This window comes from Bos mutus, chromosome 6, assembly GCF_027580195.1.
Source record: "Bos mutus isolate GX-2022 chromosome 6, NWIPB_WYAK_1.1, whole genome shotgun sequence".
Classification (NCBI taxonomy): domain Eukaryota; kingdom Metazoa; phylum Chordata; class Mammalia; order Artiodactyla; family Bovidae; genus Bos; species Bos mutus.
Window position 1 is genome coordinate 45,968,569 of NC_091622.1, and position 238,645 is coordinate 46,207,213.

At 38.7% G+C, this 238,645-nt stretch overlaps 1 protein-coding gene across 3 annotated transcripts; it reads left to right on the forward strand.

The window, feature by feature from the left end:
• The first annotated feature begins 17,422 nt into the window (after window positions 1-17,422).
• On the forward strand, window positions 17,423-174,647 carry TBC1D19 (TBC1 domain family member 19). Of its 3 annotated transcripts, XM_070372240.1 has the most exons (22): window positions 17,423-17,653; window positions 45,960-46,032; window positions 46,988-47,033; window positions 53,767-53,842; window positions 72,092-72,166; window positions 73,218-73,281; window positions 74,459-74,505; window positions 78,367-78,477; window positions 87,077-87,149; window positions 90,810-90,848; window positions 92,644-92,756; window positions 104,521-104,595; window positions 107,606-107,668; window positions 122,599-122,683; window positions 126,224-126,268; window positions 150,463-150,495; window positions 152,401-152,510; window positions 154,585-154,676; window positions 162,055-162,170; window positions 167,127-167,197; window positions 168,205-168,287; window positions 168,841-174,647. In XM_070372240.1, the coding sequence occupies exons 1-21, from the start codon at window positions 17,555-17,557 to the stop codon at window positions 168,277-168,279; spliced, it is 1,581 nt and encodes a 526-aa protein (XP_070228341.1). In that variant the 5' UTR covers window positions 17,423-17,554; the 3' UTR covers window positions 168,280-168,287; window positions 168,841-174,647. The 3 variants fall into 3 exon arrangements, with proteins under 3 accessions (XP_070228341.1, XP_070228340.1, XP_070228342.1); XM_070372239.1 differs by having other exon boundaries at window positions 17,424-17,653; window positions 168,205-174,647; XM_070372241.1 differs by lacking the exons at window positions 17,423-17,653; window positions 45,960-46,032; window positions 46,988-47,033 and adding an exon at window positions 60,609-60,733 and having other exon boundaries at window positions 53,827-53,842; window positions 168,205-174,647.
• The last annotated feature ends 63,998 nt before the right edge of the window (window positions 174,648-238,645 follow it).

Below are 238,645 nucleotides of genomic sequence, written 5' to 3' on the forward strand. Positions count from 1 at the left end.
GCATGCCAGCCTCCTCTGTCCTCCACTGTTTATTTAGTTAGTATAAGATATTGAATGTAATTCTCTGTACTAGACAGTAAGTCCTTGTTGGCCATCTATTTTATATATGGTAGTGTGTATTGTGAATTCCGAACTTCTATTTTATCCCTCCCTGAAGATATTTCCCATTGAACACACTGTTGGATTCTCTACTGAATGCCTTTCCGTAGAGGTTCTCTCTCCCACACACAACAGTAGTCAGTGTTTCGTCTGTTCCTTACCAAAGCAGAACCCCTAAAACTGTCAAGTGAAAGGCATGACTGTGTTTTCCTTTGACAGAGTGGAAAACCTTGCATACTGCTTAACTTGTACTAATACTAATTTATTCAATCTTGAGGTAGTTTCTTTGATACATCTTCTAACAATATTTTCTGAGAGATGAACGTGTATTGTTTGTGACTCTATTGTTTTCAACATATTGTTTCAGCCATTTCACCACCATAGGAAGAACAAGTGATTCCATGTACGGTATATAGCTTGTTGGGTTTCAGTATAAAAGCACTTCATACAAACCTTCTAAATATTTATCATTCAATTTAACAAAATGTCATAAAGTAATAGATTGATATAACATGATTTTAACTATTGCTGAAAAGTAGTAAGGGTCTTTCATGTTTTGTCTGTTCGATTTTTTTAATGTGATTTGATGTACTATCAAAGGAGAATATCCACAATATCTGAAAATGATATGAAAACACTCCTCCCTTTTCCAGTTACATATCTCTGTGACACTGAATTTTTTTCATCAACCAAAAAAAAAAAAATAGCACCACAAATTGAATACCATAGCAAATTGAAGAATCCAGCTGCTTTTATTGTCAGACATCAAAGAACTGTGCAGAAATCTAAAACAATGCCTCTTTTCTCACCAATTTTCGCTTCTGAAAATACATTTCTTTTAAATAAAAATATGTAGGTTAATATATAATGATTTGTTATTATTATCTTAAAAAGAATGAATAAGCAGTCTTTTTATTGTGGTGAAGTATGCATAACAAAATTTACCATCCTAGCCATTTTTAAATGTACAATTCACTGGTATTAATAAACATTCATATTTTTGTGAAATTATCACTACCACCAGTCTCCAGAACTCTTTCTGTCTTGCAAAGTGAAACTATATTCATTAATCAATAACTGCCTATCCCTCTCCCACCAGCCCCTGGTAACCACCATTCTACTGTGTCTTTATGATTTTGACTGCTCTAAAGTATCTCAAGAAGAAAAGCTATGAAAAACCTAGACAGCATATTAAGAAGCAGAGACATTACTTTGTCAACAAAGGTCCATCTAGTCAAAGCTATGGTTTTTCCAGTAGGCATGTATGGATGTGAGAGTTGGACTATAAAGAAAGCTGAACCCTGATGAACTGATGCTTTTGAACTGTGGTGTTGGAGAAGACTCTTGAGAGTCCCTTGGACTGCAAGGAGATCAAACCAGTCAATCCTGAAGGAAGTCAGTCCTGAATATTCATTGGAAGTACTGATGCTGAAGCTCCAATACTTTGGCCACCTGATGTGAAGAACTAGCTCATTGGAAAAGCCCCTGATGCTGGGAAAGATTGAAGATTGGAGGAGAAAGGAACGATAGAGGATGAGATGGTTGGATGGCCTCACCAACTCAATGGACATGAGTTTGAGCAAGCTCCGGGAGTTGGTGATGGACAGGGAAGCCTGGCGTGCTGCAGTCCAAGGGGTCGAAAGAGTTGGGCATGACTGAGCAACTGAACTGAACTCAAAGAACCTCATTTAAGTAGAGTCATACAGCATTTGCTTTTTTTTGGTGCCTAGCTTATTTAACATAGCATAATGTCTTTAAGTTTCGTCCATACAGTTGCATGGCTTCCCTGGTGTCTCAGTGGTAAAGAATCTGCCTGCCAAAGCAGGAGATGCAGGTTCCATCCCTGGGTTGAGAGGAGCCCCTGGAGAAGAAAATGGCAACCCACTCTGGTATACTTGCCTGGGAAATCCCATGGACAGAGGAATTTGTCAGGCTATAGTCTTGCTGTTGCTGCTGCTAAGTCGCTTCAGTCGTGTCCGACTCTGTGCGACCCCATAGATGACAGCCCACCAGGCTCCCCCATCCCTGGGATTCTCCAGGCAAGAACACTGGAGTGGGTTGCCATTTCCTTCTCCAATGCATGAAAGTGAAAAGTGAAAGTGAAGTCGCTCAGTTGTGTCCGTGGGGTCGCAAAGAGTCAGACATGACTTAGAGACTAAACAACAGCAACAATATATGGTCGCTGATGTCAGAAATCCCTTCCTTTTTAAGGCTGAATAAGATCCTATTGTATGTATATACCACATTTTGTTTATTATCTCATCTGTCAGTGGATGCTTGGGTTGCTTCCATTGGTTAGCTATTGTGATCAATTCTGCCGTGAACATGGATGTACAAATATCTCTTCAAGACCCTGCTTACAACCCAGAGGTAGAATTGCTGGATCATATAGTAGATCTCCTTCTTGAATCGGCATCTTCCAGCAATGAGAGATATTTCAAGTCTTTTTCAGGATTTAAAAGCTTCTTTTTCTTTCTTTTTCAAGATTATATTATTTTTGTGACCTAAGCAAAATAACCTGTACAGTACAATTTAGAAGTTTCTTGAATTTTTTGTCTTTGGCTACAATTTGTACCTTTAAAAATGGGCTGTGACTTTGCTGTTTATGATAGAATTTTGCCACAATCAGCTCTGACAAAGTCAAAAAAACCATTTAAAAATTAGTCATTTTTCCTTCCTGGGCTTAATAGACACCTATTTATGCAAAGAGAGAGAATGAATCTTTGTATTTTCAGAAAATAGGGACAATTATGAGACTGTCATAATGGCCCCATAGTGGCCCCAGACAGCACAGTGGCTAACAGAATTTTACGCCATTCAGGAAATAGGGAAGCAACATGAGCAAGGTAAAGAGCAAATTATGGATGAATTTCTTTCCCTAACAAAGTGTCTGAAGAATTAGACAAGGAACATTAAGCTCCATAAGAAGAATGAAGAATAATTTGACCGGTTGGCATAATAGACTCTGAAAATTATTGGGAAATGAGGAAGGTTTAACTTTGGCCCGTCCAGCATCCTCCTTTTATTAATGACCATCTCTAATATTTTCCCAGCACTTTGCAATTTACATAGAGCTTTTCTTACTGGTGGCACCCTCCTCCTCATGTTTCCCCCTGGTCCCCCGAGTACTCTCCAGAGCTGAACTCAGAAATGCAATTGCTCGACTCATCTCCAGTAAGCAGCTTCAAATCCTTTATGAAACAAGAGAGGGTCATATTGAGAAAAAATTCATTCAAACAAAGGTAAAAATGACTAATAATATTTAATATGTGACCTTTGCAGAAGCATTTGTATTTTAACCTGAAGATAAGGTCTTAAGTTAAACAGATAAATCTGTAATTCTATAGGTCAGGCAGCAAAGAGATTTTCTGGGGGAGGGAGGATTTAAAGTTTCCTTTTTAGTATATCTAAAATGAAACTATTTAGAAAGCCATTTTGCCCTCTGGCAAAGTATTTCTCTCTACAGGTCTGCAACACTGATGGTGTACATTTCATTTTGGCATCCAAAATACGGACTAAGAATTTTAGAGATTGTGAGGTCTTAGAGCTATTTTGAACAAGCCCCTTATTTTGTAGATAAGAAATTGAGAGCAAGGAAGTCCAAATCTGATTAGAGCCATAAGATCCAAATGCTTTAAAAATCAAGGAAGTTGCTAATGTAAAGACTAAATGTCAAATCGATCAATAAAATCTCTGGAAATGTATTGTCATTTAGACACATGCCAGGTGTTCTGTGTTTGGTTCTTGGTGGTGGTGGTAGTTCCATAACGCCAACTGAACTACCTCTAAGCAGTGGATATCCTGATTCTGGTTCTATCAATGTGTTGTTACTTTCTGTCTCTAGAGTAATCATTATTACTTACATTGATCTTTTACTGTTCTCTATATACGTATAAAATTTAATATATAGAAGGATTCTAGAAAAGTCAATAGATTCTCTTTAATATTGAGTTTTTTTTTTAATCACATTAACAAAGATGCCCCTCCTTAAACTACAGTGCTGTTTGAACTGCTGCACTCCTTGCTAGCTTTATGCCATCATTAGATTTGTGATGAAAGATCTTTAAAGATCATCTTATTTAGATATCATATGGCTAAACAGATGAGAAACTTAGACCCAAAGAGCCACACACCTAATTTATAAAAGAACCAGAACTGAGAGCCTGGATGCCCCATATCTGAGTCCTGGTCTCTGTCTACTGTACCACGTGACACCATTTTACAAGCCCAGAGGCATCTGGTGGCTCCAGAAAGACACTTATCCCATATTCTTCAAACCTAGAGACTGTACTGGCATGATTTCTTTGGAGTAGACCCAATTCTGGAAGAGGAGAGGAGACTAAGTTATTCTTTTCCCAGGCTTTATGAGCTGACTGGGAATGTTCTCAGATGATTTGTTCGTCTCTAAGAGTTTGATTTTTTCCCCTTCAGCTCCTTTTTATTTTGTTTGGCCTAACAAGGAAGAAAAGCACTTAACTGAGTGATTAAGCCAATAACATCTAAATTGGCTGTTTTATATTTTCCTCATTCCGTATTTCCATTTGTGTTTAAAATTCAGAAGCTCATCTTAAAGAACAAAGGTTACATTCAAGATTAATGTCAAAGAAGTCTTAACAAAATAGACTGAACTACCAAGATCCTGGTCCTTGGAGGAGCTGTTCTTTCTGAGAAAAGCCTGAGGTCTCGTGCTGGTTGTAGAAGTTTATAGATTTGCGGTGAAAATTGAGAACTTACCATTCAAAGATTTCCTTGGCTACACTGGATTATCTGGAGAAAAATTGGGAAAACAAACAAAAAAAAAACCCCCAAAAGTCAGTTGCCTAGGTATTTTGGCTACATAATGACAAACATATATTAAATAGCTTTTCTTCAAGTTTTGCATATGACTGCCTGAACTTTTTATCATCCAGATTCACAGTCATGCACACTGTTGAGTTCAAACCTGCATTACCATCAGGGAACAATTTGTTTCTACCTGGCATATAGTTGGAAATTCAAAGCACAGATTTTGGTGATTACTAGCTTAATGAATGAACATAGCTGAATATGAAACATCACAACTCATAGAATCAAAAATCACAGAAGAGAAAGGATTAAAGCAATCCAGCTGCAACTTATCATCAGAGCCAGCATATTGTTGGCATAACGAGATATATTTTAAACCAAACATAATCATTTGAAGTTTTGGTATAATGGCAGGGTCTCTGGAACGCTAAGCCCTGAGTTCTACTGATTACTAACAGGAAGGAACATCCACACATAACATGCAGGTCAAGGATTCACACTCATCTGTCTGAGAGTTCAGCCAAGAAATCCCTGGTGCCTAGAAAACAGGAGAGAAAAAAGCACACAAAAACAGTAAATTGTACTCCAGGAGGCAGGTCCGTTCTGACCCACTTCTATTCATCAGACGTCAGATGAATAGCTACCAAACTTCTAAGCCCTAGCATTTCAGCTTTGTGTCTTTTGTTTTTCCATTTGTTCATCCGAGCTTAATACCTTAAGCTTAATTAAGTTTGTGTTAATTATTTGGTTGATGAATATAATTTGATGTCAATGACTTAGTAACATGGGTCAGACGTTGAATGTCACTGCCTCAGAGATGCCTTCTGTGACCACCTAATATACATATCAGACACCTGTACCCATCACGAGGTTTCATTTTATTCAAAACAACCAGGTTTATCTAAAATTGTCTTTGAAAATTTTGGTTATGTGTTTACAGTCCATTTTCTCCAGTGAAGAGGACTGTAAGATCAGGGTCCTGGATGGTCCAGGTCATTGCTGAGTATCTAGTATCTAGCACCAAACATGGTACATGAAAGACACCCAATAAATGCCTATTAAATAAATATCTTAAGCCTAGGGTGCATGGTCTTAATTAGACCTCTTTCCTTTGGAATGAAAACCAAGTTTCAAGATGCCATGTAAGGGAGAAAATCCTCTAAGACAAACTGAGAGATTGGAAAAAAGTTAGCAATACCTAGAAATAAGACTGAATGAAAGAAGCAGGGCCAGATTATTTGAAAAATTAATAAAATTCATTGATTATTAATTATTATTAAATGATTAGGAAATAATTTATTTAAGTGATTTTATGGGTAAAAATGTAAAAGATAGTAAAAAGTTTAAAAACTAGAAGTTAATTTGGCAAAAAAAAAAAAAAAAAAGATAAGATATTGGGTGGAAGGTTTGAACTGTAGGCTTGGCATGCTCCCTGCAGCGATCCTTGGGAATTTGAATCCTAAATGGACCAGAAGGAAAGAGGGTCTGGATCTTCCTGGCACCATCAGTAAGAGCCCAGACATTGGAGGCAGCCTGGATTCAAATCCTGAAAAGTGTAGATAATTCTCAGATGAGGCTTGAATGAGATAAACCTGTATAGGTCTTAGCACTATACCTGCTTCTTAGTGAATATTCAAAACTTCAGTTCTTATGGTTTCTTTTAAAGTCAGTAAATAGGGTGTGGTGAGCAGAGCTGCTGGACTTCCATGCCTGCATTGCATCAGCCACCAGGTTGCTCCTGAAGTCAAAGGAGTAGAGATTTGTTGAGAATATCAGCATCCTCTTCCAAGTGACATTTTGTACTATCCGTTTTCCTCACTATTGGGTACTTGAGTTTCCCAAGAACTTGATATCTGGGATGGAAAAGACAAATTCATAAGAAAGGTTCCACTTATTAAGCACTACACAGACACATGTAACTCATCCTGAAAGGCTCCCCTACATCCCTTGCTGTATTTTCTCCATTATCTCTCCCCTCTTCTGTTACAGCACTTAGCACCTGCAGCTGTGTTTATAATCTTTTCTCCTAGGGCAAATCCCTCCAGAACAGAAGTGTGTCTTACTCATTGTTATGGACTGAATTATGTCCCCCTGTCCCCAAATTCACATTGAAGCCCTAATTCCCTGTGTGACATATTTGGAGATTGAACTTCAGATAGGTAATTAAGGTTAAATGAGCTCATAAGAGTGAGGCCCTAATCCAACAGGACTGGTTTCCTTATAAGAAGAAAAGTCCCCAAGGGTGGACATGTACCCAGATGAAAGGCCATTTGAGGACACAGTGAGAAGCAGCTACATAGAGCCAAAGAGAGAGGTCTCAGGAGAAATCAAACCTGCCACCTTGATCTTCAACTTTCCACCCCCAGAACTGTGAGAAATAGGTTCCTGTTGCTTAAGCCATCCAGTCTGGCCTTTTATTATGGCAACCTTGGCTGACTAATCCCTCCATCTAGGATGGAAATTGTAGACTGGCATCAGCGTCCCTTCCAAGGTCCCTCCCGTGTGTCTCCTGTGCCATAGAAGATGAGAACTCAGTGTTGAATGTCTCTCTCAGTCTTGAATGTCAATGTTTCCTCAATTAGCTGCCCTTTATGGAGTATTCAGAAGGTGGAAGTGAGGCAGGGGCCATCCTTCAGCTGCTGTGAGTGTTGCTAGGACAAGCACAGTCATGAAGATGCTGAGTTGTTCTGCCACATTCTAGTATCCAGAACCTAGTTTTGAGAGCATTGGGAGACAGCTGTTGAGTGGTCGAGGTAGCCGTCTTGATGGCTAGACAGTGGCTAAGGCAATGTATCCTCAAACTCAGCAATTCCTGAAGGTGGTCTGATTCTCCCTCCCTGATTGTATCTGTGGGTCCCCTTGACGGTATTGTTCTTGAGAGTTGTTTCTGGAGTCCTGGTCTAGAACTTGCTCCTCAAGGCTTTCCTATTTCATAACTATTTTGCTGTCTGGATAAAATCTCTTTTTCCTTAAGAAAGCTAAGGCAGTTTCTGTTCTTTGAGACTGTATCCAGGCTGATGCATACTTCTCTGTATCTTTGACCTTGAACACAATACCTGGCACATGTGAAAGATGAACAAGTGTTATCTAAACCAATGTTTATTAACCTTTGATGTGTATCACTGTCACCTGGAAAGCTCAGAAAGAACATGAAGGCTCAGGCTTACTGAGGTAGAATAGGGACTTCAGCTTTGTATTTGTGTGAAGTTCCTTGGAGATTCTAATACTCACCAAAGTCTGAGAAGCTCTGGTTGAAACATTCTCTGTGGCCTCCCAGGGACCAGGGCATACTTCTAAGCATTTGATATTCAGTGACTCAAATTCTTAAAAAACTTAATGAAGTGGGAAGTAGTATTATCCCTATTTTACAGATGTGAAAACGGAGGCATATAGAGCCTTAGGAAAGTACCCGAAGTCACACAGCAAGTAAATATAAATCATAGTATCTAACCCCAAGAACCAAGGAGCATAGACCACGAGACCCAAGCTTATGACCACTATCTTCTTTTGCCCGGAAGATCTCTCTATGCAGAGTCTAAAGATAAATCTCATTTATATTTAAATCAGTTTCCTCCACGTAATTTTAAAAAAACTTAACAATGTCTCAGTCCCTCTGATCAGGTCCTTCAGTTGCTAAAGAAAAATACTGAGCTAACAAAAAATCTTTCCAATGAAACCACAGTCTCTTGGGTAAATATCAACAGGTTTGAAAGTCTAATAAAACCTATTTGAATCAAGGAATAGCTTGAAGGAATACTTGCTCTCAGATACAAAACTAATACTTTTCTGAATTTTATTATTATCTTTGAAGTGAAGAATAACAAAACTGACCCTTAGGTCCATCCATTAGAGAAAACATTTACACATTTTCAAGAAGAATAGATCAATAGAGTATTATTTAGCTGCAGGTCTCACACTCCATTTTCCTTACTAATCATGTTCCTTACATTCTCAAGATTGCATCTCTAAGATTTAATAAAATCATATTATTTTTCTAATGCCTAGAAATTAATAATGTAGAAAATGATTTTCATAGATGTTCAGAAGAACTTCTTGCAGAGATATGCAGAAGTGTACAATGAATAAAGGGAAATATTCTCCCCTCACATACTTCGTAACCTGTTTTGTCAATAGAAGTGCTCACGTTTAAATTTTATCATTATTAAAAGGGAGGACTTCTGAAAACTTCTGGAGTTTTCATTCCTATCACTAGTTGGGCTTGTAAGACAAAAGTGGGACCTTAACATTTTTGAGGCAAAAATTACCCTCATTTTTCCCAGAGAGGAAATGTGAAGCTATGCGAGCTGGGTTTGTATCCCAGCTGTGTTATTATGAACTTTACTGTGACTTTTGACAAGTAACCTAAGTTTCAAGTTTTAGTTTTTGTAAAACTTAGGGAAACGTTTCATGAGACTTTATGAGGTGTTATAAGGATTAAGTGAGATAATACTAGTGTTTGTCCATCCATGTTAAATTTCTGCAGCTATGAAGCAAAAGAAGGAAGGAAGGGCAAGAGAGAAGGAGGGAGGAAAGAAAAAGAAAATGAAAGGATAATGGCACGACAAACTACACACACCAAAATAAAAACTCTGGCATCAAGGGAATGCAGAGGATAAATTGTCAGAAAACTTAGGTGTAAATTTGGAGCTCTGTCTCCATCTTCGTCTGTGACTTGAAGCAATTTTCTCAATTTTACTCTTGGAAAGAGCAAAATTTCACCCTTGAGGAAATGAAATGTTTGACTTCCCAAGTTTGTTTTAATTTGGACAATCCAGGCTGCAGAAATATGAAAAGTAATTCTTAAAATGTATTTAAAAATTTTCACCTTTACTCATATCCTGAGAACCTAAAATGCGCTTTTTAACCATCCGCATTTCCTGTCTTTATTTGTCCTGTCAAGTGAAGCAGTTCCAGCAGATGAGTCAGTTGATAAGGAAACATTTCTTGTTCTGGAATAATGTGTCAGTGATGCTGTTTTAAAGTGTTTCCAGTATGTTTTGACATTAAGTAACATCACACACAAATGTGCATGGGCTAACTTAAATACTTTCCCCTTAGGGACTCCAGTTTGATTTTGTTACTTTCCTTTCTCTTAACAAAAGTGCTATATTACATACATTTTCATGTTTAGTTCCATGAATTAAATTTTGTTCTGTTTGGGGAATCTGTACAGACTCTCACACCTTACTTGGGACCCAATACAATGGACCACTGAACCCAGATGCCCTGTCCTGAAAGGACTGTGGCCCCAGATCAAGAGGTCAGTCCCCCAAAGTGGAATCCAACTCAGCAGGGACATACCAAGAACAGAAAAGGCATGAAGGTAAAAGCATGAACAGTAAAGCACCAAAGAGTCCCACAAAAGAGAAAATCAGAATGGAAATTCTATAGGGAGACTCATGAAGTTAGGGAGATAATGAGGGGTCAAAATAGAATGGGACTTGGTGGAGGCAAGTGTGTACAAAAAGTACTGTTAAAGACCTGTGCTAAGGACATGGACATGTCTTGTATTGGTTAATTTTATGTGTCACCCTGGCTAGACATGTTGTTCATTTCCTTGCAACATTAATCTAGAAGTTGCAGTGAATGTCTTTAGGTATATTTAGCACCTACAGTCTCTTAACTTTAAGTAAAACAGGTTGCCCTTGATAATGTGGGTGGCCTCATTCAAAGAGTTGTTGACCTTAAGAGCAAAAACTGAGGTTTTCTGAAGAAGAAGGATTCTGCTTCAAGTCTATATCCTAGAAATTCTGCTTGTTTCCAGCCTGTTGCCCTATGGATTTTGGACTCAAGATCACAATCTCAACTCTTACCTGAATTTCCAGCCTGCTGACTTGCTCTACAGAATTCAGGCCTTCCAAGCCTCATAGTCAGGTGAGTCGATTTCTTAAAATCAATCTATCTATATCTATAACTGTATCCATGTATTTCTATCTCTATCTCTATTGCTTCTCTTCCTCTGGAGAATCCTGACTGATAAAATCCCTGTTGCCATTCTTCTGTAACGTGAGTATGTAAAGTTTGGAAGACTCTCCTGAGCTGGAAGATTGGGTTTAAAGCTGCAAAACCCCAGCAAAGCTCAAGGATATTTTGAGCTACTTGAGAACCATTCTTTTAGTGCAGTCTTTGTCTTTCCCCCTCTCCACCTGGAGAAAATTGGAAATGGTTATTGTTTTCTTTGACTTAAGAAGTGCCTGCTATTTTCCAGGTATCTTATTTGGTGTTGGTTATTTAGGTTGGGATCTCCTGAAAGCAGAGTCTGAAATAAGAATTTGAGTGTAAATAGTGTGTTGGGGTGACTCAAGCAAATACTGGTGGGAGAGTAGGGAAGTGAGACAGGGAGGGAAAATAAAGCAGGGTATGTTAATAAATAGGGTAGAGCTGCAGGCTAAGGTTCGATGCCACTGAGACGTCTGGGAAACTGTGTGCTCTAAGGGCATACAGCTGTGCACCAGGAAATGGGCTGAATACCAACAGTACAAATGGTGCATTAATTTTCTAGATGTTTCATTATTAAAATATGTTTTATATTAAAATAAACACAGGCATATTTTGGAATACCCACATAGTCTTTTAAATTTTTGAGGAAAAGCTTGGAAACGGAAAGATATTTTGAGGTATTTAAGAACCAGTCTTTTAGTGCAGTCTTTGTCTTTTTTTCCCTCTTTATCAAACCTGGTCATTCAACTTCCCATTTGAAAGCTTCTCCTTGCTGTTACAACCACTCTGTCCCAGGGCTCATGGCCTTGCTTCTTCCACTGCATAGAGCTTGTCACTGTGTTGTTGTTTAGTGTCTGAACAAAGACTCCTTGCAAACCCAGGGACTGTAGCCCACCAGGCCTTTTCTGTTCATGGGATTTCCCAGGCAAGAATACTGGAGTGAGTTGCTATTTCCTCCTCCAGGGAATCTTCCTGACCCAGAGATCGAACTCAAGTCTCCTGCATTGGCAGGTGAGTTCTGTATCGCTGAGCTACCAGGGAAGCCCCTGCATAGAATTTCTCTCCGGCTTAAGTCCTGGTAATAGACCTGTCAGCCACTTCCCTAGAACCTGCTCCTGTTAACCAGGGGGCCTGCTGGTTCTGCTCTAGAGGGCCATGCTCCGCCCTTCACTGGCTCTGCTCTCAGATGACCAGGTCTCTGACATATGGCGCTTGGTATTCTTTCTAGGTCTATAACTCGATCCTAATTCCCCATCTGCATCCATAGGGATAACTTGTATAGTCAGGCCCCATTGCAGTCTTTGACTTGATCTTAAGGACTTAATATTGTAGCTGTCTTTTTCATATATATATATATATATATATATATATATATATATATACTAATGGTTGCCTTGTATGTGCCACTATGCCTTCAAGGAAACTGGAACAATGACAGCTGGCAAATGGTACGCTGGTCTCCCAGGAGGTAACAGAAAACAGGCCATGTAAGATGAAAAAGAACAATATAAAAGGAAATATCCTGGAATGGAAGTGTGTGTGTGTGTGTCTGCGCGTGTGCGTGCATGTGCAGTTTGGCGGAGGAGGTGAGAAAGCAGAGTTGCAATCACAGACACAGGGAGAAAATGAGCCAGATAGATCCTGCTCTACTCTGTTACCTGGAATGTGGTGGAAGTGCTGGAGGAACTATCAATAGGACATCCCTTGGCAGCAGTAAATCTCTTTCTCCCCAAGCAGCACAGATGGTGTTGAAAAATAGATTGTTTCTAATATTCAGTTCCGCTTGTACAACCAGAGAGAATAACCTAGAATTTCAATAGGCTGGTTTTTAGATACAGAGAGCCCTTCATCAAAAGTCATTTATGCACAAGCCATTTTCTTCACATGTCACCAATTTTTGTCTTTTTTAGGAAAAAATAACAGTTGCAAATGTTTTGCTCTTGCCACATAATCATTTATTCATAGACTGTGTCAACCTTATTTGTGTTTAGCTTTTAAAATATCATATCATGATGCTGAGAAATTGCCACATCTAGAAGTATTATCATTTAGATTCTGGGTCTTAAACTGCACACAATCAACTCTTTGTGAATAGCAAGTGATCTGAATATTGCCGAACTCTAAGGATTTTCATTGATTTTTAGTCTGACTGGCCCAAATATCAATCAGAGAAGTTCATTTACAAGTGTTCATACCATAGCAAAATTTTATACTGAAGGCATTTTGGACAATATGGCAGCATCAGCAAGCAATTCTCCATCCTTCTCCCAGGTTTGAGAATAAAATACTAGATTATTTCTTGCTGGACTTTCATGTAGCATTCTTTCTGGGGCTTCTTAAAAAAAGTCTTTCCTCAAAACAGAGACACACACAGTCATTGAGAACTCTTATTTTTCTCCCTCCCTGCAGTTGTAGGCAGCAGTAGGAGAACGTGTCACTTGTATCTACAGCAGCCGTCTTGAGACTGAAGCAATAAGCTAGGTGGTGAAAGCTGGCATGCTAAGATGGTGCAACAGAAAAGAAGAGGTCAGATTCTTGATGATGTTTTTTTGAGGCACTAAACCAAAATTGGGATGCTCTTCCAAATTTGTTGCTAACAATAATTTAAACCACTGTTACTTGTTATTTGGATTTCTCTCCTGAGAGCTTTAGAATTTACAAGGAGTCAACCCAGTTTCGAGATTGTTCGCAGAGCCAGTAGCCCAGTCTTCCCCATTCACACGCAGTCATCTGGAACCAGAGGAAGAAAAGATGGGGAGTGGAGACTAGCACAATCTGGTATTTACCCTGGACTCAGAAATGAGGTATAGCCACCTTGTAAAGAGAGGTGGCAAGAAGAATCAAAGAGGTTTTTTCATGGGGGCTTTGCTGAGCCTTGGGATTTAAATACTTCTGGTATTTTGCAGCTTTAGGAGCATTAAGAAGCAGCACCCCAGACAGTGGCTTGGGGGCTCTGGATATCACCAGAGCAGGCGGAGAAGATCATGAGGAGAAATTTTCTTATGCACACCTGTGTCATTTCCTAACAATTCTCAGGAGTAACAGGAAGAGACTTATAAGAGGAGCCTGAGGGCTTGTGCTAGCACGTGGGGCTACCTACACAGTGACAGGTAGTCAATACCACTACGAGCTCATTTGTTCCCAAAGACAGTGAGATCTGTTGACATTCGTGATCCACACGACACACATAATAATTTATATTAAAGTAAATTCCTGACAACATACAATTCAAGCCATTCTGCAGACACGGTATGCTAAAAGCAGTGCTTGTGTGCCTAGCCGCTCAGTCACGTCTGCCTCTTTGCGGCCCCGTGGACTGTAGCCCTCCAGCCTCCTCTGTCCATGGAATTCTCCAGGCAAGAATATTGGGGCAGGTTGACATTCCCTTCTCCAGGGGATCTTCCTGACCCAGGGATTAAACCCAGGTCTCCTGCATTGCAGGCAGATTCTTTACTGTCTGAGCTACCTGGGAAGCCCAGTGTCTCCTTCAAAAATAACAGCTGAAAATAATTTTCATTGCAAATTGTAGAGCTTATGCAAGCCATACTCATGTGAATAAAATAAGGACATGTTCTGGTATACCCTAAAGAGTGCCTTAATTTTGCGTTAGACTGGCAGGGTGTTTTTGATGTGGTCCACATCCTTGCCTCTGTGAGGCCACTGGTCAGTGATTTTCAAATGCATCCCCTCACCCACAGTGAAATCTGACATGACATTGTATGTAAAACAGATCAGAGTAGAGCAGCTCTGAGGAAGTCAGTCATGACTGGGCACAGGGCCTTACACATGTTGGGCCAGAGTACCTCTGCTTTGAGTTTGAGGCAATTTTGAAGAGACTTCACCCTGCATCTATTTTGCTGTTGTCTCTATGCAGTTTTAATTATTCAGATTATTTGGACCCCTTTGACTATTCATCTGTTAGTCTGGGTCACGGTTCACTCGAAAATGTCAGAAATAGTGTATTTTCCCAATCCTCGACCCTGTTAGGTAAAATAAGACTTTCCAAGGCAAAGTTCTCCCTTGAGGGACAGAGATAGGAAGCAGTACCTTCCGTTTCTTATGAGACAATTACTGTAAAGTAATAAAATTTCCAGATACACAGGTGAAAGGCCCCTGTCTACCATTTTAGTCCTTTGTGTACTGGGCTCACCATCCCTTTGGGACTGAGAATTCCTTGAGAGAAGGGACCATTGCTTACTCATATTTGTATTCCTTGCCATTCCTAGCACAGAGAGGTGTTCTGAAAAGCGTGGCTAAATTGAATTGAAAAAAGAACAGAGGGCACGCTAGGATTGAATTATATTCCAAACACATCTGCTTCTATGGATGTGAGAAACACTTTTTTAATGTTAAGATTAAATTTATTTTTGCTTGAGCATGCCATCAAAATAAAATTTGAACTTTTTAATTGCTGCTTTAAGACTGAAAATTATTTTCTCCTTAAAAGAAAAAAATTTAAAGCCCCTATGTGTGCAAAGAGTTGTGCTGGGTACTTTCATATGTCTTGCTTCATTTCTTCAGGTACTTTCTATTCCCTTGTCAATTGAACAGGGGACTGTTTTGTCAAATTATCAAATTTTAATATTTAATTTATTATTATTTGCTGATATTTTAATACTAGGTACACTATCCCCTCAGGTGGGTCTTTTATCCTCTTGTTACAGAAGAGAAAGTGAAAACTCTGATGATGGAGGACTTGAGCAGCTCCAAGGGAGCGGAGCAGAGCAGGAGGGGAACCCAGACTTTTCTGACTCAAGGCACCGTGGTTTTTCTTCAGCTCCAGGTTTCATTTCTTTCCCTTCTATACTTTATGACCCTTCTTAACCTAAGCATCCCTATTTATTCAGTTATTAATCACGTCACCCTTTTCAATCTTAAAAACACTGTCTCCACATTTTTTTGTTGTTGTTCATAGTGACATTCATGCAGAGATTCTTGAATGGGTGGGATGTTGGGATAAACGGACTGTAGAGAGTTGAGGAGATGAACTCATATACAAGTGTGAGAAATTCTGAGTTGTGGGAGAATGTTTTGTAGAGAAGCTACATGTTTTGTAGAGTATGTAAATTGCCTTAAGCACCAGGTTTGATCCCTGGGTTGAGAAGATCCCCTGGAGGAGAGCATGGCAACCCACTCTATGATTCTTGATCGGAGAATCCCCATGGACAGAGAAGCCTGGCAGGTACAGTCCACGGAGTCGCAAAGAATCAGACACGACTGAGCAACTAACACACTTTCCCCCTTGCCTGCCTCACTCCAAAGAAACAAACCTGACCAAAGGGGTTATTTGGGATCTGTATTTATCATCATAATATTCTGAAGGCCAGGGTACTGCCTATAGATGTCAGAAGTCTGGTCCCTTTGAACTTCTATTGTTTACCTGTTCTAGTCTTTTGCTATTTAGAATATAGGCCTTGGGCCACCAGGGTTACCATCTCTTGGAAACTTGCTAACAGTGAGATTAGCAGGTCCTACCACAGGCCTATTGAATCAGAAGATCTGTTATGCCTAAGCACATTAGAGTTCAACGTGCTAAGTTTAATGCGCCTAACCACATTAGAGTTTAATGCAGTTATACTAGCGTAGTTTTTGCCAGCAATCTTGGTCTCTTTTCTTGGAATCCTACATTTTCTCTGCTTAAAATATATGCATGCACATATTTGAATTTAATTCTTGATTATTTTGGTGAGGTTATTCTAATACATGTATTATTCCATACACCTTTCAAAATTAGCTGCCTTTTGGAATGTCAATTAATTAGATACTTCTAGTTCTCTTTAAAGTTTTTGCTGTGTTACATTAATGTCAAGAACCATGTTTCATTTACCTTTGTGCCTACACGATTTCCTGTATGGAAAAGCTCAGTAAGTTGAAAGCTGAATGAATTTTGAATTGAGTTTTGATTGAATGAGTGAGTGCATGGAAGAAGAGGAAATCTATTTAGATGGCACATTCCTTAAGACTCGGACAATGTCTTAGCTACCACTGAAATGCCAATGCTTCAGAGAAAATCTGTCAATAAAATGCTTATTATTGTAGCTGTTAGGTGAGAAGACATTGTATATTTATTCCTGGCATAAGACCCCAGAAGCAGAAAAGGAAATAAAGTGGAGCGCTAAGTACAGTGCTAGGCACCCTCACGATTGTTATCTCAGCTAATCATCACAGCATCTCGTCAGCTGGGTATTATTTTGCTGAGACTGAAACCGAGTTCTTAACTTTAAGCACCTCGCCCAAGTTCGCGCAGTTAGGGTCAGAGCCTTGTAAGTTTTGGAAGTCATTTGCCATTTCATTGTGTGCACTGCCCTGTTTTCTGTAGAGACTGGAAAGTGGAAAAGGAATGATCCTTCATAATAAAACACAAAAATACAAAACTTTCTGATTTCCCCTGATGCATCAGAGGCTCTGTAGATCTGGAGGAAAGAGACCCTATTCTTGCCTTTCCACCACAGACTAAGCGGGAACAATGGAATTGAAAAGCTACTCTCCCCTCCCCCAACTCCGAAGATCGTTTTCTGCCAGCGGAACGCAGGTGCTGGGCCTTCAGGCTTGAGGGGGGACCAGAGAGGAACGGACTCACGGCCTGGCAGTTGCCTAGTAACGCCCGCTGGAGGAGTCCCAGCGTAATAAGGTCCCCGAGAAGTGTCACTGGTCTAGAGTGGGACCCCGAACGTGGCCAGTGCTCTCCGCGCTAGCGGCCCCCGCTACTTGGCGGGGTAGGACAGGGGAAATGTTGCAGGAGGAGTCGGATCTGTCTCTCATTATTGCCCAGATAGTCCAAAAGCTCAAAGGCTCTAATTTGTACGCTCAGTTGGAACGGCAGGCCTGGGTAAGTGAGGATGTGGGAAGGGGTGGAGACCCGCGGGGCCGCGGCGATGCCCCGGCTCTTTCGGCCTCCGGCAGACCTAAGCCCGAGCCCGCCTCGGCCCTCTTCAGCTCCGCTCCTGGGCACGGAAAATCCTCCTAGCCCTTTGTAAGCTCCACTTGCTCAGTCTTGGGCATCGGGTTTATTTTTAAAGTAGGGTGGGGCGCATCATGCCTTTCTTTTAGGCCAGAGAACCGCTGAGGCTATTCATTCATAATGTAGAGCTTTACAGAATCTAATTATTTAAGCTGCTGAAATCGTTGGAGGTAGGTTGAAGTATACCTTCCTTCGCTGTTTCCATCCTGCAGGTGTGTTTGCGCCCCCAGGTTCCTTTTGACTTTGGCTTCTATGACCTTGCTGTCCACCCTCCGTGCAATGATTCCCCCTCCAACGGCCCACCAGGCATTCATTATTTTCTGATGTGCTAGGTTCTTTGGATGCAGAGATTGATCAGGAGACCTTTGCCTTTTTTTGTGAATGTGACAAATGGAATCATACAGTATGAGAATTTTTGTGCTTGGTTTCTGTCATTTTGCATAATTTGAGATTCATTCATGTAATTGCTATTTCAGTAGTTACGTTTCTTTTTATTGTTGAGTAATATTTCATTGTTTGAATGTACTACGATTTGTTTATCCATTCCTTGGTTGCTGGGCACTTTCAGTTACAGAGTTATCGTTTGTTTCCATTTATAAACATTATGAGTAAAACTGATATATGCTTTCTGGTATAGTTTTTTTTTTCTTTAAAAATTTTCTTTTCTCTTGAATAAATACTCTGAAGTGAAATTGCTGAATTGTATGGTAAGTGTATGTCTATAAGAACCTACCAAACTTTTCCAAAGTGGCTGTATTATTTTGCATTTCCACAGCAATTATGAGGATTGCTCTGCGTCCTTGCTAGTGCTTGGTGTTAGTTTTTAATTAATTAATTTTTATTTGTAATTATACTCCTCTAAATCTTTTGCCTTTTAAAAAAATGGTGTTTGTTAAAATCTTTTGCCTTTAAAAAAATGGTGTGTGTTCTCATACTGGTGAATTGTATGGATTCTTTATGTATGACGTAAGTCGCTTATCAGGCTTCCCTGGTGGCTTAGTGGTAAAGAATCTGCCTGCTAATGTAGGAGATGTGGGTTTGATTCCTGGAAGATCCCCTGGAGAAGGAAATACTTGCTCCAGTATTTTTGCCTGGGAAATCCAATGGACAGAGGAGCCTGGTGGTCTACAGTCCATGGGGTGGCAAAAGAGTTGGATACAACTTAGTGACTAAACAACATATGATTATTGTATACATTCTATTAAAAATTTCCCCAAGTATTTCATGTTTTTTGATACTATTAAAATGCTGATTTTTTTTCTTATTTCAGTTTCCAATTATTTGTTCTTTTTTCATTTGTTCTTAGTATACAGAAATATAATTGATATTTGTATATTTACCATGTATCCTGGGGCTTTACTAAACTTATGTATTTGTTATAATACCTTTTTTTGTAGATGACTTAGGATTTTCCAAGTCAGGTGTTTGTGAATAAAGATATTTTACTTCTTCCTTTCCAATCAGTGTGCCTTTTAATTATTTTTCTTGCCTTGTTACACTGGCTAGTGATTCCATTGTGATGTTGTCTAGATGCTTTTTGTTAAGTTGAAGAAGCACTCTTCTATTCCTTGTTTTCTGAAAGTTTTATTACTAATTGATGTTAAGTTTTTTTCTCAGATTTCATAGTTTATAGTTGACTATTGTTGTGGACTCTTTATTTTAACAAATAAATAATGACATGTATCTAACATTGTACAGCATGGTTTTTGATATTGTAAAAATACTGTGCTTCTCTTGCTCATCCCTTCCTCCCCCTGAACCTCAGGCAGCCACTTATCTTTTTACTGTCTCCATAGTTTTGCTTGTTTCAGGATGTCATATATGTAGTTGAAGTCATACAATATGTAGCCTTTTCAGATTGGCTTCTTTCACTTAGTATATGTATTTAAGTTTCCACCATCTGTTTATAGCTTGATAGCTTATTTTTTTTTTAGTGCCGAGTAATACTCCATTCCACTGTTTCCCCATCTATTTCCCATGAAGTGATGGGACCAGATGCCATGATCTTAGTTTTCTGAATGTTGAGCTTTAAGCCAACTTTTTCACTCTCCTCTTTCACTTTCATCAAGAGGCTTTTTAGTTCCTCTTGACTTTCTGCCATAAGGGTGGTGTCATCTGCATATCTGAGGTTTTGATATTTCTCTCGGCAATCTTGATTCCAGCTTCTGCTTCTTCCAGTCCAGCGTTTCTCATGATGTATTCTGCATATAAGTTAAATAAGCAGGCTGACTGCAGATGGTGATTGCAGCCATGAAATTAAAAGACACTTACTCCTTGGAAAGTTATGACCAACCTAGATAGCATATTGAAAAGCAGAGATATTACTTTGCCAACAAAGGTCTGTCTAGTCAAGGCTATGGTTTTTCCAGTGGTCATGTATGGATGTGAGAGTTGGACTGTGAAGAAAGCTGAGTGCTTAAGAATTGATGCTTTTGAACTGTGGTGTTGGAGAAGACTCTTGAGAGTCCCTTGGACAGCAAGGAGATCCAACCAGTCCATCCTAAAGGACATCAGTCCTGGGTGTTCATTGGAAGGACTGATGCTGAAGCTGAAACTCCAATACTTTGGCCACCTGATGCGAAGAGCTGACTCATTGGAAAAGACCCTGATGCTGGGAGGGACTCGGGGCAGGAGGAGAAGGGGACGACAGAGGATGAGATGGTTGGATGGCATCACCGACTCGATGGACATGAGTTTGAGTGAACTCCTGGAGTTGGTGATGGACAGGGAGGCCTGGCATGCTGCGATTCATGGGGTTGCAGAGTCGGACATGACTGAGCGACTCAACTGAACTGAACTGAATATTCCATTGCCTGGATGTACAACTGCTTGCCCATTTACTGAAAGATATCGGCTGCTTTCAACTTTTGGCAATTATGAATAAAGCTGCTGCAAACATTCATGTGCAGGTTTTCGGGTGGAGACATTTCCAACTCATTTGGGTAAATACCAAGGATTGTAATTGCTGGATTATATGTAAGAATAGTTTATAAGGAACAGCCAACCTGTCATCCAATGCTTTGCTTTTTATTTTTATTTTTTAAATTAATTTTTAATTTTTATTGGAGTACAGTTGCTTTTTGACAGCGCTCCTTTCTCTTTTGCTTTTGGCAGCTGAAGTTTGTCTTGTGGCACATAACGGGTGAGAGATTCCTCCTTCTCCCTAGTGCTGACTTTCCTCTGCTTTGTACTGGTATAGGATTTGGGGCCTGCGAGAGTTTTCTTATGTTTCCATGAGGAAGGTAGTTTTTCGTCAATCATAATCCCCAGAGGCTTCCTCTGTGCCTAAGTGGTAAAGAACCTGCCTGCTGGTTCAGGAAATGTGGGTTTGATCCTTGGGTCAAGAAGATCCCCTGGAGGAGGGCATGGCAACCCACTCCAGTATTCTTGCTGGGTAAATCCCATGGACAGAGGAGCCTGGTGGGCTACAGTCCATGGGGTCACAAAGAGTCAGACATGACTGAGTACACTGGCATACACCCAGAACCTCTGCCTTTTCCAGAGGTTTAAGGCCTCTTCCTCAAATGAGAGGGGAGTTTGGGCAATGTGGCATGGTTGTATGCTGTTTTTATAGTGGTGGCCTATCCTTTCTTGCACACCTGTGCCACAGAAAGGGACCTTTTGCAGTTACCTGCTCTACCCTCAACCCTGATGGAGACCTTGGCAAAAGAGCATGCAAGTGTGAATTCCCCTGTGTTTTGAGCTCCCAGTGTTTCTAAACTGACATACTGCTGCTGCTGCTGCTAAGTCGCTTCAGTCGTGTCCGACTCTGTGCGACCCCAGAGACGGCAGCCCACCAGGCTACCCCATCCCTGAGATTCTCTAGGCAAGACTACTGGAGTGGGTTGCCATTTCCTTCTCCAATGCATGAAAGTGAAAGTGAAGTCACTCAGTCGTGTCCGACTCTTAGCGACCCCATGGACTGCAGCCTACCAGGCTCCTCCGTCCATGGGATATTCCAGGCAAGAGTACTGGAGTAGGGTGCCATTGCCTTCTCTGAACTGACATACTAGCCCACATCTAATCTATAACAGTTAATTTTAGCTGCATTTTTCTTTCTTGATTGTACTGTAGCCTCCTTTTCCTCCTGTGCTTTGTCAAATATTAAATAGTTTGTAGTTCCATCTGTCTTTAAAGGGGCTTGTTACTGTTTGGAATTTAATTCACTTGATTGTCTTAAAACTTCATTTTTCTGTTGAGTTCAAAAGTTAAGATTTTGTAGATTATACCACTCTTTCTCATTGTTAGGGTGGGAGTAATATTTTCTTGTTCTGACTTTCCACATCCTATACATTAGCAGAAATCCAATAATAAGTGTTGAAGGATTGAACCTATGTCAGTGAGAAAGGTTGGTCTGTAATTTTACTTTCTTGTAATGTCTTTGAAAAGTTTGTATCAAGGTTATGCTGGCCTGATAAAATGGTACAGAAGTGTTCACCTCCTTTTTTCTTTTCTATTTGATGCAAGAGTGTTACAAGACAGTGTTTGTTATTTCTTTATTAAATGTTTAGAAGAAGTCTCCTTTGAAGCCTGTGTCACTCAGATTTTCTTTTGAGAAGGTTTTTTTTAATTACTAAAGCTTTATTTTTTAGGATGGTTTTAGGCTTGCAGAAAAATTGGGCAGAAATACAGAGTTCTCATACATCTCCTCTCCTTACACACGATCTCCCTTATTAGCATCTTGCATTAGTGTGCTACATTTGTTACTATTGGTGAACCAGTTGATACTGATACATTACTGTTAAAGTCCACATTTTACATCATGGCTCACTCTTTGTATTGTATGGGTTTCAACAAATGTGTGATACCATGTATCTACTATTCCAGTATCTTACAGAATAACTTCAGTTCAGTTCATTCAGTTGCTCAGTCGTGTCCAGTTCTTTGCGACCCTATGGACCTCCCTGTCCATCACCAACTCCCAGAGTTTACTCAAACTCATGTCCATCAAGTCGGTGATGCCATCCAACCATCTCATCCTCTGTCATCCCCTTCTCCTCCTGCCTTCAATCTTTCCCAGCATTAGGGCCTTTTCAAATGAGTCAGTTCTTTGCATCAGGTGGTCAAAGTATTGGAGTTTCAGCTTCAGTATCAGTCCTTCCAATGAATATTCAGGACTGATTTCCTTTAGGTGGACTGGTTGGATCTCCTTGAAGTCCAAGGGATGCTCAAGAGTCTTCTCCAACACTACGGTTCAAAAGCATCAATTCTTCAGCACTCAGCTTTCTTTATAGTCCAACTCTCACATCCATACATAACTACTGGGGAAACCATAGCTTTGACTAGATGGACTTTTGTTGGCAAAGTAATGTCTCTGCTTTTTATTATGTCGTCTAGGTTGGTCACACTTCACTGTCCTGAAAACCCTCTGTGCTCTGCCTATTCATTCCTCCCTGCTTTCAAGCCCCCAGCAACCACTTGGCCTTTACTGTCTCTAGTTTTGCCCTTAAGAATGTCTCACTGTTGTAATTATACAGTATGTAGCTTTTCAGATTAACTTCTTTTACTTGGCAATGTGCCTTATGTTACTGTATATCTTTTTGTGCCTTGACAGCTTTTTTTTTTCCTGAATAATATTATATTGTGAGGGTATATCAGTTCGTTTGTACATTCACTGTCTTTTGAAGGACATCTTGGTTGCTTTCAAGTTTGGCAGTTATGAATAAAACTGGTTATAAACATTCCTGGGTAGATTTTTGTGTTGACATAAGTTTTCAGCTAATTTGGCTAAATACCAAGAAGCATAATTTCTGGTTTGTAAGACTTTGGTGGAAACTGACAGCTTGTCTTCTGTTGTGGTTGTACCATTCTGCATTCCCACCAGCCTTGAATGACCGTTCCTGTTGCTCCATGTTCTTGCCAGAATTTGGTGTTACCAGTGGCTTAGATTTTAGCTGTTCTAATAGGTGTGTTGTGATATCTCACTGTTGTTTTAATTTACAGTTCCCTAGTGACATTTGCAGAAGGAAACGGCAACCCACTCCAGTGTTCTTGCCTGGAGAATCCCAGGGACGGGGGACCCTGGTGGGCTGCCGTCTATGGGATCGCACAGAGTTGGACACGACTGAAGTGACTTAGCAGCAGCAGTGACGTATGATAAGGAATATCTTCTCATATGTTTATATGCTCTCTGTATGTTTTCTTTGGTGCGATGTCTGTTCAGGTCTTTTCCCATTTTTATTTGGGTGTTCATATTGTTGAGTTTTAAGAGTTTTAAGAGTATGTTTAGGGTACAAGCCCTTTATCAGATATGTGCTTTGCAAATATCTTCTCCCAATCTGTAGCCAGTCTTTTCATTCTCTTAGCAGTAACTTTCCAGAGAAATTTTTAATTTTAATGAAGTCCAGCTTACCAGTTTTTTTGGTTTATGGATCACGTTTTTGGTAGTATGTCTAAGAGTTAATCTCCAAAACCAGGGTCACTTAGATTTTCACCCATGTTATCTTTTAGAAGTCTTATAGTTCTGGGGTTTACATTTATGATCCATTAAAATATATATATTATACACATACACACACATATGTATATTTGGCATGCGGATGTCCAGTTGTCCTAGTACAGTTTGTTAAAAGGACTGTCTTTGCTCCATTGAATTGCTTTTGCTCTTTTGTCAAAGATAAATTGATTATAAATAATAAATGATGGAGAGGGTGTAGATAAAAGGGAACCCTCCTACACTGTTGGTGGGAATATAAATTGGTACAGCCACTGTAGAGAACAGTGTGGAGGTTCCTTAAAAAACTAAAAATAGAGTTACCATATGATCCAGCAATCCCACTCCTGGGCATATACCCAGAGAAAACCATAATTTGAAAAGATACATACATCCTAATATTCACTGCTGCACTGTTTACTATTTACAGTAGCAAGACATGGAAGCAACCTATATGTCCATTGACAGAGGAATGGATAAAGAAGATGTGGTAGATGTATAGAAAGAAATATTACTCAGACATAAAAAAGAATGAAATGATACCATTTGCAGTAACATGGATGGACCTAGAGATCGTCATACTGAGTAAAGTAAGTCAGAGAAGGGCAAATGTCACATGATGTCACTTACCTGTGGAATCTAAAAAAAGTTATATACCAATCTATAGTATATACCAATCTGTATTATATTCTTTGCAGCCAAAGATGGAGTTTTGTGGTCAGCAAAAACAAGACCTGAAGCTGACTGTTTTGTCAGCTCAGTTCATGAACTCCTTATTGCAAAATTCAGACTTAAATTGAACAAAATAGGGAAAACCACTGGATCATTCAAATATAACCAAAATCAAATCCCTTATGATTGTACAGTAGAGGTGACAAATAGCATTAGATTTGGTATACAGAGTGCCTGAAGAACTGTGGACAGAGGTTCATAACATTGTATGAGACGCAGCGACCAAACATCCCCAAGAAAAAGAAATGCAAGAAGGCAAAGTGGTTGTCTGAGGAGGCCTTACAAATTGCTGAGAAAGAAAAGAAGTGAAAGGCAAAGGAGAAAAGGAAAAATGTACCCAACTGAATGCAGAGTTCCAGAGAATACCAAGGAGAGATAAGAAAGCCTTCTTAAGTGAACAATGCAAAGAAACAGAGGAAAACAATAGAATGGGAAAGACTAGAGATCTCTTCAAGAAAAGTGGAGATACCAAGGTAACATTTCATGCAAAGATGGGCTCGATAAAGGACAGAAATGGCAAGGATCTAACAGAAGCAGAAGATATTAAGAAAAGGTGGCAAGAATACACAGAAGAACTGTACAAACAAGGTCTTAATGACCCAGATAACCACGATGATGTGATCACTCACCTAGAGCCAGACATCCTGCAGTGTGAAGTCAAGTGACCATAGGAAGCATTGCTGCAAAGTTAGTGGAGGTGATAGAATTCTAGTGGAGCTATTTAAAATCCTAAAAGATGATACTGTTAAGGTGCTGCACTCAATATGCCAACAAATTTGGGAAACTCAGCAGTGGCCACAGGACTGGAAAAGGTCAGTTTTCATTCCAATCCCAAAGAAAGGCAATAAAAAGAATGTTCATACTAGTCTACAGTTGCACTCATTTCACATGCTAGCAAAGTAAAACTCAAAATCCCTCAAGCTAGGCTTTAACAATATATGAACTGAGAACTTCCAGATGTGCAAGCTGGATTTAGAAAAGACAGAGGAACCAGAGATCAAATTGTCAACCTCCATTGGATGATAGTAAAAGCTATGGAATTCCAGACAAACAGCTGCTTCTATTTCATTAACTACACTGAAGCCTTTGACTGTGTGGATCACAACAAACTGGAAAATTCTTCAAGAGATAAGAATACCAAACTACCTTATCTGGCTTCTGTGAAAGTGTATTCAGGTCAAGAAACAACAGTTAGAACCAGACATGGAACAACAGACTGGTTCCAAATTGGGAAAGGAGTTATGTCAAGGATGTATATTGCCACCCTGCTTATTTAGCTTATATGCAGAGTACATCATGTGAAATGCCAGGCTGGATGAATCACAAGATGGAATCAAGATTGCCAGGAGAAATAGCAACCTCAGATATACAGATGATACCACTTTAATGATATCATTCTAATGGTATCTTCACTTTCATTAGAAACATTAGAACATTTAAAAAACTAAGATTATGGTATCTGGTCCCATCACTTCATGGCAAATAGATGGAGAAAAAGTGGAAACAGTGACAGATTTTATTTCCTGGGCCCAAATCACTGCAGATGGTGACTGCAGCCATGACATTAAAAGATGCTTATTCTTTGGAAGAAAAGCTATGACAAACCCTAGACATCACTGATATCACTTTGTTGACAATAGTCTGTATAGTCAAAGCTAGGGTTTTTCAGTAGTCATGTATGGATGTGAGAGTTGACCATAAAGAAGGCTGAGCGCTGAAGAATTGATGCTTTTGAACTGTGGTGTTGGAGAAGACTCTTGAGAGTCCCTTGGACTGCAGGGAGATCAAACCAGTCAATCTTTAAGATCAGTCCTGAATATTCATTGAAATGACCGCTGCTGAAGCTGAAGCACCAATACTTTAGCCACCTGATGCTAAGAACTGACTCATTGGAAAAGACCCTGATACTGGGAAAGATTGAGGGTATAACAGAGGATGAGATGGTTGAATGGCATCACTGACTCAATGGACATGAGTTTAAGCAAACTCTGGGAGATAGCGAAAGACAGGGAAACCTGGCATGCGGCAGTCCTTGGAGTTGCAAAGGAACTTAGCAACTGAACAATGAACAACAGCAACAACAGAAAAATGGTACAAATGAACTAATTTACAAAAGAGAGGTAGAGTTATAGATGTAGAAAACAATTTTATGGTTACTGGGGCAAAAGGGGTAGGCAGGATAGGGATAAATAAGAGATTGGGATCAATGTATACACATATATGTAGAAACATATAAAATAGATAACTAATAAGGACCAACGGTATATAGCACAGGGATCTACTGTCTGTGTTTTTAACATTACCACATTTTCTTGATTTTGGTAGCTTGATAATCTGAAGTTGTCAGTCCTGCAACTTTGTTATGTTTTAGTATTGGCAAGAGTTTAAAGAACGGACTCATTTTTAATAGATATAGGAGTATTCAGATTTTCTATTCCTTCTATTGTCAGTTTTGATAAGTTGTGTTTTTCAAAGAGTTCGTTTATTTAAATGTATGTGCCTGCGTGCTTAGTCACTCAGTGATGTCCGACTCTCTGTGACCCCATGGACTGCAGCCTGCCAGGCTCCTCTGTCCATGGGATCCTCCAGGCAAGAATACTGGAGTGGGTTGTCATGCTCTCCTGCAGGGGATCTTCCCAACCCAGGGATGGAACCCAGGTCTCCTGCATTGGGTGAAATCTCCACTGTCTGAGCCACCAGAGAAGCCCATTTAGTTGTATACCTGTGGCCGATTCATCTTGCTGTATGACAAAAACCATCACAATTTTGTAATTATTCTGCAGTTAAATAAATATTTTAAAAATAAATGATATAAATCATTGGTGTCTAGTTGTCTAAAACAAACTTTTATTTCTTTTTAATGTCTGAAAAATCTATCAGTTTCCTATAATGAAAATTTGTGTGCATATGTGTTTTTGAACAGTTTTGCTAGGTGTTTATTAATTTTACTAATCAAAGAACCAATTGTGGCTTTACTGTTTTTCTCTTAATTTTAGATCATATCTTTATTATTAATTTTTCCTACTTTCTATGAGATTGATTTGCTACCGTTTTATAGTTTCTTGAGATGGAAACTTAGAACATAAGTTTCAAGACATTTTTTCCTTTCTAAAATATCCATTTAAAACTATAACTTCCCCCTAAGCACTGCTTTAACTATATTCCAGCTTTAATGAGTCATATTTTTTTAATATTCTTTTGTATAAAACATTCTCTAATATTTTTTGTCACTTTAAAGATTTGATCCAAGGGTTATCATCAGGTATATTACCTAATTTCCAAGCTATTGAAAATTTCCTTTTTTTTGGATTTTTTAATTGGGATTTTCTTTTTTTTTTTGGTATTCTTTGAAGTTTAGTTGATGTACAATATTTATATAAGTTATAGGTGTACAGTATTGTGATTCACAGTTTTTAAAGGCTGTACTTTCAGGTGGCTCAGTGATAAAGAATCCACCTGCCAGGCAGGAGACACAGGAGATGCGGGTTCCATCCCTGGGTCAAGAAAATCCCTTGAAGAAGGAAATGGCAACTCACTCCAGTACTCTTGCCTGAAAAATCCCGTGGATAGAGGAGCCTGGTGGGCTGCAGTCCATGGGGTCACAAAGAGTCAGACATGACCGAGGGACTGAGCACACATATACTCCACTTATAGTTACTATGAAATGTTGGCTGTGTTCACTGTTTGTACAATATATCCTTATAGCTTTTAGTTACAAAGTAGCTTTTAATTACAAACTGTAGCTAGTTTGTATTGTCCCTCTCTTTTTCCTGTTCCCACTGGTAACTACTAGTTTGTTCTCTGTATCAGTAAGTCTGTTTCTTTTTTGTTTATTCACTAGTTTAAAAATTTTTTTTAGATTTCACATAGAAGTGATATCACATAGCATTTTGTCTTTCTCTGATTTATTTCACTGAGCGTAATGCATCCATGTTGCTGTAAATGGCAGTATTGATTCTTCCAAAACAAGAGCACGGTATATCTTTCTATTTGTGTCATCTTCAGTTTCTTTCATCAGTGTCTAACAGTTTTCTGGGTATAGGATTTTTGTTTTCTTAAGTGGGTTAATTCTGAGATATTTTCTTGGTTTTGATGAGATGGTAAATGGGATTGTTTCCTTAATTTCTTTATTGTTGATTATTAATGTATAGAAATGTAATATTTCTGTATATTAGCTTTGTATTCTTCAACTTTATTCTTGAAGAAGCTCTTCTATAATATTTTTCTGATGGCATCTTTAGCATTTTCTATGTATAATACCATGTCATTGTTATTGATTTCCAACTTAATATCAGTGTTGTCAGAGACCTCCTCTGACTGGTTAAATCTTTTGGACGTTGTTGAGGCTTGCTTTGCAGCCTCGCGTAGAGTCAGTTTTGCTTTGTATCCCATGGGCACTTGTAAAGAATGAAAGAATGTGTCCTGTCATTGTTGGGTCAGGTTATCTGTGTATATGTCACTGAAATCCAGGTGTCAATTATACTGTTCAGCTTTTCTATAATCTTACTGAATTTTTTTCTGATTGTTACCAACTATTCAAAGAAATATGTTTAAATCTCCTATCATGACTGTATATTTATCTATTTCTTTTATTTCTCTCAATTTTTAAATTTTAAGGCTGTTTCATTGGTTGTACATAGATCTATATTGTGATAACTTCCTGATGGATTAATCCCTTAATGATTATGAAATGTCCTTTATTTCTAGTAAGGTTCTTGCCTTAAAGTCTGTTTTGTCTGATGTTAGTATAGCCACAGCAGCTTTTTTTGATTAGTGATTGCAAGGTATGACTTTTTTCATACTTTTATTTTCACCCTTTCTGTATCAAAATCATCAATATAGTTGTCTTTTAAATCCAGGCTGACAAATCTTTCAATTTTATTAGTTAGTGTATTTACATTTAATGATTTTACTGATTTATTTGGTTTTATATTATTGGTCTTAATATTTGGGTTTTTAATTTTGCTTCATATTCTGTTTTCTCTCTTTTTTATATTCTTTTGGGTTATTAAATATCATTCAAATATTTTAATTGTTTTTTGTTTTTCTTCTCCATTAATGTGGTAGATACACAGTGTTTTACTGTTCTTTATATAGCTGCCTTAGAGGTTACAACATTTATTTTGATTAATTGTACTCTTGAATAAACTATTTTATTTTTTTTTTACTATTTTCCTGTAATGTAATGCTAGAACTTAGAAACTTTAGTTATTACACCTCTTTCCTTTTGTGTTATTTTTGTTGTGCATTTTATTTTAAATTCCATAGGACATTGCTATCAGTGTTTTGTAACATAAGCATTTAGTCAATATTTACTCATCTTCAGTTCAGTTCAGTTCAGTCGCTCAGTCATGTCCGACTCTTTGTGACCCCATGAATTGCAGCACACCAGGCCTCCCTGTCCATCACCAACTCCCGGAGTTCACCCAAACTCATGTCCATCGAGTTGGTGATGCCATCCAGTCATCTCATCCTCTGGGGTTCCTTTCTCCTCCTGCCCCCAATCCCTCCCAGCATCAGAGTCTTTTCCAATGAGTCAACTCTTCACATGAGGTGGCCAAAGTATTGGAGTTTCAGCTTCAGCATCATTCCTTCCAAAGAAATCCCAGGGCTGATCTCCTTCAGAATGGACTGGTTGGATCTCCTTGCAGTCCAAGGGACTCTCAAGAGTCTTCTCCAACACCACAGTTCAAAAGCATCAATTCTTCGGTGCTCAGCTTTCTTCACAGTCCAACTCTCACATCCATACTTGACCACTAGAAAAACCGTAGCCTTGACTAGACGAACCTTTGTTGGCAAAGTAATGTCTCTGCTTTTGAATATGCTATCTAGGTTGGTCATAACTTTCCTTCCAAGGAGTAAGTGTCTTTTAATTTCATGGCTGCAGTCACCATCTCCAGTGATTTTGGAGCCCCAGAAAATAAAGTCTGATACTGTTTCCACAGTTTCCCCATCTATTTCCCATGAAGTGATGGGACCAGATGCCATGATCTTCGTTTTCTGAATGTTGAGCTTTAAGCCAACTTTTTCACTCTCCTCTTTCACTTTCATCAAGAGGCTTTTTATTCCTCTTCACTTTCTGCCATAAAGGTGGTGTCATCTGCATATCTGAGGTTATTGATATTTCTCCCAGCAATCTTGATTCCAGCTTGTGCTTCTTCCAGCCTAACGTTTCTCATGATGTATTCTGCATATAAGTTAAATAAGCAGGGTGACAGTATACAGCCTTGACGTACTCCTTTTCCTATTTGGAACCAGTCTGTTGTTCCATGTCCAGTTCTAACTGTTGCCTCCTGACCTGCATATAGGTTTCTCAAGAGGCAGGTCAGGTGGTTTGGTATTCCCATCTCTTTCAGAATTTCCACAGTTTCTTGTGATCCACACAGTCAAGGGCTTTGGCATAGTCAATAAAGCAGAAATAGATGTTTTTCTGGAACTCTCTTGCTTTTTCAATGATCCAGTGGATGTTGGCAATTTGATCTCTGGTTCCTCTGCCTTTTCTAAAACCAGCTTGAACATCTGGGAGTTCATGGTTCACGTATTGCTGAAGCCTGGCTTGGAGAATTTTGAGCATTACTTTCCTAGCATATGAGATGAGTGCAATTGTGCGGTAGTTTGAGCATTCTTTGGCATTGCCTTTCTTTGGGATTGGAATGAAAACTGACCTTTTCCAGTCCTGTGTGGATCAGTTTTCCAGTCCTGTGGCCACTGCTGAGTTTTCCAAATTTGTGGGCATATTGAATGCAGCACTTTCACAGCCTCATCTTTCAGGATTTGAAATAGCTCAACTGGAATTCCATCATTGGTTACTCATCTTAACCAATTTTTATTCTTGTTTCTTATAATTCCCTTCTATATATCTTTATTTACCCTGGGATTATTTTTCTCCTATAAAACTCTTAGTATTTCTTTTAGTTCAGATTTTCTGGTGACAGTCTCCTCAGTTTTATTTGTTTGATGATGTCTTTAGTGAAAGTGAAAGTTTCTCGGTTGTGTCAGACTCTGCGACCCTGTGGACTGTAGCCTGCAAGGTTCCTTTGTCCATGGAATTATCCAGTGCAAGAATACTGGAGCAGGTAGCCTTTCCCTTCTCCAGGGCATCTTCCCAACCTAGGGGTTGAACCCAGGTCTCCCACATTGCAGGCAGAATCTTTACCATCTGAACCACCAGGGAATCCCAACCCAGGGGTCGAACCCAGGTCTTCCACATTGCAGGCGGATTCTTTACCATCTGAGCCACCAGGGAATCCCAAGAATACTGGAGTGGGTAGCTTATCCCTTCTCCAGGGGATCTTCCCAACCCAGGAATTGAACCGGGGTCTCCTGCACTGGCAGGCGGGTTCTTTACCACTAGTGCTACTTGGGAAGCTCTTATACAGCTGAGCTGTGCGGGAAGCGCCGATAATGTCTTTATTTCATCTTTATTTCTGAAGGATTTTTTTAAATCCTGTGTTTAAATTTCAGTTGTCATTAATTTTTTTCTCAGCATATCGAGACATTTCTTTTTCTCCTGGCCTCTTTGTTTTCTGTTGTGAAATCAGTCATCAGTCTTTTTGAAATCCACTGAATATATGTTCCCCACCCTCACCTGGCTATTTTAACATTTTCATATTATCTTTTTCATTTTAATCTTTGTTGAAAATAACCTTGATGTGCTGTTATTGTTGTTTGCATTATATTATTATTATTAAATTCATTCTGGTTTGAATTTATAGAGCTTCTTAAATCTTGTGTTAGTATCTTTCTCCAGTTTTAGAAAATTCTTCATCATTTACTGTCTGAATATTTGTTCTGCCACATTTTTCTCCTTCTTTCTTTCTGAGATTCCAATTTGTATATAGTAGATTTTTCACTGAGTCCTACTTATCTCTACTACTCTTTTCCTTTATTTTACATTTTTTTCCTCTGTGCTTTAGTTTGGACATTTTCTTTTGACCTCCTTTCAATTCATGAATCCTGTTTTATGCTATTTTTATATCTCTTGGTAAATGTATCTAATGAATTCTTACTTATATTTAGTGTTATTTTTCAGTTCTAAATTTCCAAATGGTTCTCTTTTATTGATTCCAATTCTTAGGTAAAATTACCTGCTTTTCATCTACTTTGTCCAGTTCTTTCTCTTTAAAAAAAATATAACTCATAATTGTTCTAAAGTCTTTGTCAGTTAACACCAATATCTGTATCACATGTAGATCTGTCTGTGGTGTTATTTTTCCTTATCTTTTGTTAATCTAATTTTGTCTGTTGGCATGCCTAATAATTTTTATTTTATGCCAGACATTGTGTCCAAAAAATTGTAATGCCTCCTGATGATATCTTCCCTTTTTTAAGGATTCACTCTCTCCTCTCCTGGGCTTCCCCAGTGGCACAGTGATAAAGAATCTGCCTGCCAATGCAGGGAATGCAAGAGACGTGGGTTCAATACATGAGTCGGGAAGATCCTCTGAAGGAGGAAATGACAACCCACTCCAGTATTCTTGCCTGGGGAATCCCATGGTCAGAGGAACCCGGCAGGCTACAGTCCATGGGGTCCCAAAGAGTCAGATATGAATGGGGGACTGATCACCACAACGCTACCACCCCCTGGGCCGATACTCTTGTGACTGATTCCCTTTATCCAATTAGGGAGTGTGCTGGGTTGAGACTGAGTTTTACTTTCAGGCTTAATTTTCTTTCCTCTGTTTCTTCCCTGGCTCTCACAAGTTTTCAGCTATGAATTTGATATATTCTAAGGGTGCTTTCCTCCTTGGGTCCCAGACTCTAACCTTTTTCTGGTCAGACTGCTAAAGAACTTTTTCACAAGTCTTGTGCTTAGGTTTGTAGCCTTCTACCCCACACAGTTTTAATATTCAAAAATTTCTTGAGAAAACTGGCCATGTGCTTAAGATCTCCCGAGTCTGTGCCAAAGCTATGCTTATTCCTCTGTCCTCCCTTGGCAGCCTTCCACCAGGGTTGGTACTGGGTTTGTCCCGATTGTCAGCCTTCAGTTCATGCTCAGAATAATGATCCAAGGGAAGATGTGGCTACAGCAGCCAGTATGTCTCTCAAGATTTTCCCCTTTCTGTTACTCTAGTTCTTGTTCTCTTAACAACCCTCTTCTGTCTATATATAGTTGGATTTCTGTTTGTTTGGCTCTTCTTTTTGTTGTATATAGGGATGCTGATCAGCCACCAGCTCCTCCATACAATTTGGAAATACAAGGCCAATTCTGTCAGGATTGAACAAGATAACATGCCTGGCACATAGTAAGTGCTCAGAAAGTAGAAGTCTGAATTAAAGTCCAAATGAAATACACTCCTTTGTTTAAAATCCCTCAGTGCTTCTCATTGCCCTTAGGAGAATGAACAAAGTCCTTGATTAGGCCCACACAGCTTGGTGGTACTCTTCTTCAGTCTCTGCTCTTCAGCCGTGACTGTCTAAGTTTTATAGAATTTCCATAACCTTCTAGTTTAGTTTATCTACTCCTTTCTTTTTGGGATCCATAGTACCTGGAACTTTATTTTTTGTAGTATTTAAGCATCATCCTTCCCCACTAAAGTCTGCTTCATAAAGACAGGGAAAGACTCTGTGTCTCTTGTTCTGCTGTCTTATATACCCAGCATAATGACTACTATGAGAAAGGTACTCAACATGTCTTTGTTAAATGAAACAAATCCCAGTTCTTCTTAGTGTCCATTCTGACAATATATATTGAGTACCTTCAGTTCAGTTCAGTCTCTCAGTCGTGTCTGACTCTATGCAACCCCATGAACCACAGTACGCCAGGCCTCCCTGTCCATTACCAACTCCCAGAATCCACCCAAACCCATGTCCATTGAGTCGGTGATGCCATGCAACCATCTCATCCTCTGTCTTCCCTTTCTCCTCCTGTCCTCAATCTTTCGCAGCATCAGGGTCTTTTCAAATGAGTCCGCTCTTCGCATCAGATGCCCAAAGTATTGGAGTCTCAGCTTCAACATCAGTCCTTCCAGTGAATACCCAGGACTGATCTCCTTTAGGATGGACTGGTTGGATCTCCTTGCAGTCCAACGGACTCTCAAGAGTCTTCTCCAACACCACAGTTCAAAAGCATCAATTCTTCAGCGCTCAGCTTTCTTTATAGTCCAACTCTCACATCCATACATGACCACTGGAAAAACCATTGCCTTGACTAGATGAACCTTTGTTGGCAAAGTAATGTCTCTGCTTTTTAATATGCTGTCTAGGTTGGTCATAACTTTCCTTCCAAGGAGTAAGCGTCTTTTAATTTCATGGCTGCAGTCACTATCTGCAGTGATTTTGGAGCCCAGAAAAATAAAGTCAGCCACTGTTTCCACTGTTTCCCCATCTATTTCCCATGAAGTGATGGGACCGGATGCCATGTTCTTAGTTTTCTGACTGTTGAGCTTTAAGCCAACTTTTTCACTCTCCTCTTTCACTTTCATCAAGAGGCTTTTTAGTTCTTCTTCACTTTCTGCCATAAGGGTGGTGTCATCTGCATATCTGAGTACCTACTATGTATCAAATACTTAGTGGTAAAAGATTATGAAAAGCATCCTTACTTAAGAAATTCAAAGTCTGCTGTGGCATTTTGCTTTTCTTTAAAAGTACTTTTTCTTTAAGTATTTCTTTTTATTGTAATTTGGGATCTAATAAGTTAATAGTTGTTTCTCAATTTTATAAAAAAGCCTGAAGCTTCAGAATATAAGCAGTAATGACAAAACTTTTTCCAAAGCTTTTTCTATTTCAGAATTGCAAATAAGAGATTAATGATCTGTATAAATTATAACTTCATTTGGAGGTTACTGCCTTGAAGGAATATTTTTGTTCCTTTCTATTTTGAACTCCACATCTATTAATTCACTGTTATTATTTGTTTTGATTATTGAACAAGTATCTATTGAGTATTTACTATGTGTAAGACACAGTTCAAGGCCCAGGGAATAAACCAATGAATAAGATAAAGTTTTGCTCTCATGGTGAGATGATAGTATTAGGTTGGTGCAAAAGTAATTGCTGTTTTGCATTGTTGAACTTTGCCATTTGATACTGGAATATGTTCTCAAGTAAGTGTGGTTATGTTATACATCATTTGAATGTGCATTTCTCAATTTATGTTTTTTTGCTAATGTCTTATTACTTGCTGATTATATTTATTTTAAACTATAGAAATTACGTTAGACAAAAAGCAAATTTGAGCGATTTTTTTATTCCAGTTCAAAACGGGTCGTAAAGCAGCAGAGACAACTCACAACATCAACAATGCATTTGGCCCAGGAACTGCTAATTAATGTACAGTGATGGCTCAAGAAGTTTTGCAAAGCCTTGAAGATGAGGAATGTATTGGCCAGCCATCAGAATTTGTGTGTGTGTTAGTTGCTCAGTCATGTCCAACTCTTTGTGACCCCATGGACTGTAGCCCACTAGGCTCCTCTGTCCATGGGATTTTCCAGGCAAGAATAATGGAGTAGGTTGCCATTTCCTTCTTCGGGGATCTTCCTGATCCAGGGATCGTGCCCGGGTCTCCTGCATTACAGGCAGATTCTTTACTGTCTAAGCCACTGGGAAAGCCCACAAGTTGAGACTTGACCAATTGAGAGCAGTCGTTGAAGTTGATCCTCTTACAACTACATGAGAAGTTGCTTAAGAACTCAGCGTCGACCATTCTATGGTTGTTTGGCTTTTGAAACAAGTTGGAAAGGCAAAAAAGCTCAATAAGTGGAATAAGTGGGTGCCTCATGAGCTAACTGAAAAAAAATGTTGATTTGAAGTGTTGTCTTCTCTTATTCTATGCAACAACAAAGAACCATTTTTCTATCAGATTGTGACATGCCATAAAAAGTGGATTTTATACAACAGTTGGAGATGACCAGCTCAATGGTTGGACAGAGAAGAAGCTCCAAAGCACTTCCCAAAGCCAAACTTGCACCAAAAAATGATCATGGTCACTGTTTGGTGGTCTGCTGCCAATCTGATCCACTACACATTTCTGAATCCTGGTGAAACCATTACATCTTAGACGTATGCTCAGCAAATCAATGAGATGCATGGAAAACTGCATGTGTGCAGCAGTTACTGGTTAACAGAAAGGGCCCAATTCTTCTCCATGACTATGCCCGACTGCATGTCACACAACCAACACTTCAGAAGTTGAACAAACTGGACTATGAATTTATGCCTCATCTGCCATATTCACCTGACCTCTCACCAGTGGATTACCACTTCTTCAAGCATCTCGATGACTTTTTGTAGGGAAAATCCTTCCACAACCAGCAGGAGGCAGAAAATGCTTTCCAAGAGCTCACTGAATCCTGAAGCGCGGATTTTTTGGTCTACAGAAGTAAACTTATTTCTCATTGGCAAAAATGTGTTGATTGTAATCGTTCCTATTTTGATTAATAAAGATGTTTGAGCCTAGTTATAATGATTTCAAATTCATGGTCCAAAACTGCAATTACCCTTGTACCAACCTGCACATAAATACAGATCCACAATCCCTTATTCAGACCCTAGGGGCAGGTATGTTTTGGAATTAGCATTTTTCAAATTTTAGAAAGGTAATTCCTGCATATTCTGTATGTTATTTAAATCCTTACTATTTATCGTTTTATTGCACCTTGTAATTACACATTAGTATTTATGCAGCAAAATGTATGAATTTTCAGTAGATTTTCCTACCAAATGAGTTTAAGTCAGGACAGATTTTGCCATCAATTCAGTTAAAAAAAAAACAGCTTTAATTTTCCAAGCTTTTTAGGTTGTAGGATTTCAAATAAAGGGTTATGTATCTATACATATAACATCAGGGAATTAATTGCCTTGAGGTAATAAAAAGTGGAGGAAGCAAAACTGATAAAGGAGTATAAGGAGATGGTTCGCAGGGAATTCAAAAACATGTATTTGCCTGATTCTTAAGATAAAATAGGAAATCTGTGATATTATAGATTCCTACTTTAAAAGAATATAATTATAGATCCTTTTAAAGTAATGTAATGTAGTCTTGGACTTGAAAATATATGTGATAACTTTGCCTTAGTTTATGTCCAATAGCTCGGATGTTTGCTAGAAATGTCAGCTAACTCTTAAAAGCCAGCTTTACAATCAGCTTTGATAATGTATGGTTAAACAACTGGCTGTTTGTAACAGGCCTTTACAAATTTAGTCAAGAGGGCGTTTTCCTGCCACGACCATATTCTGCACTGCCTTCATTTTGTCTGTATTATATTTAGAAAGTGCTAAAGCAGTGTTGGCCCAACTTAATTAGAAAAATTAAAATCACACAGAGTATTTCAAAGCCAAATATAAATGATTTTTCAGATTTCCCCCTTGTCGTTAGTGCTTTTCTTGTAGTATTTTAATGTATCCTTTCGTATACTAAAGTTTACTTATTTAAAAATCTTGGTGTAATAACATGGAACTTTGTGTTTCTAGAAAAAGCATATGGTTTTTGATTTCTGTGTTTTCTTGAATTATGAAATCAACCTACATCTTAAAGTTGAATTTGCCCATTCATCCTCTAGATGGTAGAGTGATAGCCTGATTCCAAATTTGATGTCTCACACCAGGTCATCATTATTTTGTATCATGTGTTATTTGTGTTTAAAATGGATGTTGTATAAAACCTCAAATGCTATTTCCATTCCATTAAGTGCTTAATAAGTCTTGTTGCTCAGATTGTTATTATGAATAATAGAGTTGTAAGTGTTGTAAAGGAAGGAACCTGGAAGGAGATAGGCTTTGGAGAGAGAAGGAATAATATAACTGATAGGATGTTGTCATGAGACTAGAACCTCAGAGCATCATTTTTTGTTGTTGTTGTTGTTTTTAAAATTTGACTACACTGCATGGCATGTGGGATCTTAGTTCTCTGACCAAGGATCAAACTCACACCCCTGCATTGGAAGCACAGAGTCTTAACCACTGGACCACCAAGGAAGTCCCCTAGAACCCCAGAGCATCTTTTTTAAAAATTTTATTTAATTGGAGGATAATTGTTTTACAATGTTGTATTGGTTTTTGCCACACATCAACATGAATCAGCCACAGGTATATGTATTCGCCTCTCTCTCGAACCTCCCTCACACCCCACCCCACTCCTCTAGATTGTCACAGAGTGTTGTGTTGAGCTCCCTGCATCACACAGCAAATTCCCACTGGCTAGCTGTTTTACATATGGTAACGTATATGTTTCTGTGCTACTCTTTTCTGTGGTGGTGATGGGCTCTTTAGAAAAACTAGATTAAGTCCAAAGCAATTATGTTAGTGATGAAAATGTTTGCATTTGATACGGGGAGGGGGTTATATATATATTATTTTTAAAATCATACTTCTGTCTTAGCTTTTTTATTTTTAACCTCACTAAATACATTTTGAGTTCTACAAGGGTAAGGGATGACTTTGTGATGGTTTTCCCTTTATACTGAGCAACTAGCATGTAGGAAGTGTTCAGTTAATTATTGAAGGAAGAATGCAAATGAATAGGTGTATATACTATATTGAAAGGAGACCCCTGGACTTGGAGAAGGCTTGGATGGCACTTAAAGTGGGGAAGATGGGAGTGAATTCCTGATGTGGGAATGGTGACAAGGCTAAGTAGCTTTTTGTTGTAGGGCGCTTCTAGAGAGATAAGATTTTATAAATTGGGATTGAAATGCCAGAATGAGTTTGTCTTTATTTCATAGGCAGTGAAAGGGTCGTTGAGGTATTTTGAGGGTGAAGACATTGAGATGGTTTTGGTGAACACTAGTCAGGCACTGGTGAGCAGGTTAGATAGAAATGGGGAGTGTTCTACTTTCATCCTCCACTTTATTCCTTCCTATATTCTCCTGGAGCATCCACCCTTCTACAAACTGATAGTGCACCAGAACTTTTACATACCTCTGTTCAGTCCATCCACTCAGCCTATATGCCTTTTCTCCCCTTTTCTAGTTTCTAAAATTAGAATTAATTGTTCTGTGGATGATTCCTCTGTCGTAACATAGTGGAGTTAGCTTTTTTTTAAATTGGCCATCTTTTTATGTTTTTTGTTTTAATGCTTTTTTATTTGTAGCCATTCCCCCACCCCCATTTGTGTTTGTGTTATGTGTTTTTTGTTTTGTTTTTGGCTGCGCCACATTGCTTATGGGATATTAGTTCCCCAGCAAGGAACTGAACCCAGGCCACAACAGTGAAAGTGCCGAGTCCTAACCACTGGACCATCAGGGAATTCCGTTCCCATGGGGTTTTGTAGGTGTAGGCCTAAGTAATCTTTAGTGCAATGTGTTCACTGAAAACACGTTTATGAAGTACTTCTATGTGATAAGCATTATGTTGGTTCAGAGATGAAAGACTTATGCTCTAGAAGCCTAGTGCAGTGGTTCTCAAAGTATAGTCTGTGGACCCCTGGTGGGTCCTAAGACCCCTTCAGGTCAAAACTATTTTGTATAATACAAAGGCCTTTTAAAAAAATATTCATTGTGCTGACATTTACACTGATGCTACAAAAGCAATGGCGATGAGTTTAAATCGGGGAACTAGTACCGAACTCTACTAGTAGTCACTGTATTTTTCACCAACACACAGTTTTAAAACATAATCTAAGTGTTTAAGTGTTCTTGATCAACAGTAAACAAGTATAAATTTTATTACATCTCATTTCTTGAATACTAATTTTTAAATAATCTGTTTGCTGAAATGGAAATTATGAGTAAGACACTACTGCTGTGTATTGCAATAAGATGGCTATCTAGAGGAAGACCACTCCAGCGATTAACTAAATTACAAACTGGATTGCCTTTTTTTAAAAAATGAAACATCTTTACTTGTAAGCGTGAACTGTTGACAAACTGTTATTCACACTTGAATATTTGGCAGATATTTTCTCTAAAATGAGCAAAGTGAGCCTATCACTTCAAGGAAAACTGTTATATATTGCCAATTATAAAATTCAGGCTTTAAATAAAAATTGGATTCTGGAAAACTTGTTTTCATCAGTGTGAATTTGATGGCTTCCTAATACTTAAATACTTTTCTGATGGTATTGATGGTGATATTAACAAATGTTACTTTTTGATATTGTTTAATGAAATATGTCCACCACATATTGTTAATATGTTTGAAATGATTGATATGTAATGTTACAAAATCATGTATAAGTAGAAGATTGATTCAAAGTGCAAGGCAGATCGATACATGTTTTTCCAATAAAGTGTGAAAGTATAGGTTCATGAAATTATAAGTTCATTCAAATTCCACATTTCAGCTAATCTTTAGGAAACTACTAGTTGTCAAATTTAGTATACTATCAAAGGAGAATATCCACAATATCTGAAAAGGATATTAAAATATCATTTTCCAGTTGCCTGTGTGACACTGATTTTCGCATATGTTAGTCAGAACAACACATGCCACAGATGGAATATTACAGCGGGGTGAAGAGCCCAGTTGTCTTCTACTGTCCAAACATCAAAGATATTTGCATTTGCACTGTAAAACAGGGCCTCTTTTTCTCACTAATTTTGTTTCTTAAAATATAGTTCTTTTAAATAAAAATATCTTGGTTAATATATAATAGATTTATATTTATTACTTTAAAATGAATTGACAAATATTTTTATTATGATAAACATAAAATTTGCCATTTTAACCATTTTTAAGTGTACAGTTCAGTGACATTAAGTACATTCATATTTTTTGTGAATTCACATTCACATTTTGTGCAACCATTATCACCATCCATCTCCAGAACTTTTTCATCATCCCATACTGAAACTCAATACTCATTAAACACTAACTTCCCATTGCTCCTTCTTCACAGTCCCTGGCTATTAGCATTCTACTTTCTGTCTCTATGAATTTGACTATTCTAGTACCTCATATAAGTGGCGTCATACAGCATTTGTCTTTTTGTGACTGGCTTATTTTGCTTAGCATAATGTCCTCAAGGTTTGTCCATGTTGTAGATGTGCCAGAATTGTCTTCTTGTTTAAGGCTGAATAGTATTCCATTGTGTGTACATACAACATTTTCTTTATCCATTCATTTATCTTTGACCCTTGGGTTGCATCCATATATTAACTATTATAAATAATGCTGCGATGAGCATGAGTGTACAAGTAGCTGTTAAAGTCCTTGTTTTCAGTTCTGTTGAGTATGTATGTAGAATTGGAATTGCTGGGCCATACAGAAATTCAATTTTTTATTTTTTGAGGAGTTAATTTCTAGTACTATAAATATCAGTAGATATAATCCACATTAACAGAAGTACTCTTGAGTCTTCAATGATTTTTAAGAATGAGGGTCCTGAGACTTAAAAATTTGAGAATAAGTGGTGTAGTGGAATGAGTGAAATAGAGAGGTAAATTAGGAAGTTACTACAGTAGAAGACAAGTTGGACTAGACTTTGCTTAGAGAAAATGACCAGAGTGGTAAGGAGAATATGTCAAATGAAGAGAACTTGGAGAACCTGAAAATGTATGTGACCTTGAGAACTTTCTGGGAAGATACAATAGCTAACTTTGAGTATTTGAAGATCTCTCACAGAAAAGGGATTTGGCATATTTTCTGTGAACTTGGAGTAAGGTGGAGCAGAGGGGAAGAATGATAGTAGCAGATGTTAAGGGGAATCTATTTTAGTTCATAATAAGGATTTTCTAACAGAATAGTTCCAAGGTAGAATTGACTAAAGGTAGGGAAAGCTAGCATAGAGTTTCAAACTGAGAGTTTCTAAGCTAAAAAAGCTCCTTGGAGAGGAGAGGTGAATCTGTCATTAAATGGTTAGTTGGCCTAGAAGAACTCTATAATCCCTTCTGATGCTGAAGTTCCATGATTCGGATTAACATGTTCCTCTGTCATTTGTATGACCTGTAAGTTGACAGTTGGATTCAGGGGTTTTGATCAGACTCAGGTGCCATCTCAGTGACCACAGCTGTTGGCACTGGAGTCCTCTTTCATTGAGAAGCACATAATGGCTGGTTGTTTTTTTGCAAAGTTAATAGCTATTTCTCCTCAATGCCTAGAATTGATTAGGCGTTGCAAAATGATGGTATTCTAATTATATCATACCTGTTTTAGTTATTCTAGCTGGAATATTTTTATAAAGAGACATTTCTCCATATCTGTTATTTGGTTACCAAATGATATAGTTTCTGTAGGGCTTCCCTGGTGGCTCAGTGGTAAAGAATTCCCCTACCATGCAGGAGTCACGAGTTTGATCCCTGGGTGGGAAGATCCTCTGGAGAAGGAAATGGCAATCTACTCCAGTATTCTTGCCTGGGAAGTTCCATGGACAGAGGAGCCTGGCGGGCTACAGTTCATGGGGTCGCGAAAGAATCGGATACGACTTAGTGACTAAACAATAGTTCCTGTAGGAAAGTCGGGCTAGATAGATGCCTTTTCATTTATTAATCAGTTTTCAAGGTAGTAAGTTGGTTCCTTGTCATCTTCAATTTTCATTACTCTATCAAGTTTTTCTTCTTAGAAAGGGAGAAGAGACTTGTCTGGTCAGTTTCAAGTATTCATAGGTGTGAGGCTGCTCCAGTGTCTTCAGACCTCGTCTGCTATCTTGGATTAGAGAACAACCCTCCCAGTGTCAGCTCCTGTTCTCAAATTAGCTCTTCATATGTTCCAGTGAATACTTGCTGGCAATTTTGGGGTCTTCCTCTTTTCGTATTCATCAACAGCCCCTCTGCTCTTTCCTTTTATAGTTGCTAACACCATACAAGTCTTGTGGTTGTTGGTTTGTCCCCAACTGCTTGTATTTTAGGTTTGTGGGGAATACCTTATTACCAAGTTTGGTTGTGAGTGTTTTCTGTTGGATTTTGGTTTTGTTGTCTAGTTGCTTGGTTTCACTGTGGAGATCGTGGAGATTAAAACAAAAAAGTCTCCCTACTACCAATGTCATCTTCCCAGAGAGATGTTAGAATCTTGGAAGAATTAGAGTAGAATTGAGAATAACTGAAATTTCTGACTTGGTGAATGATAATTTTCATGGATGAGTATTAAAAATAGGAGAGAAGGAGAAAGATAGTGAATGGAATATAAGATCAGTTTTTGATTTCTTAATCAGAAATGTTTGTGAGATACCCTAACAGAAATGCTTTCTTAAGACATAAAGTGAGTGAAAGTGAAAGTCGCTCAGTCGTGTCCGACTCTTTGTGACCCCATACAGTCCATGGGATTCTCCAGGCCAGAATACTGGAGTGGGTAGCCTTTTCCTTCTCCAGGGGATCTTCCCAACCCAGGGATCGAACCCAGGTCTCCTGTATTGCAGGTGGATTCTTTACCAGTTGAGCCACAAGGGAAGCCCTTTTAAGACATATGTCTCTAGAATTTGATAGAGAGAGCTAGGTGATGAAATATCAACACTTCAAAGGTAATTGAGGCCATTATAAGTTGGAGAAATTATTATTTTGGTAAAAATCACAGTGTGAAAAACCAGTAGAATAGAAAGCATTCAACTGAAGATGAAAGAGACACTAATAAGCATTTGTGAGTGGGTCAGATCAGATCAGATCAGATCAGTCGCTCAGTGGTGTCCAACTCTTTGCAACCCCATGAGTCGCAGCACGCCAGGCCTCCCTGTCTATCACCAACTCCCGGAGTTCACTCAGACTCACATCCATCGAGTCAGTGATGCCATCCAGCCATCTCATCCTCTGTCGTCCCCTTCTCCTCTTGCTCCCAATCCCTCCCAGCACCAGAGTCTTTTCCAATGAGTCAACTCTTCACATGAGGTGGCCAATGTACTGGAGTTTCAGCTTTAGCATCATTCCTTCCAAAGAAATCCCAGGGCTGATCTCCTTCAGAATGGACTGGTTGGATCTCCTTGCAGTCCAAGGGACTCTCAAGAGTCTTCTCCAACACCACAGTTCAAAAGCATCAATTCTTTGGCGCTCAGCCTTCTTCACAGTCCAACTCTCACATCCATACATGACCACAGGAAAAACCATAGCCTTGACTAGACGAACCTTTGTTGGCAAAGTAACGTCTCTGCTTTTGAATATGCTGTCTAGGTTGGTCATAACTTTCCTTCCAAGGAGTAAGCGTCTTTTAATTTCATGGCTGCAGTCACCATCTGTAGTGATTTTGGAGCGCAGAAAAATAAAGTCTGACACTGTTTCCACTGTTTCCCCATCTATTTCCCATGAAGTGATGGGACCAGATGCCATGATCTTCGTTTTCTGAATGTTGAGCTTTAAGCCAACTTTTTCACTCTCCGCTTTCACCTTCATCAAGAGGCTCTTTAGTTCTTCTTCACTTTCTGCCATAAGGGTGGTGTCATCTGCATATCTGAGGTTATTGATATTTCTCCCGGCAATCTTGAGTGGGTAGTTTTATGTATTTTCCATAAATATGTACAACAAATGCAGGTTTACAGAGCAGCAATCCAAAGGGGATGACACTCTTCAAAGCTCCAGTTATATGGATGCATCAGGGTTTTTGGCTATTAGGTGCATGTAGATTCCATATATATTAAGTATAAAAAGAATGAATTTATAAAGTATTTTTCCTATTAGAAAAATAGATGTTAAATATTCATAAAAATGAAAGTCTTAGATGAAGATGTTAACTATTCATTAGCTACAGGTTTAATATTTTAAGTAGATTCTAGTGTCCTATCACAGATCTTCTGTTTTAAAAGTATATGAGTATTCTGTCTTACGAGCTGTTCCAGATGCTCAGGAGCTCTGATCTCAAAGGGGGTGTTTTAAATGGTAGTATGCATATATGGCTCCCCTGGTGGCTTAGATGGTAAGAATCTGTCTGCAATATGGGAGACTCAGGTTCGATCCCTGGTTTGGGAAGATCCCCTGGAGAAGGAAATAGCAACCTACTCCAGTATTCTTGCTTGGAGAATCCTATGGAGCCTGGTGAGCTACAGTCCATGGGGTCTCAAAGAGTTGGACACAACTGAGCAACTAACACACACACACACACACACACACACACACACACATTTGGACATTCCTTTTTAAACATCTCGTTAGCATTAAGTATCACGCCAAATGACTACTTTTGACCTGTCTTTTTGTTTCTTCTTTCTAAAATCAGGCCAGTCTTCAGAGACCTGAGATTAAACTTGAATCACTAAAAGAAGATATTAAGGAATTCTTTAAAATATCAGGTTTGTAAGTTGCTTTTTATTTTTCTTTCTCTAATTCTTTAAAGCAAAATAAGGAAAGACTTTATTTTGAGGGGATATTGTATCTGCAGTCAGTTACTTGTTTAAAATTGTGGAAGAGTGGTAGGATAGGTTTTTATCTGCAGTGAATTAGAACTTTCAGACATTTCTGCAGAAATTCAGGAACACTGGTAATAACTGCTTTACATTGATCAGTTTTAAATAGTGTTTACCTTCCTGGTCAAAATACATCCTGAATGTATTAAAATCTCCTTGGTTAAATATCTTGTCTTTTACCTTTCATCTGTGACTTTTTTCTTTCTCTGCTTCTTTTCTCTCTTTTCTACACTTCAAAGAAAACAGAAGAAGATCTCAGCTTTTAGAGCAAGCTGTTAAGCTTTTGCACTTGGGAACTGAGATATTAAGTGGTTTACTTACCCAAATAAGTTGATCAGAAATAATAGTTAGTAGCCAAGTGAACTGATCTGACTGGTGGTGCCTCATAATAGTCTGCTTCTCTTGTTTAGGAATTTACTGACTAGGTGATTGTCATGAATTACTTATGATCTTTGTCAAGCGCCTGGCTGTTTCTCGCCCTTCCGTTGGCATGTTCCTCATAGCACTGACAGTACAACTGCCAAAGATTTTGGCATTTGTTGAGTTCCTTAACAATGAAAGAAGGAAATATTCTTCTCATCTTAAGAAAATGACACCATAGTTTTACTTACAAAGTAATAAATCATGTTGACGACTTTGTATTCAGTGTTAGCCAAGGGAATATTGGTAAATATATAAGAAATAATTCTTTAGAATAACACTTTACATTAGCAATTGGCAGTTGATAAAGTTCTTTCACAGTAAATATAATGTTAAAGTTTTTGTGAAATAAATTTAATTTTAATGTATGTTTACTTAAAAAACTAATATGTTTATATATGTTTTCCTTTTTTTTAAACAGGTTGGGAGAAAAAACTTCAGAATGCTGTGTATAGTGAACTGAGTGTGTGAGTTTTTCCTCCCTATTTTGAGATACTCTTATTACATTTAGCTATATTTGCTTTGTAAGTAATGAATATAGTTTTACTATGTGTACTCATTGTTATTATTTCTTATTAGCATTTATATAGCATTTCAAGTGAGTTTCACTTACAATTTCAGTTGTGGTCTTCCTGAGAATTAATACGTGGGGGTTTTTACCGACCAAATTTTTATATTAACAATTCATTAATCCAGTGTAATTAGGGAATATGATATTTCTCAAAAGTTAGTATTCCAGATAATTTAAGCTTACCAGTGTTCTCTTTATTGTTGCCATATTGGACATTATCCTTTTTCTGTATTTATATACTGACCATTTTAAACACAACTAACTCTTTTTTGAAATATTCATTATTAAGAATATTACTATTTTTATTTATCTGAATTTGTTGTCCGAGTTTGCTGAAGTGTGTAGAACTATTTTTCATTATAAGACATATGGATCCCAAATGTTAACCTTTGTAGTTTACTTAATGTTCCATTATTCATCAATTATTTATTGCTAGCACTATAGTGGGCACTGGGGATATAGCATAGAACAGTGAACAGTTTCTGCCCTCATGAGGTTTATGATCTAACTGAGTTCTTAAGTCTTTTTTTCCCTGCTATCAGTGTATCTGTATCCGTAACCTCTCTAGTTTCTCACACTCCTCTTTCCAATTTGCTCCTTCTAATCTGCTGTTACTTGGAAAAGGAAATAACCTGGTTTACCAGAATTGTTTCTAAAACAAAGAGATGAATGCTTGTGGATTTGTGCTTAGACACACGTTTTTAAAATTAGTTATTTGCTTCTTTGCTTATTGCTATCTTTTGAGTTGGTTTTTGAGCTCTTAAACTCATAAATAAAGTGCCATCTATTAAGTAAAGCTGATTGTGATTATACCTTTGGTTCTAGTCACTAAAGGAAAAGGTATTTATCATGACAAGTAAGGTTTTAAAACTCCCCAAATGTAGTAGAGATACCATAAGTTGATTAAACTAATATGGACATGGTGATTTGCCTGTCTATTAAGCTTGTAACTTCAGTGTCTTTGTCTCTGATACTGGCAGAATAATAGCATCTGTTGTGTATAATTCCAGATATTAGATTCTCATCTCAGTAGATACTACTGATGATTGCTATTTTTGTGGCATAATGCATTCCTGAAAATTGTTCTGTGAGATAGAGTGCCTTTTTACTTGATGGCATGGACAATATTTCATTCATTGTAATATCCTTGATATCCTACATAATAGACATTAAATAAGTATTTTATAAATATTGAATAACTTGTTGGGATATTTGAAGAAGTTCAGTAAAACTGCCTGTTTCCTCACTTGGGTTCTGAACAAATAAAGAAAATAAAATATAAAGGCAAATGGGAAATCAAAACTATACTTTTACTTGTGATAAAGATTGGTAGGAGGACATAGCTTAGTGCAAGAGCAAAATAAACTCTTTAGCTGAACTCCACACTCAGACTTAACCTTCTACTTAAATAATATTGTGAGCATATTCAGTTTATTCTTCCAAAATTTAAAAGTTGGAGAGGGCATTTATTGTCTTCTGGGGTATAGTGAGTAAAGCCCTGGAAAGAGGTCAAGTATGTTACAGGGAGGCAGTTCGTTTTATATGAAAGGGCACATCTGGAGTCGGGGAAGAAGTGTTTCCTCATGCAAATCAGAAAAGTAAGTGGACTTAGCGTATTCTGGTCCATTTTTCATTGGTAGAAACCATTAGATGCATAGGTAAATAAAGCAAAACTAAGATAGAAATATCTATTAATATAAATGATTGGAACTGAAAAAAAAATGCACATACTCTCATTCCTAATAGAACTGTGGCCATGTGAACTGTATACATCATACCTGGAATTTGCTCATGTCATACTTATTTTAGTAATGATTCCAAAGATTTTAGTCAGATTTTTATTTAACAAGTATAGCAGAAAAATTTCTACAGTCTTTTATTACATGAAACATAACACTAGCCCAGGTTAGCTCTTTCCACTTCAAAATTGCGTACCTTATCTATTATTGTGCTAAAAACTATTTAATATTATATCAGTGATAATTTACATTGATTGAATGTTTATGTCCAGCACTGTGGTAATAAGCACTTTATAGGCATTGTCTATATTAGGTAGTCTTTATAACACCCTACAAAGTAGATTTTATTATTCTAATTATTTTACAGAAGAGAAAACTGAGTCTAAGATCACTTAAGTAACTTGCTGAAAATCATGTAGCTAGTAAATGGCAGTGCTGGGATTTCACCTCTAGTGAAACATATTCTAAAGCCATACTTTTTACTACTTCTCACATATACTTGCATCTTGTTTTTTACCTAGATTAAAAATGTTCTAAAACAAGAATTATGTCTTACATTTCTTTGAGTATCTCCTATAGCATCAAATAAATGACATGGAGTCAGCAAGTAGTCATTGAGCCACCCCTAGGGCTAGCACACAATAAATATCTTTTTGAATTGAGAAAACTTAGTGAAACTATTAATCCTAAATATTTACTGTAAATATTTAAGAAAGTCTTTACTTTGAAAATGTACCCATTTCTTTGTCTCCTAGTCTTTATTGTATTTTATGTAGAGCAGTTTGGAGAAGGAAATGGCAACCCACTCTAGTATTCTTGCCTGGAGAATCTCATGGACCAGAGGACCCAGGGGGGCCTATAGTCCATGAGGTTGCAAAGAGTTGGACATGACTGAAGAGACTGAGCATGCATATAAAGAATTAGAAGATATATTATTTTCCTTATGGAATACAAATTAAAAGAATATATAAACCTTTTTAACCTTTCATATACGTATATGTTATAAAAACAGATACCACAATTTGCTGTTATAGTATATATATGCAAGTGTCTACCATATTTTGGAGACATATAAATGTTTAATGATAGTGGGCCTCAAAACAGACAGATTTTTAGATTAATGAGTACCTTATACTAGATCACCAGACTAGGTCAGTCTTTTATAGACATGCACAGTGTTCTCTAAGAGAGTCCTCAGGTAGTAGACCTGGGCATCTCTAAAATCTCCTAATCATAGTTCTTCTTGCCCTCTTAGTTGTAAATGTTACACATAACAATTGTTATGTTCAGAGCTAGGTGCTGGCATAATGCACAAGTAAGTAGATAGTGTTTGCTTTTAATGGAGCTTACATCCCAGTGGGGCACAGAGACTTTACAGATGCAATTACAGTAGAATATGGTAAGTGCTGTAATAGGGTAAGTACAAGCAGTACATAGGGCAGGTGTGTAACTCAGACTAGAGGTGTCATGATGACTTGTCACAGGAAATAATATTCAGACTGAGATCAGAAAGCAAAGCTACAGTTAGGGGAAGGAATAGAGAAGAAAAATGCTTTGGGCACAAGGGAACAACAGGTGCAGATGTTTCACACATGCATATGTGTTTAGTCGTGTCCAACTCTTTTGTAAACCTGAGGACTGTAGCCTTCCAGGCCCCTCTGTCCTTGGGATTTCCCAGGTGAGAATATTGGAGTGGGTCGCCATTTCCTCCTCCAGGGGATCTTCCCAGCCCAGGGATTGAACCCAGATCTCTTGCATCTCCTGTACTGGCAGGTGGATTCTTTACACTGGTGCCACCTGGGAAGCCCACAGACATTTAGAGGTGGAAAAGAATGTTATATATTGGAAGAATAAAAATTGTATGGCTGGATGGTCGAGGGCAAAGGGCCATAGGAAAGAATGAAGCTGGATCTGTAGGCAGGCTTGTGCTTGTTACTCAAGGATTTGTAGACTAGATCCTAAAAGCATTTGGGTACCATTTTAGGATTTAGTAGTGATATGATCACATTTGCGTTTTAGTTATTTAGAAATGTGCATATGTGCATGCTCAGTTGTGTCTGACTCTTTGTGACCCCATGGACTGTAGCCTGCCTGGCTCCTCTATCTAAGGGATTCTCAAGGCAAGAATACTGGAGTACATTGCCATTTCCTTCTCCAGGAGATCTTCCTGACCCAGGGACTGAACCCACATCTCCTGCATTGTTGGCAGATTCTTTACCATCTGAGCCACCTGGGAAGCCCATTCAATAATGTACTCGGTATCTAGTATGTGCCAGGTCTTATGCTAGACACTGGAAATACAATCACTGGTGAATAAGAACACACTACTCCTGACGAACAGCCAGGCAAATTGACAAATAGGTTGAAGATAGTGTAGATGCAGGGGAGACTGCTTATGAATATGTCAGATGAATGCAAGCAAATAATGTCATTGCCCAAATCAGTGTCAGTGAGGTAGTAAAAGATGGGTGGTATTTAGAGGGATTTGGAGAGACAGGAAGAGGGAGGAGTAAAGAGTGACATCCAGTTTCTGTATTGTTCCTATCTGCTGATCCTCATTTCTTTGTATTCAGTTCACTTCAGTTCAGTCGCTAAGTCGTGTCCGACTCTTTGCGACCCCATGAATCGCAGCACACCAGGCCTCCCTGTCCATCACCAACTCCCGGAGTTCACTCAGACTCACATCCATCGAGTCAGTGATGCCATCCAGCCATCTCATTCTCTGTTGTCCCTTTCTTCTCTTGCCCCCAATCCCTCCCAGCATCAGAGACTTTTCCAATGAGTCAACTCTTCACATGAGGTGGCCAAAGTACTGGAGTTTCAGCTTTAGCATCATTCCTTCCCAAGAAATCCCAGGGCTGATCTCCTTCAGAATGGACTGGTTGGATCTCCTTGCAGTCCAAGGGACTCTCAAGAGTCTTCTCCAACACCACAGTTCAAAAGCATCAATTCTTCGGTGCTCAGCTTTCTTCACAATCCAACTCTCACATCCATACATGACCACAGGAAAAACCATAGCCTTGGCTAGATGAACCTTTGTTGGCAAAGTAATGTCTCTGCTTTTGAATATGCTATCTAGGTTGGTCAAAACTTTCCTTCCAAGGAGTAAGCGTCTTTTAATTTCATGGCTGCAGTCACCATCTGTAGTGATTTTGGAGCCCAGAAAAATAAAGTCTGAAATAACCCTTAAAATAAGAAAGCATTAGTCACTCAGTCGTGTCCGACCCTTTGTGACCCCATGGACTACAGCCTGCCAGGCTCCTCTGCCATGGAATTCTCTAGGCAAGAATACTGGGGTGTGTTGCCATGCCCTTCTCCAGGGGATCTTCCTGAACCAGGGTTTGTACCTGAGTCTCCTGCTTTGCAGGCAGGTTCTTTATCATCTGAGCCACCAGGATCTTTTCTAAATAACCTTTAAGATCATCAGTAAACGCTCTCAAGTTTCTAAATTTCCAAGTTTTATTAAATTTAGAAATAATTACTGTTAAATGGAAGGATTTTAGAATTACATTTCATTATAAAACATATGTATCTTTACAAGTAATATAGTGAGCAGTATAAAATATACAACTTGAAATACTCAGGTATCTAGAAATTACCAGTGGTTTTTGTTTTTTTTTTTTTTTGTGAGTGTGGAAAGGTGATTTGTTTAGGTACATGGAATGCAGATTTTAGCAGAAAAAACAATTAGAAACAATCAGTTAGTAAAACTGTCTAAAGTTCCCCTTTAGATGTCCCTGTTTGGATGAGGAATTTCTTGAGAACTCAGTGCATGGTTCTTGATTGTTAGAATATGGTTGCTTTACATGGGTATAATTTCTATGACTAATTTTAATTAGAGGTATCAGTTGTGAAAGAGATTGAAACCTCTAAGGAAATGTTAATTGTTGTGTTTTCCTATTGGCTTCTCTATGATTTTATATCACTCTGTGCCTCAGTCATTACATTTCAGCCATCCTGGCTTTTTCTGATTTTTAAACATTCCACAGTTTCCCACCTCAGAGTTTTGTGCTTGCTATCCTTTTGCTTGGAATGTTGGTTGGCTCCTTTTCACTCATGTCTTGATTCAAACATTAGGTTTCCTAGACACCTTCCCTGCCCTTCCAAATCATTTAGACTTTATCCTGCTCTCATTTTCTCATGGCATTTACTACTCTTTTATGTTATTCTATTTGTTTGTTTGTTTTTTAATGAATATTGACTGTCTTTCTTCACTAGAATATTAGGTACATGAGAATAGGAGACACTGTCTTAATCTCACCATATACCTAGAATGGCTCAAATATGTTGAATAAATGAATCTGTTTTCTTAATAAAAACAATATATTTTGAATATAAAATGTCATGTTACACAGAAAACAGAATTTGACATTAAATTTAAAAAATTTTATTAAGTCTGTGAATTAATATAGTATGTAATATATTGCATGCTAAAATATGGCTATTACAAAAGAGTATTTATACTATCACTTCAATTCTGTGGAAAAGGAAATTGGGAGAATTGAGAAAAGTTGATATTTTAGTAAGTTAATGGACTTGTTTAGATTTCAGATTTAAAAAATTTCTGTTATAATATTTATATACTAAAATTAACAGTTGTGAAAATTTCATATGAGCACTTACAGAGCTAAATAATTTAAAAGTTACCTCAATCTATGAATTCCATTTTAACTTTTAATGTCATTAAATTGCTAATTTAAAGTTACAATGCTAGCAGGATAAAAATTAAAGTTTTGTTAGGTTGTTGTACCTTGTATAAGTACATAGAACTGCTAGCAAATGTTCTGTTTCATATATCATGGACTATAGAGGTAAGTAATTTCTAACCAAACAAACTGATTAATTATCAAGAGTGGTATGTAATATTTAGCTCCCTCTTTCTGTCCTCAGGTTTCCTTTACCTAGTCATCCTGCTGCACCTCCTGAACATCTTAAAGAACCTTTGGTATACATGCGGAAAGCACAGGTTGGCTATTGTTCATTTTAATTTTATTATTCCATACCAAGTTATATAATGCAGAATGAAAGATCCTTATTAACATTAGGACTATATTTATTATATGAAAGACTGGATAAGGACTACTAAAGTGATGCAAATAGTATTTGTATGCTGTTTATATTTGGTAACCAAGGATTACTTACTTAATTTCTATAGTAATTCTGAAAATACTGAGTAGAAGGGAAAAAAATCATGTACCATACTGGCCTAAGATTTAAAATATGATAAAAGTTTTATGTACCGATTTGTTCCTCAAGTTCTGTGATATTAAAGGAAAGAATAGGGAATGAACTGACTCACTCGTCCCCTAAAATTTTGGCTTTTGACACCAGTGTTACTGATAGTGTATTTGAAATATATTTGTTTTCATAACAGGTTGTCACATACTAGTTGTATTCAGTTGCAGAATCCAAATGACTCCTGTAATCTAAGATGAACTGACAAACAACGAAAAGTCACTTTAAAAGAATAAAATAAAACAATTTAAATAGAAAGACTATAAAAAGCTGTTAAAATAGAAACAATAAGCTGTCTAAATGTCCCTAATTCTTTAGCTGGCCTTTGCCTTTGCCCAGCCTGGTCTACCTGCCTGTGAGGTAGGACTGTTCATGAGCCTTCCTCTCAGTGCTGGGGACCCTCTAACTGCCACTCCTGAGGCTTTAATGGACATCATAAGCTGACCTTCTTTCTCCATCGTAGTCTTGGAAACTATTATGAAAAATTTGAAATACACCCTGGAGAACTCCCATGAACCCATCACCCAGCTTCAGCAATTACACAGTGGTTCTGCTGCTCCTGAGAAGTGTTCTGCTGCTTTGAGTTACTATGTTTCATGTGCTGGATGTTAGGCAGATTTTTTAAAAAGCCCTTAAAATTGGAGGGTGAAAGGAAGCAATATAAACAAAAAACATGGAGATATTTGAGGAAATATTAATGTGTAGTATATTTCTATCTCTGCTGCTGCTAAGTCACTTCAGGTGTGTCCGACTCTGTGCGACCCCATAGACGGCAGCCCACCAGGCTCCCCCGTCCCTGGGATTCTCCAGGCAAGAACACTGGAGTGGGTTGCCATTTCCTTCTCCAATGCATGAGAATGATAAGTGAAAGTGAAGTTGCTCAGTCGTGTCCGACCCTCAGTGACCCCATGGACTGCAGCCTACCAGGCTCCTCCGCCCATGGGATTTTCCAGGCAAGAGTATTGGAGTGGGGTGCCATTGCCTTCTCTGATATTTGTATCTCTATGTAGTATTAATACTTTAGGTCCAGCAATCAGATGGTATTTACTATCAGTGTGTCATAAAGCATAATATTGAAATGATGCGTGTATGAAAGAATTGTTTGGTCTTTTATTATAAAGGTCTGAACTCAAGAAAATAAAGCTAAATATCTAGTTCTAAGATTGTTTTTTTTGGCAAAATTGGAAAATTTTTGAACATTTTAGAGAAAGTATCAGTTTTAACGTGTAAAAAACAGAAGTTGGTTTCTTATTAAGACTGAAGAGGTGAATAATAGGTCTGTTCTTAAAGCCTACTGCTAGTTGCTGAGACTGTGTATGAATGGTAAGTATATGTATGGTAGTCTTCTCTCTTCTTTCTAGGCTTACCCACTAGATCAAGAGTTGGCATGCTACAGCCCATGGGCCAGATCTGCCCTGCTACCTGTTTTTGTATCGTGGGCAAGCTAGGATTTTCTTTTTTTTTTTTTTTACATTTTCAACTGGTTGAAAAATCAGAAGAATACTGTCTTGAGACCCATGAAAATTATAGGAATTAATAAAATATATTTATTAGAAAATAATCATGCTCCTTTATTTACATGTTGTTTATGGCTGCTTTGGAAGTGGTCAAACAAGAGATGGCAAGAGTGAATGTCGACATTCTAGGAATCAGCAAACTCAAATGGACGGGAATGGGTGAATTTAACTCAGATGACCATTATATCTACTACTGTGGGCAGGAATCCCTCAGAAGAAATGGAGTAGCCATCATGATCAACAAAAGAGTCCATAATGCAGTACTTGGATGCAATCTGAAAAATGACAAAATGATCTGTGTTCGTTTCCAAGGCAAACCATTCAATATCACAGTAATCCAAGTCTATGCCCCAACCAGTGACGCTGAAGTTGAATGGTTCTATGAAGACCTACAAGACCTTTTAGAACTAACACCCAAAAAAGATGTCCTTTTCATTATAGGGGACTGGAATGCAAAAGTAGGAAGTCAAGAAACACCTGGAGTAACAGGCAAATTTGGCCTTGGAATACGGAATGAAGCAGGGCAAAGACTAATACAGTTTTGCCAAGAAAATGCACTGGTCATAGCAAACACCCTCTTCAACAACACAAGAGAAGACTCTACACATGGACATCACCAGATGGTCAACACCGAAATCAGATGGATTATGTTCTTTGCAGCCAAAGATGGAGAAGCTCCATACAGTCAGCAAAAACAAGACCGGGAGCTGACTGTGGCTCAGATCATGAACTCCTTATTGCCAAATTCAGACTTAAATTGAAGAAAGTAGGGAAAACCACTAGACCATTCAGGTATGACCTAAATCAAATCCCTTATGATTATACAGTGGAAGTGAGAAATAGATTTAAGGGACTAGATCTAATAGATAGAGTGCCTGATGAACTATGGACGGAGGTTCATGACATTGTACAGGAGACAGGGATCAAGACCATCCCCATGGAAAAGAAATGCAAAAAAGCAAAATGGCTTTCTGGGGAGGCCTTACAAATAGCTGTGAAAAGAAGAGAAGCTAAAAGCAAAGGAGAAAAGGAAAGATATAAGCATCTGAATGCAGAGTTCCAAAGAATAGCAAGAAGAGATAAGGAAGCCTTCCTCAGTGATCAATGCAAAGAAACAGAGGAAAACAACAGAATGGGAAAGACTAGAGATCTCTTCAAGAAAATTAGAGATACCAAGGGAACATTTCATGCAAAGATGGGCTCGATAAAGCACAGAAATGATATGGACCTAACAGAAGCAGAAGATATTAAGAAGAGGTGGCAAGAATACACAAAAGAACTGTACAAAAAAGAGCTTCACGACCCAGATAATCACGATGGTGTGATCACTGACCTAGAGCCAGACATCCTGGAATGTGAAGTCAAGTGGGCCTTAGAAAGCATCACTATGAACAAAGCTAGTGGCGGTGATGGAATTCCAGTTGAGCTATTTCAAATCCTGAAAGATGATGCTGTGAAAGTGCTGCACTCAATATGCCAGCAAATTTGGAAAACTCAGCAGTGGCCACAGGACTGGAAAAGGTCTGTTTTCATTCCAATCCCAAAGAAAGGCAATGCCAAGGAATGCTCAAACTACCGCACAATTGCACTCATCTCACACGCTAGTAAAGTAATGCTCAAAATTCTCCAAGCCAGGCTTCAGCAATACGTGAACCGTGAACTTCGAGATGTTCAAGCTGGTTTTAGAAAAGGCAGAGGAACCAGAGATCAAATTGCCAAGATCCGCTGGATCGTGAAAAAAGCAAGAGAGTTCCAGAAAAACATCTACTTCTGCTTTATTGACTATGCCAAAGCCTTTGACTGTGTGGATCACAATCAACTGTGGAAAATTCTGAAAGAGATGGGAATACCAGGCCACCTGACCTGCCTCTTGAGAAACCTGTATGCAGGTCAGGAAGCAACAGTTAGAACTGGATATGGAACAACAGACTGGTTCCAAATAGGAAAAGGAGTTCGTCAAGGCTGTATATTGTCACCCTGCTTAGTTAACTTATATGTTTACCATTAGTTTAGTCTAAACCCATTTATCTTTCAGTGGGTTCATTTTGTTGCATCTCAATCCTTTTATTATTAATTATCTGCTTTTGATGGTCAGTACCAAAATCAGATTGATTATATTCTTTGCAGCCAAAGATGGAGAAACTCTATGCAGTCAGCAAAAACAAGACTGGGAGCTGACTGTGGCTCACATCATGAACTCCTTATTGCTAAATTCAGACTTAAAATTGAACAAAGTAGGAAAAAACGCTAGACCACTCAGGTTTGGCCGACATCAAATCGCTTTACAGTTATACAGTGGAAGTGACAAACAGAGTCAAGGGATTAGATCTGATAGACAGAGTGCCTGAAGATTTATGGACGGAGGTTCATTATACAGGAGGTGGTGATAAGACCATCCCCAAGAAAAAGAAATGCAAAAAGGCAAAATGGTTGTCTGAGGAGGCCTTACAAATAACTGAGAAAAGAAGAGAAGCTAAAGGCAAAGGAGAAAAGGAAAAATATACCCATTTGAATGCAGATTTCCAGAGAATAGCAAGGAGAGATAAGGAAGCCTTCCTCAGTGATCAATGCAAAGAAATAGAGGAAAATAATAGAATGGGAAAGACTAGAGATCTCTTCAAGAAAATTAGAGACCCCAAGGGAACATTTCATGCCAAGATTGGACAATAAAGGAGAGAAATGGTATGCGACTAACAGAAGCAGATGATATTAAGAAGAGGTGGCAAGAATACACAGAAGAACTGTACAAAAAAGATCTTCATGACCCAGATAACCACGATGGTGTGATCACTCACCTAGAGCCAGATGTCCTGCAATGTGATGTCAAGTGGGCCTTAGGAAGCATCACTACAAACAAAGCTAGTGGAGGTGATGGAATTCCAGTTGAGCTATTTCAAATCCTAAAAGATGATGCTGTGAAAGTGTTGCACTCAATATGCCAGCAAATTTGGAAAACTCAGCAACAGCCACAGGACTGGAAAATATGCCAGCAAATCTAGAAAACTCAGCAGTGGCCACAGGACTGGAAAAGGTCTGTTTTCATTCTAGTCCCAAAGAAGGGCAATGCCAAGGAATGCTCAAACTACCGCACAATTGTACTCATCTCACACACTAGCAAAGTAATGCTCAAAATTCTTCAAGCCAGGCTTCAACAGTACAGGAACCGTGAACTTCCAGATGTTCAAGCTGGATTTAGAAAAGGCAGAGGAACCAGAGATCAAATTGCCAACATCTGCTAGATCCTAGAAAAAGCAAGAGAGTTCCAGAAAAACATTTACTTTTGCTTTATTGACTATGCCAAAGCCTTTGACTGTGTGGATCACAACAAACTGTGGAAAATTCTGAAAGAGATGGGAATACCAGACCCCTGACCTGCCTCTTGAGAAATCTGTATGCAGGTCAAGAAGCAACAGTTAGAACTTGGCATGTAACAACAGACTGGTTCCAAATTGGAAAGGAGTACATCAAGGCTGAATATTGTCACCCTGCTTCTTTAAACTTATATGCAGGATACATCATGTGAAATGCCAGGCTGGATGAAGCACAAGCCGGAATCAAGATTGCCAGATATGCAAATGACACCACCCTTATGGCAGAAGAGTGAAGGAGAACTAAAGAGCCTCTTGATGAAAGTGAAAGAGGAGAGTGAAAAAATTGGCTTAAAACTCACCATTCAGAAAACATGGCATCTGGTCCCATCACTTCATGGTAAATAGAGGGAAACTGGGTATCAGATCCTTGGGAATTCTCCATAGTATCTTCTTGATTTTTCTATACATCTAAAACTCTAGTAAAAAATCAAGTCTACTAAAAAAAAAAGAGATAAACAGTGGAGACTTTATTTTTGGAAACAGTGAGACTTTATTTTGGGGGGGGCCTATGTTTTTGGGTTGCCATTTCTTTCTCTAGGATTTACCCTTATAATATTTCTCACTGCCTTCTAGGAAACCTTCAGTGACTGCCAGTTGCCTAGTAAATGATGTTCCTAGTCCAAAGCCCACCATGAAGGGTAGTTACTTTCTGTCCCCAGCAGAGATGATTCCACTCCATCAGTCTCTGCTGTCTTATAACTGCCCTTTGTGCCCATCCAAGTGAAGCATTTTGCCTTTCCTATTGCGTCTTTAACACTTTTGGTTTTGCTGTCATGGAAAGCCCTCTGCTTGTTCTGTATTATGTAAATCCCATTTATTTTGTGTCAGCTTAGATGGCATCTCTTCGCTGAGGTTTTTATTACTCCTGTTGAAAGGATTTTTCCCTCTTTTGAACTCTGGTAGCACACTATCCCTGGAGGAGGGCATGACAACCCAGACTTTTATGTAGCAGAAACTTAGTTTATAATGAATCAGTAAGAAAAGGCATTTCCCATCTTTTCTTACAGTATTTATTTAACAGATGTTTACTGAATGCCCATGAGTAAAAGACACTCTGCTGTGTGCTGTGGAGATGCAGAAATAAATTAGATGGAGATTCTGCCTTCAGGAAACTACATGATTTGATCATTGAAATAAGACTTGGACACATGTATCTGTAACACAAGGTAGAAAGTGCTGCCTGCCAAAGGGAAGGTGGCCAGGAAATCTGGGCTGATAAGGGGAAGAGACTTCTTTTACTGCGTCAGCCTTTTCCCGAGTGTTTTATGCCGAATCCTCACCCTGAGAGATGCTCCACAAAAGGGGGTTCCAGGGACAAGTAAATTTGTAAATGGAAGCACACATTGCCTTCCTCTTATTGAATCACAATTTATTTTATTTTTTTTTTTTAGTAGACTTGATTTTTTACAAGAGTTTTAGGTGTATAGAAAAATCGAGAAGATACTATGCAGAATTCCCAAGGATCTGATACCCAGTTTGCCTTATTAACTTCTTACATTACTATGCACATTCATTATACTTAGTGAACTGATATTAATACCATAGCTAAAGTTCTACTTTATTCAATAGATTCCCTTAGTTTTAACCTCATGTCCTTTTTCTGTTTTAGGAATCCATCCAGCACACCACATTGCATTTGGTTGCCATGTCTCCTTAGCCTCCTCTTGGCTATGACATTTTCTCAGACTTCCCTTGTTTTTGATGACCTTGACAGTTTTGAGAAGTACCTGTCAGGTATTTTGTAGAATATCCCTCTCTTGGAATTCATCAGATGTTTTTCTCATGATTAGACTGGGGTTGTGAGTTTTTTGTAGGAAGATCACAGACATAAAGTGCCATTTATATTGATTAAATTGTATCATCATTCATACTATCAACATGATATATCACTTTTGATGTTGACCTTTATTGCCTGATTGAGATACTAATTGTGAGGTTTTTTTCCACTGTGAAGTTACTGCCCCTCTCCCACCTTCAGTTCAGTTCAGTTCAGTCACTCAGTCGTGTCTGACTCTTTGCAACCCCATGAATCGCAGCACGCCAAGCCTCTCTGTCCATCACCAACTCCCGGAGTTCACCCAGACTCACATCCATCGAGTCAGTGATGCCATCCAGCCATCTCATCCTCTGTCGTCCCCTTCTCCTCCTGCCCCCAATCCCTCCCAGCATCAGAGACTTTTCCAATGAGTCAACTCTTCGCTTGAGGTGGCCAAAGTACTGGAGTTTCAGCTTTAGCATCATTCCTTCCCAAGAAATCCCAGGGCTGATCTCCTTCAGAATGGACTGGTTGGATCTCCTTGCAGTCCAAGGGACTCTCAAGAGTCTTCTCCAACACCACAGTTCAAAAGCATCAATTCTTTGGCGCTCAGCCTTCTTCACAGTCCAACTCTCACATCCATACATGACCACAGGAAAAACCATAGCCTTGAGTAGACAGACCTTTGTTGGCAAAGTAATGTCTCTGCTTTTCAATACACTATCTAGGTTGGTCATAACTTTCCTTCCAAGGAGTAAGCGTCTTTTAATTTCATGGCTGCAGTCACCATCTGCACTGATTTTGAAGCCCAAAAAAATAAAGTCTGACACTGTTTCCACTGTTTCCCCATCTATTTCCCATGAAGTGATGGGACCGGATGCCATGATCTTCGTTTTCTGAATGTTGAGCTTTAAGCCAACTTTTTCACTCTCCACTTTCACTTTCATCAAGAGGCTTTTGAGTTCCTCTTCACTTTCTGCCATAAGGGTGGTGTCATCTGCATATCTGAGGTTATTGATATTTCTCCTGGCAATCTTGATTCCAGCTTGTGTTTCTTCCAGTCCAGCATTTCTCGTGATGTACTCTGCATATAAGTTAAATAAGCAAGGTGACAATATACAGCCTTGACGTACTCCTTTTCCTATTTGGAACTAGTCTGTTGTTCCATGTCCAGTTCTAACTGTTGCTTCCTGACCTGCATACAGATTTCTCAAGAGGCAGGTCAGGTGGTCTGGTATTCCCATCTCTTGAAGAATTTTCCACAGTTTATTGTGATCCACACAGTCAAAGGCTTTGGCACAGTCAATAAAACAGAAGTAGATGTTTTTCTGGAACTCTCTTGCTTTTTCCATGATCCAGTGGATGTTGGCAATTTGATCTCTGGTTCCTCTGTCTTTTCTAAAACCAGCTTGAAGGAAGTCACAGTTCATACTTAAGGAAGAGAAATTATGTTCTACCTCCCTGAGCAGGGGAGTATCTACAAAAAGTATTTAGAATTCTTCTGCATCAGAGAGTTGTCTTCTCTCCCCCATTTATTTACTTATTCAATCATTTATTTGTATCAATATAGACTCATGAATATTTATTAGATACTTTGGTTTTTAATCTAATGCTCCTTAATTTTGCTTACAATTTCTTTTGGTGTGTTAATGGCTCAGAGAGGCTTTTCAGTAGAGAAACAGTTTAATTTTTATTTAACCTAGTGCTGTTCAGACGTATGTGACATATTTCCATGTAAAGTACTTTGGGAACTACTTTGCTACGCCTTTCACAGAAAGCCGTATTTGAAGAAATTTATATGCAGTGTGATAAATCTAAATTCACAAGTTTACATGTGAAATAATAGTAGTAAGCACATAGAGCTCTAATTATGTGCCAGGTACCATTCAAGTATTCACTCATTTAATATTTATGTCGACTCTATGAGATGAGTTACATTTATGGTCTCAGAGAGTGCCAGCTTCACAAAACTACTAAGTGGAAGACTTGGAATTTGAATTTGGACAGCCACTCCAGAATCTGCACTACCTGATTCTTTTCAGCCTTTCTGTATCCAGTCCAGAAATGCTCAAACTCAGGATGAGCTGTGTGGTTGAATTTATCCTGTTTTCTGTCAATCCAGTAACCTTAGTAAAGTTGAGAATTTTGCTAGTTTCATATCACTTCAATTCTCATCTCCTTCCTAACTGGTCCTTCTGCCTTCTGTATTGTCACTCCATTTCTTAAAACTTCCAAGACTTTTAGGATAGAGCTTCAGTTCCTTACTTTTGCTTAAAAATCTATACATTATCTTGCCCCATTTTACTGTTCAGGTCTCATCCCTTGCCTTCTCTTACTGTCCCTCCCCTTCCTGCCACTCCATTTCCACGCACAGGTACCTTCTCTCTCTCTTCATCTCCTTGGTGTCCTCCAGCAGGAGAACCTGTGCTCATACCGTCACTCCTACCCCAGACTGCCTCCCCTTGAACCCCACGTGTTTCTGGCTAACTTCTACACATTCTTCAGGTATTGGGTTAGATGATGGTTTCTTTAGGAAGGCTTTCTGACCCCTCGCTCTCAGATACTCAGATACTTTTCCTGTATCTCAAGTCCTCCACATGAGAGGCACCCTGACCTTCCTATCACAATACTTGGGTTGTCTGTATGATCACTAGATTCTGTAGAGCAGAACCAGTGTCTCTCTTCCCGCATTGTATCTGCAACCTCTGGCATGGTGCCTGGCCCATGGTAGACACTCAATAGATTTTTTTTTTTTTAAATGATGAATGAATTACATAATGAAAAGTGGAAATGTTCCCTTTAGGAAAATATACCCTTATTTTGAGTAACTTCACTTCTTGAGCCTTCTCTAAAGAAAAAAATCAGAGATAATAGTAAAAAATTTAAAGGCATCTAAAGAAAGCAATAGGGCCTGCTTAAATGTAACAGCGAATCTCCAAAAGACAGTTTTACACAGGCATCAAAAGTGGCATTTTCAGAGAAGTATAATGAGGTGACAGAGAAGGCAATGGCACCCCACTCCAGTACTCTTGCCTGGAAAATCCCATGGATGGAGGAGCCTGGTAGGCTGCAGTCCATGGGGTCGCTAAGAGTTGAACCCGACTGAGCGACTTCACTTTCACTTTTCACTTTCATGCATTGGAGAAGGAAATGGCAACCCACTCCAGTGTTCTTGCCTGGAGAATCCCAGGGACGGGGGAGCCTGGTGGGCTGCCGTCTATGGGGTCGCACAGAGTCGGACACGACTGAAGTGACTTAGCAGTAGCAGCAGCATAATGAGGTGAAATTGCATATGATATAATCTCCATTCAAAAAAGCAAACTATAAAACAATATAATTCTACTTTAATTAAGTGTATATATATCCAAGTGCATATATACACACATATACATCTCAGTTGTACACATACATGCATAGAAAAAATGAATAGAATAAAATGGTAACCCTGGTTATTTTTGACTGGTGGAAATTTATGAGTGCTTATTATTTTATTCTTTATATATTGTATGGTTTTTTATATTATCTTGAATAAATGTATACTCTTTATTATCATAGAATTACTAAAGCCTTTTTCCATTAGAAAGCTGGGTTATTATTATTTTGTTTTACTTTATTCATTTCAGTGTGAAGAAAGTAATTTAAACTTATGAAAAAATTTTATAATTTCATAAGTTTTGCATGCTGTGTATTTGTTACATTGTTTTTAATGACTTCTTATTTATTTTCATTACTATGAAAAAGAAGCAAGATGATAATAATACCCATTTAAAGATTTCAGTAGAATTGCAATTCTTTTGAGAATCTTTTACCTCTCATGGCTTAGAAACTACCTTATTTATAAAATTCTTGAAATCCTTTGAGTTAATATCATAGATTTCAATTATTAGGGAAACTGATTAGAAAGCAACAATAATTTCATTTAGAGAGGATATGGGTTTAAGTAAAAGGTAATGTCTTTCTATTTAAACATTTTAAATGTAAAAGACCATCCATTTTCCTTTTAAATAACATTTTAAAAAATCTTTATTTTGTAAGTCTTTGGGATAGAAACTTTTACTTTCTTCTTATTTTATATTGGCGCACTATCATTTTTCAATAACTTATTTGCTACTTCAACTTTTTGTTGGGTGCTAGGTACACACTGAAATTTTTATTTAAATAATAGCATAGCATCAACTATGAATTTTTAGCATTTATCTTTGAGACGTAGGGCTTATTTATTCATTTCCACAGGTAGAGAAAAATGTACCTATAGAACTGGAGCTGGAGCTAGAGTGGACCTTCACATTTATCCAGTCTAACCTCTGGAGCTCATCTCCTTTTGATGGAGAACTGGAAACAAGAAATTCACAATTTTAACCCATTTTGATTAAGTCTTTTAATTGTTGGCAAGTTTCGTTAAATGGTTATAAGCTCCTTATAACATTTACTCACTGGTCTGAGCTTTGTGCTTTGTAGATATAAAGCATTGAATACATGATAATCAGTGAGACAAAGAAATGAATAAATACCACTTAATCAAGATTAGAGTTCTTTAGGGAACCTAAAGGATGACCCCACTTAAAAACAGCCGCTTGCTTCATCTTGGATTTCCCCTCATTGTCAGGAAATTCTGTTACTGTTTCTAATGTCTGTGGAAATGATTTTGTTGACTAAGACTTTTATGAAATGACTTCTGACCATCTGACTGAAGTTCTTGCAAAGAGTACCTTGGAAAAATCCTGACAACCTTTCATAGGTATGGAACAGGGAATAGGGAAGACAAGGCCAACCATTGGGGTCACTCTTCTTTCATTATTTCAGGATGTGATGTGTTCTGTGGACAGCTAGAAGTTGTGATATACTTAGCTTCCTATTGCGTGCCTATTGTTTTACATTTTTATGGTTTTTTATGTATAGATTGGTATAGCCCTAATGAACTTTTTGCAACTTATCCATATTATTTGTTTCTGTCTTATCCTTCTCACCCTCACTACAGGGATAGCTGTTTTATTCATCTTTTAATGGCATATGTTTAATAAGAGCCCAGTAAATATTTGTTGAATCAATATATTTTCCTTATTTGAAAACTCAGCTATTAACCTCATGTCCACCTGTTCTAGCCTTAAAATTTTGAATTTTCTGAGTTGAACATCCTTTTCCTCTTTCTCTCAGTTTTTCATCTTGTTCTTTATTCTCTTCTGGATCATTTCCACGTTTTTGCTTTAGTTGTGGAACACAATAAAAAATGATGAATAAAGCTTTGTTCAGCATTGCTTTAGTTCTTAATATTCTTTTCCATTCTACTCTCAGGTGTTGTTTTAAAAAGTTTCCCATTTGTAAAAATGAGGGTAATGATACATTACTCACAGGATTAATAAAATAACATATTGTAAACACATGTAAGTCACTTAGCTCTATTTTTTTCATTCAGAATGCTTGCTTCTAATATCTAATTTCTTTTTAAAAAGATTTTATTGGAGTATAGTTGATTTACAATGTTGTGTTAGCTTCTGCTCTTCAGCAAGGTGAATGAGTTCTATACATATACATATATCCACTGTTTTTTAGATTTTTTTTTCCCATATAGAGAATTACAGAGTATCAAGAAGAGTTCCCTATGCCATACAGTAGGTCCTTATTAGTTTATTGTTGTTGTTAATCACTAAGTCATGTCCGACTCTTTGCAACCACATGGACTGCAGCATGCCAGGCTTCCCTGTCCTTCACTGTCTCCTGGAGTTTGCCCCAATTCATGTCCATTGAGTCAGTGACGGTATCTAACCATCTCATCCTCTGCTGCCCGCTTCTCCTTTGCCTTGAATCTTTCCCAGCATCAGGGTCTTTTCCAATTATTTGGCTCTTTGGATCAGGTCTATTTTATATGTAGTAGTTTGTATATGTCTATCTCAATCTCCCAATTTATCCCTCCCCTCACTTATTCTTATCCCTCCCCTCACTTATTCTCTGGTAACCATAAGTTTGTTTTCTCTAATTTCTTTTCTGTGAAATTTTTTTCTTAAGTAGTTTCTCTGTATATTACATCTAACATTAAATTTGGTAAGTTGAAATACTTGGTAAGTGGGATAGTTATTTAGGAGAACTGTGATTTATCACTTAAAATTTTACTTTGTCAAAACTCCTGAAGAGATGTTTTTGTCAGAGTGATTTTCTAAAGAATAAGTTAAATATGCTTCAGAATATCTTATTAACATATAATTATAGAAAGTATTCTATTTTAAATGGACTTTATGTCTGTGTTTTCAGTAGGTTTTATGCTGTATTAAAATTATGTATTGCAGTCTTACAAATATGTACGGTATATATTATGAGCCACACATTGATGTCTGTTGTAACTTTTATTTTTATATCTGAGAGTTATTTTCTTTTTATCAACTCAAGAGTCCTCTTATTAGTGGTTGAAAATGATAATTTTTGTAATCATAATTCAATAGCTAGAAATTTAGTTCTTTTATATAATAGGATACATAATAAAAAATCAGGGATTGGATTTTTAATCTTTATGCAAGTTTTATTTTTATAGTAATGACTGAATTAAAATTCAGTTCAGTTCAGTCACTCAATTATGTCCGACTCATTGTGACCCCATGGACTGCAGCACACCAGACTTCTCTGTCCATCACCAGCTCCCAGAGCCTGCTCAAACTCATGTCCATCACGTCAGTGATGCCATTCGACCATCTCATCCTCTGTCATCCCCTTCTCCTCCCACCTTCAGTCTTTCCCAGCATGAGGATCTTTTCAAATGAGTCAGTTTTTCACATCAGGTGGCCAAAGTATTGGAGGTTCAGCTTCAGCATCAGTCCTTCCAGTGAATATTCAGGACTGATCTCCTTTAGGATGGACTGGTTGGATCTCTTTGCAATCCAAGGAACTCTCAAGAGTTTTCCAACACCACAGTTCAAAAGCATCAGTTCTTCGGTGCTCACTTTCTTTATAGTCTAACTCTCATATCTGTACAGAACAACTGGGAAAACCATAGCCTTGACTAGATGGACCTCTGTTGGTAAAGTAATGTCTCTGCTTTTAAATATGCTGTCTAGGTTGGTCATAGGTTTTCTTCCAAGGAGCAAGTGTCTTTTAATTTCATGGCTGCAGTGATTTTGGAGCCCAAAACAATAAAGTCTGACACTGTTTCCTCATCTATTTGCTGTAAAGTGATGGGACCAGATGCCATGTTTTCTGAATGGTGAGTTTTAAGCCAACTTTTTCACTCTCCTCTTTCACTTTCATCAAGAGGCTCTTTAGTTCTCCTTTGCTTTCTGCCATAAGGGTGGTGTCGTCTGCATATCTGAAATTATTGATATTTCTCCCGGCGATCTTGATTCCAGCTTGTGCTTCATCCGGCCCAGTGTTTTACATGATGGACTCTGCATATACGTTTAAATAAGCGGGGTGACAATATACAGCCTTGATGTACTCCTTTCCCAATTTGGAACCAGTCTGTTTGTTCCATGTCTAGTTCTAACTGTTGCTTCTTGACCTGCATACAGGTTTCTCAAGAGGCAGTTCAGGTGGTCTGGTATTCCCATCTCTTTCAGAATTTTCCACAGTTGATTGTGATCCACACAGTCAAAGGCTTTGGCATAGTCAATAAAGCAAAAGTAAATGTTTTTCTGGAACTCTCTTGCTTTTTCTAGGATCTAGCAGATGTTGGCAATTTGATCTCTTGTTCTTCTACCTTTTCTAAATCCAGCTTGAACATCTGGAAGTTCACAGTTCCTGTACTGTTGAAGCCTGGCTCGGAGAATTTTGAGCATTACTTTGCTAGTGTGTGAGATGAGTACAATTGTGTGGTAGTTTGAGCATTCTTTGTCATTGCCCTTCTTTGGGACTGGAATGAAACAGACCTTTTCCAGTCCTGTGGCCACTGCTGAGTTTTCCAGATTTGCTGGCATATTGAGTGCAACACTTTCACAACACCATATTCTAGGATTTGAAATAGCTCAACTGGAATTCTATCACCTCCACTAGCTTTGTTTGTAGTGATGCTTCCTAAGGCCGACTTAACTTCGCATCCCAGGATGTCTGGCTCTAGGTGAGTGATCACACCATTGTGGTTATCTGGGTCATGAAGATCTTTTTTGTCTATTCCTCTGTGTATTCTTGCCACCTCTTCTTAATATCTTCTGTTTCTGTTAGGTCCATACCATTTCTGTCCTTTATTGTGCTCATAGTAGCATGAAATGTTCCCTTGGGGTCTCTAATTTTCTTGAAGAGATCTCTAGTCTTTCCCATTCTATTGTTTTCCTCTATTTCTTTGCATTGATCACTGAGGAAGGCTTCCTTATCTCTCCTTGCTATTCCCTGGAAATCTGCATTCAAATGGGTATATCTTTCCTTTTCTCTTTTGCCTTTAGCTTCTCTTCTTTTCTCAGCTATTTGTAAGGCCTCCTCAGACAACCATTTTGCCTTTTTGCATTTCTTTTCTTGGGGATGGTCTTGATCACTGCCTCCTGTACAATGTCATGAACCTCCGTCCATAGTTCTTCAGGCACTCTATCAAATCTAATCCCTTTAATCTATTTGTCACCTCTACTGTATGATTGTAAGGGATTTGATTTAGGTCATACTTGAGTGGTCTAGTGGTTTTCCCTACTTTCTTCAATTTAAGTCTGAATTTGGCAATAAGGAGTTCATGATCTGAGCCACAGTCAGCTCCTGGTCTTGTTTTTGCTGACTGTATAGAGCTTCTCCATCTTTGTCTGCAAAGAATATAATCAATCTGATTTCGGTGTTGACATCTGGTGATGTCCATGTGTAGAGTCTTCTCTTGTGTTGTTAAGGTTCTAATACTTGCTCCCCCAACCCCCACAATCTGGATTTGAGGGAGCAAGTGGCAGAAAGCTTATTAAAGGAAATTACTTTTAAGCCAAGATATGAAAGTTGAGTTAGATTTTTCCAGATAAATTTGGGATAAGAATGTTGAGGGTGGAAGTGGGTTGTATTACACTAACTAAAGTTTGGTCATGAATAATATACCCAAATATATTTGAAGTCCTGCATCTAAGAGAACTCTTTATAGGAAAAAGAAAAGAGAGAGAAAAAAATTGAAAACAAACTAGTAAACAGAATTAGTTTGGACTGTATTTTATGAAATTTATTGAGTATTCTTTTATTCTTGAAAACCTATTTCTATATATTCAGTAAACTAAGTCTTATGCATTTCACACAGCTTTGTATTTCTCTTATAGATGATTTTTTTCCTGTTCATTCATTACTTTGGCAGTTGTACCAAAATTTTTCTAAATACTTGCAGCATAACTAAGAGTAGAAATCTGTTCAATTATTGAAAACTTATTATGTGCTCGATAAAGTGTGATATGTGCTATGATAGGTGAAGGAAGAGATATTGTGAGAATCTGTAGGCAAAGGCACTAATATTATCTGAGTGGGGGCCAGGTAAGAGCAGGCTTAATAGAGGTGAAGACCTGAATGGTGAATATAATTTATTCAGATAACATAGGAATAAGTATGTTGGGATAAGAGTAGAGCATGGAGAGTTTATTCCAGATAGAGAGTAATATATCTAGATACATATGTTAATGAAGAAACTCTGAATAATGATAGCTGTAGTAAAAACTATCAGTTATTGAATGATTATTATCATTGTGTCACTGTTCAAAGTACTTTACATCTTTAATTTTTATAGCAATCATGTAAAGGAGGTATTATTATTCTATTTAATATTATCTGATTTTAGCTGTCTTTTATAGATAGTATAATATATAGTTATCTCCATTTCTCCTCATTTGGTCTAAATTTTGGAGCTTTGGTATTATTCTGTTTTTTGTGAGTCAGAAGTGGCCGGTGCTAAAAGACCAAAAAATTATGGTGTTTTAACTTGGCATTAAAGAGAATAATTTACTGAAGTATGATGTATACGGATGATCAATTTATGACTGACCATTAAAGTTAACTTATTATTTCAAGTTTATGAGAAATACCAGGGACAAAGAAGAATGTAATCGATATGGTGAGAAAACAGTAAGACCAATCTAGATTGTGACACATTCCAAAAGACATCTGCCTTGGACTGCTCAAAAAAGCCAGTATGAAAAAGAAAAGGAGAAAAGCGCACTAGATTAAGCTATACAGAAAGAGACATAACAACTAAATGTAATGCATTAATTTTTAATGGATCCAGGATTTAAAAAGATATAAAGACATTTTGGGGGATAATTGGAAATTATTGAATATGGGCTAAGATGATATGAAATATTATTTTTAGTTTTCTCAGGTGTCATAGTGGTATTGTGGTTATGTAAGAGAAGGTTCTTATTCTTTTTTTTTGAAACCTGGACAGTCATTTTATTACATTACTTGATGCTATAAATTCCTTGCTATTTCATTATCCTACTTTATTTTTTTAAATTTAATTTTATTTAACTTTACAATATTGTATTGGTTTTGCCATATATCAAAATGAATCTGCCACAGGTATACATGTGTTCCCCATCCTGAACCCTCCTCCCTCCTCCCTCCCCATACCCTCGCTCTGGGTCATCCCAGTGCACCAGCCCCAAGCATCCGGTATCATGCATGGAACCTGGACTGGCGACTCGTTTCATATATGATATTATACATATTTCAATGCCATTCTCCCAAATCATCCCACCCTCTCCCTCTCCCACAGAGTCCAAAAGACTGTTCTATACATCAGTGTCTCTTTTGCTGTCTCATATACAGGGTTATTGTTACCATCTTTCTAAATTCCATACATATGCGTTAGTATACTGTATTGGTGTTTTTCCTTCTGGCTTACTTCACTCTGTATAATAGGCTCCAGTTTCATCCACCTCATTAGAACTGATTCAAATGTATTCTTTTTAATAGCTGAGTAATACTCCATTGTGTATATGTACCACAGCTAGGTTCTTATTCTTAAAAAATTCATAGTGAAGTATTTAGGGTGAAAGATGTTTGGAAAAATTACAATATAATAATTTCTATAAAATTTTATTTTACTAGGTCATTAATGGGAGTCTCAAGTATGAAAGATTTATAAAGTACTTAAATATAGCTTACCTTTTTTTTAAAATCTGCTATTTCCACATCTGACTTGTTGATTTATTTTTTTAATCTATCTTCATTCCAATCCTCCACTAGAATGTCAGTTCCATGAGGATGGAGACATTTTGTTATTCACAGCACTAAGGATAGTATCTGGCACATAGTAGGCAGTAATCAATATTTGTTGAGTAATCTAGTGAATAAGATAACCAATCTCAAGCAACTTCACCATTTCTATATAACTCATAATGTCTTTAATTTTTTAAAAATCACTTTTGGCACTGTTAACCAAAAATAATAATAGACTGTTCCTTATGTTTCAGGGAAGTTGGGAAAAAAGAATTTTGAAGAGTTTAAATAGTATGTGCACTGAACTGAGTATTCCATTGGCACGAAAGGTACTTTTAACACTTAAGTATTTTATTGTGAATCATGTACTAGCAAGTATCATGAAATTATAACTGTTAGGCAGATTTATCTTTTTTTTTTTGTTACTGGTATACAGCTTTTTGAAACCAAAGTCTATAAAAGGTAAATTATGTGGATGTATTTTATATAGTTTTCTATTGCATATGCTATAATGCTTTTTGTAAAAAAAAAAAAACAAACCTGTATCAAGAATAAATATAGGCTGTACAGTACAGATTATTTGGAGATTTGTCTGTAAAGGTTATAAATGCACTTTAAAGATTTTAATTACCTTTAGTCTCCTTACCCGAATGATTTATCATCTCTCTAGAACTATTTAGATCTAATACTCAACATTTATCTGTAGTTCTGGGCTTTGATAGGGGAGAGATGAAAAGGAGAGAAAAGCCACGTGAGGAATGTTCTGGGTCTTTTATAGCTGTTCAAGAGTAGGAGTGAACAAGTTTCTCTTCACTTCGTCCTCCCTACACCTATTTATTCCCTGCTGTTGGACAAGATATAGTGAATGTACATTGGATAATATCCAAGCACAAGTCACTGAAGGCACCAGAAGGATGGTGTAAAAGAGGATAAATTTATATGAAAAACTGTCTAAATATGTAGTATTGTGTAATATACTGTCTTTCATATAGGAAGATGATGCTACTGACTCACAGTCACACTCTCTTGGCCAGCCCCCTTGTGATGCATTTCTGAGATTGCTGGATGGGGTGAGAGATGTAGTATGTGGCTGAGGAGCAGTCTTTCTTTGTGAAATTTTACTGGCCAGCACATATCATTTGCCTTCTATTTTAGACTCATTAGTACCATATTCTAACTGAGCCATTAAGACTGCATACAAGGTAATAGTTAAATAACATTAAGTGTAATTCCCAGAAAAGCTAATCATATGTAATGAAATTATTTTTTCTTGTGTTATGGTAGTTTATATAAGCTTTTAGATAAGGTATTGATTCTTATTTTTCAGCTGCATTGCTTAACTTCACAAAACGAAACCAATTTTAAAATTACCTTTTTTAGAGGCCAGTTGGAGAACAGAAAGAACTTCTCAATAAATGGAATGAAATGGGAACCGATGAACCAGGTACATATGAAAAAAATATTTTCAAAATGTGGTAGTGGGAAAAAAATTGTTCTTTTAATTGTGGATCCAAAATAACATTATTAACAAGTTCTTTTTGGAAAGATAGCAACTTCCCTTCTCACTGATTTATTATCATCTTTTTTTTTTTTTTTTTTGCTTAAACTTCTACTTTGCAGTTTAAAAATTCCCAGCTTTAGTCACTATGCTCCGTTATTTTGAGAATATTTAAATCAGTTATTTTTTTAATCAGCATTTGAAAACATTTTTATGAAAGGATAAATTAGAATCATTCAGTGGATTTCTTAGGCTCATAATTAAGATAAATCTCAAGCTTTAATTACATTGAGATGTTAAAATGTGTTACATTTTGAAAAGTTTTAAGACCTTTAAAATGTTTTAAAATGTTTTTAAGAATTTATTTTGGTTCATTTTAATGTTTAAAATTGAGTCTATCAATTTTAAAAACACTTAATGAGTGATAAATATATGTATAAATTAATTATTGATATATGTAAAATAATTGTTTAGGTAGACATGTACATAATTCTTCACCACTCCTTCTTAAAAAATAGCTGGGGCCTGGGGAGGTTGCAAAAAATTTTGAGCCATCATAAAGGAAGCAGTGTGTTATAGAAATTCAGAAGGAAGAATAGTTCAATATAACCTGAGGCTTCCGCAGTGGTTCAGTGGTAAAGAGTTCTCCTGCAATGTAGGAGATGCAGGTTCGATCCCTGAGTGGGGAGTCGCATTTAAGCATGCATGCACAAAGGAAGCAGTGTATTATAGAAAGTTCAAAAGGGAGAGCAGTTCAGTACAACTACAGATTCACTGAGAATTTATTGTTTGTGTTCTAAGTACTTTGAGAATTCTCATGTAGAACTTTCATATGATATTGACATTGTTTTCCAATTCAATTACAAATGCTCCATTACAAATTTATGGAAGAGAGGACTCTTCAATTTCTTCTAGAATATGCTATTTAGACTATCAAGGGAAGGGACTTTCTGTTTTTGTTAGTACAGTGCTTAACACAGTGTATGACAAATAATTGATATTCTGCAAATGTTTGAATTAACCTAGCTGCATAACAATATGAAAGAACCGTTATAATTTATTATTATTAAGGATTTGTATATTGTAACCGAAATTCTACTTTAATCTGTCTTATTAATTCTAGATTTAAGCCTTTTCAGACCTGTTTATGCACCTAAGGATTTTCTTGAGGTAGGTTCTGTTGGTTAAATATATGTATATTAATGAGGTAAAAATGCAAAAGAAATGATGATATTAAAAAACATCTCCAGGCAGAAGAATCACCATATAAGAAGCCCCAGAGCCATGAAAGCAATGGAATAACCTTATCAGATTTGTGTTTGGAAATTGCTCTGGGAAAATACATGGTAGTGTGGAAAGATTAGAGGGAAGTACATCAAGAAGATTTGATTAAAAATTAGCGACTATAAATCATGTAGCCTGCTGGCTAGCACAATAGGTGCTCAGTGAATCTTTTTCTTTTTTCTTTTTCTCCCTGTTGTAACAGTTCAGACAAGGCATGATAAAGGTTTGAACTAAGAGAACAGCATTCAAAATGGAAAGACATCAACAGACTTGAATTTAACAAGATGAGAATTTAACAGATTTTTAAAAAGATTTGGGAATTTATTAGATCTAGGGAGTATGAGAAAAAGAAAAGATAAAGATGACCTTTAAGTGTCTAGGTTGGATAACTAGGCAGAGTTAACTTAAGATACAGAATACAGAAAGAGACACAGGTCCATTAGTGAAGATGATGCACTTAATTAAGTTTGAGAGGGTATTGACATTGAAGAGGAACTCTTTAGTAGGCAGTTAGAACTCACTAATTATTTTAATTCACTCATCTTTAATTCCATTTTTTTCTCTTGTACCTTATATGTAATCCACCAGGAAATCCTTTCAGCTTTACGTTTGAAGTATGTCCAGAATGCATTCACTTCTCATCACTGCCATTCCTAAGTTGCTGATCCAAGCTGCCATCTCTTGTCTGGACTATTTCATAGGCCTCTTAATTGCTCTTACTGCTTCTACACTTCCCCACCTAGAATTTATTTTTAGCAGAGTTTCTAGAGGAAGCCTTGTAAATACTATTCTGAAGAAGCCACTCTTCTGGTATCCAGTGGCTTCTTATCTCATTCTACTTAAAACCCAAAGTCATGACAGTGGCCTAAAACACCCTATTTGATCTGATACCCATCACCTCTCTGAGTTCATCTCCCATTACTTTTCCTCCTGATTTTTCTACTCCAGCTGCTTTAGCTTGCTTACTTTCTCCTGGCTTTCTCCCATTTGAGGGTCTTTGCTCCTTGTTTTCTCTGCCTGCATTGCTTTTCCCCGAGATACTTGTGTGTCCATTCCCTCACATTCCCTTATATCTTTGCTTAAATGTCATATTCTCAGCATAAACAATATGGTCAATAGTATTGTAATAACTTTGGAGAGATACAGACTTATTGTGGTGATAATTTTATAATGTATGCAAATGTCAAATCACTTTTAGTACAGTCTGAAACTCACACAATATTGTATGTCAACTGTATTTCAATTTAAAAAAGAACATTCATGGGAAAAATTTAAACATATACACACACAAAAAAATGTTGCCTTCTCACCAAATCCTTCCCTGGCTCACCTCTTGGAACTCCTTATAACCCTTTTCTGCTTTGTTTTTCTCCATAACCTTTAGCATCATAAAACATACTGATTTTCTATTTTGCCTATTGCCGCCTTTATTCTGTAACATGGAAGCTTTGTTCCCCGCTGCAACAGTCACACAGAGCCAAATCAGATAAGTGAGAAGACATACAAGATTTCAGCCACAAGGATACACCCACATAAAGCTTTCTTTCAGCAAGAGAAAGAAAGCACATGCAAATACAAAGAAATAGAAATTTCCAGTCCCAGCTCCTTTCTCAGTAACACAGGATGCACTTTGCAGCCCTTTCTCAGTTACACAGGATGCACTTTGCCTTTGGGTTATGAATCACCAAGGTACGTGCAAGATACAAGTTACAGCACAAGCTTTCTAATGAGTCTTTTATACCCTACTGGTAATTCAGGTGCAAACTATCAATCTATACATTTTCAATAAACAGTAAATAAATTGATATGGAATGCCTCCAGGGGACATTAAGTAGCACATTATAAATGACTAGTTAGTGCATTTCATCCCATTTTGGCCCAGGGTCACTGCTAGATGTCCCTGAAGCTAAGATAGGAGCTACCACAAACCAGCTGCAAGTAGATCCTGTCCTAAACTACTCTCTCTCAAACAGGTGTAACAGTGCTTACCACATAGTTGCTCAGTAAATAAGTGTTGAGTGAATGAGTAAATGAATGATTTAATCTTTTGCATTTTTTTTTCTGAACCTGTTTTCTCAGATACAAGTTTGCCAGCATTGTTAGAAATCATTTCGAGCCTTTTAGAATTATAAACAGTCTCCTTTTAACTTAAAAGAGAAGTTACTTTGGTTTGAAACTGCCTTTATACTGCTAGTGTTATTTCTCTTAGATTATTAAAGATTTCTCTCAAACTCATCCCTTTCCTAGCACTTAAATTTCATATAATTCTTATATAATTAACTTTATGTTTTCTTCTTAATAATCATAGCACTCTGTTTACTTAAGGACTATTGCTGAATTGATTCTTTTATTAGTCATACTGAGATTCTTCTTTAGCTCAAGAAAAGTTTTCTATAATCACTTCCTTATCGTTTCTGCTTTTCTAATATTTTTTTCTTTTCTATTGCCCATGTATTCATAGTTTTTCTTTTCAATTCTATGTTTTTAAGTTTTCCATGCACTGTGATCCCTTATTTGCATAATTAGACTAAAATTGTATTGTGCTATATTAGTCTATATTTAACACTGTTGGTTCTTTGCTAAAACATTTTTTTTAAATAAATTCCTTTGATATTTTTAGCTTCGATTTAGTGTTTGAAATTTTAGGCAACTCTTTTGCACTTGTGATATATTTAATTTTGTCAGCCATTAGTTATCAGGTTATTAATGCCTACTTCAGATATGCTGGTGTTTCTGTCATTATAATCTTCTTCACTGAATTCTTGGTTTCTTTCCCTTCAGAGTTGCAGTTTAAAAATATTTTTGGAAATTATTATTATTTTCTCCCTAAAATACATGTTGTTAGAAAAATAAGAAAACACATATAAGAAGAAAATTTAAAACAAAAATTACTTATAATATCATCATACAGCAATAAACACTACTGTAATTTTTAATTTAATAAACATTGTGGTATTTATTAATCGTGGCATATTAAACTATATTTTATGTACATAAAACATAATTTGTATAGGTAATTTCCTCTACCGTAATGTTTAAGTAGTCTTAAACATCTTAAATGTCTAATATTGAATGTCTTAAAATATTAAATGCATAATATTTTTCTGTTATAAACAACACTTCCTTTACCTTTTTTTTTTTGCACTATCTCTGCAAGCAGTTTTAATTATTTCCATAATCATACTCACAGGAGTGATATTCCTAGATTAAAGGATATGCAAATATCCAAGATTTTTAATTTTGAAAAATATTTCTTGTTAGTTTGGCTTCTGAAAAAGTTTTTTTTTACCTTTGGATTTGATTTAGAAGCAATACCATATGATGTTATTCCACTGTCTTTCTAGAAACTTTTCAGCATCTATTTTTAAAAGTGTTAGAGTTGGTTCTGAAGTTTTTCCCTGGCAAATACTGAAATCAAGCAGTTTAAATTTTTCTGTCAGTTTTCCTTGTAAAATATTATATGCAAACAATTTTTATTTTTTCGTAACATCAAAAAGTTTTTCTTTATAACTGAAATTTTAACTTTTTAGTATTTGATAGGTCATCTGTTGGAATATTAAATTGAAAACATGTTTATGGTATTTCAACATTTTAACTCAATTTTATAGTGTTCAGAATGTGATTAAAGTATAAGCATAACCCAAATAATTTTTAATTTTGTGATATACTAAGAATATCACTGCCAATTTTATAAGTGTGAATTTTGTATAAAGAAACTAACCAATTTCGTTGGATTTGTTTTTAAAGGTATTAATTAATCTTCGCAACCCAAATTATGAAAATGGTGATTCTCTTAGTTTCAGGACTCATTTGGGTTTAATCCAAGTTCCTCTCAAAGTAAAAGACATCCCTGAATTGGTAAGTATAGGTAGTTCAAAATAAATTAATATATTTTAGAGGGTAACCATTGGAAAAATATTTTAGTTCAACATATATTTAAAGTAGTAGGACAATCTGCTCACTAAATAAATGAATAAAGTGAAAAATTTCTTTTTTATTGTAAATATGTTCTATAGAGAGTGAGTTGCTTTGCTAGTAGGATTAAAGGTGAGTTTTCATTGACCTATAAATGCTTTTGCTTAATTCTTATTTTAATAAACAGCATAGACTTATAAGACCTCTTATTGGGATTTCAGTGCCTGATGTGTAGCTATAAAACTGATTGAAACAAATTGTGAATTTTATTTAAAAATTTTAAGGAATATACATTCATTTATTTCAACCAACCTTTCTTTAAGCTCCTAATATGGAAGACACTGAGGGAGATAAAAGAACATAAGATGAGTTAAAGACTATCTTTGCTCTGCAGATTGTCACATTTTGGTAAGGAAATTAGTTTTAAAATAGAATAATTGTAGTAAAGTGGAGAGATTTCCTTACAAAGAAGTTAAGAAATTACCACCAGTCTTTCTTTTGTTAATTACCCCAAAATAGTAAGGAGCACAGAAATGTAAATATTGTCTTTGGTGAAACTAAGAAACAACTAAATTTTAAAGTATTAACATAGAGAACTGATGGGAGAATGAGGAATGACTCAGACGTGAAGAAGAAGGTCAAGCCTTATTGCTTCTGAAAGGTGGGAGGTATGGATGAGAAGTGTGATGGTAATCAATTTATTACCTTTCAGCTCCAAATCTACCTTTTAAAAAAACTGAACTATGGTTGCTTTACAATATTGTATTAGTTTTAGGTGTACAGCAAAGTGATTTAGTTACTACACACAGATACACACACATACTGTTTTTCAGATTCTTTTCCATTATAGGTTATTACAAGATATTGAATATAGTTCCCAGTACTATATAGTAAATCCTGTTATTTATCTATTTTATATATAGTAGTGCATATATGTTAATCACATACTCCTAATTTATCCCTACCTCTCTCTTTCTCCCTTTTGTAACTGTAAGTTTGTTTTCCATGTCTGTGAGTCTATTTCTGTTTTGTAAGGAAGTTCATTTGTTTTATTTTTTGAGATTCTACATATAAGTGATACAGTATTTGTCTGTCTGACTGATTTCACTTAGTATGATAATCTCTAGATCCATCCATGTTGCTGTAAATGGCAATATTTTGTTCTTTTTCATGGCCAAGTAATATTCCTTTGTGCATCTGTATACCACATCTTCTTTATACATTCATCTGTTGATGCACGCTTAGGTTGCTTCCATGTCTTGGTTGTTATAAATTGTGCTGCTATGATTTGATTTAGAGTTTTTGTCTTTTCTTGATAATATGCACAAGAGTGGGATTGCTAGATCATATCATGAGTTTATTTTTAGTTTTTTAAGGAACTTCCATACTGTTTTCCATAGTGGCTGCACCAAATTACATTCCTACCAACAGTGTAGCAGAGTTCCCTTTTCTCCACACCCTCTCCAGCATTTATTATTTATAGACTTTTTGATGATGACCATTCTGACCATTTGTGGTTTGTAAACCTACCTTTTTTTTTTTAAATCCTGTTTTATTATACTGGAGCTGGACCTTGTAAACATTTCCTTTTTGCCAACTAGCTTGACATTAGGCTTTGTCAGTAGTGGTTTCTGGAGAGACATTGCAAGACCATAGTAGGATAAAGGGACTTTCCATGTACAGAAGCCAGCAGAGCAGCAAACAGAAGACCCAGTAGTATTCAATTTGGCAGCCCTTAGTCAACCAGCTCCAGCCTGTACTCACTGGCAAGATTGTTCTTCACCTCTGGTCTGCATGTTCCTGGGGCAGGCACACCCTCTCCTTAAAAGTCTGAATTTCAGTCTTGAGGACATGGGGGACCTTTCCTGAGTTCTTCCTTCCTTGGTTCACTCTCCTTCAGCCTAGAAGCCATAGTTGCTTTCTGCACTTGTTAATTCTGTTTTTCCCTGTTCACACTTGTGATATGGTTTCTATTTCTTGACTGGACTCTGACTGATACAAGAAACCAGATGATTTTCTCCCTGGAACTTTGCAAAGAATGAGGAATTGGAGATACCACATGTGATAGAAGACATTGAGGAGACATAGAGATTGTATAAAAGGGTTTAGACCCCCAGGCTTGTCCCATCCTTCATTTTCTGGCGACTCCTCCTCCCCAACAGGAGACCAGAGGTGTATATAATCATTGCAGAGAGGCCATGAACTCAGAGACCTCAAATGTAGAGCTGAATAGGAATGAAGCATTGTATTGAAAACAGAAGAATTAAGTGAAGGTTGACCAAAAGAAAGAAAGTGAAAGCTGGCTGTCTATAAATAAATTTTTCAGACTAAAGCCCATCATACTCTGCCCAGGCCTCAAAGACAGAGATTCCAGTCAATTGTTCATTGCCTCAATCCGAAATATGACTGACCAGCCTAGGCTCTCCAGATATTTGAAATTTTACAATTTGAAAAGCACAGCTCAAAACTAAAACAGACCCTGCAGAGAAAAATAAGGAAGAAGAAATAGCCAATTTAGGAAATGAGTAATTATTATGACCACCAATATAGTTACCTCAGGTTTGAATTTACGTCTACACTTGCAGGATACAATAGGCCAAAACCTGGTATAAGGCTCAATTAGATTTGTAGAGAGATACAGAACAGAAAACATGGCATGTCAATATATCATGTAGATCTTCATTGGAAGTCCTTACAGCTACCAGCTGCTACTTCCTAGCCCCTACAAGGAATGCTTGCACATGGAAGTAACAAGGTTATGTAGGTACAGCATAGGAAAATCTCACGCGCAATGGGAACTGTTTCTTGTAATGCACATGAGCACAGTTTCCAAGTCCTCTCAAGAGGCACACCAGGTAGCTAAGGCCTGTGTTTTCCAATAGGTTCTTTAGTCCACTTACAGTCCTTCATTTCAGATGAAATGTAACAGTCAAGTGTCATTTTTTTTTTCCAGTAAATTATATTGCTGGTTATGTAGCTGGCTTTCCTCTCCACAATTTTTTTTTCATAATCCAGTACATTTTCAGGGCAACAGTGCTGAGAGAAGGTAAATACAAAGTAGTCTTCACGTGGACAAAGAGGTTAACCTTTTGTTAACTGTATCTTCCCAATAGAAGACTTAAAGGAAACATTAATATTCTCAGAGAGAAGATATTACTCATGAAACAGGAACAGAATTTCATTAGAATAACAAAACAAGACATTAGAAAGTGAAAAAGAGCTTTTAGGAATCAAAAATATGATGTGCAAAAAAAATGGGTAGAGTTAGGGAAACAAAAAATATGGTGTACAAAAAAAATCAGTAGAAAGCCCAGGAAATCTCTATCAGAAGACAGTGTAAAAGCAAAAAGCCAATGAGATGAAAAATAAATGGGAAAAGATTTGTTTAATTAGATGGTCAGTCCAGATGGGCTGACACCTGGCCAGTAGGAGTTCCAGAAAGAGAATACAGAAGCCAAGGAGTTAAAAAAATTCAAGAACTGAAAGACAGGAATCTTCATTATGACAAGACCTACCCAGTACCCAGTTCTATGAATGAAAGAAGACCCATAGCAAGGCACCTGAAAAGGAGAAGACTAAAAACTTTTTATGGAAGAACAGAGTATATATAATGTTTCAGGCATCAGAGTGGCATCTGACTTCTCAGCAGGAAGACTGGAAGCCAGAGGATTTTTAAGTAAAGCCTTTAAAAATCTAAATGAGTTCAAGCCTAGAATTCTGTATATAACCACCAATCAAATGTGAAGTTGAAGTATCTGTTTTCAGATGTACATGACCTAAAATATTCTAATTCATGGACCTATTGGTAGAAATGCTCTATAACAAGATCATAAACAAAAAGGGTGAAATAGAGGATCTAGGAAATGGGATTTCCAACCTAAGAGTAGAATAAGTTCCAGAATGCCAGTGAAGAGAATTTCCAGGCCTGTCTGTGCAACAGGACCAGAGCAGAGCAATCCATATTGGAGCAGGAGGTTGTAGGGTTCCATGATGAGAACTTGCAAGAAAAACCCCAAAAATATAGATGACCTGATGACGTGCTAACCACATGCAGAAGGGAGGAGGGAGAGGTAAGTAGAGAAAATGCATAAGTGAAAAAGTGGTTTAATTATGAACTGTATGGAAAAAAGTACAAGAAAGGAAACATATTTATAGCATACTACATTCCTCAGCAGTGAGTAATATTTAAATAATAATAACAACAACAAACTCTTAATATAGATGTAATTAAGCATTGATATATACATATATTGGAATGATAGAAGGAGGAAAAGAGAATGTACTGAGCTAAAAATCCACATTTATCACTAACAGATTTAATAGTTATTTGAAACTGCTAAATTTAGAATAGCAGAATGTACCTGTTACTTGAAATATGGATGTGTGTTTGTTTGCTTTTTGGCCATGCTGCATGGTTTATTGGGATCTTAGTTGCCCAGCCAGGGATTGAACCCAGGCTCTTGGCAGTGAGAGAGTGGATTCCTAACCCTTGGACCACCAGAGGATTTCCAAAATATGGATATGAATACCAGGGAAAATGCTGAAAGTGGTTGTTCCTGCGTAGTGGAATAATTGTGATTGTGTGTATTTGTGTGTTGAAGAGGAGTGCATAAATAGGAAACTAATGTTTTGTTATGGTTGTTGTTAAGTCTTTTAGCTGATTTGACTTATGTTTAATGTATGTAAAGATAGCATAGCATGGTGGTTAGATAATTAAGATTCTGAAGCCAACTAACCTGGTTTAACCTCTTGCTGTACCACTCACTGATTGTGTGACCTTGGGCAGGTTTTCTTAACCTTGAGCTTTAGTTTTCTTGTTCAATATATGGATAATAGTATCTCATAAAAGTATTGATCAATATCTTAAGATATGTTATGGGTTGACTTGTGGCCCCCCCAAAAGTTATGTTGAATCCTGACCTCCAATACCTGTAAATGTGACTTCATTTAAAATAAGACCCTTGCAGGTGCAATGAAATCAAGATGATGTCTTACTGGAGTAGGGTGAGCTCAAAATCCAACATGACTGGTGTCCTTAAAAGAAGAGGAGAAGAGAGACTCACAAGGAGAATGTAGTATGACAGGAAGAGATTGGAGTGTTGCATGTATAAGCCAGGGAACACCAGCAATTGTCAGCAACACCAGAAGCTAAGAGAAAGACATGGAACAGATTCTTTCCTGGACCCTTCAGGGAAAGCATGATCTTGTTAACATTTTGAACTAATAGCCTCCAGAACTGTGAGAAACTGGGAGTTTCTATTGTTTAAAGTGAAAGTGAAGTTGCTCAGTCGTGTCCAACTCTTTGTGACCCCATGGACTGTAGCCTGCCAGGCTCCTCTGTCCATGGGATTTTCTAGGCAAGAATACTGGAATGGGTTGCCATTTCCTTTTCCAGGGGATCTACCTGACCCAGGAATCTAACCTGGGTCTCCTGCATTGCAGGCAGACGCTTACTGTCTGAGCCACCAGGGAAGCACCCTTCTGTTTTTTAAAGCTAGCCAAGGCAATGGCACCCCACTCCAGTACTCTTGCCTGGAAAATCCCATGGACGGAGGAGCGTGGTGGGCTGCAGTCCATGGGGTCGCTAAGAGTCGGACATGACTGAGCAACTTCATTTTCACTTTTCACTTTCATGCATTGGAGAAGGAAATGGCAACCCATTCCAGTGTTCTTGCCTGGAGAATCCCAGGGACGGGGGAGCCTGGTGGGCTACCATCTATGGGGTCGCACAGAGTCACACACGACTGAAGCGACTTAGCAGCAGCAGCAGCAATTAGTGGTACTTTTTAAAATGGCAGCCTTAAGAAATTAATATATAAATATAAAGCATATAAGCGGTCCTTGAAACATAGTAAGCAGTAAATGTTAAGCATTAGTACTATAACTGTCATAAAAAACTATTTTTAAGACATTATTTTAAAAGATGTTAGAAGTCCTCTTAGGAGAGGTTTATACAAAGTGATATGGCTGTATAGAAGAGGAAGTGGCAGATTCTTCTCATGAAGTGTAGAAGGTCTTCTCAGAGGTACTGACATTTGAAATAGTTTGAGGGCGTTTGCTAGGTAAAGAAGCAGGAAATGATGATTTATGAAAAGGTTTCAGTTCAGTTCATTCACTCAGTCGTGTCCGACTCTTTGCGACCCCATGAATCGCAGCACGCCAGGCCTCCCTGTCCATCACCAACTCCCGGAGTTCACCCAGACTCACATCCACTGAGTCGGTGATGCCATCCAGCCATTTCATCCTCTGTCATCCCCTTCTCCTCCTGCCCCCAATCCGTCCCAGCATCAGAGTTTTTTCCAGTGAGTCAACTCTTCACATGAGGTTGCCAAAGTACTGGAGTTTCAGCTTTAGCATCATTCCTTCCCAAGAAATCCCAGGGCTGATCTCCTTCAGAATGGACTGGTTGGATCTCCTTGCAATCCAAGGGACTCTCAAGAGTCTTCTCCAACACCACAGTTCAAAAGCATCAATTCTTCGGTGCTCAGCTTTACATGTTGTAAGTGGGACTAATTATGCCTTCTGTCTGTCTGAGGGGACCTGGAGCTGGTGTAGATAAATTCTTAGCTATTGGAGAATCAGAATCCTGTGACCGATTTTCAAAAAACTGTGACCATACTTAATGTCTCCAGGCATTAGGGATGGTTGTCCCCATTTCCTGAATCATGTGGCTGCTGATAATGGTTCTACCTCCAGAGTGCATGGTTTATCTGTAACCCTGGTCTGTCTGTGTGAGTACTGAACTTGGTGAGACTCAGTGAGTCTTATATGATCCTGTAATAGATGGCCCTCAAACCTAGCTCACAGTGTTATGCAGACTCATGCATATTAAAAAGGATTTTTTTTGAGGTATAGTTGATGTACAATATTACATAAGTTTCAGGTGTACAACGTGTTGATTCACAATTTTTAAAGGTGATATACTTCATTTATAGTTATAAAATATTGACTATATTCCCTGTGTTGTACAATATATTCTTGTAGCTTATTTACTTTATATGCAGTAGTTTATATCTCTTAATCCTGTACCTCTATCTTGCCGAAAGGGAATTTCTTGAAACCAAAATGTATTAACTCTAAAGAGAAGTTGCACACTAATTCCTGTTCAGTCAGGTACAGGCAGCAGGTTGGAACTAGAGCTCAGTAGAGTGGTTCACTATTTATTAACTCCCCCTTGTTATATGTCACTAAGCACTGCGCTAAGTATTGGAGGTGCAAATGTGTGTAAGAGATAGGACTATCTTCCAAGAGCTTCAGGCTAGTGAGGAAACGGACAGTAAAAAGATAATTTCAATACTATGTAATTATATGCTTTGATAGAGGTTGCAGAAAAGGTAATACATGTTTATAAAGAAGAAAATCTGAGATTAGGGCCCAGGGTTTCCCTGGTGGCTCAGACAGTAAAGAATCTGCCTGCAATGCAGGAGACCCAGGTTTAATCCCTGGGTCAGGAAGATCCCCTGGAGAAGGGAATGTTTACCCACTCCAGTATTCTTGCCTGGAGAATTCCATGGACAGAGGAGCCTGGCAGGCTATTGTCCATAGGGTCACAGAGTCAGACATGACTGAGTGACTAACACTTACACTACTGATATAGAATAAAAAATAGTCCAAAGCAGTAAATTTTTATCTCTTTAGTTACCAAAATTGGTAACATAAGTTGCAGTGCTTTTTTAAGATATAGATAAAAATCAAGTTTTTAGTTAAAAGATTGAAATATAATGACACTTATTTAAAATCTATAAAAAATAAAATATATGTTATGCTGAATAACTGTTTTATGAGGGACACAAATCACTAATTTAAATAATCATAGATAATTATGAAGGATTAAAACTAATTCCATTTTTAAAGAAGAAGGAAGTTTGGTTTTAGCAATTAGAATAATGACAAAAGACTGAGGCAAGTATTAATAGAAATATTTAATTACTTAGGGAATAAAAATAATGTGAATACTATGAGGTTCTTATGTATTTAAAAAAACAGACAAACAGGGTTACTTTCCTTAGGCATTAGTAGATAAGTAGAGGAAGTCTGGAGAATAAATCTAATTTATTCTTATTTTAGCAGAGCACTTGATAGTCTAATTTTACTTAAAAATTAATTTAAGTTGTTTTGGATATTTGCAGTGTTTATTTGATTAAGAGCTGAGTGAAATACAGTACCATACAAAGCACAGATACAGAATTATATTGGTAATTTTAGACAATGAATTTAGAAAATAAAATTTATAGGTACTGCATGTGCTATTTGTATATGTATGTTTAAAGAAAGATTTGAATGTTATTAGTTCTTTACTCAAAAGAATAATTAGTCTTTACTTTTACTGACTAGTTTGTTATCTGAAAAGGGAAAATTTTGGAGTAAAGCATTACTATTTAAAGGTTCAATAATATCGTTTTCTTTTTTAGATATTTGAATGAAGCAAAGATTTATTTTACATTGTGATTTTCATTTAAGTTGATGTCTAGGTGAAGATTATCTTTTAAATAACGTGTAGAAAAGTCTGAGATGTATGGTAATTCTGTGTGTTATTTTTCAGAAAGAATTCTTTGTAGAACTTGGCTTAACTACAGGACAGCTGGGTATAGATGACTCTACACAAGTGCCTCCTGGTTAGTATTTCTCCCATATGGCATATAATAAATGAAAATGAGAGTTAGGTTAAGGTTTATCTTGTCATTTCCAAATTAATCTAGTAACTTTTTAATATCTGTCAACTAACATGCTTTGTGCCTCTCCTTGGTTACTATTAATTATTGTATAGAATCTTGTATATTTATTAGCCTTCAACTAGATATTGTCTTTTTACTTGAGGGTCTTTAAAACAACTTTGAAAACCCCTAGGACATACACAAGTCATTTTGTTGGTAACATTTTCATTGGCAGCACTCATGGCTCCCTTTATTTGCCGTCACCATCTTTATTATTTTTCATATCACCAAGTTAAATGAACACTGACATTCTATCTTGTATAAACAAACACAGGTTTTAAACTTGGTGTGTTTTCATCTAGAACATTTCCCCAACATCTCTTTTCTTGTGCCTAAATGCCAATATTTTCATAAAAGACTGGATTAATATTTAATCATAATAAACAGGAAGTAAAAATTGACTTAAAATGTGGAAGGTCTATATTATTGTACTAATTATCATAGACAGGAGCCATGGGGCTGCTCTTGTCTTTTCCTCTGCCACTGGCTACTTGTGTGACTTGGAAAAGTCACTTTGTATTTTGGGACTTGTTTCTTCCACTGTAAGATAAGGAAGTTGGCCACTTATTATTGTTGCTAATAATAATAATAAAAAACAGTTATTGAGCATATACTATGTGTTATATGTGTTTTATATATAAAACAACTCTAGATGTAGCTATGTTTTATTATCATTTTAAAACCTTTTTTACTGTATAATGCATATAGGAAAGTACATGTGTCCTAAGAGAATGGCTCAATAAATTTTTATAATTGGACACTCTTATTAAATTACCACCCAGATCAATAAAATGAAGTCCTTTCCTACCCCCTTTCAATCTTGATCCCCTGTGTCAAAGATAACCACTGTTTTTACTATTCAAATCTCATCTCTTGCCTCCTCATTCTGTCCTTCCCCCTTCTGCCACCTCCATCCCCACTTCCACATACACACATGTTCTCTGTCTCTAATCATATTTGAAAAACTGCTGCAAATTTTTCAAGTGTCTAGATTGACGACTCTGCCTCCACTAAATCTCTACGTCATCATCATCATCACCATCCTTGTGTGTTTATAGGATTTCAGCATATCTTCAAGTTCCTTTTTGGTAAGGGTTTCTCTATGCTCTTCTGTGTGGCCCTCAACATTGTCATCAGTTAGTTATGTCAGAGAAATCTCCCCTACCAAACTTTCCTTGAAACATTCAAAGTATTCTTGATTTCCGCATCAATATTGGGGAAGTCCCCAAGTCACTGATTGCTTCATTCCAGAATGGCCTCCAGCATGCATCAGGCTTTAGGGCATCTACAGCCTCTGCAGTGGGCAAACTTGCATCTGCAATTGTGAAGCTCTTTCATAAATCGCTACTGAGGCGGCTGCTGCTGCTGCTACTGCAGGCAGGGTTAGCATCAAGGGCAGCGGGGAACCTTTTGCAAGTGAGGTGGATGTAAGTCACCTGGATGGACTGCTGCAGCGGTGACAGAGAGTTAGGAAACAGGAGCAGCCTTCCACATTCTCGTTGGTGAAGCAGAGAGATTGGGGTTGACCAGGAGCATTCTCAGCTAAGAGGAGGACCTTGAAATGGCAGCCCCTTCTCTTCATCCCTTTACTATCAGGAATGAAGCACTGGTGGAACCTCTCCAAGAACAAAATGGCCTTCACCCAAACCTTCTCGTATTGCCAGAACATGGGCCGGCAATTTTTGTTTTTGTTCTTGTGGGCCTGGGGATTGCTTGCTCAGTAGATGAAGCCTGGCTTGATCACATGACCTGCTGCATTACCACACAGCACCAGAATAAGGTGATTTTTCCAGGTCGTGAACCCTGGGACTTGCTTTACATTCTTATGGAAATAGGTGTTATTGGGCATCTCCTTCCAGACCATGCCCACTTCATTACAATTGAAGATCTGCTCTGGAAGATAGCCTATCTCTTCTGTAAGTTTTTTGAGCTCTTCTGGGAACGCTGAAGCTGTCTCTGCATTAGCCAATGCTGATTCTCCCATGATCTCTAAGTTCTTGTGGTTGCAGCACTTCACAAAGCTAGCCAGCCATCCCTTGTGAGCTTCAGACTCCATTCTCCTCATCCCCTCATAGTGGTGCTCACAGAGGCTAAGTGCTTTTTCACACCTCATCTTGCTGTCAACAGGAATATGCTTCTGTGACATGTCCTCCAGCCACACACTTAATACCTTTGTAAGCATTTTACCATGAACCAGAGACCATTTTTGCAATTGTAGGGGCAGCACTAATACTTCAGCTTCTTTCTGCTTTATTTTGCAAATGCTTGGTTCATTTTTACTGACCTTATAGCTTTCCTTGGCAAGCAGCATGAATCCATGACATGGTGGGAGACTACAGCAGGGTATGCCAACGTCAGTTCATTCACATGAATTCAAGTTTTGCTTTTTAGAACTTAGCACACAGCAAATTCAAGATTTGTTTTTTGGAATTTTCTAGAATTTTTTAAAAATATTTCAGTCTGAGGTTGGTTGAATCCACAGATGTGGAACCTACAGATTTGGAGGGCTGACTGTATTACAGTAGTGCTGCTGTGAGTATTCTTGTGTAAGTCTCCTGGTACATATAGGCAGACGTTAGGATTCATAGTGAGAGTAATGCTGCTAACTGTTGTAGGGTGTGCATACGTTCAGTGTTCGTAGGTGTCGCCAAATGGTTTTCCAAGGTGGTTGGACTGATTTACACTCCTACCACCTTTGTATGAGAAGCTTATTTGCTCCATTTCCTTTGCATTTAGCCATTGTGGTGGTTGTGTATTTCATAATGGTTTTAATTTCATTTCTCTGATAACTAACATGGTTGAGCATTTTCTCATACGTTTATCGGTCCTTTGGATTACCTCTTTTGTAAAGAACCTGTTCACATCTTCTGCATATTTGCATTGGATAGTTGTCTTTTTTAAGTTGACATACTGGGAGTGCTTTCTGTGTTCTAAGTACAAGACCTTCACTGGATAGATACATATTGCAAATATATTCTCCCACTCTGTGACTCACCTTTTCACTCTCAGTGATGTCTTTGATGAACAGAAGTTTCTTGGGTTGAATATGACCAAGTTTAGGAGTTTTGTTTTTTTTCTATTATGATTGGTACTTTAAAAGCAAAATTTTTTTTTCCCCATATAACCTTTTAAAATGGCATTTTTATAGTGGGATTACCCATATAGTATTAACGCTTTTATTAGGTATGCTTTCATGCTAGTTTAGAGTGGAAGTAGGGGTTTGCAAATGAAGCTGTCAATAAGTTTTGTTTTTAGGGGAAAAAAATTAAAGATGAATTGACAGAAACTTGTGTTATGAGAAGGTATTTTATACTATTTTAACAAAGGAAGTTAGTTTATCAATTTTTTTTCTGATTAAATATACTTAATTTTCTTTTAATTTCTATAAACTTCAAACAACTTAGAAAAAAGACTTTTCTACGTATATTCTTATAGTTTCCTGTAGAGCTATTCCAGCTTTGAAAATAATTAGAAGCATCAATACTAGAAAAATACACATAATATTATTCTAAATGTGGCTGATTATATTTGTGTCTAAAAATGTTATTTTATCATTTTTAGAGCTTTTTGAAAATGAGCATGTACGTATTGGGCAAAAAGGTAAGCTTTTTAAACATTTTAATTGGAAGATAATTGCTTTACAATGTGTTGGTTTCTGCTGTGAAATAACACGAATCAGCTATTTAGTATACATCTCCTCCTCTTGAGAAAAAGATAAGCTTTTGATTAAACTTATTTTAACTTCTAAAAATGAGACAGTTTTAAGTAAATGTCTGCATCATATGCCCTCATCTGAAATTTAATCCCTGAAAAGCTAAAGACCTAAAAAGGAATCATAATTAACAATGTAGATAAAACAATAGGAATCTTTATAAAGAGGGGAAATGCATCACTTTGGCTTTATCAATAAACAGCAGATAAAGAAGTACACAGATGATTCACTAAAAAACAAAAGATAAATGCAGCTACACATTTCTCAAGGGTATTAGCTTAATCCATTCAACAGTGGAATTTCATTTTAAAATCAGAGTCAGGTTCTCTCTTTGATATGCCCACACCCTTCTCATTAACGTTAATAGGAATATGCTCCTGCATCAGGAGAAAGTGATGACTGCCACGCTTCCTGGTGACTGTTCACAGTGGCAGGACTTAATAACTGAGCAGCTGTCAGCATTCTGGAGGATAAATTTTCCCCATCTTTTGAAGATTCTTTTCCTTGTTTATATAAAGCCAGTTCAGTCTTTGAAATATGAAGTGCAGATAAGTCTTTGTGTCAGAATGAACCTTCTGACAGTTATATTATCATGGTCTAATCTCCTTAGTTCAATTTTCAGAATCTAGAGGACTGTATTTATATGATTTGATATTTACATTAAATATAATTGCAAGTTAAAGGATATGTTTCATCTTTTTATTTCAAAGGGTCCCTTTGTTTCTTTTGGTCTTCTCATTTTCATTTAGTGTAAGGTTTTTTCCTTTTTCTTTTAAGAATATAAGAAAACAGTACTGTTAGACAAGTATTAGCAGATGTCTAGTATTTCTTCTTTTGTTTTTACTTTTTTATATTTCGGTTTTATTTGTTTTGGAAGGGGACTTAATTTCTAGATTTAATAGTTAATATTTTCTTTAAAATAAAAATTAAAACAAAAGGATAATATATTAATTTTGAGAACTTGACCACTTCTGAATAATTTGGAGCCTTAAAATGTTATTGGATCCTTTGTGTTTTCAGTTCTTAAAAAATTCCTCTTTTCTGTTCATTGTCCTGGAGAAGGAAATGGCAACCCACTCTGGTACTCTTGCCTGGAAAATCCCATAGACAGAGAAGCCTGGTAGGCTACAGTCAATGGGGTTGCAAAGAGTCGGACACGACTGAGCATCTTCACTTCTTCACTTCTTCTGTTGATTTTGGCAGATAGTTAAAAGATCATCTAATAGAATGGATATCTACATTTGTAGAATTCTTAGTCGTAATACTTCAGATAGCATACTACTTCCAAATACTAGAACATTCATGACTGAGTAGAATATGCTTAAGAAATTTATGGTTTCTGTAGGTATGATTTGATGTGATCTTCAAATCCAAAATTTATTATATATATGCATCATTAGTGGCAGATCCATGAAACTATAGTTAAAGCACAGGAATTCAAGGTACTTACAGTAAAAAAACTTTCAGATAAGGTAGGAGGTGGAGGAGCCTAAGGCTTAAAACATACAGGACTGTAAATAAGACCACATCAAAAATCAGAGAGTAAAAGAAGATTGCCAAGATATGTTTTAATTATGTAAGATACAAAGATGAAATGTTAGCTTCCTAAAAATAATTGTAAAGATTTCAATGTATTTCTTACATTACACATTTTCTAATGAGATTCTAATATACTTTTAACAGTTTTAACAGAACAAGATAGTGCTGCTGCTCAACAGTATATCAGACAAGGAAGTCCCACAGCCCTGAGAGCTGAACTATGGGCTCTCATTTTGAATATCTCCAGTCACCCTGAGGTAAGAAAAAGAAGGATGAGCCAAATTTGATATTTATTCTTCAAAGACCCGTGTTTCAAAACAGAAATATGTTTTCTTAGTCTTATATGTATCCCCTTTTTAATTTTCAAATTCACTGTAGTTTAGAGTTCTAAGATAAGATTAATACATAATTTAATCACTATGTATTTAATATATATGTTTTTATTATTAATAATTAATTGGATAGTGTGAACCTATACCCAAACAGTAAGTGTAGGGTTGGCCAGAAAGTTCATTAAGGTTTTTCTGTAAAGATCTTGTAGAAAAATCCAGTGAGCTTTTTGGCCAATTCCATACAATTGTAATAAGTGGAGTCTACCAGTGTAGGTCAGTGAGGATGTGTGGTGGAACTGGGGATTAGAACAGGGTGAAATAAAGACAGACTGCTCAGTGTATGTGAATGAGTACTTTGTCCCTACAGTTACTTTGAAAATATGCACCATTTTTATAGTTCTAAAAATTGACATTTTATGTGGGAATGTTATTTTTCTAAGTATAAGAACATTTTATTTTAGGAAATAAAATGAAAATGAAGAGAAATCACCAACAGACAGGTAATAGATTCAATAAAGAAAAAATATGTAACACATTCTTTTTGAAATATTTTAGAGAAATTTTTTTTTGCTTAAGCCCATTGATCTACAAATCATTGATTTAAATATTTTAATAAATAGCAAACTAATAGTTATAGCAAACTAATAGTTCACTAGACAGTGGTTAAAAACATGGGTTTTCTTTGAAATCATATGACCTAGTTTCAACTCCTAGCTCCCCCAACTTATTTGAAATAAGTTGCTGAGTGAGAAAAATTTCTTCAAGCCTCAAGTTACCTATGCTTAAATATGGGTAATAATTTTTATATCATAGAGTGGTTATGAGAATTAAATAAAATGTAAGTCTTTTATTAACCCAGTACCTGATGTAACAGGCCACCACTGATGGTAGCAGTAATAATTATATATTGCATATAACTGTAAATTAATCATAATTTATAATATGTAATAATTTAGGCACATATATTATAACTATATACATATCTAATTATACACATATATTAAAATTACATATAATAGTGATAATTATTAATAAATTAGTTATATAATATTAATCATACATCATAATTTATAATAATGCTGTTTTTAAGAAAATCAAGCACTAACATAAGTATTATAAAAGCTATACCTCTGGCCTTCGCAAATTATGTATGTGTGCTTATGTGTGTGTATGTGCATGCATATATATGTGTTTTAAATCTCCCTCTGTAAACAGCACTATCAAAAATCACTTGCTTCCTTTTTGAAAGAATAAGCTTTGTGCTTTATTTTAGAGCAATTTTAAACCAAATGATACTGCTGATCTTTTGAGGTGACACTTTAAAAGTAACAGTTGACAAAACAGTTTAGAGTGTACTTTGGGCCTTTTTTTAGTGCATCAGCTCTTGTAAAAGAGGTAGTAATTCTTGTTCTGATCTGACTGTGTAGATCAGAGTTAGATCACCTACCAACTTCATCGACCAGCAGCTAAGTTAACAAGTCCTGTCTCTGCAGAGGAACTACTTCCATTTCAAAAATAGATTTAGAATTTTTCCAGAAATATCACTGTAGAATAAAAGTAGTAATCCAAAATAATGATTGTTATAATGTTCAACAGCTGTTTTTACACTTGCATTCTGGAGTTAATAATGATCTTGATTTTCTGTACTCAAAATGACAGATCTGTAAATAGAAATTCATATCAGAAAGGCAATCTTGATTTTATTGAATAAAACACTTTCTATACCTTACACTTTTATATTCACTGTAAAAGTGTGACCTGCACACACTATAGCAACTCCAAAATAATTGTTTAGGTGGTATATTAGAGGAGGGAGAATACTTCTTACAAAGAATTCTTTATCAGAATGTTTTGTTCAATTACTTTTCAGTCACTTAAAATAAGGTACACATGCAAATGTATCATAGTTAAGGAGATACATAAACAGAATATTTCAAATTTCACACCCATAAACCTGTTTTAAAAATCTTACCTTCTTAGAAAGACTTGGTATTTAATGCTTTGAGTTCCTAGCAGTTAGTTTATTTAATACTTTTATTAGAACATTATTTAACTTTGATTTTTTTCTCTTTTTAAGAAAATATGTGATAAGCTTAAAAGCGTTGTCTTTATATATTTTCTATAGATTTCTGGATCAAATATCCATATTTAGCAAACATGCATATTTAAATTTTTGCTTAATTTCAGTTTGCTAATTAAAAGAATATAGAAAATTTTCTTTTACTTTGCTCTAAGTTCTTACTTACTGATAAAATAGTCAAGATGAGTATTAACATTTAAGATTTCCTTTAGTGATTTCACAACAAGGTTCTCCACAGCCTGACCTAAAGATCTCCAGCAATGCCTGATCATCCTAGATCTTTCTGGTCACACTTACCTAGTCTTCCCACTGTCTGTTTCTGTCCTTCACTCTCCTCAACCGCTGCTTTTCACAATCTTAGTAAAAGATATTACTTTCTCTTAACCAGAGAAAACATAAGTCATCAGAAAGAACTTATCCAAATTCTTTCCATGAAACCTGTGAACTTTCTACTTTTATATCTAAATCATGTGAAAGAAAATTCTATGCTGAATGCTCCTACTTTCTTAATCCCATAATCACTCAATCTACCTTATTCTGGTATACGTTCTACCAAATAACGATAACTGTCCTAGCTAAAGATGTCAAGAACAGTGGACGCATTTTAGTCTTTGCATTTTACTGCATTTGATACTATTATCTACTCTGTCCTTGAAATATTCTTGGTCTTTAATTTAGTTCATCCTTTTTTTTAGTTATTTCCCTCTTTTTTGTTTTTTTTTTTCAAGTCTGCATTTGGGTTCCCGTACAACCCTCAAGTGATTGTGTTTTTCAGAATTCAGTTTTGATCTTCTTTTCATTCTGCACATTTTCCTTAGACTGATTCACCAATCATTTCTTTCTGTAATGGCTCCAACTCTGTTTTCAATCAATCATTGTCTTAACTCTAAAACTTTTATTTCCAGTTTCCTACAGAACTCTTAACACATGATCCAAAAGTATATCAGACTCATGATGTCTAAAAGAAAAGGCATAATCTTCACCTCAATGCATTTATGGTCATCCAAGAAATGTTGAATTGTCTCTCTACCATTCTGTTCTCTCCCTGAAAAAAAAAAAAAAGTCTCAGACTTTTCTCTTGTTGGATACTCTGCTCTTCTCTCATGTGCAGCTTATTCCATCACCTTTCCTGAGAAAGCTTCCTCACCTTTCCTCTACCGTGCCTTCTCCCGACTCCATCTCTGCTACTGTTAGATACTTCCTTCTTTTCCCTCCTGCCATAACCAGGGCAGGAGCAAGGACTCAAGTCAAAGAAACATATATCATACTTCTTACTTTATTTGTCTGACTCCCTTTCTAGATTGGGGCTTCCTTGGTGGCTCAGATGATAAAGAATCTTCCTGCAGTGTGGGAGACCCAAGTTCAATCCTTCGGTCAGGAAGATCCCCTGGAGAAGGAAATGGCAACCCACTCCAGTATTTTTGCCTGTCAGACATGACCAAGCAACTAACAAGTTCACATTCTTTCTAGATTGAGTACCTGGGGACAGGAATTGTTTTCTTCTTCACCATCTTAATGTCAGTATCTTGTACAGTACCTAAAAATGATAGGCTCATCTAAATGCTTACTGAACAATTAAGTATAAAATTTTAGGACTCTTTGTGAGTTCTTTGATTTTTTAAGTATATATTTTCTTCTTCTCTTTAGTTAAATGGATAGTCTAAGTCTGAATAAAAGACCAAATAGATACATATACTAAAATTATTGTCTGATGCTAAAAATTTGGGCTACTTTGCTTTTCAAAGATTGCCTTTATAATCATAATTTATTGCTCTTAAATGTCTATTTGCCAGAGCTTATACAAAGTACTCTTTAAATATTCTATTATTGGTGATTGTTTTATTTTATAAATTGTTTTCTTATAATGTCTTTGTCTGCTTTTAGGGTAATGGAATGAATTAAAAGGTATTCCCTCTGCTTCTGTCCTATGAAGGAGATTGTAGAAGACTGGCAGAATCTCTCCCTTAAATGTTTGGTAGAATTCACCAGTGAATCACTCTGGGCTTTGTACTGTCTGTTTTGGAAGGTTATTAATTATTAAATGAGTTACTTTAACAAATCTAGGCCTATACACATTGTTTCTTCTTGTGTGAATTTCAGCAAATTTTCAGCAAAATCTTATTCAAGTAATTGATCCATTTCATCTAGGTTATCAAATCTGTGGGCAGGGAAGTATTCCTAGTATTCCTCCATTATCCTTTTAATGTTCAAAGGATCTTTCACTTCTGATTTGGGTAATTTGTGTCCTTTCTCTTTTTTTCTTAATTAGCCTAGCTAGAGGCTCATCATTGTCTCTTGATCTTTTCAATGAACCAACTTTTGGTTCCAATGCTATTTCTCTATTGATTCCTATTTTCAATTTTATTTATTTATGCTCTATTCTTATCATTTCTCTTCCTCTGCTTACTTTCAGTTTAATTTGCTCTTCTTTTCCTAATTTCCTAAGGTAGAAACTTAGTTTGTTTATTTTAGGTCTTTCTTGTTTTCTAATATATGCCTGCATTTAATTCTATACATTCCATCTAAGCATTGCTTTTACTGCATTCCCCAAATTTTGATGTTACCTTTTCATTTAGTTCAAAATACTTTGAAATTTTTCTTGAAATTTCTTCTTTGACCCATGTGTGTGTTGTTTAATCTCCGTGTATTTGGATATTTTCCAGTTATCTTTCCGTTATTGGTTTCTAGTTTAACTCCACGGTGGGTCGGAGAGCAGACACTGTAGGATTTCTATTCTTTTAAATTTGTTAAAGCCATGTTTTATGACCCAGAATGTGGTCCGTCTTGGTGAATGTGCCATGTGAGCTTGAGAATCATGTGTGTTTTGCTGCTGTTGGATGAGGTAGCGTATAGGTGTCCATCATATCCAGTTTATTGGTGGTGGTGTTGAGTTCAACTTGGACCTTACTGATTTTCTGCCTACTGAATCTATTTCTGATAGAGAAATGTTGAAGTTTTATTTCAATTGGAAATGCATGATTTATTTTATAAATGATGCTGATAACCATCCTTCTGAAAGAAAACAATCAGACCTTTGGCTTACAAAATATTAAAATAAATTCCAGGTAGGTTATAAACATGTAAATTTAAAATATCAATTTTAGAAAAAATTAGGAAAATATTTACATAAATATGTGGTGTAGGAGAGCCTTGCCTAAGGCAAGCAAGAAAACCTAAATCCATAAAGAATTTTGAAAAATTTGTCAGTGTATACCATAAACAAAAACAAAACATATTAATATGAAGAAAAGGTATTTGTAACCCAAATGACAAATGTTAATCCTCAGTATAGATAAAGAATCTGACAGATTAATGAAATAAATGTAATCTAACAGAAAAATACGTAAACCATGGAAGTGAAAGTTCAAATGGCCAATAAGCATATGAAAGAAAGTCAACTTTATTAGTATTTGAGAAAGTCTAAGTTAATACAACAGTAAGATAACCATTATTTTTACCCATGGAAAAGTGAAAATGGTGAAAGTCGCTCAGGAAAGGCATATGTGCATGAGGATATTTATTGTAGTATTTGTAGCAACAAACAACTAGAAACAACCTGAGTAGCCATCTATAGGGGAATGGTTAAATAAATCATAATGTATCTGTAGTGCAGTTTTAAAAATATTAAAGTTTATGTGTTGATAGTTATTTAAAAGACAGAGAGAGATGACCGTGATACATCACTAGAAACTGAAAAATAAGTATAGTATGATTCCATTTTATGTTAACAAACAACAGCTAAAACCCTTAAGTATGATTATATATTTATATAAGCATGGAGAAAAGTATGGAAGGATATAAATTACAAATAATGTTATTAATACAAATATAAATAACATGAGTTTCTTCAGTGTGGTGGGAGGGAAGAAAAAAAGAGTATTTTCTTTATCCAGCTCTAGATTGTTTCACTTATTTTAATGGTCATATATCAGTTTGCAATTTTAAACTTTTTACTTTTAAAAAGCAACATAACTCTAAACAGCTTTTCTGCTACGTTCACTAGGAAGCATTAAAGTATAATATTATGCCCTTTGCTAGCTGTCAGGATTGGTGTTTGAGTTGGGTGCTGTTCCTACCTTTAAAAGTGTTCTTTTATTCTAACTAAAGAGGTAGATTTAATAAATATAATAGAAGGTAAATAAAATAGTAAAATAATTTTTCTTTAGGTAAGAAATCAAAACATAATGAATGAGAACAAAATAAAGCTTTTTAATTAAAATTAAAATTTTAATTAAAATGACTAAAAATAGCCAGCAAATTCCCAGATTATCTTTATGTGATGAGCATTTGACTCAAACTAGAGAACTGTGTATCAAGCATTTTTTAAAACAAAGAAATTTTCTGCTCTGATTGCTGTGGCCAAAACTTCCAAAACTATGTTGAATAGTAATGGTGAAAGTGGGCACCCTTGTCTTGTTCCTGACTTTAGAGGAAATGCTTTCAATTTTTCACCATTGAGGATAATGTTTGCTGTGGGTTTGTCATATATAGCTTTTATTATGTTGAGGTATGTTCCTTCTATTCCTGCTTTCTGGAGAGTTCTTATCATAAATGGATGTTGAATTTTGTCAAAGGCTTTCTCTGCATCTATTGAGATAATCATATGGTTTTTATTTTCAATTTGTTAATGTGGTGTATAACATTGATTGATTTTGGATATTGAAGAATCCTTGCATCCCTGGGATAAAGCCCACTTGGTCATGGTGTATGATCTTTTTAATGTGTTGTTGGATTCTGATTGCTAGAATTTTGTTAAGGATTTTTTGCATCTATGTTCATCTGTGATATTGGCCTGTAGTTTTCTTTTTTTGTGGGATCTGTGTCAGGTTTTGGTATTAGGGTGATGGTGGCCTCATAGAATGAGTTTGGAAGTTTACCTTCCTCTGCAATTTTCTGGAAGAGTTTGAGCAGGATAGGTGTTAGCTCTTCTCTAAATTTTTGGTAGAATTCAGCTGTGAAGCCATCTGGACCTGGGCTTTTGTTTGCTGGAAGATTTTTGATTACAGTTTCAATTTCCGTGCTTGTGATGGGTCTGTTAAGATTTTCTATTTCTTCCTGGTCGAGTTTTGGAAAGTTGTACTTTTCTAAGAATTTGTCCATTTCTTCCATGTTGTCCATTTTATTGGCATATAAATGTTGATAGTAGTCTGTTATGATCCTTTGTATTTCTGTGTTGTCTGTTGTGATCTCTCCATTTTCATTTCTAATTTTATTGATTTGATTTTTCTCCCTTTGTTTCTTGATGAGTCTGGCTAATGGTTTGTCAATTTTATTTATCCTTTCAAAGAACCAGCTTTTGGCTTTGTTGATTTTTGCTATGGTCTGTTTTGTTTCTTTTGCATTAATTTCTGCCCTAGTTTTTAAGATTTCTTTCATTCTACTAACCCTGGGGTTCTTCATTTCTTCCTTTTCTAGTTGCTTTAGGTGTAGGGTTACGTTATTTATTTGACTTTTTTCTTGTTTCTTGAGGTATGCCTGTATTGCTATGAACTTTCCCCTTAGGACTGCTTTTAAAGTGTCCCACAGGTTTTGGGTTGTTGTGTTTTCATTTTCATTCGTTTCTATGAAAATTTTGATTTCTTTTTTGATTTCTTCTGTGATTTGTTGGTTATTCAGCAGCGTGTTGTTCAGCCTCCATATGTTGGAATTTTGGCTACAGCAATCAGAGCAGAAAAAGAAATAAACGGAATCCAAATTGGAAAAGAAGAAGTAAAACTCTAACTATTTGCAGATGACATGATCCTCTACATAGAAAACCCTAAAGACTCCACCAGAAAATTACTAGAATTAATCAATGATTATAGTAAAGTTGCAGGATATAAAATCAACACACAGAAATCCCTTGCATTCCTATACACTAATAATGAGAAAACTGAAAGAGAAATTAAGGAAACAATTCCATTCACCATTGCAACGGAAAGAATAAAATACTTAGGAATATATCTACCTAAAGAAACTAAAGACCTATATATAGAAAACGATAAAACACTGGTGAAAGAAATCAAAGAGGACACTAATAGATGGAGAAATATACCATGTTCATGGATTGGAAGAATCAATATAGTGAAAATGAGTATACTACCCAAAGCAATTTATAGATTCAATGTAATCCCTATCAAGCTACCAACGGTATTCTTCACAGAGCTAGAACAAATAATTTCACAATTTGTATGGAAATACAAAAAACCTCGAATAGCCAAAGCGATCTTGAGAAAGAAGAATGGAACTGGAGGAATCAACCTACCTGACTTCAGGCTCTATTACAAAGCCACAGTTATCAAGACAGTATGGTACTGGCACAAAGACAGAAATATTGATCAATGGAACAAAATAGAAAGCCCAGAGATAAATCCACGCACATATGGACACCTTCTCTTTGACAAAGGAGGCAAGAATGTACAATGGATTAAAGACAATCTCTTTAACAAGTGGTGCTGGGAAAACTGGTCAACCACTTGTAAAAGAATGAAACTAGAACACTTTCTAACACCATACACAAAAATAAACTCAAAATGGATTAAAGATCTCAGCGTAAGACCAGAAACTATAAAACTCCTAGAGGAGAACATAGGCAAAACACTCTCTGCCATACATCACAGCAGGATCCTCTATGACCCACCTCCCAGAATATTGGAAATAAAAGCAAAAATAAACAAATGGGACCTAATTAAATTTAAAAGCTTCTGCACAACAAAGGAAACTATTAGAAAGGTGAAAAGGCAGCCTTCAGAATGGGAGAAAATAATAGCAAATGAAGCAACTGACAAACAGCTAATCTCAAAAATATACAAGCAACTCCTACAGCTCAACTCCAGAAAAATAAATGACCCAATCAAAAAATGGGCCAAAGAACTAAATAGACATTTCTCCAAAGAAGACATACAGATGGCTAACAAACACATGAAAAGATGCTCAACATCACTCATTATCAGAGAAATGCAAATCAAAACCACTATGAGGTACCATTTCACACCAGTCAGAATGGCTGCCATCCATAAGTCTACAAGCAATAAATGCTGGAGAGGGTGTGGAGAAAAGGGAACTCTCTTACACTGTTGGTGGGAATGCAAACTAGTACAGCCACTGTGGAGAACAATGTGGAGATTCCTTAAAAAACTGGAAATAGAACTGCCTTATGACCCATCAATCCCACTGCTGGGCATACACACTGAGGAAACCAGAAGGGAAAGAGACACGTGTACCCCAATGTTCATCGCAGCACTGTTTATAATAGCCAGGACATGGAAGCAACCTAGATGCCCATCAGCAGATGAATGAATAAGAAAGCTGTGGTACATATACACAATGGAGTATTACTCAGCCATTAAAAAGAATACATTTGAATCAGTTCTAATGAGATGGATGAAACTGGAACCTATTATACAGAGTGAAGTAAGCCAAAAAGAAAAACATCAATATAGTATACTAACGCATATATATGGAATTTAGAAAGATGGTAACAATAACCTTGTGTACGAGACAGCAAAAGAGACACTGATGTATAGATCAGTCTTATGGACTCTGTGGGAGAGGGAGAGGGTGGGGAGATTTGGGAGAATGGCATTGAAACATGTATAATATGTATGAAACGAGTCGCCAGTCCAGGTTCGATGCACGATACTGGATGCTTGGGGCTGGTGCACTGGGATGACCCAGAGGGAGGGTATGGGGAGGGAGGAGGGAGGAGGGTTCAGGATGGGGAACACAGGTATACCTGTGGCGGATTCATTTCGATATTTGGCAAAACTAATACAATATTGTAAAGTTTAAAAATAAAATTAAAAAATAAATAAAGAAATTGTATTTCAGGAAACATAGGTTTGAACACCACCCTGCCATGGCTGCTGCATGCATCAGATATTCTTCTCTGTCCCAGGTGATCCTGTCCCCTAGCTCTTACTTGTTTGAGGGACTGTCTTCAGAAAGAATCACACAGTACTGAGGGAGCCAAGCAGTATTTGGTAGAGGTGGAAACCAGGGCTAGAGTCCCCGAGAGATGGATGGAGGGATTCGGAGAAACGCAGGGATCAGCTTGTAGTAGTCAGATGATATTTCCATCTCTCTTTAACACAGCTACTACCCACTTAATCTTGACCTTTCTCAATCTTTATTATGAACACCTGACCAACTATTAGCCTGTCCCTTAACTGGATTACATCTTACCTCCTTCCTCCCACTTTCTCTTCTTCTGTCTTTTCTTCTTTTTCCTTACCCCCTTTTCTCTCTTTCCTGTCCTTCCTCTCTTATTCTTATTTCTTATTCTTTATTAAATGGCTTCCCTTGTGGCTTAGCTGGTAAAGAACCTGCCTGCAATGTGGGAGACCTGGGTTCAATCCCTGGGTTGGGAAGATCCCCTGGAGAAGGTAAAGGCTACCCACTCCAGTATTCTGGCCTGGAGAGTTCCATGAACTGTATAGTCCATGGGGTCCCAAAGAGTCAGACACAACTGAGCAGCTTTCACTTTCACTTAACTTTCAGCCTAATCTTATCACTGTTTAGAGTTAATTTGATATTCTAATATTTTTTAACTGATTTTTTTTTGCTAAAATTTTACTAATTTCTTTGCAATTAAAAAAATTTTATTTTATATTGGAGTATTGTTGATTAACAATGTTGTGTTAGTTTCAGATATACAATAAAGTAATTCAGTTGTGCATCATATACATGTATCCTTTTTCAAATTCTTTTCCCACTTAGATTATTACAGAATATTGAGCAGAGTTCCTGGTGCTATAGCTGATTTTTATTTAATTTTTAAAAGCCTTGGCTCAGATTTAAAGTGCACTACTGATTCTATTGACCAATGTCATTAAAAGTCCTGAACCCTTATCATTGTCCATTAGCCAGATGATATGAGAATGTTTGACATTATCTCTTAAAAACTTACATACTTTTCCAACCTATGTTTAAATCATGTACAAGTTAGCTATATAGCATTCTGTATAGTTACAACCATTTTATTTTGAACTAAAAATGAAAAATTAAAGACATTTTTTTCAAAAAAAAATCCTGATTTTTTTTTTTTCATATGCTATATGATAGCTTTTACTACCAGGGATGATTTAGTATGCTTAAATTTTTTTATTTTATAATAATTTAGATATTAGAAAGGCAGTATAGAGTAGTCACTCTGGGTTTTTATATAGGTTCTGGGGGTTTCCTGGAATCAAATCTTACTACCTTTGTGGCCTTGAACAGAAAGTTACTTCTTTCTCTGGGCCTCAGTTTCTCAAATGTAAATGGGAATAATAATCATTGAACAGGTTTATTTTGTTGATATGAGATTAAATAGAGTAACATGCATATTGGGTAAAACAGTTCCTAATAATTAATAAATACTACATTTGCTATTAAAGTTAAATTACATTTAAATCAATGTAGCAAACATTGATTAAATACCTACCAGGTACCAGATTTTATCTTAAGGGATGGGATTAAGTCTGTTTATTGATCATCAGCTATTATCCAGGCCTAGAGACTCTAGTAATAAAATAAAGCCCTTATTCTCTTAGTGTATATAATACTATTAATGATCATTATTTATTAAAGTTTGAGGCTGACTTTATAAATGATTGACTTTTAATGTTTTTGTTTTTCTTTTAAATCTAGGATATTTTATATTATGAGCAGCTTAAGACAAATGTGATACAACATGACCTTTTGGTGGACAGTCTAATTTATAAAGTAAGTGAAACTGTAAGTTTTTCCATTTCGTTAACATTAAGCAATTATCAAGAGTCTTCATGTAGGTACTGCACTATCTATGATACATATTAACCTTGAAAAATAATTTTAAGTGATCATTATACTTAGAACGATAAGGTTGACCTTCAAAATCTGAGGTTTCTATTCAGTGTTATCTTTCACTTTGCAACTGTCTTCACAATCCTTTCTTGACCCTCCCGTATATTGATTAAGTGAGTGATATTTCTTGTCCTTATAAATTACAATTTTCCACTCAAACTATACAGAAAATCTACTAAAAGAAAAAAAATCAGATTATGGATTTCTTCATCTTATTTATCTCACAATTCTTTAGGGCCTGCTTGTTTATTTTATTATATTGAAGTCACAGCTTATTTTTCATTTCTTTTGATTTCTAGACATAGAGTTAAACACATCTCAAGTTTTATTTCCAGGCATCTGTTATTGAGAGTTGAGATGTAGATGCTAAAAGCATGGTATAGGGTTTGACTGATTCCGGATTCATAATTGGGTTGTTTAAAAGACTTGGATTTTAGATTTAGAACTTGTAAGATAGAGGAGAAAGGGCATATTATTCCAGACCTCAGAAACAGGGGAAAGAAGACCCAAAGATTTGTCTGGGTAGAACATAACAGAAGTTAATAATAACAGTGACTGCTAGCGTTTAATGATTGCTTTCTGTGTGTCATACAATGCTCCAGACTCTTTACATAGATTAACTGATCCTGACAGCTACCCCAGGGGAGTATTTGGGCTATAAATGATAATTCTTTTTTTTTTCCTAAAAAAAAAAAGTTGCATTCTACAAGATCATGCATTAAAAATAATAGAGCTTATAGGAAAAATAGGGTTGGGGTAGCTTTTGCAACTTTATAGCCAAAGTGCTAACAGAAACAATCATTGGGAGATGAACTGGACAGCCCAAGCAGGCTGCTCCTGCAGGAATTATTAAAAATGTACAAAAATAACAAAGTGTAAGTGCTAAAATAATTCAGTTGCACAGAGCCACTGGGGCTGCTGTTCAGGAGGGCACAAGAGGCAGTACAGCAGTTAAGAGATATGCAAGGCTGGGGGTGTGCCTCTCTGGAGACAGGGACCCCATGCAATCATTCATTTTCCATTCTCTTGAAATTTCCATTCTCTTGGAAACAGGCAAAGGGCTCATGCCTGCAGAAGGCTTTGCCCTTTCCTGCTGAAGGATATAATTCTACTTCTGCTGTTCTGACTTCTCTTTTTAAAGGAAAATTGCATTTGAACCAACACAATTCTCATGTTGTACTGACATCATTTCCTTACTCACCAGCCACATATTGATACATGTATTATAGCAAAGTAGGAAGTATTAATACTATTATTTTACTGTCTTACAGATGAGGGAACTAAGGTAAACAAAGAGTAAAGAAATCCATTTAAATTCATATATTAAATAGTAAAGCCAAGATTTGAATCTAGGTAATCTGATTTCATAACCCGTACCTTTAACCACTATGCTCTACAGGGAGGAGGATGAGGGGAATTAAGGGGATGCAGTCTTTTGATGAAAAGTCTTGACTCTTTTGAAAAACTCTAGAAGTTTTTACATAGATTTGGATCACAGGTACTGCTATTGACTTTGAGGTCAAATGACTGTACGCAGGGGATCATTTTAGCAACAGCCTAAGAGATCTTTTGGGCTTTAAGACTTTAATCTCTCTGTTCAAATGAGAGAAGACTCACAAGAGAAGTTCAAAAAATCCAAGAGTGCTAGCACGAGAGTTCCCTTTGCTGCCAACATGAATTTCAGTTAGAATCAGTAAAGCAAATCTGTCATGAGAAAGAGGTAAACAGCTTGTGTCTGAACAGCTGAATGTAAGTTTTGGTAGAATCAGTCCTGACGGTCCACAGCATGAGTGTTTACTTATGTTAGTTAAACGCTGCTGATCGTACTGGAGCAACTCCAAATATTATTAAAGTCAGCCCTTAAGGGAATAAGCATTAAAAAAATAATCATTTGAAGTTTCATTACAACTCCCTTTGGCAAAGATTCATTTTTAATTTAATAGAAAATAGAATTATTTTAGCGGTTAAAGAAATGAAGGAAACAAGGCAATGCTTAAGCACAGAACATCATCAAACCCTCCCTAAGCTAAAATATCTAATGATTCTCTCTGGATTGTATTTTTTTCTCACAAACTTGTCTTGAATCCACACCATCTACAATTTTCTACTGCTTACTGTGATCTGACAGTTCATATCAGTGTTTCTCAACCTTTTCTTCATAAAAGAAAAAATTTTCTCTAAAATTTTGATTCCCCAGGAATGATGCCCCCTTAGAGGCAACATCATCCTCCTTGAGATCTCGTGATCTCTACTTATGCCCATGTTGTGACTTAGACTGACTCCTTTCTTTTCTCTTAATCTGTGTCTTTAAGTAATATTTCTTTGGGGCGTATAACCAGTATTTCTCATTCTCCAGTATTTCTACCATGTATGTTTTCTTGCTGGTGAGATTGAAGATAAACTTTGTCTCTTTTGCTAACAAGTGATGACGTGCAAATGAATAATTACAAAAACATCAAAGATTTTTGGTATTTTGATGGAATGGCATGAATGTGGGCCTGAACAGTGGAGGACCAGATTGAACAGTAATTTGAGGCCAGATTTTTACGGCTGCTTTTGGATGTTGTGATTGCAAATGCTTTTCTAATTTTAAGATACCTAAATATTAGATTCAAAGGAGATAAAATTGAAATAAATAATAAGAAATTACTCATGGAACCCAAATAAGTGTAAACAATTTGAAGTCAAGTAATGTGTCACAAATATCAGTCAAGTAACTTTATAAATTTATTTCTGATAAACCCAGTGATAAAATCTAATTGAGAAGTTTATAATCATATGTGAAGTAATAAAATCATTTCAGTATTATTTCTGTATGTTATATTTATGTCTTAGTACTATAAACGTACTCATTTAAGTTCTTTTCAGTGCCTTCTACTTTTAATTATAGGATGTGAAATTGACAGCAAGCAATGATGATTATTATTTTGTATTTGAAGATTATTTATATCAGGTAAGTTGAAAAATTAAAATATATAATGTTCTTGTTTTAAATTCTCTAACTCAGGCTACTTTTTTTTTTTAAAAAAAACTTTACATAATTGTATTAGTTCCAAATTTGGGATCAGGTTAACTTTTGTTCTTAAAAGAGACTAGGTGGGAGGATAAGAACTTCATCTCTGTTCCACCCAGGAGAGGTATAGATCAGATTCATAAATTGAGTGTCTACTTCATATTTCAGCTGTCCCAAGATGTTTAGAGAAAGCATTTTTACATGATACTTTTCTATTAAAGGTCTTGAGTAAATAATTAAGTGCTTTGAAATCAGCTTGAAGAGTTGTGATTACTGTTTGATCACATCATATGGTGATACTGTGGATGTTTGGGTTTACCTAGGTCTTTCTTATATCTGATAAAAGAGAAACAAAATAGAAACATCACAATTAGGAAATATGTGATTTATGTAGAATTGCTTAAATGATATTTTTTTTTTTAAAGATCATACACACATAGATAGATAAAAGATAGATAATATGCAATGGCACCCCACTCTAGTACTCTTGCCTGGAAAATCCCATGGATGGAGGAGCCTGGTTGGCTGCAGTCCATGAGGTCGCTAAGAGTCGGACACGACTGAGCGACTTCACTTTCACTTTTTACTTTCATGCATTGGAGAAGGAAATGGCAACCCACTCCAGTGTTATTGCCTAGAGAATCCCAGGGACAGAGGAGCCTGGTAGGAGGCTGTCTATGGGGTCGCAGAGTCGGACACAACTGAAGCGACTTAGCAGCAGCAGCAGCAATATGTATCATGGAAAAAAAAAATCTAGATTCCACATGGCAGTTTCTGCTTGACTAAATGTAAATCAGTCCCAGATGTCGAATTAGCAGGTCTCTGATGGTAATAGTGGTTGTAGTTTGTGTATCTGTTTAAGAAAAGAGTTAAATAAGAATCTCTCTAGAAGGTTTGCTGCTGCTGCTACTGCTAAGTCGCTTCAGTCATGTCTGACTCTGTGCGACCTAATCGTATATTCCAAGAACTAAAGTCCAAAAGATTTTATAAAATTTATTTATAAAATTAAAATTTGAGATAACCTTGGAAAGAATTTTAAGGGAATTTCCATGATTTCAAATATGCCATTAATTTTTAAAATTAAAAAAAAGTTAAGACTTAAAATCCCATTCTTTAACATATTGTTATTAATTAAAACAGTATAAAAACCTTAAATTTATTTATGTATGTAGCAAATATGTAGCCTGATACCTATTTTTTGGTACTCAGTCAAATTTTGAATGTACAATAAAGTTAAAGCTTCATTTATATAGTAATTTTTGTTTCTAAACTGAAATACTGAGTAGAAATGATTGCTTTTGGCATTGTAGCATAAAGAGGTCCACAGAACCATCCCTATTAGAAAAATCAAAACCAGTGAAAATTATTTAAAAAGCAAAAAAAAAAACAAAAACCCAAACATTTAAAGTATCTGGAAACTGTCTTAAGATTAGATGTCAAGTCAGCAAATAAAAACATTTATTCAGGAGAAGTGATTAAGTCTCAAATCAGTCTGTAGCACTTGAGCCATGATGCACTCTCTCCTTCCTCATAGCCCCAGATCATCATGATGGAAGCTTCAATTCAACTGAGTGTGGCTAGGAAGATGGGGTTCCTTTTTCGAATAATTTCTAGTCAAAGACTGCAGTATCTCTATAGAAGGCTCTGTGCTGTGCTTAGTCGCTCAGCCGTGTCTGATTCTCTGCAACCCCATGGACTATTCTGGCTTCTCTGTCCATAGGGATTCTCTAGGCAAGAATACTGGAGTGGGTTGCCATGCCCTCCTTCAGGGGAGCTTCCCAACCCAGAGATCGAACCCAGGTCTGCTGCATTGCGGGTGGATTCTTTATCATCTGAGCCACCAGGGAAGCCCATAAAAGGTTCAGGAAACCGGTATTTCTCATTCTCCTCAGCTCTGTGTTGTAGATGCAAAATTTCAGAAGTCGGGGGCTTCCTGCCTCCACTCAGAGGGTAACCCTCTGTCAAGAGCAGGTTTGAGTAACCTCTATGACTTGTTTTCTGTAGTGGCTGTACCAACTTGCATTCCTACCAGCAGTACACTAGGGTTCATTTTTCTCTGTACCATCACCAACACTTGTCTTTTTTTTTTTTTTTTTATGGTAGCCATTTTAACAGGTATGAGGTGATAACATTCTGGGTTTGATTTGCATTTCTGTGGTGATTAGTAATGTTGCATACCTTTTCATGTACCTGTTGGCCATTTGTATGTCTTGTTTGGAAAACTTCTGTTAATTTCCTTTGCCCACTTTTTAATTGGGTTGTTTGTTTTTTGCTATTGAATTGTAGAATTCTTAATAAATTTTGGATATTAGCCTCATATCAGACATAAAATTTGCAAATATTTTCTCCCTTCCTGTAGGTTGCCTTTTCATTCTGTTTTTAGTTTCTTTTGCTTTATAATGGTTTTTAGTTTGATATAGTTTCACTTATTTATTTTTGCTTTTTAGCTTGTGTTTTACTATCATAAAAGGAAATTACCATGAAGACCTAAGTCAAGGAGCTTTTTTTCTATGATTTCGTCTAGGAATTTAGGTCTTATGTTTAAAGTATTAAGTCCATTTCAAGTTCATTTTTGTGAGTGGTATAAGGTACAAGTCTAATTTCGTTCTTCTGCATGTGGTTATCCGGTTTTCCCAACCCTATTTATTGAAGATACTATCTTTTCTCCACTGAGTATTCTTGGCTCCTTGTTAAATATTAGTTAACTGTGTATGTGTGGTTTATTTCTGGGCTCTCAATTCTGTTCCATTGGTTCCTATGTCTACTTTTATGCCAGTGCTTTACTGCTTTGATCACTATAACTTTGTAGCATAGCTTGAAATCAGGAAGTATGATGCTTTGTTATTCTTTCTTGAGATTGCTCTGTCTACTCAGTTTCTTTTGTGGCTCTATACAAATTTTAGGATCGTTTTTCTATTTCTGTGAAAAATACCCATTGCAATTTTAATAGGAATTGCATTGAATCTGTAGATGGCTTTGGGTAGTATGGCATTTTAACAGTGCAACTTCTTATCAATGAGCGTAGGGTATTGTTCCGTTTGTGTCTTCTTCTGCTTCTTTCGTCAAAGTCTTGTAGTTTTAAGTGTACAGATCTTTCACCTCCTTGGTTAAATTTCTTCGTATTTTATTGGTCTTTTTTATGTTATAGTGAATGAAATTATTTCTTTTTCAGCTTTTTTGTTCTTAGTGTATAGAAACACAACTGTTTTCTGTATATTGATTTTGTATCCTGCAGTTTTACTGAATTCATTGATTAATTCTAGCAGATTTTGGATGGAGCCTTTAGGATTTTCTATATATAAGATCATATCATCTGTAAGTAGAGATTATTTCTTTCTTTCCTACTTGAAAGTGAAAGTTGCTCAGTAATGTGCAACTCTTTGCAAGCCCATGCACTATACAGTCCTTGGAATTCTCCAGGCCAAAATACTGGAGTGGGTAGCTGTTCCCTTCTCCAGGGGATCTTCCCAACCCAGGTATTGAACCCAGGTCTCCACATTGCAAGCAGATTCTTTACCAACTGAGCCACCACGGATACCCATCCCTAACTGGATGCCTTTTTTTTTCTTTTTCTTGCCTGACTGGTCAAAGTGGTCTTGTAAAAACACCAATCAGTTCATGTTACTTGTGAGATTAAATCCCAAACACGAAAATCCTTCACAAGGCCTGATGACCCTGGGTGTGCTGGTTCACATCTCTAGCCTCACTGTTCACCTCTGCACTAACACTGTGGCACTATGCATTCCAGCCACTCTGGTCTTTTACTCCTCGTGTTCGTTATGCTTTTTTCTACCTCAGGGTCATCAGACCTGCAGTTCCTTTGATGTAAAAGACTGTTGTCCTCCCCTCTTCCTCTACTAAATTCCTATTTTTCCTTCAGCTTTCAACTAGAATATCACTTATTCACAAATACCTTTCCCAACCTACTGGGCTTCTCAGCAGGACATATACATAGGGTCATGGCCTTGTGTTCTGTGTGATTACACATTTATTGTCATTGTAGAGGGCTGTAGATTTTCTTTAGTTAAGAGTTTAGTTCTAGATGTGAAGGATCTTTTTATCAACTAACTTCTAAATGAAACAAATTAGTTAATGTTGCACAATACTAAAAATATGAAACAAATGAAAATTTTTGGTCCTCCCTCTGATAGCTATTTAGATCCTGAACATGAAACTATTATGACACTGAACATGAGTACATAAATTATAATATCAGCCAAAGGCCAATAATCATATAGTTTGTAGTGTGTTCACTCTTCTACTTCAGTGTGTGGGTAGAGCAAGTGGAAATGTCACAATTTCTGCCCCTTTGGTGGCTGGAGAGAAGAGGATTGTCAATTTAAATTCACAGCTACAAAGTCTTCTTGGTGGTGGTGAAAAGGACTTGCCAGACAAAAAACCTACCTCATTTGATGAACAGGGTCTATAAGGATAGCATTTTAAATTACAGTCGTTACAGTTTCTCCACATAGTGCCAGAATTACCCTTGAAGACATATTCATCTTTATGTACCACATAAACTTGGGAAACTTATAAGTGACAGAGTCTGAAAAACATAATTATTTATAAACAATGGATGCATTCTCTGAGAAAAAGCAGAATGGTCATCAGTAAGTATTTATTGACCCTTTTATATAATGATACCACCTTTGATGGGCTTACATTCTAGTTAAAGAGGCAAAAATGTTTCGAAATTGTTTTAAAGTATGTGTGTAAAGCATTAGGTATTAATCAATATCATAGATAGTGAGTACTGTAGGAGTATACTTTAACCTTTATTTTCCATTTTTATCAATATTTTAGTCCAAATTATATTATTTTTAGATTTCCTATAGTATTTTCAGTCATAGATCTTATATGGCACCCCACTCCAGTACTCTTGCCTGGAAAATCCCATGGATGGCGGAGCCTGGTAGGCTGCAGTCCATGGGGTCGCTAAGAGTCGGACACGACAGAGTGACTTCACTTTCACTTTTCCCTTTCATGCATTGGAGAAGGAAATGGTGGCCCATTCCAGTGTTCTTGCCTAGAGAATCCCAGGGACGGGGAAGCCTGGTGGGCTTCTGTCTATGGGGTCGCACAGAGTCGGACACGACTGAAGCAACTTAGCAGCAGCAGCGATGTGGATCTTTGTCCTTACAACATAAATAAATGGATAATTGTAACACCTAAGTTCTGTCTTTGGGAATTTTGCAGAACAAAATTTTCCTCATATGGATAGTTACCAAGAAAATACTTTTCGTGATCATACTTGATCATAATTAATTTTATAATTAGTTTGACTTGTCATAGAGAAGTTCATTTTAAGTAATAAAAGTATATGTAATTTTTTGCATTGAAAACAATATTATCAGGAATTGAGTTGTGATTTTTTTCTGAAAAAAAATTTCTATCCCTATACATGTATGCACATGCCCTCAAATGTGTGTGTATGTACGACATAAGAAAGAAGAAAGCCTTTTCTTATTGCTAATTATGGGCTTTCATTTGGCAGAGCTGCCTAGCAACATAACTACTCAATGGGAAAATTGTTGATGTTAATGGAATGAACTTAATTTTCTAGCACGCTCTGTGTCATAACCCATGTATTGGATTTTGTGACTAGACTAAAAAATTTGACAGCATGTGGCATTGCTGTGTCCATATATAGATGAGAAAGTCTCCAGTAGTTCCTCCTGAAGGAAGATCTGGGCCTGTGTTACACGGATACACAGGTATTCTTCTGTCTTCTGAGTGACTCATGTTAGTTACCTGAATTTTTTTCAGCAACAACATTGAACATTATAGAAATAGCCTTTTGAGTAATAAGTCAATTTTTTAGTATTCCAAAGTTTAGCATTTATTTTGCATGAAATTCTTAAAAATACTTAGTTGTGCTGAAAATTTTAAATTATGTCAGAGTTTTAAAATATGTTCAAACAGAAGACAACCCTTTACTCCATGTAAGTAAATTGGGTCGTTTGACAATTTAGTTTCAGATTTGAGTACTTAGTGATATCATGACAACCTATAAAAGTTAACTTATTGTCCAAAGTATATAAAGTACTCATAGGGGAGAACTTTTTTTTTTTTTAAATTAAAAAAATTTCAGGTATACACATGCTGGAACTTTTAAATAGTAAAGAGAAGACATAGGAATTACTCTTTCTGTTTTCTGACAAATTCTTTATCATATGCTTGGCTTATCTAGCATATGCTTAGTAGAAATACTGACATATTAGAATATGCCATTTTGTTGTTGTTGCTGTTTAGTCGCTGTCATCTAACTCTTTTGCAACCCCATGGACTGTAGGCCACCAGGATCCTCTGTCTGTGGGATTTCCCAGGCAAGAATGCTGGAGTAGGTTGCCATCTCCTTCTCCAGGGGGTCTTCCTGATCCAAGAATAAAACCCGCATCTCCTGCATTGGCAGGTGGATTCTTTACCACTGAGCCACCAGGGAAGCTAGAATATGCCATAGTTACAAATATTTTAATGCCATTGAATGGAGTTTAAGAAAGGCCTAGGTGCAATCAGATACCCTTTATTCATGTATTCATGTCAAATTATTGAGTGTCTGTTCTGATACAGGCACTGCATAAGAAAATGTTTATTAAGCTCACATTTTAGTGAAAAATGAGGGAAAGGCAAATACACAGTTATAATTTGATAAATGTTCTGATAGAGGTTTATGCAATGTTCCATGCAAATACAATTAAAGGGGAAATAAATTCTGGGAGTAGTTCAGCTTAGTGGTGGCTTTAGAATAGAAATGTTATAAGAAATGTCTGGTTCTTTTTCCTTTATCTTAAAATTTTTTTAACTTTTTATAGAAGTGTGGTTGACATATTATTTTATTATTAGATATACAACATAGTGACTTGACATTTATATACATTACAAATTGATCACCATAATAAGTCTAGTAATTGTCACTATACAAAGTTATTCCAGTTATTGTTGACTGTATTCCTATGCTATACATTACATCCTCATGACTTATTTCTTTTATAACTGGAATCTTGTTCCTGTTAATCCTCTTCACCTATTTTGTTCAGCCCCCCACCCCTCTCCCCTCTGGCTGTGTATCTATGAATCTATTGCTGTTTTGTTTGTCCATGTGTGGGTTTCTTTTTTTTTTAAGATTCCACATTATAAATGAAATCATTTGGTATTTTTTTTCCTCTGAGGAAATGTCTGGTTCTTAAAAGACAAAGAATTAGGAGAATGGGAAAAGCAAAAATAAGCATGAGCCATATGCACATGGTGATTAATGAGGAGAGATTAGCTTCGCATGGTGGTGAACAGCTCTGGCAGTTCAGGCTAGCCTTACGAGCACTTGAGGTAGAACGAGGCCTGTGTGAACAGAGAGAACAAATGTGAGACATGTCAGTAGCATGACTTATCATTATAATCACTTCATCTTGAATGCATGTTCAACTCCCTTGCCCTTCTCCTGCTTTCTAGTAGTAATTACCTGGCAAAACCTTAATCCTGGTTAAGTACAGCTTGATTCTGTGGCTACAGTGTGCGTTTGAAAGTGGCTGGAGAAAAACATGCAACCATGATAACTGCTTTTATTTAAATTCATGACCAAGAACCTCAAGAAAGTCCTTACTTTTCCTTGGCATTTCTACTTCATTTCCCTAATCCAATTTTCATCCATTCTCCTAGAAGACTTCTCATACCTCCCCTCTCTTCAAATCTCCACCTCTTCTGTCTCAGCTAATGACTCTGAATCCTGTTTCTGAAAAAAATAAAAGCTCTGAGAACAAGCCCCCCAAAGACACACACACACATACTCCCACCACCACCTGTATTCCTCATACCTGCATCTGCATCAATATACTCAGCTCCCTTTCTCTTATTATGGATAAATTATCCATGCTTTTATTTATAACAAAACCAATCTCTGCATTTGGACACTGAAACTCATTTCCCCTTGGTACTCAAAAGCAATGAAATTGTTAGTTTTTCCATCGTCAGTTTTCCTGTCTCTATTGGATCACTCCTCTCACTATACAAATGTGCTATTATTTCTCTCATCTAAAAGCAAAATAAAGCAAAACAAAAATCTTCCCCGATTCTTCATCACATCCAGCTACTGCGCCATTCCCCTATTCCCTGAGTTGGTGAAAGTTCTTTTTTTTAAATCTGTAGATATTGTTTCTAAGTCTTATCCTCCTGTTCTCTCTTGAACCTTCCTGAATAAGTCTTTTTCTCTGCCAACCTATCCCACTAAACTTATTTCATGTTGCTGAATCCAGTGATCATTTCCCAGTTCTCACCTTACTTTATCTGTTTGGTCACTCAGTCACCCTCTCTTGGATTCTCTCTCTTCACTTGGCTTCTAGGATATCATGCTTTCAGGTTACTAGCTGGCACGCTCATTCACCTTTGCTGGTTTCTCTTTATTTTCCTGTCTTACCCTGGAGTACCCCAAGATAAGCCATTGAACCTCTTTTTTCCTCCTGTTCTTGCCATTGGTGATCTCATTTATTCTCATGATTTTAAATACCATCTGTACACTGACACCTCCCAAATTTATGTTTGTCTTGTCTTTTTGGTCTTTCTGGACCTCTCCCTTCAACTCCAGGCTTGTGTACCTAGTCCCAGGGAGCTGTTGTTCTACCCAAACTCTTATTATTACCCTAGACCCATTTCCTGACCACTTTTCAGTTCCTAATTAAAATACACATCAAACTTTTACTAATATATACATGTGAGCATGCATTATCCCTCTTGTCTGCTTATTTTCCTCTGTAGCATGTACCACCAAATAACATACAATATATTTTACTTTTTTCCCCTCTATCTCCCTTCACAAAAGCAGAAACACTGTAAGGACAGGGATTTGGGATATTTTTTCATCCGTGGTTGTATTCTCAGTCTTTAGAACCATGCCTGCCACATAGTAGATGTTCAAGTAAATACTTGTAGGAGGGAAGGAAGTAAGGGAGGGAGGGAGGGAGGGAGGGATGAAGAGAAGGGAAAGGAAAGAAGGAAGGGCAGGAGAGAGGAGAGAAGGAAGAAACTCTCAAAGGCAGAATAAGGAGGATTTTGGTGACTGGCTAACTATGCAGGTTGACTGAGAAGGAAGAATCAAGAATGACTGAGTTTCCAGGCTTTGGATAGTTAAAAGTATTGGGTTTCCAAGATGGCACTAGTGGTAAAGAACTCTCCTGCCAATGCAAGAGACTCAAGAGATGTGGGTTTGATCCCTGGGTCAGGAAGATCCCCTGGAGGAGGGCATGGCAGTCCACTCTAGTATTCTTGCCTGGAGAATCCCATGGACAGAGGAGCCTGATGGGCTATGGTCCACAGGGTCGCAAAGAGTTGGACACAACTAAAGTGACTTAACATGCATGGAAGTTAAGATCAGAAACACAGGAAGAATGTATAAGGTTGGAAATCAAGGGGACAGGTCAGAGAAGGATTTTTAAAGTATATTTTTCTCTGTAAGAATGTGATGAGAGTCCTTAGCCAAGCATGAAACTAAACCAGAAGTCTTTGTTAATTTTTCTCCCAGTATTCTCTGATTGGAAGTGAAATTATCAGCGCTATCTTGATCATTTACTTAGAGAGTGCTTATTAGGTGCCAAGAACTGCTCTAGATGCTTTATGTACTTACAGTACAGTTCTTACAACAGGTAGCTTTATTTCTGTTTCATAGATGAAGAAGCAGAGGCTCAGAGCTCAAACTATACCTGATAGCTACCAGGACCCAGGCTAGGTCTGTTCCATTTCAAAGCTTTGTAAGCCTAATTGCTCTTTGGTTTATGAAAATTTAAATCAGGGCAGAGGGTTTAAAAAAGTGATTCTTGAAATTTTATCATTTGAAAATTCTCCAGATTAGTTTGGATAGAAATACAAGATGCACCACAAATTTTAAAATTGTGCAATAACTGTAAGTTAAACTGATTTTTCCAACAGACATACATCATTTCTTATATGCTTTTTATTACATAAATAACTTACTTCTCAGAAACATTCATTATAAATATCTTTTCAAAAACGAAAGGAAGCTTTAGTCCATGTAAATCTGCAGCTGTATGTAGAACTGTTAGGTGTAATTCTGCTATAAAACTGTAGTTCAGACTTACACATCCAGCTTATACTTACACTCCCAACTTTTCTAAATAAAGTAAATCATTACATATGTAATCTCATCCACATAAAGTTCAATTTTTACTTAATTTAGGAATAATCAAAGTTGAATTTTCTAGTTAATTTGATTAAAACTGTCATCTTCATACAGTCACAACATTTCTAGCAAATTTACAGTTGAACTGTAACTTCATTACAGATACAAAATTGGATCTCAGAAGTTAAAACAGCTCAGGTTAAGATAGGAGTTGGCAGCTCTCTGCTTGCATGCTGGGGTTGCGCGTCAGTACATACTGTGTAACATCCCATCTCTGGCTTATCATCAGAGTCACGCTACAGTCACTGATGTTCTCTCAAGAGCAGTTTCAGATATCTTGTCTTCTCTAAGGCGATAGGGATTTTAGGTGTATATATTTAAGCACAGAGCTTCTCCTAACATTACTATGTTCCCACCAGTTTCAAAGAGAAAGTTAATACAAATGTTTCTTTAGGAACTGTATTCCCTCTAGGCAATGATAGAAGGATATTTATAAGTATACTTTCTTTTGCATTATTTATTTTATTTGTACTTATTTATTTTATTTGTATTAGTTTATTAGTAGTTATTTATTGTTACACTAATTGTATAATTTTATTAGTTATATTAGTTGTATTAGCTGATTGGTGCTGCTATAGCAAATTAACATAAATTTAGTGGTTTAAAACAAAACAAATATATTCTCCTACAGTTCTGTCTGAAGATTGGAAATTTTTTGAAATGGGCTTTAGTGGGCTAAAATCAAGGTGTTGTCAGGGCTGTCTGTGTTTCTTCCAGAGGCTCTGGAAAAGAGTACCTTTCCTTGAATAAGAAAAATAAAGTTATAGATACCAGAAAGGATACAAAATTATTATCAAATATAGGAATTAACTGAAAACCATTAGAATTATAATTCAGTTAAATACCTGTTTACCAAATAAAATATTGAAATCATTTATTCTTTTAAATATGAGAAATAATCATTTGGCATATATAATGTAAAGTAAAGAGCCAGGCAACATAAGTCCTTCATACCTAAAGAGAGTCTGGGCCGCATGTCCCAGTGGCCACTGCAGACTGCCACCGTCTTCGTCCCCATCATCGTCATAATCTGCAGGGCTTCCTGCTTCTGCCCTTGCCTGCCCCCACCCCCACCCCACACCGCACCCACCACGCCCAGTTCTCTTCATAGTGACTAGAGGAATCCTTATAAAGTCAGTTAGATCATTTCACTATTCTGCTGAAAACTTTGCGGTGGAGCTGCACTTCACTCCCAATAAAAGCGGAGATCCTGACGATGCCTGGCATAATTTGGCCTCTTTTCCTCTCTCACATATCTCTTTCCACTCATCTGCTCCAGCCACACTTGGTTTTCTCCAGCACATCAGGAGCACTTCTGCCTTAGCACCGCTGCGATTATTGGCTTTTCTGCCTGGCATGCTCTTCCCCCTGATATCTAAATGTTAATGTCCTCAAGTTCTTTCAGGTCTTCCATCAGATGTTATCTTCTCAATGAAGTTCACCCTGATTGTTCTCTTTAAAATGGCAATTCTCTTTCCTTATCCCTCCTTTACTTTGTTCCTGTAGCATTCACCAACCAATCTGTTATATAATGTAATTATTTACAAGGTTTGCTATTTATCTCCCCACGCCCCAATCATGCTCCTTAAGGGAGGTTTTTTGTTTATCTGTCTGTTTCCTTTGTCATATCCCAAGCGCGAGAACACAGAGGGGTGAAACTGATTAAGAGCTGTGGCAGGTTGAATAAGTGTTGGTCAACCTTCAATCTGTAGGAGTCAGGTAGGAGTGACTAGAGAACTAGAGAGGCGTCTTTCAAAAAGATAATGGCTGAGAATTTTCCAGAAATGAGCATAAACAAAAGTTCACAGTGAAGAAACATGGTGGTCTCAAGCCATAGAAATAAAAACAAACCCAAAATTAAATATACTCCTGGGGGAAAACTATAGAATATGGAATAAAATTTAAAGTAGTAGGAGTAGTAGTAATGACTGTAGCTAACATTGTAATAATACTCACTATGTGTTAGGCACTGCTTTAAGCACTTTATGTGTATTAATTAAGTCCTACAGTAGACTTTGAAGTAGATATTAATATTGTATATGTATGACATAGAGGAAACTGAGACTCTAAGAAGTCCAGTAACTTGCCTGATATCACACATCTAGTAAGTGGTGGGGCTATATTTTGGACTCCAGCAATTTAGTTTCAAAATAAATTTCAGATGAGCTAATGATTTTATTACCAAATGATTTTATCAAATTGCTAAACAAAATTGCCTGATTTTGTCAGGAGGCACTAGATTATTACTGTTGGTTGTTGTTTGGTTAGTCACAAAGTCATGACCGGCTCTTTGTGACCCCATGGACTGTAACTCACCAGTCTCCTCTGTACATGGGATTTCCTGGGCAAGAATACTGGAATGAGTTGCCATTTCCTTCTCCAGGGAATCTTCCCAACCCAGGGATGAAACCCAAGTCTTCTGCACTGGCAGGCAGATTCTTTACCACTGAGCCACCTGGGATACTGTGGCAACATGTAAATCCAAAAATCTCAGCAACTTAAAACAACAGAGGTTTATTTCTTGCTCGTGGTCATATTAACCCCAGATAGGATGGGGACATAGTTCTGTCATCCTCACTCCAGCACCCAGGTTAATGGCATAACCACTGTCTGGGACACTGATGGTTTCTGTGCAGAGGGAAAGAGGGACCCTGCTTAACTACTCTGGTTCTTAGAGCGTCCATTTGGAAACTTTCAAATGACACATACCTAGTTCACTGAGTAAAGAGCAAATCTCATGGGCACGCCTAACACCAAAGTGGACAAAAAATATAAGCTGACATATGTTCTCAAAGGGAAAGAACCAGAAATATTTGATGATAAACACCATTTACTTCATAGTTTAAGGGAATATGTATAGTAGACTATTATAAATGAGGGAAGGGACTTTCCAAGCACGAAAGTATTGGTAGATTTGAGCATATAAAAATTAAAAATAACTGTGTCAAACATAATTAACAAATCATTGAGCAGAGCCATTTATAACATATAATTTGACCATAGGTTAGTGTCCTTAACATGTAAAAATTTAAACAAATCAGTAATTAAAAAAACATCAATTTTAAAATGGACTAAGATGATGAACTGGAAAATAATGAAAGAAATGCAAATGGAAAAGTGGGCAACCTCATTAGTAACTAAAGCATGGTGCCATTTTTTTTTTACCTATAAGATGATCATAAACCATTTTGATGAGAGTAAGAGAAAACGTGTACTATCTTATTGCTGTCCATGTTAAAAACAAAAGCAAAATCTTTCTGAAAGGCAATTTTGCTATGTATGTGAAGAGTTTTAGATTTAAAATGCCCATCACTTTGACCAGACAGCTAGTCCAGTTTTAGAAATTTAAATAAAGGTGTACATAAATATTTAGCTATCAAGAAGTCCACTGCAGCATTGTTTATAGCTGGGGAAAAGTGGAAATAATTAAATGTTCAACAATAAAAGGTTATATATTATTCATCTGCACAGTGGAATATTCTGCAATGTTAAAAATGTGGGTAGAAAATACTTATAATATTGAAATAGAGTATAGGATAGTGTGCATTATCCTATTTTGTTTGAAAATGTATGTGTGTATGTATAAGAACAATCTGAAAGGATATACATTAAAATATTAACATTGGTGGGATTGTAGGTGTTTTTTCTTTTCTTTGATTATTTGTATTTCTAACGTTCTGGTTTTTGTCACAAACATGTATTGTTCATGTAGTCTTTTAAAATAAGAATAAATTAGTGGCAGTGGTCAGTGTGCGTCTTGCCTTTGGGCCTGACTGATGCCCAGTCTCCGTATCTGTCCTGTTTCTAAAGCTGGGCCCCTTCCTCGTGCCTTGAAACCACGGTTCCTCTCTCCATTCGCTCCTGCTGCTGGTCCAGCCCTACTTTGTGCCTGTGTTCTGTTAACTGGCTTTCTCTGCGTTTTCTGTTATTCCCGAATTCTTTTCTCAGTGACGTTTTTTGAATCCCACATCTTTCACTACCAGGACCCAGATTTCCTATCACTAATCCTCTTCCTGGGGATTGGTCCCCTGTGCCAAAATTCCAAGCTGAAATCAGCAGTTCAGATTCTCTTACTGGACATCTTTGATTTTGACTGTCTGTCCTGCCTGTTTTCACCTCCAGGTAGAGTGGTCAGGACAGCCAGCTCCTAACATATGTTGGACCACCACTTGTTCTACTGCTGCTAATCTCTTCTGGATACTTTGAGTTGCCTTCCCCCCACCTCTGACATGCCCACTGCCAGCTGCCGCATCCCAGCAGTGAGCCTGGTCCCAGTTTCCTGCACTTTCCAAATTGCTGTATGCCACTATAGTTATCAAGGGTTCCCCCTCTACATTCTTTATCTTATTAAATTTCTCTCAGTTGGTTCTTTTTTCCAAATAGAAAATACACTAATCAACTGGGTAATACAGAATCAACTGGTAGGTAGCAGCTAGCATTTTCTCCTGTTGTTCAAGGTTTAGGTGACTTAACAGTGAGAAATCTTTGGGTGAACTTGGGCTATCACACTTGGTTATCTTAACACTACCATAGGTGTACCAGTAGAGGGCACTCTTCTCATTGGCAGGTACTGTACTGAACTTGAGGAAGTCTATCTACCTCGGTACCTCGTAAGTAGACACAGCAATGAATTACCTGTTATAAAACAGTGCTTAATTGTTTGTTTTTTCCCCAATGTTGTACCCAGGTGTTACTTTGTTTTTCCAGAGATACATCTGTATTGAGTCATTTTGCATACAACAGTGCCTCACCACCGAAATCATACATAAGAGGTAAACTTTTCTTAATTAAAGGAAATATTCTTTAGCACTTACATAATCATACCAAGACTGTTCATTTTATAACATATATTACATTTTCAAAATTTTTTATTGTAAATTATTTAAAAAGATGTCTCTTAAGTTATTATAACCATCCTTTTACTCCCAAGCAACTTATCACAAATCACAGGAAAGTGGATCCCCAAAACAGCGTTTAAAGTTACCTTCTTTATTTTTCCTGTTCGCGCTATCCTCTGTTGCAGCTTGTGTCATATATGTTGACTTTTATTCCCCCTTCTCACTATGACTTTATCATTTGAATTTGCTTTCTCTGCTTTTTTTTTTTTTGCCTTCGTTATTCCTTCTCTTAACGTTACACCACACTTGAAAGTTTGATATAATTTATATGCAATTAGCATTCTGATTTCTAGTTAGTGCTTTCTTGTCTTTATCCCTAGCTGCCTATAAGATAATGCTATTTCAGTATGCTGCTGGCACCTGACAGCTGAGCCAGTGGTTAGCTAAAAGACTTTCCCCTGATTTCTCATTTTTATTAAGTAGTGAACTCCCAGCACTGAAAGCTTGTGAACCTATTGTGTATGGTTTTCTGCTGTTCCCATAAAGAAGGAAGCTGTTTGCCTGTATCTCCTAAGTCCGACTGTCTGCCTGATTACCACAACCCCTGCCCTAAGACAGGCCCACATTCCCAGGGCTAGGATCAGGCTCCCCCCAAACTTGGGGGCTCTCTCAGATACATTGCTTCTACACTGAATTGATAGAAACAGTTGGTTTGCTTGTTTGTTTCTTTAACATCATCTGCTGAAAAACTGATTGTAGAATTTAATTATCTAATGGACTCACCTCTAAATTCAGCCAGGATTTTAAGGCCCTGTCTTAACCTACCTAACTTTGGCTCCCTGTTTATTCCACATTACCGCATATTCATTCTAAATCTCTATATATTCCCTACACAGAAGGATTCCTTTTCCTTCACCCCCAAAATCATAGGTTCTTGAAGAACTAGTCTATATCTCACAGTATCAGAAAAACTGAGATTATTTCCTTCTATGTAGGGAAAAACCCAGTTCTTTCCTACTGTATTTCCCAGTAGTGTGTTTACAACTCACACAAAACACTTCACTTCTGACGCTTTTGTTTACACGTATGTGGGAGTTTTGCCCCACAATAACAAGCAAGTCTTGGCACCACCTGGGTATCCTACGTTTTAACTCAATTCTAATCTTGTCTGCCTAGAGATGGTGTCAGATCCCACAGGTTAGGGACTCAGTCCCACAGTACTGCCCCCCTACACACACACACACACACACACACACACACACACACACACTGTTCAGACACCAGTCACAAGCATAGGTTGTCTCCTGTGCTTCTGACCAACTGGCTATAGGTTGGAGGTTCCAACAAACCCCTCTTTGGGTTTGATTAATTTTCTAGGGTGGCCCACAGAGCTCAGGGAAACATGTACTTGTATTTACCAGCTTGTTAAAGGATATGATAAAGAATACAGATGAACAACCAGATGAAGAGATACATAGAGCTAGCTCTGGGAGGGTCACGAGCACAGGAGTTTCTGTCCCTGTGGAATTGGGGTGTGTTATCGTTCCAGTGTTGACCTGTTTGCCCACCTGAAAGTTCTTCAAACCCCCTACTGTTGGGGTTTAAGTCTTCCTCACATATTTTGAAAGTCGCTTAGTCATGTCTGACTCTTTTGCAACCTGATGGACTGTAGCCTGCCAGGCTCCTCTGTCCATGAAATTTTCCAGGCAAGAATACCAGAGTGGGTATTCATTCCCTTCTTCAGGAGATCTTCCCAACCCAGGGATCAAACCCAGGTCTCCCACATTGCAGGTGGATTCTTTACTGTCTGAGCCAACAGGGAAGCCCACATAGGCATAATCGATTATTAAATACCATTTCCAGTCCTTCCAGAGTATGGGGGGTGAGGCTGAAAATTCCAAGCTTCTAATCATGGCTTGGTCTTTCTGGTGACAAGCCCCCATTCAGGAGCCCACTCAGGTCACCCGAATAGAACAAAAGATATTCTTAATGCTAGTTTCATTTAGGAATTGACAAGGGTTTCAGAAGCCTTGTATCAGGGACAGCATCAAAGACAAATACTAGCATAAGAGATGCTCCTAGTGCTCTTAGCAAACTTAGGAAATATCAAGGATTTCAGGAGCTCTGTGCCAGCAACCAGGGGCAGAGACCAATTATACATTCTCTATTATCTCTTACTCACCAAGTCCACTAATCTCTCATCAAGTTCCCTCTCCTCTAAACCTCTAAAACACGTAAAGCCTGTGCCAGAAAATTCAGCAAACATATCTTAATGTTCCCTGTTGTAGTCTGGACTATAAGCCCTGTGGTTCAAGGCCCATATTTTACATCTGTTCTGTTTGCCTCTTGGCACCTAGCCCAGTATTGAGTACTCAGCAGGTATTCTCTATCATCCATCCCTCTGGATACCTGTCAACCTACCATCTATCTATCGTTTCATTTTCTTCTTACTCACAAGATCAATCCTTGTTGTCTCCACTTTAACCTAAACTGCTCATCCAGTTCTCCATTTTTTCTCTGCCACCATTCCCAACAAGAAATACAAAAATTGTTTTAATTAAAATCTTGCCTTAAAGTCAAATGCAAAAATGCATATGTCTTTTCAGTAGACTCAACAGTGTTAGAAAAACCGTCGAGATAAACATTACCTACTTTTTCACACTTCAGTGGAAAGTGGGAAAAACCTCAGACCTTTAAATGTTTTGAGGAGAAAATTTTTTAAACTCCTTTAAATATTTAGTTGTGGTAAATATACTTTAATTTTCTGAGACAATGTTGATATCAAATATTTATTCTGTGACTCAGACTAAAGAATCTGCCTGCAGTACAGGAGACCCAGATTTGATCCCTGGGTCGGGAAGATCCCCTAGAGAGGGGAATAGCAACCCACTCCAGTATTCTTGCCTAGAGAATCCCATGGACAGAGGAACCTGGTGGGCTATGGTCCATAAAATCACAAAGAGTTGGATATGACTCAGCAACTTTCACACTTTAGGTCATATTAATTGTTTAAGGACTCAGAAAATATGACCACTGTCCAGTGATAGATATTTAATTTAAACTCTTCTCCCATTCCATTAAAATGATAAACTAATGAGGTATTACAAAGCTTAGACTTACTTTAATGACAAAAATAGAATTACTTATAATTAATACAACAGTTCTGTGCTTACAAATAGATGCTGCTCTTAAGTGCTTAAGGAGCTTGAAAACGTTTGTTTTTTAAATTATTTGCATCACTTGCCTTGTACTTAAATTTTCATTGTTAACCTTCATTGATGAAAAGATTTGCTGATACCAAAAGATTGGCTGGCATATTTTCAAATTAATTTCTTATGAAATGAAAGGAGATTGTACTATAGTAGTTTTTAAAATTCCACTAATTATTAGTATATTCACAAAGTTAGTTAATTTTTAAAGTTTTTTCTATTTTATTTAACAATATTGGAACTCTGTGTGTTTTTTCTCTTACAGGAAAACTAGGACTAGAAGAATATGCTGTCTTTTATCCACCAAATGGTAAGAGTAATGTTATTGCTTCCTCTAGTGGGAAATAGGAAAATTACAACTTTTATAATAGGAATGTGACTTTATTATTCTCTATCTTTAAATGAACAATAATTTATCATCTAAAATAAACCTTCTGTAAAATAACTATTCTAATGAAGTTTTCCATGTTTGTGGTAGGTTTGTGCTGGGCTGTGCATGGCCTTTCTGATTTCCCTTGAGACCAGTAATAGTATTTGTGAGCAAGCTAAGAAGACTCAGGTGTTAAGTGCAGGGCATGTAGCTTTGCTCTGAAGGACACTAACTCGTCTGTCCAGTACCTTCCCGTGGCTTTACTGGAGCAGTGCCCCAATGAGTGGATTGCCGTGTATTGCACTTTGTTGTTCTCATGGTTTGACAAGTGTGGTGGTAGGGGTGGTGGTTTAGTCGCTAGGTCCTGTGTGACTCTTGAGACCCCATGGACTGTAGCCTGCCAGTCTCCTGTCTATGGGATTCTCCAGGTAAGAATACTGGAGTGGGTTGCCATTTCCTTCTCCAGAGGATCTTCCCTACCCAGGAATCAAACCCAGGTCTCCTGTATTGCAGGCAGATTCTTTACCGACTGAACTAGGAGGGAAGCCTCTTGACAAGTGTAGTATTTATGAGATAAAAAATATTTCAAGAAATGTAACTCCAAAAATTTGTATTTTGATTAAAGTGGTCAAATGTATAATGACTCCTTTTGAAATTCTTAGTTTTAAAGATATGCTCCTTGGAAAAGCACTATATAGCAGTCCTTATTATGATAATATAAAGTGGCATCCTGAAGAATTTATTTCACTCCAGCAGAGTTAAGACCGTGGCCTTTGTAATCCTGTAGACCTGGGTTCAGATCCCAGTTCTTGCAGCTCACCCTATGACCTTGGGTAAGTTATGCATTTCGCCAGACTTGATTCGTCATCTATAGCACATGGGTAACAGATTAAAGGAGATACACTGTATGAAACAGCACAGTTGGATGTGTAGTGAGTGCTCAGCAGATGCGACTTACACGCCGGGCTTAGCTTCCTTACTGACCAGCCCACATGAAGCTCACAGACAGCGCCGAGAAAGCACAGGCTGCCTCCTTGTGCCTCCCACTTCTGTCCCGGGCCCCCTCCTCTGCCCCTCCTTGAGCGCTGCAGTTCCAGCGGCCCACCCCGCCCGACTTCTGCTGCTCCTCTTGGTTTTCCCCATGCAGCTCTTCTTTGCAAACATTTTCCTAGGACTTCTTATCTGCTCTCTTGCTTCTGTTTGTTAATTGCTCTTCTATCTGTTAATTCAGTTCTGACTTCTACATTATTTAACTCAAACTTAACATGTCTTAAGCTGAAGTAAATTAACTTTCATATTTATAAAAGAAAAAAAAAAGCAAAATTAAATTTAAAAAAACAGAACAATAACAATAAAAACCCAAATACTGAACTGTTTCTCTCTCACTTAAGTGTGCCTGCCAGTCATTCAAGGCCTAACATCTGGTAGTCATCATGATTCTTTTCAGTCATGGATCCTCTTCCTCCAACAAATCATGAGGATATTCCAATTTTATCTTCAAAACCCATCTGGGACCCTCATGGCATCATCATAACTACTACCTTGCCCTCATTCAGCCTTTAGACACCAGTAGATACAGACTCGGAGAAGACAATGGCACCCCACTCCAGTACTCTTCCCTGGAAAATCCCATAGATGGAGGAGCCTGGTGGGCTACAGTCCATGGGGTCGCTAAGAGTTGGACACGGCTGAGCAACTTCACTTTCACTTTTCACTGTCATGCATTGGAGAAGTAAATGGCAACCCACTCCAGCGTTCTTGCCTTGAGAATCCCAGGGACGGGGGAGCCTGGTGGGCTGCTGTCTATGGGATCGCACAGAGTCGGACATGACTGAAGCGACTTAGCAGCAGCAGACGCAGAGTACATCGTGAGAAACGCTGGGCTAGAGGAAGCACAAGCTGGAATCAAGATTGCCAGGAGAAATATCAATAACCTCAGATATGCAGATGACACCACCCTTATGGCAGAAAGTGAAGAAGAACTAAAGAGCCTCTTGATGAAAGTGAAAGAGGAGAGTGAAAAAGTTGGCTTAAAGCTCAACATTCAGAAAACTAAAATCATGGCATCCGGTCCCATCACTTCATGGCAAATAGATGGGGAAACAGTGTCAGACTTCATTTTTTTGAGCTCCAAAATCACTGCAGATGGTGACTGCAGCCATGAAATTAAAAGACGCTTACTGCTTGGAGTAAGTAACTGACCAACCTCAGTTAAGTTCAGTTCAGTTCAGTTGCTCAGTCGTGTCCGACTCTTTGCCTAGACAGCATATTAAAAAGCAGAGACATTACTTTATCAACAAAGGTCTGTCTAGTCAAGGCTATGGTTTTTCCAGTGGTCATGTATGGATGTGAGAGTTGGACTACAAAGGAAAGCTGAGCGCCGAAGAATTGCTGCTTTTGAACTGTGGTGTTGAAGAAGGCTCTTTAGAGTCCCTTGGACTGCAAGGAGATCCAACCAGTCCATCCTAAAGGAGATCAGTCCTGGGTATTCATTGGAAGGACTGATGTTGAAGCTGAAACTCTAATCCTTTGGCCACCTGATGTGAAGAGCTGAGTCATTGGAAAAGACTCTGATGCTGGGAAAGATTGAGGGCAGGAGGAGAAGGGGATGACAGAGGATGAGATGGTTGGATGGCATCACCGACTCAATGGACATGGGTTTGGGTGGACTCCAGGAATTGGTGATGGACAGGGAGGCCTAGTGTGCTGCGGTTCATGGGGTTGCAAAGAGTCGGACACGACTGAGTGACTGAACTGAACAGAACTGAGACACCTAACTGATTTCCCTTCCTCTAGGCTTTTCTAGCCTTGTTCTGTTTTTCGCAGTGCTGTCTGAGTTGTATATCTAAAAGGAAAATCTGAAATTTGTCATTTTTCTCCCTAAAGTTTCTTAATGGCTCTGCATTTCTTTATAAGCAATACCCAAACCTCTAAGGAAGCATAAGAAGGTCCCTCTTGACTCTGGCTCCTATTCAGTCTAACTCCTAGCTTCATTTCTCACAATTTCCTATTTTACTTTTTTAAAAATCACAAAATATCAAATTAGTAACTCTTTGCACAAGCATACTCTCACAGAAGCAGTATGCTGCTTCCTGCCTCATTACCTCGCCTGGTCCTGTGATTGCAATAGCCCACTCAGCCTTTCTTCACCTGGCTGCCCTCCAGGTTCAGCTCAGGCATGATCCTCTTCAGGAACCTTTCCCTGGATCCCCAGGTGAGGTTAAGGGCCATTCTTCTAGACTCTTATAGTACCCAACGTGAAAATCTTTGCTATCTCATATTGTATTTTCTTGGCATTGATTGTATATGCTTTATCACCCCCTCTACATTGCAGGCCTTGTGAGGTTCAGGACTGTAGCATTCATTTTTGTTCCTCCAGGATCTCATTATAGTAGGACTTTCAGTTCAGTTCAGTCACTCAGTTGTGTCCGACTCTTTGCAACCCCATGAACTGCAGCACGCTAGGCCTCCCTGTCCATCACCAACTCCCGGAGTTCACTCAAACTCATGTCCATCAAGTTGGTGATGCCATCCAGCCATCTCATCCTCTGTCGTTGCCTTCTCCTCCTGCCCCCAATCCCTCCCAGCAGCAGAGTCTTTTCCAATGAGTCAACTCTTCGCATGAAGTGGCCAAAGTACTGGAGTTTCAGCTTTAGCATCATTCCTTCCAAAGAAATCCCAGGGCTGATCTCCTTCAGAATGGACTGGTTGGATCTCCTTGCAGTCCAAGGGACTCTAAAGAGCCTTCTCCAACACCACAGTTCAAAAGCATCAATTCTTCAGCACTCAGCCTTCTTCACAGTCCAACTCTCACATCCATAATGACTACTGGAAAAACCATAGCCTTGACTAGACGGACCTTTGTTGGCAAAGTAATGTCTCTGCTTTTGAATATGCTATCTAGGTTGGTCATAACTTTCCTTCCAAAGAGTAAGCATCTTTTAATTTCATGGCTGCAATCACCATCTGCAGTGATTTTGCAGCCCAGAAAAATAAAGTCTGACACTGTTTCCACTGTTTCCCCATCTATTTGCCATGAAGTGATGGGACTTTAATGAGTATTTAAAAAGCCAATTTAGAGGCTTTTTACTTTTAACATGTATGTATAACCTTTGTTACATCTGTCTCCCCAGAAACTTAATTTTATAGTTATATAAGGATTGAGAAATAAAAAATAATTATCTCTGAAGGGCCAGATGAGATGTCCATGGAATCAAGTTCCTTTCCTCTATTCATAGAAGAGCTTTTCCAACTTAGTTTAGCATATATTAGCTTTTATTTGACACACATGCCTAACAAACTTGGTTTATGGGTTTTTGAAAAGGCAGAGGAACCAGAGATCAAATTGCCAACATCTGCTGGATCATGGAAAAAGCAAGAGAGTTCCAGAAAAACATCTATTTCTGCTTTATTGACTATGCCAAAGCCTTTGACTGTGTGGATGACAATAAACTGTGGAAAATTCTGAAAGAGATGGGAATACCAGACCACCTGACCTGCCTCTTGAGAAATCTGTATGCAAGTCAGGAAGCAACAGTTAGAACTGGACGTGGAACAACAGACTGATTCCAAATAGGAAAAGGAGTTCATCAAGGCTGTATATTGTCACCCTGCTTATTTAACTTATATGCAGAGTACATCATGAGAAACGCTGGACTGGAAGAAACACAAGCTGGAATCAAGATTGCCAGAAAAAATATCAATAACCTCAAATATGCAGATGACACCACCCTTATGGCAGAAAGTGAAGAGGAACTCAAAAGCCTCTTGATGAAAGTGTAAGTGGAGAGTGAAAAAGTTGGCTTAAAGCTCAACATTCAGAAAACGAAGATCATGGCATCCAGTCCCATCACTTCATGGGAAATAGATGGGGAAACAGAGGAAACAGTGGCTGACTTTATTTTTGGGGCTCCCAAATCACCGGAGATGGTGACTGCAGCCATGAAATTAAAAGACGCTTACTCCTTGGAAGGAAAGTTATGACCAACCTAGATAGCATATTCAAAAGCAGAGACATTACTTTGCCAACAAAGGTCTGTCTAGTCAAGGCTATGGTTTTTCCTGTGGTCATGTATGGATGTGAGAGTTGGACTATGAAGAAGGCTGAGAACCAAAGAATTGATGCTTCTGAACTGTGGTGTTGGAGAAGACTCTTGAGAGTCCCTTACTGCAAGGAGATCCAACCAGTCCATTCTGAAGGAGATCAGCCCTGGGATTTCTTTGCAAGGAATGATGCTAAAGCTGAAACTCCAGTACTTTGGCCACCTCATGGGAAGAGTTGACTCATTGGAAAAGACTCTGATGCTGGGAAGGATTGGGGGCAGGAAGAGAAGGGGACAACAGAGGATGAGATGGCTGGATATCATCACTGACTCGATGGACATGAGTCTGAGTGAACTCCGGGAGTTGGTGATGGACAGGGAGGCCTAGCGTGCTGCAATTCATGGGGTCACAAAGAGTCAGGCACGACTGAGCGACTGAACTGAACTGAACTGAACTCACTCCAGTGTTCTTGCCTGGAGAATCCCAGGGACAGGGGAGCCTGGTGGGCTGCTGTCTGGTGGGTCGCAGAGTCGGACACGACTGAAGCGACTTGGCAGCAGCAGCAGCATACCCCTGTAAAAAAAAAGAATGAAAAGAAGCTGATATAGATTGGAGAATGACTAACAACAGTAGAAGTGAAAATCAGAGACCTCGCAAAGGAAAATAGAAAAGCTATAAAACAGCATATAAAAGCACACCTGCAAATCAGTCTGGGACCATTTTATGTAAAAGCCAATAGCCCTCTTCCCTTTAAAAAAGTATCATTAGGTTGTAACACATATATTAATTTGAGACTTTTATAATGAGCTTAAGGCACCAAGAAAAAAATATTGTTATAGCAACAATAATAACAGTAGTCATCAGTATCAGCTAACATTTTCCATGCAGAACTATGTAGTAGGGAGTGCACTACATACATTATATGTTTTAATTCATTTAATCCGTACAAGAACCTTCTCAGCCAACTTACTACTAGTATTATCCCTACTTACAGATAGAGGAGCTGAGGCACAGTGTTAACTTGCCCAGTGGCAAAGCCCGGCTTTGAATGCAAGCTGTTTGACTTCAGAAGCAATATTCTTTTTTTTTTTTTTCTAATTTTATTTTATTTTTAAACTTTACATAATTGTATTAGTTTTGCCAAATATCAAAATGAATCCACCACAGGTATACATGTGTTCCCCATCCCGAACCCTCCTCCCTCCTCCCTCCCCATACCTTCCCTCTGGGCCGTCCCAGTGCACCAGCCCCAAGCATCCAGCATCGTGCATCGAACCTGGACTGGCAACTCGTTTCTTACATGATATTTTACATGTTTCAATGCCACTCTCCCAAATCTTCCCACCCTCTCCCTCTCCCACAGAGTCCATAAGCAATATTCTTTTTTTTAATTTTATTTATTTATTTTTGGCTGTGCTGGGTCTTCATGGCTATGTGGGCTTTTTTTTTCTAGTTGCTGCAAGTGGGGGCTACTCTCAAGTTGCAGGGTGTAGGCTTCTCATTGCAGTGGCTTCTCTTGTTGCAGAGCACAGACTCTAGGTGCTTCAGCAGTTAGAGCACTTGGGCTCAGTAACTGGCGCACGGGCTTAGTTGCTCTGCAGCATGTGGGATCTTCCCAGCCCAGGGACTGAACCCTGTTCTCCTGCATTGGCAGGCAGATTCTTTTCCACTGAGCCACCAGGGAAGTGCCAGAAGCAATATTCTTAATCACCATGTCCCACTACCTCAGAAAAACATTACTGAATTCATTGAGTATCTTTTAGAAAATTAAGGGGTTTATATATTGAAAAGGTGTGTGTGTTAGTCACTCAGTTGTGTCCTACTCTTTGTGACCCCAAGGACTGTCTGTAGCCAGTCAGGCTCCTCTGTCCATGGAATTCTCTAGGCAAGAATACTGAAGTGGATTGCCATTCCCTTCTCCAGAGGATCTTTGAGACCCAGAGATCAAACCCAGGACTCTGCATGTAGGCAGATTCTTTACCTTCACCATCTGAGCCACCAGGGAAGCCCCATTGAAAAGGTTGTTGTTGTTCAGTCTCTCAGTCGTGTCCGAGTCTTTGCGACCCCATGGCCTGCAGCACACCAGGCTTCCCTGTCCTTCACCATCCCCCAGAGCTTGCTCAAACTTATGCCCATTGAGTCAGTGATGCCATCTGACCATCTCATCCTCTGTCATCCCCATCTCCTCCTGCCTTCAATCTTTCCCAGGATCAGGTTCTTTCCCAGCGTCAGGGTCAACATCAGGGATTGAACCTGCTCTCCTGCATTGCAGGCCGACTCTTTTACCGTCTGAGCCACCAGGGAACTGAGATTGAAAAGGTAAGTGTATGTAATAGGTCCTAGAAACAGTCTCATCCAGGAAAAAAAATAGCTTAATGCTTAATGAAGTAAACCCACAGCTGTTCATAAACTTAATACTTAAGGATCACTTCTTTTCTCAGGTTGTTTTAGAACCTTACCAGAATCAGAGAGGACTCTTCTCTGAGGATTGAGTCTGAAATTTCAGATAAAAAGAGACAGGGAGCAGTCAGTCTCTGTGCGTTTACTCTTAAGGCAATACTAAGCAACATTTTTATATTACCTGCCCTATTTTCAACCTCTGCCAAAGACAGGATTACTTTGAACTCTCAAGGATACCTCTGCCACCACCACCATCAAAAGTGGCCTGGCCTTCATGGTCACAGGGCCTCACCCAGAGAGCTTTGCCTGCAGCTCACAGACACACCCTCCATCCCTGACCTGGCAGGTGCTTAAAAGGGGGCAGAGGTTTGCTCACTTGTTTCCCCTCCTGTGGTCTCCTTTCCTAGGATGGAAATAAATAACAGGCCCCTGTGGCACTGGACATTACAGTGGAAAGACTTTCTCTAGTAGGTTCATTAGACAACCAGTGAGCAAAAATTTCTGAGCTGGAGGAGACTCATCATGGGAAATTTTTAAGTTTTTCTTGTTTTTATTTTTATTTCAACATGTGTAACTTGTCCCTATTCATTTAATGAATACTTATTTGGCCCTGTTCTGGCTCCCTCTCCTAGGTGGGTGAACCACAGTAAAGGGCAAAGATAAAGTACCTGCTGCCAAGGACCTTGACGTTGGGAGGGAGACATCCTATAAACATCCTATAAACAAGTACACAAGTGTTGCTGCTGCTGTTGTTTGGTCGCTCAGTTGTGTCCGACTCTTTGTGACCCCATGGACTGCAGCACGCCAGGCATCCCTGTCCTTCACCATCTCTCAGAGCTTGCTCAAACTCATGTCCATTGAATTGGTGATGCCATCCAACCATCTTATCCTTTGTCATCTCCTTCTCCTCCGTCTTCTATCTTTTCCAGTGAGTCAGCTCTTTGCATCAGGTGGACAAAGTATTGGAGCTTCAGCTTCAGTATCAGTCCCTCCAAAGAATACTCAGGGTTGATTTCCTTTAGGATTGACTGGTTTGGTCTTTTTGCTGTCCAAGGGACTCTCAAGAGTCTTCTCCAACACCACAGTTCAAAAGCATCAATTCTTCAGTGTTCAGCCTTCTTTTTATGGTCCAACTCTCACATCCATACATCACTATTGGAAAAACCATAGCCTTGACTAGACGGACCTTTGTTGGCAAAGTAATGTCTCTGCTTTTTAATACGCTGTCTAGGTTGGTCATAGCTTTTCTTCCAAGGAGTAAGTGTTTTTTAATTTCATGGCTACAGTCACCATCTGCAGTGATTTTGGGGCCTAAGAAAATAAAGTCTGTCACCGTTTCCACTGTTACCCCATCTATTTGCCATGAAGTGAGGGACCAGATGCCGTGATCTTAGTTTTTTGAATGTTGAGTTTAAAGCCAGGTTTTTCACTCTCCTCTTTAACCTTCATCAAGAGGCTCTTTAGTTCCTCTTCACCTTCTGCCATAAGGGAACAAGTAGCTAACGTAAATAACTGAAAATAATTTCAGAAAGTGATGACGTGAACAATTAAAGGGAACAGAAATTGATAGGAGGTAGGGAGGTGGGGAGGGCACAGCTGTTATAGAGAACGGCGTCAGGAGAAATGCCTCTAGGGAGGTAGAATGTGAACAGAGCCCAGAATATGCAGAGGAGCCACGCGCGAAGAAGGAGAGCACACCCCATGGGGAACGCACAGCATTTTTAAAGGCCTGAGAGTAGCATACTCGATGATCTAAAGAATAATAGATGGTCACTGTGACTGATGACAGTGAGCAAAACAGAAGTTGGCACAAGATGAGGCAGGAGAGGTAAACGGGCCAGGGGCCAGGGGCCAGGTCAGATAGGGAGACAGTCACTCTAAAGTTTTATCTAGTAAGTCCAATGTCTGGGCTTCCTTAGGGGCAGTTTCTATTAATTTATTGTTTTCCTGTGAATGGATTATATTTCCTTATTTATTTGCATGCATAATAATTTTTTTGTTGTTGATAACCGGATATCTTGACTATTCAGTTCAGTTCAGTCAGTCATGCCCGACTCTTTGCGACCCCATGAATCGCAGCATGCCAGGCCTCCCTGTCCCCCACCAACTCCCAGAGTTCACTCAGACTCATGTCCATCGAGTCAGTGATGCCATCCAGCCATCTCATCCTCTGTCGTCCCCTTCTCCTCTTGCCCCCAATCCCTCCCAGCATCAGAGTCTTTTCCAATGAGTCAACTCTTCGCATGAGGTGGCCAAAGTACTGGAGTTTCAGCTTTAGCATCATTCCTTCCAAAGAAATCCCAGGGCTGATCTCCTTCAGAATGGACTGGTTGGATCTCCTTGCAGTCCAAGGGACTCTCAATGTGCTAACTCTGAAAATCAGATTTTCTCCCTTCCCAGAACTTGCTGCTGTTGTGGGCTGTTATTGTTTATGCCTTTTCTGAACTGCTTTTGTAAAGGTTATCTTTTTTTGTATTGAGTGCCCTGTGAAGTCTCTGTTCTGTTAGCTTAGTGACCAGTTAGAAATTTGACAGAGATTTCCTTCTCAAACCAAAAAAAAATTTCCCAGTCTTTGCTGATTAAACCATGGAGAGAGTCTGCCAAGGCTTAGGCCATTTACAGCTCTTCCTTAGCTTTCACTTCCTGCTTGCATAGAGCCCAGAAGTCAGGCAGAAACAAAAACTCAGAGCCTTCTCAGGAAAGATTCTTGGAAGAAATAACAAAAATATATCAGTTTAAATCTTGTCAGGTTGATAAATAACAATATACTTTGTTATCTAAATTAAAAACATCTTAATCTAATTTCATGTGTAACTTTGGACATTATCTGAAAAACTGATTGTTTAAAATATGATTTCTAGAGGTATATTTAAATATGATTATGCTCTGATGTTTGGGGAACTTTTAACTACCAAAATAAAGTAACAAAATCATATTCTGAAATTCCAATTCAGAAAGATAGCAGAAATAGTAGAAAACGATTTGAGCACTGTCCTAGTGCTTACACTTACTGACCTGTAGGCTACATGTGGGATGAGAATAAACAAAGGAAATGATTATTTCAGCAAATGAATTAAATAAGCTGTACTGAGTAATCCCAAGTGAAAGAGAGTAAAAATTTGCTTTCAACTGAAGTGGTGTTAAAGTGAATCGGATGTTAGTATTATGGTACAAGTATAAATGCTAAATATTAATAGAGACAATGAGAAAATTAAGGGAAAATATTTAGTAAGTGCAAAGCATGTTAATAATTTGGGGTATTTTCTGAGTCATATTTACTATTTATATCTCATCCAGTTTAAGATTTATTTTTGTTGATGATGTTTACCACTCTGGGCTATGTCAAAGGCCCATTGAATCATTACTTTATAAAGTTATTTCTTTTTTTTTTTCCCCACAGGAGAATTCTATCAAACCTTTTTTTTTCTTTTTTTTTTTTAAATTTTATTTTTAAACTTTACAAATTGTATTAGTTTTGCCAATTCTGTTGAATGGAGTAGGCAGTTAATAATTTAGGCTTTCTTCAGTTAGATAAAGGTAGGCTGCTGCTGCTGCTAAGTCGCTTCAGTCGTGTCCGACTCTGTGTGACCCCATAGACGGCAGCCCACCAGGCTCCCTCGTCCCTGGGATTCTCCAGGCAAGAACACTGGAGTGGGTTGCCATTTCCTTCTCCAGTGCGTGAAAGTGAAAAGTGAAAGTGAAGTCGCTCAGTTATGTCTGACTCTTAGCGACCCCATGGACTGCAGCCTACCAGGCTCCTCCGTCCATGGGATTTTCCAGGCAAGAGTACTGGAGTGGGGTGCCATTGCCTTCTCCAAAGGTAGGCTAGGATCTTAAAATAACCATTCATAGCAGACTCGCAGAACTCTGAGGCCAGATTAGAAATGGTGTCCCAAGCATCCCGATGCCCGTTTGAAGTACACTCTTGGATGAAGGCCAGGTGGATGAAACTTGACCGTTGAAACACTGAAGTGGTGAGAGGCAAAGGAAAGGATTTTGAAAAACTGGCCAAGAACATGACAGGCTTTGAGATCAAAGAAATGTTTTAGGTGGTATGTGCCCTAGAGTGTTAATGAATTCATTGCTTCTTAGGCCTCCTACTTTTGTGTGTCAGAATCTGACTTTATCCTTTGTCAACAGAGCAGTCTATGTACACTTTTCTGGAATCTTAAGCCCAGGTTAATCTTGATTAAGCAGAAGTGAACCTCTATTTAATACTGATGAAAGAAAGATTTTCTTAGGTTTAAGCTGATGCGCAAGTGTGGTACTCTCCCTTTATAGTACAAAATATACTATAATTAGTGAGCACTGGCTGTGTACTATATACTATACTGTGATGCGCTTTGAATACATTAACTCACTGGTGCTTTAGTACTATACAGCCCAGTGAAGGTAGTATTATTTAACCTCACTTCTAAAAATGCAAATAGAGACTCAGAGTGTTAGTAACTTTCCTGGAGATACACAAGACCCAAATTCATGTCTGTATGACTTTGTGGGCCATTTGTAATTTCAACATGGAGTTATTGAGAGCCTCTTATAATTATATATTAATTGCTTATTCATAAATGAATCTGAGGTTATTATTATTTCTCCCGGCAATCTTGATTCCAGCTTGTGTTTCTTCTAGTCCAGCGTTTCTCGTGATGTACTCTGCATATAAGTTAAATAAACAGGGTGACAATATACAGCCTTGACGAACTCCTTTTCCTATTTGGAACCAGTCTGTTGTTCTATGTCCAGTTCTAACTGTTGCTTCCTGACCTGCATACAGATTTCTCAAGAGGCAGATCAGATGGTCTGGTATTCCCATCCCTTTCAGAATTTTCCACAGTTTATTGTCATCCACACAGTCAAAGGCTTTGGCATAGTCAATAAAGCAGAAATAGATGTTTTTCTGGAACTCTTGCTTTTTCCATGATCCAGCAGATGTTGGCAATTTGATCTCTGGTTCCTCTGCCTTTTTTAAAACCAGCTTGAACATCAGGAAGTTCACGGTTCACATATTGCTGAAGCCTGGCTTGGAGAATTTTGAGTATTACTTTACAGCATGTGACATGAGTGCAATGGTGCAGTAGTTTGAGCATTCTTTGTATTGCCTTTCTTTGGGATTGGAATGAAAACTGACCTTTTCCAGTCCTGTGGCCACTGCTGAGTTTTCCAAATTTGCTGGCATATTGAGTGCAGCACTTTCACAGCATCATCTTTCAGGATTTGAAATAGCTCAACTGGAATTCCATCACCTCCATTAGCTTTGTTTGTAGTGGTGCTTTCTAAGGCCCACTTGACTTCACATGCCAGGATGTCTGGCTCTAAGTCAGTGATCACACCGTCGTGATTATCTGGGTCGTGAAGCTCTTTTTTGTACAGTTCTTCTGTGTATTCTTGCCATCTCTTCTTAATATCTTCTGCTTCTGTTAGGTCCATACCATTTCTGTCCTTTATCGAGCCCATCTTTGCATGAAATGTTCCTTTGGTATCTCTGATTTTCTTGAAGAGATCCCTAGTCTTTCCCATTCTGTTGTTTTCCTCTATTTCTTTTCATTGATCGCTGAAGAAGGCTTTCTTATCTCTTCTTGCTATTCTTTGGAACTCTGCATTCAGATGTTTGTATCTTTCCTTTTCTCCTTTGCTTTTCACTTCTCTTCTTTTCACAGCTATTTGTAAGGCCTCCCCAGACAGCCATTTTGCTTTTTTGCATTTCTTTTCCATGGGGATGGTCTTGATCCCTGTCTCCTGTACAATGTCACGAACCACATTCCATAGCTCATCAGGCACTCTATCTATCAGATCTAAGCCCTTAAATCTATTTCTCACTTCCACTGTATAATCATAAGGGATTTGATTTAGGTCATACCTGAATGGTCTCGTGGTTTTCCCTACTTTCTTCAATTTAAGTCTGAATTTGGCAATAAGGAGTTCATGGTCTGAACCACAGTCAGCTCCTGGTCTTGTTTTTGCTGACTGTATGGAGCTTCTCCATCTTTGGCTGCAAAGAATATAATCAATCTGATTTCGGTGTTGACCATCTGGTGATGTCCATGTCCCTTATGGCAGAAAGTGAAGAGGAACTAAAAAGCCTCTTGATGAAAGTGAAAGTGGAGAGTGAAAAAGTTGGCTTAAAGCTCAACATTCAGAAAACGAAGATCATGGCATCTGGTCCCATCACTTCATGGGAAATAGATGGGGAAACAGTGGCTGACTTTATTTTTCTGGGCTCCAAAATCACTACAGATGGTGACTGCAGCCATGAAATTAAAAGACGCTTACTCCTTGGAAGGAAAGTTATGACCAACCTAGATAGCATATTCAAAAGCAGAGACATTACTTTGCCAACAAGGGTTCGTCTAGTCAAGGCTATGGTTTTTCCTGTGGTCATGTATGGATGTGAGAGTTGGACTGTGAAGAAAGCTGAGAGACGAAGAATTGATGCTTTTGAACTGTGGTGTTGGAGAAGACTCTTGAGAGTCCCTTGGACTGCAAGGAGATCCAACCAGTCCATTCTGAAGGAGATCAGCCCTGGGATTTCTTTGGAAGGAATGATGCTAAAGCTGAAACTCCAGTACTTTGGCTACCTCATGCGAAGAGTTGACTCAGTGGAAAAGACTCTGATGCTGGGAGGGATTGGGGGCAAGAGAAGAAGGGGACGACAGAAGATGAGATGGTTGGATGGCATCACTGACTCGATGGACATGAGTCTCAGTGAACTCCGGGAGTTGGTGATGGACAGGGAGGCCTGGCATGCTACGATTCATGGGGTCGCAAAGAGTCGGACACAACTGAGCCACTGATCTGATCTGATAAATGAATCTTATACGTTAATATCATATATAAGCTATATCGTATATAATATATCATATGATATAATTTAATATCATATGTATATGATATATATTTATATGTACACATGTATGATATGTATATATGTATACATACGTATTCATATGTATGTGATATATATTTAATATCATATATAATATATATATCTTATACTTTTATATCATATATAAGTATATGATTATAATTGCTTAAATTCCCATCATTAACAGCATATATTGAGCATCTCACTTGTAGAAGACTATGCTGGATGCTGAAGATAATACTCAGTATGAATTGTGGCCCTTGCCTCAAATATCTTATAACCTAGCTGTTTATACACCAACTATAGATTTCAGAACTTGGGGGAAATGTGGTAAAAGTGTGATTAATCATGAGTCATCTTAAACAGCATTCCTTTTTGCTGTTTGGCAGTTGACTAATTTATTCACTCTATGCTTCATAATGAAAAGTGCTCTGTCTTGATTAAGGTGTTCCTACACTTAGGACATCTGTAATTATTATCTGTAGCAGACAAAGATAATGATAGTAACATCTTCATTGTTTTCTACCTTAATTTGCCTGCTCAAATGTTTCTGCAGTACTGAACAAAGAAAGTAAAAAGTGTTTTTTAATGAGAATATAGGGGTTTTGTTTAATAGCACCCGGCTTTGATATTTAGTTTTTGTTTTTATTTTTTTATATTTATTTTAATTGGAGGCTAATTACTTTACAATATTGTGGTGGTTTTTGCCATACATTGACATGAATCAGCCATGGGTGTACATGTGGTCCCCATCCTTAGCCCCCCTCCCACCTCCCTCCCTATCCAATCCCTCTGGGTTATCCCAGTGCACCAACCTGGTGCTCACCACCAGTGAGCACCCTGTCTCATGCATCGAACGTGGACTGGTGATCTGTTTCACATATGATAATATACCTGTTTCAATGCTATTCTCTCAAATCATCCCACCCTCGTCTTCTCCCACAGAGTCCAAAAGACTGTTCTATACATCTGTGTCTCTTTTGCTGTCTTGCATACAGGGTTATCGTTACCATCTTTCTAAATTCCACATATATGCTATAGTATACTGTATGATATTTAGTTTTTAGAAGGATATAATACATATTTCTATTTCTGTAAGGTATCAAGATATGGCTCTATTGATGAACTTATTTTTCTTGCTTGGTTTTTCTTTCACATGTTAACATGATTAGACGAAGATGAACTTTTAAAATTATTTCCGTGTACCCCAATGTTCATCGCAGCACTGTTTATAATAGCCAGGACATGGAAGCAACCTAGATGCCCATCAGCAGATGAATGGATAAGAAAGCTGTGGTACATATACACAATGGAGTATTACTCAGCCATTAAAAAGAATACATTTGAATCAGTTCTAATGAGATGGATGAAACTGGAACCTATTATACAGAGTGAAGTAAGCCAGAAAGAAAAACACCAATACAGTATACTAACGCATATATATGGAATTTAGAAAGATGGTAACAATAACCCTGTGTACGAGACAGCAAAAGAGACACTGATGTATAGATCAGTCTTATGGACTCTGTGGGAGAGGGAGAGGGTGGGGAGATTTGGGAGAATGGCATTGAAACATGTACAATATCATGTATGAAATGAGTCGCCAGTCCAGGTTCGATGCACAATACTGGATGCTTGGAGCTGGTGCACTGGGATGACCCAGAGGGAGGGTATGGGGAGGGAGGAGGGAGGAGGGTTCAGGATGGGGAACACAGGTATACCTGTGGCGGATTCATTTCGATATTTGGCAAAACTAATACAATATTGTAAAGTTTAAAAATAAAATCTAAAAAAAAAAGAAAAGAAAATGGGAATTGCAGAGCTGAGACTGATACCAAATGCTTGGAAATCACCCTCATAATTGTATTTAGAGACAATAAAAGTAGTGTGTCAATATGAAAAAAAAAAGAAAAGAAAAGAAAACAAAGCTGTATTTAGGGAAGATAGAAAAAGATGGGTGTTCACAAGAGAAAAAAGAGACTTAACCAAAGATATAAACAGAGGGAGAGATTAAAGAAGAAAACTCATCTTTGGGCCCTCCTCAGTGTTCCCATGGATGGAGGAGCCTGGTAGGCTGCAGTCCATGGGATCGCTAAGAGTTGGACACGACTGAGCAACTTCACGTTCACTTTTCACTTTCATGAATTGGAGAAGTAAATGGCAACCCACTCCAGTGTTCTTGCCTGGAGAATCCCAGGGACGGGGGAGCCTGGTGGGCTGCAGTCTATGGGGTCGCACAGAGTCGGACACGACTGAAGAGACTTAGCAGCAGCAGCAGCAGCAAGTGTTCCCTTGAACTAAAGCTGGTAGCTATAGTGTCATTAAGAATATTGACCTTCAGCGTGTATCTAATCTGGTTTTCAATTTTTTGTTTTTAGAAAGCAAAAGACTAGTAGTAGTAATAGTAGTAGTGTTACTTGCTTAGTTGTATCCGACTCTTTTCGACCCCACAGATTATAGCCCACCAGTCTCCTCTGTCCGTGGGATTCTCCAGGCAGGAATACTGGAATGGATTGCCATTCCCTTCTCCAGAGGATCTTCCTGACCCAGGGATTGAATCTGGGTCTTCTGTATTGCAGGCAGATTTTTTTACCATCTGAGCTATAGGGAAGTCCTTAAAAGACCTTTAAGTTGGTAAAGAATGTTACCATTCTCATAATACAATCCTCATATATTCAGTTTTCCTTAGATCTCACAAATTTTTCTATATTTGCCCTAGACATAATTGTTAATTCTAGAGTTTGATGATATTTTGGAGACCGTCTTAGTCCCTTTTTTTGTTGTTCAGTCACTAAGTCTGGTTTGACTCTTTGTGACTCTGTGGACTGCAGCACAGCAGGCTTCCCTGTCCTTCTACTATCTCCCAAAGCTTGCTCAAACTCATGTCCATGGAGTTGGTGATGCCATCCAACCATCTCATCTTCTGTCGTCCCTTCTCCTCCTGCCGTCAGTCTTTCCCAGCATCAGGGTCTTTTCCAATGAGGTGGCTCTTTGCATCAGGTGGCCTAAGTATTGGAGCTTCAGCTTCAGCATTAGTCCTTTCAATGACATCAGGCCTTCCAATTAGTCCCTTTTAATGACAACCAATTAGTGAAGCTCATGAGATTTGATGACTTTCCTAAAGTTATCCAGCTAGTTTGATAAGCCCACAATAAAATCCTCACCTCCCAACTAGAGACCAATAAATTTCCTGCCCCTTCTCTATTCATCATTTACTTATTCATCTACCCTTCACTCATTCAGCAAGAGAGAAGGAAAAGGCAACCCACTCCAGTATTCTTGCCTGGAGAATCCCATGCACAGAGGAGCCTGGTGGGCTGCTGTCCATGGGGTTGCATAGTCAGACACGACTGAAGCGACTTAGCATGCAGGCATGCATTGGAGAAGGAAATGACAGCCCACTCCAGTGTTCTTGCCTGGAGAATCCCAGGGACAGAGGAGCCTGGTGGGCTACCATCTATGGGGTCGCACAGAGTCGGACACGACTGAGCGACTTAGCAGCAGCAGCAACATTCAGCAAAAGTATATTCATTATTAACCATGTTTGTGGCACCATAAAATGCATAAAAGGTGAATAAAACATATTTACTGCCCTCTGCAACAATCTATTAACAGTTAATTATAACACAAAATACAGTGAAATTATAGTGATGGAAATATGAACAAAGTGCCATAAGAATTTTTGCAGAAGAATCAGCATTTAATTAGGATTAAGAAATTGTGGTATGTTTTTCTGAGATTATACTTATCCTTAGCAAGGTTTTGATAGACATTAAAGCAATTCATTGTACAGAATTACAAAGTTCAAAGCTATCAAAGTATGAAAATGCATGATGTGTTCTGATGATGAGTAATCTAGCATGGCTGTACCACAGCACGTACAGAATCAAGATGACAAAGGAGAGGCAGATATATCTCAGATTGCCATCATGAATGGTTAAGACCAGATCAAAGTTTTTGAATTTCACTCTGTAGACACTTAGCCTATATTATAAAGCTAGAATGTGAATTCCATAAATAGAAAAAATGTTATATTCAATTTAATTTCTCCAGAGGCTACGGAGTAGGTTTTTAAACATTGGTTAATTGGGTAAGTAGAAACTCAGCAAATAGTTGGTGTGTGGATGAATGGTCAGGGGAAAATCCTCGATGGATATAGAGGTCTTTTTCATGGTCTCATCAACATTTTAGAAGATAACCTGAACCATTACAATAGTTCGTTGGAAGGCAGAGAGTTTTGGGGAAGGGTTACCACTTTGGAGGCTCTTACAGACTATAGGTAAGAGTTCATCAGAGCCTGAACTCAGTCCTGGCAGTCGGAAGGAAGTGAACAGTTGAAAAACGGTAGAGGTAGATTCTCTAGGACTTCATATATTCATTCCACAAACACTGAATGAATACCTTTTATATTTTGGGCATTAAGCTTGCCTCTGGGGATAGAGAGAAATAAGGAATAGTTTTTGTACTCAAGTGATTTATTACATTGGAAGAGAAAAACAGAAGTAATTATAATATAGTATAAGAGAACAAAAACATCATTCGTTAAGTTCTGACTTTGCATCAAGTGTTGTGCTAGGCATGTAACATACATCCTCTTATTTAATCTTTACAGCTTCACTGGTATTGTCCTCATTTTGCAGATAAAGGAAAGTCTGTTCCTAACTTGGAGGGTTCAGGCCATGTGTACAATTGAAAAGTGAAAGTGAAAGTCACTCAGTTGTGTCTGACTCTGCGACCCATGGGCTGTACAGTCCATGGAGTTCTGCAGGCAAGAATACTGGAATGGGTAGCCTTTCCCTTCTCCAGGGGATCTTCCCAACCCAGGGATGAAACCCAGGTCTCCTGCATTGCAGGCAGATTCTTTACCAGCTGAGCCATAGGGAAGCCCAAGAATACTGGAGTGGGTAGCCTATCCCTTCTCCAGCAGATCTTCCCAACCCAAGAACTGAACCAGGGTCTCCTGCATTGCAGGTGGATTCTTTACCAACTGAGCTAACAGGGAAGCCCAGTACAATTGGAAGCCAACCTACTATAAGTCTATATAAGTCAAGCTAATAAACTGCTAAGTAAATTCTACTTGGTTTTCTTGTCTTGAAAAATATACCTTTATAACAATTTGGGAGGCGAGTTTCAAATTCAGAATGCTTAAGACTCCTCAGAAGTTCCTAGCTTGTGGTATCTCTCACCCACTTCTTACCATGGCTCTACCCCGTACCTGGACAGACAGGTCCAAGCTCTGTTCACATACTCCACAAATGACCACCTCTCCATCCTGAGGACAGCATCCATCGGAAGAGTGGCTCCACTGAAGAGGCTGTGCAGACCCTGGACTCTGGCTAAGGGCCTTTGGGTTGGGGATATCAGTCTTGGAGTTGTGGTCTGAAAGGAGGGACATGGATTCTGGGTGAGGGGTATAGTCAGAGAAGGGCTATAACAGGCCTCTTATTCCCAAGTCCCCCTGCCTTGGTCTAAGAACAGTACTGGATAAGGAAAAAGGAGAAATAAGCAACCTAAGTATACACAGGTAGGAAGTGGAGCCAGAATTGTGCAGGGTTATCTAGGCGCACAGAGGAGAAGGGGCACCTCAATCAGTCAGGGAAATCAGCTGACACAAGAGTTCTGACTAATGAGTGATAGGGGATGGAAAGTAGGAGTCTGTCAGGGGGATCTTTCTAGAAGGAGTATTGTTTAAAATCTCTAAGGTGTTGGGCTGGGACGTGGCTGCAAGTGTAGAGGAGTATTTACAGCCCTTTTCCTAAGGTCCAGAAGCTGAAAGGGTGGTAGTCAGTTTGGCAGGATTAGAATTGTGCTCGTAGGGAAGAAAAATGAAGCTATGTTAGACAGTGGCCGAATCCTGAAGAGTTAAGCCTTCTTTATCGTAAAGGGACAAGAAAGGAACACAGTCACATTTAGGCATAAGGGCTGAGGGAGGACTAGAAAGCAAAGCTTTCTTCCTTGAAGCCTAGGGAGACAAGGAGTTGTTTACAGAACTAGACAGGCCAGAAGGAGGCGCAGGAAACTGGGCTTTTACTGTTGAATTATGGGTTAATAAGGAGAATGCTAGTGGAAGGAAAGAGAAAACAAGTATGAGAGAGTCTTAAAGTAGCCATATTTAAGAAGTGCGTAGAAGAGAGAGCTAGCCCAAAAGACAACAAAACAAAACCAAAAACTGAGCAGCAGAAGCTTCTGAGACAAGGAGCCTGATCTGCACGGGGTCTGGTGGGCTCAATCTAGAGAAGGGACTTTCAATTGCTGCGGGGCAGGACACACAAACAGAGGAGACGTTAGCAATCAGGAGTTGGGGTGAGAGGAGTGGAAACCAGATTATAAGGAATTGGGGATACATAATGAGGAAGTGAAGTTAATTCAGATCATGTTTTTCGAATTAAGCTTGACTTCAAGAGGAGAGAGATTAAACATTTGTTTGACAGGAATGTAAGGTCCGGGAAAAAAATGGACAAGTCCTCTTTCTCCTCCTCTTGTTATTAGTGAAGGTGTTTATAATGCCTTTGGCTGAGAGGCTGCAGTGAAAATAGGGACTGGAGAGAGGAGTACTTCCATAAGACCTAGCCGCCCCTCTCCCCTGCTCTTCCACTAGCAGGGGAGGCCGACGCCACCGCTCCCTGCCTTTGGGCCGTCCGTCTCGGGACATCCCGGCTCATGGCAGTTACCACGTGAAGCCCAGGGCCGACGCCACCGCTCCCTGCCTTTGGGCCGTCCGTCTCAGGGGACATCCCGGCTCATGGCAGTTACCACGTGAAGCCCAGGGCCTCCAGGGCACCCCGTCCCAGGTGACTCTCACCTCCAGAGCTTCAGTACCTCTCAAGACCGCCTCCCGCCCCCGGCCTTGTCCTCTCCACCCCCCTTGCCTCCATTACTCCTCTTCATGGCTTTGTCACTGTCTGACATACGTGCTCTTATTTCATCATGACTTCCCTGTCCTTGATAAAAAGTAAGCCCCAGATCTCAGAGCAGTGTCAGGCACATAGTAGAAACGCAGTACGTGTTTATTAAATGATGAACATAAAAGAGGGGGGAGGAAAATCGGTGGGACAGGATTCCAAAGCAGAGGTTGGCAAACTTTTCCTGTAAAAGGCCAATTAGTAAATATTTAAAATTTTGTTGGCCACAAACAGTCTCTACTTCTTAATACTCTTTATTGTTTTCTAAAATAATCTTTCAAAAATGTAAAATCCATTCTTAGCCCAGAGACCACACATAGACAAGCCACAGATCTGACCTTAACTTCTGTGAGAAAAAGTGAAGGAAACAGGATTAAGAACAAAGGTGAAGATGGTAGCTCTGAAAAAGGGAAAGGAGATGTCTCCCTCTAAAGACCTCCCTAAAGGGAAATGAGAAAAAAGATGAAAGGTGTGCAACACCTTTGAAGTAAAGAACAGACAAGCAAGAGAATTTATTTCAGTGGCATCAGTCTCAGCGTGGGGGGGAATGAATTCTGCAGTTGGGTGTGAAGCGCTTGAAGAGTAGGACAGTTCTGAGAACAGGGAAGCTAATTACATCGAGATCAGTAAGGAAAATGATAAACATGGTGGGATTCAGACAGAGTTGAACAACATGAATCTGTGTTGTGTTCTGGAAGACAAGGGGAAAATGGGAAAAGGTAGATCCTGAGAATTATATCTTATGAAGTTTGAGTGATGCTGCACAAAATTTTAAAGGTGGTTGGCCTGGCATACTAGTTCAGAATAATATTTTGTTTTCCTCATACTCTCTTTTGATAAAATTACTTCTAGAATCATCATAGAAATATGAGTTAATTTGTGAATAATAATATCAATAATTGCCTTTATTTATGAATGGCTAATCTATAGTTGTATATGCACGTGTAGTCAATCGCTTCAGTCATGTCCGACACTTTGCGACCCCATGGACTGTAGCCCACCAGGCTCCTCTGTCCATGGGAATTCTCCAGACAAAAATACTGGAGTGGGTTGCCATGCGCTTCTCCAGGGGATCTTTCTGACCTAGGAATCGAAACCTCATCTCCTGTATCTCCTGTATTGCAGGTGGATTCTTTACCCACTGAGCCACCTGGGCAGCCCAAACTGTAGTCATTATCTCTCATTTAGTCATTTATATAGTTCTAGTATTATCTCTGATATACAAGATGAGGAAATGGAGAATTAGGGGAGTTAAGAAACAAGGCACGCAATGTTCTTAAATGACAGAGCTATATAAACCCAACCAAGTCTGTCTTGACACCTGGTCTGTGCCCTTAGTGCACCTCAGTAGGGTGTTGATCAATGGATTACTGTCAGTGTGGAAGGAGGTCTCTAGTGACAAGTCCTGTCCTCTATCTCGTTCAGCATTTGTTGATGCTCTAGATTAGGACATAGTGCATTTATCAAACTCTCCAGCAATGCACACCCAGGAAGAAGAGGGAATACATTAGATAACAGGACGAGGATCCGGGATTGTCTCAAACTGGAATGGTTCACCAAAGAGGAAATGTAATAGATATAAGAATATAGCCCTTTACTTAGGTCAGAAACAACTGCACAAGTATGCTATGCTTTAGCTCTAGGCTGTGTAGGGAAGAAAAATGCTTGAAGGCTTCCGTCACATCACTTTGACTGTGGTGAACTATAATTTGTCCAGAGGAGAATAGAATAGAGAAACTATTCAGGACCACTTCACCTGGGGAACTGTTAAAGGAACTCATTAAGTTTCAGAACAACGAGAAAACACACACACACACACACAGAAAACCCAGCTTGGTGGTGATGCTGTTGGGAGTGGGGGAAAGACCAGTCCGTGTCCTCCAATGTTTCTGAAAGTTTCCATAGAAGATAAGTTAGGCTAATTCTGACCTTTGTGGTCAGAACTAGGAGTAGTAAGTGGGGATTACTAGGAGCCAGAGTTTGACTCTGTATGAGAAATAACTCCCCCTAAATTAAACCTGTTCAAAATTTTAACTGGTTTCAATGGGAATTAATGTGTCCCCTATTGCTGAATGTGTTTTAGACTGAGACTGAACAATCATTTGTTAGGACTTACTCTAGATGACCTCTAAAGTCTCTGCCGACACCATGGTTTTGCCTCTGAAAATGTCAGATGAATAAAGCATTCCTGTACTATTTTTCAAAATATTAAACTCATTTTTCTTCTGTGTTTGCAGCCTGATCTAGTACTGTGTTAGAGATATGGTGTATATATTACAGAACTTCTGTTTTGAACTTAAGCTGTCCAAGTTCTAATTTTTCACTTAGAATGTGACAAGATGTTTAGCACACCAAGTCAGGCTTCAAGTATTTCTTTTAAATGGATGTGTTCTTTTGTATAATTCTTGCCAAAGATTACACTGAATTTGTACCATATTCCTACCAATGTTTTTTCCAAATCACATCCTATGATGTAACTTTTGTTAAGTTTAAAGGGAATATATCTATACAAGAGGCACCTTGAAATGCTCACTTATCTTTTAACAAATTTAATATACAGGTTGAAGTTGTTTCAAGAAGGACTTAATCTATTGACTTTCTGAGACCATTAGTTAGTTCTTAAACTTGGTTCTGTGATCTGCCTTGTTTTGTTTTTGTAACACATATATTCATAGTCTTAATTTTCAGCTTTATCAGTAGAAAGTTAACCGGATATGTATTGAAAACCTCTTGATTGCTTCTCTAAAGCTATTAAAAAGCACATCATTTCGTTGGTTACCATCACTAAGTCTTTCTGACATTCATGAACAAAGTTGAAGCAAAAATAGCAAAGCTCTCTATTTTTGGTTTTAATCCCCTAAAGTTTACCTAAAAAATAATTCAGTGGGTATACTAATAGAAATGAAATACTTTTTTTTTTTTTTTAGGTGTAATCCCTTTTCATGGATTTTCAATGTATGGTAAGTTAGGCTTTAAAATACTCACTGTTTTATTACACTTTAGAAAATTTAAACATGAACCTCACACTTTATATTGCATCACCCACACATTCAACAATGTTATTGTGAACTGTTAAACACTGGGTTTGGTATTTGTTTATATGTCCAAGTAAAATTTTGCTGAGATGATGATTGCTTGTGAAGTTAAACATACCATGAAAATGGTTCTGTGGTTTACCATTTTCTAATTCACTAGAAATTAGAAATACACACTGATATTTAGTTTTAATAGCTGTAGAAATTCCTAAACTATTTCCCGTAAGTCTTTTTGAAAAATACTAGATCAGAAAACATGCAAAGGGAAGGACAACACCGAGTGAGCTCCTGATTTCTTCAGACTGGCTGGTGTGCGGAGCAGCAGTCACACTGAAGTGTGCGGGCGTCCTGAAGCACACGTGACACACACGTGTGCAGGTCTGAGCGCCCCAGCACCTTTCTGCCTCACAGGTCTTTGAATGAGGAATGCAGGAAGCGTCACAAAGATAAGCAAGAAGGAGAACGCTCTCTCCCTTAATGCCATTTAATTTTTCATTTATCTGTTTTACATATGAACTTGTTGAAGATTCTTGTCCCAACTATTCCTCCTCCCCAACCTTTAGACTAAACAGAAATATAAAGTTTACCTTTGTAAAAAGAATCAGCAGTAAATTAACACTTTTCTTTGTAAAAAAAAAAAAAAACAAATCCTCGGGTGTTCAGCATCATACCATCATGGTGAATGACATAATATAAAAGTTTTAAAACCAGCATACAACGAAGAGGATTCAGAGTGTCTGGGAATTTTGCACTATGCTTCGCTTGGCTTTATTCTCTTGAGCCATCAAAATTTCATAACATAATACATGTTGTTATAGTGACGTTCCAGCATATTTCTCTTTTATAAATATGTGAGGAATTTAAAATAGAAAACCTAGCAAGGTTAAGAATATAAATTTTTACCTTTAATAATAAAATGTAAGCCCTTTAATCCTTTTATTTTAATAATCCAACTGCAGGCATTTTTCAAGTAAATAGTTTTTAAAAGGTGTACTTGAGCAATTTAGAGAACGGTTAATAATGTCAGGAAGTTTAAATTTTCTAACAGTTCTCAGAGTACAAAATACATCATTGGCTCCTGCCTGTTCACAGATGAAAGAATCATATTGTCAGGTTGGCATCTGATTTTAACATCTGACTTTCTGACATTCACCTGTGGGCTATTTGGTTGAGCTGACCCACCTGTGCTTAATTGCCACAAACAGTGCAAAAGATAATTTAATTCAAATTAATTAAGATTGTTATCACAAACACACACAAAAAATTCATTAGAGAAATAAATTCTTAGAATTGTTTTACTTAAAGCCTATGAAAACTATCTAGAAACATATTGGGATATGCCAATGTTGACCAATAGCCTGTTAATCAGAATTTTAATTTTCAAATTCCATCAGTTCTAAAAACTAGCCATAAATCATCTTATATTTTACTTACCTGATGTCAAAAATTAAAAATTTTGAAAGATCCTTTGTGGGACAAAGTAAAAATGAATTGTCTGGATGTCACTTTGTTATTATTTCAATTTAAAAAGAGATTTTATGTAATTTTAAAAAGTTACTTTGAATTTTTAATACCCTTATATGGTTCCATTGTGTTATTCTACTGTTGGGATTATAAAACATTTTATAATTTACTCCCATTAAAAAAAATTTTTAATGACAGTTTTTACATGTGCATATATTCCCTTTTCAACATGAAAAAAGAATATATATGATTTTAAACTTGAATGAATATTATTACTATAAAATATTTGTCCTTTATGTTTGTGAACTTACTTTTCGATTATAGTAGTTCCGCAATGTTATCAATCAATTTTTCTTGTTCTTTCAGTTGCACCACTTTGTTTTCTATACCATGAACCTTCCAAACTGTATCAGATATTCCGTGAGATGTATGTGCGTTTTTTCTTCAGGCTTCATTCCATCTCTTCTCATCCTTCTGTAAGTTCATAAAAAATTGGATCAAACCAGACTCTGATTTGTTCTTTTTTACCTTAAGAAAAACAAATTGTCAAGCATTGCTTTCCTATGGAAAAAATGAAAGAGTAAATTGATACTTAAATAGTTTTAGTAATAATGACAAGAAAAAGTCCTTTATCACTTGCATTTAAATTATCTTTTATATGTTGAAAGAATAAGCATAGCAATGTCTGTATTGTTTTCTTTGACAAAGATGGCTACATTTTTGAACATTGGTTTCCTTATCTCTGAAATGAGGTTAATGCTGAGTTTCTGTGGTGCTGTAAAGAAGAGTATGAAGCACTTGGGTAGTACTTGGCTCGTGGCAGGTGTTCAGTAAATAGGTGGCTGTTGTTTTTATTGTCATTATGATCATCATCATCATCTTTGTTAATGAAAATTAAACATTTATTTGTCCCTTATTTTTCAATATCATGTTTGACTAATTATCCTTTATCAAACTAGATATTTTCTTTGTGTTTATTCAATAGATGGCTCCTTGGCCTTAACAAGAAATTCAAGGAGAAGCATATTGGGAGTTGAATATTCATATCTGTTTTATTTTGGCCCATCCTTTATCGTATCTTCCCTCCCCACTCCTACCCCTCTTAACCTGAGTAAAAACAAGTATTTATTTCATTTATACTTTTTCTGTTTTGGGGCCTGCTTTGGTCTGCTTGTCAGTAACTTGATTGACACTCCCAAAGAAACATTAAAATTGGAATGTGTCAGGGCTACCAAGTTTCCTGAAAGAGAAGATTGTCACACTGCTACTAAACTAAATAGCAGTTCATCATACTTCCTCCCCATTTTAATCCTGTGTATTCCTAGTCCACCTTCCTCTGTCTCTAGTGTTGCTCTCAAACATTGCTGATGACAGCTGGCAAGTAACGGAAATCCAGGATGTCACAGATGAGCAAATGAAGTGCTACCAAATTATCATGGGTCTCTTCTCTCTGAGATAACGATTTAGTGTCTATATTGCAATAATGTTTAATCTAGGATAACCAAAAATATATTAATAATTCTCTTTTCTAATCAGTCATACTTAGCATCAGATTTCTTACTCTCATGTTTTATTTTCACACTTTAGACTTAAAAAAAAATTTTTTTTTTTTAAGTTTTAAAACTCTGGCTATTCCTTCTGTGCCTCCATGCTGACCCTAAGCTGTCCTCTTCCAGCTGACTGATTGGGACAGCCCTGCCTCTGCCCTTTCTTTATTCAGTGAAATAAAGACTTACAGGCAGTCATCTCCTATTCTGGCTTGCAGCCAGACTGAACTGTTTAGAACCACGACAGCCTTACTTCTTTAGAAACTCAAAAAGAGGATTAGAACTTTCTTACAAAGAACAACCCTGAGGAATGCTAAACTGCAAGAAAGACTTTATTCAGAGTTGTCAAGTAATTAATGCACTTGAAAACCCATCTGCTTTGTACTCTACAATGCCCTTTTAAAAAAACTAGATTTCAGTTTTTTAAAAACCATCCTTATACTCAGTAATCAAACATTCTTGTTTGATGACTTCCTGACAGAAATTTCAAGCAGTCAATCTTTCCCTGGGGATAGTTTTCGATGAAAGAATAAAAAAAGCAGGAAATATTTTCCCTGGTGGGTGAGGCAGCTGAAAGAAAGGAGCATATGGAGGAAGAAAGTAAGGGTGTGGCTACAGCACTAGAGAAATACCTGGAAATTGGACTGCATCCAGAAAAAACTAATTTTGCTGAGCCTAAGTGATAATGTATGACTTACAGAGTAGCAGGCTTTCTAGAAAATGATGTTTTTCTTGAATTCTGAACATTACTATATGCCAGCTTAGGCAGGGAGCCTCACTGTTAAAAAGTAGGCTCCTTGGCATATTTATAAGAGTGAATATCCATAAAGAGGGATAAACTTATTTTTAATGTTTTAGAGCTCATTGGTGCATTTCCTGTCTTTGGCTCTTAAACAATACTGATACTGATCATCTTTTTCTCATTTCTGTTTGAGTAATTTGATGGCAGAGTTCATTTTTAAATACTAAGCTATGCATTTCTCTTGTGACTTATTGTATCCAGGGTATTGTGTCACTCTGTCTGCTGTTTGAAACTCTTCTGCAAACTTATCTCCCCCAACTCTTTTATCATCTGCGAGAAATTGGGGCTCAACCGTGAGTATTTTTCTCTCCTAATTGAAGAATAGATTGATATCAGAAGGCTCTTTTTAATCATCAAAGATGCAGTGATTTTTTTCAGAGAAATTAACATTTTCCCCAATAAAACAATAATTGCTGCTGCTGCTGCTAAGTCGCTTCAGTCATGTCCGACTCTGTGCGACCCCATGGACTGCAGCCTACCAGGCTCCTCTGTCCATGGGGTTTTCTAGGCAAGAGTACTGGAGTGGGTTGCCATTGCCTTCTCCGAGAAAGAGGTGCAGAGTAGTTGGTTTAACACAATGAGGTGCTGGCAAACTTTTAGAATCTAATACATAGGGTAAAGGAGTGACCTAATTATATGCAAGTTAAAAAGTTCAGTCTTAAAGTCTGAGAAATTGACAGAAGCAGCCTGTATGTGCAGGCCTTTCTGTCCCTGGGATTCTCCAGGCAAGAATACTGGAGTGGGTTGCCATTTCCTTCTCCAAAACAATAATTATCAAGTAGTAAATTATAACTCAACATTGTGCCAAAAATTCTTGGAAGACTTACCAAAATCCTGATAAATTCTTATTTGCTTGGATTTTTGTGCTTGGTACAAGAATCACCAGACAACTAATTCCAGTTCATACTGAAAGATGGTGACCAAACTAAGGTAAAAATCTGTGGAAACAAATACTACCTGAGAAATATGATGATACTAAAATTGTCAATTTAGGCCAGATTTATCAGAAGACAACTTTGAAAGCCAGATCAGTTAAAGTTTGCCATCTTTCACTAAGTGAAAACTAAATCAGTTATCTACTAATGGTTGTACACTGTGATTTTTCCTTGCAAAAGCTTGAATTTTTGTTTATTTATCTCAGTATGAGTTATCAGTAAATATCCCGGTACGAGTTACCAGTGAATAGGTCGGGTACCTGTGGACCTCATTATTATTGGTTCTCTTTTCTCTTTTTCAATTAACAATGTCCATGGCAACAGAAATTTCCAAATGATTTACCAGTGTTTTGTTATTGTCTTCCTCTTTGTGTACCTCATATCATTTATTGATAATACCTGACAATCTTTCTTTTATAGCCAATAAAAAATAGAATTCTGTTAATAATTATTATTATAAAACAAAATTGTGGCAGAAATATATTACACATGTATTTTTTTCTTGTGGTAAACTGACCTCATTTTTTATTATTGTGAAATGAATATTTGTATATATCTATGCTTTTCTATAGACATTTAGTTAATTGTTATAACTAAAATCCTGATATTTTCCTACTCTATTCATATACTTTAATCATTAAAAGGAACAAATTTATTTCAATAAATTATGGTAAACATCAAAATTCTAATGAAAGGAAAGTGTAAAAATTCAGTTGTCAGGCTAGAAATCAATTATTAAAAGACTTTCATGAATTAAAAAAAAAAAAAAGACTTTCATGAATTAAAACTAATGCTATTGGAAAGTTTTAATTAGAATTTAATTTTTTTACTAGATATAGGACGTTTCAGGATATCTCCTTCTACTTGAGTACTTTGTGCATTTTATCTAAGTTATATGTATGGACATAAACTATTCATAATATTCCATAATTATTCTTAATTAGCCTTTTACTATCTTTAAAATCAGAGTGACACTGCCTGTCTCATTCCTGAGATTGATGTTTGTATCTTGTGTTTCTTGATTATTCTGGTCAGAGGCTTATTTATTTTATTCTTTGAGAAAATCAGTTTTGGTTTCATTGATTTTCTGTTTTTCTATTTTCAGTTTCATTGATCTATCCTCTTTAATTTGTTTATTCCTTCTGGGTGCTTGTTTTTGCTTTGTTTTGCTCATCTTTCTGCTTGCTTAAGGTGAAATTTAGAGAATTGATTTCAGATATTTCTTTCCTAACATAAGCAATAGTAATGTTATAAATTTCCCTCAAAGCCCTGCTTTACCTCCACTCAACAAATTTTGACATTTTATGTTTCTACTTTCATTCAATCAAAATGTTTCTTAATTTCTCTTGTGACTTCCTGTTTGACCATAGTTTATATAAAAGTACATTGTTTAATTTCCAAATATTTGAAAAAAATGTGATATCTTTCTGTTATTGATTTCTATTTTAATTCTATTACAATTAGACAATGTGCTTCTTAAGATTTTAGTTCTTGTAGTTTGTTTTATGACCCAGAATATGAGCTACCTTGATGAATCTTTAATGTATACTTTAAAAGAATTCATTTCCCACTAGCATTGAGCAGAATGTCTATGTGTTAATAAAGTCAAGTTTTTTTTATAATGTTCAAGACGTCTCACTGTTAATTTTCTGTCTACTATTTCTATTGATTATTGAGAAAGAAGTGTTAGAGTCTCCAATTATAACTGGGAATTTGTCTTTTTGTTTCTACGTTGCTATATATATATTTATTTCATGTATTTGACACTGTTTTTAGGAGAATTGACCTGTTTATCATTATGTAATGTCTTTTCCTAGTAATAAATCTATGTCTGATACAGCCATTCCAGCTTTCTTTTTATTAAAATTCATATAGTGTATTCTTTTCTGTCCTTCTACTTTTAGTGTATTGATTATCTTTATTGTATTATCTTTAGTGTATTGATGTCTTTACTTCTTGGGCTTCCCTTGTGGCTCACCTGGTAAAGAATCTGCCTGCAATGTGGGAGACCTGGGTTTGATGTCTGGGTTGGGAAGATCCCCTGGAGAAGGGAAAGGCTACCCACTCCAGTACTATGGCCTGGAGAATTCCATGGACTGCAGTCCATGGGGTAGCAAAGAGTTGGACACAACTGAACTATGTCTGATATAGCCATTCCAGCTTTCTTTTTATTAGAATTTGTATCGTGTATTCTTTTCTGTCCTACTTTTAGTATATTGATTATCAGTGTCTCTACTTTTCAGGTGGCTTTCTTATCAAAAGTATATTCAGGTCTTTCATTGTGGCAGTTTATCTTTAATTGGTGTGTTTATTCCATTTATATTTAATGTAATTGATATTGGGATAAAATAATAACAGTTGATACCATTTACTATTTTGATAGACTTTTTTGTTTGTTCCATGTACTCTTTATTCTTTTTTTTCCTCTTTTCCTGCCTACTTTTGAATATTTTTTATTCCATTTTTATCTCCAGTATTGAGTTATTATTTATACCTTTTAAAAAATATTTGTTGATAATGTCTGTCTTAGTTCAGTCTGGTACAACGTATTACTATAAACTGTATGGCTTGTAAACAACAGAAATTTATTTCTCACACTTCTGGAGACTGGACGTGTAAGATCAAGTTGATAGTATGGTCGAGTTCTAGAGAGGACCTTCTTATAGGTTGCAGACTGCTGACTTCTCATTGTATCCTCATGTGATGGAGAGCAAAGAGGGAAAACAAGCTGTCACATGACTTTATGAAATCACTAATCCCAATCATGAGAACCCACTTCGTCTTCAGTTCAGTTCAGTTCAGTTGCTCAGTCGTGTCCAACTCTGCAACCCCATGAATCACAGCACGCCAGGCCTCCCTGTCCATCACCGACTCCTGGAGTTCACCCAAACTCATGTCCATAGAGTCAGTGATGCCATCCAGCCATCTCATCCTCAGTTGTCCCCTTCTCCTCCTGCCCCCAATCCCTCCCAACATCAGAGTCTTTTCCAGTGAGTCAACTCTTCACATGAGGTGGCCAAAGTATTGGAGTTTCAGCTTCAGCATCATTCCTTCCAATGAACACCCAGGACTGATCTTTAGGATGGACTGGCTGGATCTCCTTGCAGTCCAAGGGACTCTCAAGAGTCTTCCCCAACACCACAGTTTAAAAGCATCAGTTCTTTGTCTCTCAGCTTTCTTCACAGTCCAACCCTCACATCCATACATGACTACTGGAAAAACCATAGCCTAGACTAGACAGACCTTTGCTGGCAAAGTAATGTCTCTGCTTTTGAATATGCTATCTAGGTTGGTCTAACTTTCCTTCCAAGGAGTGTCTTTTAATTTCATGGCTGCAATCACCATCTGCAGTGATTTTGGAGCCCCCAAAAATAAAGTCAGTCACTGTTTCCACCGTTTCCCCATCTATTTGCCATGAAGTGATGGGACCAGATGCCATGATCTTCGTTTTCTGAATGTTGAGCTTTAAGCCAACTTTTTCACTCTCCTCTTTCACTTTCGTCAAGAAGTTGTTTAGTTCCTCTTCACTTTCTGCCATCTAATCCTAATTAGCTTCCAAGGGCCACATCTCTTTGCTAATACTATCACATTGCAGGTAGTTACAGTGAATTTGAGGTAGGGGTGGGGACACAAGCATTCAGGCTATGACAGTGCCTTGGGCTTCCGTGATGGCTCAGCAGGTAAAGAATTCGCCTGCAGTGCAGGAGACATGGGTTTGACCCCTGGGTCAGGAATATCCCCTGGAGAAGGAAATGGCAACACACTCCAGTATTCTTGCCTGGGAAATCCGATAGCATTATCACTAAAAAAATGTACATGCCTTAATTAAAAAATACTTTATGCAGGATTTACAATATACATCTTTAATCTATCACATTCTATTTTCAAATAAACTCCAGGCCTGGAGGGCTTCACAGACAAATTCAACCAAACATTTCAGGGAGAAATAATACCAGTTATTTTTTTTCTCTGACTGCTATCAAGGTCTTTGTCTTTGTTTCTCAACAGTTTATGATATATCTGGACATGGATTTCTTGGGTTTATCCTGTTCAGGGTTTGTTGAACATCTTGAATTTGAGGGTTATTTCTTTTGTCAAATTTAGGAAGTTTTCAACCATTATTTCTTTTTTTAGGTTTCATCTTTTTTTCCCCCAAACTTTAAACTTTTTATTTCGTATTAGGGTATATCCAGTTAACAATGTTGTGGTAGTTTCCGGTGAACAGTGAAGGGACTCAGCCATACATATACATGTGTCCATTCTCCCTCAACCATTATTTCTTCAGTTTTTTTTTCCTGTACCACTCACATTCATCTTTTCTTCTGGAACACAAATATTAAAACTTTTGGTCTTATCCCACAGGTTTCTAAAGCTCTTTTCATTTTATTTTCAATTTTTTAAATTCTGTAGTTCAGATTGGACACTTCCTATTGACTTATACTTAAATTCACTGGCTCTCTCATTGTTTATTTCCATTTTGCTGTTGGATTCATCCAGTGAGGGTTGCTTTGTTGTTGTTATCGTTTTTGTATTTTTTAGTTCTCAAATTTCTATTTGGTTTTAACAAAACTCAGAATTGTACATTAATAAAAGCAAATTCCACTGTATATAAATTATGCATCAATAAGCTTTATTTCTAAGAAACTGATTCTGTGCTAGATATACTAGCACATATATCTAGTGGGAGCGGGGAGGCATGGTATGTGGTACTGTTGGTCTAATAAGACACTATGAGAGATCCATAAAATGAAACTAGTTGAAGTTAATAATTTAGACTTAAAAGTGAAATTGTTTTGTTTGGGGCACGCTGCATGCCTGTGGGATCTTAGTTCTCAGACCAGGGATTGAACCTAGGTCCCCTTTAGTGGAAGCATGGAGTCCTACTGGCATGCCAGGGAATTAGTGAACTTTTAAAATTTAAAACATTCACTGGCCAAAAGTTTTTTTGGCATCTATAAACTAATATTCTAAAACCAACCAAGAAACTTGACTTATCATACTACTGCCTACATGTACTTTGTTATATTAGAGCAATAGTTATATAATATTGAGGAATTTCTGAAACTTGGGGGTCCTTTTTCAATCTTAGGAAAATTAATATGACATCAACAAAGGCAATCTCTGGATCCCAGTTTCTCTTTTAAGAAAAAGTACTGGTATTTATATAATATTATGACAGTTTTAACAAAGAATTTGGCTAAAACCTCTCAGGGGCAGTCAACTGATATTTAATTGCTAATAGATAGTAGAGAAATGTGAGAGAGTATTTTATCTCTTCAGGCACCAAAGCTGGGTTTGTTTCCTGATCCTAGAGATAAAATATTATTGTAACATAACCTTGTTATGAAACAGTAGGATCTCATACTTCTTAGGATTTTTTGGGTTTTTTTTTTTATTTTTCACAAAATAGAATTTAATTGAATTTTCTTGCTGATCTTTCAGAGTTCTGATGACCTCCTTTTTAAAACTAAAGGGTTGAAATCAGAAATCTATTTCTAAGTTCCCTTATAGCTTTTCTATTTTATTTTTATTTTGCTAAGTTGCTTCAGTCATGTCTGACTCTTTGCAACCCCATGGACTGTAGCCTACCAGGCTTCTCTGTCCATGGGATTCTCCAGGCAAGAATACTGCAGTGGGTTGCCATTTCCTTCTCCAGGGGATCTTCCCAACCCAGGGATCAAACCCATATCTCTTATGTCTCCTGCATTGGCAAGTGGGTTCTTTACCACTAGCACCTGGGAAACCCCTTATAGCTTTAAAACTATTTTTCCTTGTCTTTTTTGTATCCTTAGTAGCCATTTGAGTGAAATCTAGGAATATAATTTATTGAATTGGAAAAATATGCAGCTATAAGTATTTATTTAAGTATCTTGAATAAAAATTCAAATAATCTTGACTTGCCTGGAACTGTTGAAACTATAAGATCACCTCATTGATAACTAATTAGTACATACCCTGAAAAACAAAATGTAGAAGTGAGTTTTCTAAAGAATGAACTACAACATAAAGTAGGGCTCTGAAATATAATTCTTTCTCTTAATACTTTTGAGACCACTAATTTGGGAACTCAGGGTTTCTCAGCTGAATTTTTACAGCTGTATTTAATAGAGTACTTGAGTTTTTTGAAATTTATTTTATTGAAGTATAGTTAATTTACAATGTTGTGGTCATTTCTACTGTATGGCAAAGTGATTGAGTTATACATATATATATTCTTTTTCATATTCTCTCCCATTATGGTCTATCACAGGATATTGAATACAGTTCCCTTTGCTATACAGCAAGACCTCGTTGTTTATGCATTCAGTGTATAACAGTTTGCATCTGCTAATCCTGAGCTCCAATCCATTCTTCTCCTGTTGGCCTTGGCAACCACAAGTCTATTCTCTGTATCTATGAGACTGTTTCTCCTTCGTATATAAGTTCATTTAAGATTCACATTTTAGATTCCATATATAAGTGATATCACATGGTATTTGTCTTTCTCTTTCTGACTTAATTCACTTAGTATAGTAATCTCTAATAATGTTGCTGCAAATGCCATTGTTTTATTTCTTTTTTAAGGCTGAGTAGTATTCCATTGTACATGTGTAGAGTACTTGAGTTTTAAATGACTGTGATTTTTAAAACCCACAAAGGAGTTACTGTCATTGTAACTCGTTGAGATCTTCTGATAATTGCTTTCTGATGAGAAAAAATACCACTGGTAAAATATCTTGTTTTTCTTTGTTTATAGACTTCGCATATCATTTAAATGGATGGTTCGAGCTTTCTCTGGATACTTAGCTACAGATCAACTCTTGCTTTTGTGGGACAGAATCCTAGGATACAACTCTCTGGAAATTCTTGCTGGTAAGAGTAAGTGCTTGTTTATAAAACACATGCTGTTTCTATAGTAAAGCCTTTCTTTTCTTTCTAACATTTACCATCTGTAATTGGAATTGGAATCTACAGTTGTCTGTCATTTCTAATTCATGAACATTTAGTCGATTTATCTGCCTTAGAAGACAAGGACTGGTGTTCTGCAATCTAAATACGCCTGAGGAACTGCCCATCACCAGTCTGTTCCTAGTCTTTCTTCATTGCTTCCAGGAATGTCAGTTTCCCCTCACCTGTTTCTAGTACAGCCAGGGCATTTGTTCAGTCTCAGCACCTATGAGGTTTATGCAGTGGAGTGTAGGTCTACTTCCGTTCTTCTCCTGACTCCTCTGATTATCTTGTAGTTCTGTTCTGTGCCCCTTCTCAGCTACTGCCTAAAAGCCAAACCAAGACTGAGCCTCCCTGCATAGTTGAAATCTCTGTCTGTGAGTAATACATAAAGGTTCCCCCTTTTACTTATTCTCTTAAGTCAAAAAAATTAAACATTTTTTCAGAAAGTCACAAACTCATCTCCATTTAATAATTAAGCAGTTCTTACAACAGATATACACAGAGGGCAACTGTATGATAACACAGCACAGATTTCTTACATTATTTTGCTTCTCTGCATGTAAAATAGATTCAGTTGTTTCTATCACCAGGATTATCAGGGAATTCAAGTAAATTTTGCAGAGTTTTCACATGGGTGGAGAGCTGAAAAGTTGCCAGAGTGCTGGTTCCAGCCTTCTCCAGTTGTGTGATACTGAGCAAATTATTTAAGCTGTGAGAGCCTTTATTTCTTTACCCAGTGACAGCATTGTAAAGTCACCTCTGTGGCCATTTGGAAATAATGCTTAATTGAAGACCCTTTTCCTGGAAAAGATTCTCTAGGTACCATATTAACATATTTTTGAGTGTTGAGAGGTCTAGAGTAATTAGGTGGTATTTTTTAAAGGAAAGTTAAATAATAAAGTGCCATGAAGATAACTGTTGCCCCTGGTGTAATTAGAGTTATCATTTACCAAAGTTTTTAATAACTCCCAGTATCCTTCCATCTCAATTGTTTTTAAAGCCAATACAAATATGAGTTAGGAAAAAAAAAGGTCTGTCATCACCTCTTTTGGCTGAATGGCTGTGATTCATACCATCTAGAGATGGAAGGAATCCTAGAGACCATCAAGTATGCTGCTGCTGCTGCTAAGTCGCTTCAGTCATGTCCGACTCTGTGCAACCCCATAGACAGCAGCCCACCAGGCTCCCCTGTCCCTGGGATTCTCCAGGCAAGAACACTGGAGTGGATTGCCATTTCCTTCTCCAATGCATGAAAGTGAAAAGTGAAAGTGAAGTCGATCAGTCGTGTCCGACTCTTAGCGACCCCACGGACTGCAGCCTACCAGGCTTCTCCGCCCATGAGATTTTCCAGGCAAGAGTACTGGAGTGGGGTGCCATTGCCTTCTCCGGACCATCAAGTATAGCTTCTTTTAAATATTTCTGGCAGGTAATACTTATCCTGTGTTTGAACATTCAGTGTTGGGTAATCCCTGTCTTACTAAGTGGCCTATTTCACTTCTGGATAATATAACTTGTTAAAAGGTACTACTGTTGCATCGGGATCGTCATCATGTTTTTTCTATTCTCACCCTCTTCTTTCCCCAAAGTCTTCTATTTTCCAGGCTAAGTAGTCTTGTTTTTTGCTAACATTTCTTGGGTGACAGGATTTTAAGATTTTCCACCAAGTAATTCTTCTGGGTGTTCATAAATTTTGAAGAGCATTGTATTAACATGTAACTTTTTGTATCATTTCAAAAAGATATTAGAGCATGTTAAAGAAATGGGCTAAGTATTACAAAGTACTTTCTAATAATTAGGACCTTCTAAAAGTAGAATGGACTTTTTAACTGTCATCTGAAGGGTTACAAGATTTTCTATCATGAAAGAAATGTTAAACTATAAGACCTCAAAGCTATAAGACCTTAAATTCTTCCAATTTAAATTCTCCCTTTCTGTGACTTATCATGCCCTCAGCAAACTGAAGTAAAAGAGAAATGAATGTTGAGTGCTGCATTTGCTCTAAGCCAGGTACTCTGCTGCATGCTTAATACATTAATAAGTTATTGATACATAGGTAGAATGACAGTCCACACTGTTGAATCCATTTGCTTTCTCAGAGTGTCTTTTAAAAAACCAACAGGGAAGAATTGTAGAACATCTAGAAATGAAATTAGACTGATGGGAGTTCCTTCCTTGGAATTCAAATAAAGAGACATAAGGCAAATAATTGCATGTAGATGCTGGGAAAATTCCATGGACAGTGGAGCCTGGTGGGCTGCACTCCATGGGGTTGCAAAGAGTCAGACATGACTGAGCATGCATGCACACATGTATATAAATTAGTTTTGATCATTTTCTACATTTTTTTCATCTGAGTATATTAGAAAAGAATATTTTGGGACCAACTTTTTTGCTCAAGTGAGTTTATATAATCTTTATAAATATTTTAGTAAATATTACTGGTTTAAACTGTGAACTTATTCGGGCCTTTTGAAGAACAGTTTAAAGCATGGGTATTTTAATGTTCATGATAGAGTTGCTTAAAATTCATGCGAACAATTTAAAAGACCAAAAGTAAGTATTTGAGTTTCTATATTTCATATAAAGCATGAATTCAGTTGAAAATATCCCAAAGTATAGAGCTTTTCTCCTTGGCAAATAAGCCTGCTCTTTGGAAGGGCTGGGCAAACCAAACATGAAGTAGACAGAATGGAACTTCTGTGATGTGACACCAAGATAAATAAAGGTTATGAGCACACAAGCATTTTGGATGCTGAAGCTAATTAGTAACTACTCTTTTATTCTCCCTCTTATCTACCTTTGGAAAAACTATTTCCCAGCATGTGAAACTCTTTCCTGCTACAGCAAAAAATTTGACCATCCTGTCAAGCTTTCACCAACTCTATTAAATTACACACAAAAAAGGAAATAGTGACCACATCCCTTAGCATATAAAATGTCTCCATTGTCAAATATGTTTCTAGATGTTAGAGAACTATAAAGAAGTTGCTTGTCCACAGAAATGGTTTTCTTGGATATTCTTATAAAAATGGAAGCTCAAGGACTTTAAAGTACTTAAATTTCACCATTCGCAATTAAAGGGTAAATTCTTTGTTCCAGATCTCTTATATCTGTCTTTATATATTAAATAATTCCAGCTGACTTGATTTTTTAAATAAATTTATTCACTTTACCACAACCATCTTTTTTCCTCCAGAATTTTCCTAACTAGTTCTAATGCTTTTTTGACAAGCTTTGCAAAATCTATTGTCCCCTCAAAAATTACCTGTGCTTCCCAGTCACTCTGCCTCTACCTGGGGAAATTAAGAAACCTGGATCCTGACATCTACTCCCCAGGAACAGCCACCTACCACCATGTACTCCCCAGGAACAGCCACCTAGCCACCTGATCCTCCAGAGCATGGATCACCATGCACCATCCTCAGTCCATCTCTGGCAAACCATTATTTTTTAAAATTGAAGTATTGTTGATTTACAGTGTTGTGTTAATTTCTACTGTACAATGAAGTGACATGGATATATACATGGATATACATTCTTTTTTATTCTCTTCTCCATTATGGTTTATCCCAAGGGAAAACCATTGTGAGGGTCACAGGAGAAGACAGTTAGGAAAGCACACCAAATTCCATGTCAGGGGTGAGTCATTATTGCTTACCTTCAGTCTCAGAAATTTCATCACACAGTGGTTAAACGCTTGGGCTCTGGGGCCAGAGTTGAGTTTTCTCTCTATTATTTTCTACCTGTATGATTCTGAATATGTCATCCAAACTCACAGTGCCTCAGTTTCTACATTAGTAAAATGGGGCTAACAATAGTAACAAACACAGGGTTGATACGAGAATTAACTGTTCTTATGATTATTATTTCCATACTAGAAATGTATTTTTAACAATTATTTGCATTGTCTATGCAATATACTTAGGAACCAGTCTTCCACGTAATTTTAAAGAGATTCCTTACCATTCATTTCCTAAACTTCAAGGACTTGTTCGGTAGAGAATGCACTACCACTATGGTGATGGAAAAAATAGGAGAAGTGATGTGACCTCTGGGCAGTACCGTTTCCTTATCAGAGTTGCCAGAAGCTCTTACATGAGTCCTTCCATTGTTCATGATGACTCATTCCCTTTCGTAAGGTTTTATGGTAGATTATATAATAAGACGTAATGCATATCAGCATTACTGTCTTTTCATATGCATATGACTAATGGGAACAAAAATCTAGATGTTTTCTACTCCGTATATATTATTGACCTTCAAGATAGTCTATAATGGTTTGGTTTATTTCTTTTTTTCAAAGTTTCAACTTATCTTTTCCTATAACCAACATTAATGTAAATGTCAGGATCAATCCCCACACCCCACCCAACAGACATACCCAGTTATGACACTCTAGGAAAGTCAATAAAGTTAACATTTTTAAGGAAAGACATACTTGTTGCCGCATTTTTATATAGATACTGCCTTGATACATATGAAATATTATCTGATACATTTAAAAATTCAGTCTTCTAACTTTTCAGAAGCCTTTCCATTGCATCAATAAGAAACACCTGCATCAAAATAAATCTTCATAAGGCAGCCATTATATCTACCATTTAAAAACTGTTATAATTGAAGCTGTAGGTACGAAAGAAACAATTTATAAAATGGCTTTTTAAAAACCACTAAAATTTTCATTTTTTCCAAAGAAAATGAAATGCCCTCAGATACTGATCTCCAGAGAAGAAAATTTCCATTCCTCACCAGACCTTAACTGAATGCAGTTGTGTTAAGCACTAGGTCTGAGTTCTCACTGTGGGTTTTGGGTATACCAGTAGATTTGTCAGGCTGATGAGTAGGCCAGCAGTTAAAATAGTGTTCATTCTTTTCCAGTCCTGGCAGCTGCTGTGTTTGCTTTCCGAGCAGTGAACCTGATGGAGGTGACATCACTGGCTGCAGCTGAAGTAAGGATAAGTTTCGCTGAGATGGGATGGAAATAGTTTCTGAGAGATTGCCAGGCTTGGGTACTTCAGTCTCCAATGCATAGGACACACATTACTCAGAGCCTAATTTTTTATCTTGAGTAATGCCTATAAGTTTTAAGCTAAGTAATATTAAATATTCAGAATTCCTTAATTACTTGAAAACAGTGTTCTTGTGAAGGGGTCATAAACAAGGTTATTATAAGAAACCATTATTATTTTTATGGGAAACAAGATACCTAGTAATTTTGATAGAAACTATTGAGGCTTGTGTTGCATTTTCTTATAATTGTTCACATCCATGTGTTATGTTCATAGAACAAAGACACACTAGTTGAAAGAATTAAAGAGCATACATTTGGTTGATACAGTAAAGATACATGGGTTTTGGTTATTTTTAGCAGTGAGTTAATTATTAAAGCTGGTTTCTTTTCAATAGTATAACTTATATCTGAAACATGGTTCAATTAAGTAGTGACTTACAATATTACTCTATTTGTTATCTCTCATAGAAATGCAATTTTATCCTTAAAATAGCTGCCTACATTCTTTGTTTAAAGGGAAGAGGATGTTTATGCATCTTGCAACTGAATAAACATTAATTCCTTCTTAAAATGATTTCCTAAAGTCAGTTACTCCTTACACTAGTATAACAAGACTAGGATTCATAATGTATGTTTATTTATAGAAGCAAGTTGAAATGTCAGACCTCTTATAAACTCATGCTACCTTGTATATTTGAAGAAGGCTCAAGGCTAAAGTCCAGGTTATTTTCTACTGAACGTTTGAGCATTTTGCACACGTTCTAACATTAAGATGTTCAGAAAAGAGAAGGAAGGTTGTAGCTTCAGATTTGGGACCAATCTGAAACACTTAGAGTGTGCTGATGTCAGAAGTGCATTGTAATGGTTTTTCTGTGTTTGTTTTAGAGGCTTCACTTTGCTGATCAGAATGCCGATACTAATCATTCCTTTCGTTTTTTGTTTCAGGCAGTTCTTGCTGACCTTTCTACTTTAAAAGTTATGCCTCTTCTTCAGATTTTTCTGTTTGCTACTGTCACCTGATCTGCAAGGTCACTGACAATACATCTAGTTTTTCCTTAGGAAGTAATCATGAACTATGCAAACTCTGCATAAAACCAAAATTAAACTTTGCATAAAGCCAATAAAGATCATGTTCCCTTCTCAGTTAAACCGAAGTAGTTTTTCACTTTTTGAAACAATAAGTCTGCACACCATGTATTGCACTGCATGCTGTTGATTTTCAAGAGAGAAGCAATAGACATAACTTCTGCTAAATCAAGCCTACTATATAGATAATCCTGACTTGTAAAAGGCATGTAACTATATATGCAATAAGAACTAAAGATATTGTAATAAACTTGAATAGGTAATGTAGCCTCTGGGATAATTCTCTTATGTCAGTTTGTAAATTTATCTCTAGATAATGAGTCATTTTGTCTTATAAATTGCTCTTCACTCAGAGCAGGGGTGGGGTAAGATGTGAGAAGACTTGACAAAGATAATGCTTTTTAGTAGGAATGAAAATGTACTTTGGTGTTTTTAACAACTTGTCTCTCATCAGAGATCTTCTAGATCTCTCTCCGTTTTATTTCTCCCTTAAAGGTCTCTCCTGGAGAAGGTCAGATACAACTGTTTGCACCTGACAGTGTTTTAGTCATCACTTTCTGAAAAAAAGAAAATGATGGAATGATCCCTTCAAGTTTCTCAGCTTTCCATCTCTTGGTTAGAAGACTTGACACTGCTGAGGTGTGTTGCCAAATTCTCTTACTTCGGAAGTATCCAAAGGGGACACCCAAGAACTCAACGAAGGGAATGAAAGATGAAAACCATGTGCGCTTTGGCTGAAGCTTGGTTTAACAAGATTTACTTCTAGTGCAGAGCAGCTTAGAGAGACCAGAGGTAGAGACTGAAGACATTGTGCACGGCATCAATCTTAATTTTGGTCCTATTATAAGTGGAGGGTCTTATTTTATATTACTTCTTAAAAACCTAGCATTTCTGTAATATGGAATGATAGATTGTGGGGGGAAGAAGTCCAAAAATCAATGTCTTTCAATTTTATACTCAAATTCAAAATTCTAATCATTTCAATAAAATTCTGAATCAATATATTGATAGTCTTACTAAATGCCTAGTATTGTATAAAGTTTTATCAAAATCTATTTCCCAAGTCTTTCATTTAGAGAGTATTTTTTAGGAATGTATGAGGTTCAGCACACCACCACAAGTGTGGTGGAATTTTATATAACTACTAGTTATTAATTTGAAATTCCATATAATGCTTTTATTCATCAGGTACTTGTTGACCTTTGAGGACTAAATAACGACTAGAAGAAGCAAATAACCATTTATTCAGTAATTGATCCTTAATAAGCTCCACACTTTTGGAGAAGTCAATGGCACCCCACTCCAGTACTCTTGCCTGGAAAATCCCATGGACAGAGAAGCCTGGTAGGCTGCAGTCCATGGGGTCGCTGAGGGTCAGACGCGACTGAGCGACCTCACTTACACTTTTCACTTTCATGCATTGGAGAAGGAAATGGCAACCCACTCCAGTGTTCTTGCCTGGAGAATCCCAGGGATGGGGGAGCCTGGTAGGCTGCCGTCTATGGGGTCGCACAGAGTTGGACATGACTGAAGCGACTTAGCAGCAGCAGCAGCAAGCTCCACTTTATTGCCTTTGAAGGCATACAGTTATGATCATATGCTTTGCCATTCTGTGTACACAGATGCACTTTCATCACAAGGACAAGCACACACCTGTGACTGTTAGGAAGAGAGTTCTGAATGATTAAGGTCAAATGTGTACAGATACACCTACCTTTGGTTTGTTTCTTTAGGAGAATATTCATAAACTGTTTTAAACATAGCAATGTAGTAATCTAGTAGGAGAAACATTCAACTGGAGAGTTCTTGTCCTAGCTTTAAATCCCTAGATAATTTACTCTCTTATATCTGTAATTTGGCTGTGGGAAATGGGAGACAGGACAGGCAACCGGAAGTTCTATATTTGCTCTGTTTGCTGACAGGGTTGAGTAAAACCAAATGAGAAAATATATTTGAAAGTTATTTTTTATTATTATTATAATACTACAAAGCACCAGACAAATATAAGAGGTTGTCAATAATTGATTTTACATATGACATTTTAAGGTCAAGTTGTAGAAAATAATATGTGAAGAGTGCCCAACTTCATTAGCATTTGTGTGACTTCATTTGATAGTTTGAGACCTCATATCTATTAAAAAAATTTTTTTAATGAACCATGGCATAGCAGATCCTTTCATTTAGAAGGGTGGCTCTAGCCAGTAGTTCTAAATCTGAATCCAAAAGCCAAACCTGATAGGCTGCCACACATACCCTCTCAGCCATGTGCTGCTCCTGGCTGCTTGTTAAAATACTGCATGGAAGACAGGTTGCCTTGCCCACTGCATCTCTCACTGCACTGCTCTTGCTACATCTCCTTGCCTCCTCCCTCCAGAATTCTCCCAGGCCATCTCCTACCAACTTCTGACACTGCCTCACATAGGCTCTTGCCGGTGATCACAAGGATCTGAGTGACCAGTGATAATTACATTGTTATTTAACCTGTGGCATTCTCACTTGGGGTGAAATAGCCTAATAGATTATATTTGGCTCTTCTTGATTTCAATTCGTCCATTAATGTAGTATGTGTGACCTTATATTATGGAAGAGTTTATTGAATAACCTTTTTGATCAGAATGTTTTGGTAATACAACTTTCTGGCTAATTGAAATTTCCAGAGTGTCTTAATTGCATAGTACCCCCTTACATTTAGCACATCCTCTCTCTACCTATTTCACAGAGAAAATAGAGAACACTAAGCTTGAACTCCTTCAGCCTTCCACTTCACAACTTAGCTTTATTCCCCTATACTTATCTCCTTCTTCCTAGTCTCAGGAAGTATCTAATCTGTTCCTACAACTCTCTAAATACAGGTTCGATTGTGTCACTTACATGCTTAAAAATTAAACAAGACCCTATTGCCTAAAGGATAAAGTTCAGGCTCTGTAGCAGGGTGGGGAGAATTCGCCACAGCTTGATCTTTCCATTCCTGTGTTCTCACGCTGATCCGTTATCCTGTGCTTCATCCTCGCCAGATTACATGCTGCTCCTCAACCAGCTATGGCCATGTAATTTATCTTTGGCAGTGGACCTCCGTTTTTCAAGGCCCCACTAAAAAAACTCTCCTCTATTGTGAAGATACCCTTGAGCCTATAAACTGGAATTAATTACATCCTTCTCTTTGTTCTCGTAAAACTTCTCATTTAGTAATACAGTGTTTTAGAGTAGTGATAGTTTTTTGCATATATGTTGTCTCCCATCATTTTATTCTGAAGTCAGTTTTCATTGACTAGTCCTAGGAATGGACGATGAAAGAAGAAATCTGACCATGTGTTTGTACCCCCTCCCTTGTTCTAAAACTTGTTGGAATCTGGTAGTTCCTCCTCAGGACATATAGTCTCCCTTCTTCTACAAAGACTCTAATTTTTATCTAGCGATCTACCTATTCCTCCACGCACTTCAGATGTGGCTGACTCCCGCTTCCAGGGCCTCTGGGTCCTGGCCAAACCATCATTATGTATCATCCCTCTGGCTACAGGGATCTAGTGCAGAGGCTAAGGTTGTGCAAAATTAGTGAAACTTGATTATGAGGCTTTGGTTTAGTCTTTCAGGGAAACTGGGTATGAAAAAAAGACGATATAAGATCTGGAGCTGCTGTGGCCTAAGAATGCAGAGTGAGAAGCTGCTCTGTTGACCTTGTTAATTCCCAGGTCACACTCCACCAGTCCACCCCTGGACTGTTTTGTTACATGAGCCAAAAGATTATCTTTGCCACAAAAAGGATCCTAACTGATGGTGTAGTTATTTTGCCTTTTAGGAGATCCTCTACAACATGAGTATCACTATTTGGTACAGGACTCCTACCTGCATGCTGGTTAAACTAGAGGAATCTTTTAGAACTTTTTTTCAGTCAAGACACTCCATGACCTTACAAGGATGAATTCTGTGTTCCAGACCTACTAAGCTACCTGCAGTACCTTGAACACACGTGATGTCTCTCTCACCTCTGGATCTTTGCCCACTCAGCACTCTTTGCTTGGAATGCCTTCTTGTCTCTACCTAATTCTTACTTGTACCTCAAAACCCAACTCAGGTTTTGCATCATCAGAGAAGACTGCTTCTCTTATGAATTCTCCTCATATCTTAATTATGCATAAGCAATATACTAATCATATGTTAGCTTGTCTTTCTTTTCCACTAGACTCATTCTGTTTCCTTAAGGGGTTTCTTTTTCAGCTTTATATCTCTAGAACCTGGCCTAGTGCTTGCCCATAGTGGGCTTTAGTAAATGCTTATTGAATGAACAAATGAAATCATCTAACCTAATTCACTCGTTTTACTGATGAGGAAAATTGCTAAGTTCAGAGTAATAACTTGCTTGTTCCAGTGTCACTCAGCTATTTTACCTCCTAAGTTGATTTGTGGAATTGCCTGTGGAAATCCAAAAAGGAATATTTTGAGAGAAAAAAATGTAAACGCTTGGGCTCACTCAAGTTTTTTCATTTAAATCAACTTTATTAAGATATAATTTTGTACAATAAAATGTATGCATTTTAATTACACAATTCTGTAAAATTTGACAAATGTGTATACTCAAATCACCACCACTGCAGTCAAGTTACAGAACATTTCACCACCTGGAACAATTCTCTTTATGTTCCTTCCCATTCGATCTTCCATATGCACATTCACTGCAAACAACCATTGATCTGCTCTGTTCCTAAATGTTAGGATGGGCTTTTCTAAGTTTCATGTAAATGGAATCATGCATATGTACTCTTTTGTGTCTGACAGCTTTTGCTTAACATGATTTTCTGAGATTCATCCATGTTATTTGATTAGTTTTCCATTCTTTCTTATGACTTGATAGGATTTCATACAATTTGTTTACCCATCATGGTTAGTGATATCCATGTTGTTCTCATGTTTTGGTGTATTATGGATACAGCTTCTAAAAACATTTGTGTGCAAGCCTTTACATGGAATATCTTCATTTCTTTTGGGTAAATATCTGGCAGTAGAATTGCTGAGTCATAGGTAAGCATAAGTTGAACTTTGTAAGAAACCTCCAAATTTTTCCTGACGTGGTTCTACCATTTTACATTCCTGATGGTGTATAAGAGCTATGATCATGTTAGTCATTCTAGTAGGTGGCTTTAATTTGTATTTCTCTAGTTACTTAGGATGTTGAGCACCTTTTTACGCTCATGTGCCATTTTTAATACTTTTTCGCAGTGTGTCTAAATCTTTGCCAGTTTTTAATCAGTTACCTGAACTTGTAAGAATTGTTTATTCTGTTTATACTTCTGTTATGTAAAATTTTCTCTCGACTGTGGCTTGTCTTTTTATTTTAACCATCTTTTAAACAGCAAGTTTTAATTTTGTTGAATCAGTTTATCCATTTTTTTATGGTTCATATTTTTTGTCTCCCATCTACAAAATCTTTGTATAACTCAAGGTCACAAAATTTTTTTTCCTGTACTTGTTTCTAGAAACTTTATAGTTTTAACTCTTACATTTAGGCCTTTGATTCTTTTTTTTAAAATTAACTTTCCTGTATGGTACAAATTAAACATTGAGGGTCACATTTTGGATACGGATACACAATTTTTTCCAGCACCATTTGCTAAAGAAACTATCCCTTTACATCCATACCTCTGTATAAAATCAATTGACTGTATTATCTATGGGCTTATTTCTGTACTCTCTACTCTGTCCCATGGATTTATGTCTATACTTACTCCAACACCACACTGTCTTGATTTGTAGCTTTAGAGTAAATCTTGAAATCAAGTAGTATAAGTTCTCTAATTTTGCTCACCTATGTCAAAACTATTTTGGCTATTTTAAGTTATTTGGATTTCTAAATAACTCTTGGAATCAGCTTTTCCATTTGTATCCAAAAAAGGCTGCTGGAATTTTTTTTTTTAATATTGAGATAGCATTAAATCTATAGATAGGTTTGGGGACAGTTGATATCTTAACAATATTGAGTCTACCAATCCATGAACGTGGACTGTATCTTCATTTTCTTTAGGTCTTGTTTATTTTCACTCAGTATTTTGTAGTTCTCCAGGTAGAGTTCTTACACATATTTTGTTAAGATTATTTTACTTTTTTATGCTGTTGTAAATGATATTTTTAATTTCAATTTCCAATGGTTTGTTAATATATAGAAATACAATTGCTTTTTAAATATTGACCTTGTATCCTGAGATCTTGCTAAACTTACCACTTCCAGTACCTCTTTTTGTAGCTGCCCTAGGCTTTTCTACATATAAAATGTCATCTATAAATAAAGATGCTTTTACATTTTTTTTAAATCTATGTTTTTATTTATTTTTCTTCCTTTGTTCACTGACTAGAACCTGCAATAGAACACCGAAGTGCTGCAGCTCATCTAATTTTAAATTAAATATACTTCTTTCTTAAATAAATGCAACAAATATTTTCAGTATATGTCGATTTACTAGTTTGAGCAATTTAGGGATAAAATAATGGAAAGGAATGAAATAGATTCAGAATGAGGTGGGAAGACATACAAAGTCAAGATAATTTTGCTCAAAATTTTATGTTGCTGATGATCCAAATGGCTTCTTCAAATTATTAAGCAATTGGCCCCAGGTATTAATGTCTTTGTTATGTTAATTAGGTAATTATTTCACGTTACTTCAACTATTCTTTATCCCTAAAACTTTTTTCTTAGATATATGATATGCATATATTTATTCAATAAGAATTAAATGCTTACTCCGAACATGAGACTATTCTGAGTGCTCAATGTTTGTATGTATTTGTATGTTTGCTTTTTCAGTAATAAATGTGGTAAGAGACTGCTTCTTATGGAATTAGAATACTAACACCTCTTTTTTGAAGTAATGGTGCTATCCCTCCTATGAAGAATAATGGTCCTGCAAAGATTTTCATGTGGCAGTCCTTGAATCCTGTGAATCTGCTACCTTACATGACAAAAGGCACTTGACTTGTGTGAGTAACTTAAGGAATTTGAGATGAGCTGTTATCCTGGATTATCTGGTGAACTCAGTGTAATAAGGATCCTTATAAGAGAAAGAGGAAGGCAGGCAAGAGTCTCAGAGTCAGAGAAGGATTTGAAGATGCTTTGCTATTGGTTTTGAGAATGGAGGAAGGGGCCATGAGTCAAGGAATGCAAGTGGTCTCTAGTAGCTGCATAAGGCAAAGAAATAGATTCACCCCTAGAGCCTCTAGAAAGAACTCAGACCTGTTGACACCTTGATTTTAGGACTTCTGACTCTCAGAACAGTAATCAATTTGTGTTATTTTAAGCTTCTAAGTGTGTGGTAATTTATTACAGAACAACAGAACCTACTCCACCTCCTCTCAGATGAATTGGAGTTATCATATGGACTGTTACCTACGACAATAAGTCCACAATTGCTTGAATTCTCTTACCTATAAGATCTATGATTCTACCTGTCCATTTCCTCTCGTGATTTTTATAATATTCAAATAAGATAAAATTTGTAAAGTATTTTGAAGACTACCTTCTACCACTCTGGTGCTGACAGGGAAAAGACTCCCCAAAGTTGGACTTTTATAAGGCAAGTGTAATAGAGGTTTCAAGGGATGTGCATTGCCAAATCCTAACGTACGTTTCCCTGTAGAGGGAGTTCACTGGTGTAACACCCCTCACTCCCTCTTCCCGTGGAGAGGAGTGAATTGTATTATTGATGATGTTGGGAATCAATGAGTGGCCATGTAAATAAAGCCAACCCCTTTCTCTCACCTTTCTTTGGGGAGCCAGCAGCCCAGAGCAAACATATGTTCTTTACTGTTCCTCTGTGCCCTAACGTTAGAAAGTCTGGATCCAGTGGTATGGGAGGAAGTGGAGTAGGTAAGGGGAGTAGCTGCAGTTGTTCAGTTCATCGCTGGGCAGACAGGTCCAAGACACAGTTTTGAAAAACCTATTCTTGTGGCAAAACTAAGTCACGTTCCCCAGGATTAACTTTATCATTAAGAAAGATGGTGCATCATCTTCATCTGCTTGTATTGCCTAGATTTTATCTAACTACTCAGAACTCAGGCAGGAAGAAGGGTGCTGCTTACTGAACCTCCAGACTTCATTCAATAGGGCAAAGAAGTCAAGGTGTGCAAGGCAGAAACTATAACAATGAGTCATGGGATATAAACTAGGAAAGGAGTGAGAGGTTAGGAGGGGTTGACAGTAAGTATGGAGAAAGAGAGGTGAATGGACTGAAAGTAACAACAAAAAGTAAAAGCACTTTGAAGAAAGGGTACTTCAGCAAGTAGCTTGGAAGGGTAATCTTTGTGGCCAAATGAGATATTTACATCTGAAATTTTGGAGATTGTGCCAATTTAATTGATATCAAAACCTAAGGTATGGTAGATATCTGAGGTGGAGTAAAAGAACACATCATTGAATATATTGGAAGTCAAGAAACCAGGCGGAGAAGGCAATGGCACCCCACTCCAGTACTTTTGCCTGGAAAATCCCATGGACGGAGGAGCCTGGTGGGCTGCAGTCCATGGGGTTGCTAGAGTTGGACACGACTGAGCAACTTCACTTTCATGCATTGGAGAAGGAAATGGCAACCCACTCCAGTGTTCTTGCCTGGAGAATCCCAAGGACAGGGGAGCCTGGTAGGCTGCTGTCTCTGGGGTCACACAGAGTCGGACACGACTGAAGCGACTTAGCAGCAGCAGCAGCAGCAGCAAGAAACCAGGAGTCTGTGATACTGGATGGATCAATCAGCCTGCATGTTGAAATTGACAAATATGACATGGGTAGAGATAAAAGGAAAACTGAACTGCAAGTTCATTTTACTGAGAATGAGGAAGAAAGACCTAGGGGCTACTAATTAGTGACTCAGCCATGGAGGAAGAAGAGTGGCGTGAGCCTCAGAGGAGCAGAAGGGGGTTGCAAGAAGGAAGGGGGAGTAAAACTCAACTAGCTTTGAGGAGTAAGGCTGGTGCGGAAGTACTTTGGGTCTGAGAGAAAAGAAATAATCCATTTGAGAGGGCAGCATAGAACCCATGTCTCCAGGAAACAGCCTGCTTTTTGTTAGGAGGTGAATACATTCTTCAGAGAGGAGGTTAAAAATTACAAGAGCTCCTTGATTTCACAGGGCATTGGGAATTTTAGGGACAGAAGAGGGAGAGGAATGAAGGATAGGTGGGAATTAGGTCAGAATAAGGAAAGACAGTTTAGGTGAGTACGTGATGATGGGGAAGCTTCCTATTCTGATGGAGAGTAGAACAAACGGAATCTTCTCGGTGGTAATGCTCTGTACCAGACTGTTTTCTGTGGTGGGGTGGCTGCTTCCTCAGGCAGCCTGAGGTTGGTATGGTCTAATTATAGGCAGCTGCTTCTTCAGACAGCAATGCTTGTGGTTGTCTCCGTATTAGCACTGCTCTGCTTTGGTGATGGAGCTATCTTTTCCCCCATCCAGAGAGTTTGGTTCTCTTCTCCCTCTGTGGGCTTTTGTCTGTTCATGTTTCAACTTATTCGTGGCTTGGGGAGAGATTGTTTTAATTACTCAGACAAAAGGATCCTTTTGTTATAAATGGAATCAAGCATAAGAAAAATGACATTAGAAGGAAACCTGGATCTACGCAAAGTAATGGAGAGCACTAGAACTAATAATTATTTCAGTTCAGTTCAGTTCAGTTGCTCAGTCGTGTCTGACTCTTTGCGACCCCATGAATCGCAGCACGCCAGGCCTCCCTGTCCATCACCAACTCCTGGAGTTCACCCAGACTCACGTCCATCGAGTCAGTGATGCCATCCAGCCATCTCAACCTCTGTCGTCCCCTTCTCCTCCTGCCCCCAATCCCTCTCAGCATCAGAGTCTTTTCCAATGAGTCAACTCTTTGCATGAGGTGGCCAAAGTACTGGAGTTTCAGCTTTAGCATCATTCCTTCCAAAGAAATCCCAGGACTGATCTCCTTCAGAATGGACTGGTTGGATCTCCTTGCAGGCCAAGGGACTCTCAAGAGTCTTCTCCAACACCACAGTTCAAAAGCATCAATTCTTCGGTGCTCAGCCTTCTTCACAGTCCAACTCTCACATCTGTACATGACCACAGGAAAAACCATAGCCTCGACTAGATGGACCTTTGTTGGCAGAGTAATGTCTCTGCTTTTCAATATGCTATCTGGGTTGGTCATAACTTTTCTCCCAAGGAGCAAGTGTCTTTTAATTTCATGGCTAGTAATTATTTAGGTTAATATAAAACTTTTTCTTTTATCTGTTTTTTAAAATCATATCAAGCAAGAATAATAAGAAATTACAAGGTTAGATAGAAGTAAAATATATGACAATAGCACAACATCAAGTAGGGTAGAAATGTGGTGAACATACAGTTTAAGGTTCTCCATGTGAGTGGTATGAGTATCACTGGAGGGGATACTATGATAAATTAAAGAGGTATACAATAAATCCTAAAGCAACCACTAAAATAAATCACCAAGTTATAATTAATAAGCCAAAGGAGATAAAGTGTAATCATAAAAATATGCAGTTCAAAAGAAGCCAGAAAAAGGAGTAGAAAAGATACAAAACACAGAGGGAGAAAATAGCAAAATATTCAGCCAAATCGATAATCACATTAAAATGTAAGATTTAAATGTCAACAATTCAGGGACTTCTCTGGTGGTCCAGTGGCTGAGACTCTGTGCCCCCAACGCACGGGGGCCTGGGTTCAATCCCTGGTGAGGTCCTAGATCCCACATGCCGCAACTAAGACTCAGCACAGCCAAGAAAAGGCTGCAGTGGCAAATGTAAACATTTCAATCGAAAGGCAGAGATTGTCAGGTTAGATTTTTTAAAAAGACAAAACATTTTTAATAAGACAACTGTTTTATTTATTAATAAAAATGAAGACCTTTCAATTAACTGACATTATTTTGAAGGCATATTTGCAAAAAAAGAATATTAGTATAATGATAAAAGGTGCATTCATCAAGAAGATACAACAGTCCTGAACATATATACACAAAACAGTTTCTACAAATAGGAAGCAAAACTGACAGAAGGGCAAGGAAACAGACAAGTTTAAAATCACAGAGATTTTAGCACTCCTCTGTCAATTATTTACAGAAAAATAGGCAAACAAATCAGGATGTAGGTGTTGCTTGTTTTGTGTTCATCTGAAGTTCGTGCCATATTCTTTCAACACCTAATTTCAAAAAAAGCTTTGAATTCCAAGAAAATTTTCTTGAAATACAGTGTTTAGTATTTGTTCTGTTTTCTTATTTTGGTTTTCTTCTACAGGAAACCCTGGAGAAGTAGGTCACCTGGTATCTTTACGTAGTTCTACCAGACAGGCCATCTTATCTCCACTTTTCAGTTAACGAAACTGATGATCAGAAAGGTTTTGCAATTTCGTCGAGTTTCCACAGCTTGTAGAAAGAGAACTAGACCTCTGGCCTGCTCAGCGTTCAATCCTGAGCTCTTTCTTTTACACTACCCTGCTGCTTGGGTCCAGATGTTACACAATTGGTCTTTCTCTCTGTTTGTGTCACTGACTTTCTCTCCCATGGTCACGCTCATGTGTCTCAAAACCTTCCTTCTCAAAGTGAGGTCCTTGGACCAGCAGCCTTGGCATCACCTGGAAACTCATTAGAACGGCAGAATCTCCCTTGCTTTAGGACTACTGGATGAGAATCTGAATTTTTACAAGATGCCCTGGTGGTTCCCCAGCCATTAAAATTTGAGAAACACTGCTCTAGGAAAAAAATCAGAGGGCACTTTATTCAGTGGTTCTCAAATTTTACTGCATGTTAGAATCATCTTAGGTATGTCCAGTCACTCAGTCATGTCCGACTCTTTTGCGACCCCATGGACTGCAATCCATCAGGATCCTCTGTCCATGGGATTTTCCAAGCTAGAACACTGGAGCGATTTGCCATTTCCTACTCCAGGGGAATCTTCCCAACCCAGGGAATCGAACATGTGTCTCCTGCCTCTCCTGCATTGGTGGGTGGATTCTTTACCACTTGAGCCACCTGGGAAGCCTCCTTGTACACATTTAAAAATCCCAATAACCAGGCCACAATCCTAACAAGTCAGAATCTCCTGGAATAGAGCCCACACATCAGTATATATTATTTTAAAACTCCCCCAGAATAAAGCCAAGTTTAGAAACCAGTGCTTATGGCAGAGCTTTTTAGCCCTTAATGCTCCTAGGAGTCACCTGGAAGCATCTTAAACAACTGATGCTGATTCAGAGGATCTGGGGTGGGGGGTTCTGAGATTCTGTATTTCTAATAAGTTCCCAAATGACAAGTGCTACTGGTCTGAGGAGTTCCTAGAGCAAAATGAAACTACCTGGGGTTTCTTTCAATAATACCAATAAATGCAAATAGCACAGAATCAAGGCAAGCTTATCTAAGGCACCCCCTTGGCCTGCTGATCACTGAGTGAGATAAAACAAGGAACTCTGGGAGAAGGGGAGTGGGGTGCCGCAGGCTCTCCCGTGGTCTTCCAATTTGCTTCACACCTGGTGCTGGGCTGGGCAGGGCCACTGTACCTAGCCAGGCTGAGTGGGCTAGCCAGCATCGGGCTGTGGCACTTGGGCTTCAGGGCAGAGTTCTTGCAAGCACATGCTTCTTTCTGGTTGCCCATGCCTTCATGGGCTGTCTGCCTTGTCTTCCCCTGCCTGTGCTTTCCTTTTACCCTAGGCGCCTCTGTGTAGGCTTACCACAGCCCCTGAGGCGTTGCTCTCCCTGCTGTGTGTTTACTCAGGCCTTAGACCAATTCAAAGCTGCAAAAGCTCAGGCCGTAACACCAAGGAACTCCAGCCAGAACCAGGGCCACAGGGACGGGTCCCTGAGAGACTCAGCATGACGGAACTTGACTGCGGTTCATCCTAGCTCCATGCACGGCAGGCAAGATTTGGTCTGATGACTGTAGTTGGCAGGACTTAACATGCACCGCGTTTTCTCCAGCTTATAATTTACATATTTTTCTCCCTTGGCAAGATCCAAGCACTGTCATCAGCAGCTTGGAAGGGACTAGCTGAGGGTGAGGCGGGCCTGTGTTGGGTTCAGCTGTGGCCCAGTTTTGACTCAAATCCCCTAGCCTCCAGCAGTCAGGGCTGGGATGGCTGTGAGTAAGGGCTTCCCTCTGGACAAGCTGCAGCTGAGGAAGGCCCTGACAACCTTAACTGGCCCTGTTTCTAAGATGACAGGATGCTTACTGCAAATTCCAGTGGCCCTCAAATTAACCTATACATAGAGCAAACTAGTTCATGTTTCTCCGGGGTTGACAGGAAGAACCATGGGAAGGGAAGGGGGATACTGAGACCTCAGGATGTCTAGGGCCAAGGCAGCCAAGCAGGCAATTCTTTCTAACTGGGATTATCCCGGGGTTTTTATTTGGGGCTTGTTCACTGACATTTTTTCTAAGCCCTACTTACAAGGCACTTTACCACGTTCCATGTAAAACTCGTGGTCAGAACACAACCTGTTTACCCTCTGCAGCACCGTTTACCCCCACCCCCAGATTCTTGAGACTCTCTTTAATTTCCTGCCAGTTTCTAAGAGTTGAAAGAAAACCATTCTGGGACCTAAAAGAGTTAATGTAGCTCAAAGGAGGAGCAGGTTTCTCCTCTCTGCTGACAGCATAATTAATCTTTATTGTTCCCTGAAGGATAGCCAATGGCGTGCTTCATTCCCCAGAGGAGGGGGTTCAGCAGCCTCCCCTAGGCTCTTGCCCCAGCTACTAAGTGGCCAGATACCCACCTCATATCCTGCAGGTTGGACCCAGCCTCTCAGAAGGGCCTCTGGTCTCCACAACTTCTTGTCATTTCCCCAAGCCTAACAATGCCACCTCAGGGGCACTGTTGAAATATAGGTCATTGGAGGGTGGAAACAAAAGAAATTTCCTGGCTGGTAGGTGAGTAATTGGCTTAGTGAAACCTCACCTGAGGGGTAGCTAATTAACCAACAGAGAATAGAGGAGGAAGCTGTAAGTCCTTATCATGGAGAAACAGTCCAGTGTGTGAAGACTGGCCTCTATGGGACTGGAAGTTTCAGCCTGGCCACTGGGACCCTCTGACAGCCCTAGTGAGTGAAAGTAACTCAGTTGTGTCCCACTCTTTGCAACTCCATGGTCTATACAGTCCATGGAATTCTCCAGGCCAGAATCCTGGAATGGGTAGCCTTTCCCTTCTCCAGAGGATCTTCCCAACCCAGGGATTGAACCCAGGTCTCCCGTGTTGCAGGTGGATTCTTTCCCAGATGAGCCACAAGGGAAGCCCTAAGTAGCCAATAAGTTATTGGATCTCCTTAAGGGCTCTAAGACCCAGGCCTTGAACCCTCTTCATTGGAAAGTCCCAGAATTAAGGTTCTACTTGCGCTTCCTGGCTCTCAGTGTGGTCACTAAGGAGGAATTTGTGAGAAATGTGCATTCCCAGGCACTGTCCCAGACCCGCTGAGTTGGAATCGCTGGCGGTGGCATCCAGTAACCCTGACTTAACAAGGTGACTCCGGTGCAGCCTCAGGTTTGAAGACCACTGCTCATCATTAGTTCAGCCCCTTGAAAGCAGGCTGCTTTGGGACCATCCAAGGGTAAGGGACTTGGGTCAAGTTGTCAAGGTCTGAGGGCTTCCCTGGTGGCTCAGAGGTTAAAGCGTCTGCCTCTAATGTGGGAGACCCGAGTTCGATCCCTGGGTTGGAAAGATCCCCTGGAGAAGGAAATGGTAACTCACTCCAGTCAAGGTCTGAATATGAGCTCTGCCACTTCCTAGTCATGTGACCTTGCAAATGGGTCTCTTGGCTCTTAAGATGGAGGAAAAAACACCTCTTCCACAAGAAATCATGAGCATACAGCAGTTTCTCTTTCCCACTCCTATATGTCTGATAGGAAATTTACAGAACAAGACCTACTACTGTCCTTAGAGTAAAAGTCTGTAAGATAGTACAGGGTACTAATGTGAAGTGAGTGAAGTCGCTCAGTCGTGTCCGACTCTTTGCGACCCCGTGGACTGTAGCCCATCAGGCTCCTCTGTCCATGGGATTCTCCAGGCAAGAATACTTGATACTAATACAGGGTATTAATAATACTGTTTAATTAACATTTTTAATGGTTCTAGGTTTAAAAGTTCAGTTCAGCCTTTGAATCCTGAGGAAAGGCTTTTTTTTTTTTTGAGAAATAAATTTCCTCATGCTGACTTTCATGAAAATAGTTTCAAAGCTTAGATTAAAATTTTCCTAAAAAGTGAAATTTAATTTTATGCAATGACGCTTCATTTTTTTTTTTTTTTCTTCTTCATTTTGAGAGAGAGAAGGCCAGATCATGTGAAGCTTGATTTGGGCTTTTTGTATATGTAATTCAGGATCAGGCAAAGTTAATTTGTGCATTTGATTTGAGCATTTTTCTTTTCTCCTACTTAAGGCACCGTGCTTTTGACTCTTCATTGCATGCCACATTATTTTTTACTTACATATCTTTATAGCAAGAATTTTAGAAGATACAGACAAAGAGAAAGAAAATCACCCATATCCTATTGCTTAGAGATCACCACTTAATCACTGTTAAGGTTTCAGTATATTTCTCCAAGGTTTGGGTTTCTGCTTTCAAGTGTAATTATTAATAAGTGCACATATAGAAAAACTTTTTCATAGGATCATACTGTATTGTGATTATCCTACAGGGAAGAGGAACTCCTGCCTCTCAAAATTTGCTTCAGCGTCAAAGCTGATGATGCCACAAACACACCGGAAGGATATGAAAAGGTTTATTATTCACATATGAGATTTTCTGGGGAATGCAAGGCAGGCTTCCAATAAGGTCGAAAAATGGCTCGAAAGAGTTGGGAAATGAGACTGGCTTGGGGGCTTTTTGTATGGTTGGAAGGTGGCTCTGGGTGAGGGTTCCTGCACAGAGACTGGGGCCTCGCATGGTTTGAACTTCCCTCTGGTGCCAAAGGAGGTTGCACCGGGGCTGGATTACTCCATTTGCTCAGCCTGGGGCCAATCAGGAAAAGATGAGAGGGACTTGCAGGTTGGCATCAGATAAACCTCAAAACTGGAGTTAGACTCCATCACTTGCACAGTTTTGTATCTCTGTCTTAAATTCAGCATTGTGTGTTATACAGTTAACGGAGACAAAAAGCTTTACTGTCAAATTCCTCTTGACACTGGTATCTTGTGGCAATGCCAGTTTTCCATGTAACTGATAGTTTATTTATCCATATTCCAGAAGGATCTGTAGGTTAAAAAACAACATTGACTTTTTTCTTATAAAACAAATTTTTTAAAATCATGGAACATATACACACTACTATATATAAAATAGATGAATAACAAGAACCTACTTATTGTACAGTACAGGGAAGAACTATACTCAATATTTTGTAATAACCTATACGGGTTAAGAATCTGAAGAAGAATATACATATACGTAAAACTGAATCGCTGTGCTGTACAGCTGAAACTAACACAACTATACTTCAATGAAAATTAATTAAAAATAAAAAATAAAATGCAAATGGAACAACAAAAAAATCACGAAGGAATAAAGCATAGCATGTATCCTGAAAACAAGACATTAATAAGTTTTCCTTGAAAATGAATACAGCTTGCTCAGGGAAGAGAATACAAATAGTTTTCTTGCTTGTGAGCATATTTGCATTTTTATGATCACATATTGAATGTGTGAGTCACATATCTAATCTGCTTTTAAATATTGGGCCTAAAGGCCATAGGTACTTATAATCCTACAGGTGGAGGCCGCACCTTGTGACAACAAAAGACAGCTCAAGTCAGCTTCAAACAGGAATCAAAACTAACCGCAGGGCTGTTTTTTCCATCTGTAATAAAGAATGTTCCAGCATCTTTAATGACCGAAGATAATCCTCTGTCGTCATCTTGTGCATCTAGGTTATAAAAATATATACACTGCTTTGAAGAAAGGTTCTGGTCCACTGGTGTTAAGTGAAGGTCAGATTATGGAAAACTGGCATTGTTACAACAAGAAATGAAGCCTGCTTATGTTCCCCTTGGTATTTTTGAATAAAGAATCTCAGTACGTAAGCCCCAACTTGAAGATTTAATTAAGGACATGAGGAGTGATGGATTCTAGATGCTGATCAGGGAAGATGACTTGCCATGCACTAGAGAAACACCTTCCATTGAAATCTGTGAGGGAAAAAATCTTGGTTTCAGATTGACGGTCTACTGAAAAACATTTTGAACAGACCAGGAAGAGCAGAACAAATTGGAATATCTTATTCCAAGATTTAAAAAAACACTTTTTAAAAAAGAAACTATATGGTGGAAACATCAGCCAATCCTATTTTTCCCCCTTTAATGCGAAAGAAATTGTCAGCCCGAGAAATAAAGTGGGTATGCTTTCTGAACTCAAGTGTAAAGACTGGCAATACAATGTCAAAACAATAGCTCAATGAGGGAGATAAAAGATAGCAGAATGGAGGCAGGGTGAATCAGTTGGGTTAGTTTAGAGAGATGGATGTTCCTCATACTTTCCCTAAGAGGGATGGTTCACCAGCAGTGGCAGAAATGTTCCCGGAGCATGCCTTCTGGTGGTTGGCATCTCCAGGAAGCTCCTCCCAAGATTCCATGCAATCGTCAATAATTCCAATAATGCACACACAGCAGTTAACACAATGTCTGCTACACAGTTTGCAGTGAACGATGTTACTATCACCGTGAAGGTGATGATGACAGTGGTGATGAGGACATGGTGACATTCACAGTCTAGGGGAGGGAGCATTCTAGTAAACAGGCGGCCATGATATAATGCAATAAGATAATGCATGAAGGGTGATCAGGACCGAAGAGAGAAGTCCACCAAGACTGGGGGCAGGGCTGCAGGTGGGAACCGCACCGTTCAGCCAACACACAGCTGTGCGATGTGGATGTGCATGAGTGGCTGTCATGGTTGTCCATCTGTCTGTGTAAACAGGAACAGAGTTGGGTTTAGACAACTGCTGCTTTATTCGTTTCCTCTTCCTTGTGCTACATAAGGCCAGGATCTCCAGGAGCTTTAAAAAATGCCACTTTAGGATGCTATTCAAGAGTAGTTTGGATGTGTATTCCAGTCATTAGAGCTTTCATTGTTATATAAAGGGGCACACAGGATGGAAAGAAAAAGAATTATCGTTGCTTAGGAAACAGAGCACTCTTTCCTGTGATTACAGTCTCAAGACTAAAGTTCCATGCTCACTGTGGGATTTTTGTGACAGCAGGGTATACCTATCAAAAGATTTTTGAAAGAATATAAAACTAGGGTTCTTTGAGTTTCAGGAGACTCTTGCTCTGGACTCTTCTCTGTTGACCTTTCTTGAATGGCCTTCCCTGGCCCTGGTCACTTGAAGACTTGGCCTCCTGGTTCCTGATCATCTGGAAACATGGCTTTTATCGTCACAGCCTGCTCATGAAAGGGCAGGGTAAATATTCAATCATTATCTAGTTGTTAGTAAGTATTCAAAATGTCCAAAGTGCTGTGGTAGTCTTTATGAAGGACACCTGAGCCCTATCCTTCGTGATTCCAATGCGGTGAGAAAGGTAATGTCTACACTAGGAAAGAATAGGTATCATGCTGAGCTGTTATAGTGGGTGGGGTGCAGTTACTGAGTGTCACAGGAACTGGAGGTGGCAGAGAACTGCCTTACTTCACATAGGTGTTCGGGGGAAGGAATAGAAGGATGGTAGATGGCCAGCTGAATGGGTGGACGGGAGGGTGGACGGGCAGGCAGAGAGATGGGTGCCTGCCTACAGGCATGGGTATCACAGCATAACAATGGCTTTAAAGCCAACTGGGCCAGAGTGGCTGGTCTGTCATTTACTGGTGACATGACCTTAGGAGATTTAATTAACTGCTTCAAATTATTTCACCTATAAAATAAGATGATAATCCTATCTTGCAAGATTGTTGAGAGAATCAAGTGTGATAAGGTTTGTAAAGCAGCTTGTATATGGTAGTCACTCAATAGTGAGCTTCCCAGATGGTGCTAGTGGTAAAAAAAAACCCACCTGCCAATGCAGGTTAGATGTAACGGATGCAGGTTCGAACCCTGAGTTTGGAAGATGCCCTGGAGGAGGGTGTGGCAACCCACTCCAGTATTCTTGCCTGGAGAATCCCATGGACAGAGGAGCCTGGCAGGCTGCAGTCCATAGGGTCTCACAGAGTCAGACACGACTAAAGCGACTTAGCACAATAAAGAGTGACATTTGTATTCATAATGATCTAGATATGTTTCCAGGTGGACAAGGAATAAAGGCAGGCCTGGAGAAAGGATGGGATTGAGATGGACTGACAGGAGGAAAATGACCCTCTGACAGAAGAACCGCATGATGAGAACGTGTACCTCGTAAAGCTGGAGCATGTTCAGCGTCACTAAAGGAAGCAAGCTAGAGCCATAGTTTCCTGAGATAGCAAAGGTGCTCTGAGGCCCAAGCTCAGAGGATTTACCATGCTAAGGAGTTCCGGCTTCTCCCTGGAGGTTGGCAGGGAATACCGGATATTCAGAGGAAGCAGAAAGGCTCTCTCTGGGCCCCCTTTCTTCCTCAGCCCGACCTTGACAACATCCGGACTGCCTTTGAACTTGGAGGCTCTCATTTTTTACAGTATTTATAGTTCCCCTTACTTTTTACCAGTAGCCCCTGGACTTCCTGTGCCCAGCACAGCTGCAGGTCTGTGGCAGCCGGCCTCTCCATCTCCAGGGGAGCAGCTGACAGGCTGCTTACCACACAAACCCTCCCCTGACAGTGAAGAAGCAAATGATTTTTAAAGATTAGCTGCCACAAAGAGAAACAAGGTCCTTTACACCTCCTTTGTCAAATAAATGCACCCTGTGAATCAGAAGAGCTCCTGCGGTGACTCACTCTTACACAAGTCTGCCAGCAGATCTGTGGGCCTGCTGCCAGGCAACCAGAGGCCTGGGCTTGTGGGGAGGGGCTGCGCTGGACAGGGCCACGCAGACCTCCTGGGGGCCAACCTCAGAGCCTGGAAGGTACCAGGGAGGTTCCCTTCCATAGGAGGTGCCAGAGTCAAGGGAGAGCAGTCCTACACTGCTTTCAGCAAGCTACAAAGTGCCCAGAGTCAGCCAATCTTAACGAGCGGTTCAGGGACACCCTTCAGGAAGTCTGTCAGCTCCTGCAGAGTTAGATGACTATGTGCATTTTGTGGGGAGGGGACCCCTAGTTTTAGCTAGATATTTTTGGTTCTAAGTCCCCCCTGGAAGTCTTGATCACATCTCAACTCCTCACTTTGCCTAGAGAGCATGAATGAGTGACTTCCTAAAGTTATTCCACCAGTGGGCAGCAGAAAAAAAGGGTGGAAGCGAGGTCTCCAGGGCCCTTTCTCCAGGGCCTCCCTGGCCCCATGAGAGAGCCAAAAATAAGATGACAGCCTGTGATGTTCTGCACAGGGCCCCCTGGATGGAAACTATGCATATCAAGAAGGACTACTTTGAAAGTCTTAATGGGACTGTAAATGTGGCCTCTCCTCCTTCCGGCGAACCCCTCTCCCCACAGACCACCCACCTGTCAGGCTGGCTTCTTATTATGAGGACAGCTCTTGGTGACAAGCATTTGTGACGGGAGGGTTGCTGAGGCTGGCTCCCTGACTATGAAGCACCTGGCAGGGAGGGGAGGGGAGGTGGGGTGGGGATGGGATCCTTGCTGGGTTTCTGGCACTCTTGACTGTGCACTCAGAGAAAACAGCAGATTGAGAGTAAGCAGAAACATGGGAGCACTCTGGGGATCTAGGAGTCATTGTTGCTTTTTTTTTTTTTTCATTTATGTGGATAGCTGGTTGTCACTCTGCCCTAACCTCCATGGAGCATCGTCATAGCTGTAGTGATAAAGAGCATATACTCTGGGGACTGACAGCTGGGCTTTGAATCCTGGCTCCATCACTATTTACTGATATAATCTTGGGAAATGTTTTAACCTTCTAAGACTGTGGTCTTCTCCTATGTAAAACAACACACTCATGCCCACCTTTGGCAAAGATCAGTGCCCGCTGTTCACACACAGCCAGACTGTTGTTCCCAGCCCAGTCTCCCTCCTGGCAGGCCTGCTGTGGGACTGAACTCTTCAGTGAATGGATTGTAAGGGGAGTGATGTGCTCTGATTCCAGGCCTGGGCCAGGGAAAATTTCTGGGTGATACTCCACATTCTTTCTTATCCCATCCACTAGCTAAAAGTACCTAAGAGGAAGGAGCCTGGGCCCCTGAGTCACTGAGTAGAGGCTGCCTGCCAAACACCTGCATGAACTATTACTTGTGTGAAAAACAAACTTTTGCTGTGTTAAGAAGCTGAGAATTTAGAGTGGGTTTCTACAGCAGTTAGCCTACCTCGTAAGGTGGTTGTAATAAATGAAGTAACATATGCAGAGCTCAAAACAGTGCCTGGAATATATATAAATAAGCTACATACATGATTGCTATTATCATGATAGGTGGATGAATGGATGGATGGATGGATGGATAATTAGAGATTGAGAGTGAGGGAGAGAGCCAGAGAATTATATCTAAGGGTTGCAAAGAGTCTTTCCCCAGAGTCTTCCCCCAGTTTTGCTGAGCTATAACTGACACACAGCACTGTATAAATTTAAGGTGTACAGCATAATGATTTGCCTGACATATATTGTGAAATGATCTCCACAATAAGTTTAGTTAACATCCATCATCTCATAGTGATATAAAAAAAGAAACAGAAACTTTTTTCCTTTTGAGGAGAATTCCTGGGGTCTACTTTTTAAATAGTTTTTAAATATCCCACATATCAGTGATAAATATAGTCATCATCAGTTCAGTTCAGTTCAGTCACTCAGTCGTGTCTGACTCTTTGCTATCCCATGGACTGTAGCACACCAGCCTCCCTGTCCATTGCCAACTCCTGCAGTTTACTCAAACTCCTGTCCATTGAGTCAGTGATGCCATCCAACCATCTCATCCTCTGTTGTTCCCTTCTCCTCCTGCCTTCAATCTTTCCCAGCATCAGGATCTTTTCAAATGAGTCAGTTCTTCGCATCATGTGGCCAAAGTATTGGAGTTTCAGCTTCAGCAGCAGTCCTTCCAGTGAATATTCAGGACTGATTTCCTTGAGGATGGACTGGTTGGATTTCCTAGCAGTCCAAGGGACTCTCAAAGTCTTCTCCAACATCACAGTTCAAAAGTATCAATTCTTTGGCACTCAGCTTTCTTTATAGTCCAACTCTCACATCCATACATGACTACTGGAAAAACCATAGTTTGACTAGACGGACCTTTGTTGGTAATGTCTCTGCTTTTTAATATGCTGTCTAGGTGAGTCATAACTTTCCTTCCAAGGAGCAAGCATCTTTTAATTTCATGGCTGTGGTCACCATCTGCAGTGATTTTGGAGCCCCCCAAAATAAAGTCTCTCACTGTTTCCACTGTTTCCCCATCTATTTACCATGAAGTGATGGGACCAGATGCCATGATCTTAGTTTTCTGAATGTTGAGTTTTTAACCAACGTTTTCACTCTCCTCTTTCAGTTTCATCAAAAGACTTTAGTTCTTCTTCACTTTCTGCCATAAGGGTGGTGTCATCTGCATATCTGAGGTTATTGATATTTCTCCTGACAATCTTGATTCCAGCTTGTGCTTCATCCAGGCTGGCATTTCACATGATATACTCTTCAGATAAGTTAAATAAGCAGGGTGACAATACAAAACCTTGACGTATTCCTTTCCTGATTTGGAACCAGTCTGTTGTTCCATGTCCAGTTCTACATGTTGCTTCTTGACCTGCATACAGATTTCTCAAGAGGCAGGTCAGGTGGTCTGGTATTCCCATCTCTTGAAGAATTTTCCACAGTTTGTTGTGATCTACACAGTCAAAGGCTTTGGCGTAGTTAATAAAGCAAAAGTAGATGTTTTTCTGGAACTCTCTTGCTTTTTCTATGATCCAATGGATGTTGGCAATTTGATCTCTGGTTCCCCTGCCTTTCTAAATCCAGCTTGAACATCTGTAAATTCATGGTTTACATACTGTTGAAGCCTGGCTTGGAGAATTTTGAGCATTACTTTGCTTATGTGTGAGATGAGTGCAATTATGTGGCAGTTTAAACATTCTTTGGCATTGCCTTTCTTTGGGATTGGAATGAAAACTGACCTTTTCCAGTCCTGTGGCCACTGCTGAGTTTTCCAAATTTGCTGGCATATTGAGTGCAGCACTTTCACAGCATCATCTTTCAGAATTTGGAATAGCTCAACTGGAATTCCATCACCTCCACTAGCTTTGTTCGTAGTGATGCTTCCTAAGGCCCACTTGACTTCACATTCCAGGATGTCTGGCTCCAGGTGAGTGATCACACCATTGTGGTTATCTGGGTTGTGAAGATCTTTTTTGTACAGTTCTTCTGTGTATTCTTGCCACCTTTTCTTAATATCTGCTTCTGTTAGGTCCATACCATTTCTGTCCTTTATTGTGCTCATAATAGCATGAAATGTTCCCTTGGTATCTCTAATTTTCTTGGAGAGATCTCTAGTCTTTCCCATTCTGTTGTTTTCCTCTAGTTCTTTGCATTGATTGATGAGGAAGGCTTTCTTATCTCTCCTTGCTATTCTCTGGAACTCTGCATTCAAATGGATATATCTGTCCTTTTCTCCTTTGCTTTTCACTTCTCTTCTTTTCTCAGCTATTTGAAGGGCCTCCTCAGACAACCATTTTGCCTTTTGGCATTTCTTTTTCTTGGGGATGATCTTGGTCATTGCCTCCTGTACAATGTCAAGAACCTCCGCCATAGTTCTTCAGGCACTCTGTCTATCTTGAATCTATTTGTCACTTCCACTGTATAATCGTAGGGGCTTTGATTTAGGTCATACCTGAGTGGTCTAGTGGTTTTCCCTACTTTCTTCAATTTAAGTCTGAATTTAGCAATAAGGAGTTCATGGTCTGGGCCACAGTCAGCTCCAGTCTTGTTTTTGCTTACTGTATAGATCTTCTCCATCTTGGCTGTGAAGAATATAATCAATCTGATTTCGGTATTGAACATGATAGTCATCATGTTGAGCATTATATCCCTGGAACTTATTTATTTTATAACTGGAAGCTTGTACCTGCTGACTATGTGTGCATGCTAAGTTGCTTCAGTCATGTCTGACTCTTTGTGATCCTGTGGCCCGTGGCCTGCCAGGCCCCTCTGTCCATGGGAGTCTCCAGGCAAGAATACTGGAGTGGGTTGCCATTTCTTTCTCCAAGGGATTTTCTTGATCCAGGGAATTAACTCGCATCTTTCATGTCTCCTGCATTGGCAGGCAGGTTCTTTATCACTAGTGCCGCCAATTCCTCTTCCCCCTCCTCACCCTCTGCTAACCACAAATCTGATTCTTTTTCTATAAGTTTGGTTGGGGGTTTTTTGGTCTTTTTTTTTTTTTTGGTAGATGCAATATATGAGATCACACAGTATTTGTCTTTCTCTATTTGCCTTATTTCATTTAGGCCAGAATCTTATTTTTCATATTATTGCCAAGATAATATTAAAAATATATTTTTACTATACAGCTGTAGAGTTTGCATTTGGGGGCAAAAGATGGCATTGTAGAAAAATACAGTGAGGCATTTATTAATACATTCATATGTTTTTTTTTTTTTTTTTTGGTGCCCGTGGGGGCTGAGATGACCCCAAGAGGTCACTCTTCAGGCTTCAGTAACAAGGACTTTAGCCAGGACTCTCTTTTAGGATGGTGGCCCAGAAGGAAGCCGCCAGGGTCAGCCAAGTTCAGGCAGAGAGCAATACATTCATATGTTTCTTGAAGAAATACAAAAGACTACTGCTTTTCTCAAAGAGATATAGTATGGATGAGACAATTAGGGTTTTTTTCAACCAAATATGGTATTTATGAAAAAATAATATTTTTACTTTTCCACACAATTATTAAAATCATTTGCTTATTGAAATAAGAAGGAAGGAACATCATAACTGAGCATACCTCAGAAATAGCTCCCTTTCCAAATGTTGGTATTTCCCTTGCAGTGCTGTCTTTCTGCCCCAGTCACAAAGGCTTAAACCCCAAAATCATCATTAGTTCTTGATTATAAAAATGACATTCTTCTGGCCAACCTGCCCCCAGTTTCCTCCCTACACCACCCTGCCCATCCTCACATCCATCCATCACACTTTCCCTGAGACTACGCCCAATGCTCATCTGTCACTTCTCTCTCCTGCTCTAACCCTACATGGCTCCTGCCTCCTATAGAGAATCTCAAATTGTTCTAAAGAAGAGCCATATAGCCATAATGGTAGAAGAGAAGAAACTCTGTCACCCATTCTTCAGTCACTGGGTCAATTCATTTTAATAACACTTTCAAGTACCTCCTATTAACCAGGGGATACAACAGTGGGGGGAAGAAAGGCAAAAAAAAAAAAAAAAAAAAAACCCTCTGCCCTGAGAGAGCTTACATTGGAGTGCAGGAGGATAGAGGATAAATGAATAAAATAAATCATGGTACATTACATGGTGACGAGCAGAAGGAAAAAAGTTAGAGATGAATAATAGTAGGTACAAGGTATAGATGTAGCAGGCTGGTATTTTAAATGAGGTGATCAGGGAAGGACTCTCTGAAAAGTGATGTTTAAGCCAAGATCTGAGAAGATGAGGGAGCAAGGTATTGCAGAGCTGAAGAAGAGCATTCCAAAAGGAAGAAATTTGAGCATAGAGCAGGCCTGGTTTGTTTGAGGAGCAACAAGGAATCCCTCAGGACTGGCATGGAATGAGTGAGGAGAAAGAAGACGGTAGCTCAAGTGAAGATATGAAACCCATCAGATGAAGTTTGGCTTTTCCCCTGAGTGAACTGGAAAGCCATTGGAGGGTTCCAAACAGAGCAATAAATCACATGGTCTGACTTACACAGTGAAATGATAGCTCTGGTTGCTAGGTGAAAAATAGCCTAAACTGAGCAAAGGCAGAAACCGGGAGATCAGTAAGAAGCCTAAGGGAGCATGAGCAAGAGACGATGGATCAATGCAGCTTAGACCAGGGTGGCACCAGTGGAAATTCTGGGTGTAGTCTGAACATAGAGGTGAGACAATTCTCTGATTGATTGGATGCGGCGTGTAAAAGAGGAATCAATCCATTGTTTGAAGCCTAAAAATGTCAAAGATAAAGTTGTCATTTAATGAGATGGGAGAAGAACAGGTTTATTGTGGGAAGATTAGGAATTTCCTTTCTGGGTGCATTAAATATGAGATGTATATTAGATGCAAGTAGAGATGTTAAGTAAGCACTTGGAATTCAGGGGAAAAGTCCAAGCTGAAGACTGCAATTTGGACATGAAGATTGTCCAAAGCATGTAGATGGTGTGTAAAGCCGTTGTTGTTTAGTTTCTAAGTTGTGTCCAACTCTTCTACAGCCCCATGGACTGTAGCCCACAAGGTTGCTCTGTCCATGGGATTTTCCAGGCAAGACTATGGGAATAGATTGCCATTTCCTTCTCCAGGGGATCTTCTGAACCCAGGGATCAAACTCATGTCACCTGCATTGCAGAAGGATTCTTTGCCATCTGAGCTACCAGGGAGGCCCATTTAAAGCTATAAGACTGACTAAGATCACCACACCAAAGCTTGCGAATATAGCAGGCATCAAAGGACTGAGATCTGGAATGCTCTACCCCTTGCCCCCTGACGCTTCCATGCAAAGTGATCTGGGAAATGAAAAGAACCAGCAAAGGAGATGGCAAAGGAATGTGGGGTCCTGATAACCAACTGTAGACAGTGCTTCCAGGAGGAGAGGCAGGTAAACTACATTCACCTCTGCAGTGGTCATGGGAGCTGAGGGCAGATAATTGACTGCTGGATTTTAGCAACACGGAAGCTGCTAAGCAAGATGAAGTGGGAGCAAATCACTGGTGAGGTGGTTTCAAGAGAGACTAGGATTAGGAGAAGGAGAGACAATGAATTTAGACACAGCATTTTGAATGAGTTTGGCTATTAAGGAAGTCAATTAAAGAGGAGTGTATGGGATCAAGAGAGGGCTTTCCTGAACATGGGAGAAATTGCATCCTAATTGTATGACACCAGCAAATTGGGAGTACATTGGCTGAAGCAGCCTGCCATAAGCATTAAACTTCTTTGAAGTCTTAAAGATTCACATCAACTTTACCTTTTATTCTGAAGAATATGTTTTAATTTACAACAGATTACCCTCTCAAAATCTTTGAGTAAAATTGAACCTCCAAAAAAAAAAAAAAATTCTGTATCTGTCCTTTTGCCCTGCAAGTACTCAAGTACTCAAAAGATATACATACTCCATTATGATAAGCTGAATTCAGACCAAAGTCTGGCTGTTTAGCCTGGCTTTCCAGGCCCTCTATCCCCCCTGAGCACAGCTCCTTTCCTGGCCTCCCTCACTCTCCACACCAACACACACTTTCCAGGCAAATGGGTCCATTAAGGAGGTAGTTCTGTGACCCAAAAAAGTAAGCCATTCTGCCTTTCTCCTGAGTGAAAACATTTAAACTAGCCAGCTTTTAAATAAAAGGGTTTATTTTCTGTTACCCTTAAAAAGTACCAGCATTTAACAGACAACCAGAAGACTTGGAGAACCAAAGCAATGTAGAAGTTGCACATTGAGGAGGCCTAGGGAGTGAGCCAAGAAAGAGGGAGGCAGGAAGAGTGAGGGATGTAACCCAGAAAGCCAAGAGTATATGGGATATCTCTGCCAGTGGCAACTTGACCCCTTTCTACCAAGAGAAAAGCAGTGATGACACAAAATGTGTCTATCAGGAGTCCTCGTGTGGTGTGTGTCAGAAGTCCAATTCAGACTCACTAGACAAAAGTGTAAATTTACTCGCTTATTGTAACTAGAATGTTACAGCTAGAATGTTACAACTAGAATGAATCAGCTCAGACATGACATGTGTCATTAAGAATCCGTTGCTTTTGTCTCTGTGTTCCTCTGTGTTGACTTCATTCTCAGGCTCTTTCTAGCGGCAACAAAGACAGTCACCAGCAGCTCCAGACTCTCTTGCTTCATAGCACCTGAAATCTCAGAAAGACAGGCTCTCTCTTTCCCAAGAATACTAGCAAGCCCTGGGAAGATATTTAATTGGCTCATCTTGTGTCCTGTGCATCTTCCTGGACCAATCACATGATCGGGTAGGTACAGAGCTCTGATTAGCTTAGATCTGAGTGATGTGCTTCCATCCTTGCGCTTGGCAGTGAGATCTCATTGCCTAAGGATAAAGGAAATGTTGTCCTCAAAAGAAAATTGATGGTCTGTTGCCAAAAAGAACAAGGATGGATATTATAGGAGCAAAAATAAATATTGACATCCATTCTACACTACTAATTTCAATTTATTTTTGAAGGGAAAATTCCTAATTTAGTCAGGTATTGTTGCTTAGCTCTTCACATTTTCCAAACTACTTTGTTAATGCTTTGGAGCTTAAAATTAATTTTTTTAATAAGAAAATAAGCCAACTGAACTAAGAAGATGAAATTAATGAGACAAAATCTAGTATTATAGAAAAAAAATCAGCCAAAATAATGAAAGGATAAATAAATCCCAAATTGAATTACTTTCAAAGACTAATAATCAGACTTTATGAGCTTTATTAAGGATGAAAAAGAGAAAAAGTATATTTGAAAATAGAAAGGATATATACAGAATATGTATGAAGAGATTAAAAGTCATAAAATGGAGGTACAATAAAAAATATGAAAGAAATATATGATTTTTTAAGCAAAATAAAAAATATAAAATTAATTATAAAATAAATAGAAAAATCAAATGTTAATTACCATGTGAAAGTGAAAGTGAAGTCGCTCAGTCGTGTCCGACTATTTGCAACCCCATGGACTGTAGTCTACCAGGCTCCTCTGTCCATGGAATTTTCCAGGCAAGAGTACTGGAGTGGGGTGCCATTTCCTTCTCCAGGGGATCTTCCTGACCCAGGGATCGAACCTGGGTCTGTCGCTTTGCAGGTGATTCTTTATCATCTGAGCCACCCACCAGGGAGGAGATAGAAAAGGTGATTTTAAAACCACCATTGAAATAGAGATTAACATCAGATGGCATCACAATTAAATTTAAACTTTTAAAATTTTTATTTGTGATTGGAGGATAATTTGATTGGAGGATAATACAGTATTGTATTGGTTTCTGCCATACATCAACATGAATTAGCTATTGGTATTTATGTGTCACCTCCCTCCCATCTCTCATTTCATTCCACCCATCTAGGTTGACAAAGAGCCGGGTTTGAGCTCCCTGAGTCATAAACAAACTCCCACTGGCTATCTATTTTACATGTTGTAATGTACTTGCTTCCATGCTACTCTCTCAATTTGTTCCACCCCCCGCCCCTTTCCCTGCTTTGTCCCCAAGTCTGTTTTCTGTGTCTACACCTCCATTGCTGCCCTGCAAAGAGGTTCCTCAGTACCATCTTTCTAGAGTCTATATATATGTGATAATACATATTTGTTTTTCTCTTTTGACTTACTTCACTCTGTATAATAGGCTCTAGGTTCATCCACTCATTAGAACTGACTCAGATGGATAATTAAATGTTACTTAAATAGTTCTAAGTCATAGAAAAAGGTAAAAAGTTCTCTAGTTTAGTATTACAAGATAAAATTAATCAATTAAACTTAAATGCAAAACTTGAAAAATCAGTCAATATAATCCAGCAGGGAATCAGAAGAATAACAGCCTCATGACTTGAGGTTTTATTCCAATAATTCAAGGCTAGTTTAGTATCAGAAAATCTATCAATATAATTCATTACTGCTACTGCTAAGTCACTTCAGTCGTGTCCAACTCTGTGCGATCCCATAGATGGCAGCCCACCAGGCTCCCCCGTCCCTGGGATTCTCCAGGCAAGAACATTGGAGTGGGTTGCCATTTCCTTCTCCAATGCAGGAAAGTGAAAAGTGAAAAGTGAAAGTGAAGTCCCTCAGTCATGTCCGACTCTTAGCGACCCCATGAACCACAGCCTACCAGGCTCCTCTGTCCATGGGATTTTCCAGGCAAGAGTACTGGAGTGGGGTGCCATTGCCTATATTTTCCCAATTATCTATTAAGACTTAACAAATAACCTCAAAACCTGTGGCTTAAATAAATAACAATGTAGTGTTGCTTGTGATTCTGTAGTTTGGGCTCAGAGGGGTGGTTCTGTTTCCCATGGAGCTGTTGAGGCCCTCATGTGATTTTCCTTGGGAGTTAAGCTGGGCCTGGAGCGTGGACACTCACATCACGCAGTAGTTTAGTCTCAGCTTTATTATAGCATAGTGCCTGGCTTCTACGGGGGAGTTCTCAAGAGGACCAATTCCACCGTGCAAGTGCTTATCAAGCTCTAATTGCAGCATGCTTGCTAATGTCCAATTGGCTATAGTCACATCCAGAACTACACAGGGGTGGGAATATTGGGAAGGGTATTCTTTGGTGTTACCAATGCAACAGGCTATCACAATATTAAAACAGAAAAATCATAGGACCCTACCAAGAGTGCCAAAGCACATTTGATAAAATTTAGCAGCCATTTAAAAAAAAAGCTAGGTAAAAGAACTATGGAAATCAAGAGCAAATATTTATATTGAATCATGTGAAATAACTAATTTTTAACTCTTTTAGACCTATAAAACAAAAACTGTGAGTCAACCTAATATTAACCTAAATGTGAAGTGCTGAAACTATTTCCATTAAAACTAGAAACCTGACGTAAAGAACAGACTTTTGGACTCAGTGGGAGAAGGCAAGGGTGGGGTGATTTGAGAGAATAGCATTGAAACATGTATATTACCATTTGTAAAATAGATGACCAGTGCAAGTTCGACGCATGCAACAGGGCACCCAAAGCCAGTGCTCTGGGACAACCTGGAGGGAAGGGGTGAGGAAGGAGGCGGGAGGGGGGTTCAGCATGGGGGGGGGACACGTGTATACCTAAGGCAAATTCACGTTGATGTATGGCAAAATCATCACAATATTGTAAAGTAATTATCCTCCAATTAAAATAAATTAATTAAGAAAAAAGAAAACTAGGAATTTGGAAGTAAAACCATCGTCATTATTATTTAACAGTGTCGTGGGGTTCTAACAAGTGCATTGAGACAAGAATATGAAATAACTGATGTAAATGTTGAAAGAGTCTAAATGATCTCTGGTGATGATATATATCTAGAAGACCCAAGATAATCTTATAAAATATTACAGGAATTAATAAAAGAACAAATGTATTCTCTCTTCAAGCAATAAACACTTGAAAAGCAAAATGGGGAAAAATGTTTCATTCACAATAAAGTCAAAACTTTTCTAGAAATAAATCTGATAAGAAGACACAACCATAAATCAAAATATCTAAGCCAAAATCTTAAAAAGTAGAAAAATATTTCATAGTCTTGGCTGAGAAGACAACATAATTTAGAAATCCAGTCTTCCAAAATTAAGATATAAATCTAATGTGATTACAATTGAAATGCCAGCAGTGTTGGGAAGATGAGAATAGGCTAAAATTATCTTAAAATTTGTACAGAAAGATAAGTGCCTTAGAATAGCTAAGAGAAAATTTTGAATAGGCAAAATTTTAAATTAAAATTAAGAGGAAAATAATACAGTGAAAAATTTTTTCCCATCCTTGTCCCATACCTGCCCAGGTCCACCTCACCCCCCATCATATCCTTCCATAATTTCTTTGTATATGTATAGCGAAAGTCTCTCAATCGTGTCCGACTCCTTGTGACCCCATGGACTATACAATCCATAGAATTCTCCAGGCCAGAATACTGCAGTGGGTAGCTAGTCCCTTCTCCATGTTGTATATGTATAAGCAGAAGCAAATACAGAATCTTGTTTTTTTTCCACATTTTTTATATAAAGGGTTGCATATTATTCATTCTGAATCATGTTTTTTTGTTTACTAAGACTCCAAGGTATTTGTAGTATAAAATGAGCCTTTCTGTTCTTTACTATATGAGCTTCCCAGGTGGTTCAGTAGTATAGAATCTGCCTGCCAATGCAGGAGACTCAGGTTTGATCCCTGGGTCAGGAAGATCTCCTGGAGGAGGAAATGATAACCCACTCCAGTGTACTTGCCGGGAAAACCTCATGGACAGAAGAGCCATGCAGGCTACAGTCCATGGGGTTGCAAAGAGTCAAACACAACTAAGCATGCATGCACATTCTTTACTATATAGCTGCTTCATGTTCTACTGTATGAATATACCATAATTATTTAACTATTCCTCAATGGCACCCGACTCCAGTACTCTTGCCTGAAAATCCCATGGGTGGAGGAGCCTGGTAGGCTGCAGTCCATGGGGTCGCTGATGGTCGGACACGACTAAGCGACTTCACTTTCACTTTTCACTTTCATGCATTGGAGAAGGAAATGGCAACCCACTCCAGTGTTCTTGCCTGGAGAATCCCAGGGACAGGGGAGCCTGGTGGGCTTCCGTCTGTGGGGTCGCACAGGGTCGGACATGACTGAAGCGACTTAGCAGCAGCAGTAGCAGCTACTATTAAAAGTTGAGGTTGTAAAACAGTGTTGCAAAGTGTGTCTGTGTGTGTGTATATGCACACCTTTTCTCCTTAAAGAAAATGCATCTGTAGAATAATTTCCCAAAAGTACAACTGCTGGGAATATGCATTTGACATATTGCCAAGTTGCCTTACAAAGGGGTTATGCTCTTAACCAGAAATGAGTAAGAATATGTTTGCCCATAGCACCACCAGCACAGAGGGTCAGCAAGCTTCTGAATTATTGCCAACTTAAGAGGTAGAAAACAGTATCTTGGCACAGTATGTATTTTTTTTCTTATTAAGTAAGATGTGAGAGTTGGACTGTGAAGAAAGCTGAGCGCCGAAGAATTGATGCTTTTGAACTGTGGTGTTGGAGAAGACTCTTGAGAGTCCCTTGGACTGCAAGGAGATCCAACCAGTCCATTCTAAAGGAGATCAGCCCTGGGATTTCTTTGGAAGGACTGATGCTAAAGCTGAAACTCCAATATTTGGCCACCTCATGCGAAGAGTTGACTCGTTGGAAAAGACTCTGATGTTGGGAGGGATTGGGGGCAGGAGGAAGAGGGGACGACAGAGGATGAGATGGCTGGATGGCATCATCGACTCGATGGACATGAGTTTGAGTGAACTCTGGGAGTTGGTGATGGACAGGGAGGCCTGGCGTGCTGCAATTCATGGGGTCGCAAAGAGTCGGACACGACTGAGCAGCTGAACTGAACTGAACTGAGCATCTTTTAAAAGACAGTTGTGTTTTCTTTTCAAAACTCTTCATATCCTTTGCTCATATTTCTACTGGCTTGAAGGATAGACAAATGAATCAATGGAATAAAACAGGGTCCTGAATGGATTTAACCATATATTTACAATTTCAGGTAGGACAAAAGTGAGATTTCACAAATCAAAAAGGCAAATTTATAAACACAAAAAGCAGACCTGTGGTTGCCTAGGCTGGAGGGTAAACAGGCATAGAAAACATGTTGAGGTGATGGAAATATTATAAAACTAGATTGTGGTGATTGTTGCCAAACACTATAAACACACTAAATATACTAAAAGTGACTTAATGATGGGTGAATTTTATGGTGTGTAAATTATACCTCAAAAAGCTGTTTTTAAAAGTGATTTTTCAATCCAGTAGGGAAAGATTAGGTATTAAATAAGGATGCTAAAACAACTGACTCTCCAGCCAGAAGAAAATAAAAATGAACCCTTCTTTTACCTATATGCAAAAAATAAATTATGGGTGGATTAAAGATCTAAAGGTAAAAAATAAAATATGATAAATAATACTAGACCATCACAAGTAAAATCTAGGGTGGGTGAAGGATTTTTAGTCAAGACTGGAAACACAGAAGCTTTAAAGGACTTATACATATATTAGATAAAATGAAAATGAGAAACATTTGGAAAAGACACCATGAACTAAGTCAACATATAAACACTAAATTGGGGAGCAGGGGAGGGCTGGCAACCCAGAGATCTGAGGGTAAATGGTATAATATACAAAGAACTCATACAAAACAAATAAATAAAGCAGGGATGAACACCACAACAGAAAATTAAGCCGAGGATATGAATAGGAAATTCACAAAAAAGCAATTTCAGGTGGCCAAACAAATATGTGAAAAGAGGCTCAAACTTGCATGCAAGCAAAGAGAACACAAAGATCTCTTTGTGAATCAAATCACAAAGAGACATCAATTTACACGGGTCAGGTGGAAAAATTAGAGACCAACAATCCATATTGCTAAAGGGGCTGTGGAGCCTTTTGTACATTTCTGGTTGGAAATATGTATTAATGTTGTTTTTTTAGAAAACATTATGACAACATCTGTTAATGATTAAAAATACATACATCTTTGACTCAGAAATCCTACTCCCAGAAATCTGTCTCTTAGGAATGAAAGCTTTGAAACCTAAGGATGTATTTACACAAAAGTGGACTGCATTGTAAACACTGGTAAAAAAATAAACCAAAAACTGGAAACAAAGTGAATATCATCCATATGGGAATAGTTGAATAAATTATAGTTCTGTCACTCCATAAAGTTGTATATGGCCATTAAAAATAATAAATTGAAGATAAAGCAGGTGAATTAAAAGAGATCACATTAGGTTTTGAAGATTTTTTTTAAAGGTAAGATACAGAAAAATATAAAAATAATAAGACATTGGTAAACAAACGTGCCCCTGGGTTAGTGTACATGGATATTTACAGATGATTATATGAACATGGATACAATAGTGAAAGGATAATATCTCAGTCAGCTAGGGCTGCTATAACAAAATGCCGTAGATTGGGTGGCTTAATCATCAGACACTGACTTCTCACAGTCCTAAAGGCTGAAGTCCAAGAGCAAGGGATCAAGAGATTCGGTTCCTGGTAAGTACCCTTATTTAGCCCTAATTACCTCCCAAAGACTCCACCTCCTAATGCCATCACACTCAAAGTTGGGACTTCAACATGAATTGGAAGGACACATCCCCATGGAAAAGAAATGCAAAAAAGCAAAATGGCTGTCTGGGGAGGCCTTACAGATAGCTGTGAAAAGAAGAGAAGTGAAGAGCAAAGGAGAAAAGGAAAGATATAAGCATCTGAATGCAGAGTTCCAAAGAATAGCAAGAAGAGATAAGAAAGCCTTCCTCAGCGATCAATGCAAAGAAATAGAGGAAAACAACAGAATGGGAAAGACTAGAGATCTCTTCAAGAAAATTAAAGATGCCAAGGGAATATTTCATGCAAAGATGGGCTCAATAAAGGTCAGAAATGGTATGGACCTAAAAAGGAGCAGAAGATACTAAGAAGAGGTGGCAAGAATACACAGAAGAACTGTACAAAAAAGATCTTCACGACCTAGATAATCACGATGGTATGATCACTCACCTAGAGCCAGACATCCTGGAATGTGAAGTCAAGTGGGCCTTAGAAAGCATCACTATGAACAAAGCGAGTGGAGGTGATGGAATTCCAGTTGAGCTCTTTCAAATCCTGAAAGATGATGCTGTGAAAGTGCTGCACTCAATATGCCAGCAAATTTGGAAAACTCAGCAGTGGCCACAGGACTGGAAAAAGTCAGTTTTCATTCCAATCCCAAAGAAAGGCAATGCCAAAGAATGCTCAGGCTACCACACAATTGCACTCGTCTCACATGCTAGTAAAGTAATGCTCAAAATTCTCCAAGCCAGGCTTCAGCAATACGTGAACCATGAACTTCCTGATATTCAGGCTGGTTTTAGAAAAGGCAGAGGAACCAAAGATCAAATTGCCAACATCCGCTGGATCATTGAAAAAGCAAGAGAGTTCCAGAAAAACATCTATTTCTGCTTTATTGACTATGCCAAAACCTTTGACTGTGTGGCTCACAATAAACTGTGGAAAATTCTTCAAGAGATGGGAATACCAGCCCACCTGACCTGCCTCTTGAGAAACCTATATGCAGGTCAGGAAGCAACAGTTAGAACTGGACATGGAACAACAGACTGGTTCCAAATAGGAAAAGGAGTATGTCAAGGCTGTATATTGTCACCCTGCTTATTTAACTTATATGCAGAATACTTCATGAGAAACACTGGGCTGGAGGAAGCACAAGCAGGAATCAAGATTGCCGGGAGAAATATCAATAACCTCAGATATGCAGATGACACCACCCTTATGGAAGAAGTGAAGAGGAACTAAAAAGCCTCTTGATGAGAGTGAAAGAGGAGAGTGAAAAAGTTGGCTTAAAGCTCAACATTCAGAAAACAGAGATCATGGCATCTGGTCCCATCACTTCATGGGAAGTAGATGGGGAAACAGTGGAAACAGTGTCAGACTTTATTTTTTTGGGCTCCCAAATCACTGCAGATGGTGACTGCAGCCATGAAATTAAAAGACGCTTACTCCTTGGAAGGAAAGTTATGACCAACCTATGCTAGATAGATAGCATATTGAAGGTCCATCTAGTCAAGGCTATGGGTTTTCCTTGGTCATGTATGGATGCGAGAGTTGGACTGTGAAGAAAGCTGAGCGCTGAAGAACTGATGCTTTTGAACTGTGGTGTTGAAGAAGACTCTTGAGAGTCCCTTGGACTGCAAGGAGATCCAACCAGTCCATTCTAAAGGAGATCAGCCCTGGGTGTTCTTTGGAAGGGATGATGCTAAAGCTGAAACTCCAGTACTTTGGCTACCTCATGCGAAGAGTTGACTCATTGGAAAAGACTCTGATGCTGGGAGGGATTGGGGGCAGGAGGAAAAGGGGACGACGGAGGATGAGATGGCTGGATGGCATCACCGACTCGATGGACGTGAATTTGAGTGAACTCTGGGAGTTGGTGATGGACAGGGAGGCCTGGCATGCTGCGATTCATGGGGTCTCAGAGTCTGACACAACTGAGCGACTGCACTAACAGACAGTAAATAACAAGTATGTCCTAAGTTGTCTATACAGGTTGCCTAGGGTACCAAAGATGCATTGGGGATGCTACAGTACAACTAAAAAGGAGAAGGGTGGATAAAGAAGAAAATAAACACAGGAATTATCTGTTAAAATAAAGAGTTATCTTGTACCAGCAGATTTCAGTGCACCTGACCAACAGCTGTGGCATAGAAGGTTTCTCCCTGTTTTCAATGTGGAGAAATGCAGGCTCAGAGAGAATTATTTCCTGAGCCAGGGCCCCACAGCAAGGCAAATACTGAACCATAAATACCACCCAAGGCTCCCGACTTTCCCATGACTTGAATCGGAACCATTCCCAGATAAATATAACCAAGTCATTAGCATGAAATCGATGAATATAAACATATAAATGACAAAGGCTTGGCTTTACAGCCTGGGAGTTTGGATCTGGCCCCATGACTTAAGAGAGTTATCCAGTGTCCCTTGGCAGGGATGGAGGTGAAGGTGGCTGCCTGTCTGAGTTTCCGAAAGAAACAGAACAAATGCGATTGTGGCTGGAGAGCCATGTGAATCAGCCCCACAGTCCCACTCCCAGTTGTCTCCGGCCCATTTGTGGCAAACCGTGCATTTGGAGGGATTAACAGGGAGTGGGAGTGGGTGAACAGATGCAACAGATTAGAGAGGAAATCTGTTCCTGGGTGGCTCTTGGCAAACAGGAGGGGTTTCTGGCAGAACAGAGAAGAGAAGATGGCTGGGGAAAGGAGATGGAAATGTCTCTCTCATTTTTGATTTTGCAAGGCCTTCTGAACAATAGTTTTTCTGCCTGCATGCCCTCAGTAAAATGCAACTACATTATAAATAAAGGGTGGGGGGAGTTAAGTTAGGAAATGTGAAATTTTCTGGAATTCAATGGATTCTAATGAATTCAGATGGAATTCAATAGGCAGGCTCAATTTCTCTTTCAGTGGCCTTGTCTGGGAGGACCCACAGATCTAACTTGGGATGGGGGGCACGGGAAGCAAGTAGCTAGGTGCATTTTTCTGCATTATTTAAAAGTTAATAACTGTTAATCTCTGATAGCAGATCATGGGTTTTTACCCTGAAATTTGAAAGTCTGCGTGTGACCTGACTGCTCCCCAGCCTTTCTCTTGGGGGAGCTGGTAGACCTCAGCTAAAGTAGAGCATCATGAAAGAGCAGGAAAGCCACCTCCCAACCTTGGTCCGCTAAGAGGGGTGCTGGCTCTAATCACCATGACGACCAGGCACAACGGAGACCGGCGTGGCCTGAGCAGCTGCAGCAGAGGTCAGCTCAGGTTTGGGGGCCGCTCTCCCCTTCCTTGAGCTCAGCCATCCGCTTCACTAGTGCTCACGCTGTGTGCGATAAACGGAGCTCTTAAATAAACGGGAAGCAGTAGACACAGCCCAGAGGGCAAGATTTATTTTTATTTAGAAAGGTTGAAGAGGAAAAATTTAAACCTGATTTAAATATTTACTCAGAGAGGAGATCTGCCGACAGTTGAAGCATTCTAACATAGACTCAAGACAAGAGGCCGAAGACTGCTTTTCTGCAGTCAACCACAGGCCACAGAGAAACCCCACTGGTAGAAAGAAAGAGGGCGTGAAGATTCAGGAGATTAAAGAAATCAAGGTACAGTCAGAGGTCATGTGGCCCAGCTCCACAGCCCACAGATGCTTCACTGACTTGCCATGAGACTCTGGGAGAACTACCGAGGAGCTCGTAACCCTGCTGTTTGCACCTGTTACAGCTGGAGAGGAAAGTACCTATCTTATAGAACTCCTGTGAGATGAAAAAAAAACAGGAATGCAAAGTGCTGGTTCAGAGGAAGAGCTTAATAAAAGTAAGCTATTATTACTTCACTCTACACGAGGCGTAGGAAAGTACAGGTTCTGGCCCCCCTTATATGAAGATTCGGTTTGACGGAGAAAAGGCCCGGGGATCTGTATTTTGAATATGTTCTATAGGTAACCGGGTTTGGAGGCCAGGGTCTCACGACCTCACACAGAAGTGGCCCCAGGCCTTCAGTGGATGCCAGCAGGATTCTCAACCCAGGGGTCCTCATTTCAATTCAGCTTTCTCTCACACATACTCATTGTTAACTATGGGCTTCCCTGGTGGCTCAGGGGTAACAAATCTGTCTGCCAAAGCAAGGAGACGCAGGAGACTCCAGTTTGAGTTGGTCAAGACTGAGCACACACACACACTGTTAACTCTAGTCATCCCTACACATAACCTATTTATTTTATAGCTAGACTTTCATTCCTTTTGACCACTTTCACTCATTTCCTCCACTTTCCCATCTCCGCTGCTGGTGACCATCGACCTGTTTTCTGTATTTATTTATTTTTATTAATGTAGAGTTGATTTACAATATTGTGTTGGTTTCAGGTGTGCAGTAAAGTGATTCAATTATACATGTATAGGTATATATCTATATTCTTTTAAAATTTCATTTCTATTGTAGTTTATTACAAGATATTGAATATAGTTCCCTGTGCTTTATATAATAGATAAATCCTTGTTTATCTATTTTATATATAGTAGTGAACATCTGTTAGTGAAGTGAAATTTGCTCAGTCATGTCTGACTGTGACCCCATGGACTGTATAGCCCGTGGAATTCTCCAGGCCAGAATACAGGAGTGGGTAGCCTTTCCCTTCTCCAAGGGATCATTTCAACCCAGGGATCAAACCAGGTCTCCTGCATTGCAGGTGGATTCTTTACCAGCTGAGCCACAGGGGAAGTCCATCTAGTCAAAGCTATGGTTTTTGTGGTAGTCATGTATGGATGTAAGGGTTGGACTATAAAGAAAGCTGAGTGCCAAAGAATTGATGCTTTTGAATTGTGGTGTTGGAGAAGACTCTTGAGAGTCCCTTGGACCACAAGGAGATCCAATCAGTCCATTCTAAAGGAGACCAGCCCTGGGATTTCTTTGGAAGGACTGATGCTGAAGCTGAAGCTCTTATACTTTGGCCACCTGATGCGAAGAAATGACTCATTGGAAAACACCCTGATGCTGGGAAAGATTGAAGGCAGGAGGAGAAGGGGATAACAGAGGATGAGATAGTTGGATGGCATCACCGACTCAATGGACATGAGTCTGAGCAAGCTCCAGGAGTTCGTGATGGACAGAGAAGTCTAGCGTGCTGCAGTCCACGGGGTTGCAAAGAGTCAGACATGACTGAGTGACTGAACAGAACTGAATGTTAATCTCATACTCCCTATTGATCCCTCTCCCCACTTGCCCTTTGGTAACCATAAGTTTATTTTCTATGTGAGTTTGTTTCTGTCTTGTAAGTAAGTTCATGTGTACTATTTTTTAGATTCCACATATAAGTGAGATCATATGATATTTGTCTTTCTCTGACTGATTTCACTTAGCACAGTGCTCTTAAGTTCCATTCATGTTGTCACAAATGACAGGATTCCCTTCTTTTTTATGGCTCAATAATATTGAGCACACACACAATACTATATACATGTATAATATATTTTATATAAATAAATAGTATAATGTTTTATAGAAATAATTACATATCTTACATTTTCCTTATTCACTCCTCAGTGGAAACTGTTTATTGTTTGAAATAGTGCCAGGCACTTAGTAACTGCTCAATAAATGTAAGATGTGAGCTTATATTTGTCTCACTGAATTACAATAATTTATTTATGTGCCAACTTCTTCTGCAGACTATAAGATTATGAGGAGGTCTTACTCATCTTAATATTTGGGCCAACTGACAAAGTGTCTGGCATAAAGACATCTCTACTGGGTTGAATAATATACCCCAAAATTCATGTTCATGCAGAACCTCAGAAAGTGACCTTATTTGGAAACAGTCTTTGCAGATGCAACCAGGTGAGATCATACTGGATTAGGGCGGGCCCTAAAGCCAATGACTGGTGTCCTCCTAAGAGGCCATGTGAAGATGCATATAGGCACTGACCCAGAGGGAGAAAGCCGGATTGATGCAACTTGAAGCCAAGGAACACCAGAGATTGCTGGCAAATGTCAGAACTAGGACAAGGCACGGAAGAATTATTCCTGCTGGATTTCAGACTTCTATCTTCTAAAATTATGAGAGTAATTTCTGTTGCTTTAAGCCACCCAAAATTGTACTTTGTTATGGCAGCGACTTCACTTTCACTTTTCACTTTCCTGCAGTGGAGAAGGAAGTGGCAACCCACTCCAGTGTTCTTGCCTGGAGAATCCCAGAGATGGGGGAGCCTGGTGGGCTGCCGTCTTAAGCAGTCACACAGAGTCAGACACGACTGAGGCGACTTAGCAGCAAGCATGGCAGTCCCAGGAAATGATTACGACTGCTGGTAACTGCTGACAGAGAGAGAGAGAATAATTCAAAGACACACTGTTCAGATTCCCCTGGTACACTGACTCCCAAGAGAAGGCAAAAGCTACTCTTCTCCTTTTCCCTGTAACATTACCAGGAAGCTCTGCAGGGTGTTGGCGGTCCTTTTGGGATATAGAGCTGGGGACCCAGGGTCCTTCCCACTTTCAACTTGGAGTGGGGAGACCAGTAACTGCCCTGCTTCAGTCAAGGTTAGCCCAGCATAAACTGAGCCACCACCTGCCATCAAGACAATGGCCCCTGTCCAAGGCGGGAGAAAGGTCTTCCACAACAAAAATGGTTAAAGCCCATCCATTGGTTCGGTGACATCGATTGAGTACCCCTGAGTGCCAGGTACTGAGCCTGACTCTGGGATCCCATAAATACTGTTCTGCTCTCTCCTGGGAAACCTCTCACTTCCTCTCTTGAATCTTGGCTATTTATATAAACTGAGCTGCCTCATTTTCCCAAGGGGGTCATTTGGCAAAGATAAAAATGGCTCGGCAAAAACCACAGACCAAAATACGTTTCTGATGAGAACCGCCCACCCCTCAATGTGCGATTTGCAGGGTAAGTCCATTTCTTCTCCTATCCATGGTGGGACATCATCAGTTCACACAGGACACAAGAGTACACAGCCCAGTGGGTTTTTCCTCTCTCTGGATCATAGATTCTTGGCCTTTTAAGGTCAACTCCTACATTCTCTAAGCCAGGTCACAGGGTGAGACACGGTTATAGACTATATCAGGTTGATAGAACAATGGAGATTAATAAAAAATAATAACAGTTAATCATACCCAGGCACCATGCACTCTATTTAACTGTTATTACACCCCATAGGGGTAAGGACTATTATGAACCCTGCTTTGGGGATGGAAAAACTGGAGCACGGAGATGTTGAAAAGCTTATCCAAAGTTACACAGTAAATAAAGGACAAGTGACAAGCTAGAGTGTGATGATGGTGGTCTGGCCCCAGAGCCACTGCTGATAGCAGAGCTGAAGGACACATCTTTGGAAGAAGCATATCATGCTATCATTGGGGACCCAAAAATGATTCCTCAGAGGCCTTACCTTGTTTGCTGTTTCTAAAAATAGCTTGTATCAACTTTCTCAGCGATAATCCACTAGAAACCTATATTGAAGCATAAAAGAATATCAAATTTGGAGTCAGTGAGACATAGATTTCATTCCTGGCTCTGCCCTCACTAGATATGGAGCCTTGAGCAGGTTACTTAGTCTCTCTGGGCCCTAGTTTCTCCACCTGTAAAGTGATGGCATTTACAAGTTGCCTGGCACCTGGTAGGCACTCAGCTTATAGTTCCGTCAGCTCACTCTGCCTAAGTAGATTTTACATGAAATTCCACAGTTTAGGAGACATGATATACACACTGTCTTAATCCATTTTGGCCTCTATAACAGAATTCCACAAACTAGGTGGCTTAATAATAGCAGAAATTTGTACAGTTCTGGAGACTGGGAAATTCATGATCAAGGTGCTGGCAGGTTGGATGTCTGGCATGAGCCTGCTTCCTGGTATATTTTCACAGAACAGAAGGGAGAACTCCAGTCTCTTCAGACACTTATAACGGCACTAATCCCATCCCTGAGGGCTTGTGCTTATGACCTAATCACCTCCCAGAAGCCCCACCTCCTCATACCATCTCCTTAGGGGTTAAAATTTCAACACATGAATTTGGGGGCGTGTGCAAACGTCCCATCCATAAAACTACCTTAGCTCACATCTAATCTGAGATTATTATTAAACTGATCATTGCTGCTGTTGTTTAGTCACTCAGTCATGTTTGACTCTTTTGGACTGTATGGACTAAAGCCTGCCAGGCTTCTCTGTCCATGGGATTTCCCAGCAAGAATACTGGAGTGGGTTCCATTTCCTCCTCCAGGGGAGCTTCCAGACCCAGGGATCAAACCCGAGTCTCTGTGTCTCCTGCATTGCAGGCAGATTCTTTATAGCTGAGCCACCAGGGAAGCCCATTAAACTGATATTGGAAGCTAAAAGTGACCTCCAGGAACCAAGGATCAGGAAGTTTGGTTACTGACTCTAAACACCAACTAAACAATTATAAAAGTGTTTGGTAAACACTCTGAATGTAGTCATTGCTGAGCACCAATAACCTTACTTTCTGGGAAGACATAGTGTACTGGAGTGAACCCTATTGAAGCAGAATAGATCTAGGCTCTTGGCTCAGTAGGGAATGGGTATTGATATCTGCTCTGCCCAGCTGGCCCAGTTATTTTGAGACAAAAAAGTCTGAGTTCAACATAAAGTACAGCGGCTGTAAGGAGCTCACAAGTATAAGGCATTGTTGGATAAAGCTGTGTCATGAAATGATGAGGTTTCCAGCAGCATAGACATCAATCTGAACAGTGAAAGTTACGGACTACATCCTAATGGGAGACAGGTGTTCTGGACATCCTCTGTTTGTCTCACCCTCCCTGTTCCCTCCCTGCTCTGTGCCCCGGGGACCCTTCCTTTGGGACCCACCAGGTTGCTGGGGCTTCCTGGCTCTCTGACTGGTGGACTGGGCAAGTGAAGGGACGAGGGAGCTCCTGCCTTCAGCTCCCAGTCTAACAAGCTGTCCCTTGGTGGGGTTGCAGCTTTCTAGGTAAGACCACACTGACCTCAGACAACCACTTTCCCTGGGCTCCAGCTCTCCCTTCTTCTCTCCAAAGAATGCTCTAGGGTTAAGGACTTTTAAGTGAGTAGGGAGGTGAGCCAGGAAAGGGAGGGCAGCAATGCAGGGAGCACTGATGAGCTACTGGGTTCAGACCTTTGAAAACAGTGTCCACAAGCCTCAGAGTTGTCCCACGGAATGGTGAGTAGGCTGGGGTCCCGCTTTGGGTACGCGAGGGCTCACTGGCTGCCCAGGGACACCAGCCTGACCGGCCCACACCTCTGCCCGATCATTCCTTCATCCATTTCTCTGCATTTTACCCCTTGGGTGCGCTTTCTCTTCCCTGCCTGACTACTAAACTCGCCTTGTTTCTCCAGATCATTCTATCTTAATAACCAGAGGGCTCAGATCCTCGCTCCCCCACGCAGCCCTCCATCACTAAAGTTCCAACAGCAGCAGCTTTGTGAGCTCGCTGCTCTGCCTGCCAGCTTCTCAGGCTGCAGGCTCTGCTGTGACTCCCACTCACTGGGAGCCACAGTGTCGGGAATCAAAGCCCCTGGGAGCTGCTCTCCAGCAATGACAGAGGACAGTCCCCTGACGTCCTCGCCCCTGGAGTGGAATAACTCTGGAGCACGTTTTTCAGCTGTCCAGGGGTCTGAGCTGAAGTGCTCAGGGCAGTAACTGCTGGTTGGTGCTCCCTGTGTTGGCCGCCATCCCTCTCCCTGCCCACTTTGCCCACCCCCTAACAGTCCCTCTTGGGATCATCTCCCAGTGAACCTGCTGGCCCTTGAACCCTTGTCTCAGAATCTGCTTCTGTGAGGACTCAACCTAGGACCCCAAGTAATCGGATCCTGACCCCAGCATCATTGTGTGGGTGGTGGCTCTATGGACTGAACTGTCTAAATTCCATAGCAAGATGGATAAGGTCCTCCAAGATCTTATCAAGATCTTGTCCAGCTTCACCTTTCCCCAATCCTTTCCCCACTACATCCTTCCGCCTGACTCCCACATACCAGCTATGCTCAATTATGTGTGGTTCTTGGAAAATATTCCAATCCTCAACCCTTTGGCCCTGTGCCATGCTAGTCTCTCTGCCAGGAACACCCATTCCCACCATTCATTAGTCTCCCTCTCACTAGGCTGAGTGAGAGGTTGCAGGCTTCCCTGACCACCTCCCACAAGCTGGGTGACCTGTCCCTCTTCTGTGCTCCTAGATCACTCTATCGTCATATTGTCTGTCTTCTCCCACTAGACTGTAATTTCTGGCATGCAGGAACTCATCTTATGTATCTTCAAATCCCAAAGTCGAGCACCATACATAGACAGAATAGGTTTTGAAAAATGCTTGATGAATTAATACGGAAAAAAGTAGTAAATGAACAAAGTTTTTAATTTTGGCAAGGGAATAAGACAAATCCTCTAATACAAGGTATGATATGATGAGATCATGAGGAAAATCTAAACCACTTTGTGGGCAGCCAGAAGGGACAGGGGAGCCTGATGGGCTGCCGTCTATGGGGTCGCACAGAGTCGGACATGACTGAAGTGACTTAGTAGCAGCAGCAGCAGCAGCAGCAGCGTAGAGACAAGGCAGTGATGACTTTCTTGTAAAAGAGTTGAACTTTGGCTTTGAAAGTCATCAAGGATGGTGATAAACAGGCAGTGGAACTGGAGATGATGAGGAGAAGGTCGAGGAGTCATTCCAGAGGGAGCCCTGAGCACGAATGGCCTGAGATCCCAGGCCAGCACTCAGGAGAGCTTTTGTGGGGGCAGTGAGGAAGGTGCAGATGGGGGTGCTTCCTCTGACCATGTAGACACTGTCTCCAAACGTGTGACTTTACTTATTGTTTCATATACTGGCCCTCCCTGGGCTCTGCCATCTTTCCTTCCTTCCTCAGCTTCCTCTGTTAGTGGGTGAGGTTTCCTGTTAGTCGTTCTGAGAATTGTGGTTTTCATAGCTTTGGAGACCAGGAATGCCTGCCAGCAAAATCACCACTGAAGATCCCCAAGAATTCCAAGATACGATTCCTCGCTCTGCTAACCCGGACACTCTAGGGAGCACCAGCCTTGCAGGGGGTTAAGCTGCTCTCCTCACGGTGGGGGTCCCTCCTTGACAGAGAATTCAAGGCCACTAAGGAAGAGCCCTGTGCCCTCCACTTTTTGCCCAAAGCCAAACTGTAAAGACCAGGATGCTTGCTATTTAAAGGAATCCTGCTATGAATCATTTCCAGGACAGACTCTTGTAAAGTGAATTGCCATTCTTTTCTATTTTTTGATTAATAATTTGAAAACCTATATAAGGTAAATTTCCATTTTTCTAGAATCCACACAATATATATGTATATATGTGTGTGTATGTATATAAAACTATGCAGTAAAAGAAAGACTACAAAAAAAAACAACATTCATAATAATGACAATAAAATACTACAACTCCTAGGATGACTTCTGAAAATTTAACTTGTTCAGTTGCTCAGTCATGTCCAACTCTTTTGCAACCCCATGGACTGTAGACCCCCAGGCTCCTCTATCCATGGGATTTCCCAGGCAAGAGTACTGGAATGGGTTGCTATTTCCACCTCCAGGGGACCTTCCCAACTCAGGGATCGAACCCACATTTTCTGCATTGGCAGTAGATTCTTTACTATGAGTCACCAGGAAAAATTTAACTACTAGTTAATAATTTCTTATGGACAGTTCAAAAAAACCATTTGGTAGCAAAACTTGACTTGAACTAATGATAAATTATTTATATTTATTTGTCTCACTTAGAGTAAATATTCATGCCTTTTGCTGCAGACATATGAATGTATTTTGTTATAGGGTGCTGCCCTCAACCCTGCTGGGGGCATTATATAACATGTAGTTCCTGAGAGTTCATACTCTCAATTCCAGAATGCATCGGGCCCACAGGGTTTCAAATAAGGGATTACGATCCTGAACCCATATAAATTGTATTCATGTTTATTTTAGTGTTAGACATTTAATTCCGCTCTGTGAAGTGGAAATAATGGCATTCCCTTCAAATTCCTGCCACTTTCCTGTCCCCCGCTGGACCCATACTTCCCCACCCTGCTCTTTGTCATAGGTGTCCAGCCAGGCAAACAGCCTCATTTCTGATGGCCTCTGGATGGCCAGTGTCAGGGGCTGGCTGGAGAACCAAAGGAAAAGGAGGTTGGAGTATCTTCTCCCCACTTTCTCCCACTTCAGTGTCGATCACAGGCACCACCTACCTGCCTCCCCAAGTCAGCTCCTGCAGGTTGGCCCAATTCACAGTCACAACTCCAGCCACTAAAATCCCCCCCTTGCTCCTTCCTTCAGCTCTTAGAGATAGTATTTGCTCCCTACTCTTGCAGAAGGTGAATGCACCCACCTCCGTGTTTGTTCTCTGACCCTGCCCACATCTCATAAGCAGCCTGTTTATTAGAGTCTCTCCATTTGAACCATCTGGAGTGAACGCTGTTTCTTGCTGTACCCCAACCAATATACTGACAAATCAGAGAGTCCCTGCAACGCCCTGTAAAATACACTGATCTGGGATCAAGAGGCTCAAGTTTCAGGACTGACTGACTTTGGGCAAGTCACTTCACTTTTCTGCTCCTTCGTTTTCCTATCTTCAAAGGGGCTGATAATGCTTATTTAAGAGCGTTCCTTGGTCCTAAGACAGATCAGTGTATGTAAGTGTTCAGGAAACTCCACAGAAATGCTAAGAATTCAAGAATGCTTAGGAAACTAGAATATGCAGTTATTCCAAATAGCCTAATCTCTCAGATCTTCTGGACAAGAATGTCTGCTTTGTGTCAGTTCAGACCGCTACAATAAAAACAGCATGGGTGGCTTAAGCAGCAAACATCTTGGGATGTCCAAGATCAAGTCTCTGGAAGATTTAGCGTCTAGTGAGGGGACACTTCCTGGTTTGCAGATAGTCATTTACTCCTTATATCCTCAGCTGATGGAGAGAGAGGTCTCATATCTTCTCTTCTTTTCATAAAGGCATTAATCCACCATTGGAGCCCCACCCTCATGATCTCACCTAACTCTAAGTAACTTCCAAGGCCCTACCACCTACTACCTACTATCTCACTAGGGTTAGGGTTTCAACCTATGAATTTGGGGGAGTGGAACACAGACATTAAGTTCATGACACTTTGTTAAAGCAAAATCTACCTGTGCCCTGTGCTGAGACTGAGGTGACCAGAAAAAGGAAAGTTCCCAGCCTGCCCTTGCTCTTCCCAATTGTGCACCTTCTTCGCTGCCTAAACTTAATTTTTATCATCCAGCTTCAGTGAGTGTCTCAGGCAGAAGCTTCTGTGCTTTGGCCTTACAAGGATAAATCTATTTTTTCTTGTGCATCTTTTGCTGTTTTGTAATTATTTGGGTTTCATTTTTATGATCTTCAATATTTTGTCCTGTTTGATGGACTTCTCTATCTGTTTTAAAGTCACATGTGTCCCCTAGAGTATAAAGTAATAATAATCTTTAGTAAGAACTCTGTTGGGCTCCCCTGGTGGTCCAGGAGTTAAGAATCTGCCTTGTAATGCAGGGACATGGGTTCAGTCCCTGGTCAGGAAAGATCCCACATGCCACCGGGCAACTAAACCTGTACGCCATGAGCACTAAGATCGCACCCTAGAGCCCGTGCTCTGCAACAAGAGAAGCCCACTGCAATGAGCCCAGGCACCACACCCAGAGCATAGCCCCCAATCTCTGCAACTGGAGAAAGCACACACAACAAGGAAAGCCCAGTGCAGTCATAAATAAATAAATAAATATTTTTTTAAAAAGAACTCTATCACTCACTGAAATTCTCTTTACCGCCTTAATCCAAAACTATTTCAGACAAGAATATCTTGTGGATTTTTTTTTTTATCAGTAAGAAATTGTGCTTTGGCTTTAGAAAAATCTAGATCAATTTTTGTGTGTGTGGCCAAAATTCATCAGAAAGATTTTACTCTGTACTTCAGTCATATAGGCTCGGCCTAAAAATCTGCTCTTTTCCTGGAGTTGGTCATTCCAGCACTACATGGGTGTTCCCCATAAAAGGGAACAATCAACAAGATTAAGTTACTTTGAGTTCTTAATTGGTTTGCCAGAACTTCCTCTTCCTATCACAAAACATAGCCTGAGCAGCACATTCAGTTTTGCCTAATTCTGCCTGGAACTTTAGTGAACAGGATACATTCTGGAAATAAAAGTGACTTCACATATAGATGACCAGTTGATACTTTTAACCTCCCAATAACCCTTATTATTATATGGGGCTTCACTCATAGCTCAGTTGGTAAAGAATCTGCCTGCCATGCAGGAGACCCTGGTTTGATTCCTGGTTTGGAAAGGTCTGCTGGAGAAGGAATAGGCTACCCACTCCAGTATTCTTGGGCTTCCCTTGTGGCTCAGCTGGTCAAGAGTCTGCCTGCAATGTGGGAGATCTGGATTCGATCCCTGGGTTGGAAAATCCCCTGGAGAAGGGAAAGGCAACCCACTCCTGTATTCTGGCCTGGAGAATTCCATGGACAAAGGAACCAGGCAGGCTACATACAGTCCATGGGGTCACAAAGAATCGGACATGACTGAGTCACTTTCACAACCCTTATTATTTATCTTTACCAAATCTAGTATCAAAACAGCTTTGAGGGTTGTTCAAATTCTTTTGATCCCTGAGTTTCCTTTTACCAAATTTACTAGAAATAAAAAGGACATTCTTACAGGACTTGGAAACACTTTGATATGCAGACATTTTGATCATGCTAATTATAATTATATTTAATTTCTGTGATTTAGTAAACTTTTCCTTCTTGATAATTTATAGTTATATACCAAAAACAAACAAACAAACAAAAGACCAGAATTAATCTCTTTTTTGGTAAGACATTGCCTGACACCTCTGTAGTGTATGTGGTAAAAAGTCCTACACATGCCTGGGTTCCAGGGCAGGAATGCATGTACCTTCACCTCCTAGACTTGCTATACCCGTCAAGGGCCACAGAATGAATGAATATTGCCTATTGTAAGTTAAACAGAAGTCCAATTCAGCAGAGCTGTCCCCATAGGCCCTTTTATCAAGGATTAGCAGATTTTTTTTTATCAGGGCCAGGTAGTGAATATGTTAGGTTTTGAGGGCCATGTGGTCTCCACTGCATCTTCTCAATTCTGCCATTATAGTGTTAAAGTAGTCAGAAGTGTTAGGCAAGTAAATGGGCATAGCTGTGTTTCAATAAAACTTTATTTACAAAAGTAGGTGTTGGGCTAGATTTGACCTGGGATCTTTTAGCTTGCCGTCCCTTGCTTTATTTCTGAGCAATTGCTATGTTGTGCTGTAATTATCTGAAACGTGTCTGTCTCCTCCATAAACCTATATACTTCTAATGCAGATTCTCCCCTGTTAAACATTTTCAAAAATAAAGTCCAATCTTTGGGCAACCCTTCATTAAAAAAATTGATTCAGGCGAGTCATCAGTGGATACTAAAACAAGTGGGAGAGTTTAATGAGAAACAAGATATTTACATAGTCTCTAAATATCTCCCCACAACATACTTATTAATTACAAAGGGGAAAATAGTTATTTTACCAAGGAGAAATCTGACAAAAACCTCCTCAATCAAGTGATCAAAGTTAAAATACCTGGTCATGGGGTAAATCAACAGCATATGTCTCACTTCTGTATGATTCCTTCCAAAAAGAAATAATCTGAGTCCAGTTGTGTGAAAACGGAGGGGCATTCTGCATAATACTTGGACTGTATCCTTCTAAATAGCATTGCTTCAGGAGACACATAATTTTTCGAGGCAGAAGCCTGGTGTGTGGTGTGTCTCCCTTTGCTTGGCAAAGCAATAAAGCTATCTGTTACTGCTTCACCACTCCTCACCCCCACCCCCTGCCAAAATATCGGTGCCATGAATGACAAAGACTGAGGAATTGGTTCAGACTAAAGAAGAGAAAAGAAACACGACCAGTGAAGGTGACATATAATCCAGGGTTTTCTTTTTATTAAGAAATAAAATCCTTAAAAAATCCCTCTTATTGGGAAGACTGACAAAATCTGAAAATCTTCTGCAGATTGAATAATATTTTGCATCAAAGTTGATTTCCAGATTTTGATAATTGTACAGTGGTTATGTTCTTGATTTTAGTAAATACACACTTAAGTATTTACAAGTAAAAGGGCATCACAGCTGCAACAAGGACGATCAGTCGTCTCAGTTTGCCTGGGACTGAAGGAGTGCCCAGATATAAGCCTTTTCTAAAAATTAATTTTATTTATTTTTGGCTATGCTGGGTCTTCTGGAGAAGAAAATGGCAACCCACTCCAGTGTTCTTGCCTGGAGAATCCCAGGGACGGGGGAGCCTGGTGGGCTGCCATCTATGGGGTCACACAGAGTCGGACACGACTGAAGTGACTTAGCAGCAGCAGCAGCATGCTGGGTCTTCATTGCTTCATGGGCTTTTCTCTAGCGAGCAGGGCATACTCTCTAGTTGTGGTGCCCAGGTTTCTCATTGCAGTGACTCCTCTTGTTGCAGAACACAGGCTCTAGGGCGTGCGGGCTTCAGTAGTTGTGGAGTGTGGGCTCAGTAGCTGCAGTTCCCTGGCTCTAGAACGCAGGCTTAACAGCTCTGTCACATGGGTTTAGTTGCTCTGAGGCATGTGGGATCTTTCCAGACCAGGAATTGAACCCATGTCTCCTGCACTGGGAGGCGAATTCTTTACTACTGAGCCACCAGGGAAGCCCCCCTCCCTACCCAGATATAGGATTTTTAATACTAAAATCCATAAAGGCCCAGTCAGACTGGGAGGGTTTGGTCACCCCAGTTGCAGTGAACTCTCGAAACGATTCAGAACAAAAATGTGTATGTGTGTGTGTCTGGGCGTGTCTATGTGTGTGTCTGTGTGTGTGTACATACATAAATAAATGTGGTAAATGTTAACATTTGGGGGATGTGAATGAAGAACCTTTGTACTATTCTTGCCACTTCTGTATGTCTAAAATTATAACAAAATTAAAAAGTTGAAAGAAAATAAACAGTGTGTGTTGCTCAGTTGTGTCCAACTCTATGTGACCTCATAGACTGTAGCCTGCCAGGCTCGTCTGTCCATGGAATTTTCCAGGCAAGAATATTGGAGTGGGTTGCCATTCCCTTCTCCAGAGGATTTTCCTGACCCAGGGATCGAACCTCGGTCTCCCATATGGCAGGCACAATTTGAAGAAATGTCCTCCTAGATAGATAGATTCAAATGTGTTTTTGGTGTCGTAGTAATAAATAAGTCAGACAGGACTGAGCACTCATGCAGAAAATACAGTGGCCCAATGTAGGAGCCATGGTGAATAGCAGCCACCTTGACTTCAGGGGAAGGGAAGCCCTGCAGCACCCTCGCTGACACACCAGAAGCCTGTCTTAGGTGCCATGCTTTTAGATGCAAGTTAGAGCTGAGTTGGAAGATAACTGAAAGTCATAGTTCCCTCCGACTTTTCTTCAGGTACACTCTCTCAGTCCTCGGAACAACCTCAGGAGTGACTGTCAGAAACCTTTCTACAAATGAAAGGAAAATATCATGAAAGAGTTAAATAATTAATGGAACACAAGCTACAAAAAGGGATGAAAACCAGGTATAAAAGCAGAAGACAACACAAATGCCTAATAGCAGGCTGGACGGGGTTGGGGTGGGGGTGGGCAGTTAAACACCGTACCGAGTCAGTCCCTACAGGGGAAGAGAAAGTGGTGTTTAGTGTTATTGAGTTAAGTTAGTCGAGTTACATTCGGTTTGTGTTATGTGAATCCCTTTGTGCATGCAGGTATATGTTTAATCTGAATGTGTATGTATCTGTGTGTGTTCAGTTCAGTCCAGTAACTCAGTCATGTTCGACTTTTTGCGACCCCATAGACTGCAGTGTGTTAGGCTTTCCTGTCCATCACCAACTCCCGGAGGTTGCTAAAACTCATGTCCATCAAGTCAGTGATGCCATCCAACCATCTCACCCTCTGTCATCCCCTTCTTCTGTCTTCCATCTTTCCCAGCATCAGGGTCTTTTCTAATGAGTCAGTTCTTCGCATCAGGTGGCCAGACTATTGGAACTTCAGCTTCAGCACCAGTTATTCCTATGAACATTCAGGACTGATTTCTTTTAGGATGGACTGGTTTGATCTCCTTGCAGTCCAAGGGACTCTCAAGAGTATTGTCCAACACCACAGTTTAAAAGCATCAATTCTTCAGCACTCAGCTTTATTTATAGTCCAACTCTCACATCCATACATGAGTACTGTGTGTATAAAGCTATATATTAATGCCTATACACACATTTTGTGCTAATAGAAATGACAAAAGACTTCTCAAACTTTAGCGTTCATAAGAATCACCTGGTGAACTTGATATTAGTAAAATGTGTATTAATATCACTCTCTGCTCCTGGTAGCCCAGGAGGGGACCCATGAAATCTGCATTTCCAACAAGCACCTAGAATCTGAAAAGCTGTCAAACTATTTATAATATTTTCACCTGGAGAGTAGGTATTTTTACTTTTTACTTAAAAATTTGTATTGTGTAAATATTTTTTAAACAAGCATATATCACTTTTATACTTTTAAAATCTATTTCTCACCCTGCCTGGACCCCAGTCCTCTGACCACACCCCACAACCACTTGACAGCTACTGAACTCAAGACCAGCCCATTACTGGCAGTGGAGACTCAGATCCCGGGGGAACCAGAGTGCTGTGAGACTGGCCTGTAAAAGTGAATCTTTCCAGATGCCAGGCTTAAGGTAAGCCCAGGGGCTAATGTACATTTAGAAAACACATCTGAACTTCTGGAAGCCACAGCTGTGGCATCTCCAAAGAAATGGATGCCAGGGAGGCTAATGCACAACAAAAGCAGGTTGTGACCTCCAGGGCAGCTGCTGGAAGCAAGGACAAGAGAAATCCCCAGCGACTAACTGTTCCTAGAAAAAAGAATAACTGGACTTTTTTATTTAGTGTTTGCAACTTACTCTAAACTTGGGCATCTGTTTCCTCTCCCAAGGTGGCGGCCCACGGACGTTCTAGGAACCAGAGATGGCACCTGAAGATCGAGATGGCTGGGTCAGTATCTCTGCCATTGGAAGTGCTTGGAAGGGGTGCTGGAGCTTTTGGGTCACCCATTCCTGCTCTGATTTGCTTCCTGAACAGAGTGGGGAATGAGGGAGAGAGGAGGGAACCACATACACAGAGAAGGAAAGACATAAAGTCTAAATGGACGCAGCATCTTATCATTTCTCATCATTTCCATCACACACACATGGATGCAGCTGCCCATGTATCTCATCTAAATGACTGTGATGGCCATATATTTGGCAGTAGCAACAGCAATACCCATGATTGCCCTGCTTCTGCTCTTGTAACTTTCAGTCTGTTCTCAACACTGCAGCTGTGGTCATCTTGTTAATACTATATACATCAGATCATGCCACACTGTTACCTCCAGTGGCTTCCCATCTCACTCAGAGTAAAGTTGAAACTCCTTACAATGGCTCATGAGACCCTTCCCAGTCTGGTACTCAGATGCCTCTCTAAACTAACCAAATACTAGTCCCCACCTTGATTACTTCTCTGTAACTCTGCTGACCTCCTGCTCTTCCTCAAGCGACCCAAACATTTCATGCCTCTGGACATCTGAGCTTGCCGTTCCCTCAGCCCAGAATGCTTTTCCTAGGCTGACATATCTGCCTGACTTTCTTCCTCTTAAAACTCAGCTCTTTGCTCAAATAACCCTTTTTAGTGAAGCCTTCTCTTGCCACTATGTCTGTCTAGAACTGCAACCTTCAGCACACTTCCTTTGCTTGACTTTTCTTCTTAGAACTTACAACCACCTAACATAGTGCCATTATACATTTAACTTATTTGGTGATAATCTTTGACCCCGTTGGACTGAAAGCTCCATCAGTAAATGGATTTATTTGTTTTCAAGGCTGTATTCTGAGTGCCCAGAACATCTCCTGGAATACAGTAGACACATAAGTGTCTGTTGACTGATTGCTAAATAGACAAGAATCACTCTACTCAGGTTTCTGCATGTCCTGCCCCTCGTGTTGAATTTGATGTAGGAATGTATTGGTCCCGATGTGGTGCATGGAATAGAGGACCTTTGGACTTAAGCATGCATGTGACTAAATACTCAGAAGCTTCAGACTGTTTGAAAGGGCTTCAAGTCCTAGCTACCCTTTCTCTTAAAGATCCCACATCTTAGAAAATTCTTACATCTTAGAAAATCTATTTAAATACCTACCTTCCACATTAAACATAATTTTGGGTTAAATTTTTTAAAAAGAACTATTATAATTTTGCTTCTGAAATCATTTGGCAGAGAGTGACACTGTTAATTTACAATTGGCTCTGACTTTCAGCAGTTACACACTTAGGAATTCTTTGGAAGTGAAGTCAAATCTAACCTTCAAATGGTCTCCAAATGTCATGAAATTTTCCTGAATAATCAATTCAACAGTTAATGAGATGGGGATAATGCTATGCTTTGTGGGCGTTTATGTAAGCCTTGGATTCAGGTTTTATAATATGAGAACAGATAATCATTTTCACTGGGGACTCAGTCAGGTTTACATGCTCCTGGAATCTCATTGCACCCAGGTCTTGGACCTAGAAAATCCAACAGATAAAATAGTCATGGCGAAAATTGAAGTGTCACTTTATTGCTTTATTGTGAGTCCTTGGCTGGTGGGAGACGTTCTGTGAGCATGGTGAAGAGCCAGTGGCCGTGGCTGGGCTCGTTGTGGTTGGGCTAGGAGTCTTCCTCCAAGACTGCTGTTATGCACAAGCTGGGCACCCATTCTTGATGTGTGGCAGACCTCTGGTGGCCAGGCAGACCACTTCCCTCCTGACCCTTGTCTCCATCACCTCCTGGGCTCTGGCAAAGGAAAATACTTTCACTTACATTTTATGACACTTCTGCAGAATTCTGTTGACTCATGTGAAACAAGATGGGGGATTTTTCTGCAGCAGTTGCCACCTGGGGCAACAGATCTGTTAGTCAGATCATCTGCCAAGCCGGGCTGTTGTCTGTGCAGGGCATTTTTAATCATGTAACTTTCAAAACTGTCCCTCATCTGCAATGACATTAGTCTGGGTGAATTTTTTGCCCAGTGTTAAGCTGTCAGTGGTTGAGGTTTTCCTGTTGCCTTCTCTGGCAGAAGCACATTTATTTTTCACAGAAGAGCCTGACTGTAATGATCCGTGCAAACTTCCTTCTGGAGCTGAAAAGAAAACATCTTATTCCTAGCCTGTGCCATCCACTGAAAACCTTCTCAAACCCCAAACTAGTGACTGTCCTAGGGGACAGATGTCATCTAAAGTAAGCGTGGACCATTTTGTTTGTTTTCCTTGCTAACGCTGCATGACTTTAAACTTACTCCATAAATAAAAGAGACAGGAACACAATAGTCTTTATACTTCCTACTTTCCTCCCAAAATGCTGACATTTCAAAACCCCATGTTGTTGTTCAGTTGCTCAGTCTTGTCCGACTCTTCGTGACCCCATGGACTGCAGCCTGCCAGGCTTCCCTGTCCTTCACTGTCACCTGAAGTTTGCTCACATTCATGTCCATCGAGTCTGTTCAGTTCAGTTCAGTCGCTCAGTCATGTCCAACTCTTTGCAACCCCCATGGACTGCAGCATGCCAGGCCTCCCTGTCCATCACCAACTCCCGGAGTTTACTCAACTCATGTCCATTCAGTCGGTGATGCCATCCAACCATCTCATCTTCTGTCGTCCCCTTCTCCTCCTGCCTTCAATCTTTCCCACCATCAGGGTCTTTTCCAATGAGTCAGTTCTTTGCATAGGTGGCCAAAGTATTGGAGTTTCAGCTTCAGCATCAGTCCTTCCAATGAATATTCAAGACTGATTTCCTTTAGGATGGACTGGTTGCATCTCCTTGCAGTCCAAGGGACTCTAAAGAGTCTCCTCCAATACCACAGTTCAAAAGCATCAATTCTTCTGTGCTCAGCTTTCTTTATAGTCCAACTCTCACATCCATACACGACTACTGGAAAAACCATAGCTTTGACTAGTCAGACCTTTGTAGGCAAAGTAATATCTCTGCTTTTTAATGTGCTGTCTAGGTTGGTCATAACTTTTCTTCCAAGGAGCAAGCATCTTTTAATTTCATGGCTGCAGTCACCATCTGCAGTGATTTTGGAACCTCTCAAAATAAAGCCTGCCAAAGTTTCCACTGTTTCCCCATCTATTTGCCATGAAGTAATGGGACCAGATGCCATGATCTTAGTTTTGCTCAGAGGACCATTGAGCCTGTGATACTATCTAAACATCTCATCCTCCCATATGTTTCCCTAAACAAAGCTTCATGAAAATATGTATTAAAAAGTAATACAATGTTTTTTAGGTTATTACAACCCAAGAGGAGAGAGGCTGACTGCCTGTGGCTGTGGAAGGTAGTTTACCTCTCTTGGTAAACAGCAGGTATGTCTAAAAGGTTTAAAATGGAGATATGGTTGAAGACTTGAGATCCATGTATGCTTTTTCATTTAGACATGTAGGTAAGCAATATTCTGCAACAAAGTTGCAAGCAAGATACAGTTTTTTCAATTTATTTTTTAAATTGGAGTAAAGGTCCGTCTAGTCAAGGCTATGGTTTTTCCAGTGGTCATGCATGGATGTGAGAGTTGGACTGTGAAGAAAGCTGAGAGCCAAAGAATTGATGCTTTTGAACTGTGGTGTTGGAGAAGACTCTTGAGAGTCCCTTGGACTGCAAGGAGATCCAACCAGTCCATTCTGAAGGCGATCAGCCCTGGGATTTCTTGGGAAGGAATGATGCTAAAGCTGAAACTCCAGTACTTTGGCCACCTCAGGCGAAGAGTTGACTCATTGGAAAAGACTCTGATGCTGGGAGGGATTGGGGGCAGGAGGAGAAGGGGATGACAGAGGATAAGATGGCTGGATGGCATCACTGACTCGATGGACGTGAGTCTGAGTGAACTCTGGGAGTTGGTGATGGACAGGGAGGCCTGGCGTGCTGTGATTCATGGGGTCGCAAAGAGTCGGACATGACTGAGTGACTGAACTGAACTGACTGATAGTTGCTTTGGGGCTTCCCTGGTGGCTCAGACAGTAAATCCACTTGCAATGAGGGTGACATTGGTTTGATCCCTGAGTTGGGAAGATCCCCTGGATAAGGGAACAGCTACTCACTCAGTATTCTGGCCTGGAGAATTCCAGCAGTCCATGGGATCACAAAGAGTTGAACACAACTGAGCGACTTTCACACATGTGCACACATAGTTGCTTCACTATGTTATGTTAGTTTCTGCTGCACAACAACATGAATCAGCTATACATATACACGTATCCCCTCTCTCTTGAGTCTTCCTCCCACCCCTCCATAGCACACCTCCATCCCACATCACAGAGCACCAGGCTGAGCTCCCTATGATATACAGCCCTTCCCACCAGCTAGCTACTTTACACATGGTAGTGTATATATGTATATGTCAATCTTCTCTCTCAATTCCTCCCACCCTCTCTTTCCCCTTGTATCCACAAGTCTGGTCTCTATGTCTTCGTCTCTATTCCTGCCCTGCAAATAGACTCATCAGTACTATTTTTCTAGCTTCCATATATATGTGTTAAAATATGATAGATACAGTTAACAAATATTTCCTATTCAGAAACACTCTCTAGAAAACTAGATAGTGTTTAAACACATCAGATTCCTAAAGAATTTTTGTGGACATTTGCTACTCACCCCTCCAGCATGGAGTCTTCCTTTCTCCATGTTGATATTCTTTGTGGATACACATATTCCACCTTCACTGGTGGTCTAGTTGGGATTGACCCCAGACCTGGCTCCAGGAATGAACTATAATTGGCTGAAACCAATCAATGTATCCTATTCCTCAAGCCATATGGGTTGATCAGGGATGAGTTCATGATTCAATTTAGGTCAATGATTCATGGCGATAAACACTGATATTAAGAAAAGAGAAAGAGTTCAAAAAAGCAGCCTAACTTTATACCTCAAGGAACTATAAAAAATGAGAACAAACTAAGTCCAAGTTAGTAGAAAAAAAGACAATAGGAAATATTAGTGAACATAAGAGCTGTTTTTTTTAAAAGGTAAATAAAATAGACAAAACTTTAACTGGAGTTACCCAGAAGAAAAGAGGGAGGGCTCAATAAGCAAAATTAGAAGTGAAAGAGGAGACATTAAGAGTAATACCACAGAAATGCAAAGGATTATAAGACATCACTGGGAATAATCACACGTCAACAAACTGGACAACTGAGAAGAAATGAATAAATTCCTAAAAGCATGCGTGCGTGCATGCTTAGTCACTTAGTCGTGTCCAGCTCTTTGCTACCCCACGGACTATAGCCTGCAAGGCTCATCTGTCTATGAGATTATTCAGGCAAAAATACTGGAGTGGGTTGCCATTTCCTACTCCAGGAAGATCCAGGAGATCTTCTGGACCCAGGGATCAAACTCACGTCTCTTGCATCTCCTGCATTGGCAGGAAAATTCTTTACCACTGAGCCACTTGGGAAGCCCTATACAACCTACCGAAGCTGAATCCTGAATAAAGAGAATATCTGAACAGATTGATTACTAGTAAAGAGTTTGAATCAATAGTCAAAAAACCTCCAACAAGAAAAGTCCAGGAGCAGATGGCTTCGTCACTGAATTCTACCAAATATTTAAAGAATTAATACCAATCCTTCTCAGACTCCTCCCATATGGGCCAGGGAGACAGATGACAATCACAGGACTTATGTAGAATGTTAAAAGACTTTCTCTGTCCCGGGATCACACCTGGTGTGGTGTGAGGATGAGAAACTTCAATCCTGGGGAGAGAGCCCAGAGCTGCAGGCGGCTTTGGTGTGGAATCTGGAGCTGAAACTGTCACCACTGGAGAGACTGAAAGAGCCAGATCCTTGGGTGGCTTAGCCTCAGTGAAACCAGCCCTACCTCGGGATTTTTCAGTTGTGTAAAACAATAAGCCACATCTAATTGAAATCTCTGTCACTTGCAACCACAAGAAATCTAAATGGTTCAAGGCTGCTAAAGCTACTCCTAGCCATGCCCAGCCAGCCTCTGAAGAAACTGCAATTTTGTGGTGACTGTGTCTTTGTTTCTTTGCATTTGCGACTTTTACCTCACCAACATACTCCACTCCTCTTTTTTCACATGGAACCCCATTGTTTCTTGTTTCCCAAACTCTCACTCCAGCCATCCTAGCTAACCCCACATCCTGGCTCCAATAGAGAACCTGTGACCCAGGCATAAAATGGCATTCCAGCTCACAGGGCTATTTGATAGGATCACAGATGGGTGCGCTATTCCCGGATGGCCAATGAAAATAAGATCCAGGAGTTTCAGGTCTTATTAAAAAGGCAATTGTTGGGTATGCCGAGGGAGGAGGGGACATGTGTGCCACTACATGGAGAGAATATTCCCGAAAATGAAGCAATAGAAAGGAAAGAAGAACAAGATATAAAGAGATGGTAAGAGAAGGACCAAGTCCTAACATTCATTGTCTGAGGCCTGGTCCAACCATGCCTGAGGCATGTTCAGCAAGAACTTCTTTTTTGTTAACAACAGTTTGATCTGGGTTTTCTGTCACTCAAATTTAGAATGTTGATTATATAGACCTGATTTTTTTTCACACTAAAATATTTTTATTTATTATAATAATCTTCTTTTCCCCTAGTACAAAAGTAATACATGATTAACGCAGAAAATCTGGAAAAGAAAAGAAGCAGCAAAGAAAATAAAGCACTTTTCATACTACAACTCTGTAATGTCTGCTAACCTCTTCATATATGCTCTTTGAGTCTTTTTCATATGCATATTTATGGAATTCTACAATATAATTTCCAAATTATGCAGGTGCACTATAATTTCTTTAATTCTTCCTTTTTAACAACTGAAGTAATTTTCTTTCTTCTTTTCCTTCTTTCTCTTTCTTTTTCCTGTTATTTACTATTTACTAACATAAACATCTATGTTGGTAAATCTTTGCACACATCCATTTCCTTAGAAAAAATTCCACTGCCATATGCATAATAAATTTCTCGTGAGGTTGCTCCCAAGTTTTTATTATATATAATGCTTAAATAGACACATTTGTACAGAATTAACTCCTAGAAGTGGAATTACCGGGTAGAGGGCATGCTTGGTGAAGGTCTTGATCAAATCGCCCTGCGGAAGGTTACTTAACCCTGTTCCTCTGCGGCTCCTCCCCATGATTGCACACACTGCATGTTACTATTACCTCATTACTATCAAGATGAACGTATTCTTCATAGTTGGCTGGCTATTTGCATTGATATTTCCTTAACTTTTTATTTTCTATTGGAGTATAGTTGATTAACAATGTTGTGTTAGTTTCAGGTATATAGCAAAGTGATTCAGTTAGTTAAACATATACATGTATCTTGTTTTTCAAATTCTTTTTCCCATTTAGATTGTTACATGATATTGAGCAGGGTTCCCTGTGCTGTACAGTAGGTCCTTGTTGGTAACCCATTTTAAATAGAGCAGTGTGTACATGTCAATCCGCAACTCCCTAAGTATCCCTCCCAACCCCCTCTTTACTCTTCCCCCTTGGCAGCAATTAATTCATTCTCTAAGTCTGTGAGTCTGTTTCTGTTTTGTAAATAAGTCCATGTATTGATTTTTCTTGATGTGCCTCTTTGAAACACAAAATTTGGAATTCCTTTACTTTTTTTTTCAAGAGGAACTGGATAGATAAGGGAATACCTCATTATTCAGTTATTTTAGGTATTTTTCTAGAGGTGAAAACAAAACAAAAAACCCTCCAGGCTCTAATGGATGCATTTTGGTTGGAAATACCCATTGCCCACGGCTTCAATTTTTTTCTGACAATTTTCTGCATTACTGACCTGCCGTGAGTTAAGTACAATGACTTGAGAAGCACTATTGTCTAGGCACACTACTTGCGTAAAAGGAATTTGGAGCCAGACTTTCTGGATTCAAATCCCAGCCCTATGACAGCAGTTGTGTGACACTGGAAACATTGTTCCCAATCTCTGTGCCTCATTTTCCATATCTTAAGAATGATAGTACCTACTTCTTAGGATTATTATATCATTAAGGGAAAGTGAGTAAAGTACTTGTAACAAAACCTCCTGATACAAGCCCTCAATAAGTATTAACCATTAGTACTGAAATATAATTATAGCTAAACTATATTGAATGTTTACTGTGATACAAAAGAAAAACCATCCAACTTTATCTTCATCAACTTTCTGAATCAATTTCTTTTGTTATATTCATTTTATAAATGAACTAAGGTGCAGAGGGGTTAACTAACTTAGCCAAAATCTCCTTATTAACGTGTGGAACTGGGACTAAAATTCATCTACATTACCTCTGGGAGAATATAGAGGACAGGTGGTTCACATTTAAATTTTTTTTTAATTTGAAAAGCAGTACTTTTAAATTACATAGAAGTGTAATTTAATTTCCACTTGCAGGTAAAACTTCACATTCTGTCTTCCTATCACTTAAACCTAGCATTAGAGCATTTTTACCCAGCAACCTAATACATATTTAATGATGCCAAGTATCACAAAAGGCAGGAAAATTTTAAACTGTTTAAAGCTAATATATATATAATATATAGCTATATATATAAAGCTGTAATACATATATATACATATATACATATATACATGTACTATATAATATCGGAGAAGGCAATGGCACCCCACTCCAGTACTCTTGCCTGGAGAATCCCATGGATGGAGGAGCCTGGTGGGCTGCAGTCCATGGGGTCGCTGGGAGTCGGACACGACTGAGTGACTTCACTTTCATTTTTCACTTTCATGCATTGGAGAAGGAAATGGCAATCCACTCCATGTTCTTGCCTGGAGAATCCCAGGGATGGGGGAGCCTGGTGGGCTGCCGTCTATGGGGTCGCACAGAGTCGGACACGACTGAAGTGACTTAGCAGCAGCAATATATAATATATACCACTCACTTAGAGCCAGACATCCTGGAATGTGAAGTCAAGTGGGCCTTAGAAAGCATCACTATGAACAAAGCTGGTGGAGGTGATGGAATTCCAGTTGAGCTATTTCAAATCCTGAAATATGATGCTGTGAAAGTGCTGCACTCAATATGCTAGCAAATTTGGAAAACTCAGCAGTGGCCACAGGACTGGAAAAGGTCAGTTTTCATACCAATCCCAAAGAAAGTCAATGCCAAAGAGTGCTCAAACTACCCCACAATTGCACTCATCTCACATGCTAGGAAAGTAATGCTCAAAATTCTCCAAGCCAGGCTTCAGCAATATGTGAACCGTGAACTTCCTGATGTTCAAGCTGGTTTTAGAAAAGGCAGAGGAATCAGAGATCAAAATTGCAAACATCCACTGGGTCATCAAAAAAGCAAGAGAGTTCCAGAAAAACATCTATTTCTGCTTTATTGACTATGTCAAAGCCTTTGACTGTGTGGATCACAATAAACTGTGGAAAATTCTGAAAGAGATGGGAATACCAGACCACCTGACCTGCCTCTTGAGAAACCTGTATGCAGGTCAGGAAGCAACAGTTAGAACTGGACATGGAACAACAGGTTGGTTCCAAATAGGAAAAGGAGTACATCAAGGCTGTATATTGTCACCCTGCTTATTTAACTTATATGCAGAGTACATCATGAGAAACGCTGGACTGGAAGAAGCACAAGCTGGAATCAAGATTGCTGGGAGAAATATCAATAACCTCAGATATGCAGATGACACCACCCTTATGGCAGAAAGTGAAAAGGAACTCAAAAGCCTCTTGATGAAAGTGAAAGAGGAGAGTGAAGAGGTTGGCCTAAAGCTCAACATTCTGAAAACTAAGATCATGGCATCTGGTCCCATCACTTCATGGGAAATAGATGGGGAAACAGTGGAAACAGTGTCAGACTTTATTTTTTTGGGCTCCCAAATCACTGCAGATGGTGACTGCAGCCATGAAATTAAAAGACGCTTACTCCTTGGAAGGAAAGTTATGACCAACCTAGATAGCATATTCAAAAGCAGAGACATTACTTTACCAACAAAGGTCCGTCTAGTCAAGGCTATGGTTTTTCCAGTGGTCATGTATAGATGTGAGAGTTGGACTGTGAAAAAAGCTGAGCACCGAAGAAATGATGCTTTTGAACTGTGGTGCTGGAGAAGACTCTTAGTTCTTTGCACTGCAAGGAGATCCAACCAGTCCATCCTAAAGGAGATCAGTCCTGGGTGTTCATTGGAAGGACTGATGCTGAGGCTTAAACTCCAATACTTTGGCCACTTCATGCGAAGAGTTGACTCATTGGAAAAGACCCTGATCCTGGGAGGGATTGGGGGCAGGAGGAGAAGGGGACGCCAGAGGATGAGATAGCTGGATGGCATCACCGACTCGATGCACAGGAGTTTGGGTGAACTCCGAGAGTTGGTGACGGACAGGGAGGCCTGGCATGCTGTGATTTATGGGGTCGCAAAGAGTCGGACACGACTGAGCGACTGAACTGAACTGAAATGAATATATATATATATATATATATATACACCATTTGGTTATAGTGAACATTTTGTAGAGAAAAATATAAGAATGGAAAACACTATTAACGATGTTTTACACTCTAATTTCTTAAAAAAATTTAAACTTTTAAATATTGGAGTATAATTGCTTTACAACGTTGTGAGAGTTTCTGCTGTACAACAAATGGAATCAACTATATGTATACACATATCCCCTCCCCGTTGATCCTGCCTCCCACGCCCCCATCCAGCCCTTCTAGATCATCACAGAGCACAAAGCTGAGCTCCCTGTGCCTTATAGCAGATTCCCACTAGCGGTCTATTTTACACATGGTAGTGTATGTATGTCAATACTTCTTTCTCAGTTTGTCCCGCCTTCCTCTCCCCTCCTTCCATGTTTTAAATTCTTAATAGACTTCTTGTGGCTTTTCAATATACGTTTGGGAATCATTGTTGTAATTGACGTCTGTGTGCATTTTATCAGATTGGGTTCAGCTAGATATTCAAGTCCTCTAACCACAAAGTCCAGGAAAGCTTGGCCTTATGACATTTCAGTTTATAACCGTGTTTGGCAAAACTAATACAATTATGTAAAGTTTAAAAATAAAATAAAATTTAAAAAAAAAAAAAAAAAAGAAAAGACAGCACTGCTTTTACTTAATAAAGATTAGTGCTCCAATGTTGGGTAGATGTTTATATTGGTTCAGGGTGTGATTGGTGACGTAGATTGAGAGGAGAGAGCAGAGTAGTTGAGAGTGAAGTGTTATTAGCAATAAAAGATAAGCTCTTCCAGAGAAATAATAATAGTTTTGAAATAGGAATGAACCTCCCAGTCAGTTCAACCCCCTACTGAGAGGTGGGGTCAGGCAAGCCTCTCTCCTAAACTGATTACATAATATTTTTCCCCCTTAGGAAGTTTCACAACCTCTTTTACAAACTGTTAATGTGCTTATTCAGTCGTATCATGGGGAAAGGTAACTAATTTTTAACTTTAACCAGGGTGGCTTGACCTTTCCATGATCACTCTGGTGAACCAATGGGGCTTACTGTTCCATAACCTTTCTTTTACTCCTCATCACAAATTCCATCATAATACATGATAAATACAAAAATTGAACACAGTTTATTTTCCATTTTACTTGATTAAAATACTCAGCTTTAAATGTATTACTATTTAAATGATCTCTCATCTTATTCACTAATCCCATCATCTGCATCAAAAACATTAGGCTGGCACCCAACTATCCAGCCCTAAATCCAAGCAAATGTGTTTTGAGGAAGGGGCCACTTCACTGGGCTTTGAGATGGACAGAGGCCATCTGACAAATCCACATCTGAAGATTTGTAAAACAAAGAACTTTGCACCAGCTCCTCCAAGAACTAGTATGGCAGAAGCTTTGATTACTGTGAGTTTAAAGGGTAAGATGGAAACTCCCCAACACCGGTAAGTCCAATGCCTCAGCTCTGACTCATTTGTGTGTGGTCCCAGGAGAGATATCAAGTCCCTGAGCCTCGGTTTCCTCCTCTCTAAAATGAGCTCAGCAAAGGATCCATGGGCTATATGTGTAAACACAAAGGATACCTATTATTTTATTACTTCTGTGGGAGACATAATGTTCATCACCTGGGGAAATAAACTTCGGCCTCCAAGACTGTAGCTTCAACTGCCTTAAATGGAAAGAAACTGACCTGTGAACCCTAGCTCCGTTGAAAGTAGACTCTTTCTGGTAGATTTTTATTTTGTTTTGTTTTTTCAGAAATTCACAGTGGGATTAGAGACAAAAAGAAAGTACTGAAACATCTTTGCCTGTTTCATACAATCTTGGAGTTGTTGCTTTTATACTCAAAGATGATTTAATAGGAACCACTTTGTCATTCCAAATTATCTCTAGATTAGCCTTTGCTTGGATGATAAAATACTAGATGAAATGACATTTTTAAAACTTCTATTGTAAACCATTGCTTCCCAAATTCATGCATGCCCAAGTACAATACACTGTGCTAAAGTAGTTAAGAGTCTGAGCTCTGGAGTCCTACCACCTTCAAATTCTGCTTTTGCCGCTTATTAGCTGTGTGACAAGTTACTAAAGCTCTCTGTGCTTCAATTTCCTTGTTGTTAAATATGAATAATAAAAGTATGTACCTCATAGGATGGGATTCCCTTGTAGCTCAACTGGCAAAGAATCCACCTGCAATGCGGGATACCTGGGTTCCATCCATGGGTTGGGAAGATCCCCTGGAGAAGGAAAAGGTTACCTACCCAGTATTCTGGTCTAGAGAATTCCATGGACTGTATAGGCCACGGGGACACAAAGAGTCAGATACAACTGAGCGACTGTCAGAGGATTGTAGAGAGAGTTTGCTAAATTAACAAATGTAAAATACTTAGAATATTGTAAGTGCTGTATTTAGTGTTAGCCCTTAGAACAGTGTTTGGCAATTAGCAGGCACTGAGTAAATGTTAGCTTTTATATTACTGTTTTAAATGATAGAGACTGTGATGCAGGAGAGTGGGAAGAGCTCAGAAAGGGAGATTAGAACAAATCCATTTAGTTAATACACTTTAGTCATTGTATCTACAATGTTTATCAAACTAATTACCTTTCTTGAGAGCAACGTTCGCCTGGGCATCCAGAGATGCCCAGAATTCAAGATTGGAAGCAAACATGAAGCTCTAATAACAGGTAATTAGAAGGAGCTCACTTAAAAAAAAAATGTTTGCTTTTAATGGAGCTTTAAATGAGCTCATGGGAAGTTTATTATAAAATGCTTGCCTGCACCAAATGCCTTAATGGGAAAAACCTTACTGTGATTCAGTTGTTTAAATAATACACAGGCCATGTTCTTTCTGAGAGACTTTGTTCCCACTATGGGAGTCAAAGATTTCTTTGACTGTCCCAAGGTATTCCAAAACAATCACAAAATCACATTTCAGAGCTATAATAGGAGGGAATTTAGAAACCATCTCCTCCTAAGCTCTCTTTTTATAGCTGAAGAAACAAATCCAACAGGGTTAAAGGATTTGCCTGAGGCAACTCAGCAACCTCCAACCTCGGAGCTAAAGTCAACCCCCACTTTCTTTAATTCTTAGTTCAGGAGAGAGGGGGAGAGGAAGGAAAGAGGGAGTGGTAGAGGGGAAAGGATGCTGCAACTTGCAGATGGGGAGCACTCCAAGTTCTTCCCTTTCACACAGAAAAAAAGGATAAACTGATCACATACCTGTAGAAACAATTATGGTTTACCAGAAAACGTGTTGAGGCTAAGGAATGATCAAGAAGCATTCAAGGAGCAAGTGTATTGGCTGCAGGTATGTTTCTTGTTTGTTGATTTTTTTCTTCATTGGGACTAAAACCTGAGCATTTTGAGATGCCTGTGGACTAACAGCATAGCTAGCTACCCAGTTGGTGAGGTTTCACTCTCCCGGAATTACTCTAGCGAACAATGTAACCTGACACAGTATAATAGGCCTCTATGGGTGGCTATAGCTGCTGCTGCTGCTGCTGCTGCTGCTGCGTCACTTCAGTCGTGTCCGACTCTGTGCGACTCCAGAGACGGCAGCCAACCAGGTTCCTTCTGCACCCCTACCACACTCATAAAACCCTACAGGAACCATCTGGGACCTGGACTTAGGAAATAGGGACTCAAAGATGCGGGTTGTTCCATCTCAAGGAAGTTACGGCTTCCCAACCTCAGGTGTCCACCATCCACAAAAGAGATTTCTGTAAGAAGTAGACCCTATCATAAGAGCACTCGATTTCACATATTCAATGGGGCAGATCACATAACTAGTTACTCAACTTTACAGGTACTTGCAAATCACCTGCTCTGTTCCCTCTGTGAATAAACAAAGCCTATATGCAAATGGTGAACACCCCGTGTTTGACCTGGACTCCTGAGCAGTGTGGGTCTCACGCCAGTGGAGACTTCACTGGAGGGTTTCCGTCTCCCATCTTTAACTTGTTGGATTATCATCCAGTTATTCTGATTTCTTTAAGTGTATGTGACATCCTACCTCTGCTTAGATGTTTCTGCCAACCTGACTTCCCTGGTATGCTAATGGGTAGACAAAACTGAAAGAGATAAGAGAGAGATAGGTCTTTGCAGTTAAGCATGGGGCCCATGTACAACTCTCAGAACTGTGCAGTGTTTGCATATTTCTGGGATGTTTTCACCTCTGACTTCTGCAGTTGCCTTCTGTTACTGGGGATTCCCTAACCACCAAACTGCAGCTTCTGCAATTCAGGGGCTCACAAAGGTTTTTGTTTGTACCTCAGATCACATAGTACAAGCATTCAGATTCTAGTATCTGCAGCTTAAAAACACTTTAAGGTTTTAGATTTATAAAACAAAATGACTGCCTATGAGGTGTGATTTTCCATTAATGTTGGGACTGCCCAAGAGCCTCCACATACTCCTCTTCAAACTGGCTTATGCCTGGAGTTCTGCCTGTCAAGACTCATTGATCAGTAAAGGAATAATTTACCTGGACTGTACAGGTAGACTTCAGACCTCTGTACGTTCTTGAGGTTAAACACAGAGTCCGTATGCATTTGCCCATTTTTAGCCCTGAAGAGAGGCACTTTAGGTCTTTGCTGGTTCCCAAAAGTATCAGTAACCCCCCAAAAGTTTAAGAATGATTGCTTTTTCTGGTAAGATGTTTTAAGTTATTTACTATTGAATGTTCTGGAAAACACATAAATGAAAAGACAATCATAAATTTTTTATGTCATAAAGAGGGCCAACTGGAAACTTTGCCTAAGATATTTTCTAGAAAAACAAACAATGATTTTATTAGCTTTGCTCTCATTCTTTATTCAAAACAAAATATCTGCATTCTTGGGAGAGTTGATCACAACACAGATGTGACCTTTTCATTCTTCACTTCGAAAGTAAGGCCTGAGTATAGGACTAAGGAGGATTCTGAACCTGACTCTGGAAAATGTTATTTCTAAGAACAGAGGTGGTCAAATTTCTGTAAAGAGTCAGTAGTAAATTCTTTTTTGGGGGCCTTGTGGTCTCTGCTGCTTTGTGCTACTCAATTGTGCTGCTTTGTGGAAAGCAGCCATAGACAACATGTGAACAAATGGAAGTGGTGATGTTTCAATAAAATTTTACTTACAAAAACAAGTGGTGGGCCAGATCTGGCCCATAGCAGCAGTTTGCTGATCCCTATCTTAAAGGTTTAAAGATGCGATTGAATAAAAATGATAAGACTCACGTATTTGCCGGGTTTATGATATATACCAATATCAAGCTCTTTTGCAAAAAATGAAATGTCTGATTATATTATTATATTGATTGTTGCATTGGAATGAAAGTAATTTCACAAGTTATTCTGCAAGTCAGGCAAGCCACGCATTACATTAAACATCAGACAATTAAAATCCATCACTTCACATGCCACCATCAACAAAACAAAAAGACAACCTACTGAGTAGGGGGAAATATTTGCAAATGATATGATCAATAAGGGGTTAATATCCAAAATATATAAACAACTCACGCATGCGTACATGCTAAGTCACTTCAGTTGTGTCTGACTCTTTGCGACCCTGTGGACTGTAGCCCACCAAGCTCCTAAGTCCATGGGATTTCCCAAGCATGAATACTGGAGTGGGTTGCCATTTCCTTATCCAGGGGATCTTTCTGACCCAGGGATCAAACTAGCATCTCTTGCATCTCCTGCACTGGCTTTACCACTAGCCCACATGGGAAGTCCAGGCACATGAAAAGATGCTCAACATCATTAACTATCAGAGACATGCATATCAAAACCACAATGAGATATCACCTCATGCCTCATGGCTGTCATCAGAAAGAGCTCAGATAACAAATGTTGATGAGGATGTGCAGAAAAGGGAACCCTCATTCACTGTTTGTGTGGGAATGTAAATTGGTGCAACCTCTGTGCAAAACAGTATGGAAGTTCTTCAAAAAACTGAAAGGAGCTATAAGAGATAAATGGA

What these genes read in the sequence shown, in the direction of transcription:
- TBC1D19 (XM_070372240.1), top strand. Translation starts at nt 17,555, where the DNA reads ATGTTGCAGGAGGAGTCGGATCTGTCTCTCATTATTGCCCAGATAGTC. An exon ending in ACCGAAATCATACATAAGAG is followed by an intron (nt 122,684 to 126,223) that starts GTAAACTTTTCT and finishes TTTCTCTTACAG; the next exon opens with GAAAACTAGGACTAGAAGAA. An exon ending in CTCTCTGGAAATTCTTGCTG is followed by an intron (nt 162,171 to 167,126) that starts GTAAGAGTAAGT and finishes ATTCTTTTCCAG; the next exon opens with TCCTGGCAGCTGCTGTGTTT.